The sequence below is a fragment of the Meriones unguiculatus genome, chromosome 7 (assembly GCF_030254825.1).
Source record: "Meriones unguiculatus strain TT.TT164.6M chromosome 7, Bangor_MerUng_6.1, whole genome shotgun sequence".
Lineage (NCBI taxonomy): Eukaryota > Metazoa > Chordata > Mammalia > Rodentia > Muridae > Meriones > Meriones unguiculatus.
The window spans coordinates 47,751,971-48,032,572 of NC_083355.1; the positions used below are offsets into that span (position 1 = coordinate 47,751,971).

Here is a 280,602-nt window from a genome sequence, read left to right on the forward strand (position 1 = left end):
CACTTTTTCTGGACATCACTTTCAAACATGGATGTTTCCTTCTAAAAACTTTCTTTGCCTTCATTGCTTGGAATTAAAGACATGCCTGGATCTAAGCTTTTCTTTACCTGAAACTTGCTCTATCCAGGCTGGCCTTGAACTCAGATCTGCTTGCCTCTGTGTCTTGTATCACATAGACCTAGAAGGTCTTGAGATATGATCTCTTGCCAGAGCAGCCATGTTGTGAATTAAAATTCCTCTACACTCGCCTGTGATCCCAGCACTGGGGAGGCAGAAGTAGGTGGATCTCTGTGAGTTTGAGGCCTAAAGAAAGCATGAAGGGGAGCAAACCCCACACACACCACAAACAAACAAACAACCCAACTTAGAGTCAAAATTAATATTTCAGACCATCAAGATACTTCCTTCAGTGGGCAGAGGTACTCACCACCAAGCCTGATTGAAATGATGATGGGCACTACAGATATTATATGAAAGAGGTTTATTGGATGGAGAGAGCGAGACATGATAGGGGAGGGGAGGGGGCGCCCTGTCAGAGAAAGGGGAGAGTGCAGGAGACAGCAGGAGAGCAGAGCAAGAAGGCAAGAGAGAGACAAAGTGGTGGGTTGGTCCTTTTATATAACTGAACCACGCCTGCCAGGTGTATCTACCTGGCGAGCCATACATGATGACATCATAGGTTACTAGGCAACCCAGAAGCAGGCTGCCTAAATACTAACGCTGATGATCGGAATTCAGTCCTCAGAGCCCACATGGTGGGAGGAGAGAACTGACTCCCATACACACACTATTACATTAAGTTATTTATAAATAGAAATATCCCCTAATGTATTTTATTTTTGGATTGGATATCTTAGATATATTCTCACAGCCTCAGAAAGCTGAACCACACACAATTCATCCCCAAGGTACAAATAATCACACTAAAAACTAAGCCATTTCATGGTGACTCAGGTGAGCGATGCAAGATGCCCACTTCAGGTATGAGGCTTCAGGGGCATCCAAAACCCAACACAATGGTCAAAACCAATAAAACTTTATTATATATATTCCTTTTTGTTTTCTATAGATTTGTTTTTTGAGGCAAGGTCTCTCTGTGTGGCCCTGACTGTCTGGAACTCCCTATGTAGATCAGGCTGGCCTTGAACCCAAAGAGATTTACCTGCCTCTGCTTTCTGAGTACTACTGATTTAAAAATATGTGGCACCACATCCAGCTCTAAGATTTTTATATTTTTAAATTCTGTGTGTGGGTCTGTCTGTGTGTGGTGTGTGCACTTGAGTGCATTGTCCTGATGCCAGAAGAGAAGAGGGTGTCAGATCCCCTGCAACTGTAGTAACAGGCAGCTGCGAGCCACACGATGCGAGTACTGGGAACTGGACTTGTGTCCAGAGCAGCAAGCATGCTTCTCTTTTTTAAACTTTAATTTATTATTATTATTATTATTATTATTATTATTATTATTATTATTTTGGTTTCTCTGTGTAGTCCTGGCTGTCCTGTACTCATTTTGTAGACCAGGCTGGCCTTGAACTCACAGAGATCTGCCTATCTCTGCCTCCTAAAGGCTGGGATTACAGGCATGTGCTATCACCACCTGACTTAAACTTTAATTTGTTATGTTTGTTACAGGTTTTTGCCTGCATGTATGTCTGTGTACCACATGCGTGCAGTGCCCATGGAGGCCATAGGAGGGCATCAAATCTCTGGGACTGGAGTTACAGTCAGTGATGAGCTGTCATGTAGGTGCTGAGATTAGAACCTGGGTCCTTTAACTGCTGAGCCATCTATGCAGTCTATTGCTGCTGCTGTTAAATATTTTTTTTTATTTTTAATTGGGTAAGTGCATCTAAGTGCAGGTGTTCATGGAGACAGAAATGGGTGCCTGATCCTCTGGAGCTGGAGTTTACAGGTGGTTCTGAGCTGCTTCACATGGGTGCTGGGAACTGAACCCAGGTCCTCTGCAAGAAGAGCATGGACTCTTCCCTGCAGAGCCATGGCTTTAGCCCCCATGTGTCCTGTGAGAGAGGTTCTCAAGTACTCCAAACTGGCCTGTGAGCACCCAGGTTTCCTGTCTCCACTTATCTCCCTTAGGAGTACTGGGAAGACAGGCTTCTGAAAGTGTATCTTGTTTTATGTGGGATTTGAATTCAAGTCCTAACACTTCTGTGTTACATGCTTTACCCACTAAGTCATCTCCTTAACCCCAAACAAAAATCTATTAACAATAATTAAAGATACTCTATTAAAGATAATCTATTAAAATAAATATTTTTACTTTTTTAGGGGCATGGGTGAGTGGTGTGGCTGAGTGTGCTGGTTTGAATAAGAATGCCCCCCCACCCACACACACAGAGGCTCATATGAATGCTTGATCACTAGTGAGTAGAACTGTTTGAAAGGATTAGAAGAATTAGGAGGTGTGGCCTTGCTGGAGGAAATCTGTGGAGGGGGGGGCCTTGTGGTTTCAAAAGCACACACCAGGCTGATCTCTTTCTCTCTCTCTCTCTCTCTCTCTCTCTGAGTGTGTGTGTGTCTGTGTCTGTCTCTGTCTCTCAGCTACTTCTCCAGCACCATGTCTGCCTGCCTACTGTCATGTTTCCTGCCATGATGGTCAGGGACTAACCTTTGGAAACCGTAGGCAATGCTTTCGTTTATAAGAGTTGCCATGGTCATGGTTTCTCTTCACAGCAAGAAAACAGTGACTAAGACTCTGGGTGTGTGCCACAGCATGCATGCAAGCCAGAGGATAACTTGCAGGACCCACTATGTTGGACAGGAGGATTGAACTCACATATATCACCAGGCTTGGCAACAAACATCTTTACCCACTGAGAGCCATCTCACTGGCCCTCAAGCTATGATTCTTTTCTTTCTTTCTTTCTTTCTTTCTTTCTTTCTTTCTTTCTTTCTCTCTCTCTCTCTCTCTCTCTCTCTCTCTCTCTCTCTTCGTTCTTTCTTTCATTAGACATGGTTTCTCTGTATAGCCCTAGCTGTCCTGGAACTCACTCTGTAGACCAGGCTGGCCAATATCAGAAATTTGCCTACTTCTGTCTCCTCTTGATTGCTGGGATTAAAGGTGGATGACACCAATGCCCAGCTCAGTGAATTTTTATATATTTTTGTTGTTTCAAGACAGGTTCTAATTATGTAGCCCAGGCACTCATGGTGATCCTCCCTCCTGCCTTGGTCTCCTAAGTGCTTGCTTTACAGGTATAAGCTATGGTGCCTAGTGTAGTTTTTTTTTGTTTGTTTGTTATTATTTTGATTTTTAGGATCAGTTTCCCCTTCAGAGCCACACTGAGAGGAAGTTCTAGGGCATCCCACCTCCTCAGTCTTCCTGCTCCACACATTCAGCCCTTCTCCTGGGCAGAGAAACAAGTGCTCTGACTCAGCATTCACGTGGACACCCTGAGAAGCCAGTTTTTTCTGTGGCAAGGACGTGGGGCCTGGGTCAGCTCTTTGTTGTTCAGTAACAAATTGTTGCGAGATCAGTCCAATGCCACCATGTTTTTATCTGGTTGCTCCTGTGGGGGACAATTCTGCTCAATGTCACAGGGCCCCTTGTTCAATGTCTCACAGGATATTATCTCCTCTGTGTCCTCAGCTCAAGGCCAGACCTCAGCTCCCAGGGACCTGCCTCTCTGGGAGCTAGCCAGCAGGCTTGGTATTCTGTTGGGCCATTGACCTGCATCTTGGGCTGCTGAGGCCAGGCCTAGTTGGTATACACTCCCCTTCCCTTTGCTGCTGTTGTAGCTTGGTGATGGTGTCTCTGTAGCCCAGGCTGGCCTCAATTAATGATCCTCTTGCCCTCCTGCCTCAGCATCCAGAGTACTGGGATGACAGGTGGACACCACCACACCCAGTTTAACCTGTTTCTTTGGTCTGTGTGTTCCGTCCTAGGTACAGTCACATGCACATGTGCATCCTCACATGCAGACCAAAGGTTGACCATAGGTGTCTACCTTGATCACTCTTCACCTTATGGATTGAGTCAGGGTCTGTTTCTGTCCTTGGCTTTCTAGTGCTGTGATGAATCATCATGGCCGAAGGCAGACTAGGGAGGAAAGCGTTTACTCCAGCTCACAGCTCCATATCACAGCCCATCACTGAGGAAAGTCAGGACAAGAACTTAAGGCAGGAACCTGGAGCCAGGAGCCAACACAGGCCATGGAGGGTGCTGCTAACTGGTTTGCTTCTCATGGCTTGCTCAGCCTGCTTTCTTAAGTACCTCAGCACCAGCAGACCATACTTGGCACCACCCATAGTGGGCTGGAGCCTCCCACATCAATTATCAATCAAGAAGATGCCCCACAGACTTGCCCATAAGCCAGTTTGATGGAGGCATTTTCTCAGTTGCGGGTCCCCCTTCCCAGATGACTCTTAGCTTCTGTGAGGTTGACAGAAAAGTAACCGGGAAAACTGCTTATTCTAGAGCTGGCCAATTTAGTCATCTCGGCTATTCAACTTGCCCTAGGGATTCTGTCACTACCTCTTACTAGCTGGCCACTATGCCTGCCTGAAAAACCAACTGTTCTAGGACCTTATCCATGTGCAGAACACCCCATTACTTTTGAGACACAGGGATTGCTGGAGTTTGGGTATGGCTGGGAAGGGGCCCAGCCAAGGGCATGTGCTGTGTACATCTGTACAGTGTGAAGGAGGCACAAGCCCAGGGCTGAGAGACCCCCAGAAGGGGTGATCTCCTGTGGCTCGTTCTCTACAGAGTGGGCTCTTCTGTACATGTGGCATATGTGCATGCTTGCATATGCCTGTGAGTACAGATGCATGTGGGGCCATATTAAAGTTTCTTCCATTAAGTTCTTTTTTTTTTAATTTAAAAGATCTTTCTTTCATGAATATGAATGTTTGGCATGCATGTGTACCTTCAGAGGTCAGTGACGGTATCAGAGGCCCTGGAACTGGAGTTACAGTCAGTCCTGAGCCACCGTGTGGGTGTTGGGAACGGAGCATAGGCCCTCTGCAGGGACATCAAGTGCTCTTTGCCACATCGCGGCTCCTCCAGCTTCTCTACCTTGTTTCCTATCTTTGAGACAGGGTCTCTGCCTGGCATGGAAATTACCAGCTCACTTAGGCCAGCTGACCAACGCCATCCCCTAATCCTGCCTCCACCTCCCAAGTGCTGGGCTTATTGGTATTCATTACCAAGCCCAGCCATAAGTATACTTATGAAAGAGAACATTTTTATAAGAAAGTATAGGAAGAATTATGTATTTGATTGACTTCACCAACTAAATACAGTAGATTTTTCTTGTTTATATTTTAAAATCTGGCTGGGATGGACTTCCTTGTTTACCTGTGCCTTAAAATAAACCTACACTTACTGAGTTGTCTTTGCACAAGCCTCTGAAAACTTAAAAACAAACAAAAAACAGAAAGAAAGGGTAATCAGGAGCTGGGTATGGCGGCACACACCGGTCTTCCAGGCCCTCAGGAGGTGAAGGCAGGACAACCAGAAGACTGAAAGTTGGAGGATAACCTAGTGAGGCCTCATCTCAAGAAACCAAGGATTGGAAATGTGGATCCATAGCGCACTTACCTAACATGCAAAACCCTGGGTCCCAGCCCAGCACTAAAATGAAAAAGAAAGTTTGGAAGCAGCAGTGGCTCGGCCCAGGCTTCGACCCAGTTGTGAATGGGATCAAGAAGATGCAACTAGAGATAATTCAGCTGGTAAAATGCTTACTCTAAAAGCATGAGAATCCACACTAGCTGTCTGCGAGTCCAGTACTGCAGGGGTGGAGGCAGGTGGGTCGCTGAGGATGGAGACAGTGAGCTTTAGTGATTTAGTGAGAGATTCTGCCTCAAAAAATAAGGTGGTTAGTGGTAAAGAGCATGTCCATCTCTGGCCTCTGTACACACACGCCTTGCAAAAGAATTCAGTCTCCGTGGCTCTACAAGTGCTGCTCGCCCACAGCCCATCGCCACATCAAACCCACTGAATAGGAGTACAGAAACTTTCCAGAAAGAACCAGGTTGTTACAAATACCGAGACTCTTCAGGTCTTTGGTCAACACAGACAGTTTTTGCTCTGTCTCTCTTTTTGAGATGAGGTCAACACCTAAATGGCAATTTCTTTTAAAACATGCTCTTAACTGTGAAGCCCAGTCTGGGCTGGAACTCTTCCGTGATCCTCCTGTCTCAGCCTCCCTGGTACTGAGATCACAGGCGAGCGTGAACACTGAAATGTGAATTTTTATTAATTAATGCGTCTTGAAATGTACTTCAACTTTGCTTTACTTTTTTTTCCTTCCAACAAAATAAAGCAAAAACTCTTTGTGATTCCGTGCCGCATCGCCACAGATCTTCAACCCACACGGGTAGAGAACGACCTCCCCCGAGGCCCCCCCGGGAACCCCGCCCCTCCTGCGAGTCCCTCTTGTGGACACGCCCCCATGCTGACGCCACAAGTTTCCACCCCCTAAGAGGCGGGGCCTGCGCAAGCGCGACCTGGGCTCAGGCGGAGGCTGGGCAGACGCGGCTCAGACTCTCCAACATGGCGCAAGTAGGCGGCGGAGGATCTGCAGGCCGGGGATTCGGGGGCTCCCGCTGGGGTCGTTCGGGCTCCGGAGGCCACGAAAAGCTGCCGGTGCACGTGAGTGATCTCCCCAGTTTTCTCCTGGGGACTCGAATCCCCGCGGGCCGGAGGCCCGCCGCGCGGCCCCGACTTGGCCTCCGCTCTGCGCAACCGGGGCCCGGGGACCCCACACCCCTTCCCTGGAATCCTTCGCACTTCCCGGCGGCCCCACAGTTTCCCCCTAACGCTTCATTCCTTCACGCGGTTCCTCGGACCTCCAGAGATGCCGCGGTTCTCGACATTTCTCAGTCCTGTGGTCCCTGTCATCCCGGGGACCTCACGGGGCGCCCCGGAACCTCTCGGTCCTCCTCTCTGGCCTTTAGTTATCCTTGCCGTCCCTCGGTTTTCTAAGGGACTTCGCGACCTCTCCGAGACCCTTCGGTCCTCCCCGCCGGTCCTCGGTCCAACCCGGAACTCCTCGAGGCCCCTCGGGACCACCCGCAGGTTCTCGGTCCTCCTCGTCGGCCGTCGGTCCTCCCGGAATACCGCAGTTATTCTCGCGGCCTTCTGCCGCCCCGCGCCACTCCTCTTCTGTCCCTGGCCTTCCAGCCCTCTTCTTACATAGGACCCCGGCCTACCCACGGCCTTCTCATTCCCCGCAGGTGGAGGACGCTCTGACATACCTCGACCAGGTGAAGATACGCTTTGGTAGCGACCCTGCCACTTACAATGGCTTTCTGGAGATCATGAAGGAGTTCAAAAGCCAGAGGTAATCTGCAGGGCCTTGTGCACCTAGGAGTAGTGGGCTGAGCCACCCTTGGGGCCCTCAGCACAGGTTTGGAGGGCTCCAGAGCCCTTCCTAAAACAGGCACAGAATGAGGGAACTCTGATGACTGGTGGGGATTCTGGAAAGGTGCAGGAATTTGGGAGTGGGGGAGATCCAGGCCTGGACAGAGAGTGCTGATGCAGTCTTTATTTAAAATGTTGATTTGGGAGTCAGTGAGATGGCCCAGTATGTAAAGGTGCCTGCCACCAAGCCTGACCACCTGAGTTCCAGACACTCATGACAGGAGGAGAACTGACTCCTACAAGTTGTCCTCCGACCTGCACTTGGAACTGTGGTATATGCCCACAGGCAAAAAAAAAAAAAAAATCTATGCATAACATTTGGAAATGTTTATTTTAAAGAGTTTTAATTGTGAAAGGTTGGGGTACAGATTTTGATTGTTAGTTTTGGGGAACATCTTTGTAAATGCTGCAAGAAAATGTTACTTAAGGGGACACACATCATCTCTTCTTAAATCTTGTCCCCAAGATGCTTCTCACAGCACTTCCTAATCTGTAGCTTGTGTGGCTATAAAGGGCATAAGCCACAGCAACTTTTGTAAACACAGAACAGCTGAATTGGGGTGCTACTGAATTATGCCTGTGTCTTATAGAACCTTCTGGGAGGGGTGGATTGTCAAGGATTCACCCTAGTGACAGGTAGGTGGAATTAGAGCCCAAGCTGTCAGCCAGCTTTTCACAGGTCTTGGTACTGCTCTGCCATTGTCCTTTCTTAGGAATTATGGAAGGCCTGGTCTGGTTTCTGGTGCTGAGGCCCGAAGATGACCTTACCATGTTGTCTCCATTTTTCTCCCAGTCCCCCAAGTTTATACACCTCCTTTAGCTAAAGAAAGAAAGAGAGAGAGAGAGAAAGAAAGAAAGAAAACGTAGCCTCATCCTTCCCTAATTCATAAAATCAGAGGGAATACATTGCTGGGAGAAGTGTGGCTTCCTGTTGATTGTCAGCCTCATACACCCCAGGAGCTCAGATGGTTTGGAGAGCTGTAAATACTTTATAGTTCTTGCCAAACCTAGCCACAGGTGGTCTCACATGGTGGGCCCATTTAGGAATCTATACCATCATTTAAGCCAGAGCTGTGAAAACTTTACGGACATTTGGGTGAGTGGGTTTTTCAACCTTGCTCCCAGTACTCTTGCCCACTTACATTTTTTCCCCCCCAGCATCGACACCCCTGGCGTGATCAGACGTGTATCTCAGCTTTTTCATGAGCACCCTGACCTCATTGTGGGGTTTAATGCGTTCCTCCCACTTGGATACCGCATAGACATTCCCAAGAGCGGCAAGTTGAACATGCAGTCGCCTCTGAGCAGCCAGGTAGGCTTCGCTTGAGTGATGTGGCCCTCCAGAGTCAAGCCCACAAGGAGCACAGCCAGGTGTTTGGTGATGTTGCTGGAAGTCTTGTGCAGTCTGGTTTTTTTTGTTTTGTTTTGTTTTGTTTTTTGTTTTTTTAAGGTTCTCTAGTCAAGATAGGAACACAGAGGCAGTGTCTGCATCCCAAAGTGAGCAGTTTAGAGGTCCTGAGTATAGTGGCTGGGGTATGGTTCAGTGTGGCATACATAGTACACTTAGCATAGGCAAAGCCCTGGGTTTAGTCCCCAGCCCTTGAGGTTGGGTGCACAGGGCGGTGATACCAGGGTCCAGGAGAATTTTATGTTCAGAGTCATCGAATCACTAGCTGCTGAGGTCTGGCCTCAGGGCTTTCCCAACAAGTCTAACAGGCCAAGTATTCAGTGACCTCTGGTGGCTTTCATTGATCTCAGGCCACCAGTAACCCAGGTGCTTGGGCTGTGTGCATAGGAATAACTGTTTTCTGTCACTTGTGGAATTGTCACAGGTTCCTTTCTCAGCTAAGACTTGGGCGCTGCTCCACTCTGCCACTCTGACATCAGCACAGATAGTTCTGAAACTTATCTTCCTGTCTCAGCCCTCCAAGTGTTAGGATGACATGTGAGCCACCACAACAGGTTTTCAGTGAAGTTGGAGAGGGACTCTGGAAAGGTGGTGTGGCCCTGAAGTTCCCTCTAAGAGATTCCTGTGGAAGTTCTGCTGGTTCCCCTCATCAGCATGCCTCTTGAAGCCCGGAAGCTCAGCCCAGGTTTCAGAGTTTCCACTTCCCACCTGTACCTGAACCCAGGATCCATGGCACCAAAGCTTTAGCCAAGCGACTTCTGAAACTCATGTGGCTGCGATGCAAAGCAGCGTGAGCTTTGTAGAGCGCAAAGAGCAGTTCCTCGAGTGTGCATACTGTGAGCATGATTGTCGCTCACTAGGAAGCAACAGGAAGTAGAGCCTGAGTTATGGGGTGGGCCGCCCCTCCACCCCCCAATCGCACAGGACTTTTAGTAAAGTAAAGCCAGGAGCAGTTTTGTTTCCCTCATAGGTGGCTTAGGTGATGAAGGGCCTCAGTGACTTACAGAAAGGATGACAAAGACCATCTCAGGCTTATAAACAAGGCACTTTTGGCAGTCTTGAGTCACATTCCCTCAGGGTATTCTGGAGCCCCTGAGTCTTGGTGACAGTGATGGTCTGATAGTGCCCAGCCCTGATCCTGACCCAGATGTTTCCTGCTTTCTAACTCGGGGTTCACGGGAGACGTCCTCCAGAATTCCTAAAGCCTTAGAGATAGCATCGCAGCAGGAGCGTGTACAGGTCTCCACATGTCAGTGCCTTGCAGATTTTCATTCTTTGAGTTGTTTTTCAATCTTTGCTGTTTTTTTTATTTGAGACATAGTCTCTGTAGCCCAGGCTGGCCCTGGAACTTGACATTCTCCTGCTTCAGCTTACAGAGTGCTGGGATGATCAGTACCTACTATCTCAGCACCCTAGCTTCATTGTTTTGAAATGCAGCTTGGGATCGAAATCTCTTCCCCCACATTTCCCCTCTCCCTTTCCCCCAGCTCTTCCATTGTAATAGTTTGGAGTGACAGCCACAGATGGGTACTGTTTCTTCTTTTCTTTTTTTTTTTTTTCTGTATATTGTTTTTTTAAATTAATTTATTTTTTATTACTTATAATTTATTCACTTTGTATCCCAGCTGTAGCCCCCTCCCTCATTCCCTCCCAATCCTACTATCCCTCCCTCTTCTCTTCCCCTGCCCCTCCCCAAGTCCACTGGTAGGGGCGGTCCTCCTCCCCTACCGTCTGTCCCTAGCCTATCAGGTCTCATCAGGACTGGCTACATTGTCTTCCTCTGTGGGCTGGTAAGGCTGCTCCCTCATCAGGGAGTCAAAAATCCAGCCACTCAGTTCATGTCAGAGACAGCCCATGTTCCCCTTACTAGGGAACCCACTTGGACACTCAGGTGCCATGGGCTACATATATGCAGGGGTTCTAGGTTATTTCTATGCATTCATCTGCTGTTGCTTCTCCCTAAGTAAGCATCTTCAGAGCTGTTGCCTCAGCCCCTACTGGCGTTCACAGTATATGTTTTTGTGTTGCTGTTCTCCAACTGAACTCTTCAGAGGAGGCCTTTACCTGTGCCTTTCCAGGTCCTCTGTGTCCCTGAGCTGTGTTAGGGAAGGAAGCAACTATCAGTAGGCAAGAGAGTATGGGACATGTAGCTCCTGAGAACTGTTAGAGCAGGTCTAGGTTTTGCTGACTGATAGGAGGTTTTGGCTACTCACTTTGGGGAGGCTGGATCAGTTCCTGTCAAGAACAGGTGGTGTCTTGGTCTGAAGAGTTCCAAACCACCACTTCCTTGGAGCTGGGCTCTCAGTTTAATTTAGGTTTTGGGCATAGGACTCCCAATGAGAGACCAGCTGATAGCAGGGTCTTTGTGGCACTGGGCTGAATAGGGAGGAGGAAGGGCCTTGGATGGATGGGGCCATTAGGAGCATTCTCTGTAAAGTGGAATAGGGCTGGAGAGGAGCTGAGAAGCAAGCTTGTAGGACATGGCATGGCCAGGAAGTCTTTTGCTGTTGGGCCAGGAATTAGCCAATCCAGAGACTTCTCAGAGGCTGGGGAGGACCCATGTCTTGGGACAGGATCCAGGAGGGTATCAGTGAGGTAAGGTGTGTGTATGACCCAGGCTGGCCCTTTGGTTCCTAGGCAGAAGCCGCAAGACCCTGGCAGCTGGGTCTGGCTATTTGTTCATTTAGGCTCTTGAATATCCAGGGGACTGTGTGGTCCTTGAGTCGATGTGGGGCTCAGTGTGGGGATCAGCTATATAAACAGTTACCCCAGGAGGAAGGGGGTACTAAGGGCAGGCAGGGAAAGAGGATGGGGCTAGTCTAGAAAGTTCTGCTGCCTACTGTTGGTTTTTATAGTTTCCAAAGATCACTGTAAAAAATTGTATTATAGCTGTACAAAGCATCACCACTTATTCCAGAACATTCCCTTTCCTCAGGAACAGACCTGCCAACCACTCCTCTGCTTCTTGTCTCTCTATATTACCTATTCTGGGCATTTCATCATTCACTCACATAGTATCTGTCATCGTTTCTTTTCTTGGCTGAGTAATGGTCCACTGGATGGACGATGTTTTGTCCTTTTGTCTGGTGGGTGTTTGAGTTGTTTCCACCTCTGGTTGGCAGTTGGGAATGGCGCCTCATTGAGTGTTGGTGTATGAGTCCTTTCCATTTTGGATCTGCTTATAGGATTGTGATTGTTGGACTGCAGGGAAATTCTCTGTTGGATTATTGAGGCGCTGAAGGCTGTTTCCATAGTAACTGTTCTTCCCACCATCTAGTACCTTCTGCAGAGTCCCTGTCCAGAGAGCTGCCTCTCTGTTGTGCCATACTGGTATATTCAGGGGACCCGAGCGGTCATATGGTGCTGGTGCATGTCTGAGTGGCTGAGAAGGCCCCAGTCTTGCCGAGGGCAAAGCCAGACCCCTGTGACCTTGAGCATAAGCAGGCAGGTTCCTGAGTCTTAGCCTGCATTTGTGATCAGTGTGTCCTCAGCTTTGGCTTCTGGCACTGTGTGTGTCCACTGTCACTGTGGTTGTCTCTTGAGGCTCTGCCCTGATACCTGAGAACACTACTAGTTGGCCTCTGATTGTTGAGTTCTGTACCTGCAGATTTGCCACAGATGGAACATTTCAGGAAGCATACACATCTACTGAGCATACAGACTGGCTTAGGACACCAGGCTGGGGGGTGTGGTCTGTGTCTGAGCCTATGCTTGTATTGTATGTAATTGTCATTCCCTAGTCACAAGGTGGAACTATTGACAATGTGCCTTGTATAAAATGCTTGGTGGTGGTGTATGCTTGTGAGAGGCTGTGCAAGTCTGTATAATGCTGTTCCAAATTTACAGTTTATAGAAGAGGTCCTGGAACCTGTTCCCACCTTGGATACTAATGCACTGCTGTTTGGCAATGGGGCCTTGAGTGAATAAACATAGACCTGATGAGACCATTTGGGAGAGCCCTAATTTGGCTAACATTCTTTTTTATGTGTGGGTGTAGTTGTGGGTGGGTGGGTTTTTTTGTTTGTTTGTTTTGTTTGTTTGTGAGACAGGGTTTCTCTGTATAGCTCTGGCTGTCCTGGAACTTGTTCTATAGACCAGGCTGGCCTCAAACTCAGATATCCTTCTGCCTCTGCCTCCCAAGTGCTGGGATGAGTGATGTGTGCCACCATGCCCTCTGTTCCTGGTGTTCTTTTCAGAAGTAATTGAGGAAAAATGGGTGAGATGGCTCATGCCAGTAATCCCAGCACTCAGGAGGCAGAGGCAGGTGGATCTCTGTGAGTTCGAGACCAGCCTGGTCTAAAAAGTAAGTCCAGAACAGCCAGGGCTACACAGAGAAACCCTGTCACAAAAAACCAAAAAAAAAAAAAAGTGTTGAAGACATAGTGCTTGCCTTCCCTCAGGAACCTGAGTCCTTGCTGCTGGCACCTCATTCACTATACACCTTCTGCCTCCAGCCTCTTAAGGAAAATTATCTGTTGTTCAAGAAACCATTCAGGTGTCATGTGTGTGCCTGCTGCCCAGAGGAGGGAGCTGCTGGGGAAACAGGAAAGTTGTTCAGAGTCACTAAAAGATGGTTCTGGAAGATCATGGTGAGCATGCCATCTGACTAGAACCTTGAGATCAGCTGTGGTGACTGCTCCAGTGGAGAAGTGTGGGATGTTTCCTCCAGAGGGAGGAAATGCTTGTCTCTCATGGGTCCACAGGAATAGCACATGGCCCCCTGGCCACCCCATGCCACTCACTGCCTATGTTTCTCAGGAGAACTCTCACAGCCATGGTGACTGTGGTGAAGACTTGAAGCAGATGTCCTACAAGGAGGACAGAGGCCGAGTGCCCATGGAGTCGGACTCTGTGGAGTTCAACAATGCTATCAGCTATGTGAACAAGATCAAGACCCGCTTTCTGGACCACCCTGAGATCTACAGGTCCTTCCTAGAGATCCTACACACCTACCAGGTGAGGCCTAGCACAGCACAGCACCTGGGCCCTTCCCAACCTAGGCATTGTTTGACGTTGAGGACCTGAGAGTGGAGCTCAGGGCCTCAAGCTGGCCAGGCACTTGCTGCAAGCCATAACCCAGCTAGACACTATTGCTAGCTTTTCTCAGCCAGGGCATAACTGCAGTGTTCCGTCTGGTTCTGGGAGAGTCAGAAGCAGGTTGAGGTGGAAAAAGGGTGCATGTTGAGAGGTGTGTAGGCCAACCCTTGGTCCAGTAGCAGGGAGGAAAAAAGGCTACGGACAGCCTGTGGAGGGTCCAGGATCAAAGTACACAGCTCTGATTCTCACATAGGAAACTTTCTTAGCCAGCTCAAAAACTAACACTTAAAATGATAGGTTATGACTCCAGCATTACACCACGCATAAAGTTGCAAAAATAAGGTTTTTTGGCATACAAGTTCACCATCATAGTGCAGCCTAGGTGTCCCATAAACTTGGAGAGCCCCATTGATGGTCTGCCTTTGAAGCACAACTCCATTAGTGTGTGCCAGGGAGCGGCTTGACTTATGTGCGTGTGAAAACCTCAGGTAGTGACAGTGTGCCTCCCAGCACAGCAGCACCTCCAGAGAGAGCACAGATGGAGGGTGCTGGTATAGTTTTGTGTTCTTGGGGGCACACCAGCCAGGTAGGTGCAACTTGCTACTGAGCAGTGTTGAGGCTGCTGTGCTGGTTTAAGGAAGTTTGGTGGTGTCTGCAGAGGCCAAGCCCAGAGTGCAGGCCTTGGCCAGGGTGTGTGCATTCCACTAGTTCCTGCAGCAGGATCCATGCAGGCTTCTTCCTCCGAGTTAGTCTTATCTTTATGTCTCTAGGAATGAAGAGGTGGCAAGAACACTGTGCTTGCACGTTACTTTTTACAGTTTACATGTTCTGTAGGGGACACTACACCTGCCTGCTGAGCTATCTTGCCAGTCCCTAATTTTTTTTTTTGTGTGTGTGTATATATATATATATATATATATATATATATATATATATACACATATATATACATGTATATATATATTTAAAAATAGTGCTTTGAAGGCAGATGTGGCTTCAGAATGCTGAGCTAGGGGGAATGCTGTAAGTCAAGGGCATCCTGGACTACACAGTGAGCCCCGACTCCCTCCTGAGCCACCTTGAGATTCTTAAAACCATACATGTCTGTTGGGGCTGTTGTATTATTATAGGCTTGGATTCTCAACTGAGGGTTCTGGCTCTCATTCCAGAACATCAGAGTTAGGATTAGAGTTCCTCTTTCCCTTCCCTTAGTCAACTCTACCAGTGCCAAGACTTTCCCTGGGAGCTGAGGGTGCTGTTCACAGGGCTAGTGAGTTTGCATGAGGCCTTGGGTTCATTCCTAGCACTGTGCAGAAAATCAAAACCACACAAAACAACTTCCCTTCCTAAAGGGCAATGCTACAGTGGCTGCTATCAGGTTGTGGCCGTATGTGCTGTTCTCTTGACTATGACATTGAGTTAGGTGGCATATTTCTACCAAAGTCCTTTTTCTTTTTTAAGAACATGTCTCATACTTTAACACAGCCTAGCCTGGTACTGGCAGTCCTCCTACCTCAGCCTTCTGAAATGCTGGGATGTCAAGTATGTGCTATCATGTAGTTCCTAAAAGCCACCTGGATTCTGCATCCCTGTCCCAATTCTCTAGCCTCAACGTCTACCACCTCCTCCCACACCTCAGTCCTCCCTCACCTTGGGCCAATGCACACAAGAAGCCTTTCTTTGTTCCTCACTCATCTCCTGATCCAGCAAGCATGGCTCCCTCTTTGCAAGGTCACAGGATTTTTCTCTTATCTGGTGCCCTGTTCTTCCATTGCTCTGAGACCCATTGTGCCCTCCCCTTTCTGTGTGGCAGGGCTCAGGCCACTGAGAGCAGAATATACTTGTAGTGTAGGTACAAGGCTGATGTTGGCACAGCTGCACGTTCCTGCACTGGGACCTGTCTTACCCTCCTTTCTTTTCCCACCTGCAGAAGGAACAGCTGCACACTAAAGGTCGCCCGTTCCGTGGCATGTCGGAGGAGGAGGTCTTCACAGAGGTGGCCAACCTCTTCCGTGGTCAAGAGGACCTGCTCTCAGAGTTTGGACAGTTTCTGCCTGAAGCAAAGAGGTCTCTGGTGAGTGCCAAGTGTCCAGGATCTTGTCCTCATGATATGTGTGAGGAGCTAGAGTCTGCCAGGCGTGTCTTACACACTGTGCCTGCGGTACTGTGGGAGGAATTGTCTTCACATGGAGACAGGCTTTCAGAAGTAGGAGAAGGAGGGCTGTGCCCAGGAACAGGCTGCACTTGGCTTTCTCCCCATCCAACCACATGCTGTGGCCTGAGGCCTGCCAGAGGTGCCGTTTCTGTGCCTTTTGTTTTTTTTTCCACACATATTAGTCTTTATTGAAAAGTAAAGATGAAATGGATGACCCATAAAATTCACCACTTTAAGCGATTCTGGGTCAGGGGTTGGGAGTCAGGTAGCAGTGGTGACACACAGCTTTAGTCCCAGCACTCAGAGGCAGAGCCAAACAATCTGAGTTTGAGGCCAACCTGGTTGGCATAGCCAGTTCCAGACTACTCAGGACTACAAAGGATAGAATTCAGTGCTGTGCAGTCTACTTAACATGTAGTACGATCAAAACCTTCAGCTAAGTTATAGGCTACATGCCTCCAAAATGAGACTCTGTCCCCATCAGTGCCCACCCTGTCCATCCCCCAGTCTCTGATATGCTTCCTGCCTGGATTTGCCTGCTCTGGTCATTTGTCACTTGGGGTCTGTGACTGTATGTTTTTTTGAGATGTGTCTATATTTAGTTTTTGCTAATATTCCCTCCTGTTGGCTGAGTGATAATGTTCCCAAATGTGAGTTTTCCCATCTCATCCACTCATGTTGTAGACGTGGGGTGGTTTGTTGTGAAGATGTTCGGAGTGAACAGACATGTAAAAGTGATGATTTGGATGCCTGGTGGCAGCTGTGGGTCTGAGGGTCCATGAGCTTCCTGGATCACACGGCAGCTTCATTTAGCTTCCTACAGAACGTAGTGTTTTCTGCAGCAGTGGTTCCATCTCTCTGTGTCCTGCCCACACTAATTCCTTTCTGTTTTGTGTTGAGTTGTTTTACAACTCTGAGAGTGAAATGCATCTCAGCTTGTACTGCGATTCCCCAGTGCAATTGATTCAATTGAATATCATGTTTGTGTACTGGCTTTTTTAAAACAAATTTTTATATTTTTATATGTATGAGTGCTTTATCTTTTATGTTCACCTGCACACCAAAAGAGGGCACCAGATCTCATTATAGATGGTTGTGAGCCACCATGTGGTTGCTGGGAATTGAACTCAGAACCTCTGAAGAGCAGCCAGTGCTCTTAACCACTGAGCCATCTCTCCAGCCCCGTGTGTACTGGCTTTAAGATATGTTGTTTATTATTGTTTATGTGTATGTATTTTGTCTGTATGATATTTTGTGCACCATATGCATGCAGGTGCCTATGGAGACCAGAAGAGGGCATCAGGTCCCCTGGAGCTGGAGTTACAGGTACTAGTGAGCCGTCACATGGGTCCTGGAACTTGAACCCGGATCCTCTGCAAGGGCAGCTGATGTTCATACCACTGAGCCACCTGTCTCTCCAGCTGCAGCTGAGCCCACAGCGTCTTACATGTGTGAACTGCAGATTCTCACCCCCATCTGTCATCTTTTCCCTGCTTTGTTCACGTTTTTGATGTACAAGATCTTTTGATTTTGATCATTTCTTTTCTCATATCACTCTTAGCCTTAAACTTTAGTTTTAGCTCTTAAGCTGCATTTTATATATGGGGAGTGAGTCAAGTCCAGCTTCAGATCCACTTGTCCAGCACATCTGTGGCAGGATGTGCTGCCATGCTTGGTGCTATGTTGATATTACCGCTGTGAGTGCAGATGCTTGTGACTGTGTTGCCACGTTTTGGCCTAACAGTGGCACTGCAGCTTTTGCAGTGAGTTCAAAAACAGGAAGCCAGTATCCTTCACCTCCTGTTTTTTCTCAGACCCCTGATGATTGATGATCATCTTTCTGTTTTCTCTGTGAGATTGGGTCTCACTGTAGCTCAGGCTTGCCTCTTGACATGTGATCCTCCTACCTAGGGCTCCCTGCATGCTGGAATCACTGTTGTGGGCCACTACTCTGAGTCATTCTTTTTTTTAAATTACTATTACATATTTCTGTACATGTGTTTGCCGTGTGTGTGCCATGTGTGTACCAGTCACAGTTGATATGGAAGTCAGAGGATAACTTTCTCCTTTTACCCTCTGTCTCTCAGGACCACACTTGGGTCCAGGCACTTTACCAAATGGGACCTGGGCCTGGTTTTTGGTCTAGTCAGGTGTTTGCATCCTGGCATGTTACCATTGTTTCCTCAGGCTTCTTACACAGGCCAGTGGCCAGTTGCCTCGGGTTTGTCACCATGTCTTGAACCATGTCAACCCTAGGTGGGATGAAACCTGAAAATAACTAACTACATCAGAGAAGCATGTATCATCCAGCATGCCTACCTGGTTTCTAGGTGCCCTCCAGGCCCAGATGATGGCAAAGCCCTGGGAGCCACGTGGCCTGCTGTGCCTTCCACCTTCAGGCAGAGCTAGGCTGTACATTGCCCTTGGGCCTTCCTTCCTCCTCAGAACTGTGACCATCTGTCTACTCAAGTGAGACCACAAGCTGCTGGCTCACTTCAGGTGATGAGTGTTGTGTAAACTGCTGGAACAAGCTGCAGAAGCTCAGTCCCTGATTGTTCCCACAGGTGACACTGCCTCACTCCATGTCCCCAGAGCTTCACAGACCTATAGGGGCTCCCCTTTGAATCCATGCCTGTCATCTCAGTGGCTTCGTTGTCTTGTATGTTTTAATGCCGTGTGACACACTGCATAAGGGAAGAAGGTTTCATTGTGGCTCATGTTTTCCTAGGTCTCTGCTGCTGTCCTTGGCTCCCTGGACTCTGAGCTTGCTCTGAGAAGACCCTCAGGGCAGTGGGGGCTGATGCAGTGGCTGCTCATCTCCCTCCACACACACCAGACAGTGAGCTGGAACCCTCACCTTCCCTCCAGTCAGGCCCCGCCTCCAGAACAGCACACCTAGTCAGACACAAAGTCATGAGCACATGAGTCTTTGGGGGTTGCTTCATCTGGATACCATGGTACCTTATTCCTACCATAAAAGTATGTATGATAAGGGTGGTACCTCAGGGTCCTGATGGCATAACCATAGATTAGGATGAGTTTCCTGTCAGCTGCTTCTCAAGCTGGGGCTGGTATTTGGGTCCTCAGGTCTGTGTGCTGCATCTGAGAGGTACGGCTCTATCCCAACAGCCCTTGGAATTGGGAGCCTATGCCATCCTCCACTGCCCTCCCTGAACTACCCTAATGGGGTGGAATGATGCGGGGGGGGGGGGGGGCGGGAGCGGTGGCCTGGACCTTGAAGCTCAGGGGAGTTCTGGGGTGCAAGGCCTCCCTTGCTTTCTTCAGTGGTGGGCCTGATACCCTGAACTTATAGCTCTGACTCTGGGCTGGGCCTCAGTAGGTACTCAGTTAAGTTAGCTACTGGCCTGAGGCCCTGTTTCAGTCCTAGCCCACAGGAAAACCAGAAGGCTTGTCTGTTGGACCACAGTGATGGTCCAGACCTTTAATCCCTGTACTCTGGAGGGAGGGGCAGGTGGTTATCTATGAGTTCCAGGTCATAGACATGAGTTCCCAGGGCAACATAGACACTGTCTCAAAATAATAAGTGACAGACAGTGAGCTGAGGAACTTTGCTAAAAGTCAAAGAAACCTGGGACAGATGGCTAACTAAGATGTCCGTTTAACATATCAAAGCTGATGGTGGCCACCAGACTCTCTCAGCCTGGCCAGTAGGACCTGTTGCAGAGTCCTGGTTCTTCCCTGCACTTCTCACCTGCCCCGGGTCTTTAACCCTCCGACTCCCAAACAACTTCACTTCCCCAGCCTGATCCCTGCATAACTTAGTGATTTTAGCTATGCAGGCTCTTAGCTTCTGCTTGGCTCCACTCCTGGATCTTTCCTGGTTGTGCCCTCCCCTCTTCACGGCCCAGGTCAGCCTGGACCCTTCCAGATGCCCCTGGCTATGCTCTTCCTCGTATCTACAATAAATCTGTCAGATCCTAGGGAGTGGTCACCAAATGAAATGAAAAGAAAAATGATGTGACCACTGAACATGACCGGGGGGGAGGGGGGGGGAAGCAAATGAAGAAAGAAGGAGCGTGCCTGGGAACCCAGAGGCCAAGAGGGCAATAGTAACAATCACAAATAAATAAACAGCTTCTGCTTGGGAGGCAGTAGCAGGTGCATCTCTGTGAGTTTGAGGCTAGCCTGCTACAGAACTAGTTCCAGGACAGTCAGGGCTACATAGAGAAACCCTGTCTTGGAAAACAAACAAACAAAAAAAACCTTTCCTGACCCAGCAGCAGTCACAGCATTCATAGAACTCTCAGGAGAGGCCAGCTTTCTTCCCTAATATTTCCTCTTTAGTCACTGCCATGACTGAAGTTCCACAGTGCCCCAGCCCCTAACACAGCAGAGTATGTGAACAGCCGTCAAGCACAGTGTGAGAAAGCTGTCCTGTGCATTTAAGTTTGTACTGTTTAAAATAATTACAGTAACAATATAGAAATTCCAGACGTTCATAAAGCCACTTAGGAGTTTTTGACTTGGCTAAATTACTTAGTTTAAATAAAGTTGTTTTGGAAATGGTTTAATATTAACTCATGATACTGTTCTTCCAGAGGATCCAAGTTCAGCTCACAGCACCCACAAGAGGACCTCTGTAACTTCAGTCCCAGGGGATCCAACACCCTGTTTGGCCTCCACTGCCACTTCATGCACACGGTGCACAGACATCCATGGAGGCTACAGAAATAAATATTCTTTTTTTAATTTAGAAAACTACATAATGTTTATTCATACATCATGGGACAAGCTGCAGAGGGACTAGTTATCTCATAAGCTGTTGGACACACATCATACTGTTATAGACCTTTGCAGTCTTCATTTTAAGCCAGGAATAAATCGGCATCATCTTTACTAAACCTGTCTGTTGAATACCAGCCGGATCCAAGTGTTCCCGTGCATTGGAGAATCAGCCCTGTTCTAGTGACTTGAAAATTGGTAGCCTCATCTGACACATGAGGTCAGGCACATGAGCACAGCCTGTGGGCTGTGGGCCAGGAAAACTTTGCAAAGTGAATGGGCATGGCTGTATGTCAGTAAAACTTTATTCGGTGGGCTTTTTACAGAGTGAATAGGTTTGGCTATCATTAAAACTTCACAGAGTGAATGGGCTGCCTGCAAACCATTAAAACCTCATTTATAGAATGAATGACTGTAGCCATTGGTGGTAGGCCTTGTGTGAATAGTTGGCCAACCCAGCCCTGATTTGGGGCCTGTCTAGACCAAAAAAAAAAAAAACAGCACAAAACAAAAACCATTAAACAGCTAATGTGGAGGGGATGTATGCGCAGTGTCAGGGACAGCAGTGCTGGGTCCCTGAAGCTAGGCTGCGTGCTAAGCATCAGCTCACCCCAAGGGCCCATGCCGCTCTGTTGTGCTCACAGCCCTGACCTGCCTCTTCACAACTGGGAGTTTGGATCTGTTTGGATCTGAAAAATAGTTTCAGTGAAGAGCTCCCTGGGAACAGCACTTTTTCTACTTGAGGTTCCTGGGACAGTTTTGATGGACTGACTGAGCTATTTATTTTCGAGACAGGCTCTTGCTGTGTAGCTTACACCGATTGCAATTGGTTCTTCTCCTGCCTCAGTCTCCTGAGGGCTAAGATAACAACCATGTGCTGTCATGCCTGGCTGTTGGGTTTAGGGGATCTGTCTTATTTGCGGCTGAAGGGTAGGCTTTAAGTGTTGTAAAAATTTCTTCCCCTTACAGAGTAGTTTCTCCTCCAGAGATGATCCCTTAACCCAGTGCTTCAGGGTGTTGCTGTGTGTGCAGTCTAGCACTTTCCCTGTGTGACATGTTAACAAATGGCTACCTGCTGATTCTGCAGGTGTGGTTTTTTTCTTGGTTTTGCCTTTTTCTTTTTGCTTTGTGCATTGCACATGCCTGCCGTGGCAGCAGCACAGAGCCAGTCTGCAAAGCATTTTGCTGCCATCGGTACACCATGACTGCATCTTGCCCACAGTCTGGGCAGGTAGCACCTCCTTCACGTGGGATCTAGATCCCATGTGAAATGGGAGTAGTGGATGCTGATACTCATTCAGGGTATTAGAGAGTCTCTGACCTCCTTAGCTTCGGAGTAGTAGCATCCCTGTCCTGTTGGTTAAACCCTGTTCCAGCCATCCTTCCTTGTGACACAGCACAGAGCAAGGGCTCTCTCATGACATGTCTATCATTCATGGCAAAAAAAACCCCTTGAAACCTGGTTTTGAAGACCCCACCAGTGACCTGGATGATGTGAGCTACTTCCTCTTGCTGTTGGGGCTGTATACTGTTGCCCACCCCCTATGTAGAATGCTTTGTGTCGAGCCTACCAGGCACACTCAGTTGTCTTCCTGCTGAGACTCTGGCTCCTTAGAGGTGACAGGGAGCCTTTTCCAGCCCTGTGCAACATTCACCTGTGGCCTGTGCACTCAGTGTCTGCCCCAGAAAAGAGGACCAACTTCAGTCTATGTTCTCAGTGCAGAGACCCTTGCATGTGACACACAATGCCTAACAAGGCTCTAGGCCAAACCAGAATCTACTGCATGTACACAGGTGGGCCATCTGCCTTTCTCCATCTGACCACCTCCTGTTTATGTCCTTAGTTCACAGGCAATGGGCCGTGTGAGATGAACAGTGTGCAGAAGAGTGAGGAGAAGAGTCTGGAACACAGCAAGAAGCGCTCTCGGCCCTCACTCTTGCGCCCTGTGTCTGCACCAGCCAAGGTAAAACTCCATGTGTGGTTCTAACTGCACATGACGGGAGTGATGTGGAGGGCCAAGCAGCAGGGGAGCCCGAGGCCAGAGCCTAGTCTGCTAGGAAAAGATGTCTGCTGACCTAGTATTTCTTCCCCTGCTCTCTTGACCTGAGCTTGTGAGGAGGAAGGGGGAGTTGGAAGGAAGGGTGAGGCTTGCTGTTGATCTCCTTTTCACTGTCCTGACTCTTTCGTAGGTGGGGCTGCAATTGAAATGTGCAGTTGTATGGTTTGGTTACTGCACAACTGAGGAGTGAAGGTGGCTGGCAACAGTTCCTGTCCCGCTCATCACCCCGTGATGGTGGATTTCTAGTTCTGTCACTGTGTGTTTTCCAGTTGACTTTCTATAGTAATAAAGTTTTTTGGCATTTCTGTTTATTTAGTTATGTGGAGCAGTGTCAACCTCAAGTCACAATTCATTACTATTACTGGTATCTTGACACCCAAACTGCCCTGGACTGGCAAGTGGAACCCTTTCAAGCTGCACTTGGGTCTCCTACCATGTTCATCTTTTTCATCCTACCCAGCTCCAAAGAGTTGGGTATACAGCAGTGTGCTTCATGTTATGAGCCTGAGTCAAATGCAGGTCCAAGCCTGGTTTATTCGTTTGTTTGTATGTGTATGAATGTGACACACCTTGGAGATGAGAGAACTTCAGGGCTCATATGGAAATATATGGGAACGTGTTCATCAGACATATTTGACAGGCAGGTTTACTTACAAAGTCATGGCCCCTGCCCATAAGTCCAGTTTAGAGTCAACTGTCTGTTTGCACACAGCCTTAGACCTCCTGAGGCTGCCCCTCCCTGCCTCCTATTAATTGTCTGGCCCACAGGACAGGCAGAAGCCACAGTTTCTGTGTCCCCAAGTCTGGAGTAAGGACTATGGAGTGGTTCAAAGGCACATTGCTCTCTCTGGTACCTGAGTTCATCCCTAGAACCTGAGTCACAGCAGGATGTATCACTAATGTCTACTGAGCATGCCCCTGGCCCAGGGTTTCCTTGAGCACACCCGAAGCTCCCAGGTTGTTTCCTCCATGCTTGCCCACCCTTTCTCCAGTCGGTGTCAATCAGCCCTGCACGAGGGCCTGGCTATGATAGTCCAAACTAATGTCTTCTGAGCATGCTTGAGGCCCTGGCTTCCATTTTCCCAGCCCATGGCTATTAAGCATGTGCAAGGCTCTAAGTTCTATTTCCTCAAGTATTCTTGGAGTGTGTGATGGTCTGGGTTCTCCCAGTGTCTTCTAAGCTGCCCAAAGCCCTGGGTTCCATTTTCCCAGTCAGTGGCTCCCAGCTTGTATGAAGACTTCAGGTTCCATTTCTATAGGCCATTCAGCGTGGCTTGGTTCCATTTCCCTTTTAAGCATCTGCCCACCACTGTGAGGCCTGGGTTCTATTTCCCCAGTACTTAACGCACACATGAGGCCCTGGGTTCGTTTCCCTGGCAGCTGTCCATCATGTGGAAGCCCCATGTCTTCCCCTTTCCCTTGTGGAGCTTGGACCGTTACTGTACATCCCCTTGGCCCAGATCGAATTTCCACAGCCTTAAATGTGTGCTCAGCACCAGGTTCAATCCCCAGATCTGACAGGGTGCTGCTGTGGGCTTTGCCTTTCCTCAGGTCCTGAGTTGGGGTGCCCATATCACACAGGGCCAGGGAGGAAGCAGTACCCTGATGCTGGGTGGCCAGACATCACCCAGAGTACTAGAGACAGGGCCTTGCTGACTGCATCTGAAGCTTCCTTGGGTTCCGTGTACCCCAGTCCTTTGGTGGGGACCCACCATTAAGCCGAGGGTTTCTCTCTACAGAAGAAGATGAAGCTCCGAGGCACCAAAGACCTGTCCATCGCTGCTGTGGGGAAGTACGGAACGCTGCAGGAGTTCTCCTTCTTTGACAAGGTGAGCGAGGCCTTCTATAAGGGAGTCCAGAAGCGGGGCCACTGCCAGCCCTGATGGTTCCAGGTCATACACATGCTCCCTTGCCCCTGCCCCCAGCACATACCTATGCGGCTTCTAAAGTGCCCAGTGCGCACACCTTTTGCAGGTGTTCCTTGCACCCAGCTATCCTTCCTCCCACAGGTCCGCAGGGTGCTGAAGAGCCAGGAGGTGTACGAGAACTTCCTGCGCTGCATCGCGCTCTTCAATCAGGAGCTGGTGTCTGGCTCTGAGCTGCTGCAGCTCGTCAGTCCTTTCTTAGGGTGAGTGGCTTCTGGCTCCCAGGCCTCCTCCTGTCATTCTTCCTGTCCCACCCAGACCCAGAGGGAATGAGCCATGAAGTGTATTTGTGTGATTCATTCCTCTTAAACACTGGTTTATTTCCTATGTGTGCCTAGGTGGAGGCCAAAGGCAGGTTCTTAGGTGGGTCCTCTCCCTAACTCAGGTTGTCAGGATTGGCAGTACACACTTTTACCCACCTGTGGGTTCTCTTTATTAAAATTATTGCCCAGTTACTGCTGGTAGACTCACATCTGAAAAAAAAATGATGTGAGGAAAGCAGGGTCCCTAGTGCTAGGTGATCATAGGAACTGACAGGCCCTGGCTCCCCAGTGACCCTGTACACTGTGTGTGGACGGTGTCCTTGACTTCCGATGGCGCAGGCTATGACTCCGACTTTGTGACGGTGTGAGAGCTATAACCATTGGGTAGACATTTGACCTGGACCTTGACAAGTTATAGATGTATTTGGGGACTGGTGGTACACAATTCATCTTCTTGCAGTGGCATCAAAGGCAGCTTCTTGGCAGCCCTCCTGTAGTACAACAGCGCAGCCCGTATCTCTGATGTGTTCATCTGCACATTCCTCTTTAATGATATTTTCTTTTTCATGTTTTTCAAGTTTTTGCGTGTGTGTTCTGTATATTCCCCAAGTTGCTCTCCTGCTGATCTCCACATCACTTGTACCTTCCCTGCAACAGTAAAATAAATACACAGAACACAGATTAACAGGAATTGAGATGGCATTGGATGTCAGTTGCTATAAAAGTGTCCCATTAACATCCATCCATCCTCTCTCTCTCTCTCTCTCTCTCTCTCTGTACATCTGCATGCCAGAAGAGGGCAGTAGAGGGTATAGATAGTTGTGAGCCATCATGTGGTTGCTGGGAATTGAACTTAGGACTTCCGGAAGAACAGATAGAGCTCTTAACCACTGAGCCATCTGTCAAGCCCCACATCTTACTTTCATTCTGACTTTTGAGAATGAATCCACAGGGTCCTTTGTGGGGAGGACCCCCTCGTGAGGGAGGGCTACTTCACCCAGGAAGACAGTCCTGGTGGACACAGCTGCTTTTTGTTCTGCCCTGTAGAGCAGCCATGGACGGAAGCAAGCAAGTGTGTGGCAGGACTGTGTGCCAATCAAGCTTTATTTACAGAAACTAGTCCATGGGCAGATTGGCTGCAATGTGTGGGGTACCTGGCCTAGATCGAGGGCCATTCCAGCACAGGATTCGGGGATTCTGATGCCTGTGGCCTAGCGAGGGGCAAGAGTGCTCTGCCCAGGGCTAGGTATAGCCAGCAACTAGAAAGGGCTGATGTCAGAGCTTGGAATCAAGGCTGGTGTCTTATTTGTGTTTTGAATATCCTAAATGAGGTCACATCTAGCCTAGAACATCCAGACTGTGGCTTGGACAGCTGTGAACAGCTGAGTGGCTGGTCGCAGGGCTGTTGGGACACTTGAGGGTTTGTTTGTGTATTTGTTTGTTATTTTGAAACAGAGTCTCTCTATGTGGCCCTGGCTATCCTGGAACTCACAGTATAGACCAGGCTGACCTCGAACTCAGATCAGTCTGCCTCTGTCTCCCTAGTGTGTGCCACTACACCTGGCCTTGTTTCTTTTTTTGTTTGTTTGTTTAATTAATTTTTTATTTTATATTCACTGGTGTTTTGCCTGCATGTATGTCTGTGTGAGGGTATCAGATTCTCTGGAACTGGAGCTACAGACAGTTGTGAGCTGCCATATGGATGCTGGGAATTGAACTCAGGTCCTTTAGAAGAGCATCCAGTGCTCTTAGCTGCTGAGCCATCTCTCCAGTCTCCTCTTTTCTTTTTTTTATGTTAAGAGACAGAAAATGAATGCAGTGGAACTCACAGAGATAATTCACAGTGTGCTTTGTGGCTGTGGCTTAATCAGCTGGTAAGGTCTGCCTGAGGGAACGTGGTTAGTGCTGGGAGAGAACCCTCCTCTCGTTCCTAACACTGAACTCTGATTCAGACCATCTTTGAGTTTCCATATTTACGAGGCATTGTCATGACCAGATCATTCTTAAAAGGCCCAGTGTTTACTTACAGTTTCTGTCTGTCTTTGAAGGAAATTTCCAGAACTCTTTGCACAGTTCAAGTCCTTCCTGGGAGTGAAAGAGCTCTCCTTTGCTCCACCTTTGAGTGACCGCTCTGGAGATGGCATAAGCAGAGAAATTGACTATGCGTCTTGTAAGCGAATTGGATCCAGCTATCGGGCACTTCCCAAGACCTACCAGCAGCCCAAGTGCAGTGGAAGGACTGCCATCTGCAAAGAGGTAGCATCCATGGGCCAGATCCGGACTTCTTGATGACATCTTATACCTGAGGGGTGTCATCAGAGGCCCCTTGAGCTTCATGCCCTGTTGGTTGGCCATGCTTAGAGCTCATACTGGTGGGGGGACTTGGTCAACTTTATCACTGCCTGGTTCTGCCCTGTTCCCAAGTATCTTAGTGAAGGTTTCTCATGGTGATGAAACACCATGGCCATGGGGAGAAAAGGATTTATTCCATCATCCAAGCAAGTCAGGGCAGGAGCCTGAGGGCAAGAGCTGATGCAGAGGCCATGGAGAGGTGTTGTTTACTGTCTGGCTTGCTTCTCATGCTATGCTCAGCCTGCTTTCTTTTAGAACCCAGGACCACCTGCCCAGGGACAGAACCACCCACAGGCCAATCTAGAGGGAATTGAAGTTCCCTCTTCCCAAATGACTCTAGCTTGTATCAGATTGAGATCAAGCTAGCTAGAACACCATATGTGTGTTCACTGTGACTCTTGGACACCTTTTCAGGTTTGTGGGCAGTCTCTTAAGAGGGAACTCAGGAGTTCCACTGAGGGCCAGAGATTTATAGCCCGAGAGTCTGCTAAGTACTGCACAGCAAATGTGGCCCACTGCCTGCACATGTCAGTAAGGCTTTGTTAGCACACAGCCATGCTCATTTGTGGACAACCACCTGTGCTTACTTCCTCAGGACAAAGGTAAAGTTGATTATTCGAGACAGAGTATCAATACTCTGGGTATCAGACCCTCTGTGCAGATGTGCATTGGGCCCTGAGACACTGCCGTGTGCTCTACACCACACCATGGACCCGTCTTAGGAACAGCTAAGTTAGTTCACAGAGTGGTGGGATGTAACTGCCTTTGATCTTAGGGTGGCTGCTCACATCCTCAGGACTTAGTGAAACCTGCTTCTCTGGTCCAGGTACTGAATGACACGTGGGTCTCCTTCCCATCCTGGTCTGAAGACTCTACCTTTGTCAGCTCCAAGAAGACGCCTTACGAGGAACAGCTGCATCGCTGTGAGGACGAGAGATTTGAGGTACACCCCTGGCTGCCTGTCTGCTACCCTCTGTCCTCCCAGCCAGTGCCTTCCTACTATAGCCCAGTTCCTTCAGTCTCTTTCCCCTGCTAGCTCTGAGCCAGCAGCACAGCACCCCCAACCCCTGCCGCCCTTTCTTCCACTAAGGACAGTGGGTTAGTTAACCTAAAAATTAGTTAGTGTTAGGTTTATTCTTCATACAGTGTTCTGCTTGCATGTACACCTGCATGCCAGAAAAGGGCACCAGATCTCATTATAGGTGGTTGTAAAGCCACCCTGTGGTTGTTGGGAATTGAACTCTGGACCTTGGAAGAACAGCCAGTACTCTTAACCTCTGAGCCATCTCTTCAGACCCTTATTTTTATTTTTATTTGGCTTTTTGAGACAGGGTTTCTCTGTGTAGCCCTGATAGTCCTAAAACTCAACTATATTGTAGACCAGGCTGACCTCGAACTCTGAGATCTATGTGCCTCTGCTTCCCAAGTGTTGGGATTAAAGGTGTGTGCCACCATTGCCTGGCTTAGTTAGTTTTATTTTTATTGAGGTTATAATTGAGTTCTTCAGACCCCACCAAGTGTTCCTCCTGGGGACAGACAGATAAACCATCTTCATCTCATCCTGTCTCCCCTTTTGTGAGCAAATGTCTGCATGTCTTTTTTTTTTCTTTTCTTATTAAGATTTATTAATTTTTATTTTATATGTATGGGTGTTGCCTGCATGTGTGTCTGGTGCCCATTGAGGCTGGAAAAGGGCTTTGGATTCCCTGGAACTGGAGTTAAGGACAGTTACAAGCTACTGTGTGGGTGCTGGGAATTAAACCCCAGTCCTCTGGAAGGGCAGCCAGAGCTCTTAACCACCTAGCTAGCTCTTCAGCCCTTGGTTTTCTTTTTCAAGCATCTCTCTTTGTAACCCAGGCTGGTGTGGAACTTGTTGTTCTCCTGCCTCAGCCTTCCAAGTGTACACTTCCTACTTCTGGTTCCCTTGCTTGCATGCGTGTGCATGTGTGTGTGCGTGTGTGTGTTTGTGTGTGTGTGTGTGTGTGTGTTTGTGTGTGTGTGTGTGCGTGTGTGTGTGTGTCCAACTTCTGCTGTTACAGAGTCCCATGGAGAGGGCAGTTTACATGAATAGGAGTCTAGCAGGCGCTGGGAAGTGTAACTCAAAGGTACCATACTTCTTGGCAAAGCCTACCTATGGTATCCCAGGTGGAAGGAGCACAAAGGAGGCTGGTTGTGGCTTATAGCCCCCCTTCCTAGCCAGTGCCACCCACCCATGAAGACACTCTGTGGCTGGAGCACCTCTTCGGGTCCTATATTCTGTTTGAGAACACACAGATGCCCTGCTTCTGCCTCCCGTGTGCTTGAGTCATGGACCTGAGCTTAGCAGTGCAGCCTCCCATTAATACTGCTACACCAACCAATAAACTTTGGTGTGGGTTTGGGAGGGCCTTGTGATCATACTGTAGCAGAGTGTGCACGTGTGTGTTTGTGTTTGTTGTATTGTGTGATTCTGTTACTGGTGAGCCACACAGGCTGCCTGATCTCTCTGCTGTTGTAATAATCAGTAGCCACACTTGCCCTGATAGTGCCTCAGCCTATAACTCCATTTGTTCCACCCTCTATTGCTCTGTTGTTTCAGGATATATAGATGCACTGTGTGTGGTGGCTCATGCCCATCATCCAAGCACATGGCAGGCGAAGGCTTAAGTTCCCTGCTGGCCCGAGCTGTGATACAAAGTCCTGTCTCAGAAAGATGAATGAGTAAACAAGGGGCTGGGGAAAGGATTCAGCACTTAAGAGTTCTGGCTGTTCTTGCAGAGAACTTGGCTCAGTTCCCAGGACCTACTTTGGGGAGCTTACAACCTCCAAATGCCAACTCTAGGGAATCTAGCACCATTTTCTGGCCTCCAGGGGTATTATACTCACTTGCACATACACACACATAGACTTACATGTAGACACAAAATTAAAAATGGAATAAATCTTAAGAAAGCCAGCCAAGCAGTGGTGGTGTACACATTTAATTCCAGCACCGAGGAGGCAGAGGCAGGCAGATCTGAGGTCGAGGCCAGTCTGGTCTACAGACTCAGTTCCAGGTCAGTCGGGGCTATACAGGGGAAAAAAAAATAAAACCAAGTGAATATAAAGTACAGATGCACAAATGATGACCCAGCATGTACCACCTGTGCTAAGCGCCCCAGTAGTGGTATGTTCACTGCTGTCACTGGAGCTCTGCCCCTCCCACACAGCTGTGCTGTGGTAGGCACCTACATTTACAGGCTCTGTCAACAGCTCCTAACAACCCACCATACCACCATGATCAGCTTCACAGACCTCATTGGGGATCATCCTTGGAGCCCCGAGTTCCCAGTTCTGATCATGCCTGTCTGCTCCCTGCAGCTGGATGTTGTCCTGGAGACCAACCTGGCCACTATCCGAGTGCTGGAGAGTGTGCAGAAGAAGTTGTCGAGGATGGCACCCGAGGACCAGGAGAAGCTCCGTTTGGATGACTGCCTGGGTGGCACATCAGAGGTGATCCAGCGCCGTGCCATCCACCGTATCTACGGCGACAAGGCCCCAGAGGTCATCGAGAGCCTCAAGAGGAACCCCGTCACCGCTGTGCCTGTCGTTCTGAAAAGGTGTTCTCTCCTTCCACTTCCCTATCTGACCTGGGGCATTGCAGGTCAGATAGGACCCTAAGACTATAGGCAGGTGCTGTCCCACAGCTGACCTCTCCTCACTCTAGTCCTGAGCAGAGTTGACAGCCAGGCTCCTGGACACTTCACTGTGGACACATCTGTCTCCAGGTGTGGATGTGCAGTCTCAGCTTGCAGGGAGTTCTGGGGCCCTGCAGACCATTCTAGAGTTTGAGTCAGTACTTACCTAAAGTCCACACGCACACCTGGTCCACGCCTGTCTATCACCTCTGGGTGCTGTAGAGCACCTGTGGCAGTACCTGGTTAGTGTGTCCAGTACAGGTGTAGTTTTCTCCTCAGCATTCCCACTTAGGCCTGCAGAGTCGTGCGTGTGAAGGGTGGACTGTGACTGTTAAATAGGAGCCTCCCTAACTCAGTGTCGGCTAACACGCCTGGAGCCCTGTGCTAGCCCACAGGTTTAAGCTGTGCTGCTCAGTAGTTAGTGACTGAGCTGCATGCCGGCATGGTGTCTGGGAGAAGACACCATGTGGAGACCCTAAAACCAGTCACTGTGGAGAGCTGGCTCAGCAGTTAGGAGCACTGCTGGTCTTCTAGCAGACCCTGTGCAGCACCCATATGGTGGCTCATAGCACCTGAAGCAGAGGCACAAGGCATGCATGTGGTACACATACACTCATGCAGAGAAGACACACATGCACAAAAATAATAAATAAAAACTTTTTTTTTTTTTCCAGAGTCCAGGGCCGAACCCAGGATCTTACACTTGCTAGGCATGTTCTCTACCACTGAGTTAAATCCCCAACCCCAAATAAAAACTTTTTAAGTCGCCACGTTGGCTGTGTAGGAACACTGCCCCCTCCTCCCTTTCCCTTTGTGTAGGGTTGTTGTGTTTTGGTTGATTGTTTGGTTGTTTTGGTGGTAGAGTCTTACGTAGCCTAGGCTGGTCTTGGACTTACCATGTATCTAAGGCTAGCCTTCTAACCTAGACTGCTGGGAGACATTCCTACACCACCATGCCGGGTTCTTTTTTTGTTGTTTTTTGAGATGGGGGTTTTTCCCCGTAACCCAGACCAGCCTAGAACTGGACATTCTCCTCCTGCCTCAGCCTCTGTGCCATGCAGATCAGTGTGCTTGCTGGGAGGAAAGTGGGCCCTTTGCTGGGGCATCAGGCGCTGAGCCCCTTTCTCCACAGGCTGAAGGCCAAGGAAGAGGAATGGCGGGAGGCCCAGCAGGGCTTCAACAAGATCTGGCGCGAGCAGTATGAGAAAGCATACCTCAAGTCTCTGGACCACCAGGCCGTGAACTTCAAGCAGAATGACACCAAGGCACTGCGCTCCAAGAGCCTGCTCAATGAGATTGAAAGTGTCTATGATGAGGTGAGGCAAGCTGGGCAGGGACCACCAACTCGTACCCCAGCCGACAGAGCCATACAACCCCTGCCTTACCAGTGGGGAAACTGAGGTGTGAATGATTCCTGCTTGCTGGAGTTTGCTCTGGGCTTTTCTTTCTGCTGTACAGACTGATCTTGTTTGTATGTAAGTCACTCACAGGTCAGAGGGAGAGGTCAGAGCTATCCCTTAGCGCTGGGAGCACCTGGAAACCCAGCTCAGGCCCTATGCACTCTCTACCCCTGAACAATCTCTCTGGCCCAGGTAGTGGGACCTTTGAGGGCAGATGTGGTAGCATGGGCTAAAGCACTTGTCTGATTCGAGGCCTGGGTTCTAGATTGAGGTAAGAATTTTCTTTCACATGGAAAGAAAATATTTTTGAGGTGTCTGTATATTCATAAATCAGTCTCCAGTCCTGTGATAAGCATGTGAGAGAAACCAATAGGTGTTGGCTCATCATGAGTTTGGAAATCTCAGCCTGTAGTTGTGAGGCTCTTCTGTTGGTTTAGACCTTTAGCAAGGTAGAAACATCATGGTAAAGAAAGAGGAAGCCACTGGTCTCAGGAGGGTTATGGGTATGACACCCTTCATAGGCACAACCCCAGTACTCACCACCACAGTCAGGTCCCATCTGCCACCCTTAGGTCCTTCATGAGCCCTCATGGTCCAGTTACCTAAAGTGTTTGGCCCTACCAAGTAGGACTAAGTGCTTTGGGAACACATATCCAAACTCTAACACTGTCCTAATTTGCTTTCATGCTCTGAAACACCATGACCAAAGGCAGCTTGAGAAGGAAAGGGTTTATTTCTCCTCAGGCTCTTCATCAGGGCAGGGACTCCAGGCAGGAGTTAAGAATGTACCCCATGGGCCAGTCTGGTGCAGGCAGTCACTCCATGGAGGTACCTTGGTTCCTCTTTCCAGATGACACTTACCTGTGTCAAGTTGACATACATACATACATACATACACACATTCATATACACACGCTGTACACGCACACACATACATGCATACATACACACATTCATATACACATACATACATGCACATTCACACATAGGCACTGTGGCCTGAAGCCCAGGATTGAGTACTGATTGAGTTTCTGGCCTTCAGTAAGGCAGTGTGACCTCTGATGAGAAGCCTCCTGGCAAACTGGGTCTTGCCTGAGATGGTGTTTGCTCACTGTGCACTAACCACTGAGAGCTGATAAGACACTTAGCCCTGTATAAAGACAGTGCATGGAGTAGAGCCACCCAGGGAGGGGCTGAGTGCAGAGACAGCACCTTGGGGTGCAGGAGAGAAAAGTAGTGGTTACCTTTGAGTTTGGGAAGGTCATTATGCAGATCAACACTAAGGAGCAGTGTATGGGAAAGAGGTACACCTGGACAGAGAGTAGCCAGTATGCTCAAAGGCCCTGTGCACAGCAGAAGGGAGCCTGGCCCAAAGACACTGGACTACCTTAGGCCAGCTTTCAAAGCCTGGGGTAGGGCCTGTGCTCTTGTTGGCTGAGTGGGGAACCAGGCAGGTTATAAACTGTTTTCATGGGATGGAGGAAGGGGACCTGAGCACAGTCCGGGCCTTGTGCAGTGGAGCTGAGTTTTAAGAGTGTTGGATGGTTGTAGGCTCCTGGTCCACTCTGAGCCTCACACAAGGGAGACCTTACTCCATGACCAGGTCAGTGGGAAGCCCAGAACAGTGGTCCTTTTATTTCATTGCAGTCCTCTGGTGCTGACATCTTCAGTGAGAAGGCCTTGGTTTGCCCGGTAGAGAGCCATAGGCAAGCTTCAGGCTGGACCATACCAGGGGAGCTGTAAACCTGTCTTCCCCTGTCAGATGAGAGGAAGGGTGGATAAATGACCTCCCTCCCCAACACCCCTGTGTGTGGGTGTGTATTCCACTTGCCTTTCTGAGGAGGTTGTTGTGCTGGGGGAGGGGCTTGGTGATGAGCGGGCCTTGCCTGCTGACTGCCACCCTTTGCAGCACCAGGAGCAGCACTCTGAGGGCCGAAGTGCACCATCCAGTGAGCCGCACCTCATCTTCGTGTACGAGGACCGGCAGATCCTGGAGGATGCGGCAGCACTCATCAGCTACTATGTGAAGCGGCAGCCCGCCATCCAGAAAGAGGACCAGGGCACTATCCGCCAGCTGCTGCACCGCTTCTTGCCCAGCCTGTTCTTCTCACAGCAGCGCCCTGGCGTGTCTGACGACTCCTCAGATGAGCGTGATCGCGACAACGTGGAGCCAGAGCGCCGGCAGCCGGCTGATGAAAAGCCCCACTCGGATGCTCCACCTGAGCCACCCAAAGCCCTTGATGATGTCTATAGCTTGTTCTTCGCCAACAACAATTGGTACTTCTTCCTGCGCCTGCACCAGACACTGTGTGCGCGCCTGCTCAAGATCTATCGGCAGGCACAGAAGCAGCTCCTGGAACATCGGCGTGAGCAGGAGCGGGAGCAGCTGTTGTGTGAGGGCCGCCGTGAGAAGGCCTCAGACCCAGCCATGGAGCTGCGCCTCAAGCAGCCCAGTGAGTGCCTAGACCAAGCTAGTGTCCCCTCAGGCCCCATTGGTGGAGGGTGGTGTTAGACCTAGGGCCCTGGCCTCCCTACTGAGTCCCCAGGGAGTCCTGACAGCTGCTTATGGTGTGGGGTGGTACATTGTGGATGCAGGAGAGTCAAGAAGCCACCTTCCTTCCCCCAGGTGAGGTGGAGCTGGAAGAGTACTACCCGGCCTTCTTGGACATGGTGCGGAGCCTGCTGGAAGGAAGCATCGACCCCACACAATACGAAGATACTCTCCGAGAGATGTTTACCATCCATGCCTACATTGGCTTCACCATGGACAAGCTGGTGCAGAACATTGCTCGCCAGGTGAGGTTAGCCATGGGGAGGGCAGGCTCAGGGGAGCTCTCCTTACCTTTTTTCCCTCCTCACTACTTGTCACCTTGGAAACTGTCCTTTCAACACCGGATCAGCATAGCAATCTTCCCTTTTGTTTCCAGGAGGTGAAATTTACATAACAGAATTAACCCCATCAGAGTGCTTATATAGTACATAGCATTTAGCACTATACCTATACCCCAGCTGTTTCAACATGCAAAGTGAGAGTTCCAGCACAGAGCTATGCCCTCTATGTTGTCTGCATCCAGTCACCCACAGGAAATGCTTTAGAGAAAGAACTGTTTCCTTCCAGGGCCTAGAGGCCTTCTTTTTATTTTTTTATTTTATTTTTTAAGATTTATTTATTTATGTATATGAGTGTTCTGTCTTTGGGTACTCCTGCAGGCCAGAAGAGGGTATCAGATTTCATTATAGATGGTTGTGAGCCACCATGTCGTTGCTGGGAATTGAACTCAGGACCTCTGGAAGAGCAGATATTGGCTCTTAAATGCTGAGCCATCTCTTCAGCCCTAGAGACCTTTTTATTCCATATGTTTGTTCATCTGCTTACATGTGCATGGACACAAGGACAACTTGCAGGACTTGTTCTCTTTTCACTGTGTGGGACTGGATGGAGCTCAGCTCAGCTCATCAGGCTTGGCTGCAAGCATCTTTATAGCCCTAAGAACTTTTTTTCTTGTTGGTGTTGGTAATAGAAACCAGGGCCTTGTGTATACTGGGCAAGCACTCTCTACTTCTCGGGATCTTGGCCCTCCAGGATTTGTGTTCATACAGAAAGTACCCAGGGGGTTAGAGAGATGGCTTAGCCAGTTAAGGGCACTGACTGCTTTTCTAGAGGACCCAGGTTCTGATCTCAGCATCTATATGGCAGCTCACAACTGTCTATAACTCCAAGATCTAACACTTTTACATAGACATATATGCAAGCAAAACACCAATGCACATAAAATAAAAAGGTAAATAAATTAAAAAAGAAAAGGGGCCGGGTGGTGGTGGTGCACGCCTTTAATCCCAGCACTTGAAAGGCAAAGGTAGGTGGATCTCTGTGAGTTCCAGGCCAGCCTGGTCTACAGAGTGAGTCCAGGGCAGGCAGGACTGCTACACAGAAAAACCTTGTCTTAAAAAAAAACAAAAAACAAAAACAAAAAAAAACCCCCACAGAACTTAGCGAGGGGGCGGGGGTGGTGGAAGAAGAAGAAAGTACCCAGGTTTCCAGGGGCCACTCAGTGGGAACTTCCTAACTCTGATTCAAGCTGCATGCTAGCTCTGACCTCTGGTCTGCATCCCATCACATGCTGCAGGGACCCACCTGCCTATGCTCTGAGTGGCTGAGCCACATCTGCTCTGACCTGCTGTGGGGCAATGGTGCCTTCTAGTAGTGAGTAGGGCCACATCCTGTTCCTGACTCTGGTTGCTGGACCCACTTAAAGCCCGTGATGCATTTCTCCCAGTGGCTCATGGTCTGATATCTTGTGACCACAGTGAGACAGTTTGAATGTCCTGTCCTCAGGGGGAGCCAGAGAACCTGTCTTAGCCCATGTTGTTATCCAGACTACCCTGCCCTGTACATCACAGCCAGCAGCTGTCATGGTCCCCCTAATCCTTCTTTTTAAACATTTCAACTTCCTATGTATTCAGGAGTAAGTCTGTGTGCCTTCCTATCTCTTCCCACAGTAGTGGGTGATGGGGAAACAGGGCTTCTGGGGCTGCACACACAATGTCAGGGCAGCCAAGTGGGGACTGTAGAGGGCCACAGCCCCTGGGACAGCAGCCTTAGAGTTGGCACAAGGCAAATTGGATCACATCATGCCCTTGGTTAAACCTCTCCTGGCTGAGGAGATGGCTCACTGTGATGAGATGGCCTTGTGCAAGTATGAAAAACCAAGTTCAAATCCCTAGCACCCTGTAGGGAGTTGGTCATGGCAACATGCTCTTTGTCATAGTCAGGGTTACTGTTGCTGTGATGGGACACCATGACCAAAGCAAACTGACACGGCAAAGAAAGGTTTGTTTTAGCTTAGAGTTCTTTGTTACAGTTCCTCATCCAAAGCAGTGAAGGCAGGAACTCAATAGACCAGGAGCCTGGAGGAGGAGCTGATGCAGAGGCCATGGAGGGGTGCTGCTTACTGGCTTGCTCCTCATGACTTGCTCAGCCACTTTCTTACGGAACTCAGGAGCACCACCCAGGGATGGTACCACCCACCATGGGCTGGGCCCTGCCCCATTAGTCACTAACTGAGGAAATGTCCTATTGGCTTGCTGGTAGCCAGAGCTTTTGCAGGCATTTTTCTCAACTGAGGTTCCCTCTCAAATGACTCTGGATTGTGTCAGATTGATACAAAGCTGTCCAAAATACTCCTGTACCCTACTGTATGGAGGACATAGACAGGAGGATGCCTGGGACTTGCTGGACATAAGGATGACTCTAGGTCCAGTGGGAGACCCCTCCATCTCAGGGAAATAAGATGGAGACTGATAGAGCAGGACGGCCACTGTTCTTTGGCCTCCATGAATGAACACAAACACACACACACACACACACACCCTGACACAGATTGGGCACCATCTGTAGCTGCTCCAGAACCTTACTGTAGCCTCTGGCAGGAACTCGCCAAGTGCTACCATGCTAGCTCTATGGTCACCTTGTTTGCTTCAAGGCAGAGCTCTGTCTGGGTCTCGCTCTTCTAGATCAGTGTTCCATGTGTCCTCATTTAGAGATGATTGGTGGGCAGGATCTGTGCAGTCACTCCTGAGGTGTATGGTTGCCCAGCAGCACTAAAGGCCTCCTAGCATGCCCAGCCACCTTTGCATTTTGTTCTTCACAAAAATTGGTAAAAGTGGGTGGAGAGGTGTCTCAGCTTTTATGAGCTTTGGCTGCTTTTCCAGAGTACCTGAATTCAATTCCCAGCAGCCACATGGTGGCTCACAACCATCTATAATGTGATCTTATGTCCTCTTCTGTCATGCAGGTATACATAGAGATAGAGCACTTATATACATTAAATAATTAGGTAAATCTTTTTTTTTTTTTTTTTAATGGGTAAAAGGACTGCCTCCAGACTTTGGAAGGAAGTTTTACATGAGGTCAGTGCTCACAATGGGCACATTTGTCTCTTTTGGACACTTCTTATACCTAGGCACAGTTTTGCTGGTCTTGTCTGGTTTGGTCTCTTCTGGTCCGGCTTGGGCTGCCTATAAGGAACCAAAAAAAAAGGATTGTTACTTATATCATATATTCGACTCTTCATCTCCACCACCTCACTCCCAAGTCACAGACTTGTTTCTTGTGTGGGCTTGTGGTCAGTGTCAGGGGTGGCAGCTGTGGCCTTGCTCTCTCTCTCCTCTGCCAGCTGCACCATCTGGTGAGCGATGATGTGTGCCTGAAGGTGGTGGAGCTGTACTTGAATGAGCAGCAGCGAGGAGCAGCCGGTGGGAACCTGTCCTCCCGCTGTGTCCGAGCTGCTCGGGAGACCAGCTACCAGTGGAAGGCAGAGCGCTGCATGGCTGACGAGAACTGCTTCAAGGTGAGAGCTTGTAGGGTGGCCAAGACCACTGGGGGATGGCTGGACACGGAGCAGGATGCTAGGGCACTGTCTTCACACCTGAGGACCAGGAGTGGCTGTAGCATTTGCCAGTTTCCTCCATCTTTCAGGGCATTGCCAGGGCCTGGGAATTGGGTGGAGGTGAGTGATGGCAGCTCAGACTGTGGCCATCTCCCCAGGTAATGTTCCTGCAGCGCAGAGGACAGGTGATCATGACCATAGAGCTCCTGGACACGGAGGAGGCGCAGGCTGAGGACCCTGTGGAGGTGCAGGTGAGTCTACAGTGTCTCTCCTCAGCCTCCATCCTACCTGCACTCAAACCACACATCAGAGTGGCCCAGCTCTGCTCACACACAGAGCAGCTGCTGAGGACCTTGGCCTTCATGTCCGTTCTCTGTCCTCCTGGCCCCTTCCAGCATCCCTGTGTGCCTGTTACTCTGCACAGTCACCTGTGGTCTGACAAGTGACCATAGACCAGGACTTTGCTGGAATAGAGCATGCCTTCTCATCCTGGAAACCTGGGGTCCCTACTCTCAGAGGTGCTAGGAAGCACCTCATGGCTTCTGAGTATTCTGTGTCTGTCTTGTCTCTTACTTAACTTCTGTTAGAGGTGGTGGCACAGTCCTGGGATTCTAGTTGTCAAGAGCCTGGGGGATAGGAACAACTTTACTAGCACCCTATTTCTTTCTTCTTTCTCTCTCTTTTCTTTTTTGCCTAGGGCAGCGGGGCAGTCGTGGCTTTAATCCCAGCACTCAGAGGGGCAGAGGCAGGTGGATCTCTTGAGTTCAAGGCCAGCGTGGTCTACAGAGTAAATTTCAGGACAGCCAGGGCCACACAGACAAACCCTGTCTTAAAAACAAAACAACAAAAAAGCAGCTGGGCTGTAGCTAGATGGTAAACCCTTGCCTGGCATGGGACAGGCCCTAAGATCCATCCCCAGTACTGCTAAGTAGAGTATAAAAATGAGAACTACCACCCTACATAGCCTCACCTTGATTGTATGTACAAGGACCTTATTTGCAAATGAGTTCACACACAGGTCCCAAGGCCGTGGAGGTCCAGAACCAGACTTGCGAGTGCACGTGCGCGCACGCACACACACACACACACACACACACACACACACACACACACACACACACACACACGGGCATGTGCACACACCCCTCCTCACCACTCACCACCCTTCTTCCGAGAGCCAGACTTGTAGACAAGAGGTGCAGGAAATGCAAGAGCCAGGGTAGTCACGCCTTCCTCTTTGGCTGAATTGGCTAAGCACAGGAAGGCAGGAGTGAGGGAGTAGGGGAGCACCGTCTAGGCATGAAGGTACCAGTGTGCACCCTTCTTGAAGACCAGCATAACCTTCTGCTTGCTGCAGCAAAGCCGCCCTCCCCAAAGCCTCTGTTCCCCTCCCGCTACGCTCCCCGTGTAGGCAACATTCAAAGATAAGTGGTGCCCACTTAACCCTCACCTTTTCCCTTCCTAAGTGGTGACAGAACATTTCATGGAGTTTGTCTGGAGACTTTCTTAAGGTTTGTTCGCTCTTTGTTGCCGTGATGAACAGCAGGACCAAAAGCAGCTTAGGGAGAGGAGTGGTTTTGGCTTACATTTTCACACGTCACAGTCGCTCTAGGCAAGCAGACCGGCGATTACTGGATGGGACAAACTCAAACCCACCTGCCATAGGGTGGCAGTGCCCACAGTGGGATGGGCCCTCCATCAGAGATAACTACATGCTAATCTGATGGAGGCAATTCCTCAGATGAGGGTCCCTCTTCTAGGAGACTCTAAGCAAGGCTCTACCCTTGAGCCACCTACCCAGTCCTTCACAGGGGAGTTGTCGGTTTGTCACTAGCCCCCATCTTCTCCCTAGTGGCTTCTAGGCAGAAACTGCATCCCTGAGCCACACTTCAGGCTTGATGCTCTACACTGTCCACCTTCTTTACTCAAACCCTGTTCTAAGGTATACCTCCCCCCAAAGGACACTGTGTGGCTGCCTGGACTTACTGTCGACTCGCTTACGTGCTGGGCCAGACCTAAGAATCGTCAGGCTGCACTCTCCTTTCACCAGGAGAACCCTTGCTGGAGGTGTCGGTCTTGGGTTTTGTGTGCACTGCACATTAGCCCCTCAGCCTTGGCTGGTCTCCTTATGTTCTGGGGTTGGGGTACAAACTCAAGAGCTTCCGATTTGGGATCCAGAATAAGAGGCAGGCCACTTTATCTCGGGCAGTCATAGGGTGTTTGTTCTGTGCCCAGCACCTGGCTCGATACGTGGAGCAGTATGTGGGGACGGAGGGTGCGTCCAGCTCGCCCACAGAAGGCTTCCTGCTGAAGCCCGTGTTCCTGCAGAGGTGAGAGCAGGGCCCCTTGTGCTGCTTGCCAGTGCCTGGTGTGCAGTGAAATATGGCACAGGATGGGGTGTGGGGATAGAGTGGCCAATCCCCCAGGATTCCCCCACCTCTGGGGAGCAGAAGCCCTGCTGGGAGAAGCTTCCAGAAATGGAGGGTAGGGTGATGAGGCACCGCACAGGCTGGGCGTGGGCCTCCGTCACCATTGCCAGGGCCTCTGGAGCCCGCAAGTCCCCTCCCCGAGGCCCTGTCCTACAGGAACCTGAAGAAGTTCCGGCGCTGGCAGTGCGAGCAGGTGCGTGCCATGCGTGGTGAGGCCAAGAGTTCGTGGAAGCGGCTCATGGGTGTGGAGAGTGCGTGTGATGTAGACTGCCGCTTCCGCCTGGGCACGCACAAGATGGTGTTCATCGTCAACTCCGAGGACTACATGTACCGCCGTGGGACACTCTGCCGTGCCAAGCAGGTGCCGCAGCCACACCCACCCGCTGTAGCCCCGCACCCCAAAACCCAGAGCATGTGAGCCCCATACCCTAGCCCCAGAAGTTCACTTACACCACCCCCACAGGTGCAGCCCCTGGTGCTGCTGCGCCACCACCGGCACTTTGAGGAGTGGCATGGCCGCTGGCTGGAGGACAATGTGACCGTGGCAGCTGCGGGGCTGGTACAGGACTGGCTGATGGGGGAGGAGGAGGAGGACATGGTACCCTGCAAGACGCTCTGTGAAACTGCACATGTGCACGGGCTGCCGGTGACGCGCTACCGTGTGCAGTACAGCCGCCGCCCCGCCTCGCCCTGAGCATCTGGAGACCCCAGCACGTGAACCCCCACACACCACGCATCCTGCCCCCAAGAGGGTTTGTGTCACTCTGAGCCGGGGGTCTCACCTTGACCTCAAGCAGGAGCTGTAGCTCTTGGCAGTGCAGACCAGACCCCAGGTGACAGCAGGGACTGTCCCTTCAAGGGGGTCCTCTTCCCGCAGAGCTCAAGTTCGAGATGCGTCTGCACACATATTTATTCCTTCCTGCTCTCCGTAGTAGTTGTGACTTTCACAGCAGCAGCTCCCTTAGCTTCCCATGGGCAAAACATCCCCGTGGGCCTGTGAACCACCCACCATCCCCACAGCAATCCTCTGTAGGGCTGTGTCACCGTGCCAAACCCAAGGTTCTAGAGAGAGCACCTGTTCTCAGTTTCCTGAGCTTGCCCAGCTGCATGCTTCTCTAGGGCACCTTGGTCACATCCTAGTTTCCTGAGAAGGCCGTTGCATATGGGGACTTGAAGCTGCCCAGGACCCTCTGGACCTCCCTTCCCCAGCGGGGAGCCCAGGCACCCTCGCATGCCTTTGGGGAGCCGCTCCTTAACGTTTTGAGGAATTTCTGTTCCAGCCTTGACCTCCCTTCGCAGCTGTTTTAAATGTAGTTTTCTTTTTCTATTTATTTGCACATTAAAGTTAAATATTGGCGCCAAGCCTCAGGGTCTGCCGGTCATTTACTACAAGAGTCCTGGTTAGGTCTTGCCCACAGCTGAGGCTCGGGAGGCTTCAGCTGCCCACTCTGGGAGAAACTCCCCAAAGTGACAGCAGCTCCCCCGACCTGGGAGTGCCTTCTAAAATACTCTTCCCCAGTTGTCTGCGCATCCAGTAGAGGCATTTCCTTTCCATACTTGGCTTGTGTTGGTGCAAACCAGTTTGGGACTGTGGATGGTACAGCGATTAAAAGCACTGACAACCTGAGTCTGGTCCCCAGGCCACACGTGATGGAGAAAACCAAGTTACGTGCACGGTGGCTCCCTCATAAAACTACTTTAAGTTGTAACATTTCTTTTAAAAAATTATGCTGGGCCTGGGTGGTGGTTCATGCCTTTAAACCCAACACTCAGGAGGCAGAGGAAGACAGTTCTCTGAGTTCAAGGCCAGTCTGGTCTACATAGAGGGTTCTAGGACAGCCAGGGCTACACAAAAAAACAAACAAACAAACAAAAAAAAAAAACAAAAAACCTGTCTAGAAAGAAAAAAAAGAAAAGAAAACAGAAGATACTCATATTGAGCTAGGGAGATGGCTCAGTAGTACTGTCTGCTCTTACAGATGCCCCAGATTCAATTCTAAGATGGATGGATGGATGGATGGATGGATGGATGGATGGATGGATAGGTAGATAGACAGTCCAACCTGCAGAGTTCTCCGAGCTTATGTCAGCTGGCATCCAGGTACCTCCAGGATTTCACATATGTGAAATCCCACATTCTGCCTGTCTGTGACAGACTGACTTCACTCCGGAAGACCTCAAGGTTCATCTATGTGGTGGATGTGCCTGAATGCTCTTTCTTATTTAGGACTGGAATCTGGGAACGTTCTGTCCCCACTTTGCACGGTGGTCCTCCCAGGCCCTTCCCTTGCATGTCACAATGCTGTTCCTTTAGCAGGATTGTTGATGAGCACTCTTCCCTATTTGCTCCTCCCCAGCCACAAACATCCTGTATGTGTGGCTCTGGCCCCAACTCCAGACACGGAACTCTTGAGTGGAAATGGTTCAAATTATCAGCACATAATTACCAAGCCTCCTAGCCCTCATTGTTCCTGAGAACTCGGGATCCCTCACACACCTCTGGTGGGCAGTCTAGACCTTGGTTTCCCCTCTCAGTGCAGGAACTAACCCAAGAGACTGCTCACTCACATCCTGCTAGATTAGGGCTTGTGAGGCAGGAAATGGCCATGTTGGCCTCTACCCCATCCATCCCAAATTGGTTTTGTGTTCCTGGACTTTGGCCACTCCATGCTGATTCAGCACTCCGAGGCTAGCCCTCCACTCCTTGCAGGCAGACTTTTATTTTTAACGTTGCTAGACGAATCTAGGGTGTTGAGCATGTAGTATGGCACTGACCTTCATCCCCTCAGACTGCTGTGTAGCTGCCTCTCTGAACCTTAGTTTCTTTTTTTCCTCTCGCTTTCTCTTCTCCCCACCTCTTTTCAGAAAGCTTTGTGTGTGTGCATGTGGAGGCCAGAGGTCTAACTTGTTGTTTCTCATTACATGGCTCAGGCTGCCCTAGAAATTGCATTCTTCCTGCCTCAGCCTACCAAGTGCCGGGGTGACAGGCATGGCTACCACCTCATCCGAACACTGGGTCCCCACTGAGCAGTGCCTGTGGCAACTAAAGTTGTACCAAGGCATATCAGGGGCTCTCTGCAGCATCATGGCCACCTTCCTCACAAGTTATGCCTGTAGCTTTGAGGACCAGTGACGAGTGCCTCCAAAGGTCCATAGACTCTTAGAGCAGGTATTCAGTGTCAGGTCTACATAAGAGCACAGGCCTCCGCTATCCTCAACTGGTACCTCTCTTTACTGTAAACCAGGAAAGAGCTGGGATAAAGGAGGCATCCATAGGACAGGGTGCCCCATCTTAGGGTTTTGCCGTGACAAAACATCATGACTAAAAAGCAACTTGAGAGTTGGCTTACACTTCCACATTGCTGGTTCATCACTGAAGAAGTCAGGACAGGAACTCAAGCAGGGCAGGAACCTGGAGGCACAAGTTGATGCAGAGGCCATGGAGGGGTGCTGCTTACTGGCTTGCTCAGCCACTTTCATATAGAACCTAGAACCACCAGCCCAGGAATGGAACCATCCACAATGGGCTGGGCCCTCCCTCATCAATCATTTCCTCAGCTGAAGCTCCTTTCTCTGACGACTCCAGCTTGTGTCAAGTTGACACAAAACCAGACGGTACACCCCACAAGAGGATTTGAGGTACTCTGGGAAGCAACAGTTATTGATATGGCCTTTAATTTTCTGTTACATACAATTATTTGTTTATGTATTTATTTATTTGAGACAGGGTCTCTATGTGGCCCTGGCTGAACTGGAATTTACTATGTAGACCATGCTTTCCTTGAACTCACAGAGATGCACCTGCCTCTGCTTCCTGGAGTGCTGGGATTAAAGGTGTGTACCCACCCTTGTCTGTGTGCGCTCCCACGCTTGTGCACAGATGCTAAGGTGTACACATGGAGGCTAGAGGACAACTGAGGGGAGCACATTCTCTTCCTCTACTATGTGGGTCTTGCATATTGCATTCTGGCCATCAGGCTTGGTGGCAAGCACCTTCACCTACTGTGATCTTGCTGTCCTTTGTTGGCCTGCTCCGACAGAGCCAGGATGCCCTGGGATGGGCTATTGTCCTGCCAGCCACAGATAGGAAGTAGTGGGTGGCTTCTGGAAGGGCTAAGAGCCCCACAAGGTTGTGACTTGGAGGAGGACTAGACTGTCATCCAAACAAGAGCGGTGTGACTAGCCGGCAGGAAGTGAGCACTTGGTCCACAGATGTTTCCTGCACTGGGTGGGGGATGTTGTGAAGATGTGATAGGAGATGGGGGTGGGGCTGAAGTCCAGAACTCTTTTTCTCCATCCTTGACCCAGTTCCTTGTGAGGCATCTTGAAGAGGCACAGAAACTTGGGAAGGATACCTAGGCCTCCTGAGTGCACACAAGGACCTTCCATGGGCTTCAGGGTGAGCAAGCAGACCCCAGTGGGTCTGTGGGGCTGGGAGCTCTACTGTAGGGTTATCTTCCCAAGGTACAGTTGCTCTCTTCTGGGGCTCCGGAAGCTGGGGGTGGGATTGACAGGGCAGGAAGCTCGAGGATGCAGCCTAGAAACAGCCTGACCCCGGCAGCATGTGCTGGCTGCTGCTGTGTCCACTGGTGCTGGGGCTCAGCCTGGCAGAGGGCACCCAGACTCCCAGCGTCTATGATGATGGAGAGAGTACTGAAGAAGGCCATGGTGAGTGACTCTGTCCCCTGGAGGGGTGGGTCAGAAATAGAGCTACAGCTGGGTAGGCCTACCCCCTCAGGTCCCTAATCCCTGAGCCCTTGGGCTGGGCTGTGTCCTTCATTCACCAGTCAAGGTTTCCTGAGTGCTGGAGTGGGGACACTGAGGCACCCACAGTGCCTGAAACACACTTTCTTTGCACCTTGTGTTCCCCAAGGCAGGGCAGGGCCTGGGTTGACTGACATCTCCTCTCTTCCCCAGAAGGCAAGCTGGGTCCCACAGCAGAACTCAAAGAGTCGCCATCCCCAGACCAGCTTCATCCGAGAGGCTTCCCGGGCAAGTCCTGTGCCAACGATAGTGACACCCTGGAGCTCCCAGCCAGCTCACAAGCACTGCTGCTGGGGTGGATCCCCACAAGGCTGGTGCCTGCCCTCTATGGGCTGGTGGTGGTCGTGGGGCTGCCTGCCAATGGGCTGGCACTGTGGGTGCTGGCCACAAGGGTTCCGCGCCTGCCATCCACTGTTCTGCTCATGAACCTGGCAGTTGCAGACCTGCTGCTGGCTCTAGTGCTACCCCCTCGACTAGCCTACCACCTGCGTGGCCAGCGCTGGCCATTCGGGGAGGCCGCCTGCCGGGTGGCCACAGCTACCCTCTATGGCCACATGTACGGCTCAGTGTTGCTGCTGGCTGCAGTCAGCCTGGACCGGTACCTGGCCCTGGTGCACCCTCTGCGGGCCCGTGCACTACGTGGGCAGCGCCTCACTGCTGGGCTCTGCTTGGTGTCCTGGCTCTCTGCAGCCACCCTGGCCTTGCCTCTCACTCTGCAGCGGCAAACCTTCCGGCTGGCTGGCTCTGATCGCATGCTGTGTCATGATGTGCTGCCCCTGGCCGAGCAGGCCTCCCACTGGCGACCGGCCTTCACCTGCCTGGCTGTCCTGGGCTGCTTCCTGCCGCTTCTGGCCATGGGCCTGTGCTATGGGGCTACCCTCCGTGCGCTGGCAGCCAATGGCCAGCGCTATGGCCATGCACTCAGACTGACAGCCCTGGTACTGGCCTCGGCAGTGGCCTCTTTCACACCTAGTAATGTGCTGCTGCTGCTCCATTATTCGGACCCAAGCCCGGAGGCCTGGGGCGATCTGTACGGAGCCTACATGCCCAGCCTGGCACTCAGCACTCTCAACAGCTGTGTGGACCCTTTCATCTACTACTATGTGTCCCACGAGTTCAGAGACAAGGTACGGGCCATGCTGTGTTGTCAGCCAGAGGCCAGCAGCTCCTCTCAGGCCTCCAGGGAGGCTGGAAGCCGAGGGACTGCCATTTGCTCCTCTACGCTTCTGTGACTGGTGGCTGAGGAAGGAAGGGAGCATTCAGGGTTGACGGGATCTCCCCTTAAACTACATGCCTTCTGAACGCTCAGGACATGACCTTATTTGGAAATGCAGTTGTCATTAGTGGAGCTGAGGTCCACAGGAGAAGGGCTGATGGCCAAAGCCCTTGTTAAGGGAGAGCCATGGGCCCGGGTGCTGCAAGCCTGTCACCCAGCACTAGGGAGGTGGAGGGAAGGGATCATCAGGAGCTCAGGGTTATCTTTGACTACAAAGTGAATGGACCTAGCCTATGCTATGTGAGACTGTTTTAAAACAAAATAAAACACTGGATACAGTGACACAGGGCAAGAACGTGTGACTATGGAAGCAGAAAGAGTTATGAGGTCACTAGCTAAGGAAGACTAGAGGTATCTGGGGTCACCAGAAGCCAGAAGTAAGGTGGCTTCTCCCTCGGAGTTTCAGAGAAACCTAGCCCTAGACACCCTTTCGTAACTGTGAGGCAACAAACCTCAAATCTTTGTGTTGGAATGTGTGTGTCTACACAGTGTAGGTGTGTTTGCACATCCGAATGAACTTGGGGCACACGGATAGGCCAGAGGGTGACAGGTGTTTTTCTCAATTCCTTCTCTGCCTTTAATTTTTTTTTGTTTAATATTTCACATGTGCTGGTTTCTGCCTGTGCCTCTGTACTACGTGTGTGCCCAGTGCCTACGAAGGTCGTAGGAGGGTGTTGGAGACCCTGGAAAGGGTGCACACCTGGTTGTGAGCTGTCATGTAGGTGCTGGAGATGGAACCCTGATCCTCAACAAGAGCAGCGGTGCTCTTATCTCCTAAGCCATCGCAACAGCTTTTACCTGAATTTCTGGGATTAGGTCTCTTGGGATATGACACTCACTGCCTGTGGCTGGCCTGCCAGCAAATCTCTGGCCTCTGCCGCTTCTCTGTACTTAGGTTTGACACCTAGGCCTGGAGATCCAGATTCAGGTCCTCACGCATGCACAGCAGGTGCTTGCTTGCCCTCTATGCTTAATTTTTAAAGCCTCCTGGGCCCTTTCCAGTACTCTGTTGTGACTGTCCTAAGATGCTGCAGGGGGAGAATGAAAATTCCTGGACCCACCTGGCTTCTCTGCTCTTGGTGTTCCTTCACACTTACGGAGTGTGAGTGGGCTGGTGATCTGGCTCTGTGAGAAAAGGCACTTCTGCCAAGGCTAGGGAGCTGAGTTTGATTCCCTGGACTTACATGGTAGGAGAGAACCTGTTTTGGCAATTTGTCCTTTGACTATAACATACATGCTGGGGCATGAGCATGCATGACAGTTTGTTGTGTCCAAGATTATTATCCTGTCCTCCCCTAACCCCAAAGGCGAGCTATAGGAGGAGCAATGGTGTTTCAGGGAGTGGGCCACTGTACCTCTAAATCACCTGTCCCCAGGCCCTGTGTACTAATAGGCATGTACCTGTCTTTGGGACTAGCCCTAGTAAGTACAAGCTATTTGCAGAAGGTTAAAGATCACCCATGACTCTGAGATCACCTTGTACTTGCTAGTGGCTTCTGCTGCAGTGGGCATAGGACTTCCACCTGGCTAGCATGTCTGTGTTCCTGCTGTGTGGGCACACAGACATCCCAAGCTGCAGCAGCCTTGGGCCTCAGCCTTTCAAGTGTGTGGGGTCTCTGGAGATTCCCCCCAGGTATGGTAAGGGGAGCATCTTCCAGGTACCAGGAGAGGTGGCCACGTGTGTGGGCCCTGCAAGTGGCCAACCCATAGCTTTAAGTTGGGGTGCACTGTGCACAGCATCTGTGGACCAGAGCACCCACCAGCTTGTTCTTGGACCAGCACAGCGAATGGAGACAGCTGGGGCAGCTGTGGGGACAACCTGGTGCCTTGCTTAAGGACATCACTATAGGTGCTGGAGGCACCTGCTCTTGAAAGACAGGGAGTGGCAGGGGGTACAGTCACTGTGGAGGACAGCTAGCTAGAATGGCAACTTTCAGACCTTCAGATTGAGAGCAACCTGAAGTTCAAAGAGTCAGAACTTGTTCAGAAGTGTGGACGTTCTGAATATCTGCCATATGGGACTCTGGGGCCCACTGGTCCCCTCGGTAGACTGAAATTTAGGAAACCAACATAGATTTTCCCAGAAATCCAGTAACACCAGGTTGCCCATCCTGAATTGCCCAGTGAACTGCACCAACCCTGCTCAGGCCCAGCCCACAGGCACTTCTTTCCAGAGCGTCCCACCCCCCTGTTCTTTCTTGCCTTTGTTCTCTGTCTTCTGACCTTGGCTGTTCCCTGCTTTGACCCTGGTCTCTGATCTCAAGGGCAAACCCTTTCTGGAGTGAGAAGGGATGTGTGCTGCTTGTGGGAGGTTGAGCAGCAATAGAGTCTTCTACAAACTCACCAGGACTTGTGCTCCACCCTCCTGCACATGGGCCCTGAGCACAGAGCTGGGGAGAAAGGGCTGTGCAGTCATGACACAGAAGTGCAAAGCCCTAAGGGACCAAGAATGACAGCTTGTAATGTGAAGAGTGAGGAGTCAGGTAGAGCATGCAGTTGGTATAGGGCACACAGGCACATACTTGTGGGTACACATTTGTGCACACACACCCACACACCACTGGGGTCTGCTGTTTCTAGTAGGAAGCATTTCTTTCTCTTTATTCACACTAAACCCCCTACCTGCCAGCACCAGCTGGAAGCATCCTTGTGGGAGAGCGGAGAGCCTTGTCTGGTGCATACCTCCAGGTCCACCCTGTATTTCTGGTGATGCTGGTCAGCTGGTCACTGGTCCTCACTCTGGGGACTATCCTGATTTAATTATTATTGCTATGATAAGCTCAATGAACAAAAGCAACTTAGGAAGGAAAGGGTTTATTTGGGTCACAGACCATGATCAGGGGAAATCAAGAAACTTGGAGGCAGCTGGTTGTTCACCATCCCATGTGAGTGCTGGGAATCGAACCCCAGTCCTCTGCTAGAGCAGTACACCCTCTTAACTGTGGGACCATCTCTCCAGCTTTTTGATGAGACACAGTTTCACTGTATAACCCAGGATGTCCTTGAACCTCCTCCTGCCTCAGCCTTCAAACAATAGATTAATAGGAACAAAATACTACATCCAGCTTCCACTGTGCCAGGTCGAACAGCTGATGCACACTGCCTAGGTCTGGATGCTATCTTCAAGATGTGCCTCCATCCGCCCTTAGCCCTCAGCTGCATTCAGGGGATACTTCAAGTCACACTCTCTGTAGAGGCTGTGTGGCCTAGATCAGTCACTGCAGTTTTCTGAACCAGTCCTTGAGAGCCCAGGCCCAGAGGTGAGCAAAGTCCCCTGTGGAGACAGCTTGATCAGCTGCGTGGACCATATGGCCGTCACAGGCACCAGCCCACCAGCTTCCCTTCCTCCTCCTAAAACACATGCTCTGCCTCCTGAGTGTGGGGACTGAGGCCTGCGCCATCATGGCTGGCCCAGGATGCTGTAGATCTTAGGAGATTATAACAAGACTGCATGTTTGACTCAAATACTACTTTTTCAGTTCTTTGGATTAAACATAACATGTGCTAGGCAAACCTACCCCTGAGCCACACCCCCAGCCTCTCACTGGAGAATTCTAGCCAGGGACTCCAACCCTGAGCCATGCCCCATTTCTCTTTTTACATTCATTTATGTATGTGTTTATTTATTCAATGTGTGTGTGACAACCCAAATGTGAAGGTCTGAGGACAACTTACAGGAGTCAGTTCTCTCCTCCCACTGTGTGAGTTTGAGGAATGAAACTCATGTTATCAGGTATGGCAGCCAGCACTTTTACCCGCCCAGCTGGCAGGCTGGCTCTGCACAAGTGTCTTCAGAACGTCTCTGCAGACACCTGGACACCTTACTCTGTGAGAATCTCAAGGGTGTGGAGTAACTGCCCACATCCGCCTGGCCTCTCCACATGTGAAAAGTGGCACTGACTGTGGTTTGTGTCTCTGTGGCCTGCGTGTCCCTCACTGTGGGATGGGACAATTGAGAGTTGCACACAGCTTTCCCGCCAGCCCAAAGTAGGACTCCCTGGAGAGCTTGAGGTCACAGATCATGTTGATATGGCTTTTCACTTTTGTGAATACAATAAAGGTGGAAACTTGGGATTGCCACACCGAGATTGCATTAAGCAAACTTTTCTCTGGAGGTCTTGGACCTCACCACCCACTGATGTTTTGTTTTCATCAAACATCTGTCTTGTGGAAAGTCTGGAGGTTTTCATGGCTGAGGCCACGATGGGGGCAAAGAGTGGTAGAGGAGGCACTGCAGGGAGGGGGGTGGAGGAGGAGGCACTGCAGGGAGGAGGGTTGACTATCACTGTCTACAGAGGATCCACAGGATCTTCTGCAGCATGAACCTACCAGTCATCTTCAATCAAAGTTAAATACTCCCACCCCATGGTGTCATGAAAATGTCTACCATCATTTCTGTTCCCCACCACTGTGTCCCTGACTCCTGGTCTCAGGATCATCCATCCTCAGCCTTCTCAGACAGAGCTGACACTGGCCTCAGCAGCCACACTGCCCCCACCTCCATGTGCTGGGAATAATGGTGGAAACCACTCTGAACTGGGGAGGAAATCAAGTATTTGTGCACACAAGGGAAGCAGAGCACTAACTGGGCTATAAGCCTATCCTATTTTAAAAGTATTTATTTTCTGTGTATTAGTGCTTTGTTTAATACACACACCAGAAGAGGCAATCAGAGTCCACTAGGCTTTTCCAAAGGACCCATGTGGTTGTTGGGAATTGAACTCAGGACCTCTGCAAGAGGCCAGTTCTCCAGCCCCCTGCCTATCCTATTTTTAACTTCTGAAGATAAGGTCTTATGTAGCCCAGGCTATTAAGTTTACCAGGGAATTGAGGTTGACCATGACCCTAAGGCTTGTGTTTTTGTTTGTTTGTTTGTTTTTGTGACAAGGTTTCTCTGTGTAGCCATGGCTGTCTTGGCCTCACTTTGTAGACCAGGTTGGCCTCAAACTCACAGAGAGCCCCCTGCCTCTGCCCCCAAATGCTCTGAATTTTTATTTGTTGATTTTTTTAAAGATGGGGTCTTGCAGGAGCTCAGAGTTTTGAGGGTAGCCTGGTCTATACAATAAGTTCCAGGACAGCCAAGACTATATAGAGAAACCCTGTATCAAGAAAAGTATCCCGTCTTCGGGCCGGGGCCTAAGCTGCGCCAGGCGAGGGACAGACATTCATGGTGAATGGTGCCCGCTCCTCTGCCAGTGGGCCCTTTGTCTCTCCTCCCCACCCATCTGTGGTGGTGTGGGGAAGGCAAGGGTGTGGTTACAAAAAAAAAAAAGTATCCCAAAACCAAAATTGAAAACAACAAACAACAAACCAAAACTAAAAAGCTGTGTAAACCAGGCTGTCCTTGGACTCACAGAGATCTATTTGCCTCTGCCTCCTAAATGCTGGGATTGAAGGCATGCACCATTAATGCTGGCTCAATCTGGGTTTCCTTAAATTTTTTTTCTAGGGGCTGGAGAGATGGCTCAGAGGTTAAGAGCACTGGCTGCTCTTCCAAAGGTCCTGAGTTTGATTCCCAGCAACCACATGGTGGCTCACAACCACCTACAATGAGATCTGGTGCCCTCTTCTGGTATGCAGGCACACATGCAGGCAGAACACTGTAGACATAATAAATCTTTTAAATTTTTAAAAAATATTTATTTATTATTTATACAGTGCTCTTCTTCTATGTGTGCCTGTACACCAGAAGAGGGCACCACCATGTGGTCACTGGGAATTGAACTCAGGACCGTTTAGGAAGAACAGCCAGTGCTCTTAGCCGCTGAGCCATCTCTCCAGCCCATAAATAAATCTTAAAAAACATTTTTTTTCTATTTATTGTTTATGCCTTTGTGTGTGGAGGTCAGAGGTCAATTTGCTAGAGTTGGGTCTTTCCCATTCATCCCAGGAATCAAACTCAGAGCACCAGGCTTGGTAGCAGACACTTTTACCATCTTTTCAGGCCCTTATCATAGCACTCTGGAGGCAGAAGGTACGTCTCTGTGAGTTTGAGGCCAGCCTGGCTTACAGAGTGAGTTTCAGGGCAGCCAGGGACACACAGAACAACTCTGTCTCCAACCAACCAACCAAACATGGTCCCAGTGGAATGAAGGAAGTTGAGTCCCTGGAATGTATGCTGAAAGGCTCTTCTGGGACCACAGCTTCTCTTCTTCCTGTTTCACACATGATACTTACTCTCAGTACAGTTGGGAAGGGGCCAGGGCTTGGATTGAAACCTCTGGAATCTGGAGGCAGAGTTAGCCTTAGTCTACAATGCTACCATGTAAAGGTGAGGACATGGGTTGTCCCCAGAACCCAAGTGAAAATGCTAACAGTTCTTTGACCCAGTAGTCAGGGTTTGCTAGAGGATCAGTATGGAGGGATAGATATATAAACACACATCAATCAGAATTTATTAAAACTGCTTTAGGGCTGGAAAAATGGCTCAGTGGTTAATGCCTGCTTTTCCAAAGGACCCAGGTTCAATTCCCATCACCCACATGGCAGCTCACAACTGTCTATAACTTCAGTTCTAGGGATTCTGATATGTTTGTACCAATGCACAGAAAATAAAATTAAGTAAATTGTTTAAAAAAAAAAAAAAGAAAAAGACTGCTTTAAAGCAGCAAGGACGGAGACTAGGGACCCGGTAGTCACTGGGTTCTATGACAGCAAGGGCCTTGCAGAGAGACCCTGTCTTAAAACCAAAACCAAAGTGTACAACATTTTCAGAATACTGGACTGTAGTGAGGATTCTGGAATTTTGGTTTCTTTAAAAAAACACAGAAATATAAGAATATGTTTTTATTTTATCGTGGGCAGATAAAGTGCCTTATACTAATGCTGAGATTATGTCATTATGGGTAATCAAGGAAGACTGGTGAAGAGCTTGTAGCAACTATTTGGGAGAAATTAACAGTAAATATCCTAAAAGCAAGTGACATAGATATGTGTGTATACACACACACACACACACACTAGTTGGATTCTCCCATGTATGATAAAAGAAGTTCCAATCCATGAACACTTACATTCTATACTAAGACGAAGAAGTTGGATTGTCAGGCTATAAGTCAGACAAAATGAGTAATGCAATTCAAAGCCAATATGCTTCAGTTTAAATAAAAATCAGAATGGTATTCTTAGATTTTCCTGAATCTCTTAATTACTGACTCTCAATATGCAGAAAGAATCATTCTGCATATAGAAAATTATTTTGGACAATTCAGAATTTTGTTATTAATTCAGCTGCAACAGGCAATCAGAAATAGAAATTATCCATAATATATCACCCATATTTGGTCTTATATATGCTTGCCAGGACCATTAGCACAAGTAAATGAAGAAACCGACCAACTATTAATAGGAAATGTTAGAAGCCTCAAAGTTTTCATGAAAAACACTATGCTAACAGTAAAGTTTAAGGAAAAAAATTTCTATCACCTGGCAGCAAGCCAAGGGCATTATAAAAAAAATGTCCTACTTGTTCTTTGTACAACAAATCTCCACTGCCTACTGGAAGAAACCCTAGGGGTACCAAAAGAAATGAGATCTGGCAGATGGATGTTTCACTAGTTTGGGAAACTAAAGCTTGTAATCATACTGTTGATATATATATATATATAACTGCGTTGAGTTCTGAGAAGGCTCATTCTGCAAGTACACATTTACTGGAGAGTATGGCAATTATAGGGATATAAATTAAGACTGACAATGGCCCTAAATTCTTTGTATATTACAATATAAAGTACATTATAGATATACCACACAATCCTCCAGAATAAGCAGTGTACAAAGATCTAATTGCATCTTAAAGAAATGCTTATAAAAAGAAAGAAAAACTAAATAGTGCTTTATTAAATTTAAAATTTCTTAATGAGAAAGGAACAACAGCAGCTGAGAAACTCTGAGTTTTAGAAAAAAATGTGGAATTAAATCAGTCCATACACTAAAAGATGAGTGTAGTAAGAATTCTGGTTTCTTTATAAAACATAGAAAAGCTGGCCATGGTTGCACACACCTGTAATCCCAGCATTCAGGAGGCAGAGGCAGGTGAGTTTGAGGCAGGGACAGCCAAGGCTGCACAGAGAAATCCTGTCTTGGAAAAAACCAAACCAAACCAAACCAAACCAAACCAAACCAAACCAAACCCAACCCAACCCAACCCAACCCAACCCAACCCAACCCAACCCAAACAAAAAACCCACAGCAACATTATGGGAATGTTTTCACTTTAATCCCAGGTGTGGGATGTGGGGCTGCTTCACAGCAGCTGACTATGATTTGCCTCCTGCTCTAGCAGAGGCGTGATTTTACCAGCTGCCGATAGTAGTTCCTGCCGAGTGTGTGACATTTGTAATTCTGGGGACTTTTCAGAGAATATATAAATGCTAGGGTCCTAGTGGGTGGGGTGGGTTGTTGGTTGTTTTGGTAGAAGTTTAAGTAGTTGTGCACAAAGAAAAAACAACAACAAGAAGAAATTAGATACCCTGATGGCAAAGCTCAAACTTGGCCCAAGGAACTCGATGTCTCTAATCAGCAGCAAGTAGTCTAATGATAACATTGACCCCTTTCCCACCCTTGAATTTATTCAGGGAGCACTTTCCCTTCCTCTCTATCCTTTTTTCTCTCTTATGTAATGTTAGGGGGTTGGAAAAGAAGAAAAGGGGAGGAGAAGGGTGGAAGAGAGAAGAACCCAAAAAGTAGCAAATGGGTGTGGGAACATCAGAATGGAAGCCAGTCAAAGTTGTGTGCTGGGGACATGAACTTGCTTTTATTTCCATAGGAAATGGAATCCATCAAAACTGATAAAGATAAGAATTTAGCAGGACAGGTCTCCTGAAAGCCTTGGCCTCTCCCCTATATCTTTTCTCTCCTATCTAGTGATAGGTGGTGAAATGGGGGAAGGAGAGTAAAGAATGGGAAAATAAGAACCTATAAAGACCAGCTACACTGAATTGCTGAATTTCAATCTTTGAAGACATAGCATGAGGAAATGTCAATGAGCAGAAAAGGCAGTTGGGAAATATTCCCGAAGTGTGGGGTGGGAGTCGGGGTTGGGGGCTAGAAGGGGATGCCTACAGCACTCAAGGCCTGCTCTGTGATTCATCCTGTCGTGGGAGGGGGCTGTGGTCCCTCAGGGTATCTACTGAAGTACCATTGGCTGCAGGTGGGGGTGCCTTGCGCCTCTTCCCAGACTTCCTGGTTCATCAAGGCTGCTTCTTTACTAGCCTGAGAGGAAAGTTCATCCAGCTGGCTGACGAGCCTGTGGAAGGAGAAAGAGAAGGGACAATTTTATCTATTGCCAAGAACTTGGAAAAAGTTAAAAAAAAAAAAAATCACTTTGCGTTTGTGTGTGCAGCTTGCCTGTGGAGGTCAAAGGAAAACTCAGAGGAGTCTGTTCTCTCCTTCCACGTCAGTCCTGGGGCCTGAACTCAGGACATTAGGCTTTATTTGCTGAGCTATCTCATGACTCTACTTGGAATCTTTGGAAGTGAGCAAAAGTTGTAAGACAGGGTAGGATGTTTGCATTGGCTGCAAAGTTGGAGGGCAAATGTGTGTTTGTGTTCATGTTTGCTGGAGACAGAACCAGGAACTTGTGCATGCAGAGTAAGAACTCTGACCCTGAGCTTCCTTCATCCCTAGCCCTCCCTTTTTTACTTCTTGAGACAGTATCCAAGATCCCTAGGCTGACCTTGAACTGATGATGCTCCTGCCTTAGCCCTCTAAGTAGCTGAGATGACAGGCTTGTGCTGTCAGGCCTAGCAGGGTCTGGCCATAACGCTGGCAGTAGCCAGCCTTAAATGCATACCTTTGTTCTCCTGTCCCAGACTCCTGGATATCTGGGATCTCAGTGGCATGCCCTCTACACCCTGAACTGTAAGCAAATTTTATGGGAGGGGACCCTGATGGAGCCACGCTAAGAGGTAAGACTCAGCCTATCGCCACATGGCCTTGCCTTTCACCTGTCCTTTACGCCAATGGCCAGGTGTCTGTACAGGCTTTATCAGTTCTAGGCGATGGAGGGCATAGGCCACAATGTGGACTCCAGGTGCATCTGCTGTACTGCTTAGGATGCTGCTCAGAGAAACCGTGTGCTAGCCAGAGCATGGCCACAAGCAGGAGCAACAAGCACCTGACTTTCCTACTCTATGGGAGTGAAGACTGAACTATCTACCAGTGACTTACCCTGTAGGACAGTGCTACTGTGGTGTGCTTCACAGTCCCTGCAATGGTCCTTTGGGCCTCTCCATAAATGCATTTAGCATTGTGAAAGCAGACAGTGAGATTCTTTGGGGGTGGCCAAAACGGCTCAGTGGGTGAAGGCCCTTGCTGCCAAGTCTGTGTGGTGACGTCAGTTTGATCCCTGGGACCCACATAGTGGAAGGAGAAACTAGATGCCCAAAGCTGCCCTCTGACCTCCACATTCACGCCCTGGCATTTATGTGCCCAAACACGTAAAAAAAAAAAAAAGTTGGTATAATGTTCTTGTGGAATGTATAGAATTTACCCCTGTTCATTCAAATGCTGATCTCTCTACCCCACTATCTGGTTTCAATCCAGACATTGCTTTGGGATGTTTATTCTAAGCATCACCTGTCTCAAGTTTGTGTAAACATGCCACCATTTGTTGGCTGTAATTGTGAACTAAACGACCAGCCAATGTTGAGTGCTGGAGAGAATAGGGTGGGACATTCTGGTCTGGAGGGGAGGAGAGAGAAGTGAGTGGGAGGAGTAGGAGAGCAGAGATCAGCAGGACAGGACTTGGAACCAGGAGAGATGAATTGGACATTAGATATGACTCAAAGCAAGTATAATGGTGGAAAATCTGAATGGTAGTAAAGTATGTGGGTTTGGAGGTTTAGGATGGAATAACTAATGCCCAGCACTGTGCTCTAGATTGATTAAATAAATCCCAGTCTCTGTGTGGTGATTTGGGTATACCGCTTTTATAGGAATAACCACTGTTTAACTAAAAGATATATTGATAATAAATGTTAATAACCAACAACAAACCTAAAAAGCCAACAAAGAAATACTAAAAAAAGAATCCACCCACAGGAGCTGGTGTGGTGGTGCATGCCTGCCATTCCAGAACTCTGTAAGCTGAGGCAGAAGCATTGATGCAAGTTCAAAGCCAGAATGAGCTACATAGTGAGACCTTGTCTCAGAAAAACAAACAAACAAAACAACACAACAGCCCCTCAATAAACGCCAAAACTTCTGGCTAAGATGCTATTCTGGACCATTTTTAACATGTGCTGAGCCACTGTCTGGCCCAGGAAAGGCTCCCTTTGTTCCCTGCTGACTCAGGGCTGCAATGTCTAGTGCATGAGACTGGGTGTGGGGTGCCTTCCCCTCCAGTGGCAGTTTCAGGTCCTGCTCTGCTGGACTCTGACATGGTATGAATTTACAGTTTCCACTGCACCCAACATCCCAGTATCTCAGAATTCAGAAGCAGGCTGGGAGGTGAACAGTAACAGCCAGCCATTGTGGCTGCAGTGAGACAGCCTGGCCACTAAGTGGTTGTGAGGTACTCAATAGTTGGGTGGGGTTCCATCTCTAGCACCCCAATAAAAAGGGGGAAGATGGAGGGGAAGGATGAAGGGCTGAAGCAGGGAAAGGGGAGGATGGATTGGGAGGCCCACCTCATACCTCTGGAGTTCCAGGTCCCTTTTGGCCACCAAGTCCTTGAACTCCTCCAGCAGGCACTGCACCTGTGTGCTGGCATCTGGGGAGGAGATGCCCAGCTCACCCAGGAGCTGCAGGGTGGTCCTCAGGGCTGGCTCCAGATCATCTGAAGAAACATAGGCCATTATAGCAGGACCCTGGTGCCCAAAAGCTGTTTGTGCTGTGTGGAGCTGGGTTATCTCTCACAGGCAAAAAGGGAAAAGGCAGTGAGGCTCCTCAGCAGAGAGCTCACTTGTCTCCAGAGTGTGAATGTCAAGGGCACAGGCTGGAAAGTGAATGCCCAGGACTGAGATGCACAGGTAGCACGCGCACAGATAACTGCCCAGGAAGGCTCTCTGTGGACCAAAGGGGCGGAGGTTTCCGGCTGCCAGCTGCTGTCCTGTTCTCTCATCCTCTGTCCTTCCACTGTGAGCTGACAAGGAGGACCTATCAGATGGGACCCGGACCCTGTACTTCCTGGCCTCCAGTTCCAAACTGCCAAGCTTCTGACATCCGCAACAGCTGTCAGCTACAAGTGTCCCAGGTACAGGCCTGCAGCACGCACGCAGCCAAGCATTCCCTACGTGGGGCTGCAGTGCATATAGCCTACTGCTCTATCTTTACCTCTGCAGTCAGTGTGGAGGCCAGTGCAAGGCACAGCAAGTCAGCTGTGGGCAGCTTAGTCCGTGGAGGATGGCTGCAGGTTCTAGGTCAACATGGTGCCTTTTTTTGGAGCCAGGGTCTCAATGTAGCTCAGACGGACCTGAAACTCACAGCCTCCCAAGGGTCAAGATGATAGGCGTAGGTCATTGTACTTTTTTGGTTTGTTATGTAGCCCTGGCTGGCCTCTTGTCTCCTGAGCTCTAGTGATCCTCCTGCCTCAGTCCCTGAGAACTGGGGTTTCAAGACATACAACTGTGCCCAGTCCCATCTTGCTACTTCTAGAAAGGACTTGAGGGTCCACAGCTCAAGCTGCCCTAGGAGTCCTGGAAGTGACCCCTAGACAAGAGGATATGAGAGTGGTGAGCTAACCCTGTATCACTAAAACGTCCCCATGAGGACATTTGCTTCAGAGAATCCCCAAAGTGCACACAGCACTAGTCTACCAGTGACCTCGCCACCAACACCTCCACCTGAAAGGTAGGGCCCAGGGCTTACCATCCCCTTTCATGCCTCTGCCCCCCAACCTGAGCAGCCTAGGGTTGGAATCCCTGACTCAGCTGCCCATGTCCTAACCACATTGGGGAGGACATAGGTTCTAACATCACCTTAGAGTGGAGACACCTAGGATATGACACATGTGAGCCTTGGGGCTCCTTCCTGCTATGACAATGACATACAGCAAAGCTGTTGTTCCTACCTAGGAGCTCCCGCCCACTTCCCTGCATGTGGATGGCCTGCACAGGCAGCTCATGTCGAGTGGTATCCAGGGCTATGGCCAGTTTCCTGTACTGCTCCTTGAAGTGTTCTGCCACAGCCGCAAGAGGGCTCAGCAACTCGATCTGCAGGTGGATGGGGACACTGTAAGACAGGCTGTGCTCAACCACACAGAAAAGAACTACCTGTGGGATGGAATGGCCCTTGTACAGGCTAAGTCCTGCTCCGGCACTGCAAGTCCAGTTTCATGGGCCAGCCTGTCCAGGTGACAGGCTCCCCTCTGACCTACTCTGGATGGGACACAGCTGCTATGCTAAGAACCAGGGTGGGAGGGCAGCAGCTGCTTTTCCTGCCATCAGAACTGGCAGGTGCCAAGGACTGTGCTGCATGGTGTGTGGCAGAGGCAGGTGTCCATATGCAGTACGTACTACTTGGTTGTGTCCGCACACAGTGTGCACTGCCTGGGTGTGTGTCAACCTGACCCAAGCTACAGTCATTAGACAGGAAGGAGACTCAGTTGAGAAACATGGATCCATGAGATCCAGTTGTAAGGCATTTTCTCAATTAGTGATCAATGGGAAGGACCCATCTTGGGTAGTGTCATCCTTGGGCTGGTGGTTCTATAAGACAGCAGGCAGAGCAAGCCAGTAAGCAGCCCCCGTCCATGGCCTCTGCATCAGCTACTGCCTCCAGGTTCCTACCCGATTGAGTTCCTGTTCTGATTTTTTTTAGTGGTTAAGAGCGATGATGTGGAAGTGTAAGCCAAATAAGCTTTCCTCTCCAACTTGCTTTTGGGTCATGGTGTTTGTCAAAGCATTAGAAACCCTGACTCAGCCACATTCCAATGCTAACATCAGTGGACTAAGGCAGAGCATGCCATGCGGAGTGTAAACAGTGATACCCTGACACCGCCTCCCTCTGCTCCTCTGACTTCAGGAGCATTCTCAGACCCACCTGAGCATCAAGGAAGGTGGACAGCTCCTCCTGTTTCTGCCCGAGCAGCAGCTGGTGCCGCAGCTCCAGCACCTGCCTCTTCAGCCTTTCCCTCTCATGGTACACAGTTGCCAAGTCCTTCTCAGCCTTCTCCTCCAGTAGAGCCAGGTTCTTCTCCATCTGTGGGCATGAGACCAACTCAGGTGGAGTGGGGGGAGACACAAAAGACACACTGATGATCATGAGGCCCAGTTGTGCTCACCTTCACAGACAGCAGGGTCAGCAACAGCGTCTGTGACTCCATTATGTCCATGGTCTCCTGTAGATCCTGCAGGGGTCCAAGCTTTTCAGTTTCACGGAGCCATGTGGATGTGGCTCTTCTGGACACAGCAGGACCCTGACCTCTGTGTACTTTATAGGTCCAAAAAGAAAGTGTCTGCAGGGCTGGGGATGAAGCATGTTGAGTCATGCTCTCATTTCCCCTGAGATGAGAATTTTATGGGTGTCCCTGCTCAGTATGTGGGCACACTGACCTGAGCAAGGACCCACAGATGCCATAGCTCTGGCCTCCATCCTGGAGGGCCAGCTGCCTCGGCCCCTGAAAGTCAGACATGTCCTCTGTCCCCATACTCACCCGTTTCTTCTTTCGAGGCACGATCTTTTTCTCATGGGTGGTAAAGGATGCAGGCTCGGCTTTCTTTAGCATTGTCCTATCTATCTGGGGAGCTTTCTGAAACATGCTTTTCTCTAAGACAAAGAACATTTCATTTATTTAAAACTGTGATTTTCATTTGGTTCTTAGAGAGTAGTCTAGGATAGCCAGACTCAATCCTCCTGCCCCAGCACCACCTGGGACCCATACCTGCTGCTGCCAACCCACCTGGCAGGAGAGGGTCAGACCTGCACTGCAGCCTGAGAACACACTGGGACTCACAACCCAGGCCTAGTGTGCATGAAAGACACACGATGCTCTCCCAGCAGTGAGTCAAATCAGCAACAGGGATATCTGAGGTTGGGGAGCATCCTTACAAGGTCAACCCTGGGACAGAGTATGAAAGAAACCACTTACCTTTGATGGCTGAGAGGTCTAGGTCTGGTAGAGCTGTGCCGTGCCCTTCCAGCATGGTGGACTGCAGGTCTTCTGTTCCCATCAGCTGCCTTTCTTCTGTCCAAAGAACACCAAGGTCAATGCCACTGGCCAGTGAGGCAGAGGCCTGAAACCCTAGGTACAGTCCTGGCCCCCCAGGACTGTTTCTTTCAGGTGTGTGCACGCTGGGCTCCCACAGAGCTCCGCTGCTGAGGTGGAGGCAGCTCCTCAGGCCTCTCGTCTGTGTGCAAGACTTACAGAGCCGTGAGCGCGATAAGCCTCTCCCAAAGCCTTTTGTTTTAATAGAAAGTTATGTGGTGAGGGAGACTGTTGCATAGCTCAGAGCAGGTTTTATTCCTCTCCTTCAACTACAAGGGTCCTAGGGATGGAACTCAGGGCATCAGACACGGCAGTAATTGCATGTACTGGCTGAGTTACCTCACAGGGGAGAAACCTTTTTTATTAAAGACTTAATTTTTTGCTTTTGACCATAGGTCTGTGAGTGTAGGCACCAGCACAGGCTGGAGATGGTGGATCCTTTGGAGCTGGAGTTGTAGTAGTTGTGCTTGCTGCCAGATGTTTGTGCTAGGAACAACTCAGGTGTTGGTAACAACTCCTGAGCCATCTCTCTAGCTTTAATAAATCCCTTTTTAGGAAAGCAAATTACTGCCAAGCATGGTGGGGTACACCTTTGACAGAGCACTCAAGTGGCTGAGGCAGGTGGATTTCTGAGTTTGAGGCCTACAAAGTGAGTTCTGGGACAACCAGGACTACACAGAGAAACCTTGTCTCACCCCCACCCCACCAAAAACAAAACAAAACAAAACCAAACAAACAAACAAAAAACAAAGTTAATTTTCTACAAAGTCAAATGGAGTGGCTACAGCAGCCCTTCCAGGCTCCTTGGGCTGTACCCAGCACTCAGGAGCTTCACAGCTAAATTCAGCTACGTAGCAACTTTGGGACCAGCCTGTGCTAAATGAGACCCTGTGTAAAACAACAACAACAAAACAAAGCAAAACCCTTCCTCTGCAGGCAGAGGGAGAGGACTACCATAGCCAGGCTAGGTTTTCTCAGGTGGCCAAGTGAGCTTGGCCAGTCAGGGACCGGGACATGCCTGGGTTTAAACAGGGCACTGGCCTAATAGTGACTCTTACCCATAATGCTGTATGTACACATTTTATTTGTTTTTTGAGCCTGGTCACTTCCATGTGATTGCTGTTTGTGACCTTGATGAACAGGATGCACCTGGCCAGGACCTGGCTAGACCAGAGGTCAGCAGTATTAAGGCTGAGCAACTAGATTTTACATTTCATTTTGTCAGTGTTGGTGCCATGGCATGACTGGCCAATGACCCAGAACTCCTGATCTTCCTGCTTCCACCTCCCAATGCCCAAATGTCAGACACGCCACTGGGAGAGCCCTAAGCTATCAGCAAGCAGCAGATCCTGGCCCATTTCTGCCAGCTCCCTGGATCTGCAATGAGTTCCGTGGATATAATGTTCTGCCCTCAGACACTCTGCCCCATGCTCCCATCATAAACACTTGAACCACATCCCTTCTGACCGACACTCCATTGTGCCCAGTTTTCATTGTCAACTGGACACAATCTAGAAGCACCTGAGAAGTGAGGAAATATCTTGATCAAGCTGGCCTGTGGGCATGTCTCTGAGGGGCTGTCTTGATTGCTTTGGGGGAGATCTGACAGGCCCTTTCCTGATCCTGGAGTCCTCCCACCCCTAGCTAGGTCTTACCTTTGCTCCTAGGCCCTGCACTGGCCTGCCTTCCTTGAGAGGGCTTCTCTCCTTTGGCTGACATGGACACCTGTTATGGGCACAGATAGTCAGAGGTTAGGCCATGCTCTTTCTGAGAGGCCAGGGAGGGAATGAGGAGCTTTGAAGCTGTGCATACAGTACAGGCAGACTTTGTTAAGCAGCGGACAGTAACATGCATCAGACACAGGAAACTATCAGTGGGTCTGCTGGACTGCCTTCAGAATTGAGCCATTTCATTGGGTCTGTGTTTCTGTGTACTGTGGCCTTGAGACCAACTGTATCATTCCCAGGATGAGACTGTTTTCTTCTTTCTTTCTTTCTTTCTTTCTTTCTTTCTTTCTTTCTTTCTTTCTTTCCTTCCTTCTTTCCTTCCTTCCTTCCTTCCTTCCTTCCTTCCTTCCTTCCTTCCTTCCTTCCTTCCTTCCTTCCTTCCTTCTTTCTTGAGACTGTTTTCTACACATATTACTTTGAACTTGAGGAGACAATGACTTTCCGTACTGGCATTAATCTTTGGACCTTACATACAGCAACAGCACCGCCATAAGCAACAGTGAGTGCCACGCTGCCAGTTACCACAGATGAAGCAAGGAGGAGCACCATCTGTGTGGGGGCTGTGCCTTGAACTCTTCCTTCACCAGTGGGTAGAAGCCAGCTTCAGAGAGGAATGGAAACACACAACACAGGCCAAGCACCCCTACTCCAAAATCTGAAAACACTGAATTTCAGATTCAGGTGCTCTCCTGCCCCACACGGAAAGGACTACTTGACATGAACTGGCTTCACTTAGGATAAGGAGATGAGATCCTCCAAGAATCCTCAACCAGTGAGAGGGTGCCCCACTGGCCCAGACCTTCTGAGAATCATCCAGGCTCAGTAGAAAGCAGCAGGTATTACTATGACAACAAAGACACTCAAGACTCCAGCCAGATGCAGAGACCACTTGTTGGGCAGAAGGCTCAGGAGCACAGGGTCTTGAACCAAAGTGGAAGTACCAGAATCAAAATGCTACATGTGAACACATGGGGGCGCTGTGGCCGAGCCTTCAAGGCAGCTTCAGGAGCAACAAGAATCAACAGGCATGGGAACAAAAAACATCAGGCATGGGAAGCCAGCAGCAGGTGATGAGAGAATAATTCCTTCAGGCAAGATTTCCAGTCACAGCCCCAGGAACCCTTGGAACCCCCAACATTCTTTCCAGGGGCAGAAGCCAGACACAGGCTGACCATAACATTCTGCTTATTATAAATTGACATTGCCAGATAACCAGGAACCTGACGGCCAAAGGCCCAAAGGTGCAGAGGTGAGGTGCCAGCTCAGGGATGATCCTGCTGCTGATTGAATTCTCTAGGGCACTTTCTGACCTGAATGTGCTTCCTCAGCTCTGGCTAAGCACTTCAGCTTTCAGGGTGCCAGAAGAATGTGCAGGAAGGACTGCTTGCCTTGCTAATGCACAGCTGAAAATTTACAGAGGGAATTCTAGACTTTTACATCTTTTTCTCATGCCAGATATGCCTATGACCCACCCCAAATGCCTGCTGTCAATGCCTGTCCCTCAGGAGCCATCTTGGTTATTGAGGGTGGTGCTGAAGAACAGACTTGACAAAAGAGAGGCCCCAAAAGCAAGACAGGCAGTAAAGAAGGTGCAGGGAGCAGAACATGAAGACTGACTAACCCTGATCCCATTCTCACCAGAGACTTGTCATTGTATCCCAAGCCTGGAGGTGCCAGAGGCCGCTGGCAAAAGCCCCAAATGTATCCTCCAGAATTGGGCTATGGCTGCCCTTGTGCCCTCTGTCCCACCCACTCACAGTGGTTCCAGGAGTAAAGAACTTCATTACCTCCTTAGTTTTCTTCTCATATTGCAGGTATCGGGATTCAACCACTCTTCCTCCTGCAGGAAGAGTGAATATAGCATAGAACATGAAGATCCAGAAGATCCATGAAGATCCAGAGCATGACTACAACCCCACAATGGAGAGCTGGGGCCACCAGCCCTTCATGCTCAATGGCAGGAAAAACACCCAGCCTTCTGCTCCCTGCACACTGGCTCCTTCAGCCTCCCAGGTATGCATAGCGCATGTAGTAACCTCTATGGGACACTTAGTATTTACAAGACATTTATAACACCTAGTGTATGCAGGTCCTTGTAGTATAAGCAAACATCAAGGCATGAAGTAAGCTCCAATACAGAAATATTCTAGAAAGTGAAAGCCAGGGGCTAGTGAGATGGCTCATTAGGTAGAGGGCTTGTCACCAAGCTTGTTAACCTGGGTTTAATGCCTAGGACCAAGGTAGAAGCAGAGAAATGACTCCCAAGAACTGTGGTCTGACCTTCATGTGTGCACCAGGCAGCTCCCACCCCTGAGTGAGTGAATGTAATTAAAAAAAAAAAAAAAATCTATTCCTGTAACCCTAGCCAATACTGCCATGTTGGCATGGCATGTATTTGCTGAGATCCAGGTGAGGCTCTGGGAGCACAGGAAAAGGATAAAAAAGGCCAAGCTAGATTTTGCCTGCGGCTCACACCAGGGCAAAGCTTGGGAAATGCAGCCTGGAAGGAGAAACCTGACCCTAGTTCAGTTCAACCCTGTTGAGCCTGCAGTCTACTGGCATAGGTGCGCAGGCCAGATCTCCGACCGTTTGCCAACCATGAAACACTTGATTACCCATCACAGCTATACTGTGTTCTGCTGTACCCCAATTTAATTGAGAAGCCATGCTTCCAATTAAATGAGGCTATCAGATTTAAAAAAAGAAAACTGAAGATAGGAGACCCCCAGAATCAGGGAACATGGCTCCCTTTTCCTGCACGGTCCGCTCCTGTTTGAGCCATGTCGGCCCCTTCCCTTCTAGGGGTGGGGAGGTCTATGCCCAAACTCTTTCTTTTTTCACTCTCTCCTGTCTTTACCATGGGTGGGACCCTTATAAGACTCACTCATTGCCAGGCCCCCTCTGACCCTGAGGCTTCCCTTGGTGACTGATGAGTCTGAGCCCAGCTATGACACAGTGCCACCCATATCCCACTGTGAGCCTGGCTTCATTCACGGTTTCATTCTTTTCCCAGCATTCTATGGGTTCTTCCCTCATTCTTGTTCCCCTCACCTCATTCTCTAATGGAGACTGTACTGAGAATGACAGAACCCCCTCCCTTGAGACCCTCCTGTCCCCATGCTGCTGAACCCCTGGATGGGCCATGGGTACTGAGAACCTTCCCCAGCTCTACTGCCTGCTGCTCTCCTTCACCACTACTTCCCAGCTCTGCTTCACACAAGCACCCTGAGATCTCTGCACTGCTTGCCTCTTCTCTTTTGGTCTCTGTCTGCCCTTCAAAGGCTCTGCTGCACTTTCTTCACAGCAGATCCCCACCATGACCCTGCTCCTGAACCCAGGAGCCACTACCAGCCCCGGCCATGTGCCTACCAGCAGCTTTGTGACCAGGAATCCTTCCTCTGGGTCACTCTAGGCTGAGACATGCTGCTGGGGACTTAGGCACCTGGGCACTGCCACTCAGTGCTAACCAGCAGCAGCTGCTGCCTGCCTTGCCCTCCCTCTTTAGCCACAGCTGTCCCATTGGAGCATCCTGGGCCTCACTGGGTTTCTGGTATACTATGTAGCTCCTCCCAGAGCTGGGGCTGTCTGGATGCTTGGCCTGTGTCTACAACTGGACATGGAGGTAGCTCCTGACTGTGTTGCCCAGGCTGACCTCATACTCCTGGTCTCAGAAGAGTCTCCTGCCTTAGCCTCACAAGTGCTGGAATGGCAGGCGTGTGCCACCATGTCAGCTAGAAAATAGGTTTGATCAAAGGCAGAGATCTGAGGTCCTGGCTACTTTCAACAGTGGGGAAATCAATGTTCCAGGTGTCCAGTCATCTTGAACTATTTCTAACAGTGGGGGGTCTCTGTGAAGACACTGTCACCTGAAGAAATGGCTATGTTTACAAAATCAGACAGCATACAAATATGTCGGAAGTTACAAACAAGACTGGCAGGCTGGGGCCACTCAGTAATAGGGTGCTTGCTTGGCATGGTGAGGACCTATGATTTATCCCTGCCGTATCAGTAAACAAATATCTACTGGGGATGTAGCTCCATGATTGGTGCTTGCCTAGCATATGTGAGGCCCTGGGCTCTATCCCCAGGAATAAACCCCCACCTCCACAAAAAACTACCAGGTCCAAGTGACCACTGTCAACCCTGAGGGCCTATGTTCAATCCTTAGGACTCCTATGATGCAGGGAGAGAAATAACTCCCCCAACTGTCTTTGAGTCTAACATGTATGCCATGCCTGCTCCTATCTGCCCCGCAAAGTATAATTCAGAAAAGCAAGAGTATGGGTCCCACTGGTCTTCAGTGGACCTGAATTTGTTTTCTAGCACCCATACTAGGAGGCTCATCAGGTTTCAGGGTGGAACTTGGACATGTGGCCCCATGCCAGCAGTACCTGTCCACAGTGAGGACTGCAGCTTCCAAGGAGGAATACAGGCCTTCACGGGGCCTGTCCCAAAAGCCTGAACTCCAACTGCACTCAAGTGACAAACTCTTTCATGATGGTGATACATTTGAGGCAGGAGGATCAGGAGTTGACTGGCAACTTGCACTCTGAGACTATCAGAAAACAAGCTAGTAAGAAAATTCAGCATGTAAGGCCCTGGCTGCCAAGTCCGATGACCTGAGGTCAATACCTGGAACCCCACATCTAGGATTTTTCAACTGACTTCTATACTCACCCTATGGCATGCACACCCCTCCAATGAGATAAATATACATGTAGTAAAAAAATTAAACAAAAATCAATAATGAAGACAAAACAAAAGATGCTTTCCTTAAAGGAACCAGGCAGCACTCACCTTGTACTTTCTTTACTTTTGGCTTGGCACCACCATGGGCACTAGTCACCACAGGCTTCCTGCAAGAGAAAACAGAGAATTGTTGTTCTAGCTCCAAGAAGTGTGCAAAGGCCAGAGTCACCTTCTGCCAGGTAGAGCTGGGTGGCATGTGAGGGCTGCCCCAGGACAGGCTGGAGGTGGGGCCTTCACAGGAAGAGTACCCCCTTTCTCATGCCTGCATTGGAGACAGAATACTGGCTACTTGTTCCCCTTACTGCCTCTGAGGACACAGGCTTAGGATGGGTCAGAGAATTTGACAAGGCCACACACAAAACAGGGTCTGGAGAGGATGTAGTCAGCAAGGTAAACAAAGGAAAGAAGGTAAGATGAAAAGAGCCCTGAAACTCTCTGGATCTGTCCCTTTAGTCAGTGGTATGGAGGAGGTGGCAGGGTGAGGGTTGGGGACATAGCCTTCTCTGCAAAGGTCAGCTTCTTAGGCTCCTTGGTCACTATCAGGACCAGCAACTACTGAAATTTGCCATTCTAGTACCAAGGCTGACACAATGTGTGGACCATCTGTCACAAAATGGTTGTGTTCTTTTAATATCTTTTATTTGTGTTTATTTTGTGTATGTATGGTGTTTGTGTGAGTACAGGTACTCATGTGCCATAGCCTGTGTGTACCATGGTGCCTGCATTAGGGGTCAGGGGACAAGCTCAGTGTTGGTCCTTACCTTCCACCTTTTTATCCATGGTTGTGTATGCCAGGCTAGCCTACTTCTAAAGACTCTGCTTTGGCCTCCCATCTCCCTGTGGGGTGTGCCGGGATTGCAGACCCTACTGCATGCAGTTTTTATGTGGTTTCTAGGGACCCAAACTCAGGTCTTGTTCAGTGAGGAAATAACCCCTCAGCAAGAGATTTCACTCCATAGCCCTGGCTGGGCCATGTGCCTCACAAGAGTGTTTGCTGCTCTTGCAGAGGACTGGCATTCAGTCCCCAGCACCCAGGTGGCTCACTACCATCTGAAGCTCCAGCTCCAGAGGAACCCAAACCTCTTCTGGACTCACCTATAGGTCAAAAGCAGGGCTGGGGTCTTCTGGTGCAGGCTTCTCCCTGCAGCATACAGATGGAAGGGGGCTCAGCTATGGGAGCTGGGGAAAGGAGCATCTTCTCCGGCTAGGGTAAGTCATACCATGGGTGTGAGGCATGGATGGACAGCATGGGGCTCTGAAGCTCTACAAAGACCACCTTGTGGTCCCTTAGGGTGCCCCAGGTCCACCCATCAGTCAGAGGCTTCAGCCACATGGCCTTGTCCTGTCCCATGTCCACTGCATTCCCTTTCCTTCAGGGTTGGAAGTCTGAGGTCTAGGAGTTGTAGTCTGAGCTGTTTACACCCCTTGACTTTTATCATGGATTAGAGGCAACACAAAGCATTCTTTGTTGCACACCTCACACCTGGTGGTGATCCCTGGCCTCCACATTCTTGTTTTTTGTTTGTTTGTTTTTTTGTTTTGTTTTGTTTTGAGACAGGGTTTCTCTGTAGCCTCACCTGTCTTGGAACTCACTCTGTAGATCCACCTGCCTCTGTCTTTTGAGCCCTGGGATTAAAGGTGTGTGCCACCACCACCCAGCTGTCCTCCAAACTCTTAAGAAGCAAACACCTCTCTAACCTGGAGCTCTCACAGTGAGCTCTGGGAGAGCAAGGGCTGAAGGGAAGCACAGAAAGCCCTTTAGCAATTGTAGAGCTCCCTGAGGCTTAGGAAAAGGTCTGTGCTGAGACTAAAGTCATGCCACCATGTCGGGTCACAGTTTTCCTTTAAAAAAGGAAGGAAGGAAAGAAGGAAGGAAGGAAGGAAGGAAGGAAGGAAGGAAGAAAAAAAGAAAGAAAAGAAAAGAAAGAACTGGGCAGTGGTGGTGCCCACCTTTGATTCCAGCACCCAGAAGGGAAAGGCAGGTAGATCTCTGTGAGTTCAAAGCCAGCCTGGTCTACAGAGTTCCAGGTCAGCCAGGGCTATATAGAGAAACCCTGTCTCAAAAAACAAACACCTCCCCTCCCCCAAAAAAGAAAAAAAATTTATTCTATGTGTCAAAGTGCATATGTGCACCATAGTGTTAACGGTAACTCCTATTACATCAGTGTTAAGTCAAATATAGAAGGCAAAAATAATGAATTCTCAATTACAACACATTACATTCAGTTAATGGGGGACTGAAGAGATGGCTCAGTGGCTAGGCAGTTGCTGCTCTTGCAGATTCAGTTCCCAGTGCCCACATGGTGGCTTGTATCTGCCTGTAACTCCAGCTCCAGGGGCATAGTTCTGGACTTCATGGGCACTTGGCACACACATTAGGCTAAAAACTTGGACACATAAAACAGGAAAACAAAACATATGGCTAACAGACACTCTGATTCAGAAATTTCTTTTTTAGTGGCTTTTGCTTCTCAGTTCTCTCTTCTGAAGATTGCTTTCCTCACATCTCAGTCCCACTGGGTTCTGGGACATCTAGCTTCATGAAGCATAAGCCACGGTCTCCAAAGCAAGCTGTACCTTCACCACTCAGCATGGTTGTTCCTAAGAAGAGAGCCTTGGAATGGTATAGATAAAAGCCAAAACTGCTGGGCTAAGAAGATCTACAGCAAACCTGTTAATATCTATCATTACTCTGCCTTCCGCACAACATCCTCTATTGTCTAAAATCCATGTTAACATCCTCTCCCATGCCTGTGGCATCAGTAGCAATCCCATTTCTCTCCACCTGTTCTGATTAATTCCCACTAAGGAGGATCTTTCTTTCTTTCTTTCTTTCTTTTCTTTCTTTCTTTTTTTTCAAGACGGGGTTGACAGGGTTTCACTGTGTAGCCTTGTAGACCAGGCCTCGAACTCACAGCTATCTGCCTGTCTGTGCTCCCTGAGTACTGGGATTACAGAGGTACAACCACTACACCCAGCTCTAAGGAGGACTTTGAACTTCTCCACCAGTCTTACGCTTGAGATTACTCCTTCAATGGTTGTTTTCACTTTTGTATTGGTAGGAGGGCTCTTTCTAGTCTGTGTGCTGACCCAGGTCTTGCAGAACACATGTCCATACTTCTTGAATCCTGCAATACCCTCTCAATTCAGGAATTCTGACTAATGATTAACTAAGCCTTCCATCCCTGAGAGCAACCTCTGACTACCAGTCCTACATGAGAATCTCTGCTCTGCCCTAACCCTACGGTGTCCAGCCACAGCTCAGCAGCTCGTCTCCCCACTGGCCCCATTTATTGGGTCTCTTTGTCTGCTCCTGTTAAAATATTCCTCTATTTAAAAAAAAAAATGTGGTTTTTGTTTTTTGCTTTTTGCAACAGGGTTTTTGTGTATAGCCCTGGCTGTTCTTGAACTCCCTCTGTGTCCCCTGCTATAAATGAACCCCTGCCTTTTACTTCTCTCTCTTACTCTGCTCTCTTGTTCCTCTCTTGCCCCCTCCCCCACCATGTCTCTCTCTCCTTCCCTTTCTCCATCTACATCCAACAAATATCTTTCATACCAGATCTGTCATCTGCGTGGCATATTTTTAAATATATTCCAACAGTAGGTGCCCACAGAAGCTAGAAAGAAGCATAAGATCTCCTGGAGCAAGAGTTACAGGCAGTTGTGATCTTCCAACATGGGTCCTGGGAACTGAACCCAGGTCTTCCAAGAGCAATAAGTGCTGTTAACCATGGAGCCATCTCTCTAGCCCCCTATTAATTTTCCTCACAGACATGCATGCAAATGTAAGACCTTAATGTTAGAATCCAGGCTCTGCTGGAATTTTAAGCTCTTTCTACTTACTTGTCAAGGAGAGAAAGTTGGCCTGGGGCTGGGTGTGGTAGTGCAGAGCTCCAGAGGCAGAGGCAGGTGGATCTTGTCTTAAAGAAACCTGGGGCAAATGGTTGAGATGCTTATTTAGCATATCAAAGTGGGCCTCCAGGTTCTCCCAGCATTTCAAGCACAGAGTTGTCCTGGTTGGCACACCCCACTCCTACCCTGGACATCACTTCCCCTCCCTATGTACTTCAGCCATTTTGTCTATTTGGTCTCTTGGTTCCCAGGTGTCTCTTTGCTGTCTCTTTCCACTCAGGGCCTGGTTCAGCTCGCTGGCCAGGTGTAGTGTAGACTCTTCCGATACCTCTGGCTGTGCTCTCCCTCATAGCTACAATAAACCTCCTCAGCCATACCTAGGAGCAGTTAATTTAATTTCATTCATATCTCTCCGAGTTTTACACAAGGAGTTCCAAGACAGCCAGGGCTACAGGGTGAGACCCTATCTCAAAGATAAACAACAACAACAACAAACTGTCCTTGAAGTCTGGATCCTACCACCTCCACCTCCTGTGAACCCTATGCTAACAGGCTACGATGGGGTGGAAATCGTCCTGACCTTCACTGAGCACACGTGGGTGCTAGCAACAACCCACTCAGGTGTAGATTTTTATCAATTTCCAGACATTACCCTAAAGCAATTGTTTCTTAACTTCCCAACTCTTCCCTTAGCGGTGCCACAAAACTCCTTTCAGGAAATAAGGAAACTTGAATTCTAAGAAGGAACGATGGAGGCTCCAATGCTTCCCAAGCTCACTCTAACAGGGATGTATCTGGGGAGTGCAACGCTGCCGTAAACGGTCACAGCTGGAGGTGGTGTCTCACGCCTGTAGTCCCAGCACTTGGGAGGGGTCGGAGGATCTGGAGTTTAAGGCTATTTTTGGCTACACAGCGTGTTCAGAGCAAGCCTGGGCTACAAGAGACCCTGTCTAAAAAACCATACCAGAACAAGCCTCCTTTTTATAAAACCCAGGAGGTTGAGCGCGACCCCCCGCTCCTGCCATGGAAAGCTAGGCACCCAGGGGCTAAGCCGCCTGCAGTCGGCACCAAAGTCTCACAGCTCCAACTCTGAGCAGCGTCTGGGATACCAGCACGCACAGAAGCCGCTGGAGGGATCCCGGTCCCCCAACCCGGCTACTTGTCAGCCCAGGCTCTTTGGCCAGAGGTCTTTAGGCAGACCTCTGGCGCCTCTAAATTCCGCCCTGCTGCGCCCCCAACTCACTCCTCGCTCCGCTCCGAGGAGTCTGCCATTCTTCCGCCTTCCACTCCACGGCTCGCTTCTCAGAGCCCCGCCCGCTAGGACGCAGGGAGTGTGGCGTAGAGCTTTAAGACGGGAGGGCGCTCTTGTTGGGGAGGGCGAGGGACGAGCGGCGAGGGCTGGGCTCACTTCGGTTGGAACCGCCCGGCAAAGAGCGGTGCGAGCAGGCGTGGCTTCAAGTTGTCCCTCGGAAGCGCGGGCCTCAGATCCCGCTGTGTGCGGGGGGGGGGGGGGGGAAAGAAGGCTGCTGGGGAGGAGCGTGGCTACCGAAGCGCCCCGCCCGCCCAGCGCTCAGGAGCCTGGCAACCCGAGTGAGCCAACCGCAGGGGGCGTCCGCGGCGGGCCTTTAGGTTGGGCGTGGCCGTGAGATCCCGCCTCTTTGACGCGCTGGCGCCCCGCCCTCCTGCCCCTCCGGAACCCGGAAGTGAGAGCGTGCGGGGGAGCGGCGGGCGAGGCGCGTCGCGTTGGGGCGGGGCGGCGGAGAGGTGCTGGCGGGCTGGCGGGCGTCCGGGAGGGGAGCCGGCCGGGGACCGGTGGCGCGCGGCGGCCGAGGTCCAGGTGAGTTCTCGGGGCGGGGGCGACTGTGAGCGGAGACCGGCCCGAGGATGCGCACGGGGTTGATGCTGTGGGGTCCCAGGGAGCGAGTGCGGAACGCAGCCTGGGGGTCGCAGGGACGCAGATGGGGGCTAGTCTGGCGGGCTTGGAGCGGCTTTGAGCTGCGGCTGCTGAGAGGACGTGGCTGAGTCGGCAACTGGGGGGTCTTGGGAAACGGGGGAGGTCAGGGACTCGTGCTAGAGAAAAGGGCGTCTACAGTCGGGGTCCGAGCCCAGGGATGTCGAAGAGGCGCCCCGGGCGCTCCCGAGAACGGTACGAGGTCTGTGGCAACACGCTGTTGGGAGTGGAGCGTGCAAAAGAGAGGGCCTGGAAAGTCACGCAAGAACAGTTCCTCAGAGGGCCAGAGGAGGGTAGAGGAGGAAAGGGAGATGACGGGGTGCAGCCTCTGGAGACTCGCCCCCGCCTTCCCCTCTTGATTCATCTTCTTCCTGACTTCACACTCCTACAGCTGGGTGATCCGCTGGGGCCAGTCCCAGCTCCCTCTGCGTCTCTTTCTCTCTCTGCCTTGGAATGTGCATTCTTTCCGCTGAAGAAGGGGGTAGCTGGATTCTAGGGGAGCTAGAGGGGGAGTTCTGATACCCCGAACTGCGTTTCAGAAGGAAGAGAGCGGCGTAGGGTGGAAGCCACCTCTCAAGAGAGTCTCATCCTTGGACTTAAATGGGTAAAAAGAACATACAGGAAATGTGTCCCCGGCAGTGGCTGTGAGCTCATCCCCACAGAGGCACAGCTGCCAGCAAGCCCTCCCTTCTTTTTCTGTGGACCCCTAGCCCCGGGCTTCGTAGGGAGGCCCCTCCGAGCCTGTTTGGCTCAGGTGCCAGCATTTTAAGACATCCATCCACCTTGCGGCCCCTCAGTTACATCTTCCCTCCTTGGTTACTGTCTAGTCTTTGAGACTCCAGAATCTTAAGGAATATGTACAGGAATGGCTGGGGTGAAATGAACAATTGTAAAGTGGTTGTCACAAGCCTGTCTGCTCTTACAAGGGTCTGGAGCTGTCTGGTTTTGATTGACTTGACTTTCTCCATTCCCCTCCCCCATTTCTAGGCTCTCTATCTGCTGTGTGCTTGCAGAAGGGAGGCCAGGTTTTAGAGCGCCATTTGGTACAGGAATCTGAATATAAAGGAAGCTTCAGAGACATGACTGTTCCATTCACTTCCAGCATGTTCTGGAAGAAAGCTTTTAGCCTAGCTGCCCCAGGGCACATGGCCCAGGCATGCCCCTTGCAATGCCCTTGTCAGAGACTGCGTGGTCTGGAGACTCCAGGGAGGACCTGAATCTGTCTATGCCATGGCCATGTGGTTTCTTCTGTGCACTCAGTGGGGGTCTCCTGGAAGAAGCAAGTGCCTTCTGGACTGGTCTGGAGTAAGACTCTGCATGTTTCTTCCTCTGGATTGGTCTGTGTCAGCCTTTTTCCAGACCTAACCCCACTTATTAACTTTCGTGTCTCTGGTACACACCCTTTGAGTTTTTGCAGCTCTGACTTTTCTGTCTCCTGCCCTGCAGTGTTGGGGATGGAACTTAGAGTCTGTGCATGCTTGCTGTGTCAGTGTCCCGCCATGGAGCCACATCCCCAGTATTCTTGCACAAAGCACAAAGCTCTGGCTTTGACATCTTAGTTGGGCAAACTCCTCTCTCAATTTCAGCTGTTATTTTGTGGGTCAGGTGGGGCTCAGGATTCCTGGCTTGACTCCCTGACAGGAGACCATGACCTTGTGGCTTCCCTTCCTTCATCTCTCTGGAGTGGCATGTGCTAGATGGGTCCAGATCTAACCCCAATCTAAGCAAGAACTATTTGTGTCAAGTGCTTGGCTGCCTCCTGAGAGCAGAGCTGAGATATTGTGCCTCAGAGTGATTGCTGCTGTTCTTTTACATGGAAAGAATGACATTCCCATTAGGCAGGCTCTCACAATGACAGGCAGCATGGGTTATCAAAGAATTAGGGACACCTAGAGAAAGGCTTGAGATGAGGGGAATCCATCTTGTTTTCTCAGAAAGCCATTTCAGTGATGAACCCATGATGTCAGGAGCAAAGACCCCATCACTCTGCTCTTGGGACATTTTCTGTGGCCTCTGCTTTTGTTTGTCTCAGCTGTCTTTTCCAGTGACCCACTAGAGAGGATCCTTGTTCCTATTTTCCCAGAATGGGCTCAGGCAGGTGCTGGCATTGGAGGTGGGTTCCTAGACATTCTAGAACCAGAAAGCATGGTGGGAGGCTAGGCTCATGCCCTAGTTCTTAGCACATGAAGGCAGAGGCATCCCCAGCACTCCAAAAGAGCAGAAAGCCAACAAGTCTTTGTATAGAGCCCTAACCCTCTACAATAGCCCTTAATGCAGGTTTGGCTATCAAATTGCCCTGATGTCTTGTGTGGGGCCATTCTTTGCCCCAGCGCCATCTTGTACATTGTGTGATGCTATAGTGTTTCTGGCTTGCATCATCAGTGTGGTGGCCAAAGATGATGACAGATTGTGTCATGTGGAATGTACCACATGGAATGGACCCAAGGTGACACCAGATGCCGTTTGTGAAAATCTGCCTTTAGTCTATACTGGCCTCAGTGAATCTCAGGGGTATCTGTAGGAGTTGGGAGAAGTGGTGGGGAGACCTTGGTTGCTAGATCCTGCTGCCTGATGGTGGGAGGAGAGATCACCCTGGAGGGACCAGGGTAAGTCCGCTGAATGAAGCAGCCTGGCAGGCACAGCAAGGCTATTGTTTCTCTGTCCTTGTATCACCACTGACCTGGGTTTCTGGAGACTCTGTCTTCATCTGGGAACAAACTGTCACTTTTCTTGTGAGATTAGCTATTCCAGACTCCATTCATGGAGGTTACCCAATGACCATGCCTCTGATAAGCTACGTTATCTCCTGTATGGGCCCAGGCCCTCAAGGTACCCATCCTTTCCCACATGCACATGTTGAAGTTCTTTTGGGATTGTGTCCCTTGCTATCCCCTCCTCTGTTCTTTTTTTTCCCCCCTCTTTTCACCTATGACCATGATATAGCTGCTTTACCTCAGTGGGGGATGGTTGTTCACTCTTCGTCTCATCCAACTGATGATCCTCTTTCAGGTGTGCCCTTTGCCTCCCCCCACTCCCATGTCTCACCTACCAGGCCTTTGTGTCTTTGAGGTCCATAGCCCAGCTGTGCCAGGCAGCCCCTGCCCTGCCCACCATTCAGCTAGGCCCAGGCGTGGCCTTCTCACAGAGCAAGACAGGCCCTTCTCTTCTGCCCTCATGGTCCCTGGAGGGGCAGAACAAAGGGCCTTGTCTCTGCACTGCTGTCCACTTTCTCTGGGAAAGGCATCTACAATTAGGCATGTTGGAAAAATGCAGCCGATGAGCTGGGTATCTGCTCATTTCCTAGTCTAGGCTCCATGAGAAGTGATTCAGGGGTTCAGCCTGGAGGGTTGTCGGAAGATGAATAAGCTGGCAAAGTTGACTCATTATGTAGGCTCTGCTGTGGTGTGTGTGTGTGTGTGTGTGTGTGTGTGTGAGTGAGTGATGGAGTCAAGCTAGAGCTGATTCTGGTAGACTTGCGTCTGCCTCAGCCTGGATGAATGACACACATGACTTTACTGTCATGAGGTTCTGAATGCCAGAAGTCCAAGATCAAGTGTGATCATGGCTGCCTACATCTGGGGTTGCATGGCTCATGGGTGGCCATCTTCTGTCTTTGTCTCCTGTTATCATCCTCTGAGCTTCTCTCTGTGGCCTGCTTCCTCTTAGGACACCAGCCACACAGATGAAGGTCCACATTAGGGACCTTGTTTCATTTAAATCATCACTGTAAAGAACGTGTAAAGTGCAGGGGTGGGGAGCTGAGAGCAGCCTCATGTGCAATCCCAGCAGAAGTGCTGAGGCAGGAAGAGCCTCAGTTTGAGACTAGCCTGGGTACTATAGCAAGACTTGCTTCAACAAATAAACAAACAACAATAATAAGACAAATAACAAATAAATAAGCTTTTAAGCATCTTGGGCTTTAGGAATTTAGCATGTGACAAAGTGTGGGGACATCTCAGCCAGTAGAGGGCTTTGGGGAGACAGAACATCCCCCAACACTGTGTTCATCCAGTTTCTTCTCTGTTGAATAAACATTTTAAGGAGTGAGTAAGTTGGTTGGCCATGTCAACCTTGTAAAGCTCCTTATGTGGGAAATTTCCTGTATCTTACCTCTTAATGTTCAAGGTGAATCCAGGGAGGCAAGGATTCTGCCTGCAAGGAGCTGGTGATCTTTGGAGACTTTCTATTGGCTGACCAGGCTGGCTTTGAACTGGGAGTTCATTATCTCCTGCATCAGTCCCCTTAATTTAGGATGATAGGTGTGAGCCACCACACCTCACTTTTTTGGAGTTTGTGAGGGACTGTTTTCGAGTTCAGTTTGGAGCTGTGAGTGGTGGGTAAGGGGCCAGGTGAAACTTACAAACAGCACAGAATAGGGTACCCTATTCTAGGCATTTCCATGTCACAGAACAACATCCTAATACAACTCCATCTTGGACCAGCTATTGTCTGAGACAATTGGTCCACAGAAACTTCTGGAAGGTTTTTTAAAAATTTTTGAATGAGGAGGGGTTGACTAGAAGCCAGGCTTGGAGCTGGCCCTTAGGGACAGTGAGGGCAACAGGAACTGCTTTGTCTGTGCGGCCCTGAGTTCACACCCTGGCAGGAGCTGTGATGGTGTCCAGGGGTTATGAGTGCTTGCTGCTCTTCCAGAGGACCAAAGTTCAGTTCCCAGCACCCACTTAGGGCAGCTCACAATCACCTGTAACTCCAGCTCCAGGTAAATATGACATCCTCTTCTGCCCTCTGCCGATACTTGCACACAGAGCATACAGCCAACACAGACACACATAACTAAAGATAAATCGGCTCTTATGGAGTATCAGGGAGCCAGACCTTGGAGGTGGGAGTGCTGTGCATCAGCAGTGCCACCCAGGTCATGGTTCCCTCCTGTTAGTCCTCCCAGAGGCAGAGCTACCTCCTCCCATTCTGTGGTGAGTGAAGCCAGGAAGGGGCTGAGAGATGACAGTGGGGACTCCCATCTTTGTCCGCAGGTCACTGGGATTTCCCCAGGCATTTATTTCCTGATGATGCTGGAGTCCTTGGGCTTGGCTTGGGACCGTGACAAGATCTGTCACAAAGAGATGGACCACAGGGTGGTTGTGACTCTGGAGAGGAAGTGCAAGCCAAAGAACCTGGGGTGCTTGGGGACCCAGTCCTTTTCCCTGGGTGATGATTCTGAGTTAGCTGATGGCTTTAGCAGGGAAAGATGGAGAGGTTAGGGATGGAGTGTCACTACAGGTGTCTGTATCCCCTAAATTTAGAATCCCCTAAATTCTCCCAAACCTGGAACTTGCTGAGCCACTCACTTGACACAGCAGATAGAAGATTCCTCTCCTGGCATCATGGGATGGATTGCCATCCAAAGAGGCAGTGTGAAATGTTGCAGTGGGTCTCCCTGGGGGCTCTGAGAGTACAAGATGCCAAGGCCCATGTGGAAGCTTTTGGGTTTATACTTGAGTGGAATCTTCTCTTTCTTTCTTTGTTTCTCTCTTTCTCTCTCTTTTTCTTCTTTTTCTTCTGCTTCAGTTTCCCAACTCTGGGGATCACAGGCATGCATTATCATGCCCAGCTCCTTTTGTGTATTTGTAAATGTTCTGAAATCTGTGCTCAGCCACTGAGGCAGGTGGTTATCCCTCCAGGCCACTGTACTTCATACCCCTTTGCCAGACATGTCATGAGCCTTGGGGGCATGAGGAGGAGCCAAACTGCCATCTCCTGTACCCCTGATGCTCCAGAGCACCCTGAACTGTGTAACAGTCCTGAGGCTCCAGGGCACTCCTGAGCTATGTGACAGTCACCCCTGTTAAAGCACACTCCTCTGGCTCTGAGAGGTAAGGTTTGGGACATGTTCTCTATAGTGGGCAGTGCTGTGCATTGTGGAACTTGAATAGCATCCCAGCCTTGGCCTGTCAGGAGCAAGTGACACTCATACTTTCTGTGGTCCCCTGAGGAGAGAGTCAGCTTAGGGCCAGCCACTGATGCACATGAGAGATGCTTTCCACACCAATTATCTATGCTGGCCTAGGGCCTAGGCTTTGCTTGGTGACGTGAGTGTCAAGCCCCCATGTGGATACGTTCCCAGGGGGTTGGTGACTGTCACCAAAGGTATTCATAAAAACAGACCATGCAGTCCTAGGTCCCTTGTTAGACTCCTTCTCACAGGTCAGAGAGCCAGTGCTATGTCCTGAAGGTGGAGCCAAGTCCCTGTGGACTTTTGAGGAAACTTGACAGGAGTGTTACCTTCCTGACATTTTGTTGTTATTGTTTGGGTTTTTGTTTTCACTATTGAGATCAAACCTGAGCCTCACAAGCTGGGCAAGGGCTCTGCCACAGTAGTAGGTCATCCTCGAATCCCCTAAATTCTCCCAAACCTGGAACTTGCTGAGCCACTCATTTGACACAGCAGATAGAAGATTCCTCTCCTGGCATCATGGGATGGATTGCCATCCAAAGAGGCAGTGTGAAATGTTGCAGTGGGTCTCCCTGGGGCTCTGAGAGTACAAGATGCCAAGGCCCATGTGGAAGCTTTTGGGTTTATACTTGAGTGGAATCTTCTCTTTCTTTCTTTGTTTCTCTCTTTTTCTTCTGCTTCAGTTTCCCAACTCTGGGGATCACAGGCATGCATTATCATGCCCAGCTCCTTTTGTTTATTTGTAAATGTTCTGAAATCTGGACAGATCCAAAATCTAAAATGCTTGCGATCCCAGCCATTTCCCACAGGGAAATGACCTGTGGGACCTGTGGGAGTCCAAGAGCCAGTGGTTTTTTGTTTGTTTGTTTTTTGTTTTGTTTTATTTGATTTTGAGTGGCTACTTTATTCCCAGCCTGATGGCCAGCCCTATATAGCAGCTTGTGTGAGGTGGAGAGTCCCATGGAGTGATATCACTGGGGGTTCCCACACAGCAGAGCTGACTCAAACTGCACTGTTAGGCTGGTAGAACCAGCCTTCAAGGCAAATTGAGAGCCCCAGTCACCAGAGGCAGGAGGGTTTAGGAGCCTAACTAAGGCCAGTCTGGGCTCCATAGGGAGACCCTGGGGCTTTGCTACTGCAGTAAGACTAGCTGTCTCATCAACTTTAAGTAGAAAGTGGAAGTTGGTTCCTTTCAGGTGGCTCTGCTCCTGCAGCCTAGTGACAAGCAGTCTGTAGAAATTCTAGAAAGGTCTACACAGATATCTGTTCTGCCTGCTTCCAGTGTCCTTTGCTGCCCATGGGGCAAATGTTCTAGAGCCTGGGCACACACAGGGCCCGTGTCCTGCCTCCCACCTGCAACCAGAGCCTGTCTACATGTCATAGGTTTGACCTCTGCCATTGTAAGATCCTGTGACACCTGCAGAGGACTCTGCTTCCCCCAGGTCCTCTATCTTTCCCACATGTTCTTGTCTGACACAAGTGACAGTCTAAACTCCTCCTCACATTTGTGGGGCTTCAGGATCTGACTGTCTCTGCTTTGGCTCCTCTCATGTCCACACTGGATGACACCCTGTTTCCAAACTAACAGCTGGCCCATGCTCCCACTGCCCTCATGTGGCCCCTGTCCCATGCTCCTTGTATACCAGGCTGCCTCCAGATGTATCTGGCTCTGGCTGCTTTCCTGCCTCCCCACTTCCCCTACCCAAATATCCACCTTGACATTATGGGTTTGTGGGTCTCCCCACTCCTCAGATGCTTGGGACAGGTCCTTCTTTGCTGTGTGGGTGGTTGTCCTTATGCTGGAGGAGCCAAAACCACCTCGTGGCCCCTGTTCCATGCATGCCACCAGAAATGTCCCACCCAGGTAGTGGTGGCCAAAAAACGGTCTGAGCCTGTCAGTCCTGTCTAGGGTACCTAGTGGTTGTGGAAATGAGCCTTTATTGTGGTTCAGAGTCATTCACCTCTGTCATGGCCACATTCTCATGCCAGTTACCCAGTGGCAGACTGTGGGAACCCTGGAGTGGTGTTCATTGATAGGGGCATGGGGGACACACTGTTGTGGAAAATGATGTAAGAGGACCAGGAGTTCCAGACCACCCAGGGCTGCAGAAACTTCGCCTTGGTGAAGACAGGTGGACCAGGACTGGGGCTCAGTTGGTGGAGGGCTTTCCTAGGGTATAGAAAGCCCTGAGCTCCATCTCAGCACCACAGAAACACACCTTAACATCTAGGTAGGATGGAAGATTTGGGCTTTAAAGTTAGCCTTAGCTTCATGGTGGGTTGGAGGCCAGCTACATAAGATCTTTTTAAGAAAGAAAGAGACAGAGATAAGACACTGGCTTTTGGGGACACAGGCAAGTAGAACCCAGGCTGGGAGAGCTGCCTTAAGAGGCTGGTGAGAGAGTGGGTAACAGATGGTAATTAAGGTGGACTGGCTTATACTTGAAGGGCTGCTGTTCCAGCCTACCTGATCCCTCAGATGGCAAGAGGGGCCTGAGGAAGGAAGAATCGCATGTTCTGAGCCCTGGGGAGGCTCCATAGTACCCTTTCACCGTGTTCAAGCTTGGGAAACAGAAGGCCACAGTGACCGGCAAGGCTTGCTGGCAGCACCCTGGAACCACTACATGTCGGCCCTCTGTGTCCCCTCTTCGCTCCTAGATGCAGTGCTGGGATGTCATAGTGGCCACCAGCCAGGTGTCTTAAAACAATAAGAATGGAATTTTCTGGATCTGTAGGCCCTAAGTCCCAAATCCTGGAGACTGCCTTCTTCAGAGGCTTCAGGGAGAGGCTCCTTCTTGCCTCCTCCAGGACTGGGGACTTGTGTGGCCAGTGGCTCAGGTCACATCCTGCGCAGAGAGTCTCCATCTTTGCGCAGCTCCCTCTGAGTTTGCATGTTCTTTATTATGTCCTCATTTGACACAGGTCTTGATGAGTAGCCCTGCTGGCAGGAACTTCTAGACCCTCCTGCCTAAGTCTTGGGGCTGTGGCTTAGAAGCAGAGTGGTTGCCCAGTGTGTGTGAGGTCCTGGGTTCCATTCCCTGAGATGGAAAACAAACAAACAAACAAACTTGAGTGCTGTGAACACGGGATTATATCACCACACCAGCCTTGTGTCTTCTAAGAGTGCCAGGCATTGCTTTAGGACTCGTTCTAAATTCCTATGATATCTTCTCAACTCCTGGCTTCTGTCAAGACCCTCTTCCCAAGTAGCTTCACACTTCAAGGCTCCCAGTGAGTGTGGATCCCAGGAAGCAGTACAACCAACTTCCAGCCTGGCCATTGGTGCCCTTTATGCTCCTGGCTCACACTGAAAGCTATGGCTGGAAGTTACAGATCCCTGTTATGCCTTGTAGCCCTTGGGCATCCTACAGTGTGGCCCCTTGCAGTGTCTGGGCCACTAGACACCTACAGTTCTCCTGGTATTTGAAGCTAGACTTTGTCTAGAGGCTAGTCAACCCATGATACATTCCTAGGGCCACCTACACTTTTTTGTCTTTGCAGTGTGTTTGAAGTAGAAACCATGACCTTCTTCATGGTAGTGTGTGTGTGTGGGGGGGGGGGGAGTTTCTAGGCAGTGGCTCCACCCCTGAGACACTTCCCCAGCCCCTCACTGGGGAATTCTGGGCAGGGGTTCTACCTCTTAGATACAGCCACAGTACATCTCCTCTTGGGGGAGGGAATGCTTCTGTGAGCTCCTATTTTTTCTGCTGCACACTGGTCCATCCATCCTAGAAGCTGAGTTGTGAAGTGTTCTCTTAACTCCCAATGCCTTTGCATTGGGACCATCTTATATCTGGGGCTGGGGCAGGGCTGTCCTGAGGCTTCTCTAGCTCTGATATATGCAACTGTCAGATCAATTCGTTTCAATCACTCATCAGCATATTTTTAATCCTTCTTATATAGTAATTAGGTGATGGGTGTGGTGTACACGGCTGAGATCCGAGCCCCTCTACAGGGTGAGGCAGGAGGATGGGCTATTCTAGGCCAGCCTGGTCTGTATAGTCAGGCTGTGTCTAGGGGTTCGGAATAAGGCACACACTTACAAATACAAACAGAAATTGAGAACCACAGGGAACAGAGAGGAATAGTGGGTTTCGGAGGATCCCTTACCTCTCTGCCCATCCTACCCTAACACCAGCCTTCTCCTTTTAGCTGGGGAATGATTTCACCCGCTAAACACGTGGCTTCAAATTATGGCCTTATATAAACGAGTCGGCTGCTCTGCTCTTGGTGGGGCCCCACTCTGCCTCCTCTGGTGAATTCCAAAGTGGCTGCCAGAATGTTGCTCCAAGCCTCAGCTTTTCATGCAGGAGGCTTGGCATGCATAGAACCTGTGTTCAGCTCGCATCTCCATCCTGGTGCCTCATATGTCCTTTCATGGGTCAAGAGTTGGTGTCTTCTTGGAGTCAGGATTGCTGCTAAAGCTTGGTTATATGTATGCAGTGTATATGTTGAATTCATGTGCTGCATATATGTGTAGATGTTCATACTTGTGAAGCCCAGAGCAAGCTGTTCCTATCTTCTATCCCTCTCCACTCTGTTCTATGAGACAGTCTTCTTGAAGCAGACGTGCTGTTTTGTGAGGCTCGCTGGCCACTGAGCTTACTACCAAAATACTGGGACATCACATGCAGCCGGGCCTGGAGCTTGTTTGTTTCTTTGTTTTGTTTTAGGCAGAGTCTTACAGTGTAGCGCTGGCAGGCCCCAAACTTACTACCTAGACCAGGCTGGCTTCATTCACTTACCTCTGCCTACAGTGTCCTGGGATTCAAGGTGTGTTAACTGGCTTTTTCACATAGGTTCTGGGGATTCAAACTTGAGTCTTCACCACCGGGCAGTGATTGTTCTTGGCGGCTAAGCCATCTCCCCAACTCTCCTTCAGGTTTTAGGAGGATGCTCAAACCAGGTGTGGCCCCCTCACCTGCGCTTGGCACACTAGGGAAGTGAAGGTAGAAGGGTTATGTGTTCAGGGCCAGCCTTGGCTGCAGATTGAGACCTTATCTCAAAATATATGGGAATGTCCTCACTTAACATGGTATACAGACTGTGGAATTAGCAGAGATGCACCGTGCTGTTAGCATGTGCACACATATACACACATGTGGATAATCATACATGCACACCCCATCTACATAGAGGACCTGTCCATATACCCTAAGGGAATCCTTTACCTTAGGTTCCTCCCTCCTCAGTCCAGGACAGCCACTGTTGTCACTGATGTGCTATCCTCTATGGAGCTTCTCATTGATGACTCATGTGCATGCCCTTTCTAGTGTGGCTGCCTTCCCTTAACATCAGAGCTATTTTTTTAAGGAAGTCTCTCATTGTGTATGGCTTCAAACTGGTGGCAATCCTCCTGCTTCAGCTTCCCTGCTAATAGGATCACAGTGTGAGCTGGGAGGTTTGTTTACACTATTTCTCAGAGCTGCACCTTATTCATTTTTGTGGCTGAGTAGTATTCTGCATCTGTCCACAGCCATTTTGTTTCTGATAATCCCCTTGGATGATCTACCATGTTGATTTCATTTGGTAACAAAAGCATTGTGTGTGTGTTTGATTATACACACATGTGCATGATGGTGTACATGCATGCAGAAGCCAGATGAAAATATCAGGTGTCTTCTTCCATTGTGCTTTACCCTAGATTTTGAGGCAGGGTGTCTCATGGAACTGGAAGCTAGACAGTTGGCTGGCCCTTGAGTCTTGGCACCCTTTTGTCCCCACTTCTCCAGCACAGAGGTTATACGCACACACTACCATGCTTGGCTTTGACTTTGTCTGTTGTTTTGTTTTGAGACAGGGTCTCTCTGTGTAGCCCTGGCTGTCCTGGAACTCACTCTGTAGACCAGGCTGGCCTTGAACTCCCAGAGATCCACCAGCATGCTGGGATTACAGGTGTGTGCCAACACCGTCTGGATTCATGCGTGGCTTTTTGTGTGGGTTCTGGGGATCCACGTTCAGGACTTGATGTGTACATGGCAGGCACTTTGCCCCCTGAGCCATCTCCCCAGCCCCAAGAGAACTAACTTTCTGAACAACTCTTTCAGGGACTGTTCCTGGCAGCTTGGGGCTCTATATTTTTTCCCTTCTAATATATATATATATATACACACACACACCATGCGCGTGCATGTGCATGGTGTATGTTGGGGGAATACTTGTACTTCTTGTCCTGAGGTAGTAGTATAGTCTTTGAGTTCATGGCCAGCATGCACCACAGAGTATTACTCAAGAGAAATTAAAAATAAGACAGAAGATAGTTTCTCATGACTTCCTCTGCACTGCCCAGGCCTGCTATGGGACCAAGCTGTCTGTCCTTTACAGGGGCTACAGATACTGGCTCCATGGTCCCATATGTGCACCCTTTCCTGACACACCAGGGGATTCTCAGGGTATAAGTTTCACATCCATTTAAGACAGAATGTCAGGCAGGAGTTTTACTGTGACTTAGCAGTAAAACTCCTGCCCAGTGGAGCCCTGGATCTTTTCCTTAGTGTGTCTTTGTGTTTCCTGTCTCTGTGTGTAAGTTTTTCTTTTTTCGTTTTGGTTTGTTTGAGCCAGGATTTCATTGGTTTTGAAACCCTAGGCTCAAGCAGGCCCCCATACATGCACCTGGTTTGAAGATGGATACATGGTCCTTACAGGCAGGCTTCATCCTGGCACCAGATGCTCCTGGGTAAGATGGCTAGTTGCCAAGGGCTTCCTATGCAGGTCCCATGGGAGGGGATTTCCTGGAAGAGGTGGCTATCAAAGGAAGAGTCACCTTAGCTGGTATTAGCTGATGGTTGTGCTCTCTGCCCACAGCCTGGCAGGGCAGCAAGTATTTTGAGTAAGATGCCTTATCAATTTCCTTCCGTGGATGGGGCTCTATTAACTGTCCCCATCCTCAAGTGAGCCTCGTCCTCAACTCTGAGGAGTCAGTTTCTGAAGCAAGAGCCAGAGCTGGTCACAGGTGGCCCCAGTCTGCATCTGTAGCATGTCCAGAGGGGCTCAGTCAAGAGGCTTTTGGGAGGACAGGTGGCAGTACCCCACAGCCTAGACAGCTCCCATCAATGGGCTCTGTTAGGGAGTAGTGGCTGCGCTCTAGTATAACATCTGGTTACCTGTGTCCAGGCATCCTGGTGGCAAACAGTCCAGAGACCTGGGCCATGCAGTTGGCACGCACCCTGGGGCCACCTCCCAGAACACATTTCCTAGGAGGGGTGGTTTTCTCTGAGCCTGGCTGTGGGCATGTTTCTTCAGTGTTGGTCATGGGCCCAAGGGTAGATGTGTATAGGCTCATGTGTGCAAAGGTGTGGAGGGGCTTGCGTGAGGGCATGTTTGTATGAGCTTATGCCCAGCTTATGTGCACAGGGCATGTGTGTTCATGTATGTATTTATGTGCATGTGTTTGTGCAGATGTGAGCATGGGGTCATGTAGACTCAGTATTGGTGCTTGTGGGTCCACAAGCAGTGTGCAGACAGGTGTCATTTGACAAATGTTTTTTAAGTACTCATCATTGGTCTTTGTTATCATTTGTCAAATGTCACTCTAACACAGCTAGACCATTGATAGATCTCGTGTAGGGTTCTCTATTGTATCTGCAGGCCGTTTTTGACTGCAAATCTGTGAGCAGTGAATGACTATTGGCACGTGGGTGGGTGTGACTGAAAAGGGTGTAGAATTTCAGTTTGAGTTCCTGTGTTCCTCAGAAAAACTGTTCTTGCACTCTGTTGGCACAACCTGGAACTTTCTATCACTGACTCTCTTAGTTAGCCAGGTGAGCATGGCTGTAGGCCCCACCCCTGAGCCCCTGCTGTGCTTACAGACTCTCTTTGTCCTTGCTAAATGAACAGGGTCTGTATAGCTGTAGCCCAGGCTAGTCTAGAACTCAGGATCCTTTTGCCTCAGCCTCCCAGTTGCTGGGGTGATAGGTGTGTGTTCGCAAACCTAACTCTTCGGTCAGTGGGGTTTTGTTTTGTTTTCCATGTTTTTGTTGTGTGTGTTATTGTCCTATGGAGGTCACAGGACACCTTGTGGGACATAGGTTCTCTGCTTCAAGCCAGGGGTGGGTCTTGAAGTTTCAGTTTATATTGTCAGGCGAGCACCAGCACCTGTGGAGCCATCCTCCCTCTGTGGTCCAGGGCGTCCTTAAGGTCACATCACCCTATTATCAGTCTGTAAAGGTATGATTGCTTCACAGGAAGCTTTGTGTGGCATTTGTAGGTTGTGATATGAGCCTGCTGCTGTGATCAAGGTCAGAGGCTCTTGGATCTCATGACCTTCCTCGTCACACCACCCTGAAGCAGCCAGCAGCCAGCAGCCAGCTTCCTGTTTGGCCAGCTGCGTTTTAAAGAATCCTCTGTACAAGGAGCATTCGGCCTGAGTGCCTCCATTTTACTAAAGTCATGTAAAAGTCACCAGTTGAAAATGACAGTTCCTCAGCAGGTAGTGGGTCAGTTTTGTGCAACCCTCACTGCTGTCCAACCTGGAACCTGACCATTGCCCTGGAAGACCTAGCACCCCATCCCTGGCAGTCTCTGCTCTGCTTCCTGCCTTGTGGATTGGCTTACTCTAGCCATTCTTGTCAACAGGGTAACACACTGGATATCAGTGTTGGTTTCTATTTCTATTTTTGTCATGCAGACTAGTCTTGTCTCAAATCTCCTGTGTAATCAAGGATGTCCTTGAACTCCTGATCCTCCTGCTTTCATGTTGGGGTGACAGGTGCAACATTTTGAGGGCTGGAACCCAGGACTCCACATGCCAACTGAACAATAGCTATATCATGTTTCCTAGCTTCATCCATGGTATACTGTGTACCAATACAGCATTCCCTTTCAAAGCTGAGTAGTCTACCGTGTGACTGGACTATATTTATCCTTTCTTCCATTCAAGAGCATTTGGTGTGTTTCTGCATTTTAATGCAAGCCAAGCTGTATGTGTTCATGGATTGGGATTTGAGTTCCTGAGCTTTTGGGTGTAGAAGATGAGAATTTTCAGGTCTGTGTATACTGTTTGGGGGCTGGGGTTTTTCCAGTGGTTATGTCTTAGTGGCTCCTTTTGTGCCTGTGCTGAGTTGGAGTTCATGGAGTTCATGGATCCTCTGGCTATGGATGCTGTGGTGGTGTCTAGTCCAGGGCTCTTAGGAACACACTGCTGAGGATGTTGACTTGCCTTTACTCTGTTTCTCTAGAGAGATTCATGGGGAATGCCTGGGATCTACTGGATTAATGATAAACATTTAAACCAGCTTCCAGGGGCCAGTGAGATGATAGCTTAGCAAGTACAGGTGCTTGCTGCTAAACCCAGTGACCTGAGCTCAGTCCCCAGAACCCAAATGGTGGAAGGAGAGAACTGACCTTTGCAAGTTGCCCTCTGATGTGCACCTGTGCATTGTAGCAGAAGTGCACACTCACAATAGGAAAATAAACAAATGTCCCAAATGCCTGTGGCGCACAAGTGTGACCCAGCACCCAGGAGGCAGAGGCAGGAGGATTGCCACAAGACTTAGACTAGCCAGGCTATAGTGTAAAACTATCTGAAACTACAAACAAACAAACAAACCAGAGCAGGGCCCAGAGTGGTGCCGCCCACCTTTAACCCCAGCATTTAGGAATCAGAGGCAAACCTGGGAATTGCGCCAGCCTAATCTGGCTGGAACATAGCAGGTTCCAAGGTACCCAGGACCTCATATTGAGACCCTGTCTGAAAAGACAGGCCAAAAACAGAGCAACAACAAAAGTGTTCACAGGGTCAACCAGTAACACAGTGTCTCTGTGTGTATTTGTGTGTGTGTGTGTGTGTGTGTGTCTGTGTATTTGAGTGTTTGCATATTTATGCTTGAGTGTACTCTTACCATGGTGCATAATTGGAGGTCAGAAGGCTTCTGGGGGATCAGTTTGCTTTTTTTCCCCCTTCCTTCTTTCTTTTTTCTTTGCGTTGATTTTTTTTTTTTTTTTTTTTTTTTTTTTGAGACAGGGTCTTGTGTATCCTAAGCTTGCCTACAACTTGCCGAGTATCTGAGTCTGTCTTTGAACTCATGATCGCTGCCTTCCCTCCTCTGCCTTCCAAATGCTACAGTGATGATCATGTGCCACCCCACCCAATCTCTGCCTGCTTCTGAGGCATGGTCTTCCATTTTTGCAGAGCTGGTGCTGTGTACCCTCTCATCCTGTCTCACTGTAGGACTCTGAGCTACAGCTGTGTGCTGTCCCATTTGGCTCTTTGTGTGGGCTTCAGGAATTTAGCCCAGCATCAGGTTCTGGCAGGCACTTTTGCCTTTAGGCTGTTGGTCCTGAAGACAGTAAGAAGTGTCTAAATGTCTTTCTTTTGTTTGTTTGTTTGTTTTATTTGGTGTGGGGGTGTTTTGTATGTATATATGTGTGTACACCATGCCTTTGGTAGTTAGGACATTTAGAAATGGAGGCTACAGAATTGACTCAGCAGTTAAAAACACTGGCTGCTATTCCAGAGGACCCAGGTTTGGTTCCCGGCACCCACATGACAGCTCCCAACTATCTGCAAATGCAGTTCCAGGAGATCCAGGACCCTCTTGTGACCTCTTTGGGCACTAGGTATGCAGTGGTCTTGACATGGAATTCATACATGTGAATTTTTCTGCAGATCATGGCTCTAACTATGGGGCTGGGTGGATTTGGGGCTTTGCTTGCTTGAGTGTTTGTTTCCTGCTGTTTTGAAACACTGGGTGTTGAAGCTGCCGAGTCACACTTCTGCAAAGTTAGAAGCTAGCAAATGTCTGGATGTGGCTTTGAAGTAAATACTGCAGCCCTCCATCTTGTTGGTTGCATATCCCAGCCCTCCTCACTTTTTAATTTGAGACAGTTAGTTAGTTAGCTGAGTTACCCAGGCTAGCCTTTAATTCATACCCTCCTGCCTCAGCATCCCCAGTACCTGGGTTGCTAGGTGTGTGTTGCCCCCAAGTGCACCTGATGCACTGAACCAAATATCTTATCTTGTGGATCTGGGGATTGAATCTCGGGAATACCAGGCAAATTCCCCACCACAAAGCTGTACCTCAGCCTCAGATGATCCAGATTCTACCAAAAGATATGCGCTTACAGCTGCTGGATGGGAAAAGACCCAAAAGTGAAACTTGTGACTTGTCTGCCTTGAACATTTCCATGGTGCTTATGGGAACCAACACTGTCACCTTGTCACAGGGAGCTTCTTTTAGCCTTACACCTCCTGACACTTCACAGCTCAGGATCCCAGAGCTAATGTCATCTCTCAGCTGCTAGTCCAGCCTTTTAGGCTTGTGGTACCTAGTCACACTTCTGCAGAGTGAGGAGCTAGTAAACAGCTTTTTAGCCCCTGATCTCTCCTGTGACCACTCTGTTTTAGTATTGCAGCAAAAGCAGCCACACACAGGATTTTGGCCTTGGAATAAAAATTTGTTTATAAACAGGCAGTAGGACCACATACCCACTTTTTATTGGTCAGTCTCGTGAATGAACTCCTCTTCATCCTTTAGAGCCCCTCTTTCATGTCACCACACCTCTTACAGCTTCTTCACTCCCTAAGATAATTACTCCTACTGTGTTTCATTTACTTTGGGGGTTCCGGGCCAGCTTTTCCTGCTGTGTTTAAGCAAAGGCTTCATTTCTCTTCAGTTGATACACAGTGGGCTCCTGCATTTGACTGGTATTGATTTTGTGCCTCTTGCTGCAAGATATCACACTGGCTGTTACCAGCATTAACTGATCTTGTTTTTGCAGCCTTCAAAAGTAAATGCATTTTATTAAAAATAATTTTCTTCAAGATTGGGGGAGCATGGCTCAGCAATAAATCCCCTGCCTTGATTCTCCCAAGTGAGCGGCTGGGGATCATGGCTCAGGGGTGGAGCTCCTGCCTAGAATCCCCACTGAGGGGCTGGGCTCAGGGATATTGCCCTGCCTTATCTGTAGGAAGCTTTGGTTTTTTTTTTGTTTGTTTCCCACAAAGGAAAAAAGGTAAATGGAAACACTTGGGTCCTCACTCAAAACCAGCTGATTGCTTCTGGTCTGAGCTGCCTTGGTGGGTTTTGCCGCGCTCTTTGTGCCTTTGTGATCACCAGGCTAACCACTGCCTCCCTTCCAGTTGCAGGAGGTGCATGCCCACCAATGAGGCATGCTGAAGCCAGGAGGACTGCAAGATGAGTGTGCAAGAGGCTGGCAGCTTAGGCCGTCGGCAGCAGGCCACCTACCACCTGCACATCTATCCGCAGCTGTCCAGCACTGGGAGCCAGGCCTCATGCTGTGTGACCGCCACCAAGGATAGCACAACGACCGACATCATCAGAGATGTGGTGGCTAGCCTGCACCTAGATGGTTCAAAGCGCTACGTGCTGGTGGAAGTGAAGGAGTCAGGCGGGGAGGAGTGGGTGTTGGATGCCAGCGATTTGCCGGTGCACCGTGTACTGCTGTGGCCACGACGCGCTCAGGATGAGCACCCGCAGGAGGATGGCTACTACTTCGTACTGCAGGAGCGCAATGCCGATGGCAGCATTCAGTACCTGCACATGCAGCTGCTGGCCCAGCCCACAGCTGCACGGCGCCTGGTGGAGCGTGGGCTGTTGCCGAGACCTCAAGCCGACTTTGATGACCTGTGCAACCTGCCAGAGCTGACCGAAGCCAACCTGCTGCAGAACCTGAAGCTGCGCTTCATGCAGCACAAGATCTACACATACGCAGGCAGCATCCTGGTGGCCATCAACCCCTTCAAATTCCTGCCCATCTACAACCCCAAGTATGTGAAGATGTATGAGAACCAGCAGCTGGGCAAGCTGGAGCCGCATGTGTTTGCACTGGCTGACGTGGCCTACTATGCCATGTTGCGCAAGCGCGTGAACCAGTGCATTGTCATCTCGGGTGAGAGTGGCTCTGGCAAGACACAGAGCACCAACTTCCTCATCCACTGCCTCACTGCGCTCAGCCAGAAGGGCTATGCTAGTGGCGTCGAGAGGACCATCCTGGGTGCAGGGCCCGTGCTGGAGGTGAGCATTGGGGCCTAGAGGCAAAGGGCAGAGGATGGGGAGCGCTGGTCTGCTACCCCAGCTCGTTGTGATGCTCGGGGGTCTTCCCAGTACTCACTGAGCATGTGCGAGGCTGTGTCTTTATCCCAGAGTGCACTGAGCTTGCACACCACCCAGGTTCCACAGCTAGCACTACACAGAGAAAGTGCACATAAAGTGCCCTATCTTTGGCAGTTGGGTTGGACGAGACAGGGCAACAGGCTTAGAGTTAGCTCCTTAGAACCAGCCCATGTATTTGGGGTATCAAGAATGCCTCCAGTAGTCCTGGCCCTGGGGTGGCTGGGAAGACTGTAGGGCTCCGGGATGTGCATTTTACCCAGAGGTGCTTACTGTTAATGATCTGCTTGTGAGGGAGGCCGCATGCCCAGGCCCAGGTAGGCCAGACCTCAAGTATAAGAGCATCCAAAATAGGAGAGGAGAGTGGCAGGGTTCACATGTCTTTGGTGTTGTTCATCTGCCTTCAGGTCCTGGGTGTCCTCATGTTAAATGTCAGAGGGCATATCAGGAGCAGGAGGGAGATGGTGCCACAGCATATTGGGAGGAGACCACCCCAAACTCCCAACCTTATGCCTGCTGCCCAGGGTCCCAGGTTCCATGGGAGCCACTGACATGTCACTGTGGGCATGCCTTCTGGGCATGGGCGACAGAAGGAGTGAGTGAGCGAACCCAGCTCTGGGTATCTTAGGGTGAGGTGTTAACCTGTCTCAGACCACAGTACAGCTAACTCAGGGTGACTTTGGGCTCAGAGTTCACAACTCTGAAGTTGGGTCTCATGTTCTGTTCTTCTTTCTATTTTTGAGTAGTAAGCTTTCTCTCTCTCTTTCTCTCTGTCTCTCTTTCTCTATTCGTTTTGCTTACAAAGTCGCTTCTGGTGCCTGGAGAAACTGGAAGAGGCATGAGATCTGCTAGAACTAAGTTACAGACAGTTGTGAGCTGCTCTGTGGGGAATCAAATGTGAGGACATGGAAGAGCAGCCAGTGCTCTTAACACTTGAGCCATCTTGCCAACCCTTCTTTCTCAATAGACTTTTTTTTAAAAAATCAGTTAATTTTGTGTGTATGTTGGGGGGAGGTATGTGTGCCACAGTGCACAAGTGGAGGTCAGAGGACAACCTTTAGGGGCTAGTCTTCCCTTGTGAGAATCCCAGGGATGGAACTCAGATTATCAGACTTGCTGTCGAGTGCCTTGCCTACTGAGTAGTATTGCTGGCTGCCAGTGCATTTGTTTGTTTGTTTTGTTTCTCTGTGTGGTCCTGGCTGTTCTGGAACTCAGTCTGTAGACCAGGCTGGCCTCAGAACTCACCTGCCTCTGCTTCCGACTGCTGGGATTTAAAGAGTGCTCCACCAGCGCCCAGCTCAGTAGATTTTTTTTCAAAGCAGCATCAGGACACAAACCTGTCAGGACCCTCTTCTCAATTCCTGCCTTTTCTTTTATGGCTGCCATGGTGTGTTTATTGGAACTGAAGCCAGTGCTCACATACTGTTTTTACCTAAGCCAGTAGCACCTCAGGGACACCAGTATGATACCCTTGGCTACCACCTTAGTGTGGTGCAGTGTTTCCTCCATTCTAGGAACCTGCTCTTCTTCCTCATTCATCCCTACCTGGCAGTCTCCATGCCCCACGGGTCAAAATCACAATGCTCACAGGGTCAAAATCACTGTGCCCCTGGCAGTTTGGTCCTGCTAAGTCATTTGTGCCTGAGCTTCCTCTGTGTTTTGTGACTCGGGAACTTTTTTCCCTTGCTAAGTAACATCCCCTGACAGTTGATATGTGCAGGCTCTGTGTCTAGATTCAGCTGACAGTAGACCAGTCTGTGTGGGGCCTGGTGTCAGCACAGTACTTTCCTCACCAGCATAAGGACTTGGGTTTGACCCCCAGAGCCCTGGACATTGCTGGGCATGGCTGTGTGCAAATCCTAGCACTAGATACAGAGACAGGAGGCTGGGGCTCAGTGGCCAGCCAGAGTAGAAAAGGGGTGAGCTCCAGGCCAGGGAGAGGCCCTGCCTCAAAGGAGGCCATCAGTGTTCCAGGGAAGGATACCCAGGCTGTCCTCAGGCCTCTGCATGCCGCATGCTTGCATACATTGTGCGCCACTGTGTGCACAAGCACTGAAATATCAGATGATGCTGGAGAGATGGCTTAGCAGGTAAGGGCACTTAGTACTCTTACAGAGGACCAGAGTTCAATTCCCAGCATCCACATGGTGGCTCACAGCCATCTCTAATTCCAGTTCTAGAAGATCTGGTCCCCAAGGGCTCCTGCCAAGCAGTGCACATAAACTCATGCAAGCAGCCACACAGAACAAACAAAATACATAGGAAATCTTAAAAACAAAGAGCAAAAGCAAAGCTATGGGAGCCCCGTTTGATCTGTACTGATCACACAGACCTCCCTGTTACTGTCCGCAAGCAGGACTGTTAGCAGATTCTTAGTCATGTGGAGAAGTCATGGGAAAGGCTTCAGAAGGGTGTGGCCTGGGGTGTCTACCACAGTGACCCTCCCCCCCTCCATGAGTGCCAAACCAGGATGGGCATGACCCTGATATGGGAGACTTTTATCCTTAGGGTCCCTGGAGGAAGGAGTTGGGGTGGGTGGTCCCCATTATCCTATGACCTTTTCCTGCCCCCTTCCCGTCGCCCTTCATGAAGGGCTGCTGTCTGCTATGCAGATTCTCTGCAGTTAGTTCTAGCCTGCTGCATCCATCTGGGTTCCTCTTCTACCTGAGATCATTGCAGGCCATCATCTAAAGTCACAGGCTCAGCTGTGCACCAACATGGGCGGTATGTTTCTGCTTTTTTCCCCACAACGAATAGGAAGGTCCCGTGTTGCATAAACTTTTTAAAAATATTTTTATTTTATGTGTGAAGGTGTCAGATTCCTTGGAACTGGCATTACAGATAGTTGTGAGTTGCTATGTGGATGCAGGTCCTTTGGAAGAGCAGACAGTGCTCTTAACTACTGAGCCATTTCTCCAGCCCTTGCATAAACTAAAAACAAAAACAAACAAAAAAAACCCTTAAAAACAACAATAACAACAATACTGAGTAACAGAATAGGTTTTCTAAGCCAAGCACAGAGGCCCATACCTCTTGTCTCAGCACTTGGGAGTTTGAGCCAGGAGGATCAGGAATTTAGGGTCATCTTTGGCTACTTAGAGAGCTTGAGGCCAGCCTGGGCTACGTGAGACCCTGACTCAAAAAGAGAAAAGAATTTAGGTTCCCTTTTGATCAGGCTTCTCTGACTTGTATCAGTTCATCTGTGCAGTTCAGCTGCCCGTCCCAAATACAGAAGTCTTCCTCAGATTTAGCCTTAGTTACCAACAGTCAGCCGTGATCTGAAAATAAGAAATGGAAAAGTCCCCCAAAGAAGCTGTTTGTCAAGCCGAGCAGTAGTGGTACACACCTTTAATCCCAGCACTCAGGAGACAGAGACAGATGGATTTCTGAGGCTGAGATCTGTCTGCTGTACAGATGAGTCCCAGGACAGCCAGAGTTACAAAGAAAAACCCTATCTTGAAAAACCTTTTTTTAAAAAAAGTCTATGGTGTTTGTTTGTTTTGGTTTTTCTTTCTTTTTTAAAAAAATTATTTATCATTTATACAGTATTCTGCATGCATGCACACCTGCATACCAGGCACACAGGAGAGGGCCCCGGATCTCATTACAGATGGTTGTGAACCACCATGTAGTTGCTGGAAATTGAACTCAGGACCTTTAGAAAAAGCAGCCAGTACTCTTAACCTCTGAGCCATCTCTCTACCCCCCCTTGTTTTGGTTTTTCAAGACAGGGTTTCTCTGTGTAACGCTGGCTATCCTGGAACCCACTCTGTAGACCAAGCTGGCCTTGAACTCACAGAGATCCTCCTGCCTCTGCCAAGTGCTGTTATTAAGGCATGTGCCATCATAGCTGGGGGTTTGTAGGTTTTAAATTGAGCTTGTTCTGTGTAGCATGGGTAGCTTTCTCGCCATTCTGCCTTGTCCATGAGCATGGATTCCTGTGCTTGTGGGTGTTGTGCTGTGGGTGCCCCGTGGGCGTTGCTAATGGCACCAGAGGCAAGAGTGGTGCTGTTGGTCACCTGGAAATGCCAAGCAGAACCTGTAGAGCCCTTCCTCTAACTGAAAAGATAGAAGTCCAGGAGAGGGGAAAGGGGAGGGCGGCGTGAGCTAAGGGAACTCACATTGTGGTGAGGTCCCCAGCCTGGGGTGTTCAGTTCCAGAACACAGAACAAGATTCCTGTAACCTTGTTTCCAAATGAGGTCACACCTCCATGTACTGGGCCAAGGATATAGGCATGACTTTTGTGGGGAAGACACATCTGTTCACAGTGGCCCCCATAGATTGATCACTCAGTGATACTAAGTGACTTTGTTCCCAGGGGCAAGTGATTAGCTCCATAGTTGTCTCAGGATCTGTCATTTCTCTTGTGCTGGTGAAGCCACTATCAGCTTCCTTTTCTATCACTGCAGTGCCCCACAGGAGTGCTGGCACAACACTGGCTGTTTGTTGCTGTCAGTCACTTAGTGAGACTGCTATGAGGCAGATGCCAGTCCCACTGCCTTTCTTGGGGCCTCAGCTGTAGAACTGTCTGAGCACCTCTCTCTGCCAGTCTCAGGCTGGGAAGGGTGGTAACCTTGCTGGGTTCTATGAGGCAGAGCCCAGCTCCATGGCAGACAGTCAGCATGCTTCTCAGGGTGTCCATCAGGTTGCGCCTCCCTGCTTAAGGCTCAGAGCTGGCCTTCTGAGCATGAGGTTGTCCGTGATGGTGCCGGGTACTTCTCCGTAGGGTGACAAGCTGTGCACTGAGGGCATTGGCTGTTATTTCAGTCTCCACCCCCAGATGCTAGGAGCACCCCGTAGGCTCACACCAGAACCCCTGAGAACTACCAGTGTTCCCTGCATGACTCCCCACCTAAACACTGTCAGTCAGTCATCCGGGGAGGCAGAGAATCATGCCAGGTTTGCTTGCTTGCTTGCTTCCTTCCTTTAATTTTAATTTAGCTTATTTATTTGTGTATTATTTTGAGACACGGTCTCATATTTATTTTTCTAATTTCATTTTTAATTAGGTGTTGGTGAGGTAGGTACATGTGAGCACAAGTTTTTTTTTCTTTGTTTTGTTTTATGTTTATTTTGAGACAGGTACCCATGTAGCTCAGGCTAGCCTCAAACTTAATATGTAATCAAGGATGACCATGGACTCCTGATCCTCCTGGCTCCATCTCTCAAGTGTTAGGATGACACCACCGTCCTTTCCTTCCTTTGTTTCTATATTGCCAAAGCTGGTCTTAATTTGTCCATGCCCCTGCCTTATCTTTTGAGTACTGAATGAAAGGCATTGGCCAACAGATCCAGCAAGAACCTTGTGTTAGCTAAATCTGGGAGGCCCCTGTTCCCTGCTTACAGCTGCCAGGGTTCAGGCCTTGGTATATCTTGGGTCACAGGTTAACCCACCTCATGTGACTTTCTAGCCTCAGTCATTGCTGTCCTTTCAGAGTCCCAGGCTGCACAGGTCAAAGAAACATGTAGCTTGCAATGTTAGGGACTTTTTCTCAGCTCCCCAAAAGGAGAAGTTGGGTTGCTTTGAGGTCAGGGTGCCACTGGGCCCTGGTGTTTCTTCAGGCCCGAGTATAGCCTCACAGTGCAGTGCTAGCCAGAAAATAGGAAGACTCCTGTGGAAGGCAGGGACCTGTCTGTCAGTGTCCCTGCATGCTCCTGTGACCATCACCACTTCAAAGGGTGTGGGGACAGCAGAAGCCAAGGCACCTCTAGCAGGCTTAAGAAGCAGGCTCTGCACACTGCCTGCCCTCAGAGGGGAGACACTGTACAGGCTGTTGGCTGCCTTAGCATACAAGGACCTTAAGCCATTGGGGGACTTTGTGAGCATGGCGCACTGTCACTCTTGGCAGGCACAGCACCCCTTGATACCCCTGAGCTAAGCAAAGTAGCCTAGGACATTGAAACAGGGCATACACTGTCTGGCCCTGGTGTGCTCTCAGCTGCTGCTGGCATGTGTGGGCCAGCATAGGCTCTGATTCTGAATGCAGAAATGAAACATGGGCCCACATTTATGGGCTGTTCTCCCTGGGCCCTGGCTTCTCTGAGCCACAGGATGCACTACAGCAGGAGAGGAGGCTGAGAGGGAGACAGCACATAGCTGCAGCCCCCCACAGGCACCTGCACTTCAGAACAGGGAAGGGTCCTGAAGCTGCTGCTACCTCCTGCTCAGGGCCAGAGTGTATTTGTAAACCAAACTCCACTCCCCACCCTGCAGGTCTCCAGGACCACAGGACCTTTGCCCAAAGGACATGGCTTTCCTGGGGTAGAGTAGCTTGGCTCTGCCCAGTCACAGGGACATGGCATCACTGATGTGAAGAACCTGAGAATGCAGGAGAAGGTGTTTAGCCAGGCCGACTAGGGTTCTGGGAGTTGAAGTTCCTCAGCCTGTGTGGTAGGGATGTTTAACAGCCTTGATATTGACAGATAAAATGTGTGGCTCAGCCAGGCAATGGTGGTGCATGCCTTTAATCCCAACACTCAAGAGGTAGAGGCAGGTGGATCTCTGTGAGTTTGAGGCCAGCCTGGGCCTCAAACATTATGAGACACTGTCTCTGTCTGTCAACTAAGCTCTGTTGTCAGCAGCAGCTGCTGTTCTGAGGGGAGCCTCTAAAATGTCCTGTTTTGGAGATTGTCCCTAGGCAGCCATGTTGGCAGCTGGAAGTCATTGAGGCTGTGATTGAGAAGGGGCTGAGGGGCTCCAGCTCAGGCTTGGCAACCTGAACTGCTGTTACACACCCTTGTCCAGCAGGAGGCCCCAGTCAGCAGCAAGCCAGCGCCCACACTGGCCTCAGCCTTCCAGCCATGAGCAACCCTGCTCAGATTACAAAGTCAGACTGCCTCTGATATTTCACCATAGCAACCCAAGGGCCTGATACAGTGCTTGCCCTGGTTTGCTCTCACAGCTCTCTGTTGCTGTGATGAGCGCCATGACCAGAAGCAATTCAGGGAGGAAAGGGTTGTTCTGTCCTACAGATTCCTGTCTGCCATTGAGGGAAGCCAAGGCAGGAGCTTGAAGCAGAAGAGGAGTGCTGCTGCCTGTCTGCTGCTGCCTAACTGCCTTCCTTCCTTCCTTCCTTCCTTCCTTCCTTCCTTCCTTCCTTCCTTCCTTCCTTCCTTCCTTCCTCCCTTCCTCCCTTCCTCCCTTCCTCCCTTCCTGCCTCCCTCCCTCCCTCCCTCCCTTCCTTCCTTCCCTCCCTCCCTCCCTCCCTGCCTGCCTCCCTGCCTCCCTGCCTTTCTTCCTTTCTTTGTTTCTGCCTTCCTGCCTCTTACCTTCCTTCCTTTCTTCCTTCCTTCCTTCCTTCCTTCCTTCCTTCCTTCCTTTCTTTCTTTCTTTCTTTCTTTCTTTCTTCTTTCTCTCTCTCTCTCTCCCCTTTCTCTCTTCTTTTCTTTCTTTTTCTTTTTTCTTTTGATACAGGGTTTTTCTACATAGCCTTAGCTGTCCTTAGCCTTAGTAGACTAGGCTAGCCTTGAACTTTATAGATTTAAGGTATGCACCACCACACAGTACTCCATATAGAGCCTAGGCCCTCTTATCCAGGAATGGCACCACCCACAGTGGACTGAGCCCTCCTTCATCAACTAGCAATCAAGAAAACATCCCACAGATATATTCACAGGCCAATCTGATGGAGGCAGTTCCTCGATTGAGATTTCTTTTTTTCTGAGTTTGTTATGTTGACAAAATCAACTGTCACAATGCCATCTGGTACATGTATAGTGTTGTACAACCTCTATCTAGTCCCAGAACATTCCACCTCCCCCCTAACCACGCAAGTCTATATCAGTTGTCACTGCCCACTCCTTTTTTTTTAAAATTTTATTTTTTTCTTATAAGTTACATTTTATTAACTCTGTATCCCAGCCATGTCCCGCTCCCTCATTCCCTCCCAATCCCACCCTCCCTCCCTCATCTCCACCGTGCCCCTTTCCAAGTCCACTGTTGGGGGGACCTCCTCCCCATTCATCTGATCCTGTTTTATCAGGTATCTTCAGGACTGGCTTCGAAGCCCTCCTCTGTGGCCTAACAGGACTGCTCCTCCCTTCGGGGGTGGGGAGACCAAAGAGCCAGTCATTGAGTTCCTGTTAGAAATAGTCCTTGTTCCCCTTACTATGGGAAACCAATTGGTTACTGAGCTACCACAGGCTACATCTGAGCAGAGGTTCTAGGTTATATCCATACATGGTCCTTGGTTGAATGTCAGTCTCAGAAAAGACCCTGTGCCCAGATATATTTGGTCCTTGTGGAGCTCCTATCCTTTCCCCATCATACTAACTTCCCTTCTTTCATATGATTCCCTGTACTCTGCCGAAGGTTTGGTCATGAGTCTTTGTATCTGCTTTGAAAACACTGCTAGTTAGAGACTTTCAGATGCGCTCAGTAGACTCCTGTCATATGTTCAATGCACATCCCATCTGTCTTTCTAAACGAGGATTGATCATCTTACCCCATGTCCGCTCTCTTGATTATCTTTTTTAGGTGTATAGATTTCATTATGTTTATCATATCTTATAGGTCTATATAAGTGAGTATATACTGTGTTTGTCTTTCTCCTTCTGGGATATTTCACTCAGAATGATCTTTTCTAGATCCCACCATTTGCCTGCAAATTTCATGATTTCCTCCTTTTTGATTGCTGAGTAGTATTCCATTGTGTAAAAATACCACAATTTCTGTACCCATTCTTCCGTTGATGGACATCTGGGTTGTTTCCAGGTTCTGGCTATTACAAATAAAGCTGCTATAAACATGGTTGAGCAAGTATCCCTTTTGTGTACTTGAGCAAAGTGTGGGTATATACCTAGCAGTGGTATAGCTGGGTCTTGAGGAAGCACTATTCCTAATTGTCTTAGAAAGCGCCAGATAGCTTTCCAGAGTGGTTGTACCAGTTTACATTCCCACCAGCAGTGGAGGAGGGTTCCCCTTTCTCCACAACCTCTCCAGTATGTGTTGTCACTTGAGTTTTTTGCCCACTCCTCTTGAATCTACTCCCTGTCTCTGGCTTTACCTGCTGTGAATTTCATCACTTATCACATGACCTTATTCTGGCTTCTGTCACTCAAAAGCTTGTTTTCAAGATATGCCTGTATGTTGCTGTGTTGCAGTTTTGTTAGGTTTTCGTGGCTGAGTAATATTCCACCACGTAGTCGGAGCTTATGTGGCTCCTCTGCTTGTTAGCATTTCATTTCTTTGTTTTGTTTTGGTTTGGTTTTTCAAGACAGGGTTTATCTGTATAACCTTGGCTGGCTTAGACTGTCTTTGTAGACCAGGCTGGCTTCAAACTCACAAAGATCTGTCTGCCTCTGTTGGGATTAAAGACGAGTGCCACCATGTCTGGCCAGCATTTCATTCCTTAGCACAGCTAGCCACAGTTAGGCTCCCTCAATAGAGCAATGCTGTAGGATCAAGGGTTGTGGTCACTGTTTTTCCACATGGAGCAGGGGCCCCTCAAGCAGCCTGCTGAGGGTGGCTTGAGGGCTGGAGTACCCAAGGATCCTGGAGCAGGAGTGGGACCTGTGTACATAGGTGTCAACCCAGCCTGCCGAGAGGCTGCAGTCAAGCGCAGCTTCCCTTGGGGGAATTGTGGGTAGCAAGAAGCAGGCAGGACTGTTGGCTTCGGCTTCCTGAGCACAGGTGTCAGAGGTAGGCATGACCCAGGAGCAGGGCCAGTAGCTGAGGAGAGCTGACCTTGGCGTAGTGATGCAGGGCTTTCAGATAGCTACAGGAACCTTTTGGGGGACTTTGGTCAATTGATGGCCCATCCAAGGCAGAACATAGTGCTGGACCTTAGAAGGTCTCCAGTCCTGGGTTGGCAAGATGGCTCGGTGTTGCCAAGTGTCTGGACATGGTGAAAGGGAAAGCCGACTCCTGAAAGTTGACCTCTGACCTCCACATGTGTATGCACATGGGTACACAAACATATACAACCACAAAATAAGTAAAAATAATGCTTCACAGTTCAAAAAGTGCAGGGGCCAGGGGCATGGCCCAGGGGTAGAGGTCCTGCCTAGAATCCCCCAGTGGGGTTGTGGCTGTGGCTGTGGCTCCAGGTTCCATCCCTCAGTGTACACATAGAAACACAACATGGTTTGTTGAGCTTGCAACACTCTTGTGTCCAGTGTGTCAAGCACCAGGAAGGCTTGGGAGTGTGTAGAGGACATGGGCAGGGTCTGTGCAGGTCTTGGAACTCACCCCCTGAGAAACTGAGTGATGACTATACTTCCAGGTACATGTAGAAAGTTCTGGAGCCCTATAGAGATGAATGTATCATAGGTGCCATGTGTGTTTGCTTGCCTCCTGTCTCCAGCCTAGTTCCTGGTACCTGTATCACATATGCTCCCTGTACACTCTCCTGGGTTTTCTAGCAGTGTGGGGAATTGGGAAAGGAAATTTTGGAAGGAGGCATCCCATGGTACTTAGAGGCTGGGATTGTTCATGTCAGAGTCAGTGGCAGGTGACTTTACAGTCCTATGGCTGAGGGTAGCATCCCTGTCTTTGTGAGTCTTTGTCTGTCTGTGTGTAAGGCATATACAGATTAGAGAACAGCCTCAGGCGTCTGTCCTTAAGTACCATCCACCTTCCTTTTAGAGACAGGGTCTCTCACTAGCTTGGGCCCTGCCTGGCAGGCTTGGCTGGCTCTGGCCATCAAGCCCCAGGAATTCTCCTGTCTCTGCCTACTGGGATTACAAGCCTTTGCCACTATGCTGGCTTTTCTTATGTGGGTTTGTGTGTAAGATTCAGGTCCTTGTGCATGCACAGCCATCCCTTTCACCAGGCCCAGAGACTAAACAAAACCCTAGAGTCCCCTTCACTCTCCTGGCATCCCTACGCTTCCTTCCTGAACTGCCTTAAACTAACATGGTGATTGTGACGGGCCTGTGGGCTATGAGCCTGTGCGTACCTGGAGTCATGGCCAGTATCTGTGGTGTCTGATGTGCTCCTAGGAGCTCATCATGCAGAGGATGTGATGAAAATCACAGCCAGGGACACCATACCAGCATGAGGTAGTGACTCCTTCCTGGCCACTGGCCGGGAAGGAGTGGTATAGGCCATAGAATTCCTGGCTCTGTACCTGCACTCACCCCATTTTAAGGACAGTGGAAGCTGTAGAGCAATGGGGACACACAAGAACTAGTACATCTACAGAAGGAAGGGAGAGGATGGGCCAGCAGCTGGCCCTGCAGGAAGAGTATGGAAGAGGGAACACTGTGCTGACAGGTGTGTGTCCCGGGACTATTCCTGGAAAGGTACAGAGTTGCCACAGGCAATCACAGGAGTCATAGTGTCCCTGAGCAGTCCTTGGCAGGGGATAGCATACTCCAGGTCTGCCCTGTAGCCTCTCAACTTCTCCCTGGTGGCGCCCTTGAGGAAAGGGCCTTTGCTTGCTTCAAGGCTATTTCAGACCTGGAGGAAGTTACATTTTTGGGAACATTGCATCTAAGAGTACAGTGAAATTATGGGTTATAATTTAAGCACCCAAAAAAAAGTCTCCTTTAGCTGGGAACACTAGGACATGCCTCTTATCCCAGCCTCTGAGAGTTACAGGCAAGTTTGGCACCATTGGCAAAAAAGGGTATCAGATGTCTCAGAAGAAATGCACAGGGGCTTTTGTGAATTCTGTAGCCTGTGCTGCTTTGCCAAGGGACCAGAGTGTGCTGTCCTGGGGGTGAGTGTCCCCTGTGCAGACCAGGGTTTGTGGGTCAGTGTCACACAAGCAGTGTGAACAGACCACAGAAGGACCCATACTGATTGCCCCCACTGCTGCCAGAAATCCTGAGCCGCTAGAACCCCACCAACTCCTGCCTATCCTACCCCCACCAGAACTCCTAAGCCATTAGATCTACTGACTCCTGTCATGTCCCACCCCCAGATCTCCTGGACCCATTAGACCTACACTGAGGCCCCCCAGAAACACTCCCTCCCCAGTTCCAGAGTCCAGATAACCAAGTAAAGAGAAGCAGGCTGCAGCACATAGATGTACAGTCCAGCAACTACTTGAAGTTGATGCAGGCCGATCATGAGGTCAGGGTCTGCTTCAGCTACATGGTTTGAAGTTAGTGTGGGCCTCATGAAAAAAAAAAAAAAAGAGAGAGAAATCTATCCACTCAAACTTGTGGAGTGGAAGGTGGGGGAAAAGTCGTCAGAGGTGTCATGGCATGGTGTGTTAGGTCTAGGTGCCAAGCCAGCGCAGTATAGTGGTGACAGCTAAGCACTTGGTTTCTCTGCTCAGCATTTGCAGGGAAGGGAGCTCTTAATGTCATTCCCGACCGGGAAGGAAGAAGAAAATGGGAATTGAGGAGATGTGTGTTCCTGGATGATAGTAATCATTCCACATCTAACCCCAGCTCCCGCCTTGCAGACAAGACATCTGTGGTGTGCCTGTGTGAATAGGTCGGTGATTTTTGGTAGAGACTCCACCCAAGCTACACCCTGAGCCTCTCCGTGGGCAATTCAAGGCAAGGCTCTAACCCTGAGCCATGTGCCCAGCCCCTCACGCATGGCCTAATACTTTTTTTTTTTTAATTTCTATTTCACATACATTGGTGTTTTGCCTGCATGTATGTCTATAAGGGTGTCAAATCCCCTGGAACTGGGGTTATAGACAGTTGTGAGCTACCATGTGGAAAGCAACCAGTGCTCTTAACTGCTGAGCCCTCTCTTCAGCTGCCAGCACTGGGTAGGCAGAAGGCAGGCAAAGCTTTGGATTTGAAGCCACTCTGATCTATATAGTAGATGCCAAGCTAGTGGGGATCCTGTCTCTGGAAAAAGAAACAAGGTGGCTTGCAGCTACCTCCATGTTCCGGGGTAAGGCCCTAAACACATGGCACTCTTCCCCACCTCCCTATTTGGTGGCAGCGCACTGTTCAGGGACCTTTGGCTCTGCCCTCCATCTCTGAGTGCTAACTACCATTGCATCCTCTGAACCTGTGAAAGCTGCTCAGATCCAGCCTTTGTGACACTACCTGTGTACAGGCAACATCGCTTCCAGGAGTTTCCCCGCTAGGTTCCCAGAGACCCTGCCTGCATCCACCCACCTGGAAGTTGACTTGGTTGAACTACCTCTTTCTGCTGCCTGTGTTTCCCCTGTGTCTGGGGTTCGTCCAGCATTGTTTCTTGCCGGTGTAGGTTGAGAGAAAGGCTGTGTTGCCGTTGTTCTCTGCCTACTCCTGCAGCAGGAGAGCAAGGGCTGGCGTGGCAGGAGGCAGGGCTGCAGCACTGCATTTAGTGGCCGGTGTGGCAGCCCCCTGGGACAACAGGTGTCATTCAGTCAAAAGGCACATGACTGTCACCCTGCCTCAAATATCCTGCAGGCTCGGTGCCCAGAGGCCCAGCTTCTACCCTCAGCACCTTGAAATAATTTGGGCTCAGTAAGATGGCTCAATGGGTAAAGGTGATTATTGCCAAGCTTGAGAACCTGAGTTCAGTCCCTGGGACCCACACAATGAAAAGAGAACATGGAATCCTGCAAGTTGTACCCTCTCCCAAATAAATAAATAAATAAATTAGTAAGAAAACCTTAAATTACCACCACACAGGCCGTGGAGATATTCAGATAGGTCACAATATCACAAATTTTTTTTAAGAAAAAGAAAAAAAACAATTGTAAAATAGTTGTTGCTTTTGAGAAAGGGTCTCACTATGTAGCCCTTGTTGACTTAGAACTTGGCTGTGTAGACCAGGCTGGGCTCAGACTCAGATCCTCCTACTTCTGCCTCCCAGGTGCTGGGGCTAAAGGTGTGGGCCACCATCTCAGTGTTTCTCTTGCTGTGATGAAACACCATGGCCAGAAGTAACCTGGGAGGAGAGGGTTTATTTTGCTTATTCTTCCACATCACAGTCCACCATTGAAATAAGTCAGGGCAGGAACCTGGAGACAGGAGCTGATACAGAGGGGAGTGCTGCTTGCTGGCCTGCTCCCCATGGCTTTCTCAGCCTGCTTTCTTACAGAACCCAGAGCTAGCCCAGGATTATCACTGTCCACAGTGAGCTGGCTCTTATATTTCAATCATCAATCAAGAAAATGCCCCACAGACTTATCCACAGGCCAATCTGATGCCATCATTTTCTCAGTGGAGGTTCCCTCTTCCCAAATAACTAGCCTGTGCCAAGTTGACATAAAACCCATCAGTACAAGTGCCATGTTTCTGCTTTATTCTGTTTTGTTTTGTTTAATGGTCACAATAAATGTAGCTGTAATTCTATGATCCCCCTGCCTCAGCCACCCAAGTGCTAGGATCACAGGCCTTTGTTACCACATCAGACTCTATACATGACAATGCATCATACACCCTTTAATTCGTAGGTAAAGCTGGTTGTGCTGGCTTGTAGCCTGTTTTCTCAGCTCCTTAGGAAGCTGAGGTCAGATCATTTGAGCCCTTGAGCCCAGGAGTTTAGGGCAAGCCTGGACTACAGTGTTTAGACTGTATCAAACAATGACTATTCCCTGGGAGGGGTTTGTTTTTAGAAATTACAGGCTTTCTTTGTTTTATAATTTTGCTTTTTTTTTGACCAATGGTCTGGTATAATCAGACCTCTAACAGTGTGTAACTGAGAGTAACCTTGAACTCCTCATCCTCTTGTCTCTGCCTCCCATGTGCTGAGATGACAGGTTTGTGTGCCGTGCCACAGGTAACAGGAGGCTGCTGTTTTGGTTAAAGCATTGGTAAGGCAAGTGTGGCTGGGAGATGGCTCAGTAGGTGAAGTGATTGATGACCTGGGTTCTCATCTAAAACATCCATACAAGAAGTTTTTGTGGGACATTTGTCACAGGGAGGAGAGAGAATCATACAGCCCAGGGTTGGGAACCATGTGCAGGCACATTGTGGTATGTAGTCCAGTTGGCAAAATAGCTGGCAGCAGGTGTGAAGGCCGGGGTCCTTCCCCAGTACCCTCTTCAGGAGCTGTGAGGCAGCTGTGAGGGGACAGGCCAGTCCTTGGGGCTCCAGGCCAGTGAGAAACCCTGTCTCAAAAAACCAAGGTAGATGCAGCCTGAGGAGTAACACCTGAGCCTTCCTCTGTCTATGCAGGGTCATTTAAAAGAAAGAAAGAAAAATGTCAGGGTATGCTGGGGACATTGCTATCTATAAAGAGAAAAACGCCTGACTCAACTGGGACAGAGACAGCCAAAGAAAGCCTCTGCTAGGGAAGATGGTCTCAGCATGATCCAGGCCTCACAACCTGAGACAGGCTGGCACATCTGCTCCTCCTCAGTAGTCTCGGGCTGCTTGGTGAGAGCAGAGGAGAGCCTTAACTGTCCCTCTGTGACAGGTTCTCAGAATTTGATCAGTGATCATCATACTGGTGCAGACCTGCCATCCTGCTCTGTGAGGCAAATTAGGGGTTACAGGCTAGCCCAAGCTACATAGCAAATTTCAGATCAGCCTGGGCTTTATGGTGAAATCCTTTATCAGAGAGAGTGTGTATGTGTGCATGTGTGTACTTGTGCCATGCCATGACCCAGATATGGGAGTCAGGGCAACCTCAGTGTGGTCTTCACCTTTGCCCTTGTTTGAGGTAGGGTCTCTGTTCTCTGCTGTCCAGGGACTCTCCTCTCTCCACCTCCAGACTTTTACAGAGTTCACAGTGTAATAGCTTTATATTAGTTCTGGAGATTCAAACTCACTTCCTCACACTGTCTGACAAACACTTTACCCACTGAACCATCCTCCAGCCATATGTTAGATTTGTTGTTGTTCTGTTCTTGGGGTCCAGAGTCCTTGTTCTGTTTCCTGACACTTGGTGCCTCCTGTGGCCAGGGGCACCGAGAGTCCGGGGTGTTGTGTCCCACAGTCACTGACGTATGTAGTTGTCATGTGCCCGTTTGGCAAGCCACTTTTCAAAGCCTTGCTGAGCCCCAAGGCCGGAAGAGACCAGAAGAGCCTCTGGGTGGAAGTGGGCTGTGAGGCAGGCCCTGGAGAACTTCCTCCTCCTTCCCTGACTGAGGAGCTAAGAGGTCACGGTGACACTCCACTTCCTGTCCCTGCATCTGCAGCTCACCTCCACCACCGCCCTTTCCCATCAGCCCTCTTGGCCTTGGCGGTCATTCTTCAGTGGCTGGGTTCTCCTCATAACTGCTGTGACCTGACCTCTGCCCTTTACTGCAACAGGGCTGACCCCAAGCACACAGGGCAGAGATGGGCATCTTTTGAGCCCAGGAGTTCAGGGTCAGCTTGGGCAGCAGAGAGAGAAAGACCCATTCCCCAAAACAAAAGGGGCTGGGGTTCAAGCCGCAGTATTTGCCTAGTAAACAGAGCCCTGGGTTCTGTCCCACCACTAGGTAATTTGGGATGTCTCTCACTAGTCATTTCAGTTCTTGGGAGGCTGGTTCAGGGTCATTTATGCCTCCTCAGCACTTGAGGGAAAAAAAAAAGTCTAAACCCTCCCACTCACAGCACAAACCACATACATGAAGCTGCTCAGAATGCATAGAAACTATGGACCCTGTAACCGCAAGTTTGTTCATGCCCATAAAAGACAACCTAGAGGAAGCCACTAGAACTTTCTATTCAAAAAAAACATAGTCAGAGGTAATACAGGTCTTCTTGGTGGTTCTATTTCACTCCTTCCCTTTCTCTACATCCCCTTCTTAGAGGAAGCTACCCTAGGCTCACCTGCACTTCCTCAGCTCCTCCCACAGCTTTCAAGGATCTGAAGATCAAAAGAGGAATGCTGCCTGCCTAGGCTGCATTCTTTTTGTTGTAGTTTTGGGGTTTTGTGAAACAGGGTCTTGGCTACACAGCCCAGGTTAGTTTGAAACTCACCAAATTGCCTCAGCCTCCCAAGTGCCAGAATATGATGGGCAGGTAGCATCAGCCAATGTGGAAAGCATGGAAACTCCGGTGCCTAGTGGAGCTGCTGCCATTTGGGCTGCAGTCAGGCCATCGGACTCAAGAGGACAAAATCATTAGTTGGTGATTGTCAGGGACTGTGGGGACACAGTCCAAAGGAGAATGTGTTGGGGTGGGGCAAGACAAGGATGCAGAATATGTGCTTTGAGTTTTTATTTATAAGAGAGGGTCTCATGTAGCCCAGGCTGGCCTTGAACTTACTAGAAAAATGTACTTTAAAAAATCTGGTCCTGGGGCTGGAGAGATAGCTCAGAGGTTAAGAGCACTGACTACTCTTCCAAAGGTGCTGAGTTCAATTCCCAGCAACCGCATGGTGGCTCACAACCATCTATAAGATCTGGGGCCCTCTTCTGACATGCAGGCATAACACTGTATATATAGTAAGTAAATCTTAAAAAGCAAAACAAAAAACCTGGTCCTGCACTAGGTGCGGTGGCACATGTTGTAATCCTGGCATTCAGGGAGGCAGAGGCAGGCTGATCTCTGTGAGTTCGAGACTAGCTTGGTCTACAAAGCAAGGACAGAACAGCCAGGGGGCTGGAGAGATGGCTCAGCAGTTAAGAGCACTGGCTGCTCTTTTAAAGGACTTGGGTTCAAATCCTAGCACCCACATGGCAACTCACAACTGTCTGTAATTCTAGTTCCAGGGGATTTGATACCCTCACACAGACATACATGGAGGCAGAACACCAATGTAAATAAAATAAAATTTAAAAAAAAAAGCAAACAAAACAGCTGGGGCTAACCAGAGAAACCCTGTCTTGCAAAATAAAATAAAATAAAAATTAAATTATTTAAATTTTAATTAAATTATTTTAATTAATTAAATAATTAAAATTAAAATAAAATAAATCTGGGCCTGGATGAGTGTGATACACACACTTTTAACCCCAGCATTTGGGAAGCAGAGACAAGCAGATTTCTCTGAGTACCAGGCCAGCCTGAACTACATACATAGTAAGACCCAAAAAATAAGGAGACAAGGATGAACTGGAGGTATTATGACTGGGCAATTAAGAGTACTGGCCAGATTTGTTCCCAGCATCCATGTGGTGCCTCACAACCATTTGTAACTCCAGTTACAGAGATCTGGCGCCCTCTTTTGACCTCCATGGGCACCAGGCACATGAGTGGTGTGCAGAACAGTCACACACATAAACAATCTAAAATGTGTTTTTTTTGTTTAAAACCTGCGACTGGTGGCTCATAAGTGTAATCTCAGCTGAGATGGGAATCACAAATTTTAGGTTAGCCTGGGCTACAGAGTAAGACTTTGACTCTTAAATATTGTTGAATAAGTTGTGGTGCATGTGTGTTATATGCATGCGTGTGTGTATGTGCATGTGTGTGCAACTGCATGTGCGAGAGTGCAGCATGCATATGGAAGTCAGAGAACAACTTTCAAGAGTGAGTTTTAGGAGCTGGAGAGATGGCTCAGAGGTTAAGAACACTGGCTGCTCTTCCAGAGGTCCTGAGTTCACTTCCCAGCAACCACATGGTGGCCACAACCATCTATAGTGAGATCTGGTGCCCTCTTCTGTCATACAGGCACACATGCAGGCAGAACACTGTATACATAATAATAATAATAAAAAGCTTTAAAAAAAGTGAATTTTGACTGTCCACCTTGTTTGAGGCAAGTCTTTCTCATTTCTGCCTCAGGGTCCTCCTAGCTTCTCAAAGTTGTCCTGTGTCCATTATCCTTGTGGTTTCTCTGGCTTTGAACTCAGGTCCTTACATTTGTACCACAAGCACTTTCCCCACCCAGCTGCTCCCCAACCTCCTTCTGTCTTTTTAAGGCCGGATAGTACCCACTGTGTTTGCTCACACCATGTTTGCTATGTCCTTCCAAGCCACTTGGCCATTGTGATTTCCTGTGGACCTGGACCTGAGCTGGGGTGGGTAGATTTGATAGAGTCTATTTTTAGCAGTACATAGACTAATATTAGCAGCATGGCTTTTATATTAGAAAAGAGGAAAACGGCTTTTCTGTGGAAGCTGAACCCTTTCTCTCCCTGGCACCTTGCCTGGGCTTCTCCAGCTCCTCGCCTGGTGCCATCCCCTTCAGCCTCTGGCCAGCCTTGTGCTCTGATCACATGCCATGCCTGTAGCTGTCATTTTCTTCTCTAAGTATCATAGCAGCCACCAGATATTTTTAGCCTGGCTTTGAAAAGTGGCTGTGTACTCAGACACATACCAGACACGTGAGGTCACCAGGCACAGACAAAGCCCTGGCCTGCAGGGTCATCTGTAGCAGAAATAAAAGGCCAGCCCCACAGCCTCCCTGCACCCTGCGGGCGCTGCTGCCTGGCTATCCTCAGACCTGGGCCTGACATCATATTGAGAGGTCTGCCTGGAAAGTTGTCCCCAGCAATTTAAAAATGAGCCCTGTGCCTCTTCTGGGTATGGAAGGATTTTCTAGGTCTCATCTGTTGCAAGCAGGCCTAGGCTGAGCTGCCATGGCAGCTCTGAGAAATGGGCTGGCCCAGTTGCAGACACTTCAGTCCCACAGGGGAACAAGATGGACCATTTCATGTGCCCTTTTGTATGCACTTACCTCAGGTCCTTTAAAAACAAACAAACAACAACAACAGGGGGCTGGAGAGATGGCTCAGAGGTTAAGAGTACTGGCTGTTCTTCCAAAGGTCCCGAGTTCAATTCCCACCCACATAGTGGCTCATAACCATCTATAATGAGGTCTGTTGCCTTCTCTGGCATGTAGGTGTATATGCAGACAGAACATTGTTTACATAGTAAATAAATAAATCTTTTAAAACAAACAAAGAACAAAAAAAAAAAAAAAAACCAGCTCTCTTTGTAGCTCTGGCTGGCCTAGAGTTCATGGCAAACCTCTGTTTTCTGAGACTGGTATCAGTGCCATGGACCACTGTTTTAGGCCCAGACCTTTCAGATAGAGGCTGACCGGGGGTAGCAGCACAACTGTTGCACAGCAGGGAGGAGGAGGCTGGTACTGGCCTATGTGCATGGCCTAGGCTAAAGCCCAGGTTCTTTCTGTTCCATGTGAGCCCATACCTCAGCACCCTGATTCCCTGGGACTCAGCCTAACAAAACCAGGGTTGACCTTTGGGAAAATAGAGACCAGACCCAGAAAGTTGTCTTTCCTTGCGATTCTTAGAAGTGTGCAAGGGATTGCATCAAGGTAGTTTTTCTCTGAATCCAGTCCTGTCCCCTGCTGTTTATGGATGATTGGTTCCAGGACATAGGCACACAGTAAATAAAAAAGTAAATTACTTATTTACAATGTAATTTAAAAAGGGAGGGGGCCCAAGTGGTGGTGGTAAAACGTGCCTTTTATTGAAGCACTTGGGAGGCAGAGGCAGGTAGATCTCTGAGTTCCAGGACAGCCATGGCTATGCAGTGCTGAATGCTCTCCCAGGATACTGTTCTTTTGGCATGGGGCAGATCCTATGCAGACCCTAGTTTCAGGACAGAATAATGCTATGTCCTAACGTCTCTGTGTTATTAAGGATGGCAGGATCTGCAGGGACCTTTGGTCCATCTGAACATCTGTAATGGGGCAGTTTGATGATTCTGGCCTTTTGGAGTTCCAGGTGCTAGTGGCATCTTAGTGGGTACATGCAAGTGACAGAGACTCACACTGTTGCATGAGTTCTTGGGGAGGTGGGAACAAACATCTGTTCACCGCAGATAGGAAGACAGACCAAAGAAATGAGTCCACTTAAGTCCAGCTGGGAAAGCTAGAGATTTATTGGGGCTCCTTACAAGAGCACACATAGCTCAGGAAGCTACTGAAGATTCTCCCCTCACAGTTGTTCCTGATTTCCAAGTTTGGGGAGGAGCCCTTCTGACTCTAGCGTCCTGCTACCTTCAGGACAGGAGTGGTGGCATTAAAAACTGTTAGTGTACTTTTTTAACTTTTATTTATGTTTCTTAATCCTCTTCCTCCCTTCTCTATCCTGACCCTTCCAGCACAGCGATAGGTGGGAGTGAGGGGGTAGAGTTCTCTTTACTTCTTCCTGCTGGGTAGAGTCCTTGGGCTCCTTGGGGGAAGTCCAATCCTCAGTTCAGGAGATCTCCAGCTTTTTCTCACCCAGTTGCATCAGCAGCAACCAAGAGCACCAGCAGCCTTCTTTTTTCTTGGAGCTCTCTTTCTCTCTCTGGTCCCTGACATTATTCCCTCTCTAGAGTCCTCAGATTTAAACTGTCTGCAGCTGGCAAAGGGTTCCTCTCAGAGCCTGCACCAGACAAATAGTTTGCTGCTGTTGACACTCTGAATCAGTCCCATTTATATCCACAGTAACAAACAACCCTACATAACACACCATACTACAAGCAACAATAGTCTCAGAGGGGAAGGAGTGCTTGTCCTCCATGAATGAGCCCCTGGTTTCACCCCCAGCAATACAAACAGAAATGCATGGATATATGGCTGGGTGGGTGGAACTCTGTTCTCAGTGTGCACAGGGGGAGGCTGAGTTCTGTGGGAGCTCAGCAGCACCTTGTGTTCTGCACCTACAGCAGGAACAACAAGCTGCTTTCACACACTGCTTTAAGCAGACCCTCTTAGCTGTTCAGAATGTGATGGGTCTCGGGTCACAGAGTGCTAAGGCTTTGTCTGGTCTAGATGTGCAGAGGCTCTGGACAACCTACAGGGTGCTGTACATGTGGGCCCTTGAGGAGGCCTCAAGGCCCCCAGCTGCCACCCAGCCCTTGAGGGCCTCTTCCCAGCACAGGTTCTTACTGCTTTCCTGCTTGACCCAGGGCTTGCTTTTGAAACGGTATCATTGTGCAGCCCTGGCTGGTCAGGAACTCTGTGTAGACCAGGCTAGTCTTGAACTTGTGAAAATTTCCCTGTCTTGCTCCTGAGTACTGGGATTAAAGGCACAAGCCACTTGGATTCTACTTAGGTTTTACAGCATGCCCTGTAATTCCTGGTTGTTCACTCTTCCTGTGAATTTGCAGAGTTTGATGTAGGCCTAGGTGTAGATGCTAGCATCAGCTTAGCTGTTCTTTCAAAGTGTCAAAGCTGAGAAGAACACCTAGCCCTCCACCATCACAGAAGAACACCTGGTCCCCCATCACAGAACATCTGTTCCTCCACCATCACAGAAGAACACCTGGTCCTCCACCATTACAGGCTTGTTTGTGAAATTTCCCTTCAGGCTATTACACAGAAGCCACTTATCATCCTAGTCCTCTGTCACTGTAATCGAATGCTATAGACTGCTTTGTTTGTTATCTATTTATTTATTGGTTTTCCAAGACAAGGTTTCTCTGTGTAGCCCTGGCTATCCTGGAACTCTCTTTGTAGACCAGGCTGGCCTTGAACTCAGAGATCCTCCTGCCTCTGCCTCCTGAGTGCTCTGCCTTCTGAGTGCCTGGCTAAGAATGCATAATTTTTAAAGAATATGGGCTACAAGCTGAGCTCAGAGATGCAAGCATATCATCCTATCACTTGGGAGGCTGAGGAAGGAGGATTGTTGCTAACTCCAGGCAACAGAGTGAGGACCCATCTCAAAACAAACAGCAGGTTCTGGAGAGATGGCTGAGAGGGTAAAAGTGATTTGCTATCTAAGTGTGAAGAACTGAGCTTGAATCCCCAGCATCCATGTGAAAAGCTGGGTGAGGCTTCACATTCCCATAATCCCAGTGTGACAGCCATGCTGTCAGATCTCAGGCATGCTAGGCACATGGGGACATTTTTTAGACACACATTTGAACTTGCTTCTAAAAAAAATTTTTTTTTGTTGTTGTTGGAAATGGGCAGTTGTATCACATGCCATTAATCCCAGCAGTTGGGAGGCAGTGTCAAGTGGATCTCTGTGAGTTCAAGGTCAGCCTGGTCTATAGAACAAATTCCAGGACATCAAATGCTATACAAAGAAACCCTGTCTTCAGGGAGAGGGCCCAGATTGTTGGTCTGCAGAGATGGCTCAGCAGTTAAGAGCACTGGCTGCTTTTGCAGAAGATCCAGGTTCAATTCCTAGCACCTGTGTGGCAACTAACAAGCATCTTTTAATGCCAATTTTATGGACCCTAAGGCTTTATTCTTGTCTCCATAGGTACACAAGGTACACAGTGCAAGCAAATTACCCACATACATTAAAAAAAAAAATTAGTAGCAAGAGAGGCCTTAAATTTTTGTTTTTGAATTTATGTATGTATATGTGTCTGTATATATAAGCACAGCACATACATGTGCACATATGGAGATCAGAGGATTGCATCACATAGGTCCCAGGGATTAAACTCAGGGTTGTCAGACTTGGCAGCAAGCACCCCGTACCCACTGAGCCATCTCTCCTGCCCTGTGCCTCACCTCTTACCCGAGCCTCTGAGTACATAGCTCCAGGCTAGCTCTGGGGACAAGAATGCGGTGCCCACAAGGAGTTCTATGGCCAGTGTGGAGGCTATGGAGACTCTAGGCTGGGATCTGAAGCTCTGTCTTTGTCCCCTCAGGCTTTTGGGAACGCCAAGACGGCCCACAACAACAACTCTAGCCGTTTCGGGAAGTTCATCCAAGTCAACTACCTGGAGAGTGGCATCGTGAGGGGGTAGGTCACTCTGTTTGTATGCCCCACAAGCTGAGGCTGGAATCCAGGGCTCCCTGTGAGCTTAGCTAGTGCTCTACCCCAGAGTACACCCCCGTCAGAGTGCGGTGTTGAGGGTTTCAGATCTGTACAGTGAGGATCTTCTGTGGTAGCCTTGACTCAGAACTGGCCACACTGTACATCCTGCTTGCTTTCCTTTGTAAGATTTCAGTGAGGTTTCTAGGGAGTCACAGGCAGAATGGGTTTGTACCCCATCATCAACCAGATGTGAGCCTCTTACCCAGAGACAGAGCTGAATAGCAGTGTGATTCAATGGTCCAGGGAAATACTGAAGAGCAAGCAGTATCTGAGCAGAGGTGGAACAGTAGATTTATGCCTTGAGGGATACATGTGCAGGTGGCTGGATTTATGCATAGATTTTTGTGTATAGGCAAATGGCAGCTTTGATGTTTGAATGGATTCCTGGGCGGATGGATAGATTGAGGGCTTGTGGGCAAGTTAGTGGATGGATGCATGTGTGAATGATGGGTGGGTGGGAGGGTGGGTGATTGATGGGTGAGTGGATGGGTTGATAGATTTGTGGATGGATATGTTGAGGGTTTGTGGGTAGTTAATGAATGGGTGGGTAGTTTGGTAGTAGGTAGATAGGTTGGGAAATTTGTGGACAGATTGATAGATTCTGTGTGAAGGAGGTAGAGTTGATTAACGGGTGGGCAGTCAGACTTTCAGGTGGGTGGTTAGTCTTGGTCTACAGGGAGCATTGGTGAGTGAGCACATTGAAGAGTGAGTGGATGAAGAAATGAGTAGAGAGCAGGGGCACATGCTTGTAATCCTAGCACTGAGAGAGGCAGACGCAGGTAGATCTCTGTGAGTTCCAGAACAGCCTGGTTTACAAAGCAAGTCCAGGACAGCCAAGGCTACACAAAGAAACCCTGTCTCAACTCTCCCCCCCACCTTATCCCCCAAAAATGAGCATATTAATGGATAGGTGGATATGTGCACAGATGGATTCATGGTTGGGCAGATAGATTTGTGGGTGGGTGAAGGGAGCTGAGTAGAGTGACAGGTTGGGTGGATGAGTGGGTGACTGGGTAAGTGCATGGCTCAGGGATGGATAGATCTATTGGTAGACGGAAGGTCCATGCCTCGGTGGATGAGTAAACAGGCAGGACCTGTGGGGCAGCGGTCATAGGTGGGCTGAGCACCAGATCTTGACAGGACGTGAGGCAGGGGTAGAGATGACCTTCTGGTGAACCTGCACCCTAGTCAGTCATAGGCACCACAAGGCAGCAGGTGCAGCATGAGCTTCTGCAGCACAGTGAGCTTTTCCACAGTCCCAGGGTTCAGGGCCCTTGTTGAATGTCAGGTCACCTCTGGACACTTGTGACTGTACATTCTCTGCTTGGCCTCAACCCCACATGCCTGCCTGAGGTTCAGCTGTAGCATGAGTTCTGCCACCTGAGCTGGGTGCCATGTACCCAGTTGGCACACATTCTTCATCGGGACATCTGGATCATGGGCTAAGCAAATCTCTTTCTCCAGGTATTGAGAGTCTCAATTCTTGTGGGCCTTGGGGCCAACACTGCAGTACAGTGACAGTGACAGATGATCTGGTAAACAAGATGGCTGCTTAATAACTCACAGGAGGGTAGCATATACAGGAGGAGTCAGGACCCTGGAAGGGCAGTGAGGATGGCATGGAGTTCATCCTACTTTTGAAATGCCGTATGACTTCAGACTTTACAACATTTACTTTTGGAATTTTGTACTTCTTATTTTCCAAGTTTGGGTAACTAAACTACTAAAACAAAACATGAAGCCAGATAAATAAGTTCTTGGTTAGGGCATGTCCACATCCTGTCAGGTACTGCTGGCCCCTACCTAGTGGCACAGCCTCCCCACTGCAGGCACCTAGCAAGTTCAGGGCTGATGGTGGCTAGATCTCTAGATCACTTTTCTCTTTGGGTTCCAGAAGGCTGCCCTTTTGCTAGCTCGTACCCCTGCTGTGTTCCAGTGTTAGTCTCAGGTTTAAGAAAGGGATTCCCATGTTGATCAGCAAACATGTTTCCAGCTTAGCTTTCTGGCCTTGGGGTCTGCCACGACCTCCCATTTGCCCACTTGTGTTGGCCATTTTTTGTTGCTGTTTCTTCACAAAGACAAGGGTCAGGGCGCATCTGACCATGGCCCAAGTTCCCTATTTCTCAGGCTTCAGTTCCCTGTGTGTGTAGTTCAGCTCAGAGGGGTCCTCTGCTCTCACGAGATTCCCTTTTTGGCTTCAGACCTTTAAAACCAAAAATTAGGGGCTGGCAGTTCTTAGAGAGGACCCTAGTTACATTTCTAGCATCCACTGCAGCTTATAAGTGGCTGTGACTCTAGTTCCAGGGATCCGAGGCTCTCTTCTGGCCTCCGTGGGTACTTCATGTGATGCATAGACACACGTGCAGGCAAAACACTGATACACATAAAAGAAAACTAAATTCAGAATCTAAAAAGCTGGGGGTTATTGTCTGGAATGGAGTCCATGCCTAAAGTCTAAAAAGAAATGACCAAAGACTGGGGCTGGAGAACTGGCCAGCCATTTTCCAGCAAGTGATAGCCTGGATCCACACAATTAGGCTGCCTTCTGTTGAGGTAGGGAGATCTTCTATCCTGCATGGGAGGACAGAGTTAGATATTCAATACAGGAGTCTGGCCCTAGGAACATGAACTTAGGACAGGCTGAGGCCTGAAGGAAGTGTTTGTGTGACCCAGCACTCAGGAGACAGAGGCAAGGGGATTTTAAGTTCCAGGAAAATCCATGGTGTGATTGTACCTGTTTAGAAAGAGAGAGAGAGAGAGAGAGAGAGAAGGAGGAGGAGGAGGAGGAGGAGGAGGAGGAGGAGGAGGAGAAGAAGATTTTTCTCTTATTCAGCTTTATTTAAAATCATTTTTGGATTTATTTATGTGTGTGGCCATTTTGCCTGCACACATGTCTGTATACCTTGTGTGTATGTGTATGTTGCTCAGCGAGGCCATAAGAGGGTATTGGATCTCCAGAAACTTGGACTGACAGACAATTGTGGGTGCTGGGAATGGAACCCAGGTCCTCTGTAAGAGCAGCTGCTCTGAAGTGCCCAGCCATCTCTGTGGCTTGTTCTCTTATTTTAAAGGAACCAAGAGTTGGGCAGTGCCTTAGGAACCTGCCCTGCGTGCTGAATCTCCCTGCAGGCCAGCAGGCTTATTGCACTGTTGTACAGAAGTAGGCAGATCTCACAAGAATTTAGGGCCAGCCTGGTCTACTTATTGAGTTCCGGGCCAGTCAGGGCCACACAATGAGACCATGTCTCACAGCAACAGAAAATAAATAAAATTAGAAGGCAAGATCAGGTTCACAAACTCTCACAGGTGGGGCCCTGCCAGCCCCAGTGGATGTGGAGGGAGCTGTCAAGGCTCTCCTTCCTTCCCATAGGGTCCTGTAGGCACCTCAGCTCCATTTGTGTCAGCAGGAGTTATGATACCCACCCTAGTGTGTGGGATTGTCTGAAATGCCTTGGATGATTCCTGGAATACCACAGGTACTAAGGAAATGTACACTGTCGCTCCTGCTGCTCAGGCATCAAAGATGTTCCAGGTTCTCAAAGTCAGCAAACACCACAGCTGGAAGATGCTGTGCCTACACTTCGAAGGGCATGCCCCACTCGAAACTAAAAATGTCCTATGACCTGAGAGGTCCTGGGGGATGACTAAGGTACCAAAATGCTGTGTGGTATGAACACTGGGACTCGAATCCCCAGAACACTCATGTAAGCTAAGAAGATGAGCACGGCAGCTACCTGTCTGTCATCCCAGACAGAGAGGAAGGGCCCAAGAGCAAACCAGCCAACTAGAGTAAACTCAGCCAAAAGGGTAAACTCAGTGCTCAGCAAGATTCTACCTCAGTCGGGAAGGTGTAAACTGATCCAGAAAGACTTGAGGCCTCCACACGTACCCACATACACACATGTAAACACACACACACACACACACACACACACACACACACACACACACAGTGCCCCCGAAAGACTCAGTCTGTGTGCCATGTGTGGGAAGGTGTGTGTGTGAGTGTGTGGGTGTGCGGATAGGTACTACGTATAACTGCCTGCCTACACTGGATTCTGTCCCCACATTTTACTACATACATGCCGATACTCCAGTCACTGGAAAGATGGGGAGACAGCTCAGCAGTGATGAGCCCCAGCTGCTCCTTCAGAGGACCTGAGAGTATTGGTTTTCAGCACCCACATGCAGCTCACAACCATTGTAAGTGTAGTTCTAGGAGACAAGGCACCCTCTGCTGGCCTCCTAGGTCACCCAACATATATAGATACACACAGGATTCAAAATGAAAATGAAATATTAAAGTAAATACTTGGAAAACTTCAAAATAGTTGTGGTCCCTAGTGTTTGGAGATGAAGGACATTGCAGTCCTGGTTGCTCCTCATACCTTATGGAGGAAACAGTAGCTCCAGAAATCCAGGTTGTATGGATACAGCCAGGAACCTGTGGATCTGAGACCCCTGTGCTTCAGCACAGATGAAAGTGGAGGCAGCCAGGTTCAGTAAACAGAGTGCTGGCCATGCCAGCCTGACAATCAGAGTTCCACACCCAAGAAACCCCAGGGTGGCGTGCATCTATCTTCCCAGCACTTCTATCAAGAGAGGTGGGATGAGAGATCACACAACCAACCAGAAACTGTGAGCCACGCAGCTTGGAGAGTACAGCAACACAAACAGGAGTCCAGTTATCCGTAGCTGTCACCTGACATCCAGGAGTCAACCTGAGAGGAAAGCCTAGATCAGACTGGATCTGGGACTGTAGGCTTGCCTTGATTTCCTCCCTGGGCTGCTTTTGGTCAGAGTGTTTTTACCATAGCACTCTAGGACAGATATTCTGACTCAGCAAGGTTGAAGGAGACAAGGAATGTTTAAGTATTGTCTTTTAACATCTTCCATGCATGCTGTGGCACATATACTCTCAGACCCTAAACAGACAAATAATTTATCAAGTGAGAGGGATGGAGTTCAGCTCAGCCATAGAGTACCTGAGTAGTAAGTGCAAGTAATGTCTTGTGCCTTCATATATAATGAACATCTATAGCTCAATAATAGGACCAACAATAAGAAAATAGGGAAAGACTTAAAATACAAGGCCCTGCCCAGGTGTGGCACACACCTTTAATCCCAGCACTCAGGAAGCAGAAGCAGGTAGATCTCTTAGTTCGAGGTCAGTCTGGTCTACAGAGTGAGCTCCAGGACAACCAGGACCATTCAGAGAAACCTTGTCTTGGAAAACCAAACGCCCCTCAAAAAAAGAAAGAAAGAAAAAAAGAGAAGAAAAAAAATCTGCACAGACCAGAACAGCTCAGAGTACTTAACACATGTGAGGCCCAGGCTTCTGCACCAGGAAAAAGAAACAGATTGAACTGTGCATTTCACATTTTTAAAATTTATTTGCATGTGTATACATACAGACATGTTTATGTGCAGGTGGTCAGAAGGGGACAGCCTTCTGAAATTGGTTTTCTTCTTCCCTCTGTGGGCCCCAGGCACCAAACTGAGGGTCAGACATAGCAGCCACTGCCTTTACCTGCTGAGTTACCTCATGAACCCAAGGTGTACCTTAAATATGAGCTGTGTATTGTCGGGCTGTTGGTAAGCAGTCAGGCATGAAAAACATTGCATTGATTTTCAGATCATTGGTGCTTACAGTGAAGTTCCGAGTCAGAAACATCTGAAACACCTCCAGCAGCCCTCTGCAATTGAGGAAGTATTCCCTTTCTGAGGTCATCATTGGTGTCCTCCCTAAATGTACAGGTCCCTTCACCTGCCTGGGGTTGGTCTGCCTGTCAGGTTCCTGGGTACCATGCTCTGGCTGCTAGAGAGCACAATGCTCAGCGGACTTCTTGCTTCTTAAAGTCAGAGTGCTGGTGATCTTCAGGGCCTTTGCTCATTCACATGGTACCAAAAGGTGCTAATGTGCTACAGGCAGCACCATGGTGCCACTTGCTAGGCCAGAGCAGAGATACGGCTTAGGGACATAGCCCCATTGGGAGGGAGCCTGGCTCCCTAGCAAGCACGATGCCCTGGGTTCCACCCTGAGCACTACAGAGAGACCCTGTGCATGGTGAATGCCTGTTAGCCTAGCACATAGATGGAGTGGTTGGGGAGAAGCGGGAGTTTATGGCCAACCTCAGCTACACAGTGACACCCTGTCTCACATTCCAGAAGAGCCTGGTCTCAGCTCAGCAGAGGGTGTGTAGTTACATGTGTACCTGAGTTCCGTCCCAGCACTGTGCAAGCCAGGTGGAAGGTGGAATGGGCCTATTGGTCATTCCAAAGCTCAGAAGATGCAAGGAGGGGTCAGGAGTTCATAAGAGTCTCCTTGAAATTTATGGTTCTTGGTTCCTTTCTCAACTATAGCTGAAACAAAAAACTCAAAGAAGAAATATCAATTCTAAAGAGTAATATCTTATTTTTCCATTTTTTTTCTTTTATGACAGAGCCGTTGTGGAAAAATACCTGCTTGAAAAGTCTCGCCTGGTTTCCCGAGAGAAGGATGAGCGGTGGGGCATGATTCTTTTTTTAAGTGTATGAGTGTTTTCCTGTGTGTTTGTGAGTAAACTATGTGTGCTTGGTGCCCAGGGAGGTCAAAAGAGGGCACTGGGACCCCTGGAACTGGAGTTAGAGAGGACTGTTAGGCAGCATGTGGTGCTGGGAGCTAATGTGGGTCCTATGCAGGAACAGCTGACTCTCCAGCCCCCAGGGGGCGGTACTTGGCTGAGCACAGTCCTGCTGAAGCTCTGGCCCACACAGGGTGAGATCAGTGTTGTAGGTGGGTAGTTGCACAACCAGGCTGTTCAGTGTCGGTTGGAAATGTGTAGCACTCAGAGCCAGCATAACTGCACATTCTGTGAACCAGCACTTTCGATGCTGAGGCAGGAGGATGTTGGGTTCCAGGCCAGTCTAGGCATCATAGAACAAATCTGTATCAGTAAGTGAATGAGACTCCTGTCCCCGCTTCTACTCCATTCACCTGAGAAATTCTTTTTCTAACAGTATTCTCTGTGTAGTCCTGGCTGTCCTGGAACTTACTCTGTAGACCAGGCTGGCCTCAGACTCACAGATCCTCCTGCCTCTGCCTCTGTCTTCTAAGTGCTGAGGTTTAAGGTATACACCACCACACTAGCCTAGAGGTTTTCGTTTTTTTTTTTTTTTAAACTTTAGTTTTAGATTTGTTTTTTTCACTGTGTGTACACGTGTGGTCAAAAGACAACTTTGGAGAATCAGTTACCTCTCTCTACCAAGTGTGTCCCAGGGATTGAACTCAGGTCTGCTGATTGGCAGCAGGTGCCTTCACCAGTGAGCATCCCACCCACCCTGTAATGTGTCTAATGTGCCCTTTCCTCTGTGTGGGCCTGGCGGGGCACTGACTCCTCTGCTGGTCACCCACAGGAACTACCACGTGTTTTATTATCTGCTGCTGGGTGTCAGCGAGGAGGAGCGCCAGGAATTCCAGCTGAAGCAGCCGCAAGACTATTTCTACCTCAATCAGGTAAACAGCTGCAGCCATGGCGCCACCTCTGTGCCCAAGGCTGTCTGCCACAGGGAGGTCAGAGTCTGCAAGCCTGGCCCTGCTGGGCCCTCAGCCCAACCCTGAGCACATACACAAAGGCCACCATTTATTCCCAGCCCTGGCCTTCCTCCTGTCCAGCCTGAATCACCCTGCTCACTGCCTGAATGCCCACGCCTTTGTTTTTTCAGCATAACTTGAATATTGAAGATGGAGAAGACCTCAAACATGACTTTGAAAGGCTTCAGCAGGCCATGGAAATGGTGGGCTTCCTACCTGCCACCAAGAAACAGTAAGTGGGCTGCTGAACCAGCAGGCGTCGACCAGCTCCTCTTGAGAGCTGCTCTGGGTCAAGGCCAGCCTGATCTCCTTAGAGAATTCAAGGCCAGCCAGAGCTAAACAAGAAAGACCCTGTCAATTAGCAAAAACAGAGAAGCAAAAAAGTGAAAGCGTGTTTGCGTGGTGGAGTAGATCTGCACTCTCAGTGCTTGGGAGGATGAGGCTAGCGTGGGATACATAGCTTGAGCTCACACCCTATCTCTAAAACCATCAGGGCTGGAGCACAGTTGGTAGCAGTTGTGCACCCTAGGTTCTGTCCGAGCACCACCTGAGCTAATTGTGATGTCCAGCTGTCAGCAGCACCTGGGAGTGGGCTCAGGAGGTGTGTGGCAGAGAGCATCCTCAGCCTAGCATGAGACACAGCAGCAGAAACAAGTGCAGGTGGTGCAGGCTGTAGTGACCTCCCTCTCTGCCCCAGGGTCTTCTCCGTCCTCTCAGCCATCCTGTACCTGGGCAACGTGACTTATAAGAAGAGAGCTACAGGCCGGGATGAAGGCTTGGAGGTCGGGCCCCCTGAGGTGTTGGACACCCTGTCCCAGCTCCTGAAGGTACTGCCTGTCTCTTACCATCTTTCCTGGCCTTTGTTTCCTGGCCTCACGATAGGGCAGCCTGCCTAACCCAAGGGAGCGGCAGCCTCTCAGTACAGGGAACAAGTGGGGACTTCTTTCTGCTGCCTGCTTCCTCCTGTCATCTCTGGGATGTCCCCTTCCTGCTGCTGCCAGTGTCTGTGTCTGATCACTCTGTGGAGTAGGAGAGGTGTTGGGTATTAAGGTTCCTTACCACCCACATCCACCTGTGACTGCAGCTGCAGGGCACTGGAAGCCACCGCCCTCCATGGTCTCCTTTACTCATGTGCACATGTCAACACACAGACACAGGCACGCACACACACACACACACACACACACACACACACACACACACACAGAGTGTAGAGAAAGGAAACCATGCTTTGCCAGACTGGGGGCTGCAGCTCTGTCAGGGCTTGTGTACTGTGCACCAAGTTAGCTGTTGAATCCCAGCGCCACACAGACCTGACATTGGTGGCACATGATTGTAATCCCAGCACTCAGGAGGTAAAGGCAAGGAAGTTCAGGGCCAGCCTGGGCTACATTAAGACCTGCTGGATGTGGTGTTGCACACCTGTAATCCCTGGGAGGCAGAGGCAGCCGGATCTCTGTGAGTTCGAGGCCAGCCTGGTCTACAAAGTTAGTCCAGGACAGCCAGGGCTACACAGAGAAACCCTGTCTCAATAAAATAAAATAAAATAAAATAAAATAAAATAAAATAAAATAAAATAAAATAAAAAGGCCCTGTCTCTAAAAAAACACAAATTGGGAACTGTAGAGCCTCTTCCAAAAGACATGGGTTTGGATCTCAGAGCCACACAACAGCTCACAACTGCCTGTAACTGCAGTCCCAGTAATCCTACAGGCTCTTCTGGCAGCCTCTGGTATAAGGCGTGCATGGGGTACACAGACATTCAGACAAGACATCTGTGCTTGAAATTCTTTTTAATAATTAAATTTAAATCATAGTTTGGGGTTAGGTGTGGTGGCACAGGCCTGTCATCCTGACCACACCGAGACTGAGGCCGTAGATCTCCAAGTTTAAGACCTGTCTGGGCACCTCAGTGAGATCAACCCCCAACTCAAAAAAAAGTGCATGATGGGCTGTGGATGTGGCCAGGGATGGATTCCGGGTCCCTCTTGCTGTACCAGACGCACAAGCCTGCATGTGCAGACGCAGCTAGGTCATGGTTTGAAGGCATGCTCTCACTCCCTGTGGCATCTGTCTCTGCTGGTTCTAAACTGGGTAGAGTCCAAAGAGTCTGTTCATCTAACTGGGGGGCACTGCTGACACCTGGTGGCAGAAGGTGGAAATGCCTCCTAGAGCATTGGGCACAGAAGCACTGCTGGGGTTGAATTGCGGGCTGGATGAATTTTGAATCTTGTCCTGCAGAGCAAGGCCTCACTCTGCTTACCTTTCTGTTTTCTTTATTTTGGGGGATAGAATCTCGCTCTGGCTGGCCAAGAACTCAGAGATGGCCTGCCTCTGCCTCCTGAGTTCAGGGATTAACTGTGCCATCATGCCTGACCTTCTGAGTTTTGCTTTAAGTTTTATATTGCTTTTTTAGTTTTTATTTCATTTTATTTACCTTTTTATTTTTGAGACAGGGTCTCACTATGTAGCCCTGGCTGGCCTGAAACTCACTGTGTAGACCAGGTTGGCCTTGAACTCACAGAGATCCGCCTGCCTCTGCCTCCCTGGTTCTAGAATTAAGATTAAGCCACCACAGTTTAGGAGGTGGTTGTTTTGTTTCTTAAGATTTTTTACTTTATGTATGTACATGTGCTTATGCATGCAGTGCCTGTGGAGACCAGAAGAGGGCACTAGGTGTAGGGTGGCCTCTGGGGTCCATCCTGCCCTTCCGTAGCTCCCCAGGCGTGTCCTCCATGATGCAGAAACCCCAGCAAGTGCCTAACCTTCCTGCCCTTCCCCCACCACCCTGGAAATAGGTGAAGCGGGAGACCCTGGTGGAGGTCCTGACCAAAAGAAAAACGGTGACGGTCAATGATAAGCTCATCCTGCCTTACAGCCTCAGTGAGGTAAGTGAGTCCGGGCTGGGGCTACAGCCCTGCAAAGCCAGAGCTCAGATGTGGCAGGCCTGCTTCCTGTGTCTCTGCTTCTCATGGGACCTGCCATACAGCACAGAGCCCCACGTGGACAATCTCTTCCTCTGTACACACTGGAGAGCTTGATGTATGTGTTGGGCACAGTACAAAGTCAGCAGTGGTGCCTCTTAGAACAGTAGAAATGACAGCACACTGGACCAGTTACACGGGCGTGGCCTCGTGGCTCAAAACAGAGAGGTTTGCTGTTCACCTTTTCACTTAGAGGAAGTCCTTCACAAGTCATGCCAACTGCTAGCAGCAGCTACTTTCTTTCTTTCTTATTTTTTTTTTTTTTTTTTTGGTAAGAGTGTTTTACTCCATAGCCTAGGTGGGCCTTAAACTTGGGACAACCCAACTGCCTCCATGACGACCAGTGCTTGCCACTGTGCCTTGTCCAGGCCATCATTAGGTAGAATTACTCTTCCTTGAATGCAGGCAGGCATTACAGTCCAGGCTAGTCATTGATGACTGAGTGACTTACAGGCAGGTAGCATATAACACCATGATCCTCTGGCTAACCAGATGAGGCCTGGCCCAGATGAGGTTCCGGCATCTCAAGATGCATTGAGGCTGCATCATAAGTTCTCGGGTTTTTTAAGGTATTGAGTTGTTAATTTCTGGAATTTTCTGACCATATTTGGCTCCAATACCTGAAACTATAGATAAGTGAGGATCATTGCATGGCTCAGAGCCAGAACTGGAAACTGATGCATTCCCTTCTGTGTTTCGAGATGCTCAGTGACCACACTAGTCCATCGTGATTTGGGACAAATCTGGCCCCCCAGTTGGTTTTGTAAATAAAGTTTCACTTACATCCTGTTCAGTGCTCTTCTAGCTGATGTTACAATGCTAATAACCTGCAATAGAGCCCCTTGGGCCCCAGGAGCGGAACATATCAACCCCTTTCCTTGTTCTGGAAAGAGGTGACTGGCCCCTGTGCTCAAAATGACATTTCTGTGACCTTTAACCCATAGGTTTCAGCGCCATCTTCACCGTGTTACATTTCCTTTAGCTCTTGATATGTCCAGCGCAGGGCGGCTTGCAGATTGAATTTGGATTGCGCCAGGATAGTAGGGTGTGGGGGCTCCCTATGGAGACCCTCCCCAGGGGAATCAGCTTACATTTCCAGCAGGCCCGTGGACAGTGCGCCTTTGTGAGCTCCTCTTGACATGATTTGACATCTTTGCAGTGCACCTGATCCCTGTGTAGCTCAGGTGTCCCCAAGAGACACTGTGTGAGCGAGCATCCCTGGAAGAGATGGTGTTCTGTGTGGCAACGTTGCCATGACATCCAGGAAAGTCAAAACCAGAAGGACACTTCTGGCAGCTAAAGGCTGGAGGAGGATGGAATAGACACTCCTCACTGGGTTGTGCTGAGAAGCACTTCCTCAGTTGTTCTAAGTTGCATGCCATGCTGCATCGCCATTCTATGCTGGAGGCCCGGGCTCTGAGCCTCGGTGGTTAGCCGCTGTGACCCAGAGCCAAGATTCCTACAAGCAGACTTACACACGAGGAAGGTGAAAACCCTAGTTGAGGGCTAGGGATGGCACAGTCCTAACATGTGCCATAGATTCAGAACCTCATAACACCTGAGACAAGCCTTACTTACACTTGGCCACATGGCAAGTTCCAGGCCAACCTGGACTACGTGAGACTTTCTGTAGATAAGAAAACTAGAGCAGTTCCCTGACTCCCAGCACCACAGCCCACACCATCACCCCAGGTGAGACACCCCTTTGTCCACAGGCCATAACTGCCCGGGACTCCATGGCCAAGTCCCTGTACAGCGCCCTGTTTGACTGGATCGTGCTGAGGATCAACCACGCCCTCCTCAACAAGAAGGACATGGAAGAGGCTGTTTCTGTGAGTGCCCAGGTCAAGAACTGGCAAGAACAGGCCCCATCCTTGGGACAGCTAGGAAACTGTGCAGTCTCTGCACCAGGGCTGGCAGAGGACCTTTTACCCTCTACAGCAGTGGTTCCTGACCTGGGGGTCGCATATCAGGTATCCTGCATATCAGATATTTACAGTTTGATTCGAACCAGAAAAAAATTGCAGTTACGAAGTAGCAATGAAAAGAATTTTATGGTTGGGGGGTCACACCTCAGTATGAGGAACTGCATTAAAGTTCTGCATCATTAGGAAGATTGAGAAACAATGTTCTTCAGGAACCTAGGCATCTGCACTTGGTGTCTGCAGGACGCAGGTGAGGGTGCAGAATACCACAAGTGTGATGGGCAAACCTTCACCACCAGCCCTGCCCAGCATTTAGTTACCAGGCCTTAGGCTCCTTCCCAGTGGTTATTGTGCATGTGGAGGCCTGGTTCCATCTATAAGTAGTAAAGGTCCCATTGGCAAAAAATGCCAAGCTCTGGTAGCTGCGGCCAGCTGACTTCAGGACAACACCTCTCCACTCATGCAGCAAGCTCTTGTCAGGAAGGTCAGCTTTCCCCGGAGGCACTGGCTGTTCTCCCACCTTGTCTTCCCAGTGCTTGTCCATTGGCGTCCTAGACATCTTCGGGTTTGAAGACTTTGAACGGAATAGCTTCGAGCAGTTCTGCATCAACTATGCCAATGAGCAGCTGCAGTACTACTTCACACAGCACATCTTCAAGCTGGAGCAGGTGAGCGTGCGCATCTTCCACCCCAGCTGTGTGCCTAAAGGCAAGCTGCGCCCTCAGTGTCAGCAGGGCATGCTCTGTCCGTATACTCCGTGGCACACTCAGCCCTCCTGGGGTTGTCCCACCCTTCCAGATGCAGACACCATTGCAGCAAGGCAGCACTGTGCATGCTGTGTCATGCCATCTGTGTGCTCTCTGAAGGTGCTCAGAGCACCTTTTTCTGTTCCTCCTGCTGTGGCAGCCTCTCTGAGGAGGCAGGACCCACAGGTGTGGGGAGGCAGTTTCATGCCCATTCTACAACTGCACCTGGCTCATCTGAGGCCCCATCTCGGTTCCACACCTACAGCCCACCTGTGAGCACCGGAGACCTTCTTCCTGCTTTGTGTCTCTGTATTTTGGTGACACTGCAACCCTCAGTCAGGGGAGTCATACAGTGTTTGCCTCTCCACTGCTGGCCTGTTTGACTTGGGAGAATGGCCTCCATTCTCATCCTTGTTCAAATGTCAGCATTCCACTCCTATTTAAGGCTTGGCAGTGTTGAGTTGATGCAGTCACCCGTGACTTCTGTAAACACACACATAGTTTACAGTGCTCTTGGACATGCGCTTTGGTTCTTGTGAGTCACACCCGAGGGGAGAATTGCTGGGGTCTACCATCCTTCCTGAACTGTCTGAGAGACCACCCTTTCATCCACAGTTTACAGGGCACCATCTCTCTGTTGTCCATGCAGCCTGAGAGGATCAGCAGGGTTAGCTAGTCCTGGACTCTAGCTTGGGCCACAACACTCTGGCAAACTAGCCCTAGAGTTTTTCTGCATCAAAGGGAAAGTGAGACCTCCAGCCTGGCCTGTGTCCAGGCAGATGCCAGCTGGTTTGCTCAAATGGAGAAAATTCCTCCTTGCCTGTTTTGAGACAGGGCTTTATGCAGCCCAGGCTGTCTTTGATCTCAACATTAGTAACATGACCATGAACTCCTGGTCCTCCTGAGTGCTGGGACAACAGGTATGCACCATCACCAGAAGAGTGAGCAGAGCCAGTCTGGAGCGAGTGATGCTGACTTAGGTCGTGTCTGCCGTGCTGATGGCTCTGCTCTGTTGTGAGCAATTCTTTCTCCCTCTGACTCATGGGGAAACCAGGCTGGAGTTCTGCAAACATTTGGCTCACTTTGTAGTCATGAGCTAGGGCTGTCTAGCTTTGGATGTGACTGCTTCAACTGGGTGGCAAAGAGAATGAGAGTGTCATAAAATGTCTAAATAATTTCTCATGTTGATTGTGTTTACATAATCACTTTGGGATGTGAATATTTGTTTTCTGTCACTATAACATAATCCCCAAGGCAGAGAATTTTAGAAAGAAGGAGTTTACTTAGCTCACCATTTTGGAGGCTATAGCAGGTAAGGTTCAAATAAGAAAGCAAGTGACAGGAGAAAACAGAGCAGAGCTAGTGTGGCAGGCACACCTGTCACGAAGCACTGAGGAGGCCAGGTGAGCAGGAATTCATCCTAGGCTGTGTAGTGAGCTCGAGATCAGGCTAGGTGACATAAGGAGTCACAGGCACTGCTTTGGTCAGCGCACATGAGTGGGTGTGCGTATGTGGAAGTGTGTCCCCGTATGGTCAGCGAATGTGAAGAGGTGTGCTTACGTGGAAATGTGTCCCCGTATGGTCAGCACTACTTATTCAGGAACCGTGAATAAGTCCAGTGATATTTTTATGTTTTAAGTTTGTATCTGTGTGCATGGAAATCCATGTGTACAAGCCAGAGAACAGCTTGCCCCGGGGGTTCTCTGCTACCACGTGGTCCTGAGGATGGAGCTGACAGCAAACCCCTTTAACTGTAGAGCCATCTTGCCAGCCAGCTCTTCTCTCAAGTTACATATAGTGAGTGTTTAGACTTGTTCTTTTCATGATTCCCTCAGCAATAGAACAGCATGGATTGTAAGTCATGTAGATGTCATGAGAGCTGGGGGCGTGGCTTAGGGGGACAGCCCCTGCCTAGGATCCCCCAGTGAGGAAATGGGGGTGTGGTCAGGGGTGGAGCGCCTGCTGAGCTTGTGCAAGGCTCTCAGTCAACCCCACTGTGTGCAGGGAGCCCCCTTTCTGAATCCTTTAACCTTCCTCATCCCACAGGAGGAGTACCAGGGTGAGGGCATCTCATGGCACAACATCGACTACACTGACAATGTGGGTTGTATCCACCTCATCAGCAAGAAGCCCACTGGCCTCTTCTACCTGCTGGACGAGGAGAGCAAGTGAGTGACCCTGTCACTCTGTCCTACCATGTGCCAATGTGGAGACCAAACCAGGTTCCCTCAACTGCTCTGATTCTCACATGTGTTTGCCCAGTCCCTGGGCATTGCTTCTGCCCAGTGCTTGCTCAGCATGCTCTGGAAGCAGCAGATTGTAGCTTACCTGTGCTGAGCATATCTTCACTGGATGCTCAGCACAGGCCACTCATGTCCCAGGAACAGAGCCAGCAGTGGGTGCCCTGCGGGAAGGATGGGAGGAGTCTTAGTCACCCAGCTGCCCTTGCAGAAATCCGATGGCTTTGAGTTGGTTGCTATGGCTGTGGTGACAAGTTTCTGTCATGGTCTTGGAGACCATACACTCCAAAACAAGAACTGTCAGAGTTTTAGTGCCCCACTCTGGAAACACCAGAACTTCCCTGTCTATGGTGCTGTGCCTGTGCTGAGGTAGGAGGCTGCTCACCATACAGAGGCCAAGAAGCAGAAAGGCCTCTATTGGTGGAGCTCCTGCCTGTCGTGCCCAGAGCCCTGGGTTCCATCCCCAGCACCACATAATGTACCTGTACGCCTAGCACTTGGGAGATGGAGACAGAAGGATCAGGAGTCCAAGGTCATTCTTGGATACATAGCAAGTTCAAGGTCAGCTTGGACTACATGAGACTGTCTCAAAAACAGAAGCAGAGAGAAGGGGTAGAGTCCCAGAATCTTCCGCAGCTCTTCATCCCTGGCATCCTGACATCCTCCCATAAGGCCCAGCTCCTGAGAGTCCCAGTACCTTGCTGTAGACCTGGTACCTCAGTCCAAGTCCCCTCCCAGTGAAGCAGAGCAGCAGAGGAGAAAGGGGCCAGGAGAGCCAGGGCTTGACTGACAGCCACAGCAGCCTATGTCTGTCTGCAGCACCTGAAGAAAACAGCAAGGGGCTAGGGTGGGGGTAGGGGACTTTGACCACCTGCTGCAGGCAGGTTAATTGGGCAGTCACAGGTCAGGCTGTTTGACCATTTATTATTAGGTGTAGTGTGTGGTTGTTGTTGTTGTTGGGTGATGGGTGTACACTGTGCAGGCAGAAGTCAAGACAAAACTTGGTTGGGTTGTTTCTCTCCTTCAAACATGTGGTTCCTGGGAATGGAACTCACATCATCAAGGTTGGCCACAAAGCACTCTCATGCCCTGAGCTGTCTGTCTCACTGCCTCTGATTGGAGTTTTCTGAAACAGCCGTGTTAATTTATCGCTGCAACACTTTCTTATTTCCTATTTTTGGTGCCCAAGGCAGTGAGCGCTGTACCTCCCATACCGTCTTCCCAGCCCTCAGTGCTTATCTTTCTCCTGCCGCACCGAACTCCTTCCTCAACAAACTGTGCAGCCCAGGGCTGGGCATCTGGCACATACCTGGCACTGCCTGTGTTTACAGTGAAGCTGGGACCAGCAGGATATGCCAAAACCTAAGGAGGCATTTCTCTCCCCAGGGGCAAAAATAGCCAAGTATAAGGAGCCTCTTGCTCTACCGTCTGCCTTCTTCCCAGGGCAGGACAGAGCCTGGCTTCATCTACTAAGCCATGCTCACACATGTGTGGGGATCAGGACCTTAGGCTACAGCTCTGGGTTCCTTTAGGTACACATGGATCCAAAGCTAGAGGCCACTGCAGTGTAGGATCTAAGACACCACCAGGCCCATACCCTGGAAATCGACAGAAGCAAGCAACTCTGGTTAGCTGTGGAGGGGAGCAGAGACAGCATTGGTCCCCCTGTGCTGTCTGTTAATCCTGTGGTCCCACACTTGCTACATGGATGTGCCCAGTACGTGGTGAGAAACTACCAAATGGGCCAGCTAGGTAGCTCAGTCAGTTAAAGCTGACTGCCAGAAAGGCTAGTGATCTGAGTTCAATCCCCGGGGTCCACGTGGTGAATGGAGAACACCAACTCTTGCAGGCTGTCTGGCCTCGCACACCACATAAAGAAATCAGTAAGGGGGTGCTGGCACTCATTCTGTTCCTTCCAGTCCTCCATTCATCCTCTTCCTACAGTGCCTGGCATCAGCCTCTCCTCATAGCTTAGCTTAGCTACCCAGTGCATTCCTACTTTGTACTAAGTGTGGATTCTTTTTTTTTCTTTTTCTTTTCTTTTTTTTTTAATTTTTGAGACAGGGTTTCTCTGTGTAGCCTTGGCTGTCTTGGACTCACTTTGTAGATCAGGCTAGCCTCAAACTCACAGAGATCACCTGCCTCTGCCTCCCTGAGTGCTAGCATTAAAGGCGTGTGCCACAGCACCCTGCTCCCAGTGTGGACTCTTGGCTGAGCATGTCTACCCTGTCCCTGCAGCTTTCCCCATGCCACCAGCCACACCTTGCTGGCCAAGTTCAAGCAGCAGCACGAGGACAATAAGTACTTCCTGGGCACACCAGTTCTGGAGCCCGCCTTCATCATCCAGCACTTCGCAGGCAGAGTGAAATACCAGATCAAGGTAAGCACAGCCTGCACTCACACTCCCCTCTTTGCTATTCCTCAGTTGGGACAGCTTGTCCTGGGGGTGCTTGAACTCATCCCAAACCTCAGTGTCAGTCAAGCCAAGGTTGCAGAGTGTTACTGGAGTCTAACTGGGTACCACCAGTTAGGTATCAGCCCTTTTCCATCATGCTTCTGGGCCATCTATGGGCTCTGAGAGGTGACCAACACTCCCACCTCACCAGGACTTCCGGGAGAAGAACATGGACTACATGCGGCCCGACATCGTGGCACTACTGAGGGGCAGTGACAGCTCCTATGTGCGCCAGCTCATTGGCATGGACCCAGTAGCTGTGTTCCGCTGGGCTGTGCTTCGGGCCGCCATCAGGGCCATGGCTGTTCTGCGGGAGGCTGGGCGCCTGCGTGCGGAGAGAGCTGAGAAGGCAGCAGGTAGGGACTGAAGGACTGCCCTTTTTGGTGCCAACTGTGGGAGCAAGCAGCATGGTTGACAAGCAGTTACGGCTCATCCTAAAGCTGGGCATGGCTGCTTGGGGGCCGGTAAGGAAAGTCATGACTTGGGTCCAGACTGAGAAAATTAATGAGAATCTGTCTCCAGCACTAAAGAGGGTTGAAGTGCAGTTCAGCAAGTAATGTCCCTGCATAGAACTCCCCAGTGATAGGCTGGGGACATGGCTAGGATTGTAGGCAGTGGAGCTCCTGCCTAGAATCTCCCAGTGAGCGGGCGGGGCCCCTGCCTACAATTCCCCAGGGACGGGTTGTAGAGTGTTTGCATAGCACACGAAAGATCTTGGGTTCAATTCCATTTTTCTCAAAAAAAGAATCAAATGCTTATTCCATATAAGTCAACAACCTATGTTTTGTAGGGGACCCTGTCAGACAATGTCCACTCTGTCCCCAGCAGGTATAAGTAGCCCTGGCACTCGAAGTCACACGGAAGAGCTACTGAGAGGAGCCAACACCCCTTCAGAAAAACTGTACCGGTGAGCGAGACTTCAGTTTGTTCTGCCTGTGTCCCTATGGGTGCTATTGTTTCCACTGTTGTAGAACCCTATACTGTCAGCCAGGGTCCTTGCAGCCCTAAGTAAGTGGCTGAATGAACTCAGAGGACCCAGAACAGAAATGCCCTTGCTTGGGGCCTTTCTGCACCCAAAAAGGCAGGTCCTGGGATGACATCTGCTTTGGGTAGGAGCAGACAGGTCAGCACAGAGAATGGGTTTTTAGTCCTCTGGCCTGAGGGAACCTAGAGGCCTTTGCAGCTTCAGAGTGACATGCTGATAAGCGTCCCCCAGCCTGAGGATGGCTTCTCTTGCGAGGCCTGAGTTCTGTTCCCAGGCCTGAAAAGCGCAGGGATAATTCCTCCCTTATCGTAGTCTGCACAGCATAGTACCTTCTGCTACATTTTTTTCAGTCATAGGAGAGGCATTTTGTGAGCCTGGGCAGTGACCCAAGTCCTCCCTTTGGCTCCAGGAGGATATAAAAGTGGCTGGGTTGGCAGAGCTCGCAGCCGATTTGGAGACTGAAGAGGAAGAATTAAAAGAGCAAATCTGGCCTGGGCTGCAGAGTGAGGCTGTGCTGGCCATAAAGGTTGGAGGTGTGCGTCTATGTTGTGGCCTTGCACTAGTGAGCCTCTGGGGTCAGTTTCCTGCACATCACTTGACATGTGACAGGTTAGCCATGCTCATCAGCTGCCAGAGGAAGTTCAAAGTGAGGAAAGCCATGTCTCAGTGGCTGCAGAGCCAGGCAGGCCCCTTGGACATGGAAACTGTCAAGATGGATATGATTGTACACACCTGTCGTCCTAGCTGAGCGATTGTGATTGAGTCCATCTGGGCTGCTGAGTAGGGAGGGCCCTAAGCCAAATCAGGAGCTAATTGTCCACAGGGGCCAAGTGAGAAGATGCCTCTGCTCTGCACACGGCTGTCCCCCAATGAATGGCCCATGCCTAGCCAAGCCGAGCCATGTCAGTGCTTTGTGTCTGCTGGCTTCACTGAGCTTCTCCCTTGCAGCTGCGCAGGGCTAGATTTCTCCTTTGAGCGCTCTGAGGAGTTGGATGTTAACGCTTTTGAAGACATCATGGCTTTCTATGAGAGCAGGAAGTAAGTAGCAGGCAGACCTTCGCACCTAAGACCAGGGAGGCACAGGCCAGCCATTTGAGAGCTCAGAGCAGTGTCCTTCCTGGGGACACACTGCCACATTTGGCCAGGTCAAGGCATATACGGGGTGGGTAGAAGCCACTGCTCTGAGTGCTCTGGACAGGAATGCTGCATAGAAAGTAAAGGGACCATTAACCCTGTGTCACCCGTGTCATTTTTACTCTTGTGCCTCCCTGGAGGGCGAGGGAGCGGAGGTAAGTATGGCATCTATCCAGGCACGAGGCATGGTGCATGTATCACAGTATGGGGCTGCACACAGGGCTCCTTCAGGCCAACTTTCAGAGCCTAAACATGCGTTTAGAGTAACTGGAGTGAGACTGGTAAGATTGTCCAATGTACCCACCAGGCCTGCCCACCTCAGGTTGAATCCTGGAATCCACATGGAGGACAGAACCAACCCCTGCAAGTTGTCCTCTGACCTTTACACACTTGTCCTCAGACACACATACATGCATTCGCACACAAACACAGTTATACGCACCCTCAGACACATGTAAGTTCATCTGCACACAAACACACATGCACCCTCAGACTCACATATCTATGCATCCGCACATACACACGTGCACCCTTAGACACATACACACATACTTGTATCCACACAAACACCTAAATACTCAATAACAAATGAGCACCAGGACCCACCTTAGTGTCAGAGCAGCTGACGTGGCTCTGTGTTCTTGCAGAGACCCAGCTGCCAGCGCTCCTTGGGCCAGCTCAGCCACTTGTAATTCCAGTGCCAAGAATTCTGACATCCTCTTCTGGCCTTCATGGTCACTGTACTCATAGCACAACCCCCCCCCCACACCTACATGCTTGGGCACATAGTTAAAATAAAGGTTTTAGAGGTTGACCCTCTTAAGGTGGGGCCTTAGCCTCAGCCGTGTGGTAGATTGCTCTTGAAGTGGGCTCACCTGTGTACCAAAGGATGGTGGGCAGTTCCCTGGCTGCCATTTGCCCAGTGCCAGAAGTACCAAACCCTAGGAAGAACAATCAGATGTCCCCAATGTCTGGACATGGGCTAGGAGGAGGCAGCGTGACCACCATCTGAGAAGTATCAGACAGCAGACAATGAGGGGTTTATGGGCACTGGGGCGGGTCAGGTGTGGGCCATGCACTGCAGACACACCTGATTTATACAAATCACACAGGCGTGTACGTACAAGAGCCCACCTGGCTGAACGGCTCAGGTGGAAAGTCATTTGCTGCTACTCCTGATGTTTTTGAGTTTGCTCTCCACATTCCCACGTAGTAGAAGGAAAGCTGCTGCTCAGAGCTGTTGTCTGACCTCCATAGGCTTTGGCATGTCTCCCAAGATGGAAATAAAAGCCACTTAAAAATAGAAGACTCCAGCCCTCACTCAGGAGATGGCCCTGCAGTTGACAGTGTTCGTTGCTGGACCAGAGTCCAGATCACAATGCCCATGTGAGCTCTTCACAAATATTGTCACTTCAGGTCTAAGGCACCCAGAACTCCCACTGGCCTCTAGAGCATCTGCACACACTCTCACTCATATACATACACGTGTACACACACACAGATAAATAAAATTATTCAGAAACAAAGCTGGGCAGGCAGGTACCAATTCTAAGGGTTCAAGGCAAGCCTTTTACAAGACTATGAGCTCAGGAACAGTAGCTGTTCCTGGCCCACTCAGGAAGGACATGGTGGTCGCCCAACCCATGCGCCCCTTCCTCAAATGCATGTTTTGTCTCCTGTGGCCTGGGGACACCCTGATGGGCATTGGGAGCCCCAGGTGGTGGGCCACGCCTAACTGTTCTCTCTGTCACCGGGTCCCCTTCTGGCCCCCAGCGATTTGCATAACCAAATCATCAAGAGCCTCAAAGGACTGCCATGGCAGGGCGAGGACCCGCGGAGGCTTCTCCAGTCCCTCAGTCGACTCCAGAAGCCCCGCACCTTCTTCCTGTGAGTTGCCCAGCTCCTCCAAGTGCAGCAGCCACCGTGCCACCCATCCCCCAGCTGTCACCAGCCTAGCTGGCTGCTCCTCCCCCACATGATTGGCCACTAACACTCCTTCACCCCATCCCCAGCTCTGCCTCACAGCTGAGCTCTGTGCCAGCCATTGCTGACAGGTCCTAATGTCCTCCCTGAGCTGAGCAGTGCCCCTCGGTGAGGCTATCTGTGCTGTGGTCCTAGCCAGGTCCTCTCCATCCTGGCAGCGGGTGAATTGCAAGTTTCAGCTGCCTGGCTTGCCTGCTGGGACCTTGCTGTGAAGCCCGTGGAAGCAAGGAACATATAAAGCCAAGGACTAGTTCATAGGCCTGGACCCCACCACACCCCTGCCCACAATTCACTGAACCCTTGGGGTTCAGCATTTCTCTGAAAAATGGGATGATAATGCCTTACTTTTTGGGACTTCTCCCCAGCCCCACCCTGAGTCTCACCATGTTGTCCAAGCTGGCCTCCAACCTCTGGGCTCAAGGGTCCTCCTCCAGGTGAAGAGGTGTCTCAGCACTTGAGAAGGCTTGCTGCTCTTGCACTGGACACACTGCAGTCCTAGCGTCCGTGCTGAGGAACTCACACTCTGCTTGAGGATGCCCTCTTCTAGCCTCCATGGGCACTGCACACATGTGCATACACATTTATACACTTAAAAATAGTCTTCAAAGAATCCTCCTGCCTCAGCTCTGGGAGCAGCTAGGGCTCTAGGCATGTGCCACCGTAGCCAAAGTGACTTGCATGTGTTTCTCTATTGCTTTCTTTCAACCGAAATTGAGATGCAATTGAGGGCTGGAGTGTGGTTCACCACATGGGTTTAGCATTCATGGCCTTGAGGCGTGGAAGCACACCGAAGCTTGTGGCCACGTGTATGTTGATCAGGGTTATTGTGTGCTGTAGTTTTTCATGTCACACCCAGGCACTGTGGCACTTGCCCAAGCATACACCCAGCATGAAAGAGGCGAAGGCAGGAGGATTGTGAGTTTGCAATCTCAATTGGCGGAGGGGGGTGCAGGAGAAATGTTACATGCCTGTCATCCCAGCACTGGGATAGTGGAGGGAGGAGGATCAAGAGTTCAGGGTTATCCTCAGCTGCATAACACATACAGGCCAGCCTGGGCTACATGAGACCCTCTGTCTAAAAACAATCCCACTGTGAGACCACTAGCAAGGACCATGGATCTACCTTCCAGTTTTCCTTTCCACTGTCAGAAATCGCAGAGCTGGGGCATGGCTCATATGCAGGGCACCTTCTCAGTATGCAGAAGGTCCTGGGCTACATCAAGCAGAGCAAACTAGTAATGAGTGCTGTGAGGAAAGCCTAGTGAGGCACCACCCAGGCCTTGCTGTTCTTTGCATGGCTAGCCTCTGCCCCACTAGTGGAGAGTAGGGTCAGTGCGTCAGGGCACCGTAGGGCTCCGGTGCTATGTCCACGGCTGCTGGTTCACTTCATCACCGCTGCTTATAGCCCCTGGAGCCAGCACATTCTGCACCCTCAGATGTGGCAGATTCTGAGGTGTGGAAGGCAGGAGCCTGCGGGTGTCTGGGGGGTTGGTGGCGACCTTGCTGCACTTGTCCTCTGTCTTTCTGGATCTAACTTGCAAGGCGTGGCTTGATGAACTAACACAACCCCCAGCCCTGTGTCCCTCGCATTCATTCACACCGTTTTTAATATTTTGACAGGAAGAGTAAAGGTATCAAACAAAAGCAGATCATTCCCAAGGTAAACCCGCATGCGCAGATGATGCCATCACAGTGGCTTGAGAGCACCTTTCTCAAGTTATTCTGAGACAGGGAGGTGGGAGAGAGATTCTGGGACCTCTTTTGTTCCTTCTTCTCACTCCTCCAACTAACTCTCCCTCTAATACGAAGCTGTACTAGGGGTGTAACTCAGGGTGGAGCCCCTGCCTAGAATCCCCCAGTGAGGGGTCGGGCATGGCTCAGGGTTGGAGCCCTGGCCTGAAATCCTAAGTGAGGAACTGAGGTGGAACCCCTGCCTAGCCTTTATGAGCCCCTGTGTTCCCATTACTGACATCAGACTCCTTCCCCGCTGTGACCTTGCACTTTATCTTGGGGTTTCTTCAGGGTTGGACCACAGTGGGATTCCTTGCCTAAGAGGAGCTGAGACCCTCAGGAAGCTATAAAGCAAGGAGAGGAGGAGCCAGGCTCCATGCACTCCATGTATCTCAAACCTGCTATTCTAGTGATACAGCTAAACCCCTGCGGTCCTCCCCGCCCCAGAGCCGGTGCTTCCCACAAGCCACTGGCTAGTCCTCAGAAGCAGCTGAAATTCTTGACTTTTCTTAAGCATTCTGAAACATTTGCATACATATAGTGAGATGTTGGGATAGCAAGCAATTTATGTATGGAGTGTGTTTCCTTTTCACCATAAACTCATAATCTGAAAGTAATCTGATACAATATCACTAATAATCATGTGTGCATGTGAGTTAAAAGTTCCATGCCCATGCCGGACAGTGGTGGCTCACGCCTGTAATCCCAGAACTTGGGAGGCAGAGGCAGGTGGATCTCTGTGAGTTCAAGGCTAGCCTGGTCCTACCGAGTGAGTTCCAGTACAGCCACGGCTACAGAGAGAAACACTTTCTTGGGGGAAAAAATTCCATACCCAAAACACTGTCATATAGGATCTCACAAGATGTCTCAGAGATTAAAGTGTTTGCTGCCAAGCCTATCTGACCGAGTTCGATCCCCAGAACCCACAGATGGAAGGAGGGAACCAGTTCTTGCAAGCTCTCCCCTGATTTCTCCACACATACAATAAAGTTTTTGAAGATTGGCTATGTATCATGATGCATGCCTGTATTCCTCTAGGGAGCTATAAGGCAGGGGACTTGTTAGTTGCAGGCCAGGCTACAGAGCAAAACTGTCCCATAAATGAAACGTAAAATCCAAGCATGGTGAGATGGGTTTGTCCTCACAGCAGTTGGGAGCTGGAGATAGCTGAGGAGGTTGAGGTCACCCTGGCCTACATGAGCCTTGAAAGCATGTTGGTTTATGCCCTGGGAGCTGCATAGCTTCTGGTATCATATATGCTGCCTCCTGTTTGTCACCAGCTCTGGCTGCCATGTGAAGTCTCATGCCACTCCTGCCATAGGCAGGAAAGACTTGAGCCCTGGCCTCTGTCCTGAGGGTGAGGGATGTGGAGGGGAAGGTGTGGCAGGTAGCCTGTACCTGGGCCATGCTCCTCCTGGGAGCCAGCATCCCCTGTGGGCTGTGGAGAGCAGGCCCAACCCTGTGTGTCTGTCCTAGAACCTGCTGGATTCCAAGTCCCTGAGGTTCATCATCAGCATGACACTACACGACCGGACCACCAAGTCTCTGCTGCACCTGCACAAGAAGAAGAAGCCACCCAGCATCAGTGCACAGTTCCAGGTAGGTATAGCTGCCTCTGTGGTATCCAAGTGGATGCTATCCCACGCCTCAAAATGTGCTCACAGGGCTCTGGCATTACTTAGGAGCCCTAAATACAAAATTATTACTGTTTGAAAACCACCAAGCTGAAAAAGTTAGCTGTGTGGTTAGCTTGAAAAAGTTAGCAAGTCAGTCACCATGGCTCTTGAGCCATATTCTGAGATCATAATTCTCTTTTCTTTCCCTGGCTTCCAGGAAGCTCAGAGACATTTTTGTTGTTGTTTGTTTGTTAAGACAGAGTCTCATGTCCTCCAGCTTGCCCTCAGATAGTCACTAATGCTCCTACCTTACTCACCCAAGTGTGAGCATAATCTGGCACCGGGGGTAGAACCCAGAGCCTCTCTCACAGATCTGTGGGGCTGAGGGTGGAGCTCAGGGTAAAGTGTGCAAGGACTGGGCTCACCCCCCAGCCCTGCAGAAACAGAAAGGGACAGGAGGGAGACAGTAGCCACCTCCACACTCCCCGCCAAGGCTGACACACTGAGGTCTCAACTCTACTGCTCCTATTAAAATGGCAGCTGTGTGGTCTTCAGCCATGGGGACCCCCACAGCTGGGGCAGCAGAGCCTTTGGTTGGCTCCATGCAGCAGTGGTGTGCTGGTCCTCCCAATTGTGCCTCACACCTGGTCAGCAATTCCACATGCATTCCCTCCTCCAGACATCTCTTAACAAACTGTTGGAGGCGCTGGGCAAGGCTGAGCCCTTCTTCATCCGCTGCATCCGCTCCAATGCCGAGAAGGTAAGTGAGGGACAGTATGTGCAGGACCCTGTAGACCCCAAAGACTAGTGAGGCACAGGCTTCAGCCCTAGTCTGGGGGCTAAAAGAAGCACAGGCAGATACTGGGGTTAACACTCAATGGGGAGAGCCTTTATCTTGCAAGAAGCCCCTGGGTTTAACCATGGCACCATGAAGGGTACACACCTGCCATAGCGCTGAGGGTCCAAAGTTGAAGGTCATCCTTGGTTACATAGAGTATAGGGTAGACTAGGCTACACGATATCGTGCCTCAGGGGAAAAAAAAAAGGTTGGGGCAGAAAAAGCTTTACCCTCCAGGGATAGCCAGCTTCTGAGCTAGGGTATGGGGGAGACGGACAGCCCCAATGTTGTCCCACAGAGCCCTGAGCACTTCCTTTGCAGAAGGAACTTTGTTTTGATGACGAGCTGGTTCTGCAGCAGCTGCGCTATACGGGCATGCTGGAGACCGTGCGCATCCGGCGCTCCGGCTACAGCGCCAAGTACACCTTCCAGGTAGGCCGCCCACCTGCCCCCTCTGCCCTGCCGAGCAGGCCTCCTCAGGAAGCCTGGCTTCCACAGCCAAGCCTGGAAAGATTTGTGAGCCGACACCAGTCCTGAAGCAGGTGCCTTGGCTGAACATCTTCTAGCCTGATGTGTGGGTTTACTTGTTCACATTAATTTTTTTATATGTGTGTGCACACATACATGTGTCACAGCACATTTGTGTAGATCAGAGGACAACTTGCAGGGTTCGGCCCTGTCCTCCCACCACAAGGGTCTTGGATCTTGAGGTCAGGTTGTTAGCCTTGGCCACCCTCACTTTATCTACTGAGCCCTACCATGTCTGCCCCACTGACAGCAGCTGTAACAACGTTGTCATGTTCCATGGTGGCCAAGATCAGGCAGGACCCTCCCTGGGACTCCATTTACGTAAAACACATATGTTAGCTAGATGTGACAGCTCCTATCTTTCATCTCAGCTTTCAAGAAAGGCAGGAAGGAGCCTCACTCTGAGTTCCAGGCTAGCCTGAGATACGGAATGAGACTATCAAGGCAAAACAAAAAGATGCAGTGGCGTGGGCCAGTGGATGAGTGGGGTGTGTGCGCATGTATATGCATGTGTGAGTGTCTGCGTGTACACACGTGCACGTGCGCATGTGCATGTGTATCTAAGCTGAAATCATACACACAGTGTCACCTCCACCATTATAGTGGGTAAGTGCTGAACCCTCAAAGCCCTGGCTCCTCTGCAAGTCCATCCTCAGAAAGCCGAGACGGGATCCCTGAGCAAGCCAGCTATGGAGGATCTGTGAGCTCTGGATTTGACTGAGTGGCCCTGCCTCAAAGAATAAAGCAGAAAAGCCAAGGACAGCGGTTCCCTACGGCAGCCTTGAGTCTGCAGACTCACATGGCTACATACCCACATGCAGAGCCATGATACACACACAAAAAGAGAAGAACGTGAGGAACCTCTCTGCTGTGTGTCTCCACTGGCTTGAGAGCATTTAGAGCTCTGTCATAGTCACACTCCTCCTACTGCTGTGATAAATGCCATGACTAAGCATACTCAAAAGCCTGTTGAGCTGGGCTTAGGGCCAGAGCAACAGTAGTCTGAGGGGTAGAAAGAAGGTATGTATTCAGGAATATAGCACACTTGAGGGCTCCTGAGCCCACTCCCATGACACACCCCTACAACAAGGCCACGCCTCCTACTCTGTGAGTCCAAGTGTTGAAACATAGGAACCTGTGGGGCCATTCTCACTCAGACCACACATGCTACTCTTTCACATCTTGTACCCCACTGTTACACACAAGTCTGCTGTGGTCACTTTGCACAACTTCCAGTGAATAACAGCCACAGAAAAACAACTTTTGAGAGCTGAACAGATGGTTCAGCAGTGAAGAGTGCAGATTGGGCTAGCAGAGAACCTGATTTGGGTCCACACACACATATGGTAGCTCACAGCTGCCTGTAACATCAGTTCCGGGGGATCTGACACCCTCTCCCGACCTCCATGAGCACTGTACTCACATACATGTGTATGCTTGGCACATATATACATGTAATTAAAAATCCTCAACAGAAAGAAAACCAAGTTTGAGCTTCATGGGGTAGGGCTGAGCATACCTGGGGCCCAGTCTACCCCAGCTGTGCCAACCGCACGTGGTCTCTTAGCAGCACACACAAGAGAGAGACCTGGTTGGCCTTGCGCGTGAAGTAGCTGCAGTTGCTGAGGTGCTTACACTGTCCTTCCTACCACATGGCAGGACTTCACGGAGCAGTTTCAGGTGCTGCTGCCCAAGGATGTCCAGCCCTGCAGGGAAGCCATCGCTGCCCTGCTGGGGAAGCTGCAGGTGGATGGCCGGAACTACCAGATCGGGAGGACGAAGGTGAGCACTGCCACTCCAGACCCATTCCACCATGCAAGACCCCATGCTTCCCACGGATTCCTGTTCTGCAGTGCAGCTCATTTTCTGACACCGGACTGAGGACCAAGGCTGGTACTGAGCACAGAGGTTTTGTCACCCCTTGTCTGGGAGCTGGAGAACAGGACACCACTTCCTCTCTGGTTTCAGTTAACATCAAAAGATGGGGACAAGTGGGAAGGATCACATGACAAGACAGGGCACAGGGAGAAGGCTAGGGGCCAGACCAGCTCTTCCAGACCTACTCAATCTTTAGAGCACTGGCAAGTCCCATGAGCACCACATTTAATCACTTTCACTGAGGTACCAGTGGAGATGACATCTTCTTCCACTGGGTTCCACCTCTTGAAGGTCCCTTGGCTCAGTGTCACCACATTGACCCAAGCTTCCAGAACAAGAATGTTGAGAGCTGAGCCACACCCAGACCACAGATTGGCATGAGTCCAGCTCCTTCCAAATACCGTCTCCAGCCTCAGAGAGTGTTGCTGGCTGTATCTTCTACCAGCAACTGTATCTGACAGCTGCATTCAGGTCCCTGACAGTCCCAGTTCCACTCTTTGGCCCAAGAGAACTGAGATGTTCTCAGAAACACTTGCAGCCCATGTTCTCACTAGTCACAACCATCAGAAAGTGAACACAGCCCAAATGCCCATCAGAGTGGGCAAGCAGAATGTGCCCTATTCGCAGAAAGGAACAAAACTCTGACATACTACAGCATGAACTAGGACATATTGAGAGATAGAAGCCATGCAGAGAAGGTCGTTTGTTGTGTGATCCCTTTGACATGAAATGTCAGGACTAGCACATGCCTGTCACCCCAGCACTTGAACAGTTAAGACTGTGTTCTTGGCTAGCCTGGGTTATATAGCAAGGCTTGTCTCAAAATAACAAAAAGAAAGAGGGCTGTGGAGATGCCTCAGTAAGTGCTTATAGGCACTCATGCAAGAATGAGGGCCTGAGTTTGGAATCTCCAGCTCCCACTTAAAAAAATGGGTGGGGTGGCACATGTTTTGTAATCCTAGTGGAGCCAAGGCAAGAGCCAAATCAGTGGCCCCCAGGTTCAGTGAGAGGTCTTGTCTCAAAACAAAAGGTGTGGAAGCCGCCTGGTGTTAGCTTCTGGCCTGTGAGTACACGGTGGTGAATTCTACTTCCAGATATTAAACAATTCCTCTCTGTGCTAGTGAACAGTCAGGAAGATCAGGCTACATGGTGAGTTTGTGGCCAGCCTGGGCTACACGAGAACGTATTTGGCAAAAGCAACATATTCCCAAGCCACTGAAACTACAGCTATAGCTCCTGACTTGGGGGGCTGCATGGTTCCTCCTGCTTGGGCTCTGCAGGCATGCCACCATAGTCCCTGTCCCTGCCCACAGGTCTTCCTGAAGGAGACAGAGCGGCAGGCCCTGCAGGAGAGGCTGCATGGTGAGGTCCTTCGCAGGATCCTGCTGCTGCAGAGCTGGTTCCGTATGGTGCTGGAACGCAGACACTTTTTGCAGATGAAGAACGCTGCCCTAGCCATCCAGGCCTGCTGGCGGTCCTACTGTGTACGCCGGGCGCTGGAGAGGATGCAGGCTGCTGTGTACCTGCAGGCCACCTGGAGGGGCTACGTGCAGCGGCAGGCCTACCACCGCCAGAGGCATAGCATCATCCGCCTGCAGAGCCTGTGCCGTGGCCACCTGCAGCGCCGGAGGTGAGGGGAACAGGGCTTTCTACCCTGGAGCATTCTAGAAGCCTAGAGGTTCACTCACTGAAGAGCTGACCTAGATCACTAGCACCCAGCCAGTAGAACTTTGTACCTCAGTCAGGGTGGTGGGAAGTAGGGAAGACCTGGCCACAAATAAGTATTTGCAGGCACAAGAGGGAGAAGGCTGCTTCCTCCACCTGCCACCCAGAACAGGTGTATCAGGCCTGGTGGAGAGGCAGCTGCAACCAACTCAAAATACCTCTCCTGTCCTGTGCACCCACGCCAAGCATCCAGCCCTGCAGGTGGGGAGACCACCACTACCCAGGAGGATGCTGCCTAGATCGCAGACAGCCCTCATTGCACAAGTCACACAAGTGCTCACGTCTGACAGTGTCACCTATTTCTTCCCACTAGCTTCAGCCGGATGGTGTCAGAGAAGCAGAAGGCAGAGGAGCAAGCCAGGGAAGCTGCAGGAGCAGACACATCAGAGGGTGGGCTAAGTCCTATGGCCGCCAGGGAACAGCTGTCTGAGCAGCCTGTGGAGCAGACCGAGGACCCTGAGAGTCTGCCTGTGGAGGCTGAAACCTGGATAAATGACAGGTCCCCAGTTGGTATGTCCCCACCTAAGAAGGAGGCACCCAGCCTGGAGAAGGGGTTCCCAGTCCAAGAAACCGTGCCAACCGGAAGTCCTGAGAAAGTCCCCAGCAGCCGGGAGAAGCGAGAGTCACGGCGGCAGCGAGGATTGGAGCACGTTGAGTTACAGAACAAACACATCCAGTCCTGCCAGGAGGAGAGCAGCACCCCCAGAGAACCTTCCAGAAGGGCCAGCCCGGAAACAGAGGAGAGCTTCCCTGAGGACACAAAGGGACCCAGGGAAGATAGACTGCCCTTGGTGCCAGGGACTGAGGCCACAGCCCCCTCTCCGCTAAAGCAGGCGCAGGTTATGGGAGCCCCAACTGGAAGCTCTGGTCCCAGTCCTGTGCAGAGGCCCACCAGCCTGACCCTAGACAGTTGGGTCAGCCCTATGATCTCCATCAGCACCCCTGAATCTCCCAAGGATAAGGGCAAGAGTGCAAATAACCCCAAGGCTCAGGACAAGCCCGAGAGTCCTGGTGGCTCCACCCAGATCCAACGATACCAACACCCAGACACAGAACGCCTGGCCACAGCTGTGGAGATATGGCGAGGCAAGAAGCTGGTGGCCACTGCTGGCACCAGTGGCATGCTGAGCCAATCCCTGGACCTGAGTGAGAAGCACCGGGCTGCAGGGGCAGCCCTGACTCCCACAGAGTAAGCCTACTCACCATGAAGGGCTGAGGGCACCAGGGGTTGGCAGCACCGGCTCAGTGCCCCAGGGCTATAAACGTGACCATGCTTGCCAGGTAGGGATGTGGCCCACAGAATGGAAACCAGAGAGCAGGAGAGGCTTGGGGCCTAGGCCAGAGTGAGGTTTGACCACAAGCTTGCTGAGCATGCACTAGGCCCTGACCATCCCCAGCACTGCAAATGGTGTTCCTGTTAGACATCCTGTATGAAGGTCCTCCTTCCCTCCCTGATCCCTGGGTCTCAGTTTCCCTTTCTGTGACTGGGGCTCACTCACAGAATTTTACCCTAAGAGAGAAGGGGCATGGCTACCTCCACCTATGTGAGCTGATGTCTCAGGGAATACATCTCTAGCCCCTGGAGCCTGTGGGTGGGCTGAAGGTAGGGAGTGTGGAGTCGGAAGCAGGCCAAACAGGGTTGAAGCTGGGAGTTGTCTGTGGATCACGATGTTGAATGCTATCACCAGCCCCTCCCATCTCATGCTAGTAGCCTGACTGGCAGTGGTAGGTGGGTGGAGGGTGTCTGGGTAGATGGGTCTGACGGATGAATAGGTAAATAGATTAAAAATGAGAGACAGAAAGATGAGTGGACTACTGGGTAGGTAGATGGCAGATGAAAAGACAGGTTGATTAGAGATGGACAGGTCCCTAGGTGATGGATATGTGGGTGGGCAGGTGACGGGTGGCACAAGGGATAGCTGAAGGAGCAGTGGATAGCTCTCCTACGTGTCTGCGAGTATCTGCTGGGTGGTAGATCCTGGAGCAGCCTCACCTGAGTGAGAGTCGCTGCGTTGAGTGTGCCCCTCTGCATGACGCCTGTCAGTAACACTTGGTCTGCGGTCTCACAGGGAGAGGTGCACCTCCTTCTCCACCAGTGACGTCTCCAAGCTGTGCCCAGTCAAGGTACAGGTAAAGCTGCAGCATCCACCCACCCACCCATACATACACACATACACACACATGTACAAACACATATACATACACACAATACATACACATTTACACATTCCTCCCACATAAGCACACATATACATATACATGCAAATTCATACACACATATACATACATACACATATATACATTCCTCCCACATAAATACACTCATGTACATACCACATACACACACATACAGACATGCACGCACATGCTGAGCTTGACAGTGTACACCTGTCATCTTGACACTTGGAAGGGAGGGGCAGGAGGGTCTCACGTACAAGCAAGCCTGGACTATGGCCTGTCCCATCATCATGTCCCATAGCCTGACCACCTTTCTTTAAAGGTGAAATGAGGGCTGGTGGGATGGCTCAGTGGTTAATATTTGCTGCTCCTGTAGATAGCTCAAGTTGTGCTCGCAGCCCCTGTGTAGTCAGGTGGCTCACAATCTCTGGGGGAATCTACCTTTGACCTCCATGAGCACCCACACACATGCGCATTCCTTCACACACACTTAATTAAAAAAATAAAATAAAATCTTTGGAAGGCGATGGTGGTACACACTTAACAATCCCAGCACTTGGGAGACAAAGACAGGCAGATCTTTGAGTTAGAGACCAGCCTGGTCTACAGAGTGAGTTTTAGGATAGTCAGGGCTACACAGAGAGACCCTGTCACGGAAAACTAAAAAAGAAAATTGAATCTCTAAAGATAGAAAACTCATAGTGGAATTGGTGGGTGGGGATGGGGAGGTTTGAGCCATATGTGAGCCCCAGCCATGACTCTCACCCAGCCCTCGCCTTGCACCCGTCCCTTGCAGACTTCAGCTGAAATCGATGGGGATCTGAGCACAAAGAAGTCAACCATCCACAAAAAGAAGTCAGGAGATGTGTCTGCTGGTCCTGATACAGGCCTGTCTCCAGGCTCCCAGGGTGACTCTAAGTAAGTGACTGCGCTGGAGAGGCTGGGGCCTGGCCACAGCACCCTAAACTGGTTGTAATGATGAGGCCCATTTGGGTTCAGCAGTTGTTTGAGGCACAGTTCCAGAGAGCTTTGCTGAATACCCACCCACTGACCCTTCCCTCTTAGCCCAGCTCAGGACCACCTTGAGCATCGCATCAGCATGGTGGTGATGCTGCCTTAGGAAGCCACAGGCAGGCCAGCTCATCTGCCTGATTCCACAGTGTTGTGGTTTCAGGAATAGCTGTATGCTCACCACTTGGACATCAGACTTGCATGGGTGGAAGTTTATTGGAAGCTGAACAAAGACTGACCAGCCATGGCCATAATCTGGACTCTGGAGCCAGACTATGACATTGGTCTACTCCTAAGGCAGGTTTTATACAAAAAGCAAACAAACAAAAAAAACACCATAACCAGGTAACTAAACTATAACCAGGTGTAGGAAACAAAACACAACTAGGTAACAACCAGGTAACAAATGCAACCAAGTATCCAGGTGTAGGAAGCAACATTACATCATTTTGACTAGCTAGACAAAGCGTTTCTAACTGACCTTTAATTTGATTGGTTCTGCCCTTGGGAGACTTCATTAGAGTGTGCAGATAACAAAGTGTACAAAGTTTGAGAAATAAAACCATAAAGGCATAATCAAAATGGGCACTTGGAGGCAAAATGGCTTCTGATACGCTAAAGCTATAGCAGGTATTTACAGAGGAGCCACAGTTATGCTGAAAACTAAAGTAAGTCCCAACAGAGGGGCGATAGCATTTAATCAGATTACAACACATAGATGGTGTCAGAGGCTGGTGTCAGGCCTTTCTCTAGTACTCCTTGTGAAGAGACACCATGACCATGGCAACTCTTAAAAAAAAAAGTTATTTATTTATTATATATACACAGGTGTTCTGTCTGCATGTGCACTTGCACACCAGAAGAGGGCACCAGATCTCATTATAGATGGTTGTGAGCCATCATGTGGTTGCTGGGAATTGAACTCAGGACCTTTGAAAGAGCACCCAGTGCTCTTAACCTCTGAGCCATTCCAGCCCCAAAGCAAGCTTTTCATGGGGGGCTTGCTTCTAAGGGTTAGTCCATGATCATCATGGCAGTAAGCAGGATGCTCGAGCAGTAGCTGAGAGCCATATCCCAATCCACAGACATCCTGGACTGGGCTTTATTATTCTTTTGTTTGGTTTTTGTTTTCCCAGACAGGATTTCTCTGTAACTGGCCTGGGCTATCCCAGTGAAATGCTTCCTCCGACAAGGTCCCATCTCCTAATTTTTCCCAAACAGTTCCACGCCCTGGTGACTGTATATGAGCCTGTGGGGACCATTCTCATTCAAACCACACACACTCTATCTTAATCTTTTAAGGTAGGGTCTCTCACAGAACCTGGAAGTCATAGGCCAGTAAATGCACCCATCCCCATCTTCCTGCAGCAATGAGATTACATGTGTGTGCTCCTGAGCTTAGCTTTTATGTGGGTGCCGATGGTCCCAACTGCAGTCCTCATGCTTGCAGAGCAAGTGTTTGAACCATTTCCCCAGTCACCACCATTTGTTTGTTTGTTTACTCATTTATTGAGACAGGGTTTATGTGGCCCTGGCTGTCCTGGAACTTTCACTGTGTAGACCAGACTGGCCTTAAACTGTGAGGTCCATTTTCCTTTGCTCCCTGAGTGCTGAGATTAAAGGTATGCACTATTCCCAGCCCTCCATTTTTTTCCAAATGAAGACAAAACCAGATCCTGGCTAGGTTTGATTAGACACTTCTTTGATCATAGACATGAGGCTGAGGCAGGAGAATGGCTATTGTTTGAAGTTTGAAGCTGTCCTGGGCTATATTGAGTCTGTCTCAAAAAGCAAAACACAAAAGCTTAAGGTACCTCCCACCCCTCTCCCTACCTTTGGGAACCTGTCCTGGGTCCTCAGAGCTTAAAAAGTTCCTTAAGGCCTTGTGCCCAGATGGCCTTGCTACACTGCTCTAGAATGGTTCTTTCACAGAAAAGAGTGGTCTGTGGGACCAGAGCACTTTACCAAAAGCACAGCAAGTAACAGAAAAACAGAACAGGCATCGGCTATGGCAGAGGAACAGAATGGCCCCTGCTGCCAGACTCCCCACCTAAGTGTCAGAACCCAGGGCTGTAGCCAAAAGGAGTTGATCTTAGAGGAAGTCTAAAACAAGATCAGAGGCTCTGCTTCTCCTGAGTCACCAGAAGGCTTCTGGCCTGGCAATGGGGACTCAGGCATCCTTGCCTTTTAGACAAGTAACTCCATCTTCATGTGGTTTCCAACCCAGTGGCTTCTCTGAAATAGCTTTTGGTTGCTTACAGTGCCAATGAGGGAGCCCTGGGCTGCACATACTAGCCAGGGTCTCCACCCCTGAGCCACAGCCCAGCCCCTTCTGTTTCGTTTAGGAAGAACACTTGGATTTGTGTTGACTTGGCTAGTTTGTATCTCATGCTGTATTCCTTCAGATGGTCACAAACATAAAGACCTTCCTACACAAGAGCCCAGTCAGAGTCTGAGCTAACAGCCCAAGATAACTTTTTGGTGGGCAGCTCCTACAGTACCCAGCCACCACTGTTCATAATTTGTCATCATATCTCTGGCTTTCTTCTGGTGCTGTGCCCATGAAGCCATGGGGCGGGGGGGGGGGGGGACACGGGACAGAAACTCATTTCATTATTTTGTTTTTAAAATGTTTTAAATTATTTTCATTTATATTTGTGTGTGTTCGTCACATGTACTATGCCATGTACATGGAGGACAGAGGACAACTCGTTGCAGTTGGTTTTTGCTTCTACCACACTGAACACCAGAGTGAACACAGGCCATCAGCTTTCATGGCAAATGCTACCCTCTGTGCCCTCTCACTAGCTCATTGTTGTCTTTATATGACACCAGGGGCAGGTTGAGCCCTGCTTGCATATTCCTCGGCTCAGGCCTTTCTGTTACACTCCATCCAGTACTCTATAATGAGCCCTGTTCAGTTTTCACTTTGTTTTGGATTTTCTGTTTGTGATTTTGTTTGCTTGTTTTGTTTTTTCAGACAGGATCTTTCTGTGTAGACCTGGTTGTCCTGGAACTCACTCTGTAGACCAGGCTGGCCTCAAACTCAGATCGCTGTGCCTCCTGAGTGCTGGGATTAGAGGTGTGAGCCACCATTGCCCTACCTTTTCATGATTTTTAAGAAAGAGAAATTAGGGGCTGGAGAGATGGCTCAAAGGTTAAGAGCACTGGCTGCTTTTCCAGAGGTCATGAGTTCAAATCCCAGCAACCACACCCAGTGACTCACAACCATCTATAATGAAATCTGGTGCCCTCTTCTGTCCTGTGGGTGTACATATACATAATAAAAGAAAAGAAAGAAAGAGAAGTTCAAATCAGGTGTGGTGGTTTATGGCCGGACAGAGACAGAGGCAGGAGGATATCTATGAATTTGAGCCTTTTACACAAGATGTCAATGCAGCTCAGGCTGGCTTTGAACCTGGGAGCTGAGAATGACTGGTCCTCCTGCCTATTTCCAAGTGTGCCTGGCCTCCATTTTGATTCTAAGTCAGCTTCCTGAGCAGAGGCTATCTCCTAACTTCTGCTTCTCGGGCCTTAAACCTTGTGCAGAGCTGAGGTGTGGTGTTCCATCCACAAACACATCCCAGCCACCTTGGATGCCAAGGCCAACCTGTACTGCCTTGACTGCCTGGAGAGCAAAACATGAGGGTGTGGTAACACATGCCTTTAATCCAAGCACTAGAGAGCTAGCTTAGCAAGTTCAGACTTGCCCTTTTTACAGAGGACACAGTTCCATTCCCAGCACCCACATCAGGTGACTCGGTCACTGTAATCCAGAGGAATCCCACACCCTCCTTGAGTCTCACATGGTGCTGCACTCACATGGCAGATACCCACAAACATCCGAATCCCCATCATTAAAAATTTTAAATTAAAAAGCAACACCCATGTCTCCTGCAGGTCTGCCTTTAAGCGGCTCTTCTTGCACAAAGCCAAGGATAAGAAGCCCAGCCTGGAGGGGATGGAGGATACAGAGGCCAGTGGAGGGCAGGCCACACAGGAAGCCCCCGCCAAGAAGAGTCTAGAAGGTTGGTTCCTTTTAACTTCCAGGGTCATCTGCTTAGCAGTTCCCACAGCAGTCAGGTCCCAGCAGCACACTCTGAGCCTTGGGCATGGGATTCTCTCTGTGGATCTGGGTGTGCATCTGGGAGCCCATTTCTGACCTTGCTTCCGGCTGCCCTGTATCCCTGAAGCACCTGCTGGTCAGCAGCACCGCCACACTGCAGGCGAGAAGCCCCTGAAAGGAAAGAAGAACCGAAACCGAAAGGTTGGCCAGATCACAGTGTCCGAGAAGTGGCGGGAGTCAGTATTCCACAAGATCACCAATGCCAATGAGCTCAAGTTTCTGGATGAGTTTCTCCTCAACAAGGTGAGCTGCCACGATGCCAGTCCTCAGCCATACGCAGGCTAGAGACATTGCAGAGCAGTGGCTGCTTGTCCCTGGGGTCTGGATTCTGCCCCAGCACTAGGGCATTAAACAGTACAAAAGATTCCAGGACCTGAGCGTAAGAGGAGGACCTCTCCACAGTACTCAGGACAGAGCTGAGCTCAAGACTCAGTGGGACACATGATCAGGTTTACAGAGAAAAGCAGAGTAGGACCGTCAGGGTGGCTCAGGGTCAAAGGTGCTTGCTGCCAAACCTCATGACCCGAGTTTGATGGTCCAGAACCATACCCTGGAAGACAGAACCAATTTCCACCGGTTGTTCTCTGGCCTCCATGCTGTAACATGCATTTGTGTACACATACGGATAAACTCTTTTACATTAAAAAATAGTATGTATGGGTATTTTACCTCTATGTATGTATGTGATCCACATGTATGCAGTGCCTACAGAGGCTAGAAGAGGGCATCAGATTACCTGTAGCTAAAGTTCACAGGTGACTTTAAACTGCCATGTGGGTGCTGGGCATCCAACCCTCTGGAGTTGCAGTGGGTGTGCTAACCACTTTCAAGATAGGGTCTCTCTGTGTCCTGGCTATCCTGGAATTTCCTCACTTTAAGTCAGTATTTGTGTTTTAAGCATTAGTGTTCGTCTTGTTCCTAGCTGTGTGGGGAAGCCATGTTCCACTCTGAGACTTTTTACTTTAAGAGCTTCAGGCAAAGGACTAGGGAGTGTTGATGGGAGTTTAGGATGGGAGTGCACAGTGTGCGCAGGTCTTTGCTACACAGTGCAATTCATCTTGCTGATCTTGTGTGAAATCCACAACTGCAGTTGCCACTGGCCCTGGGAGGCTGAGGCAGGAGGACTGCAAGTTCCAAGCCAAACTATTCCAAAACAAACAAACAAACAAACAAACAAATAAAACAACAACAAAAAACTTTCTCACTGGGGAGATGACTCAGCAGTTAAGAACACTGGCTGCTCTGCCGTAAGTACTGAATTCAATTCCCAGCACCTACCCAGTGGCTCACAACCATCTGCACTATCCATTGCTCTTTTCTGGCATGCAGGTGTACATGCAAATAGAGCACTCACATATACTTAAACAAATAAATCTAAACAAAAAACAAAACAAAAAAGCCAGGAAGTGGTGGTGCATGCCTTTAATCCTAGCACTTAACTTACACTCTGGAGTGTAAGTTCGAGCCAGCCTGGTCTACAGATCAAGTTCTAGGACAGCCAAGACTACAGAGACACCCCCCCCCACACACACACACACATACAAAAAAAAAAAAAAAAAAATTGAAGAATTAGAGCTTTCCTGAGTGGTACAGTGCTTGCATCTTTTGCTTGGAGCTCTTGGTTCCATCCAAGCATTGCAAAACCCCAGAGTCATGCCATATCACCGTCCTCATTGAAGAGCACATGATACCCTTAGGCTGGCTGCCATGCTGGCAGGAAGCCTGCGCCAGGTTAGTCCAGCATTCACAACCTGTGGCCCAGCCTCTCCCTGGCCACCTGTCTGCTGTGCTCTATTTAAAGGTGTCTGGATGCCTTGGATCTTGTGGCTGGCACTGACTGTGTGCAAGCAGCCCTGACCACTCTCTCCATGCAGGTGAATGACCTTCGTTCACAGAAGACACCCATCGAGAGCTTGTTCATTGAGGCCACCGAGCGTTTCAGGAGCAATATTAAGACCATGTACTCTGTGCCTGTGCGTGGTGACTGTAACCTAGCTGCCAATGCCTCCCCAGCCCCACCCTGCAGCCCAGTGCTCCTCCACAGCCCCCTTTCTGGGACCTGAGGGCACCTTGTTGTATTCCTACAGAACGGGAAGATCCATGTAGGCTATAAGGACCTGATGGAAAACTACCAGATCGTTGTCAACAATCTGGCCACCGAGCGTGGGGAGAAGGACACCAACCTGGTCCTCAATGTCTTCCAGTCCTTGCTGGATGAGTTCACCCGAAGCTACAGCAAGACAGACTTTGAGCCAGCCAAGGTAGGCAGCTGCACCCTACAGCCCCTCCCCAGGTGCTCCTGGGCAACAGCTGTGCCTCTCCCAAGGCTTCCTGGCCCAGCCCGTCCCATTTAGTCACACCTCTCTCTCTCACTTTGCCCACCCCCCTGGCACATGCTCATCCTCCCAGCCCCACTAGCTATTGCACCACCATTTCCCTGGTCAGCCACAGCCCCCGACAGCTGCTACGTTGCCTTAACCTTCTCCAGGCTTGGAGGGTCACAGTGTTCCCTAGCTCCCCACCTCCTTTTTGAGGACAGGGATATTCCTAGGGGACATTCAAGCTGAGCAGTCATCCCCACACAAACTTGATCTTTGTCTCTCCGCAGAGCAAAGCCCAGAAGAAGAAGCGGAAGCAGGAGCGTGCCGTGAGTAGTCGTGTGGGTTTGTTTGTGTGTATGTGTGTGTGCTTGTGCCCTCGCACACATGCTGTGACATACACACATGTTGTGTGTATGTGAGTGCAAGCCATGTCTGGATGGCCTCATGTGTGCAGCCCTGCTGAGATAGCAGGGTGGGGAGCAGGCACCTCCTCAGTCCAGCCCTCCACCCCAGGTCCAGGAGCACAATGGACATGTGTTCGCCAGCTACCAAGTGAACATCCCACAGTCGTGTGAGCAGTGTCTGTCCTACATCTGGCTCATGGACAAGGCTCTGCTGTGCAGTGGTGAGCTTTGCCCTGTCCTAGCCAATGGGTACCCTACCCCTGCTACCTTCCATGTTCTCCTGCCCAGTGCTCAGAAGGCTCAGCTCAAACGTATGCATGTGTACACACTTATACAGAAACAGATCATGTGACAGTCATAGGGCCTGCTTACATACAGCGCATACAGCTTTTGACCACCAGTCATCACTCCCCCATCTTCTCACGAGAGTCAGGGCACAGGTAGAGCCCATGCAATTTAAAATGCAGTTAGGGTCCCTAGATAGGGAGTGACTGAGTGTTCCCAGAAACCTGGGGTCCTCTGTGTGTACCCTCAGTGACCTCCACTCTGGCCCTATTAGTGTGCAAGATGACCTGCCACAAGAAGTGTGTGCACAAGATTCAGAGCTACTGTTCCTACACGGGAAGGAGGAAGGTGAGCATGCCTGAACCGGGAGCCTTCAGCCAGGACTTCAGGGGAGTGGCAGGAGGGGCTGTGGCCGCTAGTTCCAGTGCAGGACAGATGGCCACTTCTAGTACTGAGGCTCCAGCCAGGGTCCTAACCCTGCTGAAGAGTCCTGGGCCTGGAAGAGGGAGGCACTCAACTGTGCACGAAGGTGTTGGCTCCCATGTTTGTGGCACAAGAATCAGAATCCAGTTCTTGCAGGGGACTGTGAGGCCAGGGTGCCTTGTCTCCAGGAAGGGCCATCCAGCCTACGGGTGCTGCATGGGGCAAGTTGTCCCTCCTGAGCATCCCTCCAGGACAGCATGTGCAGGAGGGATAGAGGAAGCTCGGGTATGGCACCTGATTCTCCACCCCACACTGCAGAGTGAGCCAGGTGCTGAGCCAGGCCACTTCGGGGTGTGTGTGGACAGCCTGACCAGCGACAAGGCCTCTGTGCCCATTGTGCTGGAGAAGCTGCTGGAGCACGTGGAGCTGCATGGGCTGTATACAGAGGGCCTCTACCGAAAATCGGGTGCGGCCAACCGGACTCGGGAGCTTCGGCAGGCACTGCAGACAGGTGGGCACTGTGACCTGGTGCCCTAGCTGGGCAGGCCCCACTGGCCAGTACCCATATGCTGCTCACATGTCCCTGTCCTGCAGACCCCGCTGCAGTTAAGCTGGAAGACTTCCCCATCCACGCCATCACTGGGGTCCTGAAGCAATGGCTGCGGGAGCTGCCTGAACCGCTTATGACTTTTGCCCAGTATGGAGACTTCCTCAGGGCTGTCGGTGAGTCATTGAGGAAGGGATGAGGCCCAGAGCATGTCCTACTCCAGCTAGGACCTATGGTTTGGGTTGGGTTTGTTTCCCTTCTGGACCTAGACAACACATGGAGGGCCTTCATGCACCCTGAATGCATGGGGAAGGAGGAATGGGCATGGCTGGTGCTGCCCAGGACTGATAACCCTGACTTCCCCAGAGCTACCAGAGAAGCAGGAGCAGCTGGCTGCCATCTATGCAGTCCTGGACCACCTGCCTGAGGCCAACCACACCTCTCTGGAGCGACTCATCTTCCACCTTGTCAAGCAAGTGCCCATCCCCCCAGGAGCTGAGTGAGCTATGCCCTGTGACCTGGTTGCATGTCCTGGCCACTATTAGCAAGACATGAGCTGGCACTGGAGTCAGAGACGGGTGCCACCTAACTGTTGTCTCTGCAGGGTTGCCCTGCTTGAGGATGTGAACCGCATGTCTCCAGGAGCTCTAGCCATCATCTTTGCGCCCTGTCTGCTGCGCTGCCCTGATAACTCCGACCCCCTGACCAGCATGAAGGATGTACTAAAGATCACCACGTGAGTCCTCTGCCCCAGACCCATAACTACCCAGCTGACTGTAATATCTGACAAACTCAGTGGGGAAGCTGAGGCAGGAGAATCTGTAGTTGCTGGCCAGCTACAGAGCCAGACTCTATGTCCAAAATCAAACAAGAGCACTCACTCAGAACTGTGGCTGCTTGAAGAATAAGCCCTGATGAGATTCATGGGTACCGTGGCTTGCCTGAGAGTTCTTTTGGCGTGTAGGGGTCAGCGTCCTTAAGGTTTATGCTTTATGAGGGAGGGCACATGTACCACAGGTGCGCATGTGGAGGCCGGTGTGGAGTACCACCTGATGACTTGGACACAAATTTGGAGCCTCTACCCCCTGAGCCATCTTTTTGGTGGCACCTTCTTAGTTTTCTTGAGCGGCCTTCCCTCGACTCCCCACCACATGCACACACCTTTTTTTTTTTTTTTTTTTTTTTTCTTGTGATGCTAGTGTTGGAGGCAGGTTCCACGTGTCCCAGCAGACATGCTTAGGACTTCTAGGGCCTGCTCAGCGTGTGCACACCATTTTAACAAAAATCTAGTATTTAATAAAAAGTAGATTTAAAGTGAGTGAAATTGGGGTTCTACAAGCCACCTCAGTGCTGGCAGTGTGCAGGTGGTGTTGTATACAGGGAGAGCACGGCCTCATGTCTCCCTGTTCATGGAGGCCTTGTCTGGGTCCCTTGAAGCATTCAAGGGAAGAGACCCTAAGCTCCGAGTGGGGAGGAGTCGCCAGGAAGTCAGCTGTCTCCTCTGGGTGAATGAGCAGCTTTGTTTCGTCGCTCCCTCTCAGAGCAGTCCTTGCACTCTGAACGGCTGGAGTGTGGGCTCTGTGGGAGAACTTTTGCTTGGCATGCATGAGGACCTAGGTTCCACACACATACCACCTCTACCCCTCAAAAAACTTAGAGACCCTCTCGAGAGGACCTTTTTTGTTCTATCACCCTTGGCAGCCATCTCAGGGTAAGTCTGAGGGTGAACATTCTGTGTTCCCCAGCCATGCTCCTGGCCATCAAAGGTAGGTGAGAAAAGAGCCCAAAGCCAAGTGTCCTGTGTCATCAGCACTCTGGTAGTAATAGGGGTCTGTCTTGTGCTTGCCTTTCTCCTCTCCAGGACAGGTTTGAGCTGAGTCCCTCTGGTACCAACCACCAAGTAGGGTCTGTGGGAGTTAAAACTTATACTGTAGAGCTGTTAGGCAGGGAACTGACCTGGGCAGGCTGCCTAGCCTTTCTGTGCCCTGTCCTTTTCTAGGAGTTGAAGTAGTCCCACCCTGCTGGTGACTAGGTTTCTGTTCTCCACCCTGCACTGTCCTTTTACCTCCTACCTTGGGTGCTGTCAGTGACAAGTGACAGGACTCTTGGGTTCAGGAAAGCAACATGAGCCACCTGGGGTCACGTGGTGTCCCAGGGTGTTGGCCCAGACCCTGCTGGCTTTCTGGGACTGCCTTCCCCAGCCACGGGACAGGAACGGACCAATCTGTGCACAGGTGTGTGGAGTTGCTCATCAAAGAACAGATGAGGAAGTATAAAACGAAGATGGAGGAGATCAACCAGCTGGAGGCAGCTGAGAGCATTGCATTCCGCAGGCTCTCCCTGTTGCAACAAAATGCTGTGAGTGCTGGCTGGCCTTGGGGTTGGGCCTCAAGCGGGTTTAAGTCTAGTGGGCTAGTGGGGTGGTTCTCTCACTCCAAACTTGGAAGTGGGCAGTGTGGTAAGGGGCCTGAGGAGGCGGAGGTGGGGCGGAGCCTTCTTTAAAAGGCCGCCTCTACCTAGCCAGACACAGTCCCTCTGCGGGGGTCAGGTGGGACAGCTCAGGACAGGAGCCTAGCCTGGTTTCCTTCTCACCAAAAATGTAGTGCTCGGGGAGATCCTGTTTGCAGGAACGCCCGTGCTGGTCCTGCGGGAGGGGTAGGTCCTGGGCTCCCATGGACACCAGTGAGTCTTCAGCCTGCTGCCTGGTCTGGTCTGGTCCTGCTCGTACCTGTGTTGCAGGCTCAGCACATCTGTTCACCTGTGTTATCTCTCCCCCAGCTATGGCCTATCAAACTGGGGTTTTCGTCCCCCTATGAGGGGATCCGGGTATGTACGCGTTGCGTGGGCCCAGCTGCATGTCTCTAGGTGCACGCTGGGTAGTCTTGGCCATAGCATAGAGCATGTCCTAACATCCTGGAAGTGCATGCTGGTCCCTGTTCCCCACTAGATTCCTATGGAGCACCTAGGGGTAGGGGTGGTCTACTTCACAGCTAAGCTAGAGCTGTGGGCCTCTCCCTTGGCCTAAGCACTGGGCTCCGCCCACATCCAGAGCTCCACCCTCCAGCTCTGGGTCAGACCTGCCTCTTTGTCTTTCAGACCAAAAGCCCTGGGGCCCCAGTGGTACAGGATTGTAGCCTGGAGGAGCTGGAGGCCCTATCTGAGGAGGCAGCAGGTGGTGATGAGGACAGAGAAAAGGAGATTCTCATGGAGCGGATTCAGTCCATCAAGGAAGAGAAGCAAGTGTCATGTGCCCCATTCTTTCTAGCTCTCCGCATTCTCTCTATTGATTCCCAGTCCCAGAAGGCCCTCCAGTCAGGAACAGCCTTGGCACTGCACTGAGGCCAAGCTGGGTGTGGAGTTAGTTAGAGGCTCAGATGCCAAAGGCAATCACCGACCACGCATGCTTGGCATGAAAGAGGGGCCCAGGGGAGGTCTGCCCTGGGAATGGTCTTGGATATGGTGCACCCACCCTCAGGGAGAACATCACATACCGGCTGCCTGAGCTGGACCCACGGGGCTCTGATGAGGAGAATCTGGACTCAGAGACTTCAGCCAGCACTGAGAGCCTGCTGGAGGAGAGGGTCGCTCGGGGCTCCATGGAAGGTCAGTGTGAAGGTGACATCTGGCCACCTTCCCCGCAGTGGCAGGCCCAGGGTGGGAGTCCACCCATGCCCCCGCCCCCGCTGCAGTAACCCCGAGTCTGTCTCTCCAAGGGCCTCCCGCACCTGCTCTCCCTTGTCCCAGTGTGCCCACCCCGAACCCCCTCCCTGTGGCTGCTGCCCCTCCACGACGAAGGCCGACATCCTTCATCATGGTCAGAATGAAGACACCCCGGAGGACCCCTGTCATGCCCATGGCCAACATCAAGCTCCCACCAGGCCTGCCCTCTCATGTGACGAGCTGGGCACCTACTCTTCAGGAGGCCGCTGTTCCGGTGAGGCGCAGAGAGCCACCTGCCCGCCGACAGGACCAGGTACATTCTGTATACGTCACCCCCGAGGCTGGCCTGCCCTTGCAGAGCACCCTGGAACCCCTGGACCACAATACCAGACTTGCTGGGGCCAAACGCAGGTACTCGGATCCCCCTACCTACTGCCTGGCCCCCAGCTCTGGCCAGGCCAATGGCTGAGGACCACGATGGGCAGTCTGTATGTCCTAGAACCCCAGATCTGGGTGCCCTGGGTGCCCTGGCTGTGGAGCTGGCCTTGACTCTCTGAGAAGGATCCAGAATGAAAGGCTCCCAGAGGGATGAGATGGACACTGGCTCTGTGTGTCATGGAGACCAGGGTCTGATGGCCAGGAGCCACCAGAGCCCCCCCCCATCTGCACAGCAGTGGCCCTTTATATTTTTAGTAACTCTTTCTCCGTTTACATACCTTTTATGTCATAACAGCCTTAATGGAGGACCAAACTTTTTGTATGTGTACGTCTGGCTTTTATATTAACTCTGTACACCTCTGTAACCTGGACGTGGGCATGCCATGCCTGTGATATGGACATGTCGACCACATCTGGCTGCTGCACTCCACACCAGAGGACAGAGGACTCCTGGGGCATCTTTTGCCCTCCTGAATGCCTCCCAGCAGTGGCTGTCTGGCCAGAGAACCTTGCAGCAATTGTTGGAGCTTTCCACAGGGTCACAGCTATTGGCTGAAGATAGGGCAGGAGTGGGAAGCCCTGTCAACCTTCATTCCAGAGAAGCCTGAATGTAGCCCACAGCTCTGCCCTCTGTGTCTTGGTCCAGGTGCAGAGCACTGCCCTTGGTGCCACCTGCCCTGTGGGATGCGAGGAGCGAGGGACTCCTGGCTGTTGAGGGGATGTTGAGGGGCAGTCAGTGCATGTCCTGAAGTTCCTCTGCAGCCCTGGGGATACTTTGGGCCCTCTAGAGCCCAGTTCTCTTCTCAGGCTCTCTAACCCTGGACACCTGGCCACCAGCCTGAAACCAAGGAAGCCCTGTGGAAGGTGTGAAATAAAAGTGCTTTAGAAGTGTTGGTGTGGCCTTGCTGCTAGCACTACCTGGGGGAGTTGGGGAGGCAGATGTCCTGTCTGAGCTCCTAGCCAGCACTGCCTGAATTGTCCCTCCTGGAGTCAGGAATGAAGCAAGAGCTGCCGTTAGCCCAGGATGCACCTGGGAGCTGAAGCAGGAGCTTCTGGCTAGCTTGGGCTACAGAGTAAGGCTCTGCATGAAGAGAAAAAGAAAAGGACCCACTCAGATCTCACTCTACGCAGAGGTGCTGCCTTTGCTCTGGCATCTGGGTGTCAGCAGTCTGTGCCTGCAGAGGCCAGTACAGGCTGGGCATCCATATCCTGAAATTGAAAATGACTGAGCAGTGACAAATTCCCCATCTGCCCCCAAGTGATGAGTCTCAGGCAGAGCAGGAGCTGGAGGGATGGTGTGGCTGCTAAGAGCTCAAACAAGACATGGTTTGGTTCCCTGCACCAACATGGGGCCTCACAGCTGTCTGTAACAGGCAGATCAGGAGTTGAAGCTGGAGAGATGGCTCAGGGGTTCACTGCTCTTCTGAACATCCTGAGTTCCATTCCTATCAACCACATGACAGCTCACAACTATCTGATGTGTTTTCTGGTGTGAGATGTACATGCAGGCAATATACTCATATATATAAAATAGACACACACACATATACATACATATATACATACATTTATATATATATATATATATATATATGCTGGGTGTGGTGGCACATGCCTTTAATCCTAGCGCTCAGGGAAGGAGGCAGAGGCAGTCAGATATCTGTGAGTTCAAGATCTGCCTTTGTAGCCTGGTCTACAAAGTAAGTCCAGGACAGCCAGGGCTACACAGAGAAACCCTGTCTCAGAAAAACAAGTTCAGGAGCTGAAAGCTAACCTGGTCTATATTATACCATGTTGCAAAAAGTCCATGTCACTTGTTTCCTATAAGGTTCATGAGTACTTGGGGCACAGGCTAGCTAGACTGGCCCATCCAGAAGCTCACAGCTCAAGTCCCCAAACCACCCAGGACTTACTGTTCTAGATTTTAAAGGCTGTTGGTTCTAGCACAGTGCTTCTCAACATTCCCAATGCTGTAACCCTTTAATACAGTTCATGTTGTGCTGACCCCAACCATAAAATTACTTACGTTGCTACTCTTCATAACTGTGCTTTTGCTACTGTTATGAATCATAATGTAAATAACTTTTCCGATGGTTTCAGGTGGTTGTGACCCACAGATTGAGAACCACTGCTCTAGCCAGTCAGGCTGGAGGCCTCTTGCTCTTTGCTTTACTGCTGATGCTGGCAGTGTGTGCAGTTGTCGTCAGTGGCACCTGCACAGGCCTCAGCTGTCAGGAGCCTTTGGACTGTTGACAGTTCATATTTCTCATCTGTTCTTTTTCCCCGCCACCTTGAAACTTTTCAGATTTCTCTTAATTGTGTGTGTGACACACACACACTTGCTGTTGACCACACAAGATGGCACTGAATTCCCTTGAGCTGGAGTTACAGATGTTTGTGAGTCTGGTGTTGCTGTGAATACAACTGCCTCCTGAGCCTTCTCTCCATCTCTTCAACCCCTGTCCTGCCCTGCCCTGCCCTGCCCTGCCCTGCCCTGCCCTGCCTCCTCTTCTGTTAGCTGTTCCACCATCTCTACAAAGATATCCAGAAGAGAAGCCTGGCAAGTGACACAGACTGTCACATCAGCCACTTCTCATTGCTGTGGAAAATACCTGTTAACAAAAGCACTTCAGGAATGGTTTGTTTGGGCTTGTAATTCAAGTGTGCAGTCCAGTCCATGTTAAGAGGGAAGGTATCACAGCTGGATGGTCACTTAACCTAATCTAAGCCATCTGTCAGGGACATGCCCAGGGCCTTGTTTCCGAAGTGACTGAATCCTGTGAGATTGGTGAGGTTGGTGAGATGAAGACCACACCTAGAATCCCTGGTCTCTGAGTTCTCAGCCTGCCTGGTCCACTGTCATGAAACACCATGGGAAGAAAAGTAACTTGAGAGGATAGGGTTTCTTTCTCTAGCTTATGTTTCCATGCCACTGTTCATCACTGAAGGAAGTCAGGAAAGGAAATCAAGCAGGATAGGAGCTAATGCTGAGGCCAAGCTTACTGGCTTGCTCCTCATTACTTCCTCAGCCTACTAGCTTATAGAATGCAGGACCACCAGCCCAGGGATGGCACCACCCACCATGGGCTGGACCCTTCCTCATGAATCACTAAGAAAATGCCTACAGCCAGCCAGTGGTGGCTCACACCTTTAATCCTAGCATGCAGAAGGATCTCCGGGTTTGAGGCCAGCCTGGTCAACAGAGTGAGTTCTAGGACAGCCAGAACTGCACAGAGAAACCCTGTCTCAAAACAAAACAAAAAAATGCCCACAGGCTTGTTATAGTTGGATCATATGGAGACATTGTCTAAATAGAGGCTCCCCACTGTGATGGCTCTAGCTTATGTCAAGTTGACAAACTAGGATAGCTACATATGTGGACCTTGTCTCAAAATAAGAAAGCTGGTCATGGTAGTGGTAACACTCCAGAGGCAGAGGCAAGCCATCTCAACAGTGAGTTTGAAGCCAGCCTAGTTTATGTAGCAAGTTCCAGGACTGCATAGTGAGACCCTGTCACACATATAAAAGTGGCTGCTTAAGCCTTTTTACGGGACCCAGTGCTACCACATCATAGAGATGGAGAGGAGCCTGTCACCTTCGAAAAGGAATAGAAGGACCCACTTAAATAGCTGGGGAGGATTTGTGGCCAGGATGTTCCATGCCAGTCCGTACTGGTAGGTCCTGCTTCACCCCCTTTGGCCAGACTGGGAATGGCTGCTGGAGTTGCTTTGCTTCCCAAGGGTTTCCATTGCTGTGAAGAGACACCATGACCACAGCAACTCTTACAAAAGAAAACATTTAATTGCTGCTGGCTTAAAGTTCCAGGGTTTAGTCCATTATTGTCCTGGCAAAAGCATGGTGGCACACAGGCTGAGAACTCAACATCTGGGAGCCTGGAGGCCTAGTTTGAGCTTTTAAGACCTCAATGCCTGCCGGCCGGTGGTGTAATACACACCTTTAATTCCAGCACTCGGGAGGCAGAGTCTGTGTGTTCCAGGCCAGCCTGGTCTACAGAGTGAGTTCCAGGACAGTCAGGGTTACACAGAGAAAGCCTGTCTTGAAAATAAAACCAAAAACTCAAAGCCCACCCCTAGTGACACACTTCCTCTAGCAAGGCCACACCTCCTAATAGTGCCAGGCCCTATGGCTCTCTATGAAGAGCATTTTCAAGCTGTTGTAGCCTGCTATTTGAGAGAAAGCTGCAGCCATCTTTGTATCAGCTTCCATTTTGTTTCTAAGGTGAAATTAAGTTCAAATTTTTAAACTTTTCAACTCTGCTTTCTGGAAGCAGTTGTTCATAGCTGACCTTATGATTCAATAATGTTATAACTCATACTTTGTTATCTATTCATATGGCTACACACCTTGCTACACTTTGGATGTACTCTAGAAGACCGTGAGCCCTGCCTCACTTAGGACCAATCAACTTAAAGTTTAGCTGATAATTGTCTAGTTAGCAAAAAACAAAATATTGCTTTGTATGGTTAGCCAAAATGCGTTACTGCCCTCCCCATGTCTTTTGCATTAGGTTTTTTCTATAAAAACCCAGCTGTGAGAACTTGTAGATGTCACAGTTAGGCTCCCTGAGTCCTTACTGTGGTCCTGATCAATCAGCTTGGAAAAGGCGTTTCAATAAACCATCCATACCTACCTGAGACTGGAGTCTGAGTGGTTTGTGTCGTTATTCTTATACCAGAACAAAACCACCATGAAGACCAAGTCTCAGCTCCCAGCACATGACCTTCACAATCATAACCCCAGTGCCAGGGGATCCAATATCATTTTTGTTTTTCTAAGATTTAAAGTTTTGTTGTTGTTGTTGTTTATATTAGTGTTCTGTCTCCATGTAGGTGGTTAAGTGTGTCAGATCCTCTGGAATTAGACAGTTGTGAGCTGCCATGTGGGTCCTGGGATTTGAATCTGGGTCCTTTGAAAGAGTAGCCAGTGTTCTTAACCCCTGAGCCATCTCTCCAGCCTGGTTTTTTTTTCTCTTTGTTTGTTTTTAAGATTATCTATCTATCTATCTATCTATCTATCTATCTATCTATCTATCTATCTATCTATCTGGACAGTATTCTGCCTGCAGGCCGGAAGAGGTCACCCAATCTCATTATAGATGGTTGAGCCACCATGTGGTTGTTGGGAATTGGAATCAGGACTTTTGGAAGAACAGACAGTGCGCTTAACCACTGAGCCATCTGTCCAGCCTCCTTAAATAACTCATTCGAGACAGGGTTTCTCTGTGTATCTCTGGCTGTTCTGGAACTCACCGAGATCCACCTGCTTCTGCCTCCCGAGTGCTGGTATTAAAAGGCGGGGGACACACTGTGTTAAAACGTGTACGTTTGTGTGTGGGTGGGTGCAGGCCAGAGGTGTCAGATGCTGTTGAGCTGGAGTCACAGGTGGTTGTGAAACCCTAGACTCACTCTCACTGTCTCTCTCTCTTCCGGGTTCTTTCTCTGCAGTGTCCCAACTCCAACCCCTCCCTCATGGTCCACTCACTTTCTACACCTTCCCCAGGCCCTCCTCCCTTTCCCCAATTCCCAATAAACTTCCTTATACCAGACCTGTTGCAGCAACGCGTAAATTCCTGGGGGTGGAGGGGTGCACCTTGACATGGGCCCGCCAGGTGCAACCCTCATCATCGTTATAGATCGTAACACATGATTTATTACAGAATGGAAACGGCCGGGTGAGACCTCGGGATGCAGACGGCCAGGGCTGGAAACCAGCAGGTCTGTCGGATGGGAGCGCCACCCTGGCACATCATCCTGCAGGGTCGCGTAAGCCTCAGGCCAGGGCTCCCTCCCGAGGAGAAAGCGGAGGGCGTGACCTGGCCGTGGAAGACATGCGCGGTGAGATAGGGAAAGCTTCGCGAGCGAGCGGAACGTAAGGATCGCGTTACGTATCGGTCCTTCCGGTCCAGCCAACTGTCGGACGTGGTCGGCAGTTCCAGGACCGAATGGGTTACAGAGACTTTGCCTCAAAAATCGAAAATAGGCCAGGAAACAAAACTATGACTTTAGAAAGATGCTCCCCAGGGAAGAAAACGGTTTACTCTTGAATATACTGCGGCTCTAAATAAAATGCCACTTCTGCCCAAGCGTAGCCGACCTCGGAGGGGAGGGACCGTCGTCCGAAAATAAGACCCCACGCAGACACTTCCGCCCTTTTCTAAGATGGCGCAGGCGGAAGGGGCCTGTCACCGCCCGCTGGCAACGTCGCGGCTGGAGTTAAACCTGGTGCGGTTGCTCTGTCGCTGCGAGTCGATGGCGGCAGAAAAACGAGAACTGGATGAGTGGCGTCTGGAGAAGGTAAGGGAATCCCATGCCACCGTTGAGGCCTCTAGCCCCTCGTTGCATAGGTCCGGTCCCGCCCCTCGTTGCATAGGTCCTTTCCCCTTCATGCTCAGGCCACGCTCTCTCAGTTCCTAGGGCTTTCCTTTAGCACCCCATTCCGGGCCCGGGCCCCTCTCCTGGCCCCTCTTTTCCCACTCCTCTCTCTGCTGTGACTCCTGCCATCAAGCATTGGGGCCCTGGCCTGGCTGACACCCTACCTTCCCTCCCAGTATGTGGGTGCCTTAGAAGACATGCTGCAGGCTCTGAAAGTCCAGGCAAGGTGAGTATGGGGGCACTGAGACGTCTCCCCCGACGCAGTCACCGCGGCAGGTTGACTTCCTCTTGCTGCCTTTCAGCAAACCCGCCTCCGAAGTGATCAGTGAGTACTCCCGCAAGGTGGACTTTCTGAAGGGCATGCTGCAGGCTGAGAAGTTGGTGAGCCTGCCCTCTTAACCCTCGCACCTCACTCGGGCCCCTACGGCTCCTAGGACCAAGACACAGCCCTCCAGTGACTCATCTTCCCCTTCCCATGTCTCCTCAGACCTCCTCCTCTGAGAAGGCTCTAGCTAACCAGTTCCTGGCCCCTGGCCGCGTGCCCACCACAGCCAGGGAGCGGATGCCTGCCACTAAGACTGTGCATTTGCAGTCTCGGGCACGGTACACCAGTGAGATGCGGAGTGAGCTGCTGGGCATGGTATGCTTCCCTCCCTTGTCCTTGCCCGTGGGACCAACCTCAGGATAGCCACAGAAAAGAAATATAGGACCAGGGACTGAGAAGGCCCGTAGACAAGGCTTCCCCAGAGAACGCACTGTGCTCATGACTGCTAAAGGAATGGTAGTTTGGCTGGACAGTGGTGGCACACGCTTTTAATCCCAGCACTTGGTAGGCAGAGGCAGGAGGATCTCTGTGGGTTTGAGGCTAGCCTGGTCTACAGAGTAATTTCCAGGCTAGCCAGGATTACATCGTCGTGAGACCCTGTATCAAAAGACAAACAAACAAGCTGGGTGTGGTAGCACATGCCTGTAATTACAGCACTTAGGGAGGCAGAGGCAGGTGGATCTCAGTAAGTTCAAGGCCAGCCTGGTCTACAAAGTGAATCCAGGACAGCCAGGGATACACCGTGAAACCCTGTATCAAGAAGTAAATAACAAACAAAACCTCAAAACATATAAATAGAAAACAAAAATGGATCATGTCTGGTTAAAGCCCCAGAGTTGGCCCCAGAGCAGCATTTGGGTGAGTTTCCAAAAGGATAAGGACTATCCTTCAGAGAGCTTTATATGGGTCACCTCAGAGCAGAAAGAGATTTGGGGAAGACATAAATGTGCATAGTTTCTCATGTCTCTCCCTTCTCCCCACAGGAATCTTCTGCAGGTGAGTCATGCTCAACAGGATTTGACTGTCCTTCCTGTGCCACAGCCCTTGTGCCTGCCTGGCTCCCTTGATCTTTCCTAGTCCAGGAAGAGGGTCACCGAGGGTCATCTTTAGTCATGCCTGAGGAGAGACTAAGAGAACATGGTCCCCAGAAGGGACAGCACCCCAGCACACTGCTAGGCCACTGGGAGGAACCTGGGACCTTGGGGATAGGAAAGTTGTCCTGTAGAGTCCAGTTCAAAAGCAGAACAACATTCTGGGTAGCAGACTTAGCACATGTCAAGGTCAAGAGTTAGGAAACAGGAAACCAACCATCTTCCTTTTGCTTCCAGAGCTGGAGATGGACGTGAGGAAGCGAGTGTGAGTATCTCAGCCATTGAAGGACAGGGCAGGGAAGGAAGCAGGATGAAGTGGGGGCCCTGAGGTGCTTATAAGGACCAGCTGCCCACTGGACATCCCTTCTGGGGCTCTGTTCCTGGCGTGTGAAAGAGCAAGGGAAACAGTCCCAAGCAGAACTGAGGGTGGTGCCATGGGCCCTGGGATCTTTGGGAAGGTACCACATAGGTGTCTATATCTACATGTTACTCCTGGCTACCCACAAATGCGGGGTCAGCAGAGTGAAGGGGCCCAGGCCTGTAGATGAGAAGCAGTCAGCGTCCGAGCTGGACCTTGTCCTCCAGAGGCACCAGGGCCTCCAGGAAAAGCTGGCTGAGGAGATGCTCGGCCTGGCCCGCAGCCTCAAGACCAACACACTGGCTGCCCAGAGTGTCATCAAGAAGGACAACCAGGTATGGCAACACTGCAGCCTCTGCAGGAGTTCAGTAAAGCCCAAGGTGGTGGTATCTGATGCATGCATAGCAGTCAGCAAGGGGCAGAAAACCACAGGCCACTCAGGACAGGTCATATTTGGTCTAGTCTTGTTGATGCAGTCCCTGCTTCTCCCACAGACCCTGTCACACTCACTCAAGATGGCCGACCAGAACCTGGAGAAGCTGAAGCTGGAGTCTGAGCGGCTGGAGCAGCACGCACAGAAGTCTGTGAACTGGCTGCTGTGGGCCATGCTTATCGTCGTATGCTTCGTGTTCATTAGCATGATCTTGTTTATCCGAATCATGCCCAGGCTTAAATAAAGCCTGCCCACCAGCTCATGTGCCTTCAGTGTCCGTGGGTGGGGAGCCTGGGTTGCAGGGTAGTGTGAGCCAGCATGCCTTCTATCTGGAAGTCAGCCTTTAGCCTCTGCTCGGTGCTCCAGAGCGTGACAGTTCCAGGGAAGCCTGTACCAGGTCTCAAAAACGGGGGAAGAAAGACTAAGACCTGCCTGGGAAAGCAGTGGAAGTCCACAGTGGTGGCCACACTGCATCCGAGCCCTAGGGAGGCAGAGGCAGGCAGGTTACCTTAGAAAATGGTAGGGCAGCTGAGGTAACATGCTTGTTAGATAGTTCAGCCAATAATGGCACTTGCCACAAAGCCTGGAAACTTGAGTTCCACCCCAGAGCATAAATTAAATGCCGTCAGAATAGGGGGACAAAAAGCTCTATTTAATAATGAGTACACTGACTGTAACTCCAGCTCCAGGGAAGCTGCACTCACAAGCACACAGTTAACCTAATCAAAGTCTACGCCTTTAGGGGAGGGGAGAAGACTAGAGTAAGAGTGGTGCCCAAGCTGCAGAATCTCAGTCCTCATCTAAGTTGCCTGGGGTGGGGAGCATGATCCCAGTGCTAGGAGAGACAGGCACATCTCCCCGGAGGTCGCTGCCCAGCCAGCCTAGCAAAGCGGGAAGCATTAAGGAACTGCTGGTCTCTGCGTATGCACACAGCCACAAACATTTTTTTTGATAGTTACTAAACAACGTCAAGCTGGTAATACGGCCGCTCTTCCCAACAAGTAGCCTGGTGAAAGTGAGGAGGGCCGCAGCGCCCCTGGAGGGCCGATTCCAGGCCAGGCGTGGAGCCCTTGCCGCAGGCCCCGCCCGCAGAGCCCGCCCCGACGGCCGATCACCCGCGCCAGCCGTTCCACCCGCAGTTTCTATGCGGCTGCGATCCCGGTGGCAGGCTAGCCGCGGCTCCCGGACAGGCGACCACGAGCGGGACGGCCAGAAGGCCCTCGGGCGGGCGAGGGCTGGGACGCCGCCGGCGGTGACTGTGCTCTGCGCCCGGCAGGAGGCGCGGGGGTCGCCCCGGTCCAGGGTCACCGTGACGTCCCAGGATCCGAGGCGGGTGCTACGCAAATGACGGCGCAGTGACGCCACGGCGGCTCTTCAGCGCCCTCTTTCCTTGTCCGCAGTCAAGGGGCGGAGTCTGGGTTGTGCGGGAAGCCAACCGCGCTCCTATGTGCCCGCAGTCCCCGCCTCCAGGCGCGCTCCTCGGGCCGGCCCACCCTGGCGTCCAGGCCCTGCTGTCCGGGGGCACTCGAGCGCGGCGGCCCCACGCATGCCCTCCCGGGAGCCCCCGCTGCCCAGCCTGCCCGGCCCCGAGCCCCGCGCCCGCCGGCCGCAGTGCCAGCCCTGGCCGGGAGAGCTCCGCACGAGGACCAGGAAGATCGTTTTTGCGGATGAACTGCGCCCCCTGTCCCCGCTGCACCCAGAGAAGCCTCTCAGGGACCTTGGACCTCGCCCCAGCACAGTGCCCGACTACGAACTGTGAGTGTCCCCTCGTGGCTTTTTGTTTTAAGAACAGGTCTGGCCGTGTAGCTCAAGACAGCCTGTGAAGTCATGATCCTCCTGTCTCAGCCTCCTGGAGTCACCAACCCCGCGTTCCTTCATGTTTCTTAATCCTGGGAACCAGGAAGAGGCTTAGCTTTGTGGGGCCAAGCGTTTATGAAGTTAGGAATGGGGGTGGTGGAAGAAGTCATTTTTGTTGGGGTCCCAACATGGGCAAAGAAAAGCTGATTGCCAGGATGGAGTGGAAAGGCCTTCCGCCCACGCACTGACCCCTTCCGACCTGGCAGGAAGTACCCTCCAGTGAGCTGCCGGAGGGCCCGGAGCCGCTATGCTGCTGTGTTCCAGGACCAGTATTCGGAGTTCTCGGAGCTCCAGCGGGATGTGGGGGCCTCGCAGGCCAAGCTGCAGCAGCTGGAGGCCCTGCTGCTGTCGCTGCCCCCACCGCGAAGCCAGGTCAGCCCCGGGGCCCCATGTGCATGGTGGCCTTCCTCTGCCCTTCTGAGCCCCCTCCTCTCCTCGCCCTTTCAGAAGGAGGCTCGAGTGGCAGCTCGTGTCAGGAGAGAGTTGGAGAAGAAGCGGGTGGTGAGTCCACAGCTTTGTCTGCGACGCTGCCTGTACTGTCTGGTATTGTTCTGAGGCTGAGACCCTGTAATGAAAGCTGAGGTTTATAAAGAAAAGAGCTGAACAGGGTGAGGGCTTCTGGCTAGAGTGCCAGGAGAACTTTCCGAACTCTTGTTCCCCTAGGATCCTGGCTTCCTAGAGAAGCAGGCTCGCTGTCAATACCTGGAGGGTAAACTGAGGCACCTCAAGGCCCAGATCCGAAAATTTGATGACCAAGGGGACAGCGGCAGTGAGGACTCCGTGTACTTCTGACTGTCTTGGAGATAGTGGCTGGTGCCTCCTCCCATGGGGAACCGCACCCCAGTTCTTCCAGGGGAAGCAAGTCCCGTTGAGAACCCCAGAGAATAAACATGGATTAGACACCTACTGTGTGCAGCTGCCTAAAAGCATTCCTCCGTTTCACAGAGGGGAAAAGGAGGTTCAGAAACAAGGACCTGTCCAAGGTCCCAGGTGGGGGAGTGATGGTATAGATTTCAGTATCTTGGGGGACAGGGGCAGAAGACATGTGTTGGGGACAGTCTACACAGGCTGTTTGTCCCTCCCAAACTAGTCATTTCTGTAAATGATTTGATGGGCCGGAGGTGGGGGTGTATGTGTCATATAGGGGCAATGCTTGGGACCTTGTCTACGGGGTGCACTTGAGGAAACCCTGGTCCCTTTCACTCCACATAGGTCCTCACTTTGACTGGCCTGGGCTCAGTGCTGCACAGGCGGTATCCTCCTGGAGATGCCAACCCGAGCCACAGAGGTTAAGAGCCAGTTGCAAGCCAGCAGTCCAGTTACCCCTGGTCCTGAAGAGGTAAAAACCAGGGAAGTTAAAAATCTGGGAAATTGACATGTCTTCCAACAGAGAGGCCACAAGTGTAGAGTTGTGTAGGAAAAGCACATCAGCTGTGGACTGAGCACAGGTCATGGGCGTGCCAAGTATAGATGTGGCACTAACCCCACTCCAAAGCTGGAAAGCTGGCCCTAACTCCTTGTCCTTGGTACTTCTCAGTCTTTTTTTTTTTTTTGGAGACGGGGTCTCTGTGTAGCTCTGGCTGTCCTGGGATTATAGGCGTGTGCCACCACCACTGGGTTTGCACCCCCCATCTTTCATCATGAGACATCAACACGGTTAAATTCACATTCCAAAGTCTGTCCCCACTTTCTTGTGACAACTTCAGAAATGATGATTTATGTTACTTGAGACAAAACTGAACTGACCCAACAGAAAAGGTACCTTGACCTCATGAACCTGAAAGCATCCAAGAGTTCCAGGCTTGATTCAGCAAGTACAATGATATCTTGGGAAAGCCTCTACCAGGGCTATTTCTCACAGGAGGTACAACTCCTACTCCACCGCAGGCTGCTGAGCACAGGCCAGGCTCTGGGGCCACCTTCTCAGCATTGCAGAAGAAAATGGAGGCTGAGCAAGTAGGGGAATATCTTTATTATTGGCCGTGATTTCATCATCCCATAGTGCCTACCACGGCCATGGATCCAGGGGACCCCCTGGCCCGTAGTACCCCTGCCCAGCTTCAGTGGTCCTTCCAGATACCAGGCCCATACCCATCACACCAGAGGCACCACCATGCTGGCTCCAGACCCTCAGCCCCACCCTGACCAGGAGCCATCAGGAAGACAAGGCTAGGACCTTGGAGATCAAAAAAAATTTTTTTTGGTTTGTTTCATGATTATTTAAAAAACAAAACAGAGAAACATTTCACAGTCTTAAAAAAAAGAAATCAGCCTCAGGAAAAGAAGCTGGGGACCAAATCCCCAGGGTCCCTGCAAGGTCCCAGGATCTACGCATGTCCATCACTAGCCCGAGCCATAGGGCCAGTTAAAGGTGCTCCCTGACAGTAGCATGTCCCGGATGAGCGTCTCGATGGGTGTCTTGCCCACCAGGCGCATGAAGAAGAGCTGGGAGATGAGGGATGCGGGCACAGCACGCAAGGCTGGGAGCCTCAGCAACAGGCGCCCGAAGCGCTGGGGCTGGGATGGGTACTGGGCGCGCACGTACTCCGTGAGGGCCACCTGTGCCTTCTCCTGCAGGCTCTCCACATGGGCTGGGTCAGAAAGGCCACAGGCATCTGCAGGAAGCAGGGACCAAAGACAGTCACGTTTTGGAAAGCAGGGAGAGTGGCCTGCAGGGGAGAGGGGTAGGGATGAAGGTGGGCGTGAGCAGAGATGGCTACAAATGGGATAAATAGCACAGACAGGCAGTGTAGAACCAGGAGAACTGCACCCAATGCAGAACCCCCTGAGCCCACCAGAAGGGAGGTGCTGAGAGGTTCAGCCCCACCCTGTGAGGGGCTCACTACTAATTGGCCTCACTTTGTGGGACAGGCCCCTCCTTCAGCCACCTTACCACTAGTGCACAGACATGCCTTTTGCTTTTTCAGGTGGGGATTAGACAAGGTCTGCATCTCTAGTCCATACTGTCCTGGAACTCGCTAGCCTCTTGCCTCAGCCTGCACTACACCACCAGTAGATGAAGCCCTGGGGACCAGAGTTAGAGGTCCCGTCTAAGAAGTTGCACTCTGTCCTCCCCCACCACAGCAAAGCTAAGTCATGGGGCTGGAGAGTTGCCTCAGAGGTTAAGAGCACTCACTGGCTGCTTTTCCAAAGGTCCTGAGTTCAATTCCCAGCAACCACATGGTGGCTCACAACCATCTATAATGAGATCTGGTGCCCTCTTCTGGCATACATGGAGACACAACACTGTATACATAATAAATCTTTAAAAAAAAAAAGGCAAGGTGTGGCCTGGGATGAAGCCTAGGGGCATTATGTGTCCTCCATCCAGGGGTGTGGCACTGGAGGTACAGTAGAACTAAGGCCTTAAGCAGCTTAGAGCATTGTCTGGAGCAGTGTCAGGGCAGCTACCTGTGTCAAAAGGGTGTGACCTGAGGCAGAGTCCTTTCTGGTGGAGGACTAGCCCAGGTTGCTTGGAGAGGGAAGGGCATGGCAAGTGTATGGCCTGTCACAGGCATGTGTTGGGGAGGGCCTGGGTATCTGAGGCTGAGTAGGCACAATATCTGGGCTATGGGTGTGGTCAGCCTGAGGGTATGGCCCTGGCTGCCACGTGGCTTGGGTCGGGGTGGCTTGTCCTGGGAGTGGGCTGCTTGGGACATGGCCTGCCCAAGAGGTGTCGGGGGGGGGGGGGGGGGGGCAGGCTGCTCACCGGGCGTGAAGAGAGCGATGGCCTTGAGGCAGCCGTACTCGGCGGCGTCCACCTGCAGACGGCCCAGCTTGTCCACCTGCTCCTGGAAGGCGCGCACCTGGTCCATGAAGGCCACGGCGCGCTCCGCCGCCATGGGCGCAGCGTGCAGCCCCGCGGCTGCCAGCAGCGGAGCCGTGTGCAGCGGCAGCGCCGCCTGTGCCGCATTCAGCACGAACAGCTCGCTCCAGCTGAGCCGCAGCAGCGCCACCTGGTCGGCGGCCGGCAGCTCCGGGAAGAAGGGTGCGTGGCGGGCCCACTCGACCGTGCTGAACAGCAGGCGCGCTGCCAGCTCGCACACGTTGTCGATGCCCAGCACCGCGCCGCCGCCGCCGAAGCGGCCGGCCGCGGGGTAGGGCTCGGCGCGCAGCAGCTGCGCAATCAGCTCGGACACCGGTGGCCCAGCGAATGGCTCGATGCCCGCCGCGCCTGGGGGACTGCAGGCTGCAGGGCCCGGGAGCGCGTGCGGGATGCGGCCGCGCTGCACGGCTGCGGAGGGAGATGGGGCAGCGTCAAGCTCAAGCACCGGCGTGGGACGGCCATCCCTACCCCGTGTGCCCGCACAGGGGACCAGGCGCGCACTGGCCACCCAGCCCAGGCGCCCAGCCCCCCAGGTTTCCCTTCTCTTGAAACGTGGAGGCCACATCTGTCAATCACTGGGGATTCCGGATCTGCCCCCCAACCCCCGCCTCTCCCAGGACTCCCAGCAGTTCCCAGGGAATACATCGCTGACGCGGTATGGTAGTGGTCCCTAAGTGCAGGTACTGCCCTTGTTAGCTGTGCCCGAGGTGGTGCATGCCCTTCACCCCAGCCCTGAAGCACGGAGGCAGAATGGCCAAGCCCCAGCACAAAGTAAGTTTGAGGCCACATGAGATCCTGTTTCAAAAAATAACTGAAAAAAATCCAATGCTTATCTGAGACCTCAGTTACAGATGAGGTGAAAGTAAACTGAGGCACAGAGGAATACAGGTTGGCTCCCCAAAACATTTTAGCATAGGGAAGACAGCCTGGGCAGGAAGCCAGGAGGCCGCTAATGAGTGTGCTTTAATGAGCTGACACCTGTCTCACTGGTAGGTGAACTCCAGGCTAACCCAGGGGAAGCCAGAAGCAGGGATGTCGGGGACATAAGAGGCCAATATCAGAGAAGTGGGGAGGCACTGGCCAACAGCTGCAACTGATAAGGCCCCAAATGCTCACAGAATGGAACTGCCACCCTCTCCATGGCTCCCTTATCCAGCCCTGTTCCTATTCCAGGGCCTTTGCCCAGAATGTTCCCCATCTCAAAATCCTGCCTCTCCCATCCACCCAGTCTAGACGGCTGGAATTCAAGTGTCAGCACACATCCTCACTGTCTGTGACTGTTTCCTCACAGGCCAAACCCAGCAGGTGACCACTACGCTACTCCAAAACCTAAACAACTTTGCTTCCAATAGTGTCTGTCGGGTGTGAAAGGCTGGGTGCACAGTGATTCCAGCCAGGAGCCATCTGCTGAACACCTACTGCGTGCCAGGCCCTGGAACAGGTGAGTGGTGTCAGTTTCAGAGTGAGGCAGACATAGAGTAAGCAAGTGCTAAAGGAGGTGGGGGAGGCACCAGGCCCACACTTGGGAGGAGGACCAGCTGTGCAAAGGCCCTGAGCACAAAGGCAGCTGGAGCCAAAGTTCTGTGAAGGAAGGCTGGCGATCACAGGCTGATTAGAGACCTGTCAAGACTTCCCACCAAACAGATAAGTTGAGACAAAAAATCCAGGTTGGGCAAGGACAGGGCAGGAGTCACCATCAAACTTAAAGGGATCAGAGAAAGTCATCAAATAAGGTTTTTTTGTTTGTTGTTTTGTGCATGCATGTGTGTGTGCGCGCGCCTCGTGAACATGTGAGTATGTTTTTTATGTACAAACCTGTATGTGCATGCCTGTGTGTGCATGCCTCTGTGTGAGTGCATGTACATGTGCAGGAGTCCATGTGTGTTGTTTTTGTTCTAATGAGGTTTTGCTATGTAGCAAAGTTGACTTCAAACTGGATATCCTCGTGCCTTGGTCTCAGAGGTGCTGGGGTGACAAGCCTGCCTCACTGTGGCTCTCAAGTCTAAAGCAGATCATAAGCAGTGGGCACACTCAGGTCCTAAGAAGCTCACAGGAAAGTGACCAGTGTCAGACAGCTCCGGACAGCTTCCCCTTGCCAACCAGCCCAGGCTCCCAACCCTCAGGGCTGAGTGGCTGCCCCCACGTTGCACTTGGATTCTGGGGGTACCTGACAGGATCTGAGGTCCAGCTGCCCAGTGTGTCTGGGCCACCCTTTGGCTATAATCTGGCTGAGTCCTGCCTTCAGCAAACACACAGAGCAGAGAGTAAACAATTAAAAAAATAAAAATCCCAGGCTAGAAAGGGAGGAGGTCACCAAAAGAAAAGGTCGAGGAAGCTGAGCATGGTGGGGCAAGTCTTTAATCCCAGCACTTGGGAGGCAGAGGCAGATGGATCTCTGTGAGTTTGAGATCAGCCTGGTCTACAAAGTGAGTTCCAGGGCAACACAGAAAAATGCTGTTTCAAAAAAAAAAAAAAAAAAAAAAAACAAACCAAAAACAAAGAAAAAAGAAAAGGGCAAGGAGATGCCCTCTAAGGTCAGGCAGAGCCTGGGGAAAGCTCAGTGGCTGCATCCCACAACCAGGCATCTGGTATCCTAGCTGGACCACTCCAGGGACCCCAGCCAATCCCATGGCTACTCACCCTCCTTGCGCATGCCCACCCGGAAGCACTTCTTGAGGCGACAATACTGACACTGGTTCCGGTGATGCTGGTCAATCTGACAGTCACGGTTGGACCTGGAGACACAGGCCAGGGCTCATGGTGATATACCTGTAAACCCTTGAGAGACACCAGTGGGAATTCCCTGGTCTGTAATGGTAGCCCCAAAAGCACTCTGGGGATTCGGTTCCCTAACTTGGAACTGGGCAATTGGATGGCAATGAGTGTTGTAGGACAGCACACAAGGGGGTCACCTTAGAAATGGGTTGTGAAGGATGAACAGAAGTTTCCCAAAGGGGCAGAAATGGAGAAGCCCTTTCTGGTAGAGAATACAGTAGAACAGATTTGAAACTCAACAGGATGGAGAATTAATCCTTTTCATTTTACCTGGTCACCATCAGGCTAAGTGCCAGCTGTAAATGGAGTCACAGCACTGTGCGGCCCCAACATTACAGCCTGTGATGAGAAGGAATGAATGAGCAGAACTTTTCCCTCTGAGAATGCCTGCCCCACCCCACCCCCAGTTCTCCACAAGCCCAGGACCCTTCCTCTGGGCAGTCCTCAGGGAATGTCCAATCTAGGCACCAAGGAGCACCAGACATGGAGTAGAAATGAGAGGCAGAGATCAGGCCCACAGCTGGGCGCTGGCTTCTTCACCAAGCCTGATCCTGTACCGTGCACTAGCTGCTGCCCATATAGGAGACACTGAGCTGGTCCCTGGGGATTGGGGTGTGTGTGTGTGTCCCAACCAGCCCCTGCTCAAGACAGGGTTAGGAGATTCCAGACCCTTGGCTTCCAGAGGCCCCAGGAAGGGGCCCAGCTGGGGCAGAGAGAACTCAGGCAAAGCCAGAACAAAGCCAGCAGCCAGACAGTTGGGGGATCAGGGCAGCCAGCCGGAACTGGCCAGGCCCTGGAGCCCTACCGGCTCCACTCAGGGAAGGCCTCTGTCTTCCCTTCCCGACTGTGCGTTTGGGAGCGACTGAAACCTGTAAAAGGCAGTAAGTTCTTCCAGCTTTCTCACCTGACATGTATGTATGCTTTGCCCAAAGGCTTGGCCTTCTTCCCTGGCTGCCATGCTTCTGTTTGGGGATGGGAGAGTGGGGCACTGCTCCCTCACTATGCTGTCCAGGCTGCCCTCAGACTTCCAAGTAGCTGGAACTGTGTGTGACACACAGTGCCCAACTTCCCAATCCAACCCAGGACCTCATGCCACTACAGAGAGCTGCTGGTCCACTAAGGCTCAGAGAAGGGCACCAACTACATGAAGTCACACAGCATAGGTCCTAAGGAACTCAGTGCAGATAAGACCCCGAACCTTCCCCAGACACCTTTCACTCTCCCCAAAGACCTAGCCAAACCCAGCAACTCATTCCAGTCACAAGAATGAGGCCAAAGTCTGGTTGGCCCAATTACAGCTGGAGGAGGGGAGCAAGGCAGGTCCCCACCAAGTCCAAACTCTGACATGGTGGCAGCCTTCACTTGAACGGCCACTAGCAAGTACCTGGATTCTCCACATCCCAGGCCCCACAGCTCCACCTGCTAACCCACTAGCCAGGACCTTTCCACTGGTCCTACAACTTCTCTGGGAAGCGGGGGCTGCCTGCCCTGTTCTGAGGCCCTGCTGGATCCTGAGGTGCAGAGCCCAGCATCTGCAATCTCTGTCTGTCCTGAACACCCAACCTCTTTTCCAAGAGACTTTCTGTCCTGGGCTGCAGCCGGTAAGCAAGGCCTTGCCCTGGCCGGCCCGGCAGAGGGTCCGCACCAGGCAGCATCTCCCACGGGCCCCCGAAGTTTAAGTGATTGTCCCGGAGCCCCAAGGCTGCACCAACCCCGGAGTTGGGGGTGCGGTCAATTCCGGTGGCCTTGCTGGCCCTCCGGCGGCGGCTTCCGGTGACCGAGTCCACGGGGTGGTCCCCTGATGGACAGGCCCAGGCCCCCGTGCACAACAGTTTCCCGCTGCCGGCGAAGGCAGCCAGGCCGAGCCACCCACCCGGGCGTTCCTCCAGCTGCCCGTGCCGGGGCGACTTTGGAAGTGATATTTGACCCAAGGGCGCGCCGGATCGATTCGCGCGGCCGTAGACAATGGCCCCTGGACGCCGCCAGGCCCGCGGTGCAACTTGCACCACTAATTCCCGCGGGGCAGCACGCGTGACGGGCCCCAACGAGAAAGGGGGATCTGGGGGGTGGAAAGGGGGTCCCCACTCCTGACAGCATCCCAGAGCCCTCCCCGCACGGCAGAACCTGTTCTCCAGGGCAGCAGGACAGGAGCAAAGACCACCTGCGGGGAGGGAAGGGGTGACCTGAACGCATGCATCGCCAACTGTATACCGGATCGCGACCGGGGCCGGGCCTGGGGCGGGGATGCGGGTGCGCGGAAGGTCAGCGTCAGGCCCAAGGTGACCGAGCAGGTCCGGGCCGGCCCGGTGGCCGCGCGTGGGGCTCACCGGCAGGTGTAGCTGAGGTTGCGGCGGATGCTGCGCTTGAAGAAACTCTTGCAGCCCTCGCAGGTGAACACGCCGTAGTGCTTGCCGCTGGACTTGTCCCCGCACACCACGCAGTCCACCTGCAGCCCCGGGCGCTCCTCGTCACCCGGCTCCGCGTCGCTGGCCGCCCCGGGAGGCGACGCCGAGTCGTCCTCGGTCGCGCGTGGATAGCTTCCACCGGCCTTGTCCACGCCGTTCGTGTCGCCTCCGGGGCCGCCCCAGCCACCGGTCACCATGGCCATAGCCCCCGGGACGGCGGGGCCGGGGCGCCCCGGGGCGAGTCCGTCCCCTCTGGGCACGCCTAGCGACCCGAGGGGAACCCGGCTACCCTGTGCGCATGCAGCCCGCGCGCTAGGGGGGGCTCGGGTCGCACCCCCCGAAAAAGTTTTGCGGCAACTTCCTGCGACCGGTCCGCGCGCCAGGCAGGAACTGGTCGGGCCGGTTCCAGGCCAACTTTCCCACGCGTGCCCGCGGCCGACGGGGGCGCGCTAGAGGCGCGAGTCTGGGGCGCCCGGGTCCCGTGGTCCGGAGTCCTGGGGACCCGGTGGGGACGCGCGGGCCATGGCCCGGCCCCGCCGCCCTGGCCAACTTAGCGGCTCGCCATCCGAGCGCGCGCGCGCGCCCCCGACCCCGGGGGGGAAACTTTGGCCGCAAGTTGCGCGGTGAGGGGGGGAGGGGAGAAGGGAGCGCGCGCCGGAGACCCAGAGTCCCGGACGTCGCGCACGGCCGACCGCAATCGCGGTGGTCCAGAGTGAGAGCCGAGCGGGGAGTGCGGCCCACAGCCTCCCCCGGCTCCCCTCCCCGCCCAGCGCGCGCGCGGCGGGCCTGGGCCTGCGCCTGGGCCCGAGCCTCGGCCTCGCCCTGGCGCTCGCCGCCGGCCCCGCGCTGCGGCCGGCCTGACACCCGTGTTCCATCGGCGCCGGCGGGGGCGGGGCGGGGGCGCGCGGCGCGGCCGGGGGCGGGCGCTCGTTGCCCCGGCGACGGCCGCCCTTATAAGGGCATGGGGTAGCTGCGCGCCGCTCCGAGCCGTGGGCCGGCGAGAGGGCGGGGCGGGTCGTGCGGCTGACCCTCCTCCACGTGGCCGCGCAGCCTTAACCCCTGCGCGCCCTGTCCCGGCCCGGCGAGCCCCGCGTGGCTCCCGGCAGCCCAGCCCCGGGGGACATCTGCACCCGGCACGCCCTCGCGCGCGCCCCGCACCGCTCGGCGGCGCGGCTGCCAGCTGGAACCGGCCACCCCCCTTACCCACAGTCTCCCCGGCACGCCCCGCGCTCCGCTCCGGCGAACACCTGGTGCCCGGAGTCTGGGGGTGGGGATGCCACGCTGAGGTCAAGGGGTCCCCCTCTCCTTTCAGGCCGCATGGCTCCGGCGTGGCCCGAGGCGGCCGGAAGGCGTGCCAGCCCGCGGCTGTTGTCCTGGGTCCCCTTTCATTTTTCCTTTCTCTGCTACACCGAAAGGGCTTGGCCCGGTGATCGACTGGGCCGCAGATGTTTCCTCGCTACCCAGGGCCTCCCAGCTGCCGCCGCTCCCCCAGACCCAAGTTTTACCGGAACAAGCATTTATTAAGCACCCTTTGTATGCAGCCTCCCTCTCACCAAGGCACGCATTATTAAGCTCCCTTCAAATTCGAGGCCTAGATGAGAGTTGAAGCCTGACTCTGGGCCTGTTAATGTGTAACTGGTTAGCCGACTGCAAAAGTTCTTCCTGGGATGACTTTTCACCCCTGAGTCGTAGCTGTGCCGGCCAGGCCTGTTCTGCCTCCTTTGAAAGCCTGGCCCAGCGTGGCCAGCCACCAGAGCACACGGCCAGCTGGGACTCCCTGTGCTCTTTTACTGTTACTCTGCCCGCTCAGGGGCCTTATGAAAATCTTCCACAAGCCTGAACACACACGTAAGGTCTTCAAAGGAAAACTGAGGTTCATGTTTCCGCTAGCAGATGTGCCCAGCCCAGTGTCTTCCACCTGCCCACAGAGTCTGCCTGGATATCAAGTGAAGCTTGCAGGAAGGACTAGGGTCAGACTCAAGGAAGGACTTCCCAGGAATCTGATTACAATGGCCTCTGCTTTAGTGGTGACAAAGCCTGGGTGGCCCAGAAGATGCATCATTTTGGGGGTCATACTTGGTTATTTGGGGTCAGGCCGGCTTAGACTGGACTATTCTTGAAACCTTGGTGGCTTTATCTCAGGAAATGATTGAAAGTGGGGTCCCGCTTAGGAAAGAAGGGTCTGGACGGGATCATGGGAGTTCAAATACACAAAGACTTTGGGAGACTAGCCTAAGGGAGGGACCCAAAAGGAAGAGTTTCGGTGGGGGAAAGTGAGACTCAGAAGGTATAGTCCCCTTCAGCAGCCCCACCACCCACCCTCTCACTCTTGGGGCCCCAACGGGGTGGGCCAGGCCTGCTCCACCCCCATAACCCCTGCCCGTGGCCCCGACGTGACATTTGACCTTGTGGCTTCAGAAGACCCAGGGACAAAGACACTGGGCCCATCTGCCACTGGGATGTCCGTGGGAACAGCCAGATACTGTTCGTGCAGCCTGGGAACCTGCCCTCCCCCCTCCCCCCTCCTGTAGGCGACCTTGGCTGACCACTGGTGGCTAAAAGCTAAAATGTGTAGACTTGGGCCAACTATTTGGGCAAAGGTGCTTGCTGCCAGGCCTAAAGACATGAATTCCATTTCCAGATTCCCAGGACCTGGAGGTGAACGGGGAGATGTGGGGGAAAGGGCCGTGAGAGAAGGAAGAACCTCCCCACCCCCAACACACACACACACACACACACACACACACACACACACAAACACAGTTCCCAGCCTCAGGGAATACTCAGCCTCTGGCTCACATTGCCCTGAGGCACTGCGGCCATCGGAGGGCATAGCTGTTCCACACCTGCACAGCTGTTTTCTGCAGGCTAATCCTGCTATTAAGGTTTCAGCCTGTTTCTGAATGGAGGGGTGTGGCCATACACTGCTATTCAGTCAGCTGCTGCTAACACACACACATTCACACAACACACTCACACTCACAGTCACATTCACATAAACACAGACATATTCACACACACACATAGACACACACAGACACATTCATACACACAGACACACACAGACTCACACACACTGTCAGACACAGACTCACACAGTCAGATACAGACACACACATCTACACACAGACTCACACACATCCACGCGCACACACACACACATTCAACCTAACACTCACACAGGGCTTCTTCCCCCCATCAGGAGCCCCTCTCTGCTGATGACCTAGATCCCCCCCTCAGTAGTAGTGGGCTCTCTACCATATCACTCCTCTACATTGTCTTTTATTTTGACTATGTTAAAAGATGTGTGTCTGTGTGGGAGCCCTAGGAGGCCAGAGGCATCGGATGCCCTGCAGCTGGAGCCACAGGTGGGTGTTGGGACTGGAACTCTGGTCCTTTCGAGAGCAGTAATTGCTCTGAATGGTGAAGTTATCTTTCCAGCCCTCCAATTAAAAAAAGAAGTGTTTATGGACACACAAGGTTCTTGTGTGGAGGTCAGAAGACAACTTTGGAGAGCCCACCTTCTCTTTCCATCTTTGTGTGGGATCCAGGAATTGAACTCAGCAAGCACCTTTAGCTGATAAGCCATCTCTCTGGCCACTTTGTTTGTTGTTGTTTTGTTTGCTTGTTTTTGGTTTTTCAAGACAGGGTTTCTCTGTTGGCCCTGGCTGTCCTGGAACTCACTCTGAAGACCAGGCTGGCCTTGAACTCAAAGTGATCCGCCCATCTCTGCCTCTTGAGTGCTGGGACTAAAGGCGTGTGCCAGTGCCCCTGACTAACATTTTTTGTTCTTATATTTAGGTGCATTTGTGGTTTGCCTGAATTTGTGTCTGTGAACCATGTGTCTGCCTGATGACCCCAGAGGCCAGAAAAGGTGTGGGATCCCCTGGAACTGGATTTATAGACAGTTGTGAGCTGCCCTGTGGGTGCTGGGAATGGAAGCCAGCTCCTCTGCAAGAGCAGCCAGTACTCTTAATTGCTGAGCCGTATCTCCAGCCCCTCATTCCTTTCTTTCTTAGTGCTGTCTCATGTAGTGCAGGATGGCTCACTCATTGACTACTCACAATGTAGTCAAGGATAGCCATAGACTCTGAATGCTGGTGTCACAGGTAGGCACAGACTTCCTGTTGTATGCAGAACCTTCCAGGTGTTTGGTAAGGGCTGGGAATGGAACCAGGCCTCCTCAGCACAGGCTGGTGGGATAGGTGGGCAGGTCTGAGAGCTTCATGCATGCTCAGCAGGTCACCTACTGCTGAGCAACCACTAGCCCTCCACTTCCCCTAAATGCAGGTCCCAAAGTTGTTTGGAATTGGGAACATGCCTTCTATCCATACTCTTAACCCGAACCTTTCCCCCCTCAGTCCCCTCTTGGGAAGAAGCTTGGGCCACCAGAGACAAAGGACAGGTGGTATGATGTGACAGGACATGTTATTTTGTTTAATTCCATGAGCGTGTGAGTACCAGTATATACACGTTAGTGCGGAGCCTGCAGAGGCCAGAAGGGGCCGACAGATCTGCTGTGGCTGTTGAGGCTGGCAACTGAGCCCAAGTTCCCTTCAAGTGCTCCTAACCACTAAGCCATCTCTCCAGCCCATCACAGGACACTCTGACCCTCCTGCCACCCACCCCTGTGTTGACATGCAGACTTGATTCAGGCCCTACAGGAAGGTCTGGGCTGGCTGGGGAGCCCTGGGCTTCCCCAGGGCCCTCACAGTGGCTGCCAGAACTTCCAGCTCCTCCGCCTGCTGGGACTGCATCTGAGTCACCTGCTGTTCCAACTTCCTGCGCTGCTCTTCCTGTGTCCGGTGGGCTCCTCTGAAGGCCAAGGCCAGAGCGCTGCAAGTAGGAGAAGAGATGTCTGAGCTGGGACATGGAACTATCTGGATGGACTGAAGGCAGGGGCTATGGGCTTGCCTTCTTAGAAGAGGGGAAGCCGCAGCCGGAGAGCTGGGCTGAGTCCCACCTGTGTGCCTTGCACAGCTCTCTGATCAGCTCTGCACTCTGAGCACGTCTAATGTGGCCCTTCTGAGCCACCTGTTCCAGCTGCTGCCGCAGGGACTGCAGCTGTGCCCGAAGGTCCACTGCCCTGCAAGGGTGTGAGAGAGGCCATCCCAGCCACTTCCAGCCTTGTCCTCTGTCCTCCCCAACACACACCCAGACCACACACACCTCCACAGCCTCTCATCCATCCACCCTGGCCCCCACCAGTTCCTGGCACTCACCGGGCAAGGGATGCAGACAGTTCCTGGGATACGGTCTCAGGGTCCCACGGTTTGCCCATCTGGCCACCCAGGAGAGCAGGAGGGCCCTAAGGGAGGGGACAGGAGAGAATGTGCTGTGCTCACCTCAGGCTGGACATAGACGGCACCCAGATCCTGGCCAATGCTTATTATTTTAAATTATTACATGTATTTATTTAATGTATGCATGCACATGTGTGTGCACGGAGAGGTCAGAAGACAGCTTATGGGCATTGGTCCCCGTGCAAAGAATGGGACAGTGTATTGCACTAGACATGGCCTGGCTCAGGCAGGCCCAGCTATTTCCTTTTTCCTTAAGGTGCTGCCAGAACATGACTGGCTTTAAGCTCCGACGTGACTTGGTTCCCTCACTAATTAAGGTGCCCTCCACCGGGGCTGACCTGTGCACCCCTCTTCTGTATGATCCTCCCTTCAGGGAGCTGTGAGTTACAGCTTGCCTGGACTGGGATTTTCCTTTCAAATTCTAATAAATTGAGCTTCTGTTGGCTACATCCTTAAGTTATTTTATTAGTGAGGCTGAGACCTTCCAGAGGGGCCCTGACACCCCAGCTCTGCTGAGGGGCTCTGATATTTCCAGTAACCCTTCTCTCCTGACTTCTAATTATTTTTTTGTTACTTTTAAGGATTTTATTTTCTGTGTATGGGTGTTTTGTAAGTGTATGTCACGCACCATGTGCGTGCAGTGTCCACACAGACCAGAACAGGGCGTCGGATGCTCTAAAAGTGGAGTTAGAGATGGTTGTGTACAACCGGGGTCTGGGAATCGAACCTGCATCCTCAGCAAAAATCAACCAGCGCTCTTACGGACTAAACCATTGCTTCAGCCCTCCTCGCACCCTTGTGCGAGGCCATAAGCACTTTTATCATGACGAATTCTTTGGGCAGGATAGGGGATGCTCCCTGGCCTCCAAGACTGCAGGAGCCATACCTGGTAGTGCTGCTCCTCTTCCTCCCTGTCCTCCTCTTGGCTGCTGCCCGCGCTGCTGCCTTCGCCGGCGAGTTGAGCCTGCTCCCAGCCAAGCTGCTGCATGAGCAGCAGGTGGGCGGGGCCCTGGGCACGCAGTGCCGCCTCCCTCAGCTCCAGCCCGCGCTTCTCCCGTCGAGCCAGCTGCAGCTGCAGCATCAGGTCTGCCAGATTGTCCTGCAGGGGCCTAGAGTCAGCTGCTGGGAAAACTGAGGCTTCCGGGAGTGCCCACGGAGGCCAGGAAAAGCCTCTGACCAGTCTCATGGCCTTCCTCTTGTAAAAGCCACCGCCAGGAAATGACATTGTGCAAGCTTCTAGAAATTCTCAGACCTCACCTCTTTTTATTTTGTTTTTCGAAATTTATTTGATGACAAGAAGAATGGCCTCCAGCCCTGGAGGCAGAGAGGCAGGTGGATCTCTGTGAGTTTAAGAACAGCCTGGTATACAAGCATCCCAGGCAGCTGGGGCTACAAGGTGCCTATAAGTGTGGCTTTGCAACATGAGTGCAGCACCGGAAGAGGCCACAAGAGGGCGTCAGAGCCCCTGGAGCTGGAGTTGAGCGGCTATTAGCAGCCAGTGTGGGTTCTGGGATCTAAACACCAATCCTCTGCAAGAGCAGCCTGTGCTCTCAAGCACTGAGCCATCTCTCTAGCCCAAATCTCATATCGTTTACATTTTTACATTTCTGAGACCTGATTTCACCGTGGAGCTCAGTTTAAGGGCTGTGGTCCTTGTCTCACTCCCCTGTGACTGGGGGCAGGAGAGGAAGGAGGTGCTCACTTCTGTTAGTGAGTGCTGCACTACTGAGCCATCCTGCCCCCAGACCCAGGGACTTCTCACGCTGGCTGCTGCCCAACATTTCCCACAGGAAGAGGATGCTGAGAAAGCAGCTAATCTTGACTGCCAATTTGATGGGATCTAAAATCACCCCAACTGGTGGATATGCCTATGGGGGTATATCTAAATTAAGCAATAGACTTGGAGACACTGATGTTCCCTGGGCTGGGGTGGTGAGCTGAAGCATGCACCACTCTCTGCTTCCTAACTGCAGTGACCAGCTGCCTCAAGCTCTGGCAATCACAACCTCCCTGCCATGATGGACCACTCTCTGGAACTGTCACCCAAGCCAGAACAAGCCTAACTTCCAGAAATTGCTCCTGTCAGGGATTTCATCATAGAAATGCAAAGGAAACGTAGACAATCTTACAGAAAACCTAATCAGGAAGAACTCCTATGTATCCCTCAAAACCTCAACTCCAATTCTCCCCACTCAAGGGATACCCTGCTTGACTCTGGCCTCCAATGACATCATCAAGGGTGTGCTGTGACAGTCTCAGCACATTCCTACCCGAGTAGCCACTAGGTCCTGCTGGATCTGAGACTTCTCCAGCCTGGGCAGGGTAGGGCCGGGCTGTATCTCCAGAATGGCCTGCAGTGTCGCTTCTGTGTGGGGCACTGTGGGCCAGGGCACGGTGGCAGGGCCAAGCGCCGGGGGCACCTTCAGGAGAGCCCAGCGCTCCCGGAGGTGCTGGACATAACGGTGGAGCTGAGTAGCCAGTTCCTGTGCTGTGGGCTTGTCCACACTGCTGCCCTCTGGGCTGAAAGAGACAGGAGGCAGCCCTGTGCTACACAGCTGCTGCCACACTCAGTCCTGTGCCACCTGGGGTGGGCATGGCCTACTAACAGCATCCAGAGCACAACCCACACCCCGGGGACAATCTTCCAGGACGTTAACATGGTAGGTGCTGGAGCTCAGTCAGTAGAGTGCTTGTAGCTCAGTCTATAGAGACCTTGCTTAGTATTCGTGAGGTTCCATGTCTGGCACTATATAAACATACCAGCTCTCAGGAGAATGGAGGCAGGAAGGTCAGGAGTTCGAGGTCACCCTCAGATACAAAGCAAGGTGGTAGAGCCTCAGTGCTCAACACCAGGGGAGTTTGAATTCTGTAGTGTGCCCAGCTCACACCGGACACAAAGCTCTGCTGTCAGCTAAGACTCAGTGCAGAGACAGAACTGGGAGCTCACAGGCACTGCAATGGACGCTACTAAGAAGTATGTTGATAACCCTGCCAGGTCCACCCAGGGTGTCACCAATGCCATTTTCCTTTGAAGCTACATGATGCCCTGGCCACTTCCTGTGTCCCTGCTCTCTACTTCCTTGCTGCCATGATGGGCTGACACATCTGAAGCCACGAGCCAACATTTAATAATAACCTAATAAACTTCTCTGTTTTTATTTCTCCAGTTTTAGAGGCTGCAACCAGGGTCTTTGCAAGGGTACTTGATGCTTTGTGTATAATATGTGTGTTTGGTATTGTTATTTATTTATTTATTTGAGGCAGGGTCTCGCTATATAGACCAGGCTGGCCTTGAATTCCTCAAATTCTGCCTCCTGAGTGCTAGGATCGAAGACTATGTCCCCACACCTGGTGTCGCTGAGTAACCTACTCCAATCAGGCCTGTGTCACCCAAACACGATGAACTCAGAGCTGACCCTGGGCAGTGACAGTGACCATGACAGCAAAGCCTCATGTGCAGCAAGCTCTGGGACACACCTCCACCAACCTCATAGACCAGCAGATTCTTGTGTTTGCTGTAGGTACCTGGGTGGGGGTGTCTCTCCATCCATGGCTGCTTGCTTCTCCACCAGCAGCCTACATGCTTCCTTCTCAGCAGCCTGCAGGTCACTCTTGGTGGCTACAGCTCCAACTCCTGAGCCAGCTGTTCGCAGAGCAAGCAGCACCCCAAACACTTCTTCATAATCCTCTCTGTGGGACAGGATCTGAATGTTTCAACACTAAGCCCCAACACAGGCAGAGGTGGGCCTTGAACTCACACAGAGTTTAAGGCCAGCCTGGTCTACATAGACTATACTATACAGTGAGACCCAGTCTCAAATAAATGTACAACAACAAACCACTAAAAGACACCTCTCACCCTCCATGTTTTATGGGTCAGAGCAAGACCTCATGGTGAGGCAATGTGCCTTCTGAAGTTCCCATGTCCTCTGTGCATAGGGCCATCCTAGCATGCAGCCCCACCTGATCCACAGCCACCACCATTACTGGGAGCAGGCACAGACCTATACTGCAGGGCCAGGTGCAGGGCTGTGTACTCAGCCTCCAGCTGGCCAAGCTGCATGCTGAGGCTCTCACAGCGGCCCTTGTAGCCCTGGAGCACAGCCAGCAGGAGGCGATTGAAGCACTTCAACTTCTCAATGCTCCTGTCTCCAAAGGAAGATGAATGAGGCTCCAATCAGCCAGAGCCATTTTCTCCCTTCTCCCTCACAACCCAGTGGCAGGAGGTGCAGTGCCCTTAAAAGCTCAGCAGCTGTGACTCAGCAACTCACCCCTGGAGCTGCCCCATTTGGTCTTCTATGAGGTACATCTCTGGAGCTGGATGCTGTGTAGAAAGACACCCAAAGATCTGAGTACTGAAGTTATTCTGGAGGCGTCGGAGAAGGGGGTGAGCCACAGGAGAGTCCTGACAGAAAGATATGATGTGTTTTACTTGTCATCAAAAGCCCGAGATGTGTTTTTCCCCCCCTTTTTGCAGGGCTGGGGTGGAACCAGGGCCTTGGATTATGTTCTATATCTGGTTTGTACTGAGGTACAGATGCAGCTTTGGTGTGTTTTAGGGGAGTGTGAGGGTACAAACATATGGGCTGTATGCATGCATGTTTGTGTGTGTGTGTGTGTGTGTGTGTACCATGGCACATGAATGGATATCAGAGGACAACTTGTGAGAGTCAGTTCTCTCTTTCTACTTTGTGTGTCACAGGGATTGAACCAAAGTAAGCAGGCTTGGTAGCAGGCACCCCTAGATGCAGAGTCAACTCAGCAATGCTTTTTTTTTTTTTAATCTGGAGACAGGGTCTCGCTAAATTTACTGGTCATGTTCTTTCTGTCTCAGGCTCCTAAGCAGCTGGGGTGACTGTGGGGGACTGCCTTGAGCCACCAACCAGGTGATTTAAGCCTTTTCTTTTTTACTTTAATTTTATGTGTATGAGTGTTTGCCTGCATGTCTGTCTATGTATATTGTGCATGCCTGGTTCCTGTGGAGCCATGAAGAGGGCATCAGATGCCCTGAAACTAGGGTTACATATGATTGTGAGCTCCCATAAGTGTGCCAGGAACTAAACCCAGGTCCTGTGAGAGCACCTGGCACCCCTAACCACTGACCCATGTTTCCAAGCCCTGCTTAGACCTTTTCAGATACTATGGGTTGTATTGTTTCCTTAAAGATAGAAACATTTAATTCTTCAGGGAAGCTCCTTAAGCAGGAAAGTAAACAACTCCAAATAACTTGAGGAAGTCCCTGAAACTGAGCAGATGCACTAGGCTCCTTCCTGCCCGAGTAAGAAAAGTCCTTCTGAGACTTGTGAACATCTGCAGAGAAGACTCTTGAGATCAGATCAGTCGCCCAGAAGAGGTTTAGACCGGAGTCATTTGGATGTGGCACTCTTCCAACCTGCAGGCTGGGAAGCTTTGGTGAGCTGTCAACCACGCTGGGGTAGACCTGGGTGATGCAGCTGTGTCTGAGTCCTTTCTGCTCCTGTAAGTAACCCCAGTAAAATTCATTGGTTCACTAAGTTGGACTTTAGTGGTACACATCCATACTTGGATGTGTTGTGGGCTCCCTGTCTGTGGTGAGTTGTGTGTAGTGTCTCAGTTGTCCTGTGTAGCCTCTTCCTTTTTTTGTCACACAAAACTATGGAATCCCACAAAGTACAAATTGAAGTTTGCCCCCACACTGGAACAGCAGAGGCCATCATAACCTGGGCTTAGAAGGTTTTAGGCTTACCTGAGGTGCCCAGGTTTCCCCTTCTGCCTCAAAATTGCTGGAGTTGTTGTTTGCATGCCTTGCTCTGAGGATGGAGGAAGGCGGGGAGGCCTCCAGCCGCATCAGGGAATCCTCCAGCTCTTGCACCTGTCAATGAGGGGGCATCAGGCTGTGGCTTCATATACAACCAGTTCTCTACAACAGCAGGAGCCCTGTCCGTGTGACTTGGAACAGGTCCCCAAGCTGCCACTCAATGTTTGTCAATCAACACCCAACCAGGGCAGCAACTGGCATTGTGATGGGGAAGGTGGGGGACAATCGCCACTTTAAAATTTTTTTTTAGGATTTATTTATTTTTATTATTTTATGTGCATTGGTGTTTTGCCTGCATGTGTATTTGTGTGAGAGTGTCGATCTTCTGGAACTGGAGTCACAGACAATTTTGAGCTGCCAGGTGGGTGCTGGGAACTGAACTGGACAAGCAGCCAGTGCTCTTAACTGTGGAGCCCTCTCTCCAGTACCTCACTTTTTCCTTTCTAAATTTTTTAAGAGACTGTTTCTCAGGGTTATCTGGATCTCCCCAACTGGAGCCAACCTCCAACCTCATCCTCCCAAGCAGTTGGGATTTCAAGGGTGCACCACCACACTGAGAAAAGAGAATATCATTTCTATGTTGGCAAGAGGAGCCTCTGCAAGCCCCTCAGTGGTGGATTCTAGGCTGTTACTCTACACCTAAGCCACACCCCAGACCCTCACTAGGGGATTCTAGGCAGGGCTCTGTATGGATACCTGAGTTCTATTTTTTTTTCTTCTGCTTTGAGATGTTTGCCTATTTTGTCAAAGCTAGTGTTAAATTTTGATCCTCTTGTCTCAGCCTTTGAAGCTCTTATCATTACAGGCTTGTCCCAGCACATCTGGGTTTAACATCATTTATAATCTGCCTGATTTTAGTCACCTCTGCCACTTCCACTATGCACCAGCACACTGCTCTCACACTCCCTCCTGCACCCCCAGTCAGGATTATGGTCCACCACCAGATGGTTCCTCCCACAGTCAGCAGGTGGCACAGGGGAACATCTGTCTCAGAACCCAGAACTCTCTGAGGCTCACAACCCATGTAGAACACAGCTGCTAGCCCTGCCCAGCCCTCAACACCAGCATGCTGTGGCTGTTCCCCACGTGCCTTCGTCTCCCAACTCTATGCCAGCCACAGTGATCTCGGGATTTGTGCTAGTTTGTGTGAACTTGACATCAGCTGGAATCATTTTGGAAGAGGGACCACAACTGAGAAAATGCTCTCCCATATGGACCTGTGTGCATTTTCTTGATTGATGATTGATGTAGGAGGGCCTAGCTCACTATGGTTGGAGCCATCCTGGGATGGTGGCCCTGGGCTCTATAAGAAAGCAGGCTGAGCAAATCATGGGGAGCAAGCCAGTAAGCAGCACTCATCCATGGCCTCTGCATCAGCTCCTGCCTCCAGGGTCCTGTCCTGTTTGAGTTCCTGCCCTGATTTCCTCAGTGATGAAGAGGGTCTGAGAGTTTTACATGAAACAAATCTCTTCCTCCTCAATTGCTTTTGGTTGTGGTGTTTTATCACAGCAACGGAAACCCTAAGATAGGAGGTTTCTGTGAGTGTGCATGTGTGCACTGCCCAGGGCCTCATACTCTAGACAAGTACCTCTACTAGAGGTACTCTGAACCTTTTAAAAAAGAACCAGAAAATAAATATTGATACAGGGTATGTAATTTAGGCTGGCCTTGAACTCAATCTACAGCTGAGTTTGACCTTGGTTTTAGCCAGGGCCAGCCTCTGACTGGAGATTGTCCCCCTTCACCTTCAGTGCTGAGATTATGGGGTGCATCCTGCCTGTCTCCCTTCTGACCTTCTGTCATTTGGGCCTCCCCCCCCCTTTAGTTTTGCTGTCTTCCTTGGTTATTTCCTTGGCACATCTGTCCTTGCTCCATGTTGATTCGTTGAATGAATAAATATGTGTCTGTTTCCAATGCAGGATCTGCCTCCTTCCGGAGTCCCCAGCTCACCTGTCTCTGCAGACTCGCCTTCTCTGCCTGGGCATCCTGCAGGGAAGCCTGAGTGTAAACCAGCTCATCCTCTCGGCTGCCCAGGGCCAGCCGCAGCCAGGCGTTCCTCTCTATGAGGCGAGCTGCCTCCTGCTGTCCAGTCCCAGCAGCTTCTTCCTGATCGCTAAAGGATCCAGGAGGCCCCTTGTCTCTGTCTTCTGTTTCCACTGGTCTTGGAAAGTTTAGGGAGCGGTGGTGCCATGCAGACACAGCTGCCTCAAGGGAGCTCAGCCTGCACTGCAGGGTCTCAAACACCGTGGGTGCTAATGTCTTAGCAGGGCCAGTATCCAGCGGGGCTGCCTGCAGGGCCTGGTGGGTTTCTGCTTCAGACTTGTACCGTTCCTCTAGGCTCAAGGGTAGGGCCTCATGGGATCTCACACCACAGTCATCCTCGGTCCTGTTAAGATAACCCAGGAACCCCAGCCACCTGAGGCTCAAGAGGGGCCTGAGATGGGGGAAAAGGGTGTGGCCAGTGGACTGCCAGACTCCAGGGTCCCTGGGAAGGGTGAGCTGCCAGGTGGAGGATAAGGAAGAGAAGTAAAAGGAGAGAGGAGGGCAGAGGAGGCAATGGGGAGCTATTGCAGGTGCTGGGTTTTGGGATGGGGGTAAGATCAACTTTGTGTGGTGCTGGACTAGAATAGTAGATACACACAGAATGTATCCTACCAGCTCCCTGAGCCCTGCTTGTCAGGACCAAGATGTTCCTGAAGCAGCCCAGGTTTAGCCTCGAAACTCCCACTGGCAGCCTCCATCTCCTCTGAACTCTCAGCCACGGGGTCCAGCTCCCCCTGTGAATGATCACACACACACGTAGGCTTTTAGCTAGCAGGGCCAGCTTCCCCAGTGGAGGACTCCTCTATATCAAGGACTCCTCTATATCATGGATCCTAGGTTCCCAGGATCCATGAAGGTGGGTGTGGCAGGAAGAGGGGTACACTTACAGGCGGAGGATGCCTCCCTCGGCGGCTTCGAGGCCGTGTAGCCCGGGCGCTCATTGCTTCACCCCCTGACTACAGCCTGCTCTTGGCCCTTGCCTCTGTCACCTTGGGATCCTTGGAGGTTTTCCCTGTAGGAGTATTGGGTTGTCTTCGTTGACTGAACACATTTGAGTATTTGAATACCTCTGCTGATGGCTCCCACTACTTGTCCATTTGGCCCCTATCTCCCTCCCCTTCTCTACCTGGAATTTCTCTTTGCTCAGTGGCCTAAATGCATTTCTTTAATGTGCGCCCCCTCTCTCCCCTGTGGAAGCATTGGATAGGGACCCTAAGGATCTGCTTTCCTCCAGGACTTTCTCACCTTGGGGGTCAAAGCTGCTGCCCTTCACTCCGCTTCTCCAGGGCACCTTGGGAAAGGCCTGGGCTCCTGGGCACATCTCAGGTCATTCTGGCCACTGTGGACTGAGGTTGTGCTGGCCAAGGCTGGCCTGGGAGGTGGCTGGGAAACAGGAAGCCCCCCCTGCCCTGGTCACATGGACAGTTATTGTCTTGTTTCCTTCTCCAGAATGCTGGCTTCCTCCAGAACGAGGACAGGATGGAGGACCAGGACCCTTGTTCCACTCCAAGATAGCAGCACCCTCCTTATCCCAGCCCCAAACCTGTAGTCTCTCCATTTCCATTTTTGGTTTTCTCAGGGTCCCCCTGCACACCAGGGCTCACTCCAATGTTAAGATCTCTTTTTTCTTTATTATTTTTATTTGTGTGTTTCTAAAAACAAAAACAAAACTGCAGGAGTGGACTCCAGCATTGGCATAAATTTTATTACTTTGCTTTATTTAGGTGTTCTGTGGTTGGAAAGCCACATGTGCGTGTGGCGGTCAGAGGACTGCTTGTGGGATCAGTTCTCTCAGATCGAACTCAAGTCTTCAGGCTTGACAGCAAGCGTTTGCACCTGATCAGCGGCCCGCAGGGTTTCTCTTCAATGAGACTGAACTGCTGCTTAGACAGTTAGAGCAGCAGAAGCTTGTCCACGGTGTGTTTGCTGGTTTTTCTTTTTCCTTTTTCTTTACATTTTGTTTTTTAGACAGGGTCTTATATAGCCCAGGCTGGCCTAAACGCCTGATCTTCGTTTTCCGGCCTCAAGAGTGTTAGGATGACAGCTGTGAACCACCAGCCCGCATCGCGGCACTAGTGGACGAATGCCTACGTACGTAAAACAAGTAAGCCCAAGACAGTCCTACCGCATCAATCATCAATCGGCCCCGCCCAGCTTAGTCTCTGGCCCTGTAACAGCAGAAGCCTTGACAACCATAGTCTGATTAAACCAGAACTCCAAGCTCCGCCCAATCTTGTTTCTGTCCACCGGCAACGGAACCCACTCCAGCGGACTTCAGCCCCACTCCAGGCTGTTACACTCTAAACCACACCCCTAGGATCGCCTCAGCCTATCAGCGTCTATGCTCCCCGAACTACACTTCCCAGAAGGCGTCTCGGCAGACTGTACAAACTTCCGGTTAGGAAGATGGCGGCTTCCTAGAACCCTGTGATTGACTGGCGGCGGTGCCCAGCCTGCAGCGGTGTGAACGCACGCGAGCTTTGTGTCGCTGTGAGCTAACTGCAATACGGCTTGCTGCAGCTCCAGGTTCGTTCCGCTTGAGGAGTTGGGGGCTGCGAGGTCCCAAGGTGCCACGCCGAGAAACGCGCGTCTCCCAGGGTCCTGACCGCCCGGGGCCGCGCCTCGCTCTAGTGCACAACCCAATTACCCACGCGTTGTAGCCACGAGTGACAGAAACCCACACACAGGCTCGCCAAAGCCGGGTCCCGGCGCCCTGAAGTCGCTGTCTCGGGAGGAGCTGTGGGAAGCCTCACTGTTTCTTCTCAGCCCACAAACCAAGTTTGTTTTCCTTTTCTGTCTCTGCAACGCCCAGGTGTGGGGTCCACTGGAAGCCTTACTGGGTCAGATGCCCGGTGACCAGGCAACTGCGGTGTGCTTATTGGCCTAGTAAAGGGGACACTGTCTGCCCTGTGCAAGCAGTGGGAAGCTAACTCCGAGGTACACTTCAGTGGGCTGACTGCTTGTGGCTCAGTGCTTAGAGAGTTGGCCAGTGCGCCATGGGCCTCCACCTTCAGCATCACGCAGAACAGGTGCGGTGGTGCACTCTCAGAAGGAAGTGGATGCAGAGGTACCAGGTCATCCTAAGCCATATAATGAATTACAGTCCAGCCCGGGTCACCCGCAACTGTCATAAACAAAAAGGGAAGAAACCAAGAAAGCTGTTAACTACTTTCCCTTTGGGTTATTTAAGGGAGCCATTTTGCAGCCATCAGACTCCTGCGTCCTAAGGGCTCAAGCTCAGCTCTGGCTTCCTAGTAACCAAGTGTTTTTAAACACTCTGAATGCAGGATCCTGGCTTCCACCATCCCCTCTCCATCTAATCACTCCGGAGCCATGGAGGTAACCGAGGCCAACAGCCCCACCGAGGAGGAGGAGGAAGAAGAGGAGGAAGGAGAGGAGCGGACATCTGAGCCCAGGCTTCACACGCGCTCTAACCCTGAGGGAGCTGAGGACCGGGCCCTGGGGGCTCAGGCCAACGTGGGCAGCCGCAGCGAGGGTGAGGGTGAGGCAGCCAGTGGAGATGATGGGGTGCCCAGTGCCCCTGGGGCTGGACCCAAGCCCTGGCAAGTACCAGCAACAGCATCTGAGGTCCAAATTCGAACACCAAGGGTCAACTGTCCAGAAAAGGTGGTACGTAGGGTTCTTGGATGGGGCCTCTCAGACAGGCCTTTCCTGCCTTAGGTTCTATGAGGTTCTACAGGTTATATGAGCACCACACACTTGGTGGCTTAAACAAAACTGAATTTAGATTTTTTTTTTTTTTGGTAGCACCTGGACCTCCACATATGTCACTAACCATTTTTGTGGGGAGGGCCCCGCCTCTGAGCCATACCTTCAACCCCTCTTGGATACTTCAGACTGGCTCCCACCCTGGCTGTCCTAGCTCTGCCTGGTTTGGTCCTGTACTCTGTCTTTTGTTTATATTTCAGATCATCTGTTTGGATCTTTCGGAGGAGATGTCTATGCCAAAGCTGGAGTCCTTTAATGGGTATCATGGTGTTGGGTTTGGACATGGGCAGCTCAGAATGCATAGGGTCCCCGCTCCACTGAATAGGATCTAGGTGTCTATGACACTGACAGTTCCAGGGCTGTGGCCTAGGCTTTTGTCTGTATATGTGACACTCTTAGGAGCCAACTGACTCCAGAGAGCTTCAGGCTGATGGAGGCCAGCATCTAGTTCATAGAAGCTGTTGAGCACGGTGTGCCCCTGGCAGCAGGGCTATCAAGTTTCATACCTTCAGGACTGGCTTCAGGAGCTGGTGACACACACCTACTGTCATGGCATTGGGAGGTGGAGATGGAATCAGGAGTTCAAGGTCCACCTTGGCAATGCAGTAATTTGGATGCCAGTTTAGGCACCACAGCACATTTGAGGCTAGCCTATATTGCACAGTGAGTTTGAGGCTAACCCAGTGTATTAGAGTTTTGATATATATGGGATTTATTAGAGTGGCTCACAGGCTGTGGTCCAGCAAGTTCAACGATGGCTGCCTAAGGGTGGAAGCCCTAACAGTCCAGTAGCCGCTCAGTCCGTGGGGTGGGAAGTCTCTGCTGGTCTTTAGAGTGCACCACAGTCCTGAAGGAGTAGGCTCTAATTGAAGGAGTAGACTTGTGAGTGAGAGGGAGAACAAGCAGGCAGCATTCCCTTCCTCCGTCTCCTTTATCCAGGCTGCCAGGAGAGGGGGTGACCCAGATGAAAGGTGAATTTTCCTACCCCAGAAGACCCAGATCTAGGGTAGATCTTCATACTTGAAATGATTCCACCAAGGAAAAGTTCCTCAGAGGTGTGCCTGGCCACTTGGGTTTTAGTTAATTCCAGATGTGGTCAAGCTGACAAGCAAGAAGAGCTATCACACCTGGCTATCTGCACCCTGACTCTGTCACCCTGCTGCTGTGTCACCCTGCCTCTGTCACCCTGTCTCTGTCACCCTGCTGCTGTCCTGCTCCCCTCCCCCAGCTCCAGGACAAACGCCTTGAACGTGTCTCAGAAGATGGTTGAAATGTTTGTGCGCACAAAGCACAAGATTGACAAGAGCCACGAGTTTGCGCTGGTTGTAGTAAGCGACGACTCTGCCTGGGTGAGACTGGGGGACAGGGACCCTGAGGGACCTCAGGACCGGGAACCCCAGCACTGAGGCCCTGGCTTTCCCACAGCTGTCGGGCCTGACCTCTGACCCACGAGAGCTCTGCAGCTGCCTGTATGACCTGGAGACGGCATCCTGTTCCACATTCAGTATCCTTGCTGCTGTCCTCAGCTCCACTTCTGACACTGAGATGGGGTCTCACTACTGCTGTTGGGTTCTTCCAATATAGAACCCAGATTGAGCATCCACCCCCCCCCAAAAAAAAAAAAAAAAAAAAAAAAAAACAAAAACCACAGAAAACAGGGCCCAGAATCAGTAATTTTCTATAGGTGTTGATTTTTGACACAGGGTCTTGCTGTGTAGCTCAGGCTGGAGCCATGATCTTCCTGTCTTAGCATTCTGAGAGTAGCATGGCAGTGGATCAGAGCCATGACCCTTAATTATTTTCAACATATATTTATTGAGACAGGGTCTCATATGCAGGCTGTGAATATAGTCTCATCTAGTCCTGGAACTCACTCTATAGACCTGGCTAGTTTCAAACTCACTAAGAACCTCACTAAGAACTAAGGCCTACCTCTGCCTCCCAAGTGCTGGGATTAAAGATGTGCAGTATACTCCACATCAAACACATAATTAATATATTTTTGAAACTGTTTATCTTGTAGCTGAGGATGGCCTTGAATTCACAGTGTAGCTAAGGATGGACTTGAGCTCCTGCTTCTGCCTCCACCTCTTAAGTGCTGGATGACAGTGTGCTGGAGAGTGACCATAGTTGCACGCATGCTAAATCAACTGAGCGACAAGCGCTCTAGCAACTGAGCCCTATTGAACTCTAGCACCAGGACAAGTTGGGGATTTTGTCCAGTGAGATCATAAATGGTATATTCCATATATGACATTGTAGGAGGAGGTGCATTCAAAACCCAGCACAGGGAGGTATTGGGGGTGCAGGGGTGTCAACCCAGCATCCAGAAAGCTGAGCAGGAGAATTGCAAGTTTCAGGCCAGCTTTAGACTTTTTAAAAAACACAAAATCAGAAAAAAAAAAAAAAAGTAACAGTAGAAAGCTGGCTGTTAATATGCGGTGAAACCCCAAAGCCACCGGGAACCAGGCTCCATGGAGTCCCTGACACTCTGAGCTGTGGTAGGACAGGTGTCAGTGGTGACAGTCAACATTCAGCAGATTTCCCCAGGCAGGGGCCAGTATACAGTTGGTGCCCACTTAATATTTGCCTAGAAAGTCACAACCGTGTTTTTCAAACTGGCTCCTAACATGGAGGATGCTCATCCAGATTTAAGGAGGCAATGGGAATGTGGCAGGACAGGGGAGGTTTGGAGGGCCTTCAGGGGGCTGAGGCTAGCACCCCACTTCATATGAGAGGAACCAGGCTTGGAGGGGTGCAGTGCTGGGTGGGGTAGGGTCACACTGCCTGCCCCCATATGAGGTGCCCATCATCTCCCAGGATCCAGGTCTGGGAAGCCCCCTGCCTCTGAGCTGGCATGTCGTCCTTAGCATATCTCCAGATCTAGAAGGCCTCTTCAACCTCATGTGAGTTATCTGGAGTGGGTCATGGCCCTGGGTTCCTTTCCCAGCAAGGTGCAGACATATTGGCTTAAGGCTGTACAGTGAGCTGTAGGATGAGACCTTGCGGCCAGCAGTGAAGTTTGAATTTGTTTTTCGTTTGAGAATACTTTTACAGGAGTCTTTTTAATTTTTTAATTTTGTATTTATTTTGTGTGTGGGCACACATGCCATGGCACATGTGTAGATGTTGGGGGCAACTTGTGAGGATCCATCTCTGCTTCCATCTGGTGGGGCCGCACAGCCTGGTCTACCCAGTCCTGGCCTTTGACTTTAACATGTAGGCCCCTAGGATCTTGGCCTGTAGAATTCAGCTGAAATGGGAGCGCTAGTTGTACCAGAGAGGCCCCCATTCCAGCCTATAGGGGAGAGCCCCGGGCCAGGGTGGGTGGCAGCTGGGTACTGAGCCCTCCTCCTCTCTAGCCAGCAGAAGACCGAGCTGCCAGTCACAGAGAATGTGCAGACCATCCCACCCCCCTATGTTGTGCGTACCATCCTGGTCTACAGCCGCTTGCCTTGCCAGCCCCAGTTCTCGCTGACTGAGCCCATGAAGGTGAGCCCGCAGGGAAGGGAGGACAGTCGTTAGACACCAAAGGGGACAGGTCAGCATCACAGAGGCTGTGGTGGGAGCCCACCCATATCCCTCTCATCCACTGCAGAAGATGTTCCAGTGTCCCTACTTCTTCTTTGACATTGTTTACATCCACAATGGCGCTGAAGAGAAGGAAGACGAGATGAGCTGGAAGGTGAGATGTCTCAGGCTATCTTGACTGCTTCTCCCTGCTGTTTAGCCGGTCATTCAGTCACTTAATAACTGTTCCCTACATTTCCACCTAGAGCTAGCTGGTGGTGAGGACTTGGGAAACCATTGCTTGAGCAGCCCAGGGAGCAGGTCCAGCCCTGCCACACCATCCCTAGCATCCCACCCTTTTCCTGACCTTACCCTGGCTGCACCCCACCCCTCTGGACCCATCCCAGGTTATTTCTTCACCTCTGAACTTGCTGTGTGACCTTGAGTGGGATCTAAAGTCTGTGAACTTGAGTTTACGTGAGTGTGACTTGTGGGTCACGTAAAGGTCCTTGCAGATAAACCTGAGAACCTGTGTTCAATCCTGGGACCAGTATGGTGGGCTATGACTCCCAATATTGTACTCTGACCTCTACACACACCTACTCAGCATATGCACACATGTATGCAAACACATGCGCACATACACACTAACCCATGACACTCCAGCCCCTCTGCCTGTGAGTGAAGCACCATAATGGCTGAGGCAGGGATGGTGTGTCCACGTGATCCTGGTTTGAACCTTCCAGGCAGATCAGCAGGTTTGATCTCAGAGTCTTTGCATGTGTTCACTTGTCTCAGACTTTTCTTCCTATGTCAGGGAGGGGCCTAGTGCATTTTCTCAGTTTTAGGTATTTCCTGATGCCATTTTGGCTATTTACCTTCCTGCTTAAAGAGCCTCCCTGCAGCATGGAATGTTTCAATCTAGAAGGAAACTGATATACAATAGGAGGCTAGCCTAGGCTATAGAGTGAGCCCTTGTTTGAGGAAAGAAAACGCCAACGAGTGAGAAGCCCTCCTGTAGGGAGTTGTCCTTGCCCCTCCCATGTGGCTTGAGGTAGTATCTTTTGTTGCCCTACAGCTGCCCTGGTTGGCCTGGAGCCGTGAGAGTGACCTAGGGTTGAATGTGCCCTGCTGCATTTAGCTGTCTGTGGTCCACATGCTTCCATGGCAGGCATGTACTTACTGAGGCCACTGCCCAGCCCCGCACTGGGCTTCTAGAGGGCCCAGAATGAGTGACTGCTCAGGCCCTGGGTGCTAGGTAGGTGTCAGGGAATGTTTGCTGACTGCAATAGTTTCTGGCCTGGCAACTTGTCTTCACTCCTCAGAACCCACTCTAGATGCCTCCAGGAGCAGGGAGGGCCTTTAAGGGTTAAAGCACACCTTGAACAGCCCCTCATCCGTCCCTACAGGACATGTTTGCCTTCATGGGGAGCCTGGACACCAAGGGCACCAGCTACAAGTATGAGGTGGCACTGGCTGGTCCTGCCCTTGAGCTGCACAACTGCATGGCCAAGCTGCTGGCCCATCCACTGCAGAGACCCTGCCAGACCCACGCGAGCTACAGCCTGCTGGAGGAGGATGAGGAGGCTGCTGAGGGGGAAGCCATTGTGTGACCTGTGACCCATGACATCTATGTACCCTCCCATAAGGAGAATGCACCCATGCCCTCATTCCTGGCCTACGCCCACACTGTCCCCTGTAAATTAATTCTTCCTGAGATAATTTTGTCACCAGAATAAAAGTCTTGAGGCCTTCCAGCCGCTCCTTGTTGCCATTTTGGGCTCACTGAGACCTGTTTTGTGAGTGACAAAAAACAAGCGAACTCAGCAGTGCAAAGCTTCAGGCTCGGCTGGGTGACCTGGGTTGTGCTGCTCCCACAGGCTGTTCACTGAACTTTGCAAACTTGTCTTCAGCCTTAGACTGCATCCCAGATGTCCTTTCTTCTAGGAAGTTCTCCAGAGACAGGGAAGATATATTGTGGGTGGGACTGGTATGGCTGCCATAGGAAGTGTTTACTTTTGGTGACCTGGACACCCAAGGGTGCCAGCTCCATATGAAAAGTGGGTTGGGGTGACACCTGTCACCCAATCTCAGTACCTTGATCTGATTGAACCTGTGTAGTCATGTGGCTTTGTGAATAATCATTGCCCAGAGTTCTGGGACCCTGATGCTCTAAGCTGGAATGGGGACATACAGTGGCCACCCAGAAGAGGAAGGCAAGCCCAGAATCCCTCCCAGTCTCCCAGGTCAGGCCAGAGATGTTGATCCACTCTACTTTCTCGATACATAAAAAACAAAATGGCAGTGGGTGAGAGTTGGACTTACTTTGATAGGGGGAGGCTGAGGTAGGAAGATGACCAGTCTAGGTCAGCAGGGGCCGATAGGGAAGCATTGGCTCAAAAAAGGGCATATAAATATATAAAAGATAGATCAGGAGTGGTACTGGTAGTTTTAAAAGTGTATGTTCTGCAGTTTCTCAACCCAGCTAGCACCCAGATAATTGAGCCTGGATATGCTTTATGACACAATACTTAGCAGCTACTACTCTATCCTAATCCTCCATGCTAGTCTGGCTTCCCTTTTGCCAAAATCCTGAAGATACTTGATTTTAGGGCTTTAACTGACCCAGCTTCTCTTCTCTTATGATGTCTCCTGAACCTCTGCCTATTGCTGAATCCTGTACTTACTCTATTTCCTATTCTCCTGGCTGGTGGCAAGTCCAGCCCTATTCCCTTCCCTGCCCAGTGACTGGCTGTTAAACTACTTCATTGGCATATCAGGGGACAGTTCAGGAGCAAAGTTTAGACAGGACATTCTCAGAACAAGGATTGTAACCAGATATGGACGGCGGGGGGGGGGGGGGGGGAACAGAAATTTCCATTTGAATCTATCTTGTTGCTGTTTTGTTTTTTTCCAGGCAGAGTTTCTCTGTGTAGCCTTGGCTGTCCTGGACTCACTTTGTCGACCAGGCTGGCTTCGAACTCAGAAACCTGCCTGCTGGGATTATAGATGTGCTCCATCACGCCATCAGCATTTGAATCTTTACACAGTACACAATGACATTATGCCCACACAGGAACCTGGTGATTGTTCAGCCATTAAGAGCACAGGCTGTTCTTGTGGAACACCAGGTTTCTATTCCCACTTGGAGGCTTACAACTCCGGCTTTCAGGGATCGGCCATTTTCTTGTGGTCTCCATGGGCACCAGACACATGTGGAACATAGAAAAGGAGGCAAAACACCAGCATGCTTAAATTATTAAAAAAGTAGGTCAGCTTGACTAAGCATTTATTGGGCACTGAGTGTCAAAGCCTGTCTTCCCATTTGCAAATAAGGAAAATGATCTTTAGAAAAAAAAATTATTTTTTTGGTTTTGGTTTTCGAGACAGGGTTCTTTTAGCCTTGGCTGTCCTGGACTCAGTCTTTAGACCTTGAACTAGGCCTAGTCTTTAGGCCTTGAACTCACAAAAATCTGCCTGGCATTGCCTCTCAGAGCGCTGAGATTACAGGTGTGCACCACCACCGCCCAGCACTCTTTAGAAAATTTTATTTAATTCATTATATCGTTATGCCCAAGTCTTGAGGGACCCCAAAGACCACCAAGGAGCCAATTCTGATGCAGTAGGGTCTTTTTATTACAAGCTCTAGCTCATTCCCACACCCTCATCAACGCAGCAGTTGAGAGCAGAGCCCCAAGCTCAGGGGGAGGAGGGTTTATATTTAGGGTTACAGCAAGGTTTGGGAAATTCCAGCCAGGCAGTTTTATGATTGATTGACAGCGATTCGGTGTCTGGAGAAAATTGTTTTCCTGGAGGGCCAAGCCAAACCGTTAATTGTTTTACTCATCCTATGGTAAAGAACACCCGGGTAGGTTTCAGGTATTCACTGATTAGCCGTTGCTAGGGGTGATGGTTAAATATTACTGGTTTTTCTCCAGGTCATTACTTGGTAGGGGTCTCCATTGTCTCTTCTTTCTGGAATTGGTGATCTGTGACCTAGTTCCTGGGACTGGTGGCTTTTGGGGTATTTGCGGGGGAAGGGGAGGGGTGTCCGGCCTGGTTCTCTCAGTATGTTTGTGTGTGTGTGTGTGTGTGTGCACGCGTGCGCGCGCAGGCACAGCTAAGGCACACTTGGTGGATGTCACTTTGCTTGCACTTTCCAACTTTTGGGTCCTGGGGATCGAACTCGGGTAATCCGGCTTAGGAGCAAGGACCTTTGCCATCTCGTTGGCCCTCTCACCAAAGCAATAGTCCCAGGTGACTTCGTTGGACTGGAAATTGCTCCATGCTGTTCTTTTGGACTCGGATCCTGGCACTCAGTAGGCTAAGGCAGGAGGATGGCGGCGAGTTCCTGCACGGCTTGAGTTACCAAGGAGTTTGTTTTGTTTTGTTAAAGACAAAGAGAGGCACTGCTCTTTATCCCAAGCTCCCTTGGAATTCCTGGCAATCCAGTCTTAGTTTTCCAAGTCCAGCCTGTCTATCCAGGGCCAAGCCGGAACGGAGGGGTGGGGCTGGGGCTGCGCCTGCGCAGTCGGTCGCCGCGCGAATTTGAACCGAGGAGGGCGGTGACTCCGCAGGGCCATGGCGGGTGCTACCCGTTTGTCCTTGCAGCTGCTGGAGGCACTTCGCGAGGAGGAGCCACGGTGAGGGCGGTGCGGGCCGGGTCCTCCCCGACCCTCTGCTCCCCTGGCGGCGAGGAGGGCTGGGGCTATGTAGGTCCTCTCGCAGGGCCGTGGAGGAGCTGCTGCACCTCGGGGCGGACCCCAACCTGGTGCTGGACGGAGGCGTGGCGGCGGTGCACCTGGCGGCCAGAGCAGGCCACCCGCGCGCCCTGCATTGCCTCCGGATGCTGCTGCGCCGGGGCGCCGACCCCAATGCTCGGTGAGGCGTGTTTCAGGTGTGGTGGGTGTGACTTGGGCCCCGGCATCGCACAGCTGTCATTCCGGCACTCCAGAGGGTGAGGCAGGAGGATGACCATGCGTCTCAACTTCCCTATGACCTACCAGAACTTGACCATGCTAATGGGCACCCAGCATCTCAGCACGGGGCCGGTCTGAGGCAGGAGGAGCAGGAGTTCAAGGCTAGCCTGGGAAAGGAGACCCCGCTGGATAACCCCCTTCTCCTGTGGTTCTAGGTCTTCCGAGGCGCTGACGCCCATGCACGTTGCAGCCGCATGGGGCTGTCGAGAAGCCCTGGAGCTGCTGCTGAGTTGGGGGGGCGACCCCACTCTTCGAGACCAGGTCAGGACTCTGCCCAGACGCACAAGGGCGGCGGGCTGCGGGCTGCGGGCGCCCCCTGTTGACGGTATCTATGTAGGATGGGCTACGACCCCTGGCCTGGGCACTGCAGCAGGGACACCACAACTGTGCACACTTGCTGCGGGAGCTGGACACGTCCACCCGAACGGGGAAGGAGACCCCTGGTCCCACAGGTGAGCGGAGCTGGGCCATGCACCCGGCTGCCTCACTGCCAGGTCATTTCTGTATGTCATCTATCATGTCAATCACTGATCCATCACATGTCTGTCACCTATTTGTCAGTCATCTATCACCTGTATTATCTATGTCTATATCATCGTATCTGTTATATCCGTTTATGTTTTGACTTACCTGTCTATACATTTATATAATCTGTTTATCTATATTTAGAGTTTTCATGTAACCCAGGCTGGCCTTGAACCCACCACATATGCCCAGGACATGTCTTCACAGTGTCTCCTGGAGTCTCTCGGCAGCCATGTGTGTCCTGGGACTCGGAGCTTCGCATGTGCAGAGCTGAACCATTGGTGGCTGCAGTGGACAAGGCTGCAGAGCTCCAGAACCCTGAGGCTGCCAGGAGCCTGGACTGCAGTAGTGATGCCTCCTTCATCACTGCGGTGGAGGACCCTCCACAGCCCTGGTGCCCTGCGGGGATTCGAGGGCTGGTGGCCGACCCATGGCTGTCCTGTGGGGCTGTAGAGACTGGGGAGGAGGCACCTAGCTGCCAGCTTCAGGCCCTGAAGTTGACCACAGAGGCCACTGACGTCCTTTCCCTACCAGGTGACAGGGACCTACGGGCCTCATACCCCCACAGCCTGGTGTCCCCCATGTCTGACCTGCAGCTGCTCCAGGCCCTTCGAGCACTGGGCCAAAGCCCTGGCCCTGTCACACCTTTCACTAGAGGACATTACCTGCGGAGGCTGCAGGAAGCCCAGGCTAGCCCTGGTGAGTCTCTGGTGGTATTTGGAGTCTGGCTATACTCCTGGAATCCTGAGGCCCTGGCTATAAGACACACCAGCCTTCCCCCTCGGCCCTGACTCAGTTTCTCCTTCCCAGCTGTTGCAGGGCACAGCCCAGAACTGTCCAAGGCACTGAAGACAGGCCACATCCCGGACTGCCAGGCAGATGAGGCTGCCTTGTCTCAGCACTTTGAGCAGCCAGCTCCCTCAAGAAGGTGGCAGGGAGGCATTACAAAGTCCAGTTTTACATATCTTCTTCTGGACCCCAGGTATGATGGTGACAGAAAAGCTGGGGGTTGAGGTTAGAGCAAACAGCCAGGTTCCACCCCTACGGGTAGGTGAGGCACTGCCCCCGTCTCATCATTCATAAGAACCAGTAGGGTGGACTGTGACTTCCAGGACTGGGTTGTAACAGGGACATTCTGTATCCAACCATAAAAACAAGTAAATCAGAAAACCCCCAACAAACTGGGAATTTCCTTTTGATTTGCCCTGTGTACCTAGGCTAGCCCTCTCTGTTTATCGGATTCTTTAGAAATGGTGTCAGAGTCAGTCTTGGCTGACTTTTCTCCTGGCTTATAAAGTAGGGTGCCCTGGCTGTTGGTTCAAATGGCTGTTGTTTTTAACAAAATCTTAATTGTTTGATTTTACCAATACTTGGGAGCCAGATTGAGTGGGGGATGCAAAAGCCTAGTAGCTCAGAGAGGCAGAGAAAGCACCCAGCTGATTTCCTCCTCAATTGGTGTTCTGAATGGAAGGCCTTTCCCATACATCTCAAAAAACCCTCAAACTGAAAGTCCCTCCCTTCTACTTTTTGTGTTTCTCTATCTTGACTTTCCTTTTTTTTTTTTTTTTTTTTTGAGACAGTTTCTCTGTGTAGTCCTGGCTGTCCTAGAACTTCCTCTGTAGACCAGGCTGGCCTGGAACTCAGAGATCCTCCTGCCTCTGCCCCCCTGAGTGCTGGAATTAAAGGTGTGTGCTACCACAGCCAGCCTTGACTTCCTCTGTTTTTGTTTTTTTTTTTTTTGTTTTTTCTTCCTATGTTCACTCCCTGTCAACTGGTTTCTTGCTCTGCCTTTTGACCTATGATTGATTTTATTTAATTCAAGCAGAAAGCTCTTGGATTAAAGGTGTGTGTTAGGGCTGAGCCACACCACAACTAGAAACAGTTTTTTTTAGTAAACAACACAATCTCAGGGTTAACAGTGTGATCAAATATCCTGCATCAAATGGTTCCATGGCTCTGTGGAGAGTGGTCATTTTTCTCTTTCTGAGCTTCCCCTCCTCATTTTACATGGTCACATGCACACTGTGGTGCCATGTGGAGGTCAGAGGATAATTTGTGGGAGTTGGTTCTCTCCTTCACTCATATAGGTCCCAGGAATGGGACTCAGGTCAATCGAGGTTGGCAGCAGATGCTCTTACCCTCTGAGCCACTCTGTACCCTAGGCTGACACAAGGCCTGCCTGCCCGAGCCTCCTCCCTCACACTGGTCGAGAGTCTGCAGTGTTTTGTGCGAGCCATCTTCTATGTGGGCAAGGGGACCCGTGCTCGGCCAGATACCCACCTCTGGGAAGCCCTGGCCTACCGGGATCAGCCAGGGAAACAGGTGAGGCACAAAAGGCCATCTTGGATATGGTGGGCCAGCCTTTAGACAGGGGTGGGAGATGGCTTAGGACCCAAGCTGTGATTCCTCCCACACCTGTAGGCCTGCCCCAAGGTCCGTAGGATCTTAGACATCTGGGACAGTGGGCGCGGTGTCATCTCCCTGCACTGCTTCCAGCATGTGGTGGCTGTGGAGGCCTTTACACGGGAGGCTTGTCTGCTGGATGCGCTCGGTAGGGATCTAGCTTGTACAGCTGTGGTTGGTAAGCCCTCACTCCTTCATTTTCCTTGCTGACCAAATTCACGAATTCATTCACATGGGGGCAGTTACTGAGCCGTGGAGGGTGGGATGGAGGCTGCTCCTGTGACTTCACCTCTATTCTGTCCAGGGATTCAGACACTGACCAACCAGAAACAAGGCCACTACTACGGAGTTGTTGCCCATTGGTCACCCCCACGGCGTCGACGTCTGGGAGTGTACCTGCTGCAGCGTGCTCTGCTAATCTTCCTGGCTGAGGGAGAACGAGAGCTGCGGCCTCAGGACATCCAGGTCCGAGGCTGAGGACGTGACCATGAAGCCTGAGCCATCAGGGTGTCTCAGCATCCCAGGGCAGGTCCTGTCTGTCCCCAGCTCTAGCTTCAGGGGACATAATTTGTGTGTGTGTGTATGTGTGTGTGTACACGCACACGTTTCCTTAGAATGCATGGTGCTTCTGGATGGGCAGTGATCTCCCAGTCAGGGGAGGAACAAGGCAAGGAGCAGAAGGTACTCTAGAACATGCTACTTTGTGTCTCTTTTATTTATTTTATGTATATGAATGTTGTATGCCTGCATGCCAGAAGAGGGTACCAGATCTCAGTATAGATAGTTGTGAGCCACTGTGTGGTTGCTGGGAATTGGACTCAGCACCTGTGGAAGAACAGCCAGTGCTGTTAACTGCTGAGCCATCTCTCCAACCCTCCATGTCTCATTTTCTGATCTAAGAGCTTGAGTGAGCGATCAGGCTAGGTAGGCATGGTAGTGGTGGTCCAACCACTACCATCACCATCCCTGATCTCACCCCCACCCTGCTTTTGGAAGGCAGAGGAAGGGAATTCCTAGTTGGAAATCAGCTGGGGAATCTCAGAACGGGATTGTATTTGGTTAAAGGCTGTTGTGTGTTTGATGGTGACAGTTGTTCCCTGTGGGTGTGTCCACAGTATTGTTGAGGTCCCCACTGTGCTGTGGGAGAACATCTCAGATAAAGCAGAGCTGAAGAACTGACTGGGGACTGCGCATGTGCTTCTCTTTGCTGTCCCAGGCCTGCCCCACTCCTTTATGGCCCTGCACTGTCTCTAGCCCCTTGCTCTCTTGTCGGGAGCTCCAGTGGCCTGCTTTGATATTTAAATCTCAGTGGAGAGATGGCTTTTAGCAGGCCTTTACTAATGGCAGAGGAGAACTTGCAGGTCCATCTCCTTTTGTTTGTGACAGCAGGTGGGATAGCTTGTGAGGGTCACACCTCAGGCTCCTTGTGCAAATTAACCTATTGTTCTGAGATGTTTTACTGGCTGAAAGTAACTCCTCAAAAAATAAAGTGGTCAGAAGGCTGGAGGCAGAGGAGGAGGCAGAGACTTGAGACTTGCTGCTTGCTGCAGCAGCCTGCCTTTTGCTGAGTCTGGACCTTTAAAAAGTTTCCTGTGTGTTGTGTGTTTATTTTATTAATATTAATCCTCACTCCCAACTCAAGAACCGTTCGACTCTGCTGGCTGACTCTGGCACCCTCTAAGCATGCAACCTTAGCCAGCATGAAGATGTGGCCTGGATGTGCCCCACCCACCTATTTCTCACCCTTCTTCATCACCATGTGACTGCCTTCCTCCTCTATAAACTTCAGGAAGGTGCAGAGCAGGACCTGGCAGTCCTTCCTGCTGTCCACCCTTCAGCCTCACACAGGAGGATGCCTGGGATGGCCTGTCACTCCGCAGGAGACTCACCTGGTATTCCTTCTCTCAGTCAACACCCTTTAAGCACCTACAGTATACCCGGATATAGGATCTTTCAACCTTGGCTCTGCTGACAGTTATGGTTGGGTTGTAGCTGTGGGGGCATCATCTTTGTTATAGGGTGCTGGACAGCCTCCTTTGGTCCCTGATTCTCTGCAGATGCCAGGGAAGCTCTGCCCTCCTCCCCCAGAAGGCTGCCCATCTGTTTTGGGCCACATCCACCTGGAAGCTCCATTGAAGAAAACAGTCTCTCTCCGTAGTACTCAGGTGACCGTCCTGTCCCGGCACTGGCCACTCCCTGGAAGCCTGTTCACTTGTAGCCAGTGCTCATTCATAAACCACACCCAATTAAAACTGAGCCACATCAAGGCTGTTGCCTAGAAGCCTCACTCACCCAGAGACCCTGTTCTCATCATTTTTGGATGCTGCTTCAACAGGGGTGGCTTCAAACCAGCAATCCTCCAGCCTCAAGTGGGAGCTGAGGGCTAATTGTAGGCCGGGTACCCAGTTTTCGAGACAGGGTTTCTCTGTAGTTCTGATTGGTGTGTGGTTTGCTGTGCTTAGACAGGGGATGGCCCTCTTGTGGTCATCATGTCTTTTGAAAATGTTTTGGTAGGTGTTGGTGGTGGAGGCCTGTGGTCCTGATAGGAGGGTCAGGAGCTCAAGGCCCAGTTCAGCCATAGATTATGTTAGAGTCATCTTCAATTGTGTCTCACAAAGCAAAGAAATAAAACTCAAAGCCAGAAATCGGTTGCATTGGCACCATGCTGTGAGTGCATTTGCAGCCTGTCACACTCAGGTCCTACAGAGCCTCATTTTGTACCTGCACTTGGGGATAGTCCCCAGGGAGCTTCATCCTGTGTGTACTCAGGCCTGCTCTATCCAGGTGTTCGGGACTGACAACGTGACCTGCAATAAGTGTCCCACAACCCAGCACTCGCTTTGCACAGGTGTTCATGGTTCTGTGTCTCCCTCTCCAGTTGTGGGTAAACTTTGCTAGATAGGTAGAGAGCTTCCTTTGGTGGTTGTGGGCCACAGAAGGTACTCTAGAACATCCCAGTGAATCATTAGGTTGTATCATCCTAGAGAGCAAGAGGAAAGGAAGTGTCCTAGCTGCCTGCTGCTGTGAGGAAATACGCCAGCTAACACAGGTGAGAGGGGAAGGGCTATATTGGCTCACAATTGGTCACAATGGTAAGCTACAGTCTGGTTTTAGGAAAGTCAAAGCAGGAACCCTTGCTGCCACATCACAGTCAAAACCAGAAAAGATAGCCCCATGCTGCCATGTTTGTTCATCATGGGCTATTTTCTTCATGTTTACACAATTCAGAGTCTTGCCTATGGAATGTGCTGCCAATGGTGGTGGTGGGGGCTGGGCAACCAACAATCAAGACAAAGCCCCATAGACATATCCACTTTCATTCTGATCTGGTAATTACTAATAGTCTGTTCTGTGGCCTGGAGAGATGACTCAGTGCTAAGAGCAGTGGCTGCTCTTGCAGAAGATTGGGCTCAGTTCTCAGAACCCATAGGGCAGGTCACAACCACTTGAAACACCAGCTGCAAGGGACCTGATGCCCTCTTCTGACCTCCACAAGCAATTGCAGTCATGTACATATACATATAATTAAAAATTAAAGTTTCTGGGTGTGGTGGCATGCATCCTTAATTCTAGCATTTGGGAAGTAAGGGCAGGAGGGTCTCTGAGTTCAATGTCAGCCTAGGTTACATAATGCGACCCTGTTGAAACAAAGACTTCACAGGTCAAAGGTTTCTCAGATGCGTTGAGATTGTAGCAAGCTATATAAGAGCTTGTCTAACACACACACACGTACATGTGCATGCACAAATAGATAGTCATTGCGCACAATTCTGTGTGTCTGTCCAAGTGTCATCTACAAGGAAAGGAACCTTTTCAGAACTCAAAAGTCATGGGAGGTGCTGTAGAGATACTTAGAGCCTCAGGCACAATGGTCTGGGGAGCTGAGAGCAGAGACAAGCACTCGGGCCCAGGACTCAGCCAAAGCCTGGAAAAACAAGACAAAGGGATGACAGAAGTTGGCAAAGCTGATTGATGAGGGGCATTCATAGAGACATCTCAACATAGGAAGAGGTCACATCACTTTGGTCAGATAGTCACATTCATCAGATGACTTGAGTTCACATTATTACATCCATTTCATTAGCGGAGCATTAGAATTAGAATGCAGGTTAGGGTTCAAATTCAGATTTGGTTGCCTAAGCATGTCCAAGCAATTCAGCATAGGGTGGCTTAGCACAAACAAAAAATTCCTTCATCACTTGCTTCAGGGGGTTTTGTACATCTGTGAATTTGGTTAATTAGAAGAATTGTTGAAACGTTCTTATTTGGAAGCATAGTTTAGATTACAGTATATTTACCTCTCCCTAAACTTGTTCAAGCCATTGATCACATCGCGTCTTTGCAGAGAAACTGAACTCTTTTATAGCTAAACCTGCTGGCACTTTCCAAACATTTATGTATAAATATACATCCATAAGCTTGTCAGCGTTGGAAGAGTCAGACAGACATTTCTATGCGAGAGCACAGTGAATGCTAGAGTACATTCACTTCTGCCTGAGCTTGAGAAAGCAATTGACCAAATGGTGTCTTTGAGAGAATCAATAAACTTAATACCAAAACTGTAGGAAGATACCTAACATTTCTTTAAAGTGTTTTCATACATCTAGGAACATGTCAGTATTGGAGCACTTGTAGATACACAAACTTGTGCAAGGACATGGACTAATGTGGTACTGTTACTTGTGCCTATGTTTCTTCCAGTAATTAACCACATGGACATTTTGACAAAGCAAAACAACAACAACAAAACACTTTTGTAACAAAAACTTGGTTAGGGTTAGAGTTAGATTTGGATTTAGGGTGAGGATTAGGATTAGGAATTTTGGTTAAAGTTGGTGTTAGGGTTAGGGTTATGGTTAGCTCAGTAACAACCTCCATGCTTTACACTCCTTCGGTAACACTGCTTAATGCTCTTCTCTTCTTAGCTCCACAACATGGCTTGATGCTCTTTGCTCAGTAACAAAACTCCATGCTCTTCTCTCAGCTCGTTAACACTCCATGCTCTTCTCTTTTTAGCTCAGTAACACTGATTCATGCTCATCTGTCCTTAGATCGGTAACACCTCACCATGATCTTCTGTCCTTAGCTTGGAAACACTGCTCCATGTTCTCTTCTTAGCACGGTTTTGCCACTCCATGCTCTTCTCTCCTTAGCTCAGCAACACAACTCCATGCTCTAGTCTCCTTAGCTCCATCACACTTTTCTGTGCACTTCTCTCCTTAGCTCTGTAACATAACTCGGTTCTCTTCTCTACCTAGCTCAGAAACACTGTTCTGTGTTCTGCTCTTCTTAACTCAGTAACACTGCTCTGTGATCTTCTCTACCTAGCTCGAAAACACTGCTATCTGCTTTTCTCCACTAAGATCAGAAACACTACTCTGCTCTTCTCTACTTAGCTCGGAACCACTGCTTTGTGCTCTTCTTTAAAAGCTTGGTAACACTTCTGTGCTCTTCTCTCCTTAACTCAAAAACACTGTTCTGTGCTCTTTACTCCTTAGCTCAGAAACACTGCTCTGTGTACTTCACTTGGAAACAATGCTCTGTGCTCTATTCTACTTAGCTTAGCTTGAAAAACTGCTCTGCTCTGTGCTCTTCTCTACTTAGCTTGGTAACACTGCTTGATACTCCTGTCTCCTTAGCTTGTTAACACTGTTCTGTACAACAGAACACTACTTCATGCTCTTCTCTCCTTACCTTAGAAGCATGTTCCATGCTCTTCTCTTCTTTGCTTGGTAACACTGCCTGTGTTCTTCTCTCTTTAGCTCAGTAATACTGCTCCATGCTCTTCTCTACATAACTTGGAAACTCTGCTCTATGCTCTTCTTTCCTTCTTTTGGAAACACTGCTCTGTGCTCTTCTCTACTTATCTCAGACACACTGCTTTCCGTCCTTACTTGGTAACACCTTTCCATGCTCCTCTCTCCTTAGCTCTGTTACACTACTCCATGCTCTTCTCTCCTCAGCTCAGTAACACTACTTAATGTTCTTCCCTCCTTAGCTCATTAACATTGCTCTGTGCTCCTCTCTCCTTATCTCAGGAACACTGCACCATGCTCTTCACTTCTTAGCTTGTTAACAATGCTCTATGCTTTTTAGTCCTTAGCTCAGTAACACTTCTCCATGCTCTTCTATCCTTAGCTCAGGAACACTGCTATGTGCTCTTCTGTTCTTACCTCTAAAACACTGCTCCATCTTCTTCTCTACTTAGGTCAGAAACACTGCTCTGTGCTCTTCTCCTTTTAGCTTGGAAACACTGCTCTGTCCTCTCTTAGTTTGGAAACATTGCTCTGTGCTCTTCTCTTCTTAGCTCAAAAACACTGCTCTGTGCTTGTCTCTCCTTAGCTTAGTACCACTACTCTGTGCGTTTCTCTTCTTAGCCCAGAAATACTGCTCTGTTCTCTTCTCCACCAACCTTGAAAACACTGCTCTGTGCTCTATTCTACTTGGGTTGAAACACTGCTCTGTGTGCTTTACTTAACTTGGAAACACTGCTTTGTGCTCTTCTCTACCTAACCCAGTCACACTGCTCCATGGTCTTTTCTCCTTACTCGGTAACACCTCTCCATGCTCCTCTCTCCTTAGCTCTGTGCTCTTCTTTCCTTAGCTCAGAATCACTGCTCTGTGCTCTTCTCTACTTAGCTTAGAAGCACTGCTCTGTGTTTTTCTCTCCTTTGCTTGGTAACTGCTTGCTAATCCTATCTCCTTAGCTCATTAACACTGTTAAGTGCACCTCTTTCTTTAGCTCAGGGACACTGTTTCATTCTCTTCTCTCCATACCTCGGTAACCCTGTTCCATGCTCTTCTCTTCTTAGTTTGGTAACACAGTTCTGTGTTCTTCTCTCCTTCTTTTGGAAACACTACTCTATGCTCTTCTCTTCTCAGCTTGGTAACAGTACTTGATGCTCTTCTCTAATTAGCTTGCTGACATTGCTTTGTGCTCCCCTTTCCTTATCTTAGGAATACTGTGCCATGTTCTTTGCTCCTTAGCTTGTTAAAAATGCTCTATACTTTTCAGTCCTTAGGTTGGTAACACTTCATCTCTTCTATCCTTAGCTCAGGAACACTGCCATGTGATCTTCTCTCCTTAGCTAGAAAACACTGCTGTCTTCTTCTCTACTTAGGTCAGAAACACTGCCTTGTGCTCTTCTCCTTTGAGCTCAGAAACACTGCTCTGTTCTCTTCTCTCCTTAGCTCAGTACCACTGCTACATGCTCTTCTCTCTTTAGCTCAAAAACACTGTTCTGTCCTCTTCTCCACTTAGGGCAGAAACACTGCTCTGTTCTCTTCTCTGCTAGTTCAGTAACACTGCTTACTAATCCTATCTCCTTAGCTCATTAACACTGTTCAGTGCACCTTTTATTTAGCTCAGGGATAGTGTTCCATTCTCTTCTCTCTATACCTTGGTAACCCTGTTCCATACTCTTCTCTCCTTAGCTTGATAACATGGTTCTGTGTTCTCTCCTTTGTTCAGTAACACTTCTCAGTGCTCCTCTGTGTTCTGCTTGGAAACACTGCTCTGTGCTCTTCTTCAGTCAGCTCTGAAATGATGCTATATGCTGTTGTGCACTCAGCTAGGAAACACTGCTCTGTGCACTAAGCTCAGGAACACTGTGCTATTGAGCTATTGTGCTATTATGGACTCAGCTCAGAAACACTGCTGAAGGTTCTTTTGCCCTCAGCTAAGGAGTGCTGCTCAGTGCTCCTCTCAGACTGCTCTATGAGTCTCTTCATTCAGCCTGGAATGATGTTCTGTGCTTTTCTCCACTCTGGTCAGGAACACTGCTCTGTTTTTTTCTCCACTAAGCATGAAACCCTTACCCTAACCCTAACCCTAACCTTAACCTTAATCCTAACCTGAACTGAACCCTATTCCTAACCCTAACACTAACCCTAAACCTAACCTTCTCTCCACTCAGCCTGGGACTACTTCTCTGAGCTGATGTGCACTCAGCTCGGAAACACTGCTCTGTGCTCTTGTGCATGCAGTTCAGAAACAATGCTCTGTGTTATTCTCCACTAAGCTCAAAACAATAACATTAACCCTAACCATACAATAAAAGTAACCCTAATCCTAACTCTAATGCCACCCTGAACCTAACCCCAACAATAACCCTACCCCTACTACTAACCCTAACCTTACAGTGAACCTAACACTAACCCTAACCCTAGTCCTAACCCTATCCCTAACACTAAACCTAACACTAATCCTAACCCTAACCCAAACAATAGAAATAACCCTAACTCTACAGTAAATCTAACCCTAACCCCAAACCTAACCCTAACTCTAATTCTAACCCTAACTATCTCTCCACTACCCCCGGAATTACTGCTCGGAGCTGTTGTGCACTCAGCTCAGGAAACATTGCTCTGTGCTCTTGTGCACACAGTTTGGAAAAAATGCTCTGTGTTATTCTCCACTAAGTTTGAAACACTAACACTAGCACTAACCCTAACCCTAAATCTAACCTTAACCCTAACCCTATAGTAAAACTAACCCTAATCTTAACCCTAACACTAACCCTAATCCTAACCCCAAACCTACAGTAAACCTAACACTAACCCTATCCCTAACCTGTTCTGTTATATTCAATATTTGCTATTGATTATTCTTTAAGTTAAGCAGTGGTTAATCATAAACCAGCTGTATACCCAAATCACCACACAGAGACTAGGATTTATTTAATTAACCTACAGCGCAATGCTGGGCCATAGTTACTTCATCCTAAACCTCCAAGCCCACATAGTTTCCTACCATTCAGATTTCACACATTATACTTGCCTTTAGTCATATCTTAGGTCAGGCTCATCTCCCCTCATGGTTACAAGACCTCCTGCCACCTCTGCTCTTCCCTCCTCTTCTTCTCCTTCCTTCCCAACAAGGATATCCCAACTTATCCTCTCCATTGCACAGCATTGGGGCTGGTTGTTTAATTGACAATATAGAGAACAAATGGTAGCATGTTTACACAAACTTGAGACAGGTGATGTTTAGAATAAGCATCACAATGCAATGTCCAGATTGAAACCAGATAGTGGGGTAGAGAAATCAGCATTTGAATGAACAAGGGTACATTCCAAAAGAATATTATACCAACACTAACCTTAAGCCTAAGCCTAACCCTAACCCTCTCTCCACTCTTCCTGGGAATACTGCTCTGAGCTGGTGTTCATTTAGATTGGAAATGCTACTTTGTGCCCTTGTGCATTCAGCTCAGAAAGGCAGCTCTACACTGTTCTAAACTCAGTTTGGGACCACTGCTCTGAGCTGTTTTTCATTCAGTGCAGAAATGCTGCTTCATTTTCTTGTGCACAAAAACACTCTTCTGTGCTCTTCTGCACTCAACTTGAAAAAGCTGTTCTGTGAAAGCTTGGACATACTGCACTTATCTCTGAAATGATGCTCTGTGCTCTTGCGCAATCAGCTCAGGAGTGTTGCTCTGTGCTCTTCTCTGCTCTGCTATGTGATTTTTCTCCACTCAGGTCAGAAACACTGCTCTGTGTTCTTCTCCACTAAACTTTAAACCCTAACCTTAGCTGTTTAGGATGGAGTAACTATGGCCCAGCATTGTGCTGTAGGTTAATTAAATAAATCCTAGTCTCTGTGTGGTGATTTGGGTATACAGCTGGTTTAGGAGTAACCACTGATTAACTAAAAGATAATTCTATAGTAAATGTTAATATTCAACAACACCTAACCCTAATCTTAAACCTAAACCTAATCTTAAACCTTGCCCTAACACTAAATAACCTAAACCTAACACTAACACCAACCTTAACCCTAATCCTACAGGTAAACCTAACCCTATACCTATCTCTAACCCTAACTCTAACCCTACCCTAACTCTAACCCTTAACCCTAACACTCTCTTCACTCACCCCGGCTCTGATGCTCTGTGCTCTTCAACACTCAGTTTGGGACCACTACTCTGAGGTGTTGTGCACTCATCTCAGAAATGCTGCTTCATTTTCTTGTTTCTCAACTCAAAAAAGCTGCTCTGTGCTCTTGTGCACTAAGCTCGGAAACACTGCTCTTTGCTCTTGCACTTACAGCACAAAAACACTTCTCTGTGCTCTTCTGTGCTCAGCTCAGAAAAACTGCTCTGTGCTCTTGTGCACTGAACTCTGAAACACTGTTGTAAGCTCTTCTGCACTCAGCTTTGAAACAATGCTCTGTGCTCTTGTGCACTCAGCTAGAAAACATTGCTCTGTGTTCTTGTGCAGTAATCTTGGGAACACTGCCCCGTGCTGTTGTGCACTCAGCTCAGAAACACTGCTCTGTACTCTTGTGCACTCAGCTCTGAAACACTTCTCCCTGTTATTCTGCACTATGCTCAACACTAACCCTAACTCTCTCTCTACTCTGTGTGGGATTACTGCTCTGTGCCCTTGTACACTCAGCTCAGTAATGCTGCTTTGTTTTCTTGTGCACTCAGCTCAGAAACCCTACTCTGTGCTCTTGTGTATGCTGCTTGGAAAGACTGCTCTTTGTTATTCTCCACTAAGCTCGAAACACTAACACTAATCCTAACCGAAACACTAAAGCTAATCCCAACCCTGACCCTGACCCTAACCCTAACCCTAACCCTAACCCTAACCCTGCTCTGAGGTGTTGTGCAATCAGCTCAGTGATGCTGCTCTGTGCTCTTGTGCATGCTGCTTGGAAACACTGCTTTATATTATTCTCCACTAAGCTCAAAACACTAACCCTAACCCAAACTCTGAAGATAATCCCAACCCTAACCCTAACCATAAACCTACAGTAAACCTAACCCTAACCATACACTAAAAGTATCACTAACCCTAACCCTAAACTTAACCTACTGTAAACCTATCTCTAACCATTACCCTAACAAAACTCTAACCTTAACCCTCAGCACACAGTAAATTAACACTAGCTCTAATCCTATCCCTAACTCTTACCCTATCACTAACCCCAACCCTTACCCTAAACCCAACCCTATCCCTAACCCTAACCGTAATGCTATTGCTATTCCTAAACCTAACTCTAACTCTACCTTAAACATACCCTAACTTGAACCATAACCCTAACCCAAAACCTAACACTAACCCTATCCCTCACACTAACCCTAACCCTTTGTCCACTCTGCCTGGCTCTGATGCTCTGCGCTCTTCAGCACTCAGTTTGAGATCACTGCTCTGAGCTGTTGTGCACTCAGCTCAGAAATGCTGCTTCATTTTCTTGTCCATGTAGCTCAGAAACACTGTTCTCTGTTATTCTCCACTAAGCTTGTAACACTTAACAGTAAACCTAACCCTAAACTTAACCCTACATCTAACCCTAACCCTAACCCTACACCAAATCCTAACTAAATGCTAACTATAACCATAACCCTAACCCTGTTGATGCTCATCCCAGGACTGATACTCTGCCTCATTCTCCACTCATTTTGCAACCACTGCTCTAAGCTGTTATATGCTCAACTCAGAAACACTGCTCTGTGCTCTGCTGCACTAAGCTTGGAAACACTGTTCTGTGCTGTTGTGCACTCAGCTCAAAAACACTGCTGTGTGCTCTTGTGCACTGCACTCAGCCCTGGAATGCTGCTCTGTGTTTTTCTCCACTCAGGTCAGAAAGACTGTTCTGTGTTCTTCTCCACTAAGCTTGCAAACCTAACCCTTACCCTAACATAACCCCCACCCTAACCCTAACCAGAACCAGAACCCTTACCAGAACTCTATCCCTAACCCTAATCCTAACCAGAACCAGAACCCTTACCAGAACGCTATCCCTAACCCTAATCCTAACCCGAACCAGAACCCTTACCAAAACTCTATCCCTAACCCTAACCCTAACCCTAAACTTAATTCTAACGCTTACTGTAACTGTAACCCTAATCCTAACCCTAATGGAACCTAACTTAAACTTAATCTTAACCATAACATTTCCCTAACCCTAAATATAACCCTAACCCTAATGTTAACCCTAACCTTGAACCTTAACCCTAACTAAACATAACTGTAAACCTAACTATAATCTAATAATATCTCTAATCCTAACCCTTATTCTAAACCTGACCCTAACATTAACCCCTAAACCTAACCCTGACCCTAATAATGAACCCTAACCCTAACCTAACCATAACCCTAAACCTAACCATAACCCTAAACTTAACACTAACCCTAAACCTAAATGTAATCCTAACCCTAACCTAACCCTAAATCCTAACCCTAACCCGAATCCTAACTATGTTAACCCTAAACACTAACTCTAAAACTAACCCTAAACATAACTCATACCCGAACCCTAAACTTAACCCCTACCTTAACCCTAATATTAACACTAACCCTTACCATAACCCTAACACTAATCCTAAACCAAAACCAAAATGTAATCCTAACCTAACAATATCTGTAACCCTAACACTTACCTTAACCCTAACCCCTAAAACTAATACTTAACCTTACCCTGTACTCTAACCCTAACCCTAATCCTAACCCATACCCTAACCTTAAACCTAACAGTAACCTAACTGTAACCAACTGCTAAACATAACCCTAACCCTAACCATAATCCTAACCATAATCCTAACTCTAATTCTAACCCTTACCATAATCCTAACCCTAACACTAATCCTTACTCTATCCAGCACCAGAACCCTAACCCCTTAACCGTACCTTAACCGTAACCCTAACTGTAATCCTAACCCTAATTCTAACCCTTGTCGTAAACCTAACACTAAACATTACCTAAGCTAAACTAAGCCTAACCCTTTCCCTAACCCCTAACCCTAACAATAATTCTGAAAGCAAACCTTAACCCTAAAACCAACTCTAACCCTGATCTCTAACCCTAACCCTGAAACCTAAACCTGAACCCTAACTATAACCCTAACCAAAACCCTAACCATAACCTAACATAACCCTAATCTTATCCCAAACCATAACCCTTAACCATAACCACAACTCTAACCATAAAGTATACCAAACTCAGTTTGGGACCACTGCTCTGAGGTTTTGTGCACTCAGTTCAGAAATTCTGCCTCTTTTTCTTGTTCACTCAGCTCAGTAACTCTGCTCTGTGCTCTTGTGCACTCAGGTCAGAAATGCCGATCTGCATTCTTCACTCAATTAGAAAAAGTTGCTCTGTGCTCTTGTGCATTCAGCTTGGAAACAATGCTCTGTGCTCTTGTGCATGTTGTTCAGAAACATTGATCTGTGTTATCTCCACTAAGCTCAAAATACTAACACTAACCCTTACCCAAACCTCGAGGATAATCCCAACCCTAACCTTAAACCTAAACATACAGTAAACCAAACATTAACCTAACTCTAATCCTAAGCCTAACCCTAACTTTAACCCTAAGACAAACCTATTCACCAATACCTAACATTAACCCTAACACTAACCTTAACTCTAACTCTAACCCCCTAACCCTAACCCTAATTCTAACCCTTACCCTAGCCAAAACCCTTCCCTAACAATAAGCCTAACCCTAAACCTAGCTGGAACACAAGCCTTCTACCCCTACCCCTAACTCTAATGCTATCCCTAACCCTAATCCTTAACCTATTCTAACCCTTACTGTAACCCTATCCCTAAGCCTAACCTAACCTAACCTAACCTAAAATAACCTAACCTAACCTAACCTTAACTCTAAGCCTAACATTTTCCCTAACTTCTAACCCTAACCATAACACTAATCTAACACTAACTCTAACTGTAACCCTGAACCCTAGTTCTATCCCTAACCATAACCTAACATAACCTTAATCCTAACACTAATCTTAACCCTCACCCAAACACTAACCATAAACCTAACCATAACCATAATCCTAGCCGTAATGCTAACCCTACCTTAACCCTAAGCAGAACCTAACCCTGAACCTAAACCTTACTTAAAACATAACTCTAACCCTAACTCTAAATCTAACTCTAAATGTAAACCCAACCCTAGCCTTAAAAATAACTCTAACCTGAACCCTATCCCGAATGCTAAACCTAACCCTAAACCTAAATCTAACTCTAAACCTAACCCTAAATCTAACCCTATCCCGAAAACTAACCCGAACCCTAATTCAAACCCCTTAACCTAACCCTAACCTAACCCTCATTCTAACCCTAACCTCTTCCCTATCTTCTAACCTTAACCCTAATACCCTGAATCCTAACCCTAACCCTGAAACATAACCCTGAACCCTAACCCTAACCCTAACATAATATAACCGTCAGTCTAACACTACCCTCTACCTAATCCAAATGCTAACCTGAAACCTAACCCTAACCTTAATTCTAACCCTTACTATAACTCTAACCCTAACCACAACCCTAACCTAACCTAACTTAACCTAACCTAAACTTAACCCTAACCATAAACTTTCACTAACATCTAACTCTAACCCTAAACTTAACACTAACACTAACCCAGAGTCTTAACCCTTACCTTAACCCTAAAACCTAACCCTGATCCTAATCCCAACCCTAACCATAACAACATAACATAACATAACATAACATAACATAACATAACATAACCCTAATCCTAACACTAATCCTAAACCTAACCCAAATGCTAACCCTAACCATAACCCTAACTATAATTCAAACCATACCCTAACCCTAAACCAAACTGTAACCCTAAACCTAACCATAAAACTAATCCTAACCCAAACATTAAGCCTAACCATAACTCTAATCCTAAATCTAAACCTAAATCTAACCCTAACTCTAACCCTAACCCTAAACATAACCCTAACTAGTCCTATCCCTAACCCTAACCCTAACCTTAACTCTAACCCTAAACTTAATTCTACCCCTATCACTAACCTCATCCCTAACCATAAACCTAAACTAACCCTAACATAACCCTGGTCCCTAACTCTAACCCAAACCCTAACCCTAAAACCTATCCCTGAACCCTAACAGTAACCCTAACCCTAAACTAACATAAAACTTTAACCAAACCCTTTTCCTAACTCTAATCCTAACCATTACTCTAACACTAACCTTAACCCTAACCCTAACCCTATTCCTAATTCTTTTTTAAATTTAATTTAATTTTTATTAATTACAGTTTATTCACTTTTTATCCCAGTTGTAGCCTTCTCCCCAATTCCCTCCCAAACTCACCCTCCCTCTCTCTTTTTCTCCTATGCCCTTCCCCCAGTCCAATGATAGGGGAGATCCTGCTCTTCCATCTGACCCTAATATCTCAGGTCTCATCAGAACTGGTTTCATTGTCTTCCTGTGTGGACTGGTAAGGCTGTTCCCCTCTCAGGTGGAGGTGATCAAAGAGCCAGCCCCTGAGTTTGTGTCAGAGACAGTCCTTGTTTCCATTACTAGGGAATCCACTTGGACACTGAGCTGCCATGGGCTGCATCTGTGCAGGGTTTCTAGGTTATCTCCATGCTTGGTCCTTGTTTGGAGTATCAGTCTCACAAAAGACCCATGTGCCCAGATTTTTTGGTTCTGTTGCTCTCCTTGTGAAGTTCCTGACCCCTCCAAGTCTTTCATCTCCCACTTCTTTCATAAGATTCCTTGTACTCTGCCCAAAGTTTGGCTATGAGTCTCAGCATATATTTTGATACCCTGCTGGGCAGGTTCTTTCAGAGGCCCTCTGTGATAGGCTACTATCCTGTTTCCTGTTTTCTCCCTCTTCTGATGTCCATCCATTTTGCCTTTCTGAATGAAGACTGAACATCTTACGAAGGGTCCTTCTTGATTAGCTTCTTTAGGTGTACAGATTTTAGTATGATTATCCTATATTATATTTTTAATATCTAATTACAAATGAGTATATACCATGTGTGTCTTTCTGCTTCTGGGATACCTCACTCAGGATGATCTTTCCAGTTCCTACCATTTGCCTGCAAATGTCATGATTTCCTTGTTTTACTTGCTGAGTAGTATTCCATTGTGTAAATGTACTACAATTTTTGTATCCATTCCTCAACTGAGGGATATCTAGGTTGTTTCCAGCTTCTGGCTATTACAAATAAAGCTGATATGAACATGGTTGCGCAAATGCCTTGTTGGATACTTGAACATATTTTGGATATAGGCCTAGAAGTGGTATTGCTGGATCTTGAGGTAGTACTATTCCTAATTGTCTGAGAAAGTGCCTGATTGATTTCCAAACTGATTGTACAAGTTTACATTCCCACCAGCAATGGAATAAACTTTCTCTTTTTCCACATTTTCTCCAGCATGTGTTGTCACTTGAGCTTTTGGTCTCAGCCATCTCCCCCCACCCCCGAAAAGTTCTTGGGCTCCTGCAGGTGGCCAGTTGCCAGCTTGGAGCCACCACTCACCTGTGCCTGCATGCTCTACGCACTACCACAGATGGAACTGTGGACTCCAAAACACCACAGAATAGGTCTCCCTGTCAGAAGGACACCCCACGGTGTGGGGAAAGATCAGGTCTGATCTCAGGACACCCAGCTCCAGAAAAGTTTCTGGGTTCCACAGCCTCCAGGCTCTAGCCCTCTGCGGCACGCAGGAGAGCTGTGCTCACCTGCCACTGATTACCACTTGGGTACTGGAGCACAGAGCTCCAATCTCAGACCAACAGAAGCCTCAGATCCTTGAGATCAGCCCCCAGACACTGCTCCAAGGAACAACCAGTTATCCCCAACTAAACTGAGCAAACCACGGGGCTCCCAGGTTTTTCAAGAGGGCTGTGGCCTAGAAAATCCTGTAAGAACAGTAGCAGCAGCTCACTAAATTCAGAGCAAGAAACCCAGCAGGGCGGCTGTCTCCAGGACTTTTCTGGGTGGAGAAGCCCCCCTAACTAACAAAGACCAGTTACTCCTCAGGCCTATCCCTAATTCTAACCCTAACCCAAAGCCTAACCCTAAACTTAACCATAACCGTAACTGTAGCTGTAACTATAACTCTAACCCTTACCCCAATTCTAACCCTTACTGTAACCCTAACCCTAATGCTAACTATAACCCTAACCTAACCTAACTTAACCTAATCTAAACTTAATCCTAACCCTAACTCTAACCCTAACCTTAAACCTAACTCGAACCAGAACCGTAACCCTAACCATAACCTAACATAACCCTAATTCTAACCGTAACAGTCTGTAAGGATTGTGTTGTTATTTTGGTGGGAATTGCGTTGAATCTGTAGAATGCTTTTGGCAGAATGGCCATTTTCACTATGTTAATCTTATCAATCCATGAGCATGGGAGATCTTTCCATCTTTTGATATTGTCTTCAATTTCTTTCTTCAGAGACTTGAAGTATTTTTCGAACAGGCCTTTCACTTGCTTGGTTAGAGTCACACCAACATACTTTACATTATTAGTGGCTGTTGTTTTCCTAATTTCTTTCTTGGCCTTTTTGTCTTTGGTATACAGGAGGGTTTTTGATTTTTTTGAGTTAATTTTTTATCCAGCCACTTTGCTGAAGGTGTTTATCAGCTGAAGGAGTTCTCTGGTTGAATTTTTGGAGTCACTCACATATACTATCATATCATCTGTGAATAGTGATACTTTGACTTCTTCCTTTCCAATTTGTATCCTCTTGATCTCCTTTAGTTGTCTTATTGCTCTAGATAGGACTTCATGTACTATGTTGAAGAGATACAGAGAGAGTGGGCAGCCTTTCCTTGTTCCTGATTCAGTGGGATTGATTTAAGTTTCTCTCTGTTTAGTTTGATATTGGCTATACACTTGCTGTATATTGTCTTTACTATGTTTAGCTATGTGCCTTGTATCCCTCATCTCTCCAAGACATGAATGGGTGTTGGATTTTGCCAAATGCTTTTTCAGCATCTAAGGAGATGATCATGTGGTTTTTCTCCTTCAGTTTGTTTATATGGTGGATTACATTGATGGATTTCCATATATTGAACCACCCCTGCATGCCTGGGATGAAGCCTACTTGGTCATGGTGGATGATATCTTTTATGTGCTCTTGGATTAGGTTTGCAAGTATTTTATTGAGTATTTTTGCATCAGTGTTCATAAGAGAGCTGGGTCTAAAGTTCTTTTTTTTTTTTGTTGGGTCTTAGTGAGGTTTAGGTATCAAGATGACTGTGGCTTCATATAATGAGTTTGGTAATGTTCCTTCTGTTTCTATTTTGTTTAGAAATAGTTTGAAGAGAATTGGAGTTAGCTCTTCTTTGAAGGTCTGGTAGAATTCTGCGCTGAAACCATCTGGCCCTGGTCTTTTTTTGGAAGGAAGACTTTTGATGACTGCTTCTATTTCTTTGGGGGATATAGAACTATTCAATCTACTTACCTGATCTTGATTTAATTTTGGTAAATGGAATCTATAAAGAAAATTGTCCATTTCATTTAGATTTTCAAATTTTGTGGCATATAGGCTTTTATAGTAAGACCTAATGATTGTTTGGATTTCCTCATTGTCTGTTGTTTTGTCCCCCTTATTCACTTCTGATTTTGCTGATTTGGATAGTTTCTCTCTGCCTTTTAGTTAGTTTGGCTAAGGGTTTGTCTATCTTATTGATTTTCTCAAAGAACCAGCTCTTGGTTTCATTGATTCTTTGAATAGTTTTTTATCCTCTTTTTTAATTTTGATTTTTATTAATTACAGTTATTCATTTTGTATCCCCCCCCGTACCCACCTCCCTCTTCGCCTCCCAATTCTCCCCTCCTTCTTCCTCACCTGTGTGCCTCCCCTTCCCTCTGATCCTATCAGGTCTATCAGGTCTCATCAGGAGTGGCTGCATTGTCTTCTTTTGTGGCCTGGCAAAGGTGCTCCCCTCTCAGGGAGAGGTGATCAAAGAGCAGGCCATCAGTTCATGTCAGAGACAGTCCCTGTCCCCATTACTATGGAGTCCACTTGGATACTGAATTGCCATAGGCTACCTCTGTGCAGGGGTTTCAGGCCATCTCCATGAGTGGTCTTTGGCTGGAGTATCAGTTTCAGAAAAGACCACTGTGCCCAGACTTTTTGGATCTGTTGTTGTCCTTGTGGAGCTTCTGTCCTCTCCAGCTCTTACTATCTCCCACTTCTTTCATAAGATTCCCTGCATTCTGCCCAAAGTTTGGCTATGAGTATCAGCATCTGCCTCAATACCCTGCAGGGTAGAGTCTTTCAGAGGCCCTCTGTGGTAGGTTCCTGTCCTGTTCCCTGTTTTCTCCCTCTCCGATGTCCATCCTCTTTGCCTTTCTGAATGGGGATTGAGTGTCTTAGCCAGAGTCCTCCCTTCTGATTAACTTTGTTAGGTGTACAGATTTTAGTATGTTTATCCTATATTATATGTCTAATATCCACTTACGAGTGAGTATATACCCTGTGTGTCTTTCTGCTTCTGGAATACCTCACTCAGGATGATCTTTTCCAGTTCCCACCATTTACCTGCAAATTTCATAATTTCCTTGTTTTTTTTTTTTGTTTTTTTTTTTTATAGCTGAGCAATATTTCATTGTGTAGATGAACTACAATTTCTGTATCCATTCCTCAACTGAGGGGCATCTGGGCTGTTTCCAGATTCTAGCTATTAGAAATAAAAATATGGAACGGTTCATGAATTTGCACATCATTCTTGCACAGGGGCCATGCTAATCTCTGTATCGTTCCAATTTTTTTTTTAATATATGTGTTGCCAAAGCGAGCACCTTTGAATAGTTTTTCTTTTTAATTTATTAATTTCAGCCCTGAACTTGGATATTTCCAACCATCTACTCCTCTTGGGCATGTCTGCTTCTTTTTTTTCCCCTAGTTTTTTCAGGTGAGCCATTAAGTTGCTTGTATGAGATGTTTCAAATTTCTTCTTGAAGGCACTTAGTGCTATGAATTTTCCTTTTAGCACTGCTTTCATTGTGCCCCATAAGTTTGGGTATGTTGTGCCTTCATTTTCATTGAATTCTAGGAAGTCTTTAATTTCTTTTTTTATTTCTTCCCTAACCCAGCTGTCATTGAGTAGCGAGTTGTTCAGTTTCCATGTGTGTGTAGGCTTTTTGCTATTTCTGTTGTTGTTGAGGTCCAGCTTTAGCCCATGGTGGTCAGATAGGATACAAGAGATTATTTCAATCTTCTTGTACCTACTAAGTCTTGCTTTGTGAGCAACTATATGGTCAATTTTGGAGAAGGTTCCATGAGGTGCTGAAAAGAAGATATAGTCTTTTGAATTTGGGTGAAAAGTTTTGTAGACATCTAGTAAGTCCATTATTTCCCTAAATAGCTAAATAGCTTCTGCCTAGATGATCTGTCCCTTGGTGAGAGTGGAGTGTTGAAGTTTCCCAGTATTAAGGTGTTGGGATTGATGTGTGATTTCAGCTTTAATAATGTTTCATTTACAAATGTAGGTGCTCTTGCATTTGGGGCATAGATGTTCAAAATTGTGATATCCTCCTGGTGAATTTTTCCTTTGATGAGAATGAAGTGCCTCTCCTCTTCTTTTTTGATTAATTTTGATTAATTTTGGTTGAAAATCTGTTTTATTAGCTTTTAGAATAGCTCCCCAGCTTGTTTTTTGGGTCCATTTGCTTGAAAAACATTTTTCCAACCCTTACTCTGAGGTAGTGTTTATCTTTGTTGCAGAGGTGTATTTCTTGGATGCAGCAGAATGTTGGATCCTGTTTCTGCAACTATTCTGTTAGCCTGTGTCTTTTTATTGGAGAGTTGAGTCCATTGATGTTTATAGATAATAGTGACCAATGAATGTTAGTTCCTTTTATTGTGGAGTTAGTGGTGTTACTGTGATTCAGTAATATTGCTTGTTTTCTTTTAATTTTTTTTTTTTGTTGTTGTGAAGTTATCAGTATCGGTATTGGTATGTTTTCTTGGGTGTGGTTGTTTTCATTGGATTGGAATTTTCCTTCTAGTATCTTTTGTAGGGCTGGGTTGCTGTGTAGATATCGTTTAAATTTAGTTTTGTCATGGAATATTTTATTTTCTCCCTCTACGTTGATCTGAAGCTTTGCTTGGTATAGTAGTCTGGGTTGGCATCGGTGGTCCCTTGAAGTCTGCATGTCATCTGTCCAGTCCTTTCTGGCTTTCATAGTTTTTGTGGAGAAGTTTGGTCTGATTCTGATAGGTTTACCTTCATGTTACTTGGCCTTTCCCCTTGCTTTTAATATCTTTTCTCTGTTCTGTAGATTTAGTGTTTAGACTCTTATGTCACGTGAGGAGTTTCTTTTCGGTTCTAGTCTATTTGTTGTTCTGTAGGCCTCTTGTATGTTTATGGGCATCTCCTTCTTTACATTGTGGAAATTTTCTTCTATGATTTTCTTGAAAATATTTCTGGACCTTGGAACCTGGAATCTTCTTTTTCATCTATTTCTATTATTCTTAGATTTTATCTTTTCATGGCATTCTTGATATCTTGGATGTTTTGTGTTTGGAACTTTCTGATTTCACTTTTTCTTTGAGAGAAGTATCAATTTATGCAAGTGTATCTTCAGCACCTGAGAGTCTCTCTTCCATCTCTTGTTTTCTAGTGGTGATGCTTACCTTTATGGTTCCTGACCTTTTCTCTAAATTCTCCAGCTCCAGGGTTTCTCTGTATTTTCTTTATTGATTTTAATTCTGTTTTCATGCCTTGCACATTTCCTTCATCTATTTGAATGTGGATTCCTGTCTTTCTATGAAATCTTGGAAACATTTTTATGTGTTTTTCTCTACGGTGGTTGATATCACTGTTCTGTTTTCTTTTCATCTACGTTCAGAGACACTAATGTATGTTAGGGTTAGGTTTGTGTTAGGATTAGGGTTAAGGTTAGGGTTAGTTGACAACGCTATACTTTGTGTTTCTGTTTTTTCGTTGAATATGGGTTTGTGTGTATGGATTTGGGATAGGGTTAGGGTTAGGTTTGTGCTAGGGTTATGGTTAGGGTTAGGTTTATGGTTAGAGTTAGGTTAAGGTTAGATTTAGTCCAGAAATGCTGCTATGTGTTTTTCTGTGCTTAGTTCACAATGTTGTTTGCGTTTCTGTTCTCATCTTCAAAAAACTTTCCAGGGATCTTCTGTACTTTGCAACATATCACTTTTCTGTGTTCTTTTCAACTTAGGTCAAAAAACTGATATGGGTTTTTCTGTACTTACTTCACAATGCTGTTGTTTGCATTTCTGTTCTTGGAAACATTTTTATTTGCTTTTCTCTATGTTGGTTGATATCATTGTTCTGTTTTCTTTTCATCTTAGTTCAGAAACACTACTGTGTGCTACGGTTAGGTTTAGGGTTTGGTTGTGCTAGTGTTAGGGTTAGGGCTAGGGTTATTGTTGTGCTAGGGTTAAGGTTAGGCTTAGGATCAAAGTTAGGGTTAGGGCTAGGGTAAGGTTTCTGCTAGGATTAGGGTTAGGGTTAGAATTAGAGTTAGAGCTAGGGTCAGGGTTAGATTAAGTCCAGAAACACTGCAATGTGTCCTTTTGTACTTAGTTCACAATGTTGTTGTTTGTGTTTCTGTTTTTACCTTGGAAACATATTTATGTGCTTTTTTCTACTTTGGTTGATATTATTATTCTGTTTTCTTCTCATCTTAGTTCAGAAACAATGCTGTGTGTTAGTGTTAGGGCTGTGCTAGAGTTATAATTAGGGTTATGGTTACAACGCGGTTAGTTTACAACGCGGTGCTTTATGGTTCTCTTCTTTTGTTGAAAACGGGTTTCTGCACTTTACGGCATGAGATATCAGTTTTCTATTTTCCTCTCAAAATAATTAATCAGGCAACATGTATGTGACTTAGTTTACAATATTATACTTTGTGTTTCTGTTCTTTCATTAAATACGTGTTGCTGTGCTCTACAGTGTGAGATATCACTTTTCTGTTTTCATCTAAACCTAGTTAATCAGGCAACACATATATGTTTCATATTATAATGCTGTGCATTGCCTTTCTGTTCTTTCATTGCAAACGGGTTTCTGTGTTCTACTCCATCATATATTAGTTTTCTGTTTTCCTCTCAACGTCGTTAATCAGGCGACACGTATGTGTTTTAGTTTACAACGCTGTTTTGCTTTTCTGTTCTTTCCTTGAATACGGGTTTCTGTGCTCTACAGTGTGAGACTTCACTCTTGTTAACCTCTCAACATAGTTACTCAGGCAACTCGCATGTGTTTTAGTTTACAACGCTTTGCTTTGCCTTTCTGTTCTTTCATTGAATACAGGCTTCTGTGCTCTACAGAGTGAGATATCACTTTTCTGTTTACCTCTCAACGTAGTTAATCAGGCGACACGTATGTGTTTTGGTTTACAACGCTATGCTTTGCTTTTCTGTTATTTCGTTGAATACAGGTGTTTATGTTGTACAGTGTGATTATCACTTTTCTGTTTTCTTCTAAAGTTAGTTAATTAGGCGACACGTATGTGTTTCAGTTTACAATGCTGTGCACATCATTTCTGTTCTTTCGTTGGAAACGGGTTTCCTTGTTCTACACTATCAGATATTAGTTTTCTGTTTTCCTATCAACGTAGTTAATCTGGTGACACGTATGTGTTTTAGTTCACAACACTGTGCTTTATGGTGCTCTTCTTTTGTTGGAAATGGGTTTCTGTCCTTTATGGCATGAGATATCTGTTTTCTGTTTTCCTCTCAACCTAATTAATGAGGCGACACGTATGTGTCTTAGTTTACAACGTTATACTTTGTTTTTCTGTTCTTTCATTGAATACTGGTTTGTGTACTCTACAGTGTGAGATATCACTTTTCTGTTTTCTTCTAAACTTAGTTAATCAGGCAACATTTATGTTTCACTTTACCACGTTGTGCTTTGCCTTTCTGTTCTTTGGTTGGGAACGGATTTCTGTGCTCTACTCCATCAGATATTGGTTTTATGATTTCCTCTCAACGTAGTTAATCAGGCAACACGTATGTGTTTTAGTTTACAACGCTATGCTTTGCTTTTCTGCTCTTTCGTTGAATATGGGTTTCCCTGCTCTACAGTGTGAGATATCACTTTTCTGTTTTCTTCTAAACCTAGTTAATCAGGCAACACGTATGTGTCTTAGTTGACAACGCTATACTTTGTGTTTCTGTTTTTTCGTTGAATATGGGTTTGTGTGTTCTACAGTGTGAGATATCCCTTTTCTGTTTTCTTCTAAACTTAGTTAATCAGGCGACACATATGTGTTTCAGTTTACAATGCTGTGCATTTCGTTTCTGTTCTTTTGTTGGAAACGGGTTTCCTTGTTCTACACCATCAAATATTAGTTTTCTGTTTTCCTCTCAACGTAGTTAATCAGGCGACACGTATGTGTTTTAGTTTACAATGCCATGTTTTACTTTTTTGTTCTTTCCTTGAATACGGGTTTCTGTGCTCTACAGTGTGAGACTTCACTCTTGTTTACTCAGCTGGGTGGGTAGAGGCTGGAACAGGGAACCAGGGAGCTTTCCCCAAATGATATGATTATCCTGGTGGCTAAAGGCTGAAAACACTTGTTCCCAGTACCTGTGGGCTCTTCCCTCACCTGGGAAACACAGACACTGGCATTTTGTGGTTCAAAGCACAGCCTCTCACTTGCTTTGTAGTCACCAAAGGTCCTGTGGCTGAGAAACTATGGGCACTCAGTGCTGCCATCTTGAATTCTCAAAGTAACAGTTTTCAAAGAAAGCTCGCACATATTATGCCTTTACTAACCTGTATTAGCAAATAAATGTTTTTCAAAAAGTTAGGGAATAGGGTTTGAAAAGATGGATCAAAAGTGGTTTGGATAGACTAGGATCAGAGGGAAGGAGGGGAGGACCTCCTTTATCAGTGGACTGAGAGAGGGATATGGGTGGGGAAGAGGGAGAGTGGGACTGGGAGGGGAGGAGGAAGGGAATAAAGTGTAATTAATAAAAGTTTTTTTTTTTTTTAAAGTGGTTTGGAGCATTGACTTGCTCTTGCAGAGGATCCACATGGCAGCTCAAAAGAACCTGTCTAAGTCCAGTTTCATGGGATCTGCCGCCCTCTTCTGGCCTCTGTGGTCTCTGCCCCTCATCTAGTACAGATCCTTCAGTTAGCAAATGTGTATACATATAAAATAAATACATTATAAATCTTCAATGAAAATGTTGAAAATACCTCTGTTTTGAATTGGAAATTCTTTTGTTTGTTTTATTTTTAATTTCTAAAGGATGGTTACTCGTTAAGCCATTGGTGATTGATTTTAGATATTCATTTTAGTAGAATATTTAGGAGTCCAATTCTTCCCTGATTTTTCAAGTTTGTTCGTTTCCTGTAAAAATCATGTAATTAATATGTTAATATATTACTTACATATAGGGAGAATATTATTTACCAATAACAGAAATTTTTTGTTGTTTTTTGTTTTGTTTTGAGACAAGGTTTTCTCTGTGTAGCCTTGGCTGTCCTGGACTTACTTTGTAAACCAGGCTGGCCCGGAACACACAGTGATTTGCCTGCCTCTGCCTTCCAGAGTGCTTGCTTGATGCCTGGCTCAAAAAATGCTTATTTTTATAGAAGGGAAAAGTGCCAAAAAGCAGGTAGAACTCTAAATTCTGAGAGCCAGGGCTATTGGCTTCCAGGATCTCTAATGTACAAATTATCTGGAACCTAAAGCTGTCATAAATGCCAAATCCAGTTGCTCCTGAATGCTATGCATGGAGCATGACAACTTTTCCTGTCACTGTTGTGATCACACAGACACATTCCTTCAGCTCATTGGCATAGGCCTCCATTGCAGCTAAAGAGATGGAGGTTAAATATGCAATATTGCCTTTCTTGAAGCAACACGGCTTCTTAAGCAGAACAGAACAAAAACTACTAGTTGAACCAGTAATTCATTTATTGTCAAGAGGACTTGTGGTGTTCAAAACTTTAAGACCATTTTTCATTTGTGACAAAAATGTATGAACAGATGCTTTGACTGTATCCATGCAGATTGGGCATTTTCTTGGAGAAAGGGTACATTCCAACTGCCAGTTCACCACAACGAATAAATAGAATAGAAACCTCTCAATCTGTACGTATTGTAGACATTTGTTTTTACTACAATTACAACTGTTCTTCCAATGACAAATTTGAAACAACTTCTGTTGAAATATACTTTATATTATTTTCCACAATATCCTTTCAAATAATTTGTATAATTTCTTTCAAAATAGTTTTTGAAGACATTGGCTGTAGTGTTTCTGTACCTAAAATGGTGGCAGTCAGTTCTCTTGCCTGTAAAGAAGTCTGTCTGTTCAGTTTGATAGTGTAATTACACTGCCTTTTAGATGATTACCTAGGGTAAGGACACACTCTAATGGTTAAAAAAAAAATGGCCATTCTACTCTCTGATTCAGGGATAAGGTACCCTGAATCAGTTTCTTAATCAGTTTCAATAAGCGTTTCTTCATTTTTCTTTCCTTCACCATTTTATTGTCAGCATCAAGCTAATGATGCGATGTCATTAATTGTTCTGTAGGTAGCACTACTGGTAAGGATTTGACAGTCACCTGTTTGCCTGGTCCCCTAATCTTTTGTTTCTTCCTTCCTTCCTTCCTTCCTTCCTTCCTTCCTTCCTTCCTTCCTGACATTCTTTCTTTTCTTTTCTTTTCTTTTCTTTTCTTTTCTTTTCTTTTCTTTTCTTTTCTTTTCTTTTCCTTTCCTTTCCCTTTCTTTCTTTCTTTCTTTTTTTCTTTGGTTCAGACAGGAGTTTCTCCATCCTCTGCTCACAGTCCCTGCCCTGACCAACTCTCTCCTTCCAATTCAATCCTCAATTTTCCTTAAGAAAAGGGCAGGCCTCCCAGGGCTATCAACCAAACATTATGAAGCAAATTTCTGAAACAGGTTTAACCCAAGGTATTTTCAGATTGACTACATCTTCTGAAAAGTTTGCCAGGTCTGAAATGCTCAGTTGTAGGGTTAGAATTTTCTTCTCCTGGAATACCTAAAATTGGCATTAGCTAGTCAAGAATATGAGGATATATAGCGTAATTCTCATCAACCAAGTCATGTACTTTTTCATTCTTATCAAGAAGTCACATCTTGGGAACTCCTAGCCTGTTCTAGCCAAGAGTCAGTTCCAGAGTCCCAATATGTCAAGCTACAGTCGAAAGAAGAATTTTGGCATTATCATTTCAAACTGCAGAATGAAATCCAGCAGCTAATGCTACACAGCTGCACATCATGTTCAGGAATATTCTCATCTGAGCTGAAAGAATCTCTGTAATCAAATTGAAATGATCAACCTCTGTGCTTCTGTAGTTTTCCAGACGTGGGCAATTAAGGAAATTGTGCTCAGACACATGCCATTCATCAGTTCCCACTTACTGATCTTTCCACCACAGGCAAAATAGGTCACTCTCTATATATAATAGAAGCAGGTTCAATCCAGAAGACATTTGTCTTTATATCCACAGATAACTATATCCCCTAATCAGGAAAAATGCTTTTGCAATGGACAGAGAATACTATATTAATCCACAATCAACCAAAATGCAGAGCTTTTGGTCCCAGTCCCAATGAACATACATATAAAACACTCTCATATCCAAGAATCAGGGGGACTGAAGGATTTTAAGTTTTGGCAGAACAGTGAGTTGTGTGTTGTATCCTAGTAATGTCCAAAATTCACAACATGCATAAATTCTCAACAAGGATAACTAAATACGAGTTGAACAAATCAACAACAGTAGACATGACAAAGTGGATAGGAAAAGCCCACAATGTCTTAACTATACACAAAGAACTACAGGAAGCTATACTGCAAGTGGGAGAAAAAGTCTCCCCTATGGAAGAATATACCAATTGGTTATCCAATACCAAAGGTTAGCCCTGAAAACACAGATACAAGTAACATTTTAAAAAATGAGCAGGCTATATTTGTGGACATATGTGTATTTACGTATAAATATAAACATGTAATTACAATGAAAACAGGGCCTTGGATTTGAAAAAGACAGGAGTTATATGGTAAGATTTGGGATGAGGAAAGGGAAAAGTGCTATAATTATATTATAATCTCAGAAATTAAATTTTTGGGTACAGAATGATAATGTGAATTTACCCAAGTAGATGAATAAATAATAGGTGTGTTTGTAGATTAGAAAGGCAGGCATAGCCTGAAGATGTTTGACTTTGCAGTATTGGAATTATTGAAGAAGTGATGGATGACACAGAGTATGCTTTATATATTTAGGTGTATTTACTGTAACTAAAGAAATAACTTGAAAAAAAGTAGGAATAAGTCTTAAGATGCATGCTAAAATTTAAAGCACTCACTGTATCTAAGAGGAAGAGGATCTGAAACTCCAAAATTGGTGAGTGGAGGGGCAGTTGAAGCTAGAAAATTGACATGGAGGTTTCCTAAAAGAGAGGGAGGTGAGACCATTTAGATTTAGGTCACCCACGGACTGCTCTGGGGATGGAGAGGGGCGGACACTGCAGCTCCTTTCACTTCCCTTTTTCAGGCCTCCCTCCTCCTCTGTGGAGCTGGCCCACAATGCCAAAGAGTCTCAGCTCAGAATTCACTGTCTGGTGACTGAGACAGCAGGGGTGGGCCTCCTAGCTTCTCAGCCTTGGCTGCCAGCTGTACCAGCCTTTGGAGTCCCAGATCCACGGTACCATCCTTCTGGGTCCTGGGTCCCAGCCAGTGACTGTATGTGCTGCCCAGTCCCTCAGTGGAGACTGCCTGCTGTAGAGCCACCAAAGTCGCCAGACCTGCCAAACCATCCAGGTACACCAGGCCCTCCAGGCCACCTAGGTCTGTGGACCACTGTTGTGGCTCCCCAGGACTTCCCAGCAGGCACCTGGACTGGCCTCCCAGTTCAGAGGCTGCAGCACCACTGAGCTGACAGAGCTCTCCCTTCTGCATTTGACCCAGCAGGCCCAAAACTGAGAGTAGAGAACAGGGGACCCTGTGCTTTCTCATTTGACCTGCTGGACAGCGAATGCACCTTCCAGTGCCTGCAGGGCCCCAGATCCAGGGTCCTTCTAAGCTAGCAGCCAGACACCAGAGCCCTCCCACCCACACACCCACTGTGGGAAACAGAGGGTCAGCGTTCTCAATATTGATGCCCCTGTTCTGTGAAGTCTACCTGTGGAGTTCAGGCAAATAACTCCTGGAGTTCAGATAGAGCTGAATACCAGTGACCTGGAAGCCACTGAGGTATCCAGGGAATCTGCACAAGTGAATTGTGCCTGCAAAGACCTCAAGCGCCTGCAATCCCTTTAGTGCCTGCAGAGTGCCCCTGCCCCACACTTCAGACATCTCCATCCACTAACATCCTGTCCTTCAAGGCACACGCACACACACATTCTCACATGCTCGCCTGCATTTGTCCTTCTGCTCCTGCAAATCTTTCTCCCTCCAGTACAGATGAATCAACAATGCACTCTCTCAAACCACTGAACCTCTCTCATCTTCCTGAAGAATTCTCCAGACACCAGAGAAAGACAGTGTCAGTTGGAACTGCAGAAACCAGGAACAAACAGTAAAGGTTACAGATAAGCAAATGCCCAGAGGTTGGCGTAAGAACACATCCAACAAAAATCAGGTCATCATAACTTCACCAGCAACCCTCCCAAATCAATGGAAACTCCAATTCATCAGAAACACAGGAAAGTGATTTTAAAGCTATGCTTATCCATGGTATCCTGTCTGACCACCATGGACTAAAGCTGGACTTCAACACAACAGAAATAGCAAAAAAGCCTACACATACATGAAAACTGAATAACTCACTACTCAATGACAGCTAGGTTAGGGAAGATATAAAGAAAGAAATTAAAGACTTCCTAGAATTCAATGAAAATGAAGGCACAACATACCCAAACTTATGGGACACAATGAAGCAGTACTAAGAGGAAAGCTCATAGCACTAAGTGCCTTCAAAAGAATTTTGAAACACCCCATACAAGCAATTTAATAGCTCACCTGAAAACAAACAAGCAAACAAATAAACAAAAAAGCAGACACACCCAAGAGGAGGAGACAGCTGGAAATATTCAAGCTCAGGGCAGAAATCAATAAAATAGAAACAAATAAAACAATTCAAAGAATCAATGAAATCAAGAGCTGCTTCTTTGAGAAAATCAACAAGCTAAACAAATCCTTAGCCAAACTAACTAAAAGGCAGAGAGAAACTATCCAAATCAGCAAAACCAGAAACAAAAAGGGGAACATAATAACAGACACTGAGTAGATCCAAACAATCATTAGGTCTTACTACAAAAGCATATACACCACAAAATTTGAAAATATAAAAGAAATGGACAATTTTCTTGATAGATTCCATCTACCAAAATTAAATCAAGATCAGGTAGTAAGACTGAATAGTCCTATATCCCCTAAGGAAATAGAAACTACCATCAAAATTCTCCCGTCCAAAAAAATCCCAGGGCCAGATGGTTTCAGTGAAGAATTCTACCAGACCTTCAGAGAAGAGCTAACTCCAATCCTCTTCAAACTATTCCACAAAATAAAAGCAAAAGGAACATTACCAAACCCATTCTATGAAGCCACAGTCACCTTGATACCTCAACCACACAAAGACCCAACTACTGAAAGAATCAGACTAACTTTGTAACCTATGTTTCTTTAATTGCCTTATAACTTATATTTGCAAGTTTTAGGCCCATGTTAATTAAAGCCTCTAGTGCTTCTCCAGAGAACTGAGAAATGTAAAAGTTCCTGACATTAGCCATTTGTGAGGGCAGAGATAAGGAAGAGAACAAGCAGAGATCTCTACTAAATGGAGAGAAAATCACCGGCTGGCACTGGTGAGATGGGCTTTGTTTGGAAACTGGGCCAAATGGCCCCAATCCTTCTCCTGACCTTTGATCCAAAGCTTGTAACTCCCACTCCTCAGAACAGACATAGGATGAGTTACTCACCCTCCCACATTTAACTGTGGATGGCAGGAAATTCCAAACTGACTTGAAGATCAGATATTTACGACAGGGCTGACTGGACCTAAGGATGACCAGAACTAACCAATTATTTTAAAAGTTAAACACCTCATCCAATCCTAAATTGCCAAGAAGGCAACCCCAGGAGATTCCCGCCTTGTGATTTTTAAAAACCTAAGGTCTTTGTCTCCAGGTGCCACTCCTAGCTGACTATCAGGGGTGACCCCATTGCGCAATGGTCAAGAGGAACCTCTTGCATTTTTGCAATGATGGATGATTAGTTTCCTGAGTTCTCTTCATACCTTCTTATATTTAGTCTCTTGTTGGGCCTAACACTACAACAACAACAACAAAATAAAGAGAATTTCAGGCCAATCTCCCTTATGAACATTGATGCAAAAATACTAAATAAAATACTTGCAAACCGAATTCAAGAACACATAAAATATATCATTCACCGTGACCACATAGGCTTCATTCAAAACATGCAAGGGTGGTTCAATATATGGAAATCTATCAATGTAATCCACCATATAAACAAACTGAAGGAGAAAAACCACATTATCAACTACTTAGATGCTGAAAAAGCATTTGACAAAATCCGACACCCATTCATGTTTAAAGTCTTGGATAAATCAGGGATATAAGGCACATACCTAAACATAGTAAAGGCAATATACACCAAGCCTATAGCGAACATCAAACTCAGTGGAGAGAAACTTAAGTTAATCCTACTGAAATCAGGGTGAAGGCAAGGCTGCTCACTCTCTCAATATCTCTTTAACATAGTGATTGAAGTCTTAGCTAGAGCAATAAAACAACTAAAGGAGATCAAGGGGATACAAATCAGAAAGAAAAAAGTCAAAGTATCACTATTTGCAGATGATATGAGCAACCCTGAACTCAACAAGAAAACTCCTTCAGCTGATAAACACTTTCAGCCAAGTGGCTGGATACAAAATTAACTCAAAAAAATAAAAATAAAATAAACAGAAGCCCTCCTGTATACCAAAGACAAAGGACTGAGAAAGCAACTAGGGAAACAAAACCCTTCACAATAGCCACTAATAACATAAAGTACCTTAGTTTGACTCTAACCAAGCAAGTGAAAGACTTGTTTGAAAAAAACAAAAAAACAAACAAAAAAAAAAAAAAACAAAAACAACTTCAAGTCTCTGAAGAAAGAAATTGAAGAAGATATCAGAAGATGGGAAGATCTCCCATGCTCATGGCTTGGCAGGATTAACATAGTAAAACTGGCCATCTTACCAAAAGCAATCTACAGATTCAATGCAATTCCCATCAAATTACCAACACAATTCTTTACAGACCTTGAAAGAAAAATTCTCAACTTCATGTGGAATAGCAAGAAACCCAGAATTTCCAAAACGTTCCTGTACAACAACAGATCATCTGGAGGTATCTCCATCCTTGATCTCAAGCTGTACTACAGAGCAATAATAATGAAAACTGCATGGTTTTGGCATAGAAACAGGATGGTGGATCAATGGAATCGAATAGAAGACCCAGAAATAAACCCACACACCTATGGATAGTTGATTTTTGACAAAGAAGCCAAAACCATTCAATAGAAGAAAGAAAGCATCTTCAACAAATGGTGCTGGTCCAACTGGATGTCTACATGCAGAAAAATGAAAATAAATCCATGTTTAACATCCTGCACAAAACTAAAGTCCAAATGGATCGAAGACATCAACATAAAACTAGATGCACTAAATCGGTTAGAAGAAAAAGTGGGGAAGAGCCTAGAAATCATTGGCACAGGAGAAAATTTCCTGAACAGAACACCAACAGCTCAGGCTCTAAGATCAACAATCAATAAATGGAACCTCATGAAACTAAAAATCTTCTTTGAAGTAAAGGACACTTTGTTAGGACAAAAAGACAGCCTATAGACTGGGAAATGATTTTCACCAACCCTCTATCTGACAGAGGCCTAATATCCAGAATATATAAAGAACTCAAGACATTAAAAAACAAAACAAAACAAATAAACCAATTAAAAAATGGGGTACATCGAATGGCAGAGAAACACTTAAAGAAATGCTCACTGTCATTAGCCATTAGGGAGATGCAAATCAAAATGACCCTGAGATTTCACCTTACACCCATCAGAATGGCCAAGATCAAAAACTCAAGAGACAACACATGCTGGAGAGGTTGTGGAGAAAGGGGAACCCTCCTCCACTGCTGGTGGGAATGTAAACTGGTACAACCACTCTGGAAATCAATCTGGTGCTTTCTCAGACAACTAGGAATAGCGCTTCCTCAAGACCCAGCCATACCACTCTTAGGCATATATCCAAAAGCGGCTCAAGTACACAATAAGGACATTTGCTCAACCATGTTTGTAGCAGCTTTATTTGTAATAGCCAGAAGCTGGAAACAGCCCAGATGCCCCTCAACTGAAGAATGGATGCAGAAACTGTGGTACATCTACAAAATGGAATATTACTCAGCAATGAAAAATAAGGAAATTATGAAATTTGTAGGTAAATGGTGGGACCTATAAAGGATCATCCTGAGTTAGCTGTCCCAGAAGCAGAAAGACACACACGGTATATACTCACTCATATAGACATAACATAGTATACACCTACTAAAAACTGTACATCTAAAGAAACTAATCAAGAGAGAGGACCCTGACTAAAATGCTCAATCCCCATCCTGAAAGGCAAAGAGGCTGGACATCTTCTGAGAAGATGAAGAAAACAAGAAACAACCTAGGAACCTGCCACAGAGGGACTCTGAAAGCCTCTCCCCTGCAGACAATCAAAGCAGACGCTGAGACTTATGGCCAACTGTTGGGCAGAGTGCATGGAATCTTATGTAAGAAGTGGGAAATAGAGCTGGAGAGGATGGGAACCACACAAGGAGAGCAACAGAACCAGAAAACTTGAACACAGAGAACTTCCCAGAGACTCATACTCCAACCAAGGACTATTCATGGAGATAACCTAGAACCCCTGCATAGATGTAGCACATGATAGTTCAGTGTCCAAGTGGGTTACATAGTAAAGGGAAGAGGGACTGCCTCTGACATAATCTGATTGGCCTGTTCTTTGACCACCTCCCCCTGAGGGGGGAGCAGCCTTACCAGGCCACAAAAGATGACAATGCAGTCACTCCTGAGGTGATCTGATAGACTAAGATCAGAAGGAAGGAGAAGAGGAACTCCCCTATCAGTGGACTTGCCGAGGGACATGCATGAGGAAGGGGGAGGGAGGGTGGGATCAGGAGGGGAAGAAGGAGGGGCTTATGGGGGAACACAAAATGAATAAAGTGTAATTAATAGTAAAAAAATAAAAAAAATTAAAAAGAAGAAAAAAGTGGGGTACAGAGCTAAACAATTTCTCTGTAGAGGAATATCAAATGGCAGATAAACACTTAAAGAAATGCTCAACCTCATTAGCCATCAGGGAAATGCAAATCAAAATGACCCTGAGATTTCACCTGACACCCATCAGAATGGCCAAGATCAAAAACTCAAGAGACAACACATGCTGGAGAGGTTGTGGAGAAAGGGGAACCCTCCTCCACTGCTGGTGGGAATGTAAACTTGTACAACCACTTTGGAAATCAATCTGGTGCTTTCTCAGACAATTAGGAATAGTGTTTCCTCAGGATCCAGCTGTACCACTCCTAGGCATATGTCCAAAAGATGCTCAAGTACACAACAAGGACATTTGTTCAACCATGTACTAACAGCTTTATTCATAACAGACACAACCTGGAAACAACCCAGATGTCCCTCAACGGAGGAATGGATATAGAAATTGTGGTACATTTACACAATGGAAAATTGTTATTTTATTATTATTGTATACAATATCATCCACAATGATTAATATCTCTAAGACTGTAAAGAAAGCAACAAAGTTGGCAATCCTCATATTTGCAAGTAATACATAAAATAGAGAATATAGTGAATTGAGAGAAAAGGACAAAGGAAAACATTCTTTTGAAACTGTGGACAAAGCTAGAGTGTAGCCCAGAATTGAGGTCCAAGCATTCCTGGAATCACCTGATTTGGGGGAACCCAAAATATCTCATGCAGCACTAGGATTTGTGGTCAGTGTTGTGGGCTGGTCCTGGATGGGAATCAGGAATATTGATCAGCCAAAGATAAAGATCAGAGAAGGGCAAAATGCATGTTTATGGACGACGGAAGCGTTGGTAAAGTAAGAAGCTCTAGTAGAGAAACTGCAGAGATTCTAACAAGGACAGTGCTCCTAGTTAAAGGAAGTCCAGGTAGAACGAGAGCAGAAGCTTTGGTAATGGATGTGGGATGTAGTAACACCCCTGTTGGGTGATCCATCTTGGCCTGTATCTCAGGTACTAAGTAAGGATGCAGCACCTCATAGTGGGTAATTTGTGAGAAGGAACAATAGAAGAGATTTGAAAGAATGCAATATTAACTGTCCATTTCAGGAATGGGTGGGGTCTTTGTTCAACTTCCATTTAGTAGGAAAACAACACTATCTTACATGTATAACATGCATATCTTACATGTGTAATCCAGGGAGCTGGGTTCAGTGGGCTTGTTGCACTTACAGTGGACTGGAGTTTGCCTTTGCTTTGTCATTCACACTAGCCTGAAATTTCCTGAAATACCAGCTCCCACTGATCCAACAATTCTCCCTTTCTCCCCCACCCACTTTCCCACATACCAGTTTTGCTCTCTTTCAAATTCATGGCCTCCTTTTTTTTACATGCATATATATATACACACATACACACATATATGTAAATATATATGCATATATATATATACCATTACATGTACATGGCCTTATGCATATATATATTATATACATGTCTTATATCTATTCTTTAACATAATCTTCTCATTATGTACAATGTTATTTATATCCATGTTTCCAGTGTAGTCCTTACCATTATAGAAAACTACAAGAAATCAATTTATGTAGCTCTGGTTCCCAGTCCCAATGGGAACAATGATGTTTACACATAAGAGTCAGGGAGCATTGCAGAAGAGGAGCAGAAAGACCTCAGAGGATCAAGAAGTTTGCTGTGAGATTGTGTTTCATAGTAATGTCAGAAGCTACATTCACAAAGTCTAGACAAATGACCACTTAAACATGAACCAGGACAACATCATTTTATTTAGACGTGATATAATATTGAAAATGTATAAAATTTTAATTATGAGAGGATTTAAAATGTTATTTAAAAAGAAAAGAAACAATGTAAAACTATGTTAAAGATTATCCAAATATGTATATATATATACCAAAGGAATTAGATGTATATATACATGTATAATATATATTCAAAAAAATATGTGTATATATTTGTACACTGTACAATTCAGGTAGTATCATGACTATTTAAAATATACATGTAAATATATATGATTATAAACATAAAAAGAATATGGATATATAGCTTTTCTGTATTGAAAAGAAGACAGGATTGGCATTAACCAATGCCTTTCATTTAGGATGTATATGAGGATTGAAATATATTGATTAATAAAAGGAACATTTTCAACATAACTATTTATATTACTTAAAGAATGACTTTTTACCTCAGATTTATAGAAAAATGTTGTTTTATCTACAAAGTTTTTTACCAAACACTTCTTTTATTGCCTCTTTTACATCTTTGTTTCTCAAACTATAAATGAGAGGATTCAGCATGGGAATTACAATGCTGTAAAATATAGACACTACCATGTCATGTTCCAAGGCATAGCTGGAACTTGGTCTCACATACATGAAAAGAACAGTACCGTGAAAAATGGACACTGCAGTTAGATGAGAGCCACATGTCAAAAATACTTTTCTTTTACCTTCGGCAGAATGTGTTCTCAGAATAGCTGACAGGATGAAGCCATAGGACATCAGGACAATCAGGATGGTGACTATCTCAATGAACCCGGCACAGTAGAATAGAAGAAGCTGGTTAATGTGTGTGTTGGAACAAGGAATTGCCAGGAGAGGAGGGATGTCACAGAAAACATGATTGACTTCATTGGATCCACAAAAGACAGTCTGAATGTGGCCACAGTGTGGATAACAGCATGCAAAATTCCACCAGCATAGGGAGCAATGATGAGTGGCACATACACTCTGGGTGACATGATTACTACATACAGAAGTGGGTTGTAAATGGCTATATAAAGGTCATAAGCCATTGCCGCCAAAAGAAAGCCTTCTGTTGTGCCAAAAGTAACAGCCAGAAACATCTGCACAGCACAGCCAATGAACGAAATGACCTTCTTCTCTAACATAAAGTAAAGTACCATTTGAGGAGTGATAACAGAGGAATAGCAGGCATCCACTGATGACAACACACTCAGAAAGTAGTACATGGGGTTGTGCAGGCGGGAATCCCCAAGGACCAGAGCAACCAGTCCTAAGTTACCCGTGATTGTGAAGAGGTAAATCGCTAGAAAGAGTAGGAAGGAAAGAATCTCCAACTCAGCATTGTCTGTGAAGCCCTTCAGTACAAATTCAGTGGCTTCAGTGATGTTTTCCATGTTGAAATCTCATAAAAGAAATAGAAAGTAATCAGCAAATCATAGTTTATATTACTATAAATGAGATGAGATATGGAAACAAACATTTTCAGATCAAGAGAGGCATGGATACACAAACATAGATATCACATGATTTTAAGAAGTAGATCACAGGGTAATGACACGATGGTGGTTTGATGATGATTTGAGCTTTAGTATACCACTTGTTGCAGAATGACATGGAGGGTGTGTATACATACCCGGTGTTGGCACAGCCATATCCACGGAAAACGGCGAGAGACATGAAGACAGCACAGCGGATTGACACAGTTCCAGAAGAGCTGAGTGGATTACTGATTACTGCAATCACTGACATTCTGTCTCTACCTTTTGTGTCTGGTCTCTGTGTGTTGCATTCTTGGGAGTTTCTGCATTATGGTTCATTTTATGTCTTTCCTGAGGAAAATTATCTCTAAATCTTTTTAGGATAATCTTAAAATTAACTTTATCTGGACACTTTGGAAGTCTTCAATCCTAAAATTAACTTTATCTGGATACTATTTGGAAATCTTTCTTATGCCCTAGAGATCACTAACCACAGATAAGCACATTGATCTACAAGGCTGCTACTCCAGGAACCTTCCTGGAGTATCTGCCTCTGAGCAAATTCAAACATTATAATGGGTTCAGGGTAAACAGACATAATTGACAAACCCTGACTGGCCAGGAGAATAGGATTCAGATTCAAGGTCTCTTTTTTACTATAGGTTTAGAGATCTCTGAAAATGTATTTTAAAGATAAGGGATCATATAGGGTATACCTCTGGAGGAATGTAACTCAGTAAGATAAATTGACTAAAATGAACTTTTCTTACTTTATACTGCAGACGATGAAACACATAGTAAAAGAAATTAGGTCTTAGTATTTGCTATTCATAAAAAGACTGATTCCTTTATTATCTGTTTTTCTGGAATCCTTTAGAACTACAACGTCAGCCTAAAACCAGGCTATAATATAATAAATGTGATTGCTTTTGAGAAGACATTCTTTAGAAATTGGAATTAGAGGGATAATAATAATAAAATCTGTTCTGTTTGTATTTTTAATTATAACTGAACTTGTAACCCTGGGTGTGTAATGAAAAAATCAAACACATAATCTCTACCATCTAGATAATCATTAGTCTGTTTTTGTTCTGGGAAACATAAATAAATGAATAAATAAATAAATAAATAAATAAATAAATAAAACACCTTGCTAGTCAGTCAGAGCTAAGAGATTCGACTGACCACACACCTGACTAACTCTCCCTCACTAACTCCTCATCACCTCTGCAGGTGGCCATCAATGATCCTAGGTCTAGGAATATACCCTGAAAGGCCCCTGGCACAGTGTATGTTTTAATTAAAATTTTATATTCTTCTTTCATATGTTACACCCTGACCTCAGTTTTTCCTTTCACCACTTCTTACAATTCCTGCCTCCACCCTTCATTCCCCAGATCCATTCTTACTTTGTTTTTCTTCAGAAAAGAGCAAGACTTCTTCCAGGGGTATCAACAGAACACAGCACAACAAGTTACATCAAGAGCAGGCAGCCGGGGCAGTGAAGTGGTGCACACCCGCAATCCCAGCAGGTGGAGCAGAGGCAGGTGGGTCTCTGTCATCTGCAGACGCTGCAGGCAGCCTGGTCTACAAAGCGAGTCCAGGACAGCCAAGGCTACAAAGAAAAACCCTGTCTCAAACAAAACAAAACAAACAAGAACAACAAAAAGGATTATCCACAGAAAATCATGTCAAGGCTGCATGAGGCAACCCAGTAGAAAGAAACGTGTCCTAAGGGCAGGCAAAGGAGTCAGAGACATGACTTCTTCCACTGTTAGTATCACCACAGGAAGGCCAAGCCTCACATTCACAACATTTGTGAAGAGAACCTAGCCCAGACCCTAACTGTTAAATCAATAGTTTTAATTCATGGTATTTCTGTTTTAAAATTGCAATTTTTATGTGATAATATAATTTCATCATTCTCTGCTCCCCTTCCTTCTTCCAAGCTGTCCTGTATATGTTCCTGCTGAATCTTCTTTCAAATTCATAGCCATTTTAATTTTAATCACATCTTTCTCATCTCTCTGTGTGCATGTGTGTATAATGAAATATACAATAGAGATATATTCCTCCTTAAATTTAGGTCAACTACAAATCCACACTGAATATAATTAAGTATTCTTATCTTAAAATACAATAAAGCAAAAAATGGCCTCGGTACAAAAGTCACCTATGACATAGAACACATTGAGTTGCTATGTGTGGACACTGCACTGTACTACAGTCATACTAAATCTGTGAAAATTATGCAGAGTAGTTTGTGAAAATCTGCATAGAATTGCACAATGACAGTTAAAACTCATTAATAATGTAGGAGAATGTTTTATGAGAAAATTATTCCCAAATCAAAATTTAAAAGGAAATTATGGAATATACTGATATATATTGTTTATCCAATGAATTACACATGGATTACATTTTATGAAACATTTTAGGACACAAATTATTTAATTGTTAACAATTTATATCTAAGAATTATGGTTTTTTCCTATGTAGATGTAAGATTCCATCTCACGGTATAGTTCAGGATAGCCTTGACTGCACAACAATCATCTTTCTTCTGCTTCCCAATAGCTGTGGTTATTGAGAGATTTCACCTGCCCACTTCCCCAGATTCTTTAAAGAATATGATGACGTCTAGTGATATTTTGAAAATACACTTGTTTATTCTTTTGATAACTGAGGAATTGGAACTCAGTTTCTCAAAAATCAGGCTTTTGTACTATATGTGGATACAAAAGATGCAGGTTTGAGGAAGTCAGTAATAAAATATACTCTGAGGTCTATAGCCAAAATAATTAGCAACCTTTCTCATTGATTACTGAACAGTGGATGCCTAGCTTCTAAATTAGTGTAAATGTACTTGTAAGTATTGTTAGAAAGTATAGAATTTCATATATTCTAAGAAAAATAATTAAACAATACATTTGTAAGAGGGCAAGAACTGTAATTTGCTTTTATTGAACAGTTGCTAGAAGATCAAGCTTCTGCACACTTTTCATTGGTTACCTTATGAGAAGTTGTGTATTTCCCCATGACCAGAGCCATGACCCAGTACAGAGTCTCCGCCACAGTGTGTGAGCTTTGAAGCTTGTTATGAAACACGACCTCCCGCTGCAAAACTTCATTGTATAACTGGATTCCCCAATCCTTGTTCCAAGGAATTCAAGCAAAACTTAATTTCACTATTTCCTAGTTTTCTCTCATTTGTCTAAGAATCTTCATTTACTATTCATAAAGAGAACTATTAGTAGATTGTCTTAAAAAATGATAGTAAATAAGTAAAACTAGTGTCTAATATGTAACTTTTAGTAGTAAAATTACTTCGTATAAAATAACATTGTTGAATTTGAAATGCTACGTTCTAGACTCAAGAATTCCTCAAAATGTCCAATATTTTATCTTACCCAAAGAACAGTAAACAAATGTTTGAATTTTCTGTGAAGACTGATAATTTAAAGTGTTTATATCTGCTTACTCAACTGTGATAAAGCCCAGAGGAGACAAACCGTGGGGAATAAGCTCCCATTATGAATTGTTTGAAAATAACAAGTTAATGAATTACTTCATTAAAAAAGTGTGATAAAAGAATAAATACTTCTTTAATAAGCAGATACCTTCCAATATTTTCCATTCTTTCTTCAAGATTTGTGTTGTACAAACACGGAGGCTGAATTCTGATATTTCTGTACAAACACATCATGTCCTTTATTTTCACCTCCATTAACCTCCATGGTGTTCACCCTCCAGAATATCATATTCTCCTTTTCATGTATTCTTCCTTCTATTGTTATATCCCATGTCCATAATCCTGGATATTAACATACATATTTGTAAACTAGCTCAACTTTTTGTCAATTTAGCTAAACCACAGAATTTTGCACACCCTGCCCTGGGCTTGTGATTTTCTAACCTTGGGTTTTGAGCGAGCATAGAACACCAGACACAGAGTCCTCCTCGTGAAATGGGCCTCAAATCCAGTCAAGGACTGTGTTACCCCGTAACAGTGCTCTCACAATATTACAAGTAGCCACATGTTTCCTGACATGTTGGACATGTTGGACATAGGACATGTGATTTGATGCTTTTCATCAAAGGCAATCCGCATAGCACATTTGACACTATAAACGCCATCACCAGGGAAGGCGTTTCCAGCAGCTTCAGGTTTATTTGCTGTGCAAACAGGGTGTGTGGCGACTTCAACAATAGGGTCTCTCCTGTCTTCCCTTCTGAGTGAGTATTAAGCATCTTCCTCAGGGTCACCCTTGTAGTTTAGCTTCTTTAGATCTGTAGATTTTAGTATATTTATCCTATATTGTATGGCTAATTTCCACTTATAAGTGAGTATATACCGTGTGTTTCTTTCTGCTTCTGGGTTACCTCACTCAGGATAACCTTTTCTAGTTCTATCCATTTCCCTTTGTTAATAGCTGAGTAGTATTCCATTGTATAAATATACCACGATTTCTGTTTCCATTCTTTGATTGAGGGCTATCAAGGTTTTTACCAGATTCTGGCTATTATGGATAAAGCTGCTATGAGCATAGCTGAGCAAATGTCCTTGCTGTATAGTTGATGCCCATACGTGGTATACTGGGTCTTTTAAAAATTTTTTTTAAATTGTTAATTACAGATTATTCACTTTGTATCCCAGCTGTAGCCTCCTCCCTCATTCCCTCTCAATCCCACTTTCCCTCACTCATCTCCACCCTCTCCAAGTCCATTGATAGGGGAGGTTCTCCTCCTCTTCCAGCTGACCCTAGCCTATTAGGTCTCATCAGGACTGGCTGCATTGTCTTCCTCTGTGGATTGGTTAGGCTGCTCCCCATTCAAGGAGAGTTGATCAAAGAGCCAGCCACTGAGTTCATGTCAGAGAAAGTCCCTGTTTGCCTTACTAGGGAACTGACTTGGTGACTGAGTTGCCATGAGCTTTATCTGTGCAGGGGTCTAGGTTATCTCCATGAATAGTTCTTGGTTGGAGTTTCAGACTCAGAAAAGATTCCTGTGCCCACATTTCTTGGTTCTGTTGCTCTCCTTGTGGAGCTCCTGTCCTCTCCAGGTCTTTCTATCTCCCCCTTCTTTTACAAGATTTCCTGCACTCTGCCCAAAATTTGGCTACAAGTCTCAGCATCTCCTTCCATACCTTGCTGGGTAAAGTCTTTCACCGACCCTCTGTGGTAGGCTCCTGTCCTGTTCCCTGTTTTCTTCCTCTTTCGATGTCAGTCCCCTTTGCCTTTCTGAGTGAGGACTGACCATCTTACTCAGGGTCCTCCTTCTTGCTTAGCTTCTTTAGGTGTACAGATTTTAGTATGTTTATCCTATATTATATGTCGAATATCCACTGATAAGGGAGTATATTTCGTGTGTGTCTTTCTGCTTCTGGGATATCTCACTCAGGATGATCTTTTCTAGTTCCCACCATTTGCCTGCGAATCTCATGATTTCCTTGTTTTTGATTGCTGAATAGTATTTCATTTTGTAAATGTACCACAATTTCTGTACCCATTCCTCCATTGAGGGATATCTTGGTTTTTTTCCAGATTCTGGCTATTATGAATAAAGCTGCTACAAACATGGTTGAGCAAATGTCCTTGTTGTGTACTTGGGCATTTTTGGGTATATGCCTAGGAGTGTGTATAGCTGTATCTTGAGGAGGGACTATTCCTAATTGTCTGAGAAAGCACCAGATTGATTTCCAAAGTGGTTGTACAAGTTTACATTTCCACCAGCTCTGGAGTTGGTTCTTTTTCCTCCTGAGAGACCAAAAGATTAAAAATCGGTGGCTCTTATTAGCGTTTACGGCCTGAACTAAGTCTAGCTGGGTAGAGACATGTCCAGTGATGCCCTGAGTGGAAGAACTTGCTTTACTGCATTCTTTCCCAACCCACTTGAGAGACAGTTGCTGGGGAACCAGCCCATTCCCCCTAGGGAGGGACACCAGATCATTAATAGTTTGGGGATCTTCCTATAGCCAGTCAATTAAAAATGCAACATCCCTTTTGCGTTTTGACCAGTAGATGCTTTCCAGGAGGGAATCATCCCTTGGGCATGCTGGGAGGTACCGGAATCTTTAAATCATCCAACTAACCTGAGCAGGAAGCTCTCGGTTCTCACTGCTTTGGTGGTGGGGTTGTGAGCCCAAGCTTCAGCTTATAATGATTTGTAATAAAAAGATCCTCATGTGGTTTGCAAAGAACTCGACTCCTCGTGGTGGTCTTTGGGGTATTGCGATTCGGGCACAACAGTCCATGTCCTCTCTAGCATGTGTTGTCACTTGATTTTTTTTTTTATGTTAGCCATTCTGATGGATGTAAGGGGAAATCTCAGGGTTGTTTTGACTTGCATTTGCTTGATGACTAAGGACACTGAGCTTTTCTTTAAGTGTTTCTCTGCCATTCAGTATTCCTCTATTGAGAATTCTTCGTTGAGCTCTGTACCCCACTCTTTAAATTGGCTCCTGAGGTAGCACTAATCTGTTACTGTTGGTGGATGGGAATCCGTGTGTCAGTGATTTAGAAGTATTGCAGCAGGAGGTCGTGTTTCATAACAAACTTGAAAGCTCATACACTGTGATGGAGACTGGACCAGATCATGGCTCTGGTAATAGTACTTCCCAGGGGCACGGTGGAGATGAGGGAGGGAGGGAGGGACTGGGAGGGAATGAGGGATCGGGACACGGCTGGGATACAGAGTTAATAAAATGTAACTGATAAAAAAAAAATAGTACTTCCCACAAAGTAGCCAATGAAATGGTTTTAGAAGTTTGATCTTCTAGTAACTCTTCAATAAAAGCAAATTACAGTCATTGCTGTCTTACAAATGTATTATTTAATTATTTCATTCGATCATTTAAAATTCTATACTTATAATAATGCATGGATTCTCATCCACCAGCAAAAATTGTTTCCCTTCAGTAAATATAAGCACTTTTCCTGAGACTGAGGAAGTGTCCATTAAGTGCCAGGCACGTATCTGGTGGTAGAGTTAGAGGTACCTCATGCCATAGTTTTTAATGCTATGGTTGGTGCCAGAGTCTGAGTGCAGAGTCCAACAGTACCTGCGTGGTGAGTGGGGACACATCACACTCCACAGGGGATCAGCTTGAGAGGGCTGTCAGTCTGACTGAAGCAGCGAGGGTTTATTCCAGGGTTCATTATTTACAGGCAAAGCAGGCAAGTAACATCAATACAAAAAGAAAAAGGTGTGGAACCGCCTAACGTCTTTTCAAAACCTACTTCCCCAGGTGAAAAACATAATAAAGCAGCTTAACAAGCAGCTCTCCACACCACAGTGTGAGTCCTGGTGATCCAGCTCAGCTCCTCAAGTTTGGCCACAGGTGTGTTGCTTTAGCTAGAGGCCATTTGCGTCCAGGTACCGGAGGTTTCCATGTTACCTGGAGCATCTAGGACCGTCTCTCAGGCTGGCCGCATCTGTAAGCTACATCCCAGGGCTCTCCACATGTTGTCCCTTTTCATTGATCCCATCTACCCTACCCTCACAGCTGCACTCCTGCAGCTTCCTTAGCTCCTACTGGGACCTATTGAAGCCATCTCCTCACCCCCTTCCCATTTCATCCCCTCCACCAGTCATAGCTGCCTGAAATCCCATAGCTTCTCTATGTCCTTTTGGCTTTTATAATACTATGTGAGCCTTTCCTGTCCCTTTCCTGTGGATGGTATGTTGGGATCAGTAAGCAGGCACCTCTACAGCCAGCTCCAAGGGACCTGACAAACCGGTTATCAGGCATTTGTGAAGACACCCAGACCACCTGCTGACCACCTAGAACTACCTGCGCATGCCCTGGGTCACCCTATAAGAGAACTGGAGTCTCCCCCCCTCTTCTGCCTCATCTCTCTGCGACCCCTTTCCCCCTTCCCCTAATAAACCTCTCGTGGTGTGATTTGTGAACCCGCATATAACCTCCATAGGCGCACGTTTCCCAACATCGGTGTGTGGTTCCTAACATTGGTGCGTTTTGGCCAGGATAGGTCCCCTCCAGTGGACACTCCGAGCTCGGAGTGCTGGCACCCCGCCGGGGCTTCTGGAGACCTATTTTTCTCCAAATCCACCGCGATCTCCACTTTCTTGCTACCTGTTTGCTGCAGAGGCATCCAACACCGGCTGGATTGGTGAGTTTCCCTTTGGTCAGCATAAACATTTCTCTGGGCAAGGGGAGAGTGACCCTTGAGAGTCCGGCACCTCCCCACTGCTCTTTTGCTAGACCCCACCTCTATTAGGGCCTTAGTTTACCCTGGGAGAGCTTTCTCTCTACACATGGTTTCTTTCTCTCTCTTGCTCACTGACTCTCTCTCTCTCTCTTTCTCTCTACCTGCTCGCTCATGGGAAGCCCTAGTTAGGCAGAACCGTGTTCTCTCGGCAGTGCCACGGGGCACCGTGCCCCGGTCCCTGGCCAAAATCTGATGAGATATTGGACCAGACCGGACTGCTCTCTCTAGAGGCTCGCCTTTTTCTGGGACGCCATTAAAGGCCACGTCTCTCTCACCTCCCGATGGGGAATGCCCATACGACACCGTCTATCCCCTCAGCTTCTCCACTGGGATGTCTTCTAGAAAATTTTAAGACTTTGGGTTTACAACCGCAGTTAAAAACTTCCAAACTCATATGCCTCTGCAATAAAACTTGGCCTACATACTCTTAGGTAAGGGTCCAAATTGGCCGATTAACAGCACGTTAAATCCCAGTATTTTACGGGGTCTTCTTAACCATTGTCAGCAAACTGGTAAATGGAAGGAGGTTGCCTATATTCAAGCTTTCTTTCTCCTGTGCTCTAAACCTTCCCTCTGCTCGCTCCTCCTGTTCTCCTACTCAACTCCTCCTAACGATAAAACCTCAATCTGAGGAGTTCTCTACCTTTGACCCAGCAGATGAAGCTCCACCGCACCACCCTCAACCTCCAACCTCTACAGAATCTTCACAACCTCCGGAGTCTGCCCCAGCCTCTCCCCCTCCTGCTTCTCTAAAATCCTCACAACTTTCCGGCCCTTCCCCTTCCCCTCCTATCCCCCCTACTTCGGTTTCTCCCAAACCCTCGCTCCTTCCTCCATCAACAGACCATCCTACTCACCTCACTCTGGCACCCACTTTCACCCCACCCACAACCCGTTCCCACTCTCCAGCAAAATCTAATACCTCTACTCAACCTAAGCCAGCCTCTATCCTTCCCTTGAGGGAAGTGGCAGGTATAGACGGCTTAATTAGGGTGCATGTTCCCTTCTCATTAACTGAACTTTCTCAAGTAGAAAAGAGATTAGGATCCTATACCTCTAATCCTTCTACCTTCATTAAAGAATTTCAATATCTCGCTCAATCTTATAATCTCACCTTCCGTGATATTTATATGATCCTTGCCAATAACCTATTACCTGAGGAGCGCAGGCGAGTTTGGGAACAGGCCAGAGGATATGCAGATGAGGTTCACCAAACAAACGCTTCACACCCTGTCGGGGCTGGGGCGGTACCCGACCAGGACCCAAATTGGAATTATAATACCCCAGAAGGCATTCTAGCTAGGGATCAGTTTACAACCTGCCTTCTGGCTGGTCTTCGCAGGGCTGCCCTTAAACCAGTTAATTATGAAAAGCTCCAGGAGGTCATTCAGGACAAAAATGAAAACCCATCTCAGTTCCTAGAGCGCCTTACACAGGCCCTCTTACAACACACCAATCTAGACCCCGAAAGTACAGAGGACAGACAACTCCTGATGACCTATTTTTTTCTCCCAAAGTTACCCCAACATCAGGGCTAAGCTTAAATCCTTGGAGAAGGGGACCTCTGACTCTGCAGGCAGAAGTCTTAGCGCTGGCCTTTAAGGTGTTCCATGGGAAGAGATGAAAAAGCCCGCAGGCAAAAATACCAAATGCTGGCCCAGGCTATCCGACTGGTCTTGGGCACTACCCAGGCTCCCTTGTGCTCTAAGGCACGAGAACCACTGGGTCCCTGTTTCAAATGTGGTCAAAAAGTTCACTGGGCCAGGGTTTGCCCTAAACCCCAAAAGCCACCAGGACCATGTCCAAAATGCCACCAAAAGGGACATTGGAGTGTTGACTGCCACCGTTTCTCCCATGATATGGGGGCATCACCCCCAGATCGCCCTCTGGCCGATATCCTAGGCCTGGCTACGGACAATTGAAGGTGCCCGGGTTCCCTTGACCCGACCACTGCCATCACAAACAGGGAGCCTCGGGTAATTATTACGGTATCAGGGCAAGCCATCTCCTTCCCTGTGGACACTGGGGCTACTTACTCAGTCCTAACGGAGTACTGGGGTCCCACTTTTCCTTGTAGTTCCTCTATTGTCGGGGTAGGAGGACAGCCTTGCCAGCCCTGCTGGACTCTACCACTTAATTGTATTTTTAGGGGAGTCCCCTTGTCTCATTCCTTTTTAGTAATGCCAGCCTGTCCAGTTCCCCTAACGGGAAGGGACCTTTTAGCCAAAGTAGAGGCCTCTATTTCCTTTACTCCACCCATCCGCTTGACCCCAAGCTCGCCAGCGTCCTCTCTCCTCCTCCTCCTAGCCACCTTGCCCACCAGTTCTGACACGCCACTTCCCTTACCAGCCTCTCAAGTGGACCCACAAGTCTGGGATATCCAAAACCCCTCTGTGGCTAGTCACCATTCCCCTGTAACCATTCGGCTATGCGACCCCACCCATTATATTATTCAGGCTCAATACCCTCTTCCTCTTAAGAGCCTTAGTGCACTTAAGCCTATTATCTCTGACCTTCTAAGAAAAAACTCCTCCGCCCTACCTCTTCTCCTTTTAACACCCCCATCCTAGCAGTAAAAAAGTCCAATGGAACCTTTCGCCTGGTTCAAGATCTCCGCCTACTAAATTCTTCGGTTGTTCCTCTCCACCCCGTGGTAGCTAACCCCTATACCTCCTCTCCACCATCCCCTCAGGCACTTCCCATTTCTCAGTTCTAGATCTCAAGGATGCATTTTTCTCTATTCCCTTAGACGCCCAATCACAAAATATCTTTGCTTCACCTGGACTGACCCTGACACCCTGGTCTCTACTCAGCTTACCTGGACTGTTTTACCCCAGGGGTTCCGGGACAGTCCACACCTTTTTGGCCAGGCCCTAGCCTCTGATCTACTCTCCTTATGTCTCCCTAAGTCTAAACTTATACAGTATGTAGATGACCTTCTCCTTTGTAGCCCCTCCCTAGAGGCTAGCCAAAGTAACACTTCTGCTCTTCTAAATTTCCTATCCAGCAAGGGCTATCGGGTCTCACCCTCCAAGGTCCAGCTATCCACTTCTGAGGTCACTTACCTGGAACTAACAATAAATCCAACTCACAAGGGTATTACCCTAGACAGGAAAGAACTAATACGGTCGCTGGCAGTTTCCTCTAATAAAGAAGAAATCTTATCGTTTCTGGGAATGGCCGGTTTCTTACAGTCCTGGGTCCCCTCTTTTTCCCTTCTGGCCTGCCCCTTATATGAGGCAGCCTTAGGCCCTTTGCATGAACCCCTTCTAAAACCTGTTACTAAGCCCTTTCGGAGGCTTCAACAGGCTCTTCTTAAGGCCCCGGCCTTACATCTTCCGGACCTAACCCGTCCCTTCTCCCTTTATGTAACAGAAAAAGAGGGATATGCCCTTGGGGCCCTGGGCCACCAACTGGGACCTTCTTTTGCACCTGTAGCCTATCTATCAAAAAAATTAGAGCTGACAATCCAGGGATGGGCACCCTGCATTCGTGCCCTGGCGGCTGCAGAGAGTCAAAAAAAAAAAAACAACAAAACAAAACAAAACAAAAACTAACTTTCGGGTCACCTATTACTGTCTTCTCACAATCTGTCTCACCTTTTAACATACAAAGGCTTACAAACTTTACCTCCTTCCAGGGTTCTCTCCCTCCAGGTGGCACTAATTGAAGACTCTACCCTCACTTTCCAACCATGTCCACCCCTTAATATTTCAAGCCTTCTCCCTCACCTAACTCTGACTATTCCCCATCTCACTCTTGCACTGAAACTTTAGAGGAACTATTGCCCCACCCCTCACACATACAGGAGGGCACATTGCCTCAGGCTACCTATACCTGGTACACAGATGGCAGCTCCTTTGAACTCCAGGGAGTTCGAAAAGCAGGTTATGCCATAGTGTCGGATACTGAGGTGGTTGAGGCACAAGCCCTCCCTGCCCACACCACTAATCAACAGGCCGAACTAATAGCTCTTTCCCAAGCTTTCCAATTAGCCCAGGGACAATTTCTCAACATTTATACAGACTCTAAATATGCTTTTCATATTCTTCTCTCCCATGCTGCCATCTGGAGAGAGCATAGGTTGCTTACAGCTAAGGGAGGATCAGTAACCAATGCAGGCCAAATTATGGCCATGCTAGAAGCCTCCCACCTTCCCACAGCCATTGGAATAGTCCACTGCTGGTCCCACCGGACGGATGATTCCATAGTTTTCAAAAGAAATGGCCGGGCTGATGAGGCAGCTAAGGCTGTGGCCCTAAAAGGCCTAGATTCCTCTCTCCCATCACAAAACATCCTCACCTAAACTAAAACCCACACCTCCCCTGCTCTCTCCTGACACTCGTCAGATCCTGTCCTATCTACACCAGCTCTTTCATCCTAACAGTCAAGCTTTGTTTAACTTTGTTAGAGCTCATCTGCAGCCTACCTCTGAGGACTTGCGCTTCCTAAAGACCATTACTGCTTCTTGTAAGATCTGCCAGACCTCAGATCCTAGGGGCTAGGGGCTAGGGGCTCTCTCCCTGGGACTGATTGGCAGCTCGACTTTACCCCCATGCCAGCAGTCAAACGTGTCTGGTACCTCCTGGTTTTGGTGGACATGTTCTCGGGATGGGTGGAGCCTTTCCCCACCACTAACAAGAGAGCTCAGTTTCTGATCTCCTTCTCCATGAGATTATCCCACACTTTGGAATTCCTACTTTCCTTCAGTCAGATAATGGCCCTGAGTTCACTTCTCAGATTTCCCAGACCTTATCTAAAGCCCTTAACATTCCTTGGTATTTTCATATCACATACTATCACCGGTCCTCAGGAAAGATAGAACAAACTAATCGGTCCCTAAAAAACATTCTCGTTAAACTATCACAAGAGCTCCACCTCGATTGGGTAAAACTCCTCCCCCTGGCTCTTTTCAGGCTGCAAGCTCTCCCCAAAAAACCTTTGTCTATTTCACCTTTTGAGCTCATGTATGGGAGACTGGTCCTAAGTCCTGGTCTTTCAGCTAAACCCTCTCCTCTCCCTGACCACCTGCTTACTTCCTTACTCTGTCATCTCTGTTCCCCTTCTATGGATCTTTACTGACCACTATTTACCACGGCCATACACTAACCCCTGTCCATCTCCTATTAACACTGGGGACCAGGTCCTTCTTTCCCCTCCAAACCAAAGTTCCCCAACCCTTTCTCCTAAATGGCAGGGCCCTTTCAAGGTGATTCTTGTGACCCCCATATCTGCTAAGCTTGAGGGCTTCCTTCACTGGATTCATCTATCCACCTTAAGCCTTTCACCCCCTCTCAAGACAATGCCCCCTCCTACATATCAACTCCAACAGGATCTTGCTCCCTCAAGCTCCAAAAGATGCCAAGATCAACCACCCTGTCTCCAGTTCCAGAAGAATGAGGCCTCCACAGGAGTGGTGCTCGACTCTACTGGATTGGATATGCATCTTTCCTCCTCTCCCTCTTGCCTATTCCTGCTAAAGGTAATCCCTACGTATGGAGATTTGAGGTTCAAAAAACCATCATTGATAATAAAAAATCTCTCCAAATAGGGTCAACAAATTGTTCTATGGGAGGCTGTTGGGAGCCAATTGAAATAGCTATTGCCCCCACTTCTATCCCTCCCCTCTTATTTGATAGAATGTTTGTTTGCTTTCTCTTTGATCAAACAAAAGATTATTGCAAAAAATGGCTGGACAGGTATGGAGGCTGCCCATACTGGTCTTGCCAAATCCACTCACCAGCACAGAAGAAGCTCCTTCACCTGTATAAAAAGACCCTCTACTTATACATTCAAGACCCCTGGGATGCCAGATGGGAAACTCTACCGCCGCTACACACCAGATCTACCGATAAGTAATCCAGAGAAAATGTGTCCCAATTACCCAAAATCCAGGAATGGGAGAAGTAGAAGAGATAATTAAACACTCCTCTAAGGTTATTACCTCTCTAACATCCCCTCTTATGAATGACACAAAGCTGTCATTTAATCTCCTACTTCAGACTCTGACCTCGGCCTACAAGCTCCCAACTGGGCCATTTTAAAGCTTGCTGGCTGTGTGTACCACAGAAGACCAAGTCAGAGGTACCACTGACAGCCTCTGCAGTGACTCTGTCAAACAACCTTACCTCACCATTTACTAACTGCCCTGACTCTACGGTTGCCACAACCCCCTACCTTTCTCATATCACCCTCTTTGGCGTGGCAAGCTGTTTCAAGGCATCTGGGACACACTCTGTAGGAATGCTAAATTCTTTAGACTGTAATAAAACTATAATCCTTGATACCTCATCTCAACCCCAATGCCCCACCGGTAATATTTTGATTCTTTGTGGCACTCAGGTCTACCATCGTCTGCCTGCTCGTTGGTCAGGAGTTTGCGCTCTGGTACTCCTCTTCCCTGAGCTGGGGGTGATAGATGACAGAGAGGTCCTACCAATCCTGGTCATAGACTCAAAAGCTGCCCGGCAGGAAAAGAGGGCAATTCAAATCCTACCCCTGCTGGCTGCTGCAGGAATCACAGGCAGCTTTAGGGACCGGAACAGCAGGATTAGCTACCTCACTAACTCTGTATTATCAGCTTTCTTCCCAGTTCTTCCAGGACCTTCAAAAGGTGGCTCAGACAGTACTAACCCTCCAAGGACAGACTGACTCGCTGGCAGCAGTAGTACTTCAAAACCGACGCGGATTGGATCTCCTCACAGCTGAAGAAGGTGGCCTTTGCCTCTTCCTCCAGGAGGAATGCTGTTTTTTATGTCAACCAGTTGGGTATAGTGAAGGACAAAATCCAAAAACTCAAGACAGATTTACAAAAATGAAAGGAAGAGCTGGAGGCGTCTAGATCTTGGGCCTTTCAGAATCCCATATGGAAATGGATTCTGCCCCTTATCTCACCTCTCGTGCTAGTGTTTCTGCTTTTGCTTTTTGCACCCTGCTTAATTAACTTCCTCTCTACATTCTTCCAACAACAAATGCAAAAAATCTCTAACCAAACCATTAATCAGTTACTATTACAGGATTATCAACCTCTGCCCACAGAGCCAGATGACTATGACTCCGATGGTGGGGACCAGCTGTATCCCGAGATGGACAATGCCCCTAATCAGCAGGAAGTAGCTTGAAGAGCAAAAGCCGTCCCTGTGCCCTTCCCCCACCATCACTCCTTCTTGACTCCTCACTTTTTAATAAACCAAAAAGGGAGGAATGTTGGGATCAGTAAGCAGGCACCTCTAAGGCCAGCCCCAAGGGACCTGACAAACCAGTTCTCAGGCATTTGTGAAGACACCCAGACCACCTGCTAATCACCTGGAACTACCTGCGCATGCCCTGGGTCACCCTATAAGAGAACTCCTGGAGCCCCCCTTCCCTCTTCTGCCTTGTCTCTCTGCGACCCCCTTCTCCCTTCCCCTAATAAACCTCCCAGGTGGAACCGATCTAGTGTGATTTGTGAACCCGTGTGTAACCTGCACAGGCGCACAGGCGGACGTTTCCCAACATCCGTGAGTGGTTCCTGACATGGAATCTGAATTTTTTTTTTACTTTTTAAATTTTTATTATTATATTTTATAATTTACTCACTTTGTATACCGGTTATAGTCCCCTCCCTCGTCTCCTCCCTGTCCTACCCTCTCTCCCTCTTCTTCCCCTATACCTCTCTCCTCCCCTAGTCCACTGATAGGGGAGGTCCTCCTCCCTCACTGCCTGACCCTACCCTATCAGATCTCATCAGGACTGCCTGGATCCTCTTCCTATGTGGGCTAAGAGCTCAGGCTCTAAGATCAACATTCAATAAATGGGACCTCATGAAACTGAAAAGCTTCTGTAAAGCAAAGTACACAGTCAACAGAACAAAACGGCAGCCTACATTCTGGGAAAAGATTTTCACCAACCCTACATCTGACAGAGGGCTAATATCCAACCAAATAATTCAATTAAAAAATGAGGTACAAAGCTAAACAGAGATTCTCAACAGAGGAATATTGAATGGTAGAGAAATACTTAACAAAATGATCAATATCCTTAGTTACCAGGAAAATACAAATCAAAATGACTGAGATTCCATCTCACACCCATCAGAATGGCTAAGCTCAAAAACTCAAGTGACAATGCATGCTGGAGAGGATGTGGAGAAAGGGGAACCCTCCTCCATTGCTTTCGGGAAAGTGAACTTTGGGAATCAATTTGGCACCTTTTCAGGAAACTGGGAGTAGCGCTGCCTCCCAGCTCTACCACTCCTGGGCACATATCTGAAATTTGCTCAGCCATACACCAAAGTACCTCATTCTTGAGCTCAGTTTGTCATTATCTTACTAAGCCTTTGGGCCTAATTTGAAAGCCTGGCCTCGGTGCTGAGTCTCCTTAAGCTGTTAGTGCTGACCCCAGTGAGTGTGGTGTTAACCCACTAAAATTAACCCACTAAACATCTTATTTCTGTTCAGGTCCTCCCTGAGTTCTGTGCATGCCCTTTACTACAGGCTGATGTGACTTTTTTTTCCTCCCCCATCCCCATCTATTGGAATGCTGACATCCATATGCACATTTCCCCTTAGAAACCTCTAGTGTCTCCACTTGGCACCTGACCTGAAGGCCCCTTCAAGGTGTACCATGGTCTGGCCATAGCAACTACCCAGGCTCCCTCACTTTCGAAAGCCTGAGAACCTCTGGGTCCCTGGTTTAAATGCATTCAGGCGGGCTACGGAGCCTGTGCCTGCCCAAAGCCTTCACAAAGCACCTCAACAATGTCCACGATATCATCAAAAGAGACATAGGCTCCTCTTTGTCAGCTCATGGAATGGGAACATCAGAACCAGAAGATCACCCTGTAGCCAGCCTCTTAGGTGTGGGCACCGAAGAGTGAGGGGGACCAGGCTCCCTTGGCCTGAACACTGCCGTCTCCAACATGAAGGTAGTCATCACAATATCAGCACAACCCACCTCTTCCCTTGTGGATACTATGACCACTTAGTCCTGATGTTGTTTGGGGGACCCACTTCCCCTTCTTGTTGCCCTATTATCGGGATGAGGTTTTAGGGGTATCCCATTTTCCCCGGCCTTGCTAGTACTGCCAAACTACCCCTTCCTCTTTCTGGGAAAAGGCCTCTTAGCCAAAGTGGGAGCCTGTATTTCTCTCACTCTCCCAATCCACTCCAGCTTTGCCAGCCTTTCTGCTTCTTTTTCTCTATACCTCACGATCCCACACACTTTTCCCTCCTTTTTTCTGTCTTTCTTCTTATTATTACCTTTTACAATTTATTCACTTTGTATCTTGTTTATAGCTCCTTCCTTCATTTCCTCTCCATCCCACCCTCCGTCCCTCTTCCTCTCCTAGACCTTCCTCCTAGTCCACTGATAGGGGAGGTCCTCTTTCCCTACTGGCTGGCCCTAGCCTATCAGGTTCCATCAGGCCTGCCTGGATCCCCTTCCTCTGTGGGTTGGCTAGGTTACCCCACCAAGGATCATGCATACAGAGGACCTCGACTCCCTGCCCAGATGTAGCCTGTAGGCAGCTCAGTCTCCGTGTGGATACTTTAGTAATGGGAAGCACAGACAGTCTGATAAAACCCGGTTGCCTGACATTATTTTTAATGTCCTCGAAAGTGGATCCCCAAGTATGGTACACCCCAAACCTCTCTACAGCCAAAGATAAACTCCTTGTCATCCTTTACGGGTTGTAGAATCCCTGAAGGAAGACCTCAGACTCAAAAAGCATGTAAAAACAAAAAGCGTTTATTCTGCAGAAACAACTAGCATGTAGGGGTCGACCATTCATACAAATGGCGCCCCAAGTCAAAAGCACATGGGCTTTTAAAGGGGCCTAGGCATTTCTAGGGGTGACGAGCTAGTATCTAGTCTGATTGGGATACTGGGTTGGGGGCAGTTTCAGGAGGCAAAAGCTGATTGGTTGAGGCTAGGTGTCCAGACATTCAGAGCTGCTCTCTTGGGCTCTTTGGCCATACTTGTCATATTTGGTAGCTAATTGGCCCTAGTTTATCTATTGTGGGCCTTTTGTAAGAGTTAGGACATCCTGTTATGTGACTTTAATGGAGATTGGTTGAAGCCTGTGAGGGCTATTGTGACTCCCATTAGGCTAAAGCCGTGGGAAAAGGGGCAGTTAGTTAGACCTTGTAAAAATTTTGATCCTTTCAATCTAATTACAAAACCTTACCTATTACACCACCCAGGCTCAATACCCACACTCTATTTAAAGTCCTGGGGGACTTAAGCCTATTATTTCTGAATTTAAGTAAAGGCCTTGTATGCCCCATGTCTTCTCTCTTCCATCAGCATTCCCATACTCACAATTAAAAAAAAAATAAAGCAACAACAACAACAAAACCTAATGAACCTATTAGTTGATTAGGATCTTCAACTTACTAGCTCTGTAGTAGTTCTTCTCCACAACGTGGTACCCAACCCTGATATTCTTATTTTTACTATCACCTCAGAAACTTCTCATTTCTCTGTCCTATACCTCAAAGATGCTTTTCCCCCATTCCTTTCAGTCCCCAGTCACAAAGTATCATTGTCTTGTACTGACCTGAATACCGACCTTAGTAATCAACTCACCTGGACTATCATACAATAGGTGGTCTGGGACAGCCCATGGCTATTCTGCCAGGCTTTGGCCTCTGACTTACTTTCTTTGTCTCTTGCTCAATCTAATCTTATAAAATGTGGCAGTATCTTCTCCTCTGTAGCAATGACCCTACAAACTAGCTTAACTGACACCTCTGTTCTACTAAAATTCCTGTCTGGACAAGGATAGTCTCACACTCTAATGTGCAGCTGTCTACCCTTCAGATTACTTAGTTAGGGCCAATTGTTACTCCAACACACAAGGCCATTACCCTAAATAGAAAACCTTTAATCCAGTCATTCACTGTCACCACGACCAAGGACAAAATTTTATCCATCCTAGGAATGGCTGATTTCTTGAACTCTTGGATCACCTCTTTCTATCTTCTTGCTTGCTCCCTCTATAAGGTGCTCCTTGGCTCCTCATATGAGCCCTTCCTTTCTTGCATCAACTACCAAGCCTTTTCATAAGCTTCAAAGAGCCTTCCGATTCTGAATCAACAAAACAACCAAGCTTTTCAACTGGCTAAAAGACTAGGGCACTCCAAACCAAACTTTTGATCTGACGCAAGCTGCTTTTTGACTTTCCAAAGGTATGTATGGATTGTTTATTCCTGCTGTTCTCTGCCACCCACCATATTTGTTTCCAAATTCTAGAGTCTGCCTCTTCAGCTACTTCTTTCCTCTACCTTCTCTAATCATTTGTCTCTTGTCTGCTTGGTAAGTGTCCTCTCTCTGGCTCCTGGAGCCTGATGTACCCTCCAAGTTGACCACTTTATGGGCAAGTCTCTAGTTACTAAGACATTTATTCCTGTCCTATTGGAATGCTCCCTGTTTCCTTCCTCCTCCCACAAGCAAGTCTGTTAAGTCCTGCAGCTTCTTTAAGTCCGTCTGGGTCCCTGAGACCTTGTTTCTCATGACCCTCAGCATCCTCCTGCAACTCCTGCTGCTTTTTCTCTGCCATCTCTGGGCTTCTTCTCTGTCTCTCTGGTCTTATTTGGAGCTTATGAAATTTCCTTTGTCAGATTTTGTTTTCCAACCCTTCTTTCAAATACCACACACTCAGGTTTATTAAATCCTCAGATTGTCACTACAAACAGCTTGACCTCAGTACATCAGAATATCCAAACTTAGATGCTCAGCTTTCATATATTCTCCTGTGGTAATATGTTCTCCAGCTGCACAGACAAATAATTCTAAACTTGCTCTTCTCCTATCCTTCCTGCCTGGAGGCTTTTGCATATGAAAGTTTGATGTTGAACAGAACACCACTTTAATCAACAGTCCATCCAAAATTTGAGAAATTGCTGTCATTAGGCTTTAAAGGCCAATTCAGTTACCTATACCTCCCATATCCCTCTCTCCTTCACTAGGCTTTAACCCCTGTACTTGTTTTCTCTGTGATCAAAAGGAAGATTATAATAAAAAAGTACCCAGAAACTTATAAAAGTTGCTCATATTGATACTGCAAATACCATGGGACAAATATGGGCCATTATAATTTCCCCTCTCATATTTCTACTTCTACATTCAGGACAAATGGGTTGGATGGGAGAAGTGTGTCACTGAAAAACTGTATTGTGACCTGTGCAGCAGGTTCCTGGCAGGCACTACTGAAGTACAAAGATATATTACCCACTCTACCAACATCTGGTGTAAAAAAATAAATAGAAAAGAAGAAGGACTAAGAATGTGATAGTTGGCACACTTGTTTCAAATTACGTGTAAGGAGATTGCATTATGCTGATGACTCCGTTTCTTTCTTTCTTTCTTTTTTAAGTCTTTTAAAAAATTATTTAATTTTCATTTCTAGAAGCCTCACACATCTCTAACCTGACTAGGGTACAGACAATAGGTAGTGCATAGAAGTGAGAAGAGGCTTATGCAGAGAAAGACAATATCTATAATGTGTTGATCTTTATAAAGCATGCTTTAATTTTTATGTTCTTGAGTTTTGATATAATCCTGACAAATATTATTGTCTGGTTTTCTTCTCTCTGAGGAACTGAAGGATGATACTTAAGTTCTCCATAATAAAATGACATAGTCATACTTAGAAGATTAAAGACAACAGAAACATTACCCATGCTGGTTGAAGCATAGGTTATGATTAAATTGATACATGATTTATTTAAAACTTATTTATGTATGATTCTATGTGCTACAGACATATAGAAAATGTTTAACTAGAGGCCTTGGGTACAACTTTGTCCTAAAGTCCTTGATTGCCGCGTGTAATGGGCTAGGTATATTTTCCTGTGTGGTGAGTGGGATTAGAGAGTACAATACATAATAAAGTCAGAGATTGGTACTTAATGAAGGTAATATATAATATGGTTAATATGATTAGGTCGCCCTTCACCAAACTAGTCAAATACAATCATGATTTTGTATGCAATAATAGCCCTGAATATTGAATATATTTTTCAAGTAAAGAGGTATATTTACTTTCATTTTAAAACAGGGTCACACGACTATATATCATATAATTACAAATGTTTGTGTGCACACACACAGGATTCAATGTTAAAACTAAATACCTAGTGCTTAAGAATGTGTCTGAATTTAGAGACACAGTCTTTTAAAATGATGTTTATTATAGTGAGTTTTTTTTTTGGTTAGATGCTAATTCAATATAGTTTGTATTTTCATAAGGCTAGATTAGGAAAATGGCTAATCTTTTAATTAAGAGAAAGACTATAGAGGAAAACTACAAGGGAGACTCTGAAAAAGATAACCATCTCCAATATACCCAGAAAAGCCAATGAGCATTTTTTTCTGTGAAAACTCTTTGATCTTAAATGTCTAACATCCAGACATAGAAAAAATGAGTTTTTTTGCATAAACCAGGTGTTGTATGGCGTATTGTTATAATAGTCCGACAAATTACTACAATTATTTCAGCAGATTTGTAAGTGATTTTCTCTGAGAAATCTTTGAACACAGATTTTATAAGAAACAAATAAATGCCACACCTTTTACATATGTAAATATTATGTAGAAAGTTGAATGTAATCATTATTTAATTTTTAAAAAAGACTGTGATGACAATGTATATATATTTTTTAAAGTTTATTTATTATATATACAATGCTCTGCCTGCATGTATACCTGCAGGCCAGAAGAGGGCTCCAGATCTCATTATAGATGGTTGTGAGCCACCATGTGGTTACTGGGAACTGAACTCAGGACCTTTGGAACAACAGCCAGTGTTCTTAACCTCTAAGCCATCTCTCCAGCCCAACAATGCATATTTTAAAATAATGTTTATTTAAACTAAAAATAAATGGAATTTTATGTTCTTCAAAAATCAAACATTGAAGTGATGCTAGACAGCTCAGTATGTAAAGTGCTTGCTAGCCACATGTGGAGATGTTAGTTTGAATTTATAGAACCCATACAAAGCTAATGATGAAAATATACATCTGTAATCAAAGTGTTTCTAAGCTGAGATGAGTAGTGGAGACAGAATTAACCTTGAACCTTGTATAAAAAGTAGCAAACAGCAATGATTTTGTTTGAATGAATTTGATTTGAATGAATTAAAGACTGGTGAAAAAAAATTCAATGTAAAATACATAAGAAAATACATTAAAACTTCATATTAAATACTTGTAATAGAAACACAAAAAAATTTAAATTTTGGATTCAGGGTTTACTATGAAAGTTTTTTCTCAGAACTCTTCTCATAGCCTCTTTGACGTCTTGGTTTCTTAGACTGTAAATGATGGGGTTGAGCATGGGAATCCCAATGGTGTAAAATGTGGACACTACCATGTCATGCTCCAGGGAATAGTTGGAACTAGGTCTTACATACATGAAGAGCATTGTGCCATAATAAATAGACACAGCAGTGAGGTGAGCTCAACATGTTGAGAAGACTTTCCTCCTCCCATCAGATGATTTCATCTTCAGAATTGACAACAGGATAAAAGCATAGGAGACCAGAACGATCAGGATGGTGACTAGCTCTATGAAACTCACAAAGAAGAAGAGCAGAATCTATATAGGTTTCAGAGCAGGAAATAGCAAGTAGAGGAGGAATATCACAGAATATATGATTGACTTCGTTAGACCGACAGAAAGACAGGCTGAAAGTGGCAGCTGTGTGGATAACAGCATGCAGAATCCACCAGCATAGGAAGCAACGATCAGTGGCACATACACTCTAGGAGACATGCTAATAGCATACAGAAGTGGGTTGTGAATAGCCACATACCGATCATATGCCATTGCTGCCAAAAGAAAGCATTCTGTGGTTCCAAATGTAACAGCAAGGAACATCTGCATTGCACAACCATGAAATGAAATGATTTTGTTTTTGGACATAAAACTTACTAACATATTTGGGGTGGTATCTGAGGAATATCAGGCATCCACAGAAGACAACACACTGAGGAAGCAGTACATAGGGTTGTGGAGTTGAGGATCTCCAATGACTAAAATAATAAGTCCCACATTTCCTATTAGAGTAAAAAGGTAAATTGCTAGAAAGAGGAAAAAGAGAATGATCTGAAGGTTAGTGTCATCTGTGAGTCCCCTGAGGACAAATGTAGTGGCTTCTGTAATGTTCTTCATGTTGGAATCTCGTGCAACAGTGTTGACGATACATTGGTTAGTGTCCATACTACTATAATAACAACAGATAGTAATGTAAGTCAATGAACAAAGACTTATATATAAAGACTTATACTTATATACTCCAATCAGTGGTCAAGGAAAAAAATGGCTGCATGGTGATGTAGTAATATATGTCACTTACATACAATGAAGTAGAAGGTACTGCTGTTTAATATTATGCAGATGGACATATTACATAAAATATTCTATTGGTCCAAATCAACCAATATCGAAATTTCAATGGCATTCTTCACAGATTTCACAAATGAATCCTCAACTTAAATGTAGAAAAAGTCTCTCTCTTCCAGAAAACAATTACAAAGCTATCACAATACTTGATCTCAAAATATGTTACAAAATCATAGGATCAAAGACAATGTATTTCTATCTCCCCCTTCTTTCATAAGATTCCATGTACTCTGCCCAAAGTTTGGCTATGAGCCTCACCATCTGTTTTGATACCCTACTGGGGTAGTCTTTCAGAGGCCCTCTGTGGTAGGTTCCTGTCCTATTTTCTGTTTTCTCCCTCTTCCAATGTCCATCCTGTTTGCCTTTCTGAGTGAGGACTGATCATCTTACCCAGGGTCCTCCTTGCTTAGTTTCTTTAGGTGTACAGATTTTAGTATGTTTATCTTATATTATATGACTAATATCCACTTATAAGTGAATATACACCATGTGTGTCTTTCTGCTTCTGGGATGCCTCACTCAAGATGAGGCCCAGGATTCTTTTCTGAGACTGATACTCCAACCAAGGACCATTCAAGGAGATAACCTAGAATTCCTGTAGCCCATGGCAACCCAGTATCCAAGTGGGTTCCTTAGTAATGGGAACAGAGACTGTCTCTGACATGAACTCAGTGGTTGGCTTTTTGATCACTTCCCCTTGAGTGGGGAGCAGCCTTGCCAGGCCACAGAGGAAGACAATGTAGCCAGTCCTGATGAGATCTGATAGGCTAGGGTCAGATGGAAGGGGAGGAGGACCTCCCCTAACAGCGGTCAGGGAGAAGATGAGGGAGCTACAGCTGTGATACAAAGTGAATAAACTGTAATTAATATAAAAAATAAAAATAAAAAGACATTGTACAAAACCTATATGTATACCAACAAAATAGAGACTCAGAAATAAACACACATAACTAAAAAATTATAACTTTATCAAAGGATTCAAAACCAGTATTAGAAACAATCTTCTTCAATGAGTGGTGACAGGTAAATGGGATAGCCATGTGTAGAAGAATCTTCCACTATGCTTAAAAATTCTTCTAAAAGTATGAATTATCATAATTTTAGGAATGGCTTCCTGAAGATGAACAAAATCCAGAGGAAAGACATCAAGATACAGGCAAGAACATTCTGAAAAGAACCCTCATGGCATAGAATTTAATCTCCTAAACTGACAAAAGAATTACAAGAGGTTAAATAGCTCTGTTCAACAAAGGAAATCATCATCAGAATGAAACAAGTCTATGTCCTAAAAAACAAACCTGAATATTTGTTCATTATTTATCACACAAGAGATTATTAACATCTAAAAATTACACAGAACTTTCATAATGAAATTTCAGTGAATGTAGCCTTCCATACAATAAGTGGGCCAAAGAACTGAATAGATTATTCTCTAAAGGAAGAAAGAACGAATGAAAGAAAGAAAGAAAGAAAGAAAGAAAGGAAGGAAGGAAGGATGGAAGGAAGGAAATAAGGAAGAAAGAAAGAAAGAAAGAAGGAAAGAAAGAAGGAAAAGAAAGGAAATAATTAAAAACCAGTTGAAACAATGTTCAGTGTTCTTAGGAAAAATGCAAACTGAAAGTTCTTTGCGATTCTTTCTCAACACAATCATATGGCTATCAATGAGAAAACAAATGCTAGCAGGTACTGGTAAAAGAGGAATACTTAAAAACTGTCTAGTGCTTGTGGAAACACTTGAAACCACTGTGGATGAGGTTTCTGAAAAAGCTGAATGTTGACTGCCATCTGATCAAAGCTTTTCCACCCTGTGCTTATATCTCAAAGGGATGAAGTTCCTACCAAAGAGGTAATTGCACATCCATGTTTTTGGCTAAACTATTTACCAAGGCTAAGAAATGGAACCAGCGTAGATACCCATCATCATGTGAATGGATATAAGAAATATGGTGCATATACAAAGTAAAATTGTACTATATATAACTAATAGTGAAATCATGTAGGATATGTAAACTAGATTTTGAAAGATGAACACTCATTTATTCTCATATGTAGAACTTGGATTTAAATTGAGAGTCTTAAATTAAGAAACTTAAATCAATCCCACTGAAATCAGGGACAAGGCAAGGCTGCCCACTCTCTCTGTAGCTCTTTAACATAGTTCTTGAAGTCCTTGTTAGAGCAATAAAACAACTAAAGGGGATTAAAGGGATACAATTCGGAAAGGAAGAAGTCAAAGTATCACTATTCCCAGATGATATGACAGTATACCTGAGTGATGCCAAAAATTCTACCAGGGAACTTCTGAAGCTGATAAACAGCTTCAGCAAAGTGGCTGAATACAAAATTAACTAAAAAAAAAAAAAAAAAAAAAAAAATCAGTAGCCTTCCTGTATACAAAAGCAAATGGGCTGAGAAAGAAATTAAAGAAACAATATCCTTCACGATAGCCAAAAAGAACATAAAGTATCTTGGTGTAACTCTAACCAAGAAAGTCAAAGACTTGTATGAAAAACAAAAAACAAAAACCTCCAAGTCTCTAAAGAAAGAAAAGATAGCAGAAGAGGGAAAGATCTCCCATGCTCATGGCTTGGCAGGATTAACATAGTAAAAATGGCCATCTTACCAAAAGCAATCTACAGATTCAATATAATTCCCATAAAATTACCAATGCAATTCTTTACAGATCTTGAAAGAAAAAAATCTCAAATTCATATGGAATAACAAGAAACCCAGAATTGCTAAAACAATCTTCTATAATAAAAGATCTTCTGGAGGTATCTCCATCCCTGATTTCAAGATGTCCTAGAGAGCAAAAATAACAAAAACTGTGTGGTACTGGCTTAGAAACTTCTTCAATGTGTGAATATAGGACATGGGAACTGAGGGTTTGTCTTCTTTTCCTACCTCATTAATATAAGCTCTGTGCCATGCTAAATGTGAGGCTTTCTCTTACAATTTGTTCCTCTTAAACTGAATAACTAAGCTATGTGATGTTGGACAGCCAAATAAAATCACTGAGGGAATACATTTGCAAAAAAAAAAAAAAATAATAAGGTCCTATAATATACCAGACGGAGCAATAAATCTGGTTGAGTATGAAATGAAATTAATATTATTATATGATAATTTAGAAAGTTTCCATATTAGGTCACAGAAATAAGTATTGAAATTATATTAGCAAAAATTATGTGACCATATATCAAAGCCAAATAGTTTATCTTCAGCAATACAAAACATATTGATTATTAATATATAGGCCAATATTATTTTATTATGATTAAATCCAAAATATTTTGAATATATTTAATTATAAATTTTATTCATTATTGCTAGATGAGCAATACATGACCTGTTGATATAACTCACTGCCACACCCACACACAATAACTACAATTCAGATTTCTACATTATAGTGAGTTCATTTTGAGTTCAATTAAAATATTGTAAGAAACTGTGCTGGTCGGACATTGAAGTACTGTCCTAAGACAGAACTAAGTCAGAATAAATAAAAAAGGGAGCAATTGGGAGTTATAAAAACAAAAAACAACAAATTTTTGAGGAGTTTAATGATGTTGGATGTGAGGTGTGGTATCCTGTGGCTGTTATTCTAGCACCGTGAAGGCTGAAGCAGGAGAATTATTGTGAATTTGAGGTCATCATAGGCAACATAGTGAGCTGCATGTTACCTACCCTGTTGTACAAATACATGACCAGTCTTTTAAATTATTACAGTATCAAATGGTCAGCCATAAAAACATACATCCAGACTCAGGGCTTGAACTGAAGTATTTAGAAACATATATGCACATACACAGATAATATTAATGAATAAGAAATGTCATTAATTTTAAAGGGAGCAAGAAGTGTTATGTGGGAGGGCTTCAGGGAAGTAAAACAAAGGAAAGGAATTAATAATTATATTACAATTTCAAAAAGTAAAAGATTTTAAAAAATGTTACAATCTATATCTGTAAAAGATAATTTTAACAGGGAACAGAAAACACATCATTGTTTCATTCTATACATTACATTAAACTTCCTGTCATCACAGGGAACTTAAAGAAAAATACTGTTGTTATAACTGTAATTCTTAAGATTCTTGACACCAGAGAAACATCACTATTAAGTAGTAAACACAAGTGGCTTCTAGATTAGAAGACCATTAAAACTATTTTTATCAAAGTATAAGTCCCACTAGACTGCAGATGGATGGACTGTATCCTTCCCATACATTGCTGCTACTATTGTTCATTCTTTGAAATGGTCTGTTGTCTTTAGGAGAATAAAATACATACTATTAAAATTGGAACATTCTTTTTTTTTGTTTTCTTTTTTTTTTTTTTTTTCAATGCAATTTATTCAGGAACCTTGAACAATCATCTGACCCTGGGTAAAGCCAGCCCACTTTAAATAGCCTCTGGGTAGCCAACCTCAGCATGCCATGTGGGCAATGCGGAAAGGTCCACATACATGGAAGCAAGCCAGATCCTCAGCCTTAGCCAAATGTGGAGTTGTTTGTGACAGAGAGCACTCACCATCGGGAAGGTGGAAGGCGGAAACCAGCTCCATCTTTCAGGCGCCGCATTACGCAGCTCTCTACAGTTCCCCCTTTTTGTTTTGGACGCATCAGGCAAGAGTAGAGGTCTGATCTCTGATATTAGAAATAAATTGGGACTTTGTACTGATGTTCATGTAGGTGTCATCCACCCAAAGAGCATCAGACCCGACGGATACCTTTTTCTCAGAGGCGGGACCTGGGGCATCAACCCGCAGGAACATTTTTTTTTTAAATTTTTTTATTAATTACACTTTATTCATTTTGTATTCCCCCATAAGCCCCTCCCTCCTCCCCTCCCGATCCCAGCCTCCCTCCCCTTTCTGCATGCATGCCACTCCCCAAGTCCACTGATAGGGGAGGTTCTCCTCTCCTTTCTGATCTTAGTCTATCAGTTCTCATCAAAAGTGCCTGCATTGTCCTCTACTGTGGCCTGGTAAGGCTGATCCCCCCCTCAGGGGGAGGTGATCAAAGAGCAGGCCAATCAGATTATGTCAGAGGCAGTCCCTCTTCCCATTACTATGTAACCCACTTGGACACTGAACTGCCATGGGCTACATCTGTGCAGGGGTTCTAGGTTATCTCCATGAATAGTCCTTGGTTGGAGTATGAGTCTCTGGGAAGTTCCCTGTGTTCAAATTTTCTTGTTCTGTTGCTCTCCTTGTGGAGACCCTGTCCTTTCCAGCTCTTACTATTTCCCACTTTTTACATAAAATTCCATTCACTCTGCCCATCAGTTGGCCATCAGGCTCAGCATCTGCTTTCACAGTCTGCAAGGCAGAGGCTTTCAGAGGCCCTCTGTGGCAGGTTCTGAGGTTGTTTCCTGTTTTCTTCTTCTGGCTTTCAGAAGCCTCTGTAGAAGGTTCCTAGGTTGTTTCCTGTTTTCTTCTTCTTCTGATGTCCATCCTCTTTGCCTTTCAGGATGGGGATTGACCGTTTTAGTTAGGGTCCTCTCTCTTGCTTAGTTTCTTTAGATGCACAGATTTTAGTGTGTTTGTCCTATGTTGTATGTCTATATGAGTGAGTATATACTGTGTGTGTCTTTTTGCTTCTGGGACAACTCACTCAGGATGATCCTTTCCAGGTCCCACCATTTACCTGCAAATTTCATGATTTCCTTATTTTTCATTGCTGAGTAATTTTCCATTGTATAGATGTTTCTGCATCCCTTCTTCAGTTGAGGGGCATCTGGGTTATTTCCAGCTTCTGGCTATTACAAATAAAGCTGCTACAAACATGGTTGAGCAAATGTCCTTTTTGTGTACTTGAGCCTCTTTTGGGTATATGCCTAGGAGTGGTATGGCTAGATCTTGAGGAAGCACTATTCATAGTTGTCTGAGAAAGTGCCAGATTGATTTCCAGAGTGGTTGTACAGTTTACATTCCCACCAGCAGTGGAGGAGGGTTCCCCTTTCTCCACAACCTCTCCAGCATGTGTTGTCGCTTGAGTTTTTCATCTTGGCCATTCTGATGGGTGTAAGGTGAAATCTCAGGGTTGTTTTGATTTGCATTTCCTTAATGGCTAATGAGGTTGAGCATTTCTTTAAATGCTTCTCTGCCATTCGATATTCCTCTACAGAGAATTCTCTGTTTAGCTCTGTTCCCCATTTTTTAATTGGATTACTTGATTTGCTGCTTTTCAGCTTCTTTAGTTCTTCATATATACTGGATACGAGTCCTCTGTCAGATAAAGGGTTGGTGAAGATTCTTTCCCAATCTGTAGGCAGTCGTTTGGTTTTGATGATGGTGTCCTTTGCTTTGCAGAAGCTTTTCAGTTTCATGAGGTCCCATTTATTGATTGTTGCTCTTAGAGCCTGTGCTGTTGGTGTTCTGTTCAGGAAGTTTTCTCCTATAGCAATGAGTTCTATGGTATTCCCCAGTTTTTTTTTCTAGCCGATTTAATGTGTCTGGTTTTATGTTGAGGTCTTTGATCCACTTGGACTTCAGTTTTGTGCAGGGTGATAAGTACGGATCTATTTTTATTTTTCTACATGTAGACATCCAGTTGGACCAGCACCATTTGTTGAAGATGCTATCTTTTTTCCATTGTATGGTGTTTGGCGTCTTTGTCAAAGATCAGGTGTCCATAAGTGTGTGGGTTTATTTCTGGGACCTCTGTTTGGTTCCATTGATCCACCATTCTGTTTCTATGCTAGTACCATGCAGTTTTTATAACTGTTGCTCTATAGTACAGCTTGAGATCAGGGATGGAGATACCTCCAGAAGATCTTTTATTGTAGAGGATTGTTTTAGCAATTCTGGGTTTCTTGTTATTCCATATGAAGTTGAGAATTTTTCTTTCCAGGTCTGTAAAGAATTGTGTTGGCAATTTGATGGAAATTGCATTGAATCTGTAGATTGCTTTTGGTAAGATGGCCATTTTTACTATGTTAATCCTGCCAAGCCATGAGCATGGGAGATCTTTCCATCTTCTCATATCTTCTTCTAATTCTTTCTTGAGAGACTTGAAATTTTTTTCATACAAGTCTTTGACTTGCTTGGTTAGGGTTACACCAAGGTACTTTATGTCCTTTGTGGCTATTGCGAAGGGTGCGGTTTCCCTAATTTCTTTCTCAGCCTGTTGTCTTTTGTATACAGGAGGGCTTCAGAGTTATTGGGTTAATTTTGTAGGCAGCCACTTTGTGCTGAAGTTGCTTATCAGCTGAAGGAGTTCTCTGGTAGAATTTTTCTTGTCACTTATATGTACTATCATACCATCCTCTAATAGTGATACTTTGACTTCTTCCTTTTTGTATCCCCTTGATCTCCTTTAGTTGCCTTGTTGCTCTTGCCAGGATACAAGTACTAAGCTGAAGAATTAGGGTGTGAGTGGGTAGCCTTGCCTTGTCCCTGATTTCAGTGGGATTGATTTAAGTTTCTCTCTGTTCAGTTTGATGTTGGCTAGAGGCTTGTTGTGTATATTGCCTTTACTATGTTCAAGTGTGTGCCTTGTATTCCTGATCTCTCCAAAATTTAGATCTGAAAGTGTGAATGTTGGATTTTGTCAAATGCTTTTCTGATATCTGAGGAGATGATCAAGTGTTTTTTTTTTCTTTCAGTTTGTTTTATTGGGGATTACATAGATGGACTTCCATATTTTGAACTGTGGAGAGCTGAGACTCAGACACCACTAGATGACGCTGACATTCCACCCTCAAAACTGTAAACAGCCTCCAGTACACATGCGCGAATTGTGTAAGCACGCTATGCATGCTGGGCCCGAGTCATCAGGCGGGGTAAAGAGTGAGCAGCCAATCAGGGTATTGACATGTCACTCAGGTGCGACCCGGGCTTATATAAACAGCGCCACATCGGGGCTCTCTCTCTCCTCTCCTCTCCTCTCCTCCTCCCCCCCTCTCTCCCCGCCCAGGGCGGGCGGCCCGCGGGACGCCATGGCGTCTCTAGGCCAATGCCCGCGGCCCTCTCCTCTCCTCTTTTCATCGTGTGACTGTAATAAAGATTTTGTTGTGGGAGGATCCTTGAGTCCGCGTGCGTTTCTGCCGGCGAGACGATCACGCGGCTCCCAACATCTGGTGCTGAAACCCGGGAGCAGGGAGCCTGCTACTGCCAGTGCTGGGTAAGGAGAGCCCCCATTAGCGGGGAGGAATTCAGAACCGCAACATTAAGGTTTGTCCTGAAAGACATGTTCGATCTTGATTTATCCCGTTTCTCATTTCGGCTAGCAGAAGCCCTTATGGCCTTCCCTGCTGTGATAGCTGCCATAGCTCTCCTTTTTTTGGTTTCGTGCAAACTTGAGGGCTGCCTCGGAAGGAAAGGATTAGCAAAAGGTTAAGGGTAGGGGAGATGCGAGACGACATGCCAAAATCAGGACGTGAGAAGAGATTAGGGGCCCCAATGGATAGAAATAGAGACGTCTCTAAGAAGAAAGGCCCTTCTGTGGATGTTAAAGTCACGGAAGTGAAAGATAAGGGAAAAAACGCCCTGGGAATAAAAGGTAAAAAAAAAAAAAAAAAAAAAAGAAAAAAACCCAATAAAAAAGCCTCTTTATCCAATAAGATTAAAATTCCCGCTAAATGCCTGGGCGCAGCCATCTTGGCTTTCATCAGAGGCTTCCACGTGGCTGGCAACTGGGCGCAGCCATCTTGGCTTTGGGAAAAATGGGCGGGACCTTGGGTATATCAGCGGTTTCCACGTGGCTGGCGCCATCTTTGATTCGGGCAAGAAAGCCCTCCCCATGTGGCCGGCACCATCTTTAATTCGGGCAAAGAGGCCCTGCCTCCCATGTGCTCTCCACATAATTCATTTAAAGGACTGGTGATTGTTCATTACAAAATGTTTTTTATGCTCTTTTAAAAAAAATTCTAGCTAATAGGTTTGGTATGGCTAAAATAATTTTTACAGTTTAAAATTGTTCTGTTAAGCAGTTAATTTTAAAGCTTATTTAATCACTAAAAACTTTTGGTTGTGGGGGATTATAGATGCTCCACAGTGTTTACTGTATCAGCAACACCTAGTGGCTATACTTGGTGTTGTCAGTCGCAGCTTACTA

General features: G+C 48.5%; 10 protein-coding genes, 1 non-coding gene and 2 pseudogenes across 47 annotated transcripts; 7 read left to right on the plus strand and 6 right to left on the minus strand.

Annotated features, from left to right (window-relative positions):
- Window positions 1-6,459: 6,459 nt before the first annotated feature.
- Sin3b (SIN3 transcription regulator family member B) lies at window positions 6,460-42,566 on the plus strand. 2 transcript variants are annotated; one of them, XM_021660617.2, is made up of 19 exons: window positions 6,460-6,616; window positions 7,201-7,307; window positions 8,546-8,699; window positions 13,554-13,751; window positions 15,763-15,906; window positions 22,575-22,694; window positions 24,530-24,619; window positions 24,800-24,918; window positions 27,027-27,234; window positions 28,157-28,273; window positions 30,670-30,908; window positions 32,119-32,302; window positions 34,296-34,839; window positions 35,013-35,182; window positions 38,563-38,736; window positions 38,934-39,026; window positions 41,011-41,105; window positions 41,361-41,565; window positions 41,668-42,566. In XM_021660617.2, the coding sequence occupies exons 1-19, from the start codon at window positions 6,518-6,520 to the stop codon at window positions 41,896-41,898; spliced, it is 3,291 nt and encodes a 1,096-aa protein (XP_021516292.1). In that variant the 5' UTR covers window positions 6,460-6,517; the 3' UTR covers window positions 41,899-42,566. The 2 variants fall into 2 exon arrangements, with proteins under 2 accessions (XP_021516292.1, XP_021516293.1); XM_021660618.2 differs by lacking the exons at window positions 24,530-24,619; window positions 24,800-24,918; window positions 27,027-27,234; ... (8 more) ...; window positions 41,361-41,565; window positions 41,668-42,566 and adding an exon at window positions 22,921-23,101.
- A 2,951-nt stretch (window positions 42,567-45,517) lies between these two features.
- F2rl3 (F2R like thrombin or trypsin receptor 3) lies at window positions 45,518-47,546 on the plus strand. Its single transcript, XM_021660662.2, has 2 exons — window positions 45,518-45,872; window positions 46,122-47,546. The coding sequence occupies exons 1-2, from the start codon at window positions 45,767-45,769 to the stop codon at window positions 47,198-47,200; spliced, it is 1,185 nt and encodes a 394-aa protein (XP_021516337.1). The 5' UTR covers window positions 45,518-45,766; the 3' UTR covers window positions 47,201-47,546.
- Window positions 47,547-55,440: 7,894 nt separating this feature from the next.
- Window positions 55,441-74,341, minus strand: Haus8 (HAUS augmin like complex subunit 8). Of its 4 annotated transcripts, none has more exons than XM_060387407.1 (11): window positions 73,964-74,256; window positions 68,917-68,975; window positions 65,907-65,959; window positions 64,048-64,117; window positions 62,276-62,368; window positions 61,841-61,953; window positions 61,469-61,534; window positions 61,228-61,386; window positions 60,257-60,398; window positions 58,882-59,023; window positions 55,441-56,491 (listed from the first exon to the last, which is right to left on the minus strand). In XM_060387407.1, the coding sequence occupies exons 1-11, from the start codon at window positions 73,990-73,992 to the stop codon at window positions 56,332-56,334; spliced, it is 1,086 nt and encodes a 361-aa protein (XP_060243390.1). In that variant the 5' UTR covers window positions 73,993-74,256; the 3' UTR covers window positions 55,441-56,331. The 4 variants fall into 4 exon arrangements, 3 of the variants coding, with proteins under 3 accessions (XP_060243390.1, XP_021516338.1, XP_021516340.1); XM_021660663.2 differs by having other exon boundaries at window positions 62,276-62,371; window positions 73,964-74,254; XM_021660665.2 differs by having other exon boundaries at window positions 56,461-56,491; window positions 58,875-59,023; window positions 62,276-62,371; window positions 73,964-74,318.
- Window positions 74,342-74,416: 75 nt separating this feature from the next.
- Myo9b (myosin IXB) lies at window positions 74,417-163,739 on the plus strand. Of its 19 annotated transcripts, none has more exons than XM_060387385.1 (41): window positions 74,417-74,557; window positions 92,665-93,559; window positions 116,943-117,037; window positions 123,556-123,618; window positions 124,508-124,607; window positions 124,817-124,917; window positions 125,383-125,512; window positions 127,484-127,573; window positions 129,385-129,501; window positions 130,128-130,262; window positions 132,387-132,508; window positions 134,819-134,960; window positions 135,187-135,391; window positions 135,861-135,942; window positions 136,969-137,058; window positions 138,928-139,041; window positions 140,758-140,797; window positions 142,345-142,467; window positions 143,164-143,244; window positions 143,644-143,754; window positions 145,510-145,632; window positions 147,042-147,358; window positions 147,767-148,642; window positions 149,523-149,583; window positions 150,428-150,549; window positions 154,543-154,670; window positions 154,836-155,011; window positions 156,643-156,741; window positions 156,856-157,029; window positions 157,377-157,415; window positions 157,603-157,714; window positions 158,053-158,126; window positions 158,520-158,712; window positions 158,796-158,924; window positions 159,115-159,220; window positions 159,353-159,484; window positions 160,983-161,106; window positions 161,527-161,574; window positions 161,845-161,988; window positions 162,228-162,351; window positions 162,462-163,739. In XM_060387385.1, exons 2-41 carry the CDS (start codon window positions 92,720-92,722, stop codon window positions 162,875-162,877), a joined length of 6,498 nt encoding a protein of 2,165 aa, XP_060243368.1. In that variant the 5' UTR covers window positions 74,417-74,557; window positions 92,665-92,719; the 3' UTR covers window positions 162,878-163,739. The 19 variants fall into 19 exon arrangements, with proteins under 19 accessions (XP_060243368.1, XP_060243370.1, XP_060243379.1 ...); XM_060387387.1 differs by having other exon boundaries at window positions 149,523-149,577; XM_060387396.1 differs by having other exon boundaries at window positions 147,165-147,358.
- Window positions 163,740-168,755: 5,016 nt separating this feature from the next.
- Use1 (unconventional SNARE in the ER 1) lies at window positions 168,756-171,705 on the plus strand. Of its 4 annotated transcripts, none has more exons than XM_021660668.2 (8): window positions 168,756-169,160; window positions 169,372-169,464; window positions 169,541-169,619; window positions 169,726-169,878; window positions 170,547-170,559; window positions 170,892-170,919; window positions 171,173-171,347; window positions 171,507-171,705. In XM_021660668.2, exons 1-8 carry the CDS (start codon window positions 169,141-169,143, stop codon window positions 171,687-171,689), a joined length of 744 nt encoding a protein of 247 aa, XP_021516343.2. In that variant the 5' UTR covers window positions 168,756-169,140; the 3' UTR covers window positions 171,690-171,705. The 4 variants fall into 4 exon arrangements, with proteins under 4 accessions (XP_021516343.2, XP_021516344.2, XP_021516341.2 ...); XM_021660666.2 differs by having other exon boundaries at window positions 168,758-169,160; window positions 169,415-169,464; XM_021660667.2 differs by having other exon boundaries at window positions 168,758-169,160; window positions 169,415-169,464; window positions 171,176-171,347.
- Window positions 171,706-172,583: 878 nt separating this feature from the next.
- Ocel1 (occludin/ELL domain containing 1) lies at window positions 172,584-174,208 on the plus strand. 2 transcript variants are annotated; one of them, XM_021660646.2, is made up of 4 exons: window positions 172,586-173,200; window positions 173,509-173,674; window positions 173,750-173,803; window positions 173,966-174,208. In XM_021660646.2, exons 1-4 carry the CDS (start codon window positions 172,992-172,994, stop codon window positions 174,092-174,094), a joined length of 558 nt encoding a protein of 185 aa, XP_021516321.1. In that variant the 5' UTR covers window positions 172,586-172,991; the 3' UTR covers window positions 174,095-174,208. The 2 variants fall into 2 exon arrangements, with proteins under 2 accessions (XP_021516319.1, XP_021516321.1); XM_021660644.2 differs by having other exon boundaries at window positions 172,584-173,200; window positions 173,509-173,803.
- Window positions 174,209-175,256: 1,048 nt separating this feature from the next.
- Window positions 175,257-183,192, minus strand: Nr2f6 (nuclear receptor subfamily 2 group F member 6). 3 transcript variants are annotated; one of them, XM_021660642.2, is made up of 4 exons: window positions 182,231-183,192; window positions 179,769-179,863; window positions 177,012-177,536; window positions 175,257-175,917 (listed from the first exon to the last, which is right to left on the minus strand). In XM_021660642.2, the coding sequence occupies exons 1-4, from the start codon at window positions 182,509-182,511 to the stop codon at window positions 175,646-175,648; spliced, it is 1,173 nt and encodes a 390-aa protein (XP_021516317.1). In that variant the 5' UTR covers window positions 182,512-183,192; the 3' UTR covers window positions 175,257-175,645. The 3 variants fall into 3 exon arrangements, with proteins under 3 accessions (XP_021516317.1, XP_021516316.1, XP_060243389.1); XM_021660641.2 differs by having other exon boundaries at window positions 175,257-175,971; window positions 182,231-183,188; XM_060387406.1 differs by having other exon boundaries at window positions 182,115-182,249.
- Window positions 183,193-186,719: 3,527 nt separating this feature from the next.
- Ushbp1 (USH1 protein network component harmonin binding protein 1) lies at window positions 186,720-196,837 on the minus strand. 4 transcript variants are annotated; one of them, XM_021660660.2, is made up of 14 exons: window positions 196,697-196,837; window positions 196,339-196,463; window positions 196,064-196,185; window positions 195,359-195,794; window positions 193,337-193,462; window positions 193,004-193,087; window positions 191,883-192,016; window positions 191,616-191,756; window positions 191,137-191,301; window positions 189,882-190,131; window positions 188,498-188,710; window positions 187,531-187,616; window positions 187,272-187,394; window positions 186,720-187,144 (listed from the first exon to the last, which is right to left on the minus strand). In XM_021660660.2, the coding sequence occupies exons 2-14, from the start codon at window positions 196,390-196,392 to the stop codon at window positions 186,967-186,969; spliced, it is 2,112 nt and encodes a 703-aa protein (XP_021516335.2). In that variant the 5' UTR covers window positions 196,393-196,463; window positions 196,697-196,837; the 3' UTR covers window positions 186,720-186,966. The 4 variants fall into 4 exon arrangements, with proteins under 4 accessions (XP_021516335.2, XP_060243388.1, XP_021516336.2 ...); XM_060387405.1 differs by lacking the exon at window positions 193,004-193,087 and having other exon boundaries at window positions 191,883-191,935; XM_021660661.2 differs by lacking the exon at window positions 193,004-193,087.
- Window positions 196,838-197,819: 982 nt separating this feature from the next.
- Babam1 (BRISC and BRCA1 A complex member 1) lies at window positions 197,820-204,447 on the plus strand. Of its 5 annotated transcripts, XM_060387408.1 has the most exons (10): window positions 197,822-197,977; window positions 198,264-198,480; window positions 198,739-199,081; window positions 199,381-199,439; window positions 200,409-200,529; window positions 200,606-200,684; window positions 202,062-202,086; window positions 202,543-202,672; window positions 202,779-202,865; window positions 204,100-204,447. In XM_060387408.1, the coding sequence occupies exons 3-10, from the start codon at window positions 198,785-198,787 to the stop codon at window positions 204,301-204,303; spliced, it is 1,002 nt and encodes a 333-aa protein (XP_060243391.1). In that variant the 5' UTR covers window positions 197,822-197,977; window positions 198,264-198,480; window positions 198,739-198,784; the 3' UTR covers window positions 204,304-204,447. The 5 variants fall into 5 exon arrangements, with proteins under 5 accessions (XP_021516327.1, XP_060243392.1, XP_060243393.1 ...); XM_021660652.2 differs by lacking the exon at window positions 198,264-198,480 and having other exon boundaries at window positions 197,820-197,977; XM_060387409.1 differs by lacking the exon at window positions 198,264-198,480 and having other exon boundaries at window positions 197,820-197,977; window positions 200,409-200,508.
- A 2,797-nt stretch (window positions 204,448-207,244) lies between these two features.
- Ankle1 (ankyrin repeat and LEM domain containing 1) lies at window positions 207,245-212,185 on the plus strand. Of its 2 annotated transcripts, none has more exons than XM_021660647.2 (9): window positions 207,245-207,333; window positions 207,419-207,571; window positions 207,825-207,930; window positions 208,007-208,121; window positions 208,402-208,893; window positions 209,005-209,176; window positions 210,357-210,516; window positions 210,616-210,775; window positions 210,902-212,185. In XM_021660647.2, exons 1-9 carry the CDS (start codon window positions 207,272-207,274, stop codon window positions 211,072-211,074), a joined length of 1,593 nt encoding a protein of 530 aa, XP_021516322.1. In that variant the 5' UTR covers window positions 207,245-207,271; the 3' UTR covers window positions 211,075-212,185. The 2 variants fall into 2 exon arrangements, with proteins under 2 accessions (XP_021516322.1, XP_021516323.1); XM_021660648.2 differs by having other exon boundaries at window positions 210,616-210,745.
- Window positions 212,186-230,041: 17,856 nt separating this feature from the next.
- LOC132655496 (U6 spliceosomal RNA) lies at window positions 230,042-230,143 on the minus strand. The gene has a single exon (XR_009593303.1). It is a non-coding gene; the product is annotated as a U6 spliceosomal RNA (small nuclear RNA).
- A 16,767-nt stretch (window positions 230,144-246,910) lies between these two features.
- Window positions 246,911-247,839, minus strand: LOC110543076 (olfactory receptor 5T7-like; annotated as a pseudogene).
- Window positions 247,840-270,377: 22,538 nt separating this feature from the next.
- LOC110543075 (olfactory receptor 141-like) lies at window positions 270,378-271,307 on the minus strand (annotated as a pseudogene).
- Between the last annotated feature and the right edge of the window lie 9,295 nt (window positions 271,308-280,602).

Coding starts and splice junctions, on each gene's coding strand:
- Sin3b (XM_021660617.2), top strand. CDS start 6,518: ATGGCGCAAGTAGGCGGCGGAGGATCTGCAGGCCGGGGATTCGGGGGC. Junction 24,919..27,026: donor CTCGTCAGTCCTTTCTTAGG/GTGAGTGGCTTC, acceptor CTGTCTTTGAAG/GAAATTTCCAGAACTCTTTG. Junction 39,027..41,010: donor AGGACCCTGTGGAGGTGCAG/GTGAGTCTACAG, acceptor TTCTGTGCCCAG/CACCTGGCTCGATACGTGGA.
- F2rl3 (XM_021660662.2), top strand. CDS start 45,767: ATGTGCTGGCTGCTGCTGTGTCCACTGGTGCTGGGGCTCAGCCTGGCA. Junction 45,873..46,121: donor GAGTACTGAAGAAGGCCATG/GTGAGTGACTCT, acceptor TCTCTTCCCCAG/AAGGCAAGCTGGGTCCCACA.
- Haus8 (XM_021660663.2), bottom strand. CDS start 73,992: ATGGCAGACTCCTCGGAGCGGAGCGAGGA. Junction 62,372..64,047: donor TGCAGGGCCTAGGAGCAAAG/GTAAGACCTAGC, acceptor TTCTTTGGACAG/AAGAAAGGCAGCTGATGGGA. Junction 59,024..60,256: donor AAGTGGGCGGGAGCTCCTAG/GTAGGAACAACA, acceptor ATGTTTCTTCAG/ATGATCTGGAGCCAGCCCTG.
- Myo9b (XM_060387385.1), top strand. CDS start 92,720: ATGAGTGTGCAAGAGGCTGGCAGCTTAGGCCGTCGGCAGCAGGCCACC. Junction 125,513..127,483: donor CCCTGTCCCAGCTCCTGAAG/GTACTGCCTGTC, acceptor CCCTGGAAATAG/GTGAAGCGGGAGACCCTGGT. Junction 158,713..158,795: donor TCGGCAGGCACTGCAGACAG/GTGGGCACTGTG, acceptor CCTGTCCTGCAG/ACCCCGCTGCAGTTAAGCTG.
- Use1 (XM_021660666.2), top strand. CDS start 169,026: ATGGCGCAGGCGGAAGGGGCCTGTCACCGCCCGCTGGCAACGTCGCGG. Junction 169,620..169,725: donor TGCTGCAGGCTGAGAAGTTG/GTGAGCCTGCCC, acceptor ATGTCTCCTCAG/ACCTCCTCCTCTGAGAAGGC. Junction 170,920..171,172: donor ATGGACGTGAGGAAGCGAGT/GTGAGTATCTCA, acceptor ATGCGGGGTCAG/CAGAGTGAAGGGGCCCAGGC.
- Ocel1 (XM_021660644.2), top strand. CDS start 172,992: ATGCCCTCCCGGGAGCCCCCGCTGCCCAGCCTGCCCGGCCCCGAGCCC. Junction 173,201..173,508: donor ACAGTGCCCGACTACGAACT/GTGAGTGTCCCC, acceptor CCGACCTGGCAG/GAAGTACCCTCCAGTGAGCT. Junction 173,804..173,965: donor AGTTGGAGAAGAAGCGGGTG/GTGAGTCCACAG, acceptor TTGTTCCCCTAG/GATCCTGGCTTCCTAGAGAA.
- Nr2f6 (XM_021660641.2), bottom strand. CDS start 182,511: ATGGCCATGGTGACCGGTGGCTGGGGCGGCCCCGGAGGCGACACGAAC. Junction 179,864..182,230: donor AACCTCAGCTACACCTGCCG/GTGAGCCCCACG, acceptor CTGTGTCTCCAG/GTCCAACCGTGACTGTCAGA. Junction 177,537..179,768: donor GGTGGGCATGCGCAAGGAGG/GTGAGTAGCCAT, acceptor CTCCCTCCGCAG/CCGTGCAGCGCGGCCGCATC.
- Ushbp1 (XM_021660660.2), bottom strand. CDS start 196,392: ATGAGCGCCCGGGCTACACGGCCTCGAAGCCGCCGAGGGAGGCATCCT. Junction 196,186..196,338: donor GAGGGAGGCATCCTCCGCCT/GTAAGTGTACCC, acceptor GATCATTCACAG/GGGGAGCTGGACCCCGTGGC. Junction 191,302..191,615: donor CACCTGGCCCTGCAGTATAG/GTCTGTGCCTGC, acceptor CCTGTCCCACAG/AGAGGATTATGAAGAAGTGT.
- Babam1 (XM_021660652.2), top strand. CDS start 198,785: ATGGAGGTAACCGAGGCCAACAGCCCCACCGAGGAGGAGGAGGAAGAA. Junction 200,685..202,061: donor GGCATCCTGTTCCACATTCA/GTATCCTTGCTG, acceptor GCATATCTCCAG/ATCTAGAAGGCCTCTTCAAC. Junction 202,673..202,778: donor CGCTGACTGAGCCCATGAAG/GTGAGCCCGCAG, acceptor CATCCACTGCAG/AAGATGTTCCAGTGTCCCTA.
- Ankle1 (XM_021660647.2), top strand. CDS start 207,272: ATGGCGGGTGCTACCCGTTTGTCCTTGCAGCTGCTGGAGGCACTTCGC. Junction 207,572..207,824: donor GGCGCCGACCCCAATGCTCG/GTGAGGCGTGTT, acceptor CTGTGGTTCTAG/GTCTTCCGAGGCGCTGACGC. Junction 208,122..208,401: donor GGAGACCCCTGGTCCCACAG/GTGAGCGGAGCT, acceptor ATGTCTTCACAG/TGTCTCCTGGAGTCTCTCGG.